At 45.0% G+C, this 226,098-nt stretch overlaps 3 protein-coding genes and 2 long non-coding RNA genes across 14 annotated transcripts; 2 read left to right on the top strand and 3 right to left on the bottom strand.

Moving 5' to 3' along the window:
• The first annotated feature begins 7,135 nt into the window (after window positions 1-7,135).
• LOC134521763 (sulfate transporter-like) lies at window positions 7,136-24,737 on the top strand. Of its 2 annotated transcripts, XR_010072867.1 has the most exons (4): window positions 7,136-7,816; window positions 8,657-12,228; window positions 18,854-19,007; window positions 24,723-24,737. XR_010072867.1 is itself a non-coding variant. In XM_063348641.1 (2 exons), the coding sequence occupies exons 1-2, from the start codon at window positions 7,139-7,141 to the stop codon at window positions 10,253-10,255; spliced, it is 2,277 nt and encodes a 758-aa protein (XP_063204711.1). In that variant the 5' UTR covers window positions 7,136-7,138; the 3' UTR covers window positions 10,256-14,084. The 2 variants fall into 2 exon arrangements, 1 of the variants encoding a protein (XP_063204711.1); XM_063348641.1 differs by lacking the exons at window positions 18,854-19,007; window positions 24,723-24,737 and having other exon boundaries at window positions 8,657-14,084.
• Window positions 24,738-29,646: 4,909 nt separating this feature from the next.
• HTR4 (5-hydroxytryptamine receptor 4) lies at window positions 29,647-168,967 on the top strand. Of its 5 annotated transcripts, XM_063348680.1 has the most exons (7): window positions 29,647-30,065; window positions 70,613-70,694; window positions 93,969-94,094; window positions 95,057-95,257; window positions 109,605-109,758; window positions 111,684-112,252; window positions 165,991-168,967. In XM_063348680.1, exons 2-7 carry the CDS (start codon window positions 70,669-70,671, stop codon window positions 166,076-166,078), a joined length of 1,164 nt encoding a protein of 387 aa, XP_063204750.1. In that variant the 5' UTR covers window positions 29,647-30,065; window positions 70,613-70,668; the 3' UTR covers window positions 166,079-168,967. The 5 variants fall into 5 exon arrangements, 4 of the variants coding, with proteins under 4 accessions (XP_063204750.1, XP_063204748.1, XP_063204747.1 ...); XM_063348678.1 differs by lacking the exons at window positions 29,647-30,065; window positions 70,613-70,694 and adding an exon at window positions 136,458-136,533 and having other exon boundaries at window positions 93,672-94,094; XR_010072868.1 differs by lacking the exons at window positions 29,647-30,065; window positions 70,613-70,694 and adding an exon at window positions 163,779-163,967 and having other exon boundaries at window positions 93,675-94,094.
• On the bottom strand, window positions 131,101-163,783 carry LOC134521774 (uncharacterized). The gene is made up of 11 exons (XR_010072869.1): window positions 163,216-163,783; window positions 162,212-162,609; window positions 159,075-161,466; window positions 157,272-157,427; window positions 152,649-152,755; window positions 152,214-152,307; window positions 148,725-148,828; window positions 145,074-145,147; window positions 137,055-137,190; window positions 132,910-133,151; window positions 131,101-132,622 (listed from the first exon to the last, which is right to left on the bottom strand). It is a non-coding gene; the product is annotated as an uncharacterized LOC134521774 (long non-coding RNA).
• On the bottom strand, window positions 167,258-179,235 carry LOC134521775 (uncharacterized). Its single transcript, XR_010072870.1, has 4 exons — window positions 179,101-179,235; window positions 178,888-178,993; window positions 176,061-176,140; window positions 167,258-167,385 (listed from the first exon to the last, which is right to left on the bottom strand). It is a non-coding gene; the product is annotated as an uncharacterized LOC134521775 (long non-coding RNA).
• A 4,135-nt stretch (window positions 179,236-183,370) lies between these two features.
• Window positions 183,371-212,789, bottom strand: FBXO38 (F-box protein 38). Of its 5 annotated transcripts, XM_063348672.1 has the most exons (25): window positions 212,662-212,706; window positions 210,654-210,759; window positions 209,874-210,059; window positions 208,867-209,000; window positions 207,561-207,724; window positions 206,975-207,140; window positions 206,514-206,651; window positions 206,069-206,206; window positions 205,598-205,691; window positions 205,039-205,169; window positions 204,549-204,719; window positions 204,151-204,293; window positions 203,054-203,276; window positions 202,224-202,343; window positions 200,929-201,108; window positions 198,486-199,205; window positions 195,333-195,433; window positions 192,963-193,065; window positions 191,740-191,906; window positions 190,421-190,566; window positions 189,459-189,562; window positions 189,086-189,199; window positions 185,502-187,795; window positions 184,079-184,208; window positions 183,371-183,490 (listed from the first exon to the last, which is right to left on the bottom strand). In XM_063348672.1, exons 3-23 carry the CDS (start codon window positions 209,999-210,001, stop codon window positions 187,617-187,619), a joined length of 3,564 nt encoding a protein of 1,187 aa, XP_063204742.1. In that variant the 5' UTR covers window positions 210,002-210,059; window positions 210,654-210,759; window positions 212,662-212,706; the 3' UTR covers window positions 183,371-183,490; window positions 184,079-184,208; window positions 185,502-187,616. The 5 variants fall into 5 exon arrangements, with proteins under 5 accessions (XP_063204742.1, XP_063204740.1, XP_063204741.1 ...); XM_063348670.1 differs by lacking the exons at window positions 183,371-183,490; window positions 210,654-210,759 and having other exon boundaries at window positions 212,662-212,789; XM_063348671.1 differs by lacking the exons at window positions 183,371-183,490; window positions 210,654-210,759 and having other exon boundaries at window positions 209,874-210,015; window positions 212,662-212,744.
• Window positions 212,790-226,098: the final 13,309 nt, after the last annotated feature.

Below are 226,098 nucleotides of genomic sequence, written 5' to 3'. Positions count from 1 at the left end.
GACATAACAGGTAATACGACTTGTTCAGGTCATGGCCAGTGAGAGTCATAGCAAAAATGAGAGCTGCTCTGGGTGCAGTTCTGGGCACTTACTGTGAGCATTATCTCTGCATACGTGTCCTTGAGTTACACAAAAGACTTTCTTGATTGAGCACGGCTCAGTTTTTACCTGAGGAGGCCTTTTACCTTAGGAGACTTCAGCGCACATGCTGTAATTTTTGTGTTGGTGCCAACAGAGTGGTAGGAGCACTCAATTACGGAAAGAGCCAGCAGGAGCTTTCTGCTCTCTTGAAAAGCATAGGACAGCCATTGCCTGCAGCGGGGTGACTCTGATTCCCGCTGACACAGAGCTGAGATAACAGGCTTCAATCAGCAGCACCCTTTACCTGTGCTGCTCAAGGCTCTACCTTACCTGTGGACAACTAATTCTCACCCTATGTGCTCCTGTATCAGATGAGACCCCCAGCCCCGTCTCCTGGGTCACAGCCAGGTGGAGGCGGCTTGGGAAGGGTATACCAGGGATCCAGCCCATGCAGAACCCTCCCAGCACTTGGTAAGCAGCAGGCTAGAAACTTCTGACCACTTAGACGTTTGTTACAGCTTTTGCAGCGCTTCTCTGTGAAGCTTCCTAATCCCTTTTCTCAAACCTGTTGACTCCCACCACACTCTGCGGCAGTCCGTCCCACTGTTTGTCTTGTGTGAAAAAGCTTCTCTTTCTGTTTAAAATTTAATAGCAGATCCAATCGTGTTATATGGCAGGTAGTTGGAGACATGCTGCGGTTTCTGGGCTTCTTACCCATCTGCTGGAGCATCTTTCTGTCCCGTGACATTGAGATGTGACCTCTGTAGGACCCCTCTCTACTGCTTGCAGCACACATTGAGCTGGTGTGGGATGGCTGCTGGGAGAGCTCGGGAGCCAGCCACGGAGCTCTCCCTGACACGGTGGGAGCAAGTGGTGGTACCTGCAAATAGGGCAACCCTGTGAGACAGCAGCTGCAGGGGGAAGCAGCATCCCACCAGCGCGGCCTCAGTGCCATGAAGGGCTCGTCGGCAGCACACACAGGTCAAGTCTGAAATGATGCCAAATAGTCTGGGCTGAATGCCAATTCAGCATGAAATAGAAATGCATCTCCCCGATTTTATTCCACTGTATTCATCTGTAGTCAATTTAATCTGTTTACAGAGCCATTATAGCATTTTCAATTATTAGCTTGATAATTTGGAAAAGGGTCATAAGCACCGGACATTTGTCATGCAGGGAAAAACATGAAAATCATGCAGGGAAAACCATGAAAACAGCAACAAAGTACTGCAAAAGTTGGCAAGGAATTATTTTCACCCTCCTTATATAAATTGGGAATGCTCCCCAAATCCTGTAGCTGATGTGGTTGGAAGTGCTTTTTTTTCCCATTTTCTAGGAGTGGGTGTCAGTGCTGGGGGAAGGACTTGGAGCAGGGCGTTAGCAGGGTGGACCCAGCGTGCGGTGTCCTCCATAGCTGGACAGTTGATGTACGGTGTATGACCTCTGCAGCCAAAGATGCTCATCCATGTCCTTCTAGATCTGCTGCCTCCACATTGAGTCTCTTTCCAAGGACATAGCTTCCACCTTACATCTTCCAAAATACATGTCGTGGTTTTGGCCGGATTGGCCAAGCAGAACAACAGATGGCCCTCCCCCCTTCCTCAGAGAGGAAAGGAAGAGATAAGGAGATTTATGAGTTTAGAAAAAAGAACTAAACTACTTTAATGAAAATAATAATAAATAAGGAAATAAGAAATAATAATAAAATAAAAAAGTATACAATATGTAGAAAACTGTATCCAGCTGCCAGGATGACGATCGCGTCACCAGCAGACACAGGGAAAGTCCCAGACAGGAGTCAGCGATGGACAGGAGCTGAATTCTGGAACTAGAGTCAGGAATGCTCGGATTGGGATCAAAGGCAGATGAACAGACAGGGTGCTCCTGAGACGTCGGCTATTGAAGAAAGAGAGCGAGCCCCTTGTCCCTTTGATCCCTCAGCTTTTATAGCGAGTGTGATGCACATGGGATGGAATACCCCGTTGGTCAGTTTTGGGTCGCCTGTCCCGTCTGCTCCTCCCTGCAGGTTGGACCCCTCTACGCTTCTCTGCTTCTGACCCTCTAACGGGACAAATAGCGAAATTAACTGACTTTGGTTGTTCTAGCAATAAGTCTAAGCAAGAGCCTCTGTGCTCTTGGTATAATTCCTTGGTATAATCAGGTCTTATCACTCTGAGAGTGAACAGTTTCTGAACAACATGCTGTTAATTTCAGACTTTGGTCAGTTAGAAGAGGCCCAGCTAAAAAGTAAAATTACAAACCAGAAAATTGGTTCTGTTTTACCTCAAACCAGGACAATACATTAAAAAACATTCCTTGCATGTCTGCCTTCATGGTTAATTGCTGGGAGTGAGCAGTAGCTTAAGTGAACGTCCTTTATTTATTTGTAGGTTCCTTGGTCCCTCTCAGACTTGAGAGTGGTGTGCCTGCATTACCATGTGCAGTCACAGGGTGAGCGACGCTTTTGGCCTCACAGTGTTTATCTCTGGAGAGAACTTTTATCTTTGCCTTGCATGCTCTGCTGTGACCCCTGCACGTTAGCATAAACTGCCCTGCAAAATAACAGGAGGCTGCAAAAACTGTTTTATTTTCGGGGATGACCTAGTGTGCTGCTTCTGCATTCTCTGGTGCTCTGTCTTGCAGAAATGTGAATAATTCTTTCCAAGAAACCATAGGAGAGGTTCTGTTCAGTCTTTTTGTCCTCAGGCACTTTTCTTGCATTCTGCCATATCTCAGCAGTGGGAACTAATTCTGGGCTTGTCTCCTTTTCCTTGTTTTTCCCTTAAAAAAAAAAAGACGGTGTTTTGCAGATGTCTACATACTGAAAATTCATTTCCAAGTGGAATGGAACCAGCAGCCATCCAAAAAGACTGTCAAGTCCCAAATCTGAAGGGAAGGAGAAGCATCTCTCTTAGATACCTGGCACCATTACCTGGCTCACTCTCCTTTTTTTTAATAAAGTTGCATGTGATCTAAGTGGGGTGCAGCCATGTACTAAGCCAGGCTGGCCCATTTATGGAGCCAAGACATGTGGGATGCTATTTGAAAGTCTTCCACAAGCCAAATAGTCATAAGTGTATTTACGAGCCTTAAAGCAAATGAAAAATCCTTGTGCTGTGCAGTTAGCTCTGTTGCAAAGAAAATTGGAGGTGCCAGCTTGTCCTGTTAAACAAAAGCGATGCATTGACATGGCAGCAGAGACTTGAATTTACTATGCTTACTTGCTGCAAAATGCCTGGGTAATAATCATGGACCCAGACAATTTTGTGGGTTTTTTTCTGCTTTAGGATAGAAAACCAAAATAGCCTACTACTGCATTTTCCTTGTATCGGGAGCCTGGGTTTCCACTGCTGTGTGTCAGACTGGCTGCAATGGCTGTTGTATAGGTGGATGTTAAATTGCTCATGTACCATGCCATAAATGAAAAATTTGGATTTCGTGCTTTATGCTTTCTGCTTGTCTTAAAAACAGAGGGTGACACGTTAGTGGCAGGCAACGTCCTGTCTACACTGGCGTTGTTTAAGCTAATACGGTCTGTCCAACCCAGCCTAGCCCAGAAAGGAGCTAAATAGCTAAGTAAGTTTATAGTGACAATAAAGAACAACCCTTGAAGATGCATTTGAAAACAAAGAGTTTCAGCAGTTAGCTGCAGTGACCTTGCGTTTGGAAGGCAGGGCAGCCTTAGCCACCTCAAGGTCACATGAAGTTCTGCGGTGGGTTTCTTTTTTTAAGCTATTTGCTATATGTTTGCTAGAGCAAACGTGAAATGTTTGCAGTTTCTGCCCTTGCCTCACCTCATACAGTAAAAGTGATTTCGGTGATGAACACAGTGTTCAGTGTAGCCAGGTATGTTCTTGGTTCTGTCGGGATGGAGAACATAAACTGGCCTCTCCTCAGTGCCCACAGCCTGAATTTCCAGCACAGAGAGCTGTGCTGATACAGAAGCTGCTCTAGCATGAAGGCTCACTGTTTCAAAGAGAAAACCGAACGCTGTTTCAGTGAGAGAACCGAATACACGGGGAAGCCAGCTGGGATAAGGAGCTTGAGAACGAAATTGCAGGGAAAGTATGGAATATTTTGGAGTATACAAAAGCAACTGGGAGTTTGCACACAAGAAAGGGAGAAAAAAGTTTGTAGGGAAGGATGGCAGGGGAGGCATGGAGACAGAAGGAATGGAAAAAAGAACTGCTCATCAAAACCTGTGCCTCAGAGAGGTGGAAGAGCATGGCTATATCAAGGCTCGCCAAGCTATATCAGGTGGTAACAGAAATCATAACAAAGAAAAGAGTTCCAGAGTATATAAGTGAAGATGGAAGTTGGAAGGAAAAGCAGCAGCCAGCAGTGAAGGCAGGGCGGAGGTTAAGGGTAGCCTAGGTACTGTCACAAATAGAAAAAGTGCTTTGTCCCATTTTCACGGTGGACAGATCAAAGATCCAGAACTGGAGATGAATGCTTCCTAAATGAGATCAAAACCCGAAGATGGATTGTGCTCAGATGTGTTTCATCCCAGGAAACAAGCCAACTTAAAGGACGAGCCTGGCCAGCTCTTCAGTGACAGACTCACTGGTTCTTCAGTGACGGAATTTCAAGATGAAGGAATCATATGGAAAATGGAAGTTTGGGTCATTTGCTAAGGAAGAAGATGGAAAAGGAAAATGAGTGAGTAGAGACACCAGACAGGCCAAGACACAAAATGAGCTATAACTAGGAAAGATATTAAAGCATATGAAGGGATCATCTTTTAAGGACAGGAGGAATGACAAGGCTGAGGAAGGATACAGTCTGTTACTGAAAGAAGGGGAAGGGAAAGGGGAGCTACCTGAAAATACATGAGCTGTGGAGGAATGGCAGAGAATAAAGAATTCATATAAATAGATAAATACACTGAGCAGCTGTTTCCTCTCCCATGTGCTCTCATTTTTTCCTGCTGCCGGAGAGCACTGATGTTTCTTATTTATTTACTTCTAATTACTGAGATACAGACTTCCACTGATGAGATAAATGTAGCTCAGGATGCTGATCTTCCCCTTCTTTTCCCTCAGGGTGTCTCCCCAGCATCTAAATCAAAGTCTTGTGAAAATGTCATCTCTGCATACCCCACACCATCTCTCCAAACGCCGTGGGCTCTCAGCCCCCTCCCCAAGCCCAGCACACAGTCGGTACCAGGAGCAGAGGCCGGGGCTGAGCTGCCTGACTGCCAGGCGTTTGTCCTGCTCCATGGGGCAATGGCGCATCCCGCAAAGCTTAGAGAGTAGGTTGATGGAAAAGAGATGGAAAAGAAAGGGGAGAACGAGGTGAACGGGAGCGTGTACTGGGAGGTCTGAGGCAGGTTGTTGGCAGGGATCACAAGGGCACAACAGTTACAGCTGTTGTTTATGAGGCTGCTGTTTCAATTCAGGATGATAAGACATTACCCTTTTTCTTGGCTGCTAATGCAATTGGTCACCTTTACCTACAAAAGAAATGCAACCCTGCACTTTTCCAAATTGTGCTTACTTCTGCAAAGCAAAATCCTTTGTTATTTGTGCTTAAAAAAATTAGTGCTTGTCTTTAAAAGGCATGTGCAAAATGTGGATCGTGCAGATTCGACATGTACTGAGTTCTTCTATCTACCTAGAAATAGCCCATATCATCACACCTTTGCTGCCAGGGCAGAACTCTGCTTTTTGCCGCCCCGGTGCAGCCCAGGTGGCACAGGGGGCTGGTGGCAGCACGCTGGTGGAAAAGCTACCAGGAAAGAAAAGTCATTCTGGAACTAGTTTTGCTTTTTGATTGGTTTTTTTTGAAAAAAAAAAGCTTGTCCAGAATAGATGAAAACCTGAGCGGAGAATCCCGGCAGACCTCAGGCAATGATGCTCTCTCAATTCAAGGAGGGGCAGAGCAACAGCACCCGCAGGAAGATTTCTTTGCATTGTTCCCCGTGTTTAGTAAACACATCTCCAGATACCAGCAATACTGTTATCTGGCAGGAACACTTCTCTCAACCTCTTCAGTCATTCTTAATGGCCAAAACAAGTTTTCATCAAAAATACGCTCCCAGAACGATGGTTGTTTTCAAAATACAGCTCTGTTTGGCTGGCTGCACCATCTTCATCGGCTGGAGGGAGATAAAAGGGCCGATCGCTTGGCTAAGTAACTCAGATCTCTTCTCAAGGCAAGTGGCACATGGTCCAGAAGGAAGGAAAAGGAAACAGGTTTGCAGAGCCTCGTGCTTTCAGAGACAGGTCTGTCTGCCAGGGAGAAGCTCCGGGTAGTGAGAAAACACCCAGGGTGTCTCCCCGCAGACAGAGGTAAGAGATTTGGGTTGGGACAAGTGATGTGAAATGAAGCCATGGGGCAGGGGAGTGGGAGTTCTCATCGTCTCAGTTTGATTTCTGACTGCAGCCACTCAAGGTCTCCTCTTGGGAGACTTTTTTCTCTGTGTGTATTGTTCAGATATGGCAGAAAGGTATGCTTTGTTGCAGCTGCATTTTGACTGAAAAACTTGGAATAGCTCTGGAAAGTGAATGAGTTATTTAACCAGACTGAGAAAGGATGCTTTCATTCTGCAGATAGGAGCCCCTGTGATGGGCCTGTTTGATGCAAGCTAGCAGTGTAATTTAAAATTTTGAAATGTTAAAGGAAAAACTATTTTGAAAATTACCTCCCTTACCCACATGTTACATTCCTAAAGCATCACTTGGAATATCTCAGCATTTTCAAAATAGTTTTTGCTTAAGTGGAAGTGTCATCAAGCAATGTAGGCTTCCCGAAGAAGTTTCAGTGAAATAATATTTTCTGATCTTAGCTTTCCTGCTGCTGTGTTTCATGAGAAGAGGTATGTTAGGAAGGATCACAGGGGTCTGTAGCTCCAGCCCTGGTGTGGGCATCTGTGCCAGTGTGAATGCAGTGTAAACCATGGTCTCAGGGTTGTGGTTGATCAGTCCCATAACTGAAAACAAACAAATCAACTGGCACTATGGGGTATTGCTTTTCTGTTTGATTTTCCTGAGGTTATTTTCCTTTATTTATTTATCCATGCCATCTCCATGAGCCCTGGAGCTAAGCAAAGCACATTATGTACATGACTGCAACAGTTCATGGCTGTCTGCTCTCCTGCCTTAGCTCTCCTGGTGCAATGGAGGACACATCGAGCCAGAAGTCAGGACAGAGCGAAGGTGCACTGGGCTCCTTAATGCCAGAAGAGACTCCTGCCAATTTTATATGTGTCAAATTGGAGGAGTATGAGCCCACAGACTTCAGCACCAAGGAACTCATCCTAAAGAAAGCCAGAGAGGTCTGCACATGCGATCATCAAACCATCATCACTTTCTTCTGTCGGCTGTTCCCAGTGCTGGACTGGCTTCCCCGGTATAACATCAAGACGCAATTGCTTGGGGATGTTGTATCTGGGCTCCTGGTGGGGATAGTTGCCATCCCTCAGTCCATCTCCTACTCCCTGTTAGCCAACCAGGATCCCATCTACGGAATCTACACCAACTTCTTCTGCAATATCATCTACGTTGCTATGGCCACTTCGCGCCATAACTTCGTGGGCTCCTTTGGTGTCCTGTGCCTGATGATTGGGCAGTCTGTGAACCGGCACCTCCAGCTAGCAGGGTACAGCAATGACAACGCTGGATCTTCACTGGCGGGCAACTCCACCTCCTCCAGCAATGGGACGGGTGCCTGTGACAGGAGCTGCTACGCCATCACTGTGGCCCTTTCCTTAAGCTTTCTGGTTGGTCTTTACCAGGTACAAATGTTCACTGTTGTGCTGTTTCCTCTCTCTTTCCCTGCTAGGAACTTCTCTGAGCTAAAGATCTCTGAGCTCCAGTCTTGGTTCAGACTTACAAGTCACGAGAAACCTTTCCTGATGTGACTAGACCCCAACACCCTTGAATCAAATGTAGTGATTTAGAAGCTCCCAAACACAGCTGAATGGGGGGTTTTGTTTCCCTCCATGTGATATCCAGATCCTTGGATGTGTCTGAAACATCCTTAGGATCAGACACAGCAAGGGAGGAGGAGGAACTATGAACCATGCTTCCCACCACATCAGTCCTGGGGCTGGGCTGGCACCTGGTGCAGGTTAGAGCAGGTTTGGGGCTGGCAAGAACAGCCTTCAAGGACCCTGCCATCAGCAGGGTTTCAGCCCCTCCTTCAAAGGGGCTCCCCACTGCCTGGGCCTAGCTGTCACTGAACAACTTCGGGCTCTTTCACTGGAACAACTAAAATTCAGTCCATCACACTGGTTTTATGCCACCGAGTGATACTCAGAGCTGCTGTAATGGGGCTGCTGCCTGGACTTTGAGTGTTAAATATGTGCCCTTATCGCTTCTAAGGAGACAGCAGCAAGGACCTTGTAGGCTTCTTTGTATGGCATCTCTAGGCACAGACGAGTGTTAGAGGTAGGTCCCTTTAGTTTTTCATACCCCAGATTAACTACTGAACACAATGTCCTCTGCCTCGCACTGAATGCTCAGCAGACAGAATAGCCAGAGCTGCTAAAGTGGAAGCAAACTGACACAAATTGCCAGCCACCTCTTCCAGCCTTTCTCATCAATGCTAAAGGTATGGCTGGCTTGCTTTTCAGATCCTGCTGGGGGTTTTACAGCTGGGCTTTGTGGCTGTCTACCTGTCAGAACCTCTCCTCAGTGGCTTTGTGACCGGCTCCAGCCTCACCATTATCACCTCCCAGATGAAGTGTCTCCTGGGACTGAAAATCCCTCGTCATGAAGGGGTGGGATCCTTCATCCTGACCTGGGTTGACCTTTTCAGATACATCCAGAACACCAACATCTGTGACCTGGTCACCAGCCTGGTTGCTTTGGCCATCATAGTGCCCGTCAAAGAGATCAATGACAGGTATAAGGAGAAGATGAAGGCCCCACTCCCCATAGAGCTGCTGGTGGTCATTGTAGCCACAGTAATATCTTACTACTTTAATTTCGAAGAGCGATACAAGTCTGCTGTTTGTGGGGATATCCCCACCGGTTTCAGGAAACCCACTCTACCAGATATAAACCTGTTTTCCAGCCTGGCAGTTGATGCTCTGCCTATTGCTGTTATTGGCTTTGCCATGACTGTCTCCCTGGCAGAAATCTTTGGCAAAAAGCATGGCTACGCTGTCCGTGCCAACCAAGAGATGATTGCCATTGGCATGTGCAACCTGATCCCTTCTTTCTTCTACTGCTTTGCTAGCTCTGCGGCTCTGACCAAGACTCTGCTGAAGGAGTCCACAGGGACCCAGACCCAGGTCTCTGGCTTGGTCACCTCCCTGGTGCTGCTGCTAGTGCTGCTGTGGATCGCCCCACTCTTCCACTCGCTGCAGACCTCCATCCTGGGGGTGGTCACCATTGCCAACCTGCGGGGGGGCCTGAGGAAGTTCCGTGACACCCCCAGCATGTGGCGGCTCAGCAAGCTAGACACAGTGGTGTGGTGGACAACCATGCTGTCCTCCACGCTGATCACCACAGAGATTGGGCTTCTCGTGGGCGTCTGTTTCGCTCTGCTCTGTGTCATCTTCCGCATGCAGAGACCCAGGGCCACACTCCTGGGCAAGGTCAGCAACACAGAAATCTACGAGGACCAGTCCACTTACAAGCAGCTCAGCACTATTGTCAACATCAAAATCTTCCGCTTCGAGTCATCCCTCTACTATGCCAACAAGGACTATTTCAAAGCTGTTCTCTACCAGAAAACCGGGGTAAATCCTATCCTGCTGGCCACTAAGCACCAAAGGGTGGAGGCCCAGGCAAATGCAGACACAGCCAACAGCAAGAGCTTTTTTGGCACCAGGTTTGACTGCCTGAAACAGGCCAAGAAAAGGGCTGAGAAGCCTCCAGTAGATGCCTGCCCTCCCTGTGTAGGTATGCACACCTTAATCCTTGACTGTGGGGCAATGCAGTTTATAGATACCGGAGGCCTCTCTGTGCTAAAGGAGATGCATCATGACTATAAGGAGATTGGCGTCGAGGTGCTCCTGGCCAACTGCAACCCTTCCATCCGCCACCTGCTCCGGCAGGGAGGCTGGGCTGGCAAGACAGACAGTGGCGGTCAGTTGGCTTTCCACAGCGTCCACAATGCAGTGCAGTTTGCTGAGCGGCGGTACCATGTGCAGCAGGAGGAGAGCAAGGAGAAAAAGGATGCTCTCCCAGACCCTGAAGACTTGAACTTCCAGGTGTCTTTGTAGCCCTGTGTGTGAGGAACGATTTCTGATGGGGATGGGCTTGGGGTGCACTTGGTACGTGCAGTCAGAGCGTGCAAAAAAGACTTTGATGAATGGCCAGCACCAGGCATGGGGCAAAAGGATTTGGGGACTAGGGATTATCCCGCATGGATAGGTGTCTCTCGTGGGCACTGGGGGGCACGAGTGAGCCGTGATGAACAGACTGAGCCGACCTTTCCAGTTCTCGGGGCTCCGCGGTCCGCCCGGGGGGGGACGCGGCTCTGGTGGAAGAGAGGGGTCAAAGAGAGGGTGTCAGACCGCTCTGCTTTCAAGCCCAAGTGCTGCATCCCAGCCCCCAGCCCCCGGGCAGGGCTGGTTGGGTCAGGGCTGGATAGAAGGGTGCCTCCGGCTGATCGTGGCACCCTTTGCTGTGGTTTAGGGAGCCCCTGCCCCGTCAAGAGACTGCTCAACTGTCAGGATGTGGAAAAGCAGGAGGTGAGCTGGAGCCACCGCCGGGATGGAACAGTGTCCCTCACTGACCCGGTGACATTCGGAAGTGGCCTGGTCCTCACACTGTCCATAAGGGCCAGCAGCATGGGACAATGCTGTCCCTCTGCGTTACAAGCACTGCCACGGTCCTTGAGGCAGTAATAGGTGTCACTCTGCGGCAGTGGCAATCACAGGAGGAGGCTTTGCAGGGGTTTGTCCCCAGAGGGCTGTGAGCAACCCAAGCTTTATGTCTGAAAATCCCATTCCCCGTGGCACCCTGGCATTAACCACCATCTGATTGCTTTTTGTGGGGAGGGAGGGTCAAGAAAGGACACTAAGGCAAAGGAGAGAGGAGCTGTAGGCAAGGTCTGCCATCTGCTCCTCTGAGGAGCCCTGGTGATGCTTCCCACCTCCCCATGGGGAGGCACAGCCCCAGCCTCCAAGGCTAGGCATGAAGGCAAGCAACTCCCCTGTGTTGTGCAGCTCAAGGTGTGCACCCCCAGACAGGAAAGGAGCCACAGCCTGCTGGGACCCACCAGGGAGGTTCACAAAGGCAACAGGAGCTTGTTACTTGGAGTTTCATTCTATGTGCACCTCGAGCACCTGTATAATGGCCCTACACAGAATAACTAGGGAAAGGATGCCAGCGTCCTCTGTTGTGGCACAGTGCCTTGAAAATTGCATTGTGGAGAAGTGCATGCCCCAAGGCATCTTTGGGTGCCAGACAGCAAGGCCACTCACCTGCCTCCTGAGACGTGCAGCAATGGGGCCTATGGCCCGATTACACCGGGGACAAGAACCACCCGTCCCACTCACTCCCTCACTCACTGATGTATATTCATCTTTTGCTGCCTTTATTTTGGACTGCCCTTCTCTTCCCCGACAGCCACTCTGAGTCAATGCAGGAAATGGATTGCAGAGGCTCATTTATTTTCCAAACACCCTATGGCATAGAGTTTAACAGCCCCTCAACGGTCACAAAACAATGGCAACAAGCCCAGCGACAGCAAAGCACTTCCTTTAAAAACAAACAAAGTCGTTTCAGAAACTGCTGGGAGTTTGTTCAGCTGATAGTTCTCCCTCAGGCCCTGTGTGTAGCTCAGGACAGTCTCCTGCAGGGGAGAAGAGGCGCTTTCCCCTGCTGTTATTTACAGACTGAGGTTCTCATGACTTCTATAGCTGAGATTATAGATTTCTTCCCCAGAAAAGGTATCCGAGATCACCAGCTGCTCTTCATAAACTCTAAATCAGGAACACCTGTGCCATAGCTTGCAATGGCCACGGTTCTCCCAGTGTTTGCCAGAATTTGTGCTGCCTTTCAAATGCAATGGCTGGATCCTGACTGCAGCTGGAGAAACGTTGCTGCCACCCATGGCCGTCAGGCAGGGCTGTCTTCTGCCTGCAGCACTGACAGAGGGGACCTGGCTCCGAAGCAGACACAAGGACTGGTCCTTTCTGCTGGGCTGGGACAGGCAGCGTCATGCTGGCTCTGCTTCTGCATCCCAGGGGTGAGTCCTTGCTCTGAGCTGTGAGGCTCCACAGCATTGCCAAGTACCAGAATAGCTTTTCTTCCTTGAACTCCATCTGTAAAAACACCTTTTGTGTTGCATATTTAATAAGTGACTATTCCCCTGGCCTCATCCAAGAAACGTGGCACCAGAGATATTGTGCTGAAGGGAACTCTAGCTTTGGCAGTGACTCCAGAGCCCAGGGACAGGACGCTGTTGTAAATAAAGTGCATGGAAAAGGAAACCTGCTGGCTCTGCTCAGGAAAATGTCTTCTTGTGGTCAAATGGATTAAAGAGATGCCCAGCTGCTTGCAGGTCCTTGGAGCAAGCTTGTAAGTGTCAGATGAAGCTGAATTGATGGAGAGGCCAGTGCGAGGCTTGCAGGGCTGGAGGGACAGGCGTGCTCGGCATGCTCCGGGTGCCAGCGGGGTGCAGCTCTCAGGTGCTGCAGCACCTCCTCTCGCCAAGGGTCCTGGCAGGCCATGGCAGCATGAGGCAACTCCCCAGGGAGGCTGCATCAGCCATGCAGCAATGAGTAATGGGGCAGTTTTGTGTCTGAACGGAAGAGAATCAGCAAGGCAGTAGAGAAGAAAAGCCTTGTTACCTGCAAGGATTATGACCTTCCCTCCCCTTTGGAATAGCATTGCCATAATTTTCTTCATAAGACTGTTTATGGTGAAAATTAAATTGTTTTAGTTAGACTTGGATGCATTTATGTTCTCAGTGGGGTCATAAAGCCACAGCAGGAAATAAAACCAGTGCTGATAATTCCTGGGCATGGCCTGGTGCAAGCTAGCACAGAGATTACTGTCAGAGCAGCGGTTCCCACAGCCCTCTGTGATGGGAAATGGCTTTTTATGTGAGTGGTTTCTGCTCAGAGCCAGGAGAGCAGTTTTATGAGATGCTTTCCCTGGGAAAGGATAACCGAGGTGGCAACCTCCTTCCCTCTCCTCTCCAGCCCAGAGCAGCTGGGATCTTGATGGCAGTCCTTGCACAGGCTGCTTGCCCAGATCTCCCAGCCCATCGGCGCCAGCATCACCTTCCAGCCCACAAGTCAAACGTCTCGGTGACCCAGCCTTTCTCTGTTCCCCACAGATTGGCAAGGTAGCTTGAGGATAACTGCTATTTTTATATCAGTTGCTATGAAGAGGCCCTGGGTTGTAAATGACACAGAGGAGAGATGAGGAAAGACAAATGACACAGTCCAAGGTCAGCTTATAGGCAGTGTTGTGGGAGGTCAGGCTGGCCTCTCACCACCTGCATCTCCTGGTGGAGGAGCAGGAAGGGACCGCGACAACTGTGGGCCAATTCCTGGTGATGAAAGGCTCCTGGTGAGGGCACAGGGTGCTCGTCTACCCCCAGCACCCAACTGCAACAGCCCAAATCCCCCTCTTTGCCAAAGGACCTCAGCACCTCAGTGGGGCGCTGACCCACCACAACTCCCACCCAAGAGGACCCACCACTGTGTCCCCGACAGGCTGCACCCCGGGGCCTCTCGTGTGCCTGTCCCCTAAAGCTTCACCAGGGGCTGAGGAAGTGCCGTGCAGCTGAAAGCAAATGTTATCCCTCCTGTTAAGCAGCTCACCTGTTATTCTGCTTCTCTCTCTCCCCCCTGCCTTGCTGTGGATCTATAAATACTCCAGGAGTGTGATAAATAGAGGATTGCTGCTAAAGCTTTGTCAGCTGCAGTTGGAGCTGACTGTGCAACTGTTAATTATGCCTCAGCAGCAGCCGGACAGGTTTAAATCCTTTTGATGCTTTGAAATGCTCCCTCTGGGGAAGTTTAAGGAATAAAGGTTGTCGTGGCTGATGGGTGTTTGCTTCCCCTTCTAGAAAGCATATGAGACACTGATTGCTGCATGGAGGGCTGTTCTCCTTGCTTCCATCGCCTGTTCCTGGAAACACACGCTCTGTATAATGGCAAGAAGTTGCTTCTGCAGACCTGTGACTGCACTAAAGCAGTTAGCGTGATGCCAGCATGTGCAGAGTTTACCCATGTAAACTTTCCCTAGCAGACAAAACTGAGCTGGAAATAGAAAGCAGCAAGCTGCAGGCATTGGCACTGGATTTCCTGAAAAAGGAAAAAAAAAGAAATGGTCCTCACTGGAGATAGCCTGGTGACAAAGGACTCAGCAGACAGTGGCTAGGGCTAACGTAGTCTATCTGCGGGTGAAAAGCTCCCGAGGGCTTCAGCACAATCCAGGGACTCTGCTGGGCCCCCTTCTTCCCTGACTCCCCGGGAGCTTGCCAGGCTGAGCCCTGTGGGTGTCCGCATCTTCATCTAAGAACTTGCTGCTCGGGATTGCTTCATGGGTTTGCTGTGCCATATTTCTACTTATATTTCTCAGAAGAAAGGCTTTGCTCTGACATATTCATGGTGTCTTCCAAGTTCTTCCACTGAGTAAGGGGCATGCACCCCTCCGCTTAGATCCTGGTCTAAAACATTCAAAGTCATGGGATGGCCACATCAGAAACCCCTTCCTAAGCCACTGGATAAAAATCCATTCCTTTTTCTGCCACTCATCCCTACCCTCTAGTACAAAGTGTCCTGGGTGCTGTGCAGGTGCCTGGTGTAGGGGTATCATCATGGATGATGGATGATGCCCTGGCAATATGAAAGAAAAATCCAAGCTGCAAACATCAGGTGGTGATTGTGGGCAAGTGTCCCCAAAGCTGTGTGCAGAGCTGGGGCAGAGCCTGGGCTGGAGCCATGGGGCTTGTGCCCAGGCACCCTGCTCGAGCTGTGGGCTCAAGGGGAAGACAGGGAGAGGTCGGAGGATGGGTCTTCTCCAGTCCCGGCTGTTGCACTAGGTGTGACGAGTTTTTATTATGTGCACCAAATTTACTACTAACCCAAGCTCCACGTGTCTGATTAAGAAGTGCTTTCCACACTTATTCTTCTCTTTGAAGATTGCTCTGGGGGACTGTAAAGTTCTTGTCATAAACGACAGCCTGCTTTCACAGATATTTCCTCCTGGACGTAGTCTCCTTCCAGCCACAATGACTGCAGGCCAAAGGCTGAGTGTGATTTCTGTTGTGCAACCAAATACATGATGTTGCTGGCAGAGGACGCTGCCTTCGCCGAGCTGGCAGTGTGCAGGTGTGGGCATCCCGGCACACCAGCCCGGGTACATACTTACATGCCCAACCTCATAGGTGTTCCCCCAGGCCCAGCACTGCTGTGCCATTTCCAAGCCCCAGCTCTCTGACTCCGGTTCCGCAGGCAGAGCTTTCAGCATGACGGGGCTGTGATAATTTGACAGCAAAGCCTGGGGTCTTTTCCTGCTACAGTCACGTGGAAAAGAGCTTCCAGCCCCCATGTCTCCAAGCTCCTCCATGATTTTTGGACCCTGCTATGAAGGCTGCACAGGTGGTGCAGCCTGAAGGTAAGAACCTGGGAGGGGGGACAGGACAACAGCACGCTGTTCCCTGCTCTGTCCTTGGCAAGTCACTCAGCATCCAAACCCTCTTTGCATTGAGTTGCATCCCTCCCTCCACCTGCTGTAAAATAGCAGCCATGAGATTCACGTCCCTGAAGGGAGCTGCCAGGGCTCAAACCACACAGCTTTGGAAGTGACATTTTTGGTAGCATTTCCAGATTTTCAGTGGCCAAGAAAAGCAAGGGAAAGAGACAAAGTAGCTTTTGAGATGCAAAATCCCCCATGTTACTTGCCTGGAAATGTGATCGGTTTGTTTTTCCACAGTGAATCTAAGAGATGGGACTTTTCTCAGTGATGTTCTTGTGAAAACGGGGCGCTTTGGTCTTTTATGATGATACCACGACTCGGTGCCCTCAGTTTAATCAACCACCCAGCATCCCTGGGAGCCCTGGAGAAGCTGGGGTGACAGCTCTCTGTCAGCAGCCGCTGGGCTTCCAGCGATCCTCTTCTTCCCTGCTTACAAACAGCCTCTCCTCCAAAGGAGAGCAGATTTACATTAACAGCATGAGCGGCACCTCTTATCTCAGCAGCACCTGGAGCGATAAGGGCAGTTGCATGAGTGATTAACATTAATGTCTAAAGAAGGAGAGCAGCTTCCTGGAGAGGCTGAGAAACGTGTCCTTGTGTCTATGGGGGGAGCTTGCGCTGGCAGCATCTTCCTGTTTGCAATTTCCCAGCAGTGTCAGGCTGGGCAGCAGCTAAGGCTGCGACAACATCTGGGGCACAGCCACATCCTCCAATTTTAGACACGTGATGGGAATTCATCCTCTCAAGCCCTGCTGATAAAGATAGAGGTGTTTCTCCAGACATGGAGATGCTTCTCTAGAGAGGAGTTCAGAGCCCTTGGAGGAAGTCTGTTTTATTCCCAGCTATCGAGCGCGTCCAGGGGGACAAGTCTGATTTCGGTTTCCCCAGTGGGTGGCTAGGGAGTACATGGTGCAGGCACAGTAACAACCTTTGCGTTACACACCCCATGCTAGATGCTTTCCTGAGCACTCAGCAACCATTTGCCTGGACAATGCATGCAGGTAATTGTAGCTACAAATTGGGAGATGGCTACTTTGGAAAGATAGGCATGGGGAGAATCCTCTCACCTCACTTGGGCTATGCAGAAGTAAATGGGAATGGTAGGATCCTGGGGCACTGATGAAGAGAGAGGGCAGGAGCTTCATCCCGCCTGAGACAAGTACCAAAAGCAGAGAGTATAACTCATGGCTGGACAGGCCCTGGAGATCCCAGCTCATTGCACAGCCCAGGTTGGCTGCGGTTAGGGAGAAGGGGTCCTGGTACATCCCTGAAAGGGAAGGCTGTGCCACCACCCCACTCCATAGGTAACAGTCACATCCTGCTACCCATAGGGACCAGTGCCACTCCAAAGGGAGAAGCTGTCAGTTCTCAGGAGGGATGGAAAAGGAAGAAGGACAGAGATTAAATGAACTGAAGAGGAAGATTACTTTGGGCAAAATTCTTGCAGTGTCCAGGATACTCACAAGTAGCAGTAGCTGCTGGTCTCTGTGTTCTCCTACGAAACAGCAAAGTCAGCCTGGTGATTGGGAAATCTTTCTGCAATTGCTATTTTGCTATTGAACTAGCTCTACTCTTTGCCCTTTTTTCATCCTTGCTTGGAGAGGAATTGGATGGAGTCAATTTGCTCCACTTTGTGTCTGATCGTTTTCTGCCTTTTAATCAGAAAGCCCATCAGGGAGGGGAGGCAGATCAAAGCACCTCCATTTGACTCATCACTGCAAGCCCAGGGCCCTGTGCTGCCCAGCCATGGCTCTTTAGTGACAAATGCTGCTGCCCTCCGTCATTGCCCAGGAAATGACAATCCGTCCCACTCGCCTGGTGATGCTCCCTCCTATTTGCAAGTGGGTGCTCTGCTTCTTGATGTGTTATTAGTCACTTAGAGGCGCACATCTCTCTAGCTCATAGGAGACCTTGCTAGGGAAAACAGCTCCATAGTTCTTCCAGCTCTGTGCAGGAATGATGACTGTGGCTAAAAATGGACTCATGGCTTCTTTTAAAGGCAGGGGTTCCCTGGGCTGCAGCCTGACCTGCGAGGGCTGCTGAGGTAAGGGCATGTGCTGCTCGCTGCCCTGGCGGGCTGAGCTGCCCACGCTGCTGCGCCACAGACCACAGCTGGGGACACTGCAACACCGTCCCAAGCCCTGGGGCTGGGCTGGCCGTGGGAGGCATCTCCGTTTGGCAACAGGCATCTCCCGAGGGCCCGGGTGGATAAGCGGGGTGCATGGGTTAGGTCTACCCAGCCCTGCCCTCTGCCAGCGCAGGGCGAGCCTCACACAGAAAACCCCTCATGGGAGCTTTTCGGAGGCCAGGGAGCAGCAGCGCTGATGCCAACTCATGAATGGCATCCACGCCGCCTCCATGCATACCCCTGCCCTGGCTTGAAGGGACAAATATTGCTGCTTCCCCAGGGATTGTTTAGCAAAGAGGAAAGTAGTTGCCAGAGAGTGTTGTGGGTTTTGTTATGATGGTCACGGGCCAGTTCCCAATTAGATACAGTGTGCTAGGGGAAGAGTAACCCACTGAGGAAAACCATCCATGTGACGGGAGGCTGGAATAATAAAGGTCAGAGAGAGAATGAGGGAAGAGCAGAGCTCTGCTGGTCTTCCCAGCCAGAGCAGCTCCTGCGGAGGGGACACGCACTGGCTGGCCACTCGAGTTCATTAGCTAATGAACTGGCTCAGCTGCTGGCAATCATGATTTGAGCAGTTCAAGCGGGGAAGCCTGTGCCAGCGGGACTGAGGAAAGTGAGGAGGGGGCAGGAGGGGAGAGGGGCGGACACGGACACGGACACGGACACGGACCGCAGCTCGGGGAATGCCAGGCTCTGCACTGCCTTCTTGGCAGCCACCATCTGGCAGGCTAATTAGTGCACGTTATCATGTCCTTTGAGAGTTTGAAGTACTTGTTAGTAATAATAATAACAACAACGATAATAGTCAAGATTAAAAATAATTAAGGAAGCAAACTGTAGAGGAGATTGGATGCTCAACTGCACGAATAACCCAGGGGACTCCCCCGGGGTCCTTCTCCAGGGACAATGCCAGTGTTAAAAAGAGGTGGTCATGGTCCACGTCAGTGGGACAAGGATTTGGAGAGATTTCAGACGCACCACCAAATGTTCTCTCTCTGATATATTGTTATTGTTTCCTCTTTTGCAGGCTGCTTGCCCAAGAATACTTCAATTTCAATTAAAAGACAGCAGAGGAGAGTTGACAAGCGGACTCCTGACCATGGGGACCTTATTACTGGGGCTGGAGAAGCCAGTGAGCATCCCCGGGCTGGTAGCTCTGCTTGCTCCAAATGTGGCAATCAGTAGGTGACAGCTTGCCAGCATCCTTGGGGATGGCAGACGTGCCACGCTGGCACAAAGTGGGCGATATCAGAAGAGGTGAATGATGGCCCAAATTATCTGCAGGTGGTATCAAATCAAGCTGCGCAGGCAAATGGTTTTCCACAGAGGGCTTAAGGCAGAGGTTGGTGTTGTCAAGCACAGCTAAATGATGGGGTTTCTGAATTTTTTTATCTAGCAGTAATACAGGTCTCAGAAACTTGGAGGGAAACTCTTTTCCTTGGCACTGTCATCACTGGAAAAAAGGGAGGAGGATAAATCATTTTTCAGTGCACCCCCAAGAGGCTGTAATCCTGCTTTCTAGCAGCCATCAGGCATGCGGCGCAGGGACAGCGAGGGCAGGGGCTCAGCTCAGGCGAGGAGGAAGAGACACAGTGTTATCATGATGGGCAAAATGGGAGCAGAGAGACCTTCATGTCCATCCTTCTGGCAGCAAGGGAAAAACCTCCAAGATTCTTGGCCTTCAGGAAGGTAAGAAAAAGCTCAAAGCGGGGCAGGAAGATGGTAAAGAGAGTGAGCTGTCAAGGAAGGGAGAGGAACTGAAATGAGCTTCATTTGCTCAGTCTAAAAAAACCTGAGACATGGAGGAGGTGAGCATTAGAGCTGGACACATTAGAGGGTGAGCGTTAAGTTGGACCCCGGACTCTCTTCCAAATCAGTATTTACTCTAAATGCAACAGTTGGCAGTGCCAAGTGTCCCCTGCCACTCTGCGAGTGAGTGCGGGCGCAGGGCAGCACGTGGGGACGGGGTCACGCAGGAACGGGGCTGGTCCGCTTGGTGTGTGTGCTGGTGGGAGAGCACTTGGGCACAGAAGGGCATTGACAGTCGGCATTTAAGACTGGAGAGTATTTATTTTGAGACGAGGTAGTATGCCAAAAATAAACTAAGAAACCCCAAATCAAGGCAGGTAAAGCTGTGCCGGTTGGGGTGCTGTGCCGAGGGGAGCGCGGGCACGCCAGCCACTGGATGGCATTGTTGTTTCACACGGATGAAAGCTGTTGAGGCTGCCCTTGCCTGTGGCCTGGAGCCACCGCAGGAGGCTGGGCACCAGTTTTTGGGAGAATCTGTGGTTCCTCTAACCACGATATGGAGGTAGTCACGGCCGGAGTGACCCTGCGCGTTGGCAGGTCTGCCACTGCAGGGCAGAGGGCGTCGGGAAGAGCCTGCTCTGTGCCGTGCTCCGCTGCCCTGTGGGTGCCACCGCCACAGCCGGGCTGGTTTCTGCCTCTCTAAGACGTATACCTGTTCATAGGCTCTTAGGGCTGTCAAGATCTCCACACTCCTCAAGATCTGCCAGCACTGCTGAAGGAAACAGGAACATTATTGCATATCAAAGCATTACCTTCAGGAGGAGCCCCTGGGAGCGCCTGTGTGTTTGTGTGAGCAGGGGAGGACTGCTCCCTGCTTCTTCCCACACACGGAGTAGGAAGCACCAGGTGAAACAGGCCTGTGGTACACTCCAGATATGCAAAAGGGTGCTTCACGCAAGGGGTAATTAATGCAGGAACCCCTTGCTGCCAGACGCCAAAAATGTATTTGTAATCTGGCAGGAGTAATTAACGGAAGAACAATTAATCGAGGCAGTGGTATCCTCTCTGGCCAAGGGACTTCTTTAACTGCAGATCACTGCTGGCTTGGAGAATTTGGAGAATGTCCCAGGGATGCAGCGTGTGTGCCTGAGCCTTCATGTCCAGCTCCCTCTTAACCTCCTCCTTAGGTAGCCACTAGTAGCCACTATAGAGATGAAGTACGGTATTAGATGGGCCACTTTTATTCCCCAAGCACTACAATAACTGGGCTAAATACTGCTGGGATGCTTTAGGCTGCTGTGGCTGGACCAGAGGCAGCCATTTCTTTCCTTTCTTCTATTTTTTCTCTTTCTTTTTTTTTTCCCCCCCCTAGAAACCGTGCCACGCGAATAATTCACTGTGTGTGGCCTCCAAAAGGAAGCACAGCAGCTGCTGCTGGTGAAAGGTGATTTTCTCTTGCTGAACGCTTCCACCCCTGTGCCCGGCCTGGCCTACTATGCCCGTTATTTAGCTGAAAATATCTGCTGTGTTTGGGAAGCAGCATAATGAATTTCCCTTCAAGGCTGTGCGAATGTTGCAGTGTATTTTGCCAAAATCAGTGTGGAAACTGCAGAAAGGAGAAGTGAGAAGGACTGAAGGTTAAATGTGGCACAACAAGCGAGTTAAACTTGGGTGCAGAATTTCTGGTATTTGTTTCTTGGAAGTGAAAATACTTAATTGTCTTTGCATTTATTAGACCCCAGGCTAGTTCTGCAAATCCCAGCCGCGACTTCCATTCCTAGCCATGGAGGAGGACTAGCCACCTGTCTGTTTTGTCCAAGCCCAAGACAAATTGGTATCGCAGCTCTGAGATGGGCAGCTCTGGTTTAACTTCTGATGTGCTGAGCTGTTGCAAATTACCGAGTGTCTCCGGGGTGGGAAACGGAGCTGGGTTCACTTTCTGCACATGGACAGTTTGACTGAAGGCACTGGGCTTACCAAACTCTTGTCATGGAGCACGTGCAGAAGACTGAGCATCAGCCAGTATTTGCCAAGCACAAAAGTGATCACCAGCATCTTTGAAAAAACCATTCTAGGAAGTGCCAGCCATCGCGGCTGCCGGGGTGCAGGAGGCTGGCTGCGGGCTCCGGCACTCACTGCCCTTGGGCGAACATTGGCCATAACTGTGTGTTAATCCAGCCTGCAGCGGCCAGAAAGGGTTTGCAAGCCACCTGCAGGCTCCAGTTTGTTCTCTCTTTGAACAGCCTGAAAAGAGAAGTCTTATTTTTTCTTTTCTTTTTGAAGATTTTTGATGATCAGAAGATTAATGATCAGAAATAATGCTGCTCCACTGAGCAAGTAAAGGACTTAGGAAATAGTTTTCCATTTCCAAGAGGGGCCTAGGCTTTCCTTCTGGGTAGTCAGGGCACCCCAGAGCAGCACAGGGGTTGCTGGCTCCCTTCGCTGCAGGGACCAGCCTCCCTCTTGCCGAATGGCCGTGACCCCGCAGGCTCCCGTCTCAGGGCTGACCGCAGCCGACCTGGCCGTGTTCCTGAGGCTGTGCAGCGCGGCGTGCGATGCTCCACACACCGCTGCCACTGTTCACGCAGCGCCAGCAGCCCTGGGGAAACACGGTGGGAAAAGCCACAGCCGCAGACTGAGGTTTCCAGCCCGGAGCAGAGGGTGAAGGCTCCCCAAAGAACAAGGAGTGGAAAGGAAAAAGTCACTCTCCGGGTTTATTTTTGTTTGTATTTTAATAGTAGGGCTGCTAACAAGTGGAATCATCTACGTGCTGCCATGGAAACAGCAGCCTTGGTCCCCAGCGCAGTTCGCAGCCATCTGCAAGGGAACAATTGCTGGCCTGTTTGTGTAAAATCATCCGGGGTGGTGCCGGACGGCGTGCGGCTGGCCAAGGGGAAGCCACACTGAGACACGACAGGACGTGCTTGTCACACTGAATAAAGGGACATACAAATGCCCGTAGACAATGTCCTGTCTGGAGAAGAGCTGACGTGCGAAACCAGTGTGAATCAAATTGGTTTGAATGAGTGTTTTATTCCCAGGGGCTGCAGCGCTTTGCGTGTGGTGCTTATGGACATTCACGCTGCCAGCTGCATGGTTGTGTGGACACTGGGATCTCCGTGCAAGCAGAGGTCTTTGTGGGCAAAGGAAAGTCCTCTGAGAGGCAACAACGTGGGAGAACCTAGCAGGCTGCTGCTCCTGCAGAGATGAATTTCGACTGCTCCGGCGTGGGAAATGGAGCCAGGTTCACTTTCTGCACAAGGACAGTTTGACTGAAAGCACCGGGCTTACCAAACTCTTGGCATGAAGCATGTGCAGAAGACTGAGCATCAGCCAGCATTTGCCAAAAACGCCGGGGAGCCAACTCCTGGCTGTGCTCAACCATGCGATGGGCTTCAAATCTTGTGAAGAGCAGGTTCTGCTCCCAGCCAGTTGCTCTACCTGAAAAGTGCTGCACATGAAAAAGAAATACACATGAGAAATGGCAGAGGATAACCTGATCCACACGAACCTCCTCCCTGCTTGGGCAGGACTGCTAAGCCCAGGATTGCTTTGCTGGATCATGACTGAAATGTGCTAGGCCATTCTCTGATGTCATGAGTGTGTCGCTGAGATCTCATGCTTTCCACGTGGAAAACCACCAGAGCCCTGCCAGAGGAAGATTTCCTTCCTCTGCTAGGAATGGGTGAGGGTGCGACCTGCCGGCTGCTGGTGGAGGCCAGCTCTGCCCTCCACCCTTCAGAGGTCCTTCAGCAGCATCAGTACCCAGCCCTGGGCGGACTCGGGCTCCTTCATCCTTGCAGTCTGCCTGGAAGGCCAGCACAGGCAGCGTAGAGGCTCAGGACTTTGCCTGAAGAGTCCACAGAGGAGCTGATTCCTCCTTGTTGTCAGAAAGAGGAGCTCTAACAGCCTCCTGACGCGTGTGCGTTGAACCTGTTGAGCTGAGCTTGTACCACCTTTCCCCCCGCCGTCCCGCAGCCGAGCGCAGCCCTGCCTGAGCCCTGCCTGAGCTGGCAGTCAGTTACTCCAGCTAGCTCCTGAAACCCCTTCCTTTCTGCTTGTCCCCCTGTCTGGTGCTCATTTTCCTCTTAGATCCCCGTGACTGCACTTCTCATGCATGACCATTCAGGGGGAAAGATTTTGAAGCTTCCAGGCTCCGGTGCCAGAAGGGAAGACACTCGCTTTCTGCGAAGAATTTGCAGTGGTTAACCTGGCTGCAACCATCTTGTTCAGCCAAGCAAAGAGGAGAAAAATTACTTGGCTTTAATCTACTTCGTCTTCAAAAATATTTAATAAAAGAGGGAAAATAAATTCAGGGGGGCTTGTGGGCATCCTGAGAGCAGAAGAAGAGGTAAAATTAATCCTATCAATAATCCATGATGAATGATTCACTCAGCTCTTTTATTCACAGTTGCATATAGTTATCCTTATTCACTCGGAGATGCAGTGCTCATGGAAATATACGCAGACTCATATGCATATAAATTATGAAGCCCAGCGCGGGCTCCTACGCAGCCGGGGTTACAGCTCAGGGTATCTCGCCCGTGGCAGACGGCTGCAGGACCTGGCTGCCGCCGGGCTGAGCATGGGGTGCGGAGCAGCCTCTGGGCTCTTCGGAGCTCCAGGAGGTTTCTGCCTGGACGCGTGCCGTGGCTTGGTTCCTCCTGCTTGCATTTTCACAGCAAGTTCATCCCTCTGCTCTGGCAGGGACAAGGAAGGGAAGGGGTCTGTGTCACCTTCCCTCGTGGCAGGGAGGATTTATAGGAAGAAGGGCTATAACGCCAGCGTGGCCCAGTGTCTGGTGTGCTCCCTGCTGCCTGGTGGGAGAGGTGATGCCGGTGTCGCCAGCCCCTAGCTGCCTCTGCGCTGCACTAAGGCTTCTCTCTCTTTTGCCAGTTGGTACCAGAATCTATGCTCTGGTTTCAGCAGTGTGGTCCTGACGCCCCAGCAGCAGCAGCCAGTGCCTCCTGCAGTGCAGAAAGACAAACACCCGATGCCCCGGGGTGCTGTGAGCCTCTCAGCACTGGGGGGATGGCAGGAGGCGGGAGATGTAATTCTGCCTCCCAGGCAGGTCTTTTTCTTCCAAAACTTCTTTGCAGGAGAAAAGAACCAATTTTCATTAGATATACAATTTTTTTTTAAACCAGTTAAAAGAAAATGATGAAATGTTCTGTCACACTTCTGTGGCCTGTGGAGAGAGGACTGAGATGGCCCAGCACTCCGAGAGCCTCTCCCAGGAGGAGTCAGAGGAAACGCCAAAGGACGCTGAAGAGCAGAGGACACAAACCCATCAGACACTACTCGGGCTTGGGGAGCACTGTGGGTGTGCATGCTCGAGAGGAAAACCCAAAATGTACACAGAGCCGGCAGCAGCGCCAGCCTGAGGGCAGATGTGGCTTTACTGGAGGCAGAAGAGGGAGCCGAGGAGGACGCAGCCCCAGCACAGGCACTGCCTCCTGTCCTTCCCTGTGGAGCTACAGCAGCACCAGCGCTTCTCCAGGTGCCCACGTCTGTGCAGGCTGAGGGTGCTTTATTATCCGCTGTCATTTTGCCTCCCTCATCCTTAAATTTCTGATGGATTGTTTAGTAGTTTCCAGCTCACAGACTGTAAATGGGGAATTTGTCTCCAAAAAAATTGTCTCCAGTAAAAAAGAAAGACAAACTTGTCCCCTGATATCAGACTTATTTCATATTCCACCTCGCATGACTGGAACCGGGAAAGGGGTAGGTGGTCTTACATATCTCTGGCCATTTCAAAGTTGGGGCTGTGCTGGAGATGGAGATGAGAGGTTTTTGCGAAAGACATCCCAAGGCACCGGCCGTGGAGGGGCTGCACTGCTGTGCGGAGGGGAGCCCCTGTCCCGCAGGCAGCTGCCTGGCCCTGCTCCAGCTGCTGCTGACACGGTTGCCCCTTGCTTTGGTTTCTTCTTTGGTCCTGAGATAATAAATACCTCAAAGGGTCGCTCCGATGCTTGCAAAATAATTTTGCGACCCTCAGATGAAACCTGAATTAACGATGTCTGTATTAAGAACAGTGATAGTTACACTGTTAAAAATGAATGCAAATGTTGTCCTCCAAAGCTTAAAGTCAGACCTGCCTTAAACTGGATTTAAGATTAAAATATCCAGGTAGTGTTGTAAATGAAGTATGGTGAATAAATCAAAGTGCTCTGCAAACAGTGAGATTTCAAACCGTAGATGTCGGAGTTGGATTATTTAAAGGGCTGTCTGTTTAAGTATCACTAGTGTTATCCCCTTCTTTTTGATCACTTTGGTTTTCAACTGCTTCCCATCTTATCTCAGGCTGAGCGTTTTTATCATGAGTCCAGGAACCCGGATGCATGGCAATGCTGTAGCATCCAGAGCGCTCCCTGGACCGAATAATGAATAATGTAAAGAAAGGAGGTGGTGACAACAGTGAGACATAATTCTAAGTAAGGACGAGCACCAGATCAGCTGATGCTGTAAATCAGATGTAGACCAGAATTTTCCTCCTGCCTCACCTCTGCGCAATGGTTTCCCTCGCAAAATGGACTGGTATCCAAACCACTGACAGATCCAAGGTGTTTGGGTGCTGCATCTGGACTTTCCAGCTTAGGTCTGGGTACAAACAGATGCCGTGGCCCAGGCAGAGTGCTTACTTCAGAGGTAACCTCCCAGCGAGAGTGGGGAAGCTTGCATTTAAAATGGAATAGAAAGAAAGAAGTTCTTCCCCAGCAGAGTGGGAGGACTGCATGATCTAATGGCAGGTATAACCCTCAGAAACTTAATTTATTCAGGCTCTCTTTTTAATAAAATCCATCCCACACAACTGGGCAAAGGAGACCATGCTGTGTTCAAAGGGAACACGCCGCGCACACCAAAAAGCCTCTCTGTTAAGTTGGTTTTATCTCCCTCTCTGTCTTATATCTGTGCCTGAAAGCGCAGCCAGTGATCTAAAGCAGCGACGGAGTTACTACTGCAGAAGCGAAGGCAGTGAATTCCACTGCATAGTGACTGTGATTCAGTCCCAGTGAATCACTCAGACACTTTTTTTCTCAACTAGATCTTTGGCTTTATTATTGTTACAGAAGGAAAAAAGGGGAGGGGGGGGCAGAGAGGAAAAAGCCACTGCCTTATCTTCCTCTTTAATCCTTTCCAATTTTTCTTTTTAAAAATTTAATTAAATTTTTGTAGTCATCCCATTCAGGCTGAATAAACTCTTTGATAATCCCGGAGGGGGATCTGCATTAAAAGGAGGAGGTGTGATGTAATATGACCAAAATCGGTGACAGCACTGGGGTTCGGCATGACCTTTTCTCAGGGTTCAGAAACACCTGGCGATGGAAGGGTCTTGCACCCTGCCTCCTCTGTGCATCAAAATCCGTTTCCCACTCCGTGGTGTGCACGTTACTTCACGGTAAAGCAAGGAGAGTGCCTGGATCCTCGGAGCAGGCGAGCAGAGGAGCAGCGGCAGGCAGCCTGGCGCGGCTCGGGCACTGCTCACATTCAGGTGTCTCTACGCAAGGGGCTCTGCTGTTTTCAAGCTTCTGCAAATGCCTCCCTTGGCTCTCGATCCACCCGGCCCACGCTGCAGACAGCAAAACACTTTGCTGCTGTAGGTTTTGCTTGGATGGAGAGATGGCTCTATGTACACCTGGTACTGGTGGTGTAGAGTATTGCTCTCCTCCAAATACTGGCGATAGGGACACACCAAAGGGTCAGGAGGGGAGGAATTGGGTGGCAGAGACAGCGCAAGCAGAACCCAGTGCTCGTGCAGTGGGTGGGTGCGGGCTGGGATTGTGCCCGGTCTTCCAGCAGGACATAGCCAAACTGCTACCAGCACAGCATGGTTTATCCCTGGCTCCAGCCGCTGGGGCTGGGCAGACGGGGGCCTAAGGTGTCAAGACCCTCCCCTGACTGCAAGTTTTGAATCTGCCTTCTAGCTTTCAGGTTTTCAAAGTGCCTTTCTGTAAGACTGCTGGAGCACAGCAAGGCTGGGACAGGAGTTTGCTGCAGTGCCAGCAGGAAGGGAACCGCTCGGTTCTCTTTTCCATCACTCTCCAACTTGACGGATGCAGGTGAGCAGCTGACCCACAGTGCTGCTGGTTTTCAATCCAGCGAAGCATTTAAACACCTGCTAGGAAAGCGCACAAACCCGTTTGACTTCAGTTTGCCTGCTCATGTGCAAACCGCAGCGTGTGCCTGGCTTAGGGCTCCACACTCTGATGTTTTCCCTTTTGTGCCATCAGGCTCGTTAGTAGCTGCTGCTGGAGATCCTGACTCAGAACAATGGCGAAGGCAAGCGAGCAGCTGCTCTGCGGACTCGGGTCTTGTCAGGAAGAGCTACAAATGCTTGTTCCGCGAGCAGACATCAAGCCACATATATATAGATTTAGTATTAAAGCTAGAGGCTATAATAATGAGTTGTGCAGAAAGCTCACGTTGGTACTATAGAGAAGAAAATGAAGGCAAAACAAAAGTGTTTCAGGAACGCTTTAGCTTCCAGTTTCAAAATGACCCTTCTCAGCTGCACCCAGCCCAGCCTCATCCACTTTGTCCTCGGTGGTGCAAGTCTGAGAATATCCAAACTATGCCAAGGTGTCCCTTCATGGATTTGATCCCAGTTTTAATTTTCTTAATGTTATTCTTTATCTGTCTTTCAGTTACTATAGCGATGAACAAATGCATGCAACAAACACGAGGTCTGGCAGCCTGGGAAGGCGTGTTTGCCTGCAACAGCTGAAAATACCACCAAATTTTTTGAGAAATCAGTTGAAAGATCTTTGCCAAAAATCCTCAGATCTTTCTTTAAAAAATGGGTCCTATCAAACAAGTTGATAATAACTTGTGTTCAATATACATTTAATTTCTGAAACCTTATGTATCTTGTCAGCAAGCAACATATATTGCACTTTGTTGGGTGCTCTGGTTTCTCCTGCATCTACACACAACCAAAGATGTCCCTTTTCCAGGTGCAAGGACCTAAATGGTGAATAATGGGCACGAAACGGATGGCTACAAACCAACTTACTTCTCTGAACTTGTGTGTACTCTGGAACACCCCTTTCCAGTGCAGTTCTGCTCTGAGAAACGACAGCCTGAAGGGCTCACAGTGACCTCCCTCGGGGTGACCCACAAAGCCCAAGAGGTGTTGTATGAGTCCAGCAGTCTGCCTGAATCCGTGCCATGGATTTCACTCAACAGTCAGCCTCCTGGAGTCAGATCTGCCAACGCTTGTAGCCAGAAGTTACATCGAGATGGAGACGCCAAGACGAAGGGCCTTGCCCTGTGGATTGGGTTTCAATTTGTGAGTTATCTGTATCAGCAGTGGCTGTTTCTTAGGGTACACATGGAGCCCACATAGTTATACCAAGGGAATGGGGGACCCTAGTCTCCTGCAGGCCTGGAGATACCAGGAATGGAGGGAATCCAGCTAAACCCTGGAGCTGCAGCTGAAGCTGAGTGCTGGTAGCTGGAGAAGTATCGCTTCATTTCCAAAAGCAGGTCTGGTCAGAAATGCTCCCTGCAGCTGTCAGTACCGAGCCTTATGTTTACATGAGATGTTTACAGGCACTTTCCAAAGGAGAAACTGTCAAAGGCACTGTAGCTTGAAACCCAAAAAATACAAAATGCAGTCCAGGTGTGGAAGGCAAGCATACCTGAGGCTGGAGCTGCTCAGATCCTGTTTTTATGCTCACTTCGATATTGCAATAGGTATTTTAAAAATTCAGATGAAGAGCTGGTTGGGGTGTCCACCTTTGTCAAGACTGAGGTTTGTTAAAGGTCACAGGGCCAGATTTTTCAGCTGCCAAAAGCTCTAATAATGTCAAAGGAACTGGGCTGACACTCAAGTGAAAAATGCACTTGCAGCGTGGCTCTGCTTCCTTTCTGCTATTTCTGCACCCAAACAAACAAACAAACACACACACAAATCCCTGACGTTGGCTTTAAGAGCCGAGAGAGAGAGAGAGAGAGAAGCATCCGAAAGTCTTCGCCAGGACCAAGGGAGACTTGCGCGACCCAAAGCACTGAGATGGAAACTCGAGGCACATGTGCCGGGGAGCGCTGAGGCTGCCGGGGGTGGGGGGGACGAGACGGGCAGAGCCACCCTCGACCCGCGGAGGGGACGGCAGCCCCGCAGCCCCCCGGGCTCCCCGCGGCCGGACGGACCCAACTTTTCTCGGGGTGGGCTGGGGAAGGGACCGCCGGGGGTTTGCGGGGCCGAGCATCCCCGCTGCCCTCCGGGGCGGAGCGGCGCAGAGGCGGGCGCTCTCCGCGGCCGCGGAACGGCGGGGCGGGGGCAGCGCGCCCTGCGCTCGGCAGGCAGCGCCGCAGCCCGGCGGGCGGAGAGCGCGGACCACCCCCCACCCCCCCCGGCACCGCACCGCACCGCACCGCACAGCACCGGAGACCGGCCCGGGCGGCCCCATCCCGCCCCGCCGCCGCCGCGATGAGGAGTCCCGGCCGGGGGGCCGGGCCGTGCGCCGCGGGGCTCTGGCACGGCGATGGTAAGGCGGGGGGAGACCCCGCAGAGGGGCGGCGTGCGGGAGGGGGAGGCGGAGCGGGGGCTCCGGCGGGGGGTCCCGCAGCCCCCGGGCGGGCTCTGCGCCCTCAGCTCCCAGGAGCTTGACCCGAGCCCACTTCGCCCGGCGGTTTTGTCACCGTCTTGGCTCGTTTTGTGCCCGGCTGCGGGGGGCAAACGCACCTGGCCGGGCCGGTGGCCAATGGCCGGGGTAGGAGCCGGGCGTCCCGGCGGAGCGGGACTTCGCCCCGCGGGCGTGCGTGGAGCGACAGGGGGTGACACGGGCATGGCTGAGCGCCACGGTTGCTCGTGTGTGGGAAGGTTGGTGTGTGTGGAATTGCACGGGCGGCCGGCTCTGGGTAGAGGGGTTTTGCGCTGGTGTTTGTTGCCGGCGTGGGTGCCCGCCGGCTGCCATGCCGCCCCTCGACTCGCGGCCTTGAGCAAAGTGCTGGAATTAGCAGCAGCGACCCGCGGGAAGGCGAGAAACGTTATTGCGGCTGGGACAGAGCAGGAGCCCGGTGCCGCTGAGAGAGTTACCAGGCAGAGAGGCTCGTCGGGCTCTGCAGGCGTAGGGAACTTCACTGAAGTGAAGATGCTGAAGGGAAGGTGTTTTTCAGGACTGGAGCTACGGGGATTCAGACAGCTCTGTGCTTGAAGGTGCGCTAGTCATGTCCCTAGTGCAAGGTTTTCCCTGTCACAACCGAGCTATCCAAGCTCTGTACCTGTTCCAGGCTCGCATCGCTGAGCCTAAGCATTTCATCGCTGCTGAACACTGACCTTGCTCAGACTTACTCCAAAGCTGAGGAAAGTTAGTGGGAATCCTGCTCGTGTTTAAGTGCTCTGATTCAGGTATTGGGAGTGGAGCCAGTTTGTGGACCTGACACCAGGAGAGACAGAGCTGTGTCAGTGAGTGAAAAACTAGGGTAATTTCCTCAACCCCCCAGGCATCTCTCCTAGCTCCAAAACAAACTTCCCCTGTGGAAACTTCATAGAAGGGCGAGTAATTAAAACTTTACACAGCTGCAAGTTTCTGCCCCTTCAGGGCAGCGAGGAAGGAGCTAGGTCCTGGTTTGCCAGCTTTAAGCTCCCAGACGGCAGTGGCAGTTGGCCTGGACAGGGCTTTGAAGTGTGTGATGTCATTATGACTTCTTTTTAAAAATAAAATACTTTTCTTTTAATGGGAAAATTGCCCTGTGTTTCTTGAAGCAGAAGCATTTTCTCTGTCCCGTCTTACAGCACTTGGCTGTTTTTGCTTGGGATAGCAAAGGCAAGGTAGAGGTTTTTTTAGGAGATTATTTGGACTTTGTTATTGTAGCAGCGGGTGATGGATGGCCCGGCTGAGGTCAGTCTCCGGGGCAGACAGCTTGGGATGTTGCAGCAGTTTGGGCAGTACCGCTCTTCGGGGGAAGACCAGTGGTGCGGGAGCTGCAGATGCACCCACCCCTGCTCCCAGGTAGGGGGAACCCGGGGTCCCAGCTCCCTGCAGTGTTCCAGCCAGGAGAGGGAACTCCTGCGATGTGCAAGGAGCAGCAGCAGCCTTCCTCTCCTCTGGAAAGGTCTTCACTGCTTCCTTTCTTCTCTCCCAGCCTGACCTCGGCACTGTCAATACCGTCCGTTGAAAAACAAACATATAAGTGAACCTGTGTGTTTGCTTAAATAATAAGTACTTACACATTAAGGTGTCTTATTTCCTTAAACAGTCCCCTACTGGGGATAAACATAAATAGTTTAATTTGCCCAGGACTTTGTAAGCACTGATTTAAAAGTAAGAGGAGCAAGTGCACTGACTGCGCGTGTTGGCTCATTAAAGCCCTCTAGGAAACCTCCAAATCGTACATGCAGCTCCTCTGCGCCAACTGTGTTCCTGTGAGTGCCATCAGTGGTTCTCCCCCACCTCCTCCCCCCCGTCCTCTGGAGCCAGCTGGCACATCTGGTTTTCCATGTTTGCTCCCCTTTTCCAAGTAGTCCTTATCTCCAGGAAATCTGAGGCAGGACAAAGAGCAAGGCACTCCTCCAGGCAAGGGTGCCTGCCAGCATGGGTCTAAGTCCTTTGGGTGAGAACTGTCTGTCTGGACCTGGTGGAAGGGTTTGCCAGATGAATGCGAGGGAGATATGGCTTGACGTGGGACAGAGGACTGCAGGCAGAGTGTGGCGAGAGTTGGAGAACACCTCTCGTGCTTTCTGTGCTCCTCTGCTCCTGGGCTGGAGACAGCAGGAGACAGTGCCTGGAGGGGATCCAGACACCGGTCCAGCAGTGGGCAGGGACGGTGGAAGGAGCTGAGTTCCTTGAGGTGAGGGCTGCGGTGTCCTCTGTGGGGACTGACCACGCTTCCTGCTGCCTCCTGCACTGTGGGAGCAGCAAGTGAAGGGTGAGGAGCGCATGCCAAGAAGGTGCGAGGAGGCAACATATTGCCTTGCACAGCAAACTGTCACACTACACAATATGGAAATCTTCCTCGTGCGTTTGTGTTTGAAACCCAAGCTGTCATTTGAGTGCAAAGCAGGGGCGTGCTGTCCTTCCAACACTTGCTGGTGTATAGGAGCAGAGAAGCCGGGTAGGATTGCCCCATGCCTGGGGCGGCTCGTAGGTGCAGATGCCCAGATTGTGTAAATGAAAGTAATCTTGGTGATTTCGTTGAGGAGCCACGCTGATTTAAGCTGCCTGGGGTTCTAGCAGAAGGACTGTGGTGCGCGTTGGTATAAATACTGAGAATTCTGCAGCTAAACATCTCGGGTGAGAGTGTGCCAAGTTGAAAGAGCCTCCTGTGTCAGGTCATAACGATCACTAAGCTCCTGAGGGTTAAAGAAAATCTTCTCTCCTGGGAAGACTACTAATTAATTATCCACTTAGGGCTTCCCTAGCCCTTTGCTGAAAAAGACAGTGATGAGTGCCAAGTTAGAGACCCCTCTCTGTTCTGATGGGACAGTTCCTGTGCTTGATTCCTCAGGTAGTGTCTCAAAAAAATTTCCGAGTCTAAGAAGACCAATACACCAAATTAAATGGCAGAGATGTTTGTTTGGAAACCCGGTTGATTGCTGTAGGAAGCGGAGTTTTTCCACACTGTAAGGATGCTGGAGAAAAGGAGGCTGAGGGGAGACCTTCTTGCTCTCTACAACTGCCCAAAAGGAGGGTGTCCAGAGGTGGGGGTCGGTCTCTTCTCCCAAGTGACAGGCAATAGGACAAGAGGAAACGGCCTCAAGTTGTGCCAGGGGAGGTTCAGACCGGATATTTGGAAGAAATTTTTACACTGAAAGGGTTATTAAGCATTGTAACAGGCTGCCCAGGGAAGTGGTTGAGGCACCATCCCTGGAGGTATTTAAAAGACCGGTCGACGTAGTGCTTAGAGATGTGGTTTAGTGATGGTTTTTCTCAAGAGTGACGTTGATGGTTGGACTTGATGATCTGAAAAGTCCCTTCCAACCCGGGTGATTCTATGGTTCTGTGATTTTGTTGGGGGCTGCCTTTCTTCTGGAAAAGCAGGTGGTTGTCAGCATGATCTAACCTTTGCCTCAGCTGGTGCAGAGGGTGGATTACCTCCCACAGGAGCCTTCGTGTGTGGGTCAGGAGATGGGAGAGGGATGAGCCATATGCTTGTTCTCTCAGCTAACATGAAACCGAAACCGGTATTTTCGAAGCAGCTGACTTTAATCTGGTCTTGTTGTGTAATTCCATTAGACTTATTTTTCTTAGACCAAATAATCCAATTCAGGCCCCTCCTCAACCCTAATGCGTTCGAGTGGCTGCAGACATATGGGTTACAGTGAGAGACGCAGCCAGCAATGCATGGTGGAAAGCAAATTACTCTGTAAGAAGACAAATTGAACTTTGACAATTTTATGTGATTAGGGGAACAATTAGAGAAAATAGTGGGAGGTGCACTCTCCCAGTGGTTCATGCACTGGTGGGGATGGGTGGTGGGGTGGCAGCTGCTCTCCAGGGCGAGAGTCATCCCTGAGCATCCCACCCAGGGCGCGGTGGTGTTGGCGTGCAGCGACAGCCCACCCCAGTTCTGTCTCCAGGGAAGATAATGGTGAAAAGCCACTTGCTGGCCTTCTGTGATGGTGATGCTGGGGTGTTTTAGCCATGTCCTGATGCAGACAGGAGGGTTTGTTTATTTGTAGATGATCTGGGATTTACAAAGCCACGAGTTGGTGTTGTCTGGTGCGGCAGGAGTTGGATCTGGACCTTTTCCACAAAGTTGAGCAGGGAGAGCATTTTCTTCTGGGTTCTCCCCTTTTCTCCCGGGATCCCTGGGTCTATATTTCACTGAGCCGAGGCAGGAGTTCAGTGCCCTGCCTTCAGTATATCTCATCCCCACCTCCTCCACCCCACCCTCGTCTCCTCCATCTGTAGAGGCGCTCACACCCACAGCATTGTTTAAAGTCAGTGAGCTCTGCGTAGGCTCAACACCTCTCCAAACCGGGCCTGTGTGGTCTCGCTCACACGTGGACCCATTCCCAGCCGCATCCCCACGCTCCCTCTGGCTCCCTCCTGAACTGGGAGCCTGTCTTCTCGTCTCTGGCTGGGACAGGGTCATGTTCAGCCGCACACTGCGAAGCTGAGGTCGTGGCCAGTGGCTACTGTTCAGCGCTTGCGTTGCGGCAGCACAGCTTACAGCCGCAAGCGCCGGAGCCGCCGTTGGCTACGGCAGAGCAGCAGGACGAGGACTTCATCCCAGCTTAGAGCAAGTGAAGCAAAGGGCTGGCGTGGGGTGATGACAGGGCACTTGCTCAGCCATCTGCTTGGGCTCCGTTTGCTCACATTGCTGTGAGGCTCGTTATTTCCTTTGACTGGCTTCCCCCCTTTGGGTTTGAGACGGCACGGACAAGTTCTGCCCTTATTATAGTTCCCATGGAGACAGATTTGATGCCATACATTAAAGGGGGTGAGGCACAGTCAGCTCTTGCCTGGGCCAGCAGTTCCCCCTGTTCATCAGGGGGATGCACGGCACCTCTCCCAGAGGGAACCCTGGCTCGGGGTCTTTGTCAGGTTCTTTGTCTTCAGAAACACCCCCTGAACCATGTCCTCCTCTCTTATTCTTTCTGTGTGGGGCACAGCAGGAGTGTCTGATTCTTGCCGCCGTTGGACTCTGGCACCCCTGGGGACACCTACGCTGTGGCTAGTCCTGCCTGAAGGTTTCTACCTTTATGCTTGAATTTCCTTGAAATTGAGTAAACTTTGACATCATTCCTTTCAGCATCTGAGCAGCCACTCTTGTAGCATCCGTGAAAAGCTCACAATACCATCTTTAAATGCAGAAGGGTTAATTTGGACTGATGTATGGCAACAAACAAATCCATCTCTCTTACGGTGTACCATGCCTGCTTGAACATTAGGAAGGTCACAGATGCCACCGTTAAAGCTTTTCTCAGACGTCTCTCTGAGAGGACTTGAAGGATGCAGCTGAACGTTTGGATCCAACAAATGAACTCTTCCGTGCATGAGTCCTTGCTCATCAGGCAAGAAGGTGTCCTGAGGTATCCTGAGGTGTCCTGACTCTAGTGGGGCACCTGAGCTGAGTGCGTACGACTGGACCCTTGTAGTGAAGTGATTGGCTCGTTCCATATGGCCCAGAAAAGTTGGAGGAGAATGTTTGTGGCAATCTGCTGACGTGATGGCCTCTCTTATGGTGTGCCGTGGCTGCTTTAATGTTAGTGAAGTCAAAGCTGACACCATTAAAGCCCTTCTCAGAGATCTGCCTGAGAGGACCTGAAGGCTGCAGCTGATTTTAGGTGAGTCAAAGCAGTGGAACGTGCTTCTTTTTTATGGGCCCTCCATGGGGATGTTACGAAAACCTGTTTTCCTTAACAGGAAAAACTACTGAGCAAAATTTTTATCATTCAGCAGAGAAAAAGAAATAAAATAAAAGCCCCAAACCAGGCAGCGTTGTACCCAGAAAAATAAGGGAAGGTAATAGCAATGAATAGAAATTAGAACATGTAGGTGTCTGATAAGGGAGGCTAAAGGAATCAGTGAAATAGTAATGAGCAGGAGGGTTAAAGATGAAGAGAAAGCATCTTCCAAGTAAGTGCATTAGGAATCAACATAACACTATGTCCAGCGTAACTCCTTTGCTGGATTCAAATGGTAGAGTCATAACAGGAAAAGAGAGCGTTAGATTAAAGACCAGCATATGGTCTTTATGGACCATTGGAATACTGATATTCTCCAAATCACCCTTCTCCCTGGCAAAAGGTACCATCTGCTGTTGCTATCACCAGACTTCCGGGTGAGAAAAAGTCCTGGCCGGGTAGTCAAGGAGCAGAAATTGTCATTATAATAATACCTTCCTCTTAACCTACTACATTTTTTTTCACTCTGTACGCTTTACTGAAGACAACAATGCTGTTAATTCATTCTTTTGGAAAGGATGCTGAGAGAAAAGCGGACTTCTCTAAATCACCGTTGGTGGTTAGCAGCAGGGCCAGGTATAAACCCCTGTTCTGCAGAGCCCCGGCCGCTTGCCTGTGGTCTGGCGGTGTCTGTGGCACAGGTGCTGATATACTCTATGTTACTGCGGCGCTGCACTGATTTATGCCAGTGAAGAGGGGCACATCCACGGAAAAACAGATTCCAAAGCTAAAAAATCTTGCCCACCTTGAAGCTGACAGTAGTATTATCACTAATTTAATCTGGGGATTTTTAAAGCCAGAACAGGACTTCTCCGATCATCTTGTCCGCTCTCCTACCTACAAAAGAAAGGCATAAACAAAAGAAAAACCGTAGCTAAGGAAGTGTCTTCATGATTAATTCCAAAATATCAGATGGGGAATAATAAAAAAGAAATAAACCAGTTGTTTTCCTTAATAATAATAGAAGAAAAAAAAAAAGAAGCCCAAACCCTGTTTAAATCCTCACTTGACTGTGAGGATTTCCAAACAGCCCATATAACAGTGTCTGGAAGGACTGAATGGAAGGAAATGATTTCAGGCAGTGGTTTGACCCTTTTTGGTCTTCTCGGAGCAAACTCCAGGCTGTTCCTGGGAGTTTTGTTCTGTGAGAAGGCACACGGTCTTCTTCTGGTTGGTGCGGTGCCAGGTGGAGCGTGTACAGGGAGAAGAGACTCGGGGCTCGCTGCTGGAGACTAGACCTGGCATGCTGCATTGTGCCTCGCTTTATGAGCACGGCTGTTGGAATTGGCAGGGCATCTCGAGAAGTGAGGTCCTATTTACTGGGCAGAAGATGAATAGGGACCCGTGTGAGGAAGAAAAGTTGATGCTGGCACTGCAGCATCCTCCTTGGGGGCGGGCAGGGTGCCGGAGGCTGAGTGTGCAGTGGGGGAGCTGCGTTTCTGGCATGGGTGAGCTCCCAGAGAGGAGCCAGCCTTCAGAGCCACCCTCTTGGATGGTGTTGCCATTCTCCTCCCTGCCAGCTGGGCAGCTCCTTTCCTTTGCTCTCTTCCCCATCCCCGGTGCACTTATGCCATCATTCATATGGAGCTGAGATGACTTTTGAACCTGATTTAGTACGAATGGGCATATGCTAAGCATTAGAAACCAAAAGGTCCTGAGGAGCCTTCCAGGACCTACTCTGAAGCCAGTGTATTCTGGGATGAAACCAAGAGACTTAGCTCAGTGCCATGGAGATGCTGTCTGCTGGAGACAGGACCTGCTTGGTGTTCTGGGAGGGTATTGCAGGTCTCTCCTGCCTAACCTTAGGCAAATTACTGATATCCTGCTACTGCCAGCAAGAAGTAGAACTTTGGTGCTTCACCTTCTAGCTTGAAGTGTGGCAGGAAGAGCACCACAGGTCCCCAAGAGCGGCGGGTGCTGCTTGTCCTGCAGGACAGCCGGCACAGGTGGAGCAGCCAGGTTCACCTCCCAGCATCGTGTTATGCAGGAAAGCCTCGCAGCACGCATGGGTGACAGAAAGTTTTCTCGACTTCCATAGGCTGCATGAATCAGAAAATACTCTGCTGTGCACAGCCTTCATGCCTGGAGGGGCAGAAGAGGGAGGAAGGCAGCGGCTGGATGGGGCAGGTAGGAGGTGACTGAATATCTGGGGCTTGCGGCGTCCTGCTTCATTCTAGGAGATTTCTAGAAAAAGAATTATTTTCTAGAAAAGGAAGACTTTTTTTTTTTTTTTTTTCTGAAAAGGGAGAATACAGTCAACGTGCTGTGGGGCACTTGTAAGGCCCGAGAGACTCTTCTGGGTTGGATTTGCTTGTGGTGTGGTGTGCAGTGCTGTGGGTCTGCGCTTCACCCCGCTGCCCTCATTCCAAGGAGGGTGGGTGAGAATTTGGTGAAAGTAAAATGGGACCGGTGGCAGAGAGACCCACTGTGCAAGCACGTACGGGACAGTTGCTTGAAGCCAGCTGCTGCTGGTGGAAGTCGAAGTTCATTTTCCTTCCGCCTTTTTGGCTTCATCCACTTTCCATTCTGGAGTTATCCATGTTCTTGGATCCAACCTTCAGGTCATGTCGCACGTGGACCTGCTCTCAGGGACACAGGCAATTCAGCATCTGCAATTTCCGAGTCTTTCAACAGAAGCCAAGCATAGGGGCATGTCAGAGAAGTGCAAAGTAAGCATCTCGTTGCTAGTGTGAGTTTAAGAGCCTTGCGGGTCGGGGGAAAATCACAGGAGTTGATTAAAAACTAATTGCAAAGATGCCTTTTATGAGTGCATGATTTTCTGTGCATTCTGCTTGGCTGCATTATCTTATTGATTGGATCCCCTCTATTATAACTGATGAAAAAAACCAACCAGCCCTATCTGCACTTCTGTTTACATTTAATAAAATAAAGCAAGCGTTACTCGCACAACGATGATTAAAAAATAACCAGGAAAGACGGAAATCAGAGGAAGAAGTGAATTGTTTTTCCTCTGCCCATTCAGTTCAGGATTTCCCCGATCCCATGGGTAACCATTACCACTGAAGGAAGTAACTGCTAAAAGAGAGGAGAGAAACGGGCTCTTCATGAGACACCATGGTGTGTGAGACCGGTGGGTGACAGTCTGTCGTGAAGTCAGAGCAAAGTCAGCGCAAATATCTGCAAAGACCATTGTCCAATCTAAATTATTAGCTCATAGAAGAAAAGCATGTCAGGCAGCCAGCACTGAGCTTTGGCTCTCTCCTTTCTTGTCTCCATCTATCTCATTTCTTGTCCCCATGACCATCACAGAGCCTTGACTAAATTCCCCTTAATACTTGCAGTAATCCTTGAAATAGGGGCATGATATTGTTCTGGGGGGGAAACCAAGTGAAGCAATTTGCCCAGGGCAGCCGAGGATACCCCGGGCAGAGCAGAGACTCCAGTTCTGGCTTTCCATAACTAAAGCCATAACCATTGACCCCTGAGACCCTCCTGTGTCCACAGCTGTGATTGCCCCCAGTATTCCTTCCTTGGGCAGCTGCTGGAACACCCTTCCTATATGCTGTGCATGCACCAGGCCAGTTTCTCTTTGCATCTTCCTTTCTACATATTAAAGTGCTCCAACAGGGAATATCTCCTTCCTCCGTGGCTCCCTTGAGCATCAGCTCTTGTCCAGCTCTCTCTTTAACTGCATTGGCCTACAGTGAATATGAGATCGTTGGTTCAGTTTTTAGGTCAGGCACTACAGGGACAGCAGAAGGAGGAACGTGGGCTCTGGTCACCAAGGATTTTGTAATTCAATGCGACACGTGTCTTGCATGTGATGTTTTTGGGGTTATGACCTTGTGCTTTCCTGAGGTGTCTATTTTTTATTTATATGGGCACATTAGAAACGCTGACATTGGGATTTGGGTTGATTTTGCCTAGAATTGTTGATAGTTTCTTCAACAGGGACTTTAAAGTTTTTATTCTGAAATTATCACAGTAGGGGGCCCACAGTGATGTTTTACGTTGCAATGCCATGACCATGGGGTGCTAATAAACTGCCATTAAATTCACCATAGTATCTCACTGTTTGGTTGGTAAATACACATTGCATGAAAAAAATCTCCTACTCAGCAAATCGTGCTTCCAATGAATTACATGTGAGATATCAATGGGAATTAGGGCTAGATTAAGGTCTAGCTTCTTCAAATTAACTGCGTAGTTCTAGGAAGTGCAGCTCCTTCTTGGCAGCACAAGTTCCCTGCTGGCTCTTCTTGCGGAGTGCACCCACGTACATGGTGACCCCCATGGCCAGGGTTGGGACCTCAGGGTTTACTTTGCTGAGCCAGGACATTGTCCTGGTTTTGCTTTAAAGCTGACAAAGTCACAGGGACAAAAAAGGCACTCGAACTGCCTTTAAGAGAGGAAAGGATCTTGGGCTAAGGAGATAAGGCGGTTCCCTGGAATCATTCGTACTTCACCAGAGTGATGGACATGATAATAACTAGGAAGGGTGATAAATGAAATAACTCTGATAGAAAATGTCGGCAGGGAACTCCCGGTGAAAGAGCAAATTCTGCACCTCGGTGCCAGGAGATGGAACTCTATTAATACCAAAAAAAGATCAGATAGAAGAAGCAAAGGTGTGGCATGTGGATTTTGACTTGGGTTATTATCCTTCAAGATAGTAAATGAAGGAAAATAACATTTGGCAAATAAATTGGATTTCGGCTCTGACACCAACCCCCAGGCAGTGCCTTGAAATCCTGCCAGAAGACCCATTTCAGGAAGTTTTTGGCCTGGTTTATAAACTGCAGAGGTGACAAACAAATCTCATGCGTCTGCAGGTCTGGTCAGGGCTGAATCCGGAATCCCAGCTTTCCAAGGCTTCATCGTTTTACCGTTCAGTTTTGCCAGGTCCAACAATCTACCTCAGGCCTTTATTGAACATCAGCTATTTACAGCCATCTCCACAGATTTTTGCCTCGCTGTGATGATGCTGTTGCAGTCCTTCATCTCCCCTGCCCCTGCCCTTCTGTTCCCACCAGCCTTGCTCTTCAGTGTCCGTGCTTAGTGCGCTCACATCAGTCATTAAGGAGGAAGCCACTAGTATTAATAATACACGGCTATGGCTGTACTAGCTGGTGTCCCAGAGGATCAGCCAGTCCCTCGCAAAGGTGGACTTATGGCAGTGCAGATGTAGGTCTGGGGTGCTCTGGGTCTCCCGTTGCTACTAGTTCTTCCTGGGCTGAAGTGCTGAAGAAGGAGGAGCCCTGGTTTGCTGGGGTTTTCGTGAACGAGTGCAGACGTTGCTGTGTAGTTCTAGGAAAAGGCAAAAATTAAAAGGTGAGGAGGAGGTTGTGCAGAGCATGGGCTGTGTATGGATGCGCAGAAAGCTCTGAAACCTCCTGGAGAAACGAGTAAGTGCTGGGATGTGGCAGAGGAGATACTCAGCATGGTCTGCGAAGGGGAAGCTGTTCCTCTTGAACACACAGCAGCTTTCTTGGCATCTCTCATACTTCCTAAATTAACTTACAGAAAATGCCCTGGTCAAAAGAGGGTTTCTGGACATGTATTTTCCTAGCAGGCTGATAGCATGGTGAGGTGGATGACGAGAGGCAGACAGGGTACAATACGAGCCAGAAGGCGCCAAGTTTAGCTTCCCTGCTCAGCCTCAGGGTTTTGGACAAGGCTGCCAGCTTTGTCTTCAAGGAAGAGCCTTCAATTTTGCTTTAAGCCCGTTTAGGGGAAGAGCTTTTAATTCCAGGTCAAGCTTTAGGGTTGCCTTCTCCATAGGACAGCTCTGGGGACCCGGCTGGCATCTCGCGCGTTTCCAGGTTCCTCCCATTTGCAGCACCGTCGGGGTGTCGGGGCGCGCGTTTGCTAATCGCTCTGAGCCAAGCCTGTGAGCCAGGGACGCCGGCATTTGCTTGGTGAGGAATGAAACGGGCCTTGAAAGCTAATTTATATTTCAGGTTACTTTGTAGTTCTTGGGTAAATTGGATAATTGCATGGTTTGCATTTGATGTAACATAGTCCCAGACCTTCCCTGTCTTCTACCTACGCTCGGCGGCCCTTTTGGGCAGATTTTGGAGCCCCTGCCTTGGTGGGTGGTTGCTGAGGGGGCACAGCCCATGTACTCCCGTCCTGTTTTGCTAATCCCCGTGCTGCCCTGCTCTGCTGCAGCCATCATCGCTCCAGGACTCACTTGTCCAGGCGGAATGACAAGGGAGAAGCTTGGGGACAGATGGAGTGTTGCCAGTAGCCGAGCTTTCCTGCTGCGTGGCACTCTGGTGGTGAGCGGGACTGCGGTCTGCGAGCACACGCCGTTATTTATTATTAGCAAGAATGATAACGGTGGCAGCAGATTGACTGCGTCTCTGGCTCATCCGTGTTTATCCGCATCCCGAGAACTCCCTGCCTTCCCCCTTGGCATCGCCGCCTGACGGATGAGCTGTGAGGTATTCGGGGATGTTTGGCTCTGGGTTTCTCAGTCAATTCCTCTCCCTTCCACAGCCACATCCCTCCTCTTTAGCAAACATCCCACCCAATTCTTCATTACTCTGTGGGTCCCTGGACATTTATTATTACAGCTTTTGTTTATTTAAAAACAAACATACAAAAAAAAATTAGCAACGAGAGCCCAGATCAAGGATCCAAAAATAGGGAACCCAAGAGAGACTGAAAGCTCTGATCTTGGCACACGAGAACATTTTTAGGTGATGAAGACTTAAAAAAGCCCGGCTAAAAGCAACAACAGCAAGAAAAGCACCCCAAAGACGTCTGCAGTGAAAAATGGCAAACACAGCGCACACTGATTATCATCCTTCACCGAAGCTCAAACCCCAGGCAAAAATAGTGTCAGGCACGGGACGCCGCGCAGCACCGCTGGTACAGCATCAGGCGGCCGGCGCAGTGCGACGGCATGGGATGGACCTTCCCGGCCTCGCATCGCTGCCTGCGCTCCCACCGCGCTCCTGCGGGGAAAGTGTCCCCTGGTGGGGCTGTGCGGTGACAGCCCTGGCCCTCGGCGCCCTGCGACGGCAGCCGGGGAGGGACGCGAGGTGCTCTGGGGTCGATGGCAGTGGCTGCAGCGTGGCTGAGTGAGGATGCGGGGAGGGACGAAGGGAAGATGTGTTTCATCTCCCTGGAGAGCCGTGGCTCAGGGAGGCACGCAGGAGGCTTTCTGCAGCTCCTCTTCCCCCTTGTCACAGCCTGTGCTTGCCGAGGTCTGCCCTGGCCGCTGGCCTGCTGGCCCCAGGAGGTTGTCTTCCTCATGGAGTTTGTGTCCAGCCTGTTTCAGGTGGACTTTTGTGCCCCCATGAAGCACCCAATGACCTCCGTGTCCCAGGGAGACCTCCCCAGCAGGGCAAAGGGAGGAGGGTGTGCACTGTGCGGTGGTGGAGATCATGGAGGAACCTGCTGTTAAAGGAGATTTTCTTCTTCCCATTAAATGGGGAGATGAGAGATGGGTGGGCAACACCAAAAAGGTTTTATAATTTAAATCCCAGAGCACTTGTAGGGCTTGCTGTGGAGCATGGAGAAAGACTAGTTCCCTCCTTTTATGGCAGTGAGATGGATTATCCACGTGGCTTGTGGACACTTCATGGGGAAAGGTCTTCATCCCTTCAGCTTTCTTCTGGCCATCCCTCTACAGGAGCATTACGTAGACAGTAAAAACCTAGCTAAAGTTTAAATTAATTTTCCCTCCTGCACTTTTTAAACAACAAATGAATTAGGATTTCTGTTCTACTTGGCTTAAGGAAGGGGCTCCTTTATCTGCTCTGTTGTTAATAGGGGAAGGCACTGCCAGACTATCTGGAGCCTCTTCTCTTGTAAACTTGTCTCCTCATCTATCTGGCCTTTGCGAGCAATGCTATGCCATAACAGAAGCCATTAGCGGTGCTCAGAGAAGTTGAGAGAAGAGTGTGGTCTGGGAAACACTGTCTTCCAAATTCTGCAGTAAGCAGCTGTATGTAAAATTATGTCTTAACGTCGTTAGGTGTGTAAAGCTGTGCTCCCACATGAGGACAAAGTCAGGCTGACGACACGCGGTGCCCTGTCAGAAACACAAAGCACCAAGTTGTTGCATGCCCTCTCTCAGTCATCTAAGTTTGTCAAAAGACTCTTAAACGGAGTGGTTTTCGTCCTGGCAGGCGATGTGTTGGATCAGGTGTTGGGTGTCCTCCAGCCAGCGCAGCCCTGGGTATGGAGTATGAGGCTGGCGTAAACATGGTGTCATGTGCTTGGCCACGTAAGGAGCATGAGATCACGGCCTCTCATCTCAACATCAAGATGCCATTTTCACTGCTGGCAGTGCACACATCTCATATGAATGAATATGAAGCCACAGTCATCCATCCAGGCTTGATTATAAATACAGACAGTTTCCCTAAACAGATTTTAAGATCACGCTGCGTCAGGGTTTCTGCTGAGCTTTCCCTAGCACGTCGCAGGCTTCCCTCTGGGGAACCAACGGTGTCTGGAGAAATCTGCCACTTCCACTGGCACGTTGGATGTGCGATGGCCTCTGCGGTGTGGTGCAGTCCACTTGAATTTGGTCACGAACCATGAAAATTTGCAGGAGTTCATTATGAGCATGTAGCTCTTGGTGACGTGTTTTTGTACCCCAAGTGGCAGAGATGCATGTGTCTCATGTCAGGAACTGGGTGCAGAGAGTCTGCTTCCTACCAGCCTGTGGTGGAGGTCAACCTTATCACACCCGAGTGCCCACATCTCCTGACTGTGAGGTTATGAAGATGGATCGAGTGCAGAACTCAGGAATCTCTCTCCGGAGACTTTCTCTAGGACTCATGCTGTACTCATCACAGAGTAACTGTTGGGAAAGGATCTCTACATGAAGGTTGATGGACCTGATGATGATGAGCTGTGCTTCAGCAGAAATCACTGACTGCACAAGAAGTGGATGGGGAATGATCGGTTAGGAAGGTATTGCATGGGAAAGGACAGGAAAGTCTTTCTTACACAGAAAACAGGGAATCAACAAAACCCACCAACTAATGCTGAGGAAGAGCAAACGCAGAAGCAGCAGCACTCATACAGAGGAATGCGATGTGTGAGGCGGGGGAAGGAGTCCTTCCTTTCGGCGCGCTTTTCAGGTTTGGAAATGGCTCTTCAGGCAAGGCAGAGGAGAGATGAGGGAGAGCTCTGAGAACCGGGCAGGAGAGAGGAGCAGAGCTGGGGCAGGCTGGGCTCTGTGTCAGTGTCAGCGCGGCCCGGGGCGGCTTCATGGTTCTGCTCTTCAGATGCAGGAGTGTCTGCGGAAAGGAGGGAAATAAACAGATCTCAGTGTCTGCAAGGGGTAGGAAAAGAAGTCACGGCAATAAAATGCAGTAAGAAAGATTTAGGATAGACCCTAGAATAATCCCTACGTGTACTCCCCCTGGGAGACTGCATAAAGAGTACGCGGAATCTCCATCCCCAAATGTCATCTGCAGCAGGTTAAAATATAGTTGTTTCTGATTAAACAGCTCCTCGGGGTCTCTCCCAGACCTCTTTCTCCATCTGATTTTTCTCCCCATGGCCTAAGAATCTGTTTTACAGCCTGTCTGAAGAGAAATGTGGAGCTGAAACAACTAAATGACAGACCTAGCAGGTTTTCTTGGTAGTGTTTTATTGGGTTTTTTTAAGTAAGAAACGGAAACTTCCTGTGGGAAAAGTCTGTTTTCAGTGTAATCTGGTTTTATGTGGAAACGCCAAGATCACAAAGAAAACTCATGGGGAAAAACTGTTTACTTACTGGATCTGCAAGACTTGATGGTGATCAGAGGTTTTATTGGTTTAAGTTGGCGCTGACGAAAGATTTTGATGCCGTTTTCCATTAGGATGTTCTTCCTTTCAATCAAAAGCGTGGTTAAATGTAATAAACCAAAGGCGGAGATAACAGGGGAGGGGATTGTCTCAGCTCAGTGTTTCCTGCTTCCCTGTACAGAGGCGCTTTGTGCGTGTTGCCACGGGTGTTTCTAAAGGGTGCATTGTAACCGCAGGTACCCCTGCCTTCTTCCTGAGCGCATCCAGGATGCATGTTCAAATTCCTCTTGGTGCTTATTCAGCAGGGGTTTCCTAGCAGCTTCCCCCTCCCTGTGAACCCAGACCTACCCGGGAGGCAGAGACACAAAGACACACCTAGTGCCTGACGAGGGTTAATCTGATTTGGGCCGCTCCTTTTCATGGTGGGCTTTGGCGAAACCATCCTTCTGTCTGTCCTCAGCTGGCTCCTGTCCCAGGCCCAGTCGGGGACACTCGCTCCCTCGGCCGGGGGGAGTCGTGGGCTGCCGGAGCAGGACCCATGGGACTGGAGCAGGGAAAAGCCGGGGAGCAGAGCCCGGGCACTATTTGTTCAGCCAAGATAAATGCCGTGATAAATAACTTTCCACTTATCTCTCTCCCTGTAAGACGGATTTTAGGTGTTGGGTTTTTTTTTTATGTTCACCATCTTTCACTAAATAGGGGGCTTTCATAAGAACACGTCTCTAATTTCTATCATTAGCGACACATGGGCAGACGCAAGGTTTTGGGTAGTCACCAATCGCACCACTTAACTGCTTATTGTTGTGTCCCAACACTTTCCCTCCTCCCTCACCATCCCAAAGCAATTAGCAGGAAATTCAGCTGCTGCCTGAATGGACACATTTTCAGCAATCTTCCTTAATTCTTTATTTACTGTAAAATAAGCAGTAAAAAAAAAAAAAGCAAAATCGGTTCCTCTTCCGAGCATGGATTAGTTCTCTCATCACATCTCAGACTCTCTCTCCCCTGCCCTTTCCCCAACTGTATCCCAATTTCTGATGAGCTGTGATGAAAAGCAGGCAGGAAAAACATCTGATTGCTGCCCGCGAGTTCCTCGAGTGAACGCGTTTCAGAGGTAACCAGCATGACAAAAGCTGAGTTATTCTCAATAAGCGCTTGGAGCTGATGGCATCCCTTCCTGCATTAGACAGCGACTTGTACTAAATTACTAATTGTAATTTCCTGCCATGCAAAGAGAAAATTAAATGCCCGGTCTATTGCTTTTAATAAGGAAGGTTTTTAGCGGTGGGAATGGGATACGGTGAAGCAGTAGAGGGGCTGGCTGAGGCAGGGGGAAGCAGCAGACTGACGGAGAGGGCGAAGCGAGCTGGTGGCTGCTGTGTCGGCTGGTATCTCCCTTTTTAAACAGAGCCTTAAACATCGCTGCTTCAGGAATAAAGTACTCTCTGCTATGGGCAAAGACATCAAAACCTGGCCTCACAGAAAAGGGATCTCGGAGGTCTCGCTGACGTTTCCTTTTGATGCTCTGCACAGTCAAACAAACAGTTCACGGGGCTGTGTAGTTGTTGGAGTTACACTTGAGGGAGCACCTTCCCCTGCTTTCGGAAAATAAAGAGGGCATGGGGAGGAAGATGTCTGTGTGGCTGAAAGGCTTTAAGCCAGCTCTGGACAACTGAAAGGCTCAGAGGGCTCTCCCCTTCCCGCGTTCAGCCTGCCCTCCTTCCCCTCCACCGCCTCCTCTCCTCAGCAGGAGCCAGGCTGGAGCAGGAGGAGAAGCAGGAGGAGGAGGAGCAGGGCTGCAGGCTGGCACCAAGGGCTTGCCAAGGCCTTCTGGGGAAAAACTGGGACCGTGCTTGTAATTCAGAAAGGCACCTCTGCTGTCTCTGCTGAAGAGAGGAGAGCATCAGCTCAAAATGTCTTCTCTCTGTTGGACTCAGAGGTATATAGAAATTTTTCAAAAAAAGCTATGAAAGCGTGATGCAGTGCCTGGGGTACAGCCCACCAGTGCTTCAGCCCGTAACTGGAGTCTTCTTCACCTCCTTCCCCCTTTCCTTGCTCATTTGAGGTTTGCCTTTAGACATGAAGGAGGCTAGGTCCTTATTCCCAAGGCAAGGAGGAAAGGAAAAGCTGTTTTTCTGAATGAAATATGCAATTTGGAGTTAAGCAGCTCTGGTTTATACTGCCAGCTCTGCCTGCTTCAGCCTCCGTCTCTGAAACACGTACACTCCCGACCGTCCTTCTCCTGGCTGTTTGGCCAGCCTGGCAGAGTGCTCCCAGCTGTCCCCTGAGGGTTAGGAGCTGCTGTTATCGCTTACAGCTGACTAAAACCCTTCCAAAAGAGTATTACCTTTGTTATAGGAATGCAAATAGGTGGCATTTTGATGAACTGTTCTTTTGTCACTGGTGGCTGTTCAACAGGGTTGTCTTGGCTGGAGCTTTGTCTTTTTTCTGACCTGTGTAACAGGTCCAGGCGGCACCTGGTGAGGAGGCTGTTATTCAACAGGCACGTTCCTAACCCTCCACCAAATCAAGAGTTTGTGTTCTCAGAATTGGAGTAGCTGGGAGAACTGTATGGAAAAAGACATAAATGGGTTAAAAAAAGGGCACCCCAGAATGCTGGAGCTCAGACCGTTGGTGCTTTTGAAAACCTATTTTACAGCTGTAAAATGGCCATATCGCTGGGTAACTTATCTGTGTATGAATGCTTTAGGGGTCTTATGTCCTATTCTTGTGGTCCCCATGTAAAGATTGCAGGAGTAATTATCTAAAGCTTGTTACCTGTATGGCTTTTGCATGCGACCAAGAGCCACACGTGCAGCCATGCATGGGCTAAGGTCCAAAGTCCCAGCGAGACACATGCACAGATTGTGATGCTCATAAATTCACAGTCCATGTGGCTCTTGGTCTCATGCAAAAGCCTGACCCGTAACAAGCTACGCTGCAAGTGATGCAGTTACCTTGATAGATACACTATAGTAAGTTTTAACAAATCCTACAAAAATGCTTTCGTGCATCAGTGGGGATGTTGGAAAAGATCTCAGGGAAGTCAGGTGTGCAGGAAGTTTTATTACAGAAGATCCAATCAGTTATAAATCCACACTTAGCTTCAACAGCAAGCTGCAAGCAGTGTGACCTTCCTTTCCCAGCCTCTGCTGTAAACCATATGCTCGTCGGGCTTTTTAATGATTATTTGTCTTTTATCACAGTTGTTTTAAATCATATTGTGTCTGTAGGAACTTCCTGAGCTCAGTGAGAGCGCGGTGAGTGTTCAATGGCAGCTCCGCTGTGCAATGGAGTGTCGAGGTGCGGTTTGTGGGCAGGAGATAGCTGGTGGGCAGGGCGGGCAGCGCTTCCTCTGGGAGGGCAAAGGGCTAAAGGCTGCCCCGAGAGGCAGCCCTAACGCAGCCGAGAACATTCCTGTCTTCTCCTTGTCCCGAAAGTCAGTGAAGAACAACTTCGCTAATGCAATAAACTGAAGCAACTGATGCGGTTCACTGTACCTTGAGGGGGCTTCCAAAAATCTGGAAGTTTCATGCATTAGTATGAACTGATTATGCATCTCCAAAAAAAAATTGGGAAAGAACAGTATTTGTGCATTCTGTCTAATTCACCTGCACACCGTGACTGTTTTACTATTTATTTATTTTCTGGAAATTAAAAAAAAAAAAAGTTTGAGGCTTAGTTACTGTTAAACTGTTTTAAGCTCCTGAGCACTTGTTGCCTGTTAGGATTCACGGATTCTTTCGTTTTACCCCTTCCACGCTGCTGAGCACAGAGAATAGACACAACCCAATGTGAGAAACTGATGGATGGGGAATTATGAATGTCGATGTCAAAGTGACTAGTGCTTTGTGTTCATAGAAACCTTTTGTGGTGAATACATAATATTAACAGCCATACCTATCATAAAAATCAATAGATTGATACCAGCACTCGAAAGAGCTGTGAGCTACAATTAATTTCTAAGGGATACACATAGAGGTTATGGCCATAGTACTGTTAGCAGGATCTCTTGTGGTGGTGGAAATCACATTTAATTCTAATGAAGGAAATAGAATTAATTGATGTAGTGGGAGAATCGACTCTATAGTTAAGATTTTGATTTTTTTCCCCTAAAGGAATAATTTCTTGAAAAGGCAAGTTAGGTCCCACTGAGAAAGTGCAGCGTTGCTGGATCCAAGAGATTTTAGGGTAAAATAAACTCCTAAGCAGAAAAGTATGTGATGATAAATATATGTGTATGGAATCATCTTAAACGACTGCTGAGAGCAAATAACTTGCACACTGCTCAGGGACGGAGATGATGGGAGAAGATTCCAAAGAAGCATAAATCAGACTTTACTTGGATGCGTCTGGAGAAAATGACAAGTTTCATCCTGAAGAGTTTTCCCAGGAATGATAAATCGGAAGGAAAAAAAGACCAAAATGACAAATTATTCGTTTCGAGTGACCATGAAAGCTTGCTTGCTTGGAAGTCATTTTTACAGATGGTTATTTTGCCTGTGTTTCCCATTGAGAGACCATAAACTTGTGTCATGAACATATGACAAGCCTTACATGACCTTCTCCTCTTTTTTTGACTTTGTGGTGTAGGGAAGAGGTGGCAGTTTTTGATCTGGTATCTAGTAGTAAGATGTGAGATGAGCGAGAGCACGGTCATTGGAGGTCTGCCATCTCCCACTGCACTTGGCAAATCCTCCGTAGAGGATATCTATTTCTTGACCCTCATTCAACTCTTCTGCGAGGTCTGGTGTTTGGTATTCTCTAGCAGGGACCAAGCCAACTTGTGGAAGCTGATGGCGGTGTTTCCACTGGTGTGGCTGTGAAGAGAGTGTGTCTGCTCTTGCTGACTTTGCAATGAACGGTACAACCCAAGGTGAAACTGTCTTTTGAACTTAGACTCTGGGAAGCAGCTAGTGAGCCCTGAGAAGGGTCTGGACACATCCTGCAAACAAGAGGTCCAAGGGTGTACCTTAGCATCAGGATTTACCAGCTTTTCAGGTGGGCTAAGCTTGCTGCTGCACCAGAACACAAAACCTGTGCAGCAGAAGAGATTCAGAAAGCTTTTTAGCTATGAAATATAAAAATAATCCATATTCGATAATCTGTGCTTGAAGGAATTGTTCATGAAGGCAGTCTCATTGAGGCTTTTTATCTGATCTCGTCTCTTGCAAATGCAGTGTGATTCCTTCCACCATGGCACAGCATTACCACTGCGAGCTCATTAGCTCGTGTTTGTAAGGGCGTACTTGGAAGTACGGTGGACTTCAAGAAAATGATGGGGTTTGTTACAGCAGGAGGGGATTAAACTTTTTTCCCCCCTTACACATGCTGTCCTGAGGAAAATCCTTTTTCCTGCATTTTCCGGTTTCTTCATCCATGAGTTTTGGCAGGTCTTTAGGGCACAGGAAGCTGAGGGCACTGCCAAGTGTTTAAGAACTTAATTTGTCATGCTGTCACTCACACACATGTCCACCGGGCTCCAGGTGTGGAGGAATGCATGTGTAGAAGCACACTCATGGTACCTCTGAACTGAGACCACCAAATCCAGTTAGCATAGAGTGCTGAGCACTCTCCTGATAGGAATGGTACTTCTACCTCCATGCTTTGCTGCCCTGTTTGGACCGATGGGGAAAGACTCGGTCTTACCTGAAGCTCAAGTGAAGTTCTAAGCTGCCATAGCTTTTAACTTCAAGTATTTTCTTGGTGGTTTTGTTTCCCATAAGGTTTCCTGAGGAACACAAGAAAAGTCAGAAAGGGTTTATACTTTTTCCCCCTCCTGGTTTTGGACAAACACAACTCCAGTGCTTAGTGTAGTGATTTACTTTTGCATAAACGGGAAGTAAGTCTTTGTTAAAAGCCTGCTATGCAGTTGTTTTAGAGCAATCCTCCTCCAAAAAATTATGTTGCTGTCCAGAAGATAGAAGTTAAATTATATTTAATAACAGAAATTCACAAAGTCTTATAAGAACTTCTTAAAGTTAGACAAGTGTTAGTAGCCATAACCATTCCTAAGCACAAGTTCATTTGCTCACAGAGTGAATAAACATTTTAATGGTAATAGCCATCAAGAGCTATGCTGGTATTTAGTTTGTTGAATTTGAAAGACTTTGCTTGGTGCAGCAGGGTAAGTTATGGCCACCGTGTGGCTGGAGGACATGAGCTGTACAGCAATCAGACAACAAACCAAAAATTATGAATTCCAGGTGTGCAGTGTGACAAAGCTCTGGTGGTTTATTCTGGCATCCCATGCTCTAACACCGGGTGGAAATTTAACACAGACATTTACTGCCGCACTTCTGCATTGCAGGAGGAAAAGGTTCTGATCTTTTGTTATTTTGGGTCAATGACAGACCCATGCACAACCTTCCGAGTTTATAATTTTGGGGGACAAAAACTACCTTCAAGCTTCAAGCGTCTGCCATTGGGTCAATGGAGGTGAAGCTCTGGGCAGGTGAGCCGCACCAGGGAACATCTTTTGTGGCATCTCTGGAAGAAGAGTGGCCAGCTCACCTGGTGGAGGAGCTGGACGTCAGAGCCTCGGGCAGCGAGAGCCATGAGAGCTACGGAGAGGGAGATTGTGTCTGCCAGAGCAGTGCTGCCCAGGTCACTCAGAGCCAACCACAGGCTGCATTAGCCTCCAGGCTGCTGCCAGCACAGGTCTACTGCCATTTATGTGGCATAGCCCTGACACGGGAACCACACCTGAACTGCCCAGGGGCCAAATGTTAAACACAGCTCATCTAGAGAGTGTTAATAAAACTGTTCTGCAACCATGGCATGCCATTTTCCATGGATGATTATCTTCATCAGAAGAGAGTAAGGCCCAGCAGGTGACTTAAAGGTGCTCCAAAATCTGGGGTCCTGTTTCATACTTGTGGACGGAGAGGACATTACCTGTTTGTAATACAGGTGTTGTGGAGGCTCAGAGTAGGGAAAAGCTGATTTCTCATCCTAGATCTACTACTAGTTTGTTTTTTTAATCCTGGTCATGGCTTTCAACCTCCCTGTGGCTGGGTTTCCCACAGTCCATGTGATGCAGTACTGTTATCTTCCTTCACTTGCTAATTGCGTGGAGAAGTTCCTGTCTGTAATCCTGAAGTTTGTTTAAAATCATCTTTATGATTGTCCATATGCTTTGTATGGTGCTGGAGATGGGACAGGGTGTAATCCCTTCTTCCCGCTTAGACTAGGAAAACTTAGTTATGAGACAGGCAGGATGAGGAGGAGAGGCTGGAGAGGAGCTGGACCTGGTTTGTCTCTACAGCTCTTTGGGAGAGCATTGCTTCTGTTTATACTTTTGAAGCTATTCTTACTTTTCTTCATTTCATTTAAACACTGCGGTTTCCTCTGAGATAATTTATCCAGACACATTAAAAAAAGATTTCAGCCGTTGGGTGGAGATGGCTGGCACAGGCTGGCTCCAGGACGGTCAGGCATGAGACGTGTGTGGTCCCAAAGCTGCCTCGCTGTACTAGCACGAACATACCTGGGAGGGAGGTCCAGAGGCCAAAATCAGAGCTCTCAATTCTGCCCCACGCAGGCGGAGTAGCATGATTAAGGAGCAGTAACTCCAAGATTAAGGTCCCTGCCTGGGCCACTTCCCTGGAGGACTTGCAGGTTGCCCTAAGAGCCCCTCTCAGGCCTGATGGATTCCCTGTCTGGCCTGTTTGGTTTCTGGTGGTTCAAGGATGCCAAGGCTGCATTAAACACTGTCCCATCCCCAGCAAGTTTTGATTCAAATGGATAAAAAAGATGGAAGGGAAAATAGGCACTGAATGCCTAAATTACTCCCAAGAACGCAGGGAACCCACAAGATAGATATATTGTGCTATACCTGTCCTTGTAATAGCAGGGGACAGAGGGAGGAGGAGAATTTCTGAAGGAATTGCCCATCTGGTGACTTGGCCACCTTATGCCAGCAGCAGTTCTTGGCTGTGCATAAGGAAGGTGCACATGCAAACCCTCCATCTTCATACCTTCCCTGAGGCCCTTCCTCTGGTGTCCCAATTTCGCATACACCCATGTCCTGTGGAAGTCCTGGCAGGGACTCGAGATTTCCCATTAGCACCATGTGAACAAAGCCCCCGCTGACTTTCCCTTCCAGCCCTGGGAAAGACATCCATGAAGCATGGATAGAAATGCCTCTCAAGTGATTATCTGTCTGTGTTTCAACAACAGTGAAAGCTTTTTCCTTGTATCCAGGCTGGGTTGTGGACCCTTAGATACTGTAGCTTTGGATGGAAGGAGTCTGTCAGAAACATCTGGAGCTTGTTTCCCAACAAGAACATTTATTTTTGGCTAATTTAGTACTTTACAACTTCTCAGGACAAGTAGGTTTTTTTATTTACTTTATGATAGACTGTGTAAGTATGAGTAAAAGTTGGTTGTTTCACCAGCAGCGAAGAAAATGTAAAAAAAAGATCCTTTGGCAAACACCCACATACAAGTTTTTAAAAGCGGTCTCAAAATACTAAACTGCATCTGTAGGCTGCAGCTACTCCTTCTCCTCCACCGTGTATCCCTGTACTCCATAAAGGGAGTACAAAATGACAGCAAATCACAATCGCAACTTTTAAAGCCACTTTTTGTGTTTTTATAAATAGCTACACAATTTGCAGAGCAGTGCTGTATTGTCCCCTGCATTGCTGTACTGCCACATACGTGCCTGGAAACAACCGGGAAGAAATGATATAGGCTGGAGCATCCCACAGGTGTGCTGGGCAAGGTGTGAATTCCCCTCTGCACCTTCTTAAGGGAAACTTGCCAACTTTTGCTTTCCTGTTCCTAGGGCACAGTTGAGATTCTCTGCAATTGTTCCGAGCTGGTCAGACTTAGACCCCAGCTGATGCATATTCGGTACAAGGGTTTGGCATAAGTACCGAGACCATGAAAGACGATGCTGAAACAATTGGGTGAAAGCAAGGGACTATTAGTGAAAAATGACAAAAATGTAGCTTGTAAATGAAGAGAACTTACAACCTCCGTGGCCAGCAGAAGCTCTTTCCCCGCAGCATCAGACTTCTGCCCCAAAAGGAAACCATGGAGTACATGTTGTGTATCACATTTTGCAGAGACCAAAGCTGAGAAATCTGGGGCCCGCCTTAAGCTGGTTTATCTGTTTGTGACCAAACCCTTTTATTGTTTAAAACTACAGAATTTCAAAATAAAGGCCTTGATTGCATTATCTTAGTGACCAAAACAGGGTTTCATTGCTAGTCCTTGCCATTGCAAATTCAGAACTTAATAATAAGAAGTACTGCACAATATTCAGTTAAAAATCTGCTGTTCCCATGAGCTTACTTTCTGGTTAATTTATTTGCTAGGATATACACAGAGATGGCTATAACTGCCAGAAAGTCAGAGTTTCTTTGTACTTAGGAATAAAAAGTGGAAATTTCAAATATTCTCATGTTGCTCATGAGAATTGCAAAATGCTTTCAACATGATTTTTAGAAGTTTCTTTCTGAAAATTTCAAAAGGAAACAGAGTGTAGCAGTCACTCCTGCTTGGGCAATGAGGGGGTGGGAGACTGGGCATGGAGAAACGGTGGCCAAGTGAAGCCAGGGTTTAAAAGCCTCCTGGCAGTGGTAGCTCCAGAGAGGCTGAATATGAGCTGGACCCTCCAGCCTCTGCAGGAGACTGTCTGGAAAGGCTGCGATCCTTCAATCTAAGCAGGTCACTCGGGAAGTGGCTGGAAAGCATGCAGGGCTGGACTCGCCAGCCGGATTTGATCAACAGTCTTCCCAAAATGCGTATGGTGGGATGAAACATCTGGTGTTCGACAGTCCTGGTGCATTGCCTCGAAAACATTGTGTTCAGAAACCCCCAGCCTGCTTGGGGACGCGCGGGACCCTCAGCGCCTCCCTTGCGGCCGTGTCGCTCCGTGCTTCCAGCTCCTGGGGACCTCAGCTGAGCTGGCCGTTCGTTGGCCAAGGCGGTGGCTGTCACATTGGCTCAGCACTCGCGTCCATCGCTCGCCGGGAGGACAAGGCAGGGCTCCCCACCCGCGGGTCTGACTGGAGCAGCTGGTGTCACTGGGGGACTCTTTACAGCTTTGAGTCGAGGCTGAGTGGGAAATCAGCTCTGCAAACACTGCCAGAGGAGAGTGGATATTATTTATTTAGTGCGATAATACAGCCCCAGTGGGTTAGTAAAACAGTAATTAGCAACAGGTCATGCTATAATTAGAGAGTCTGTTGCAGTTGGCTACCTCTTACTGAATGCCACCAGTAAGTCATCAATATCTGGGGTAAGTAGGGGATTAGTTTGGGAAGCCTGTGCTTTCAGGCACAGTTAGGACTGTTTGGATACATGCAGATCTTTTTCTTTGCCTCTCTTTATCCTTGCAATTATCGTAACATAAGGCTCTGAAGTGGCACTTGCTTCTCTCTTAGTTGCGTGAAATCTTGAACAAAAGCTCCAAACAGCTCTCTTGAGTGATTAAATCTCATCTGAAAGAGCTTGAAGTCTTCAGAGGGTACAAAGGAGTAATTCTTTCCTCTCCTTTTACAAAAGGGGGAAGAGGAAAGTTCTGCTCCTCAAGCACAGGTTTATATTTTACATATGTCTTCCCCCCCCCCCCACTTCTTCTTGCTATTTTAAGAATTAAGTTTCCACAGTTCTATTGTCTGAACATCAGAAGTTTCTCTGGCTTAGACAGGCAGTGAGATTCTGGCACCTCATCTGTGAAAGGAAAGAAAATACCTCAATCAGTTAACTGCATTCATGGGTTTTTGCTGAATCTTCCTTCCCCTCAATGATTTGCTGTGTTTAAAGAATGAAGGACTGAAATCAGTGACTAGAGATGGCAAATAACTACCAGGTAAATGCCACACACATCAGTCTGGGTATGTTACTCAATCTTCACACCCTTGGATGTGCCTGCAGTGCCTTTGCATTGCAGTTTCATCTTTTCAGTCATAGCTTTCCCCTCCATCAGCCAGACTGTCCAGAACGGCTCCCATTTCTGCTCTCCGTGCATCAGATCAGCTCACAGGTTTTGCCTTGCCATTACCTGCAGAGATTTGCCTCCGGATAGGAGTCCGTTTGGTCGTCCTGCGCTGCTTGACTGCGGCAATCGCAATCCGTACAAGTCAAATGTGTGCATCTTCTTACTTGTCTGAATTTGTCCGCTTTCCACTGTCAGCCCCTAGGACCTCTTCTGCCACTGGGATTGTCCTGTCCCCAGTGTCCTGTTTCTTGAGTACATACTTGCAGGACATACTTAAATCCTCCTTCAGCCTCTCCTGGGATAAACTGAATAGATTACTCTCCAGAAGCATCCTATATTGAAAAAAACACCTCCCAGTTCTTTCATAAGGCTCATGGCTTTTCTCCTGTGTATTTCCAGCCATCCAACATCTTTCTTGTACATCCACATCAGCACAGAGTAAGGTACTATGGCAGCCTGGTACCTGTTTTCTCATTTCGAGATCCTCCTGAGAGTTATATTAGCCACAACAAATGGCACTAAGCACTTGCATTGAGCTGGAGATGAGCAGTGACCTTGTATCCTTCTCAGACTCATCTCTTTCCGAGGCTGAATTGCCACTGTCCTGTAAATACTGCCTTTATTTTGGCTTCCAAATATGTTGCCTCACCTTGGCTATTGTATCCAGGCAATGCAGATTGCTCTGTATGCTCATGCTGCCCTGTTAAATTTATCAGCCCCCTGGATCTTGGTCACCAGCAAACTCTAAGGGGTGATTTCAAGTGATTTTTCCTTGACATGGGGGAAAAACTGAGTAGCAGAAAACCCAGTAACAGATTCCCAAAAGGACCATGCTAAAACCAGAATTGTTAGGCAATATTCCCTTGTTTGCATGTACGCTTGAGACCTCTCGCTATACTGGGTTTCACTGTGCTCAAGAGTCCTGTACTGTGTCGGTATTATCCTTACTTCTTGATAAAAACCTCATGTAATAACAAATCAAATGCTTTTCTGAAAGTAGAGAATACAGAAACTTATTACAGCAGTATTGTTGTTCATTACCACTGAAAATACCAAGGTGGCAAATTTATTTTCCTCAAATCCACACCGATTTGCCAAATTCTATTCCCCATCTTTAATTCTTGATGAATTGTTTTCTTTATGAGCCATTTTATTATTGTGCTGGAGAGCAATCTTGGATTGATAGGCTTATAATTACCTAGATAATCCACTTTATTCTTTCAAAATATTGGTACATTTTTTTGTTAATTCTGATTGTCCAAGTTTACTGGAAATCAAGATCAACCATGTGTAAAGTTCCTTACCTAGCTCTCTTAAAAGTCTTTTTAAAGAAAAAGATGCCATTATCTGGACTTGCTAATTTTGAAGTGTCTAGCATTAGTAACTGCTGTTTAATGTGTTGTTTAATATCTGTGGGGATGGAAAAGTTCATCACCACATAATACGGTTCCCAAAAATAGAACAGAAGTATTTATTGGTGGTGTCTGTGATTCCTGAATCATGGTCAACAATTCTACCATTTTCCAGCTGATCAGCCTAACTTGTAATATTTCTTTTCTTCCCAGTATGCTCAAAATCAACCTCTTCTGCAGCCTACAGATTTGTCCACAACTGTCACTGCTGTATGGCCATTCCCAAGCTTTTACTGTATATCCACGGCTACCAGCTTCCCCTTTCTTCTCATTATAGTATTTTCTGAAAATACTACGTATCTGTGACATCCGCCCCGTGCCTCCCTACAGGGTTGTTGGCGTGGAGGCTTCTCTGTGCTGCAGGTCTGTGACCTGGTGATTATCCCTCTCTTCTGTTTACATCCTTCCTTCTGTTTTAGCTCACTGCTTTCAGCTGTGTTGAAAACATTAGATATTGTCTAAACTCTTTAATGCACAGGTCTGTCTCTTCACATATTGCTGCTTTGCCTTTTTTTTTTTTCCATTTGCTTCTCAGAAACATCAAGAGCTGCCACAATCACCGTTTCTTACGTGAACATTTCCTCTTCGTGTAGCACTGTGATGTCCTGTGTAGAAGCCTTGGTGAAATGCACTCATGCTCATCCTTTCTTCTGCATGATGCAGCAGGAGGAGGGAATGACCCACAGAGCCAGCTCTCTAGAGCTGATGCCTGGTCTAAGGTAATTGTCTGCTGCTTCGGCACGTCCCATCCTCAGTGGGATGCACGTCCAAGAGTCCCTCCAGCATCACCAGAAATGAGGGGTGAAGTCTTCTGCATTCAAGTCCTGACAAATTTTCAATTCCTCCTTCCTTTGTGGATCTGCTGATTCCCTGCAGAGCTGAAGCAAGCGGGGGGATTAGGAAGCCTGCATTTCACTGGCAACACAAAGCAGGATGCTGTTACCACACTTCCCCCACGAGGGAAGCAGTGGCATGGGGTACATCATGGACAGCCTGACAGAAACCAGCCTGAGGAACTTATTCATGGAGTAGCAGCCTGCAATGAGCAGAATTTGAAAAATGCACTTGTTCAAAGTATGAGTGCTGGTAGAAATAGCTGCTCTCTGTGAAACCACTGAAAATGAGCCACATGACATCTCATAGCTGCCAGGTGTCTGGTGCCAGACACAATTAGTGCCTGGACAGCTTGTTTTACCTGGAAAGTCTGGCTGATGAGAACTCACAGCCCACCTAAGGCACATCCTGTCCTTCTTAATTTGGAAATAACCATTTGAAAGCAGCTTGCACTGTGAGCACATTTATCCTTCTCCCTCTTCCCATCAGGAGCGCCATAAGGTTCGTAGCTTTGTCCCACCAAAGAATGACCTTCAGGGTCAGCTCTCAAGGTCTCACAGCTCCAAGTTTATTTTGGTTTCTTTACTTTTTAGTGACCTGGAAAGGATGGAGTAACTTGGTAACTTATTTCAAAAGACATTGAAAACATCAGCAGCACCTTGGAAGGCACGGAGCTCAGCACAATTTGTCAGGGAAAGATACTTCCTCCACTAGCATACATCCCAAATATGGACACACCAGACCCAGCTTCTGCTCAACCCCAGCCAACACAGCTCCTGGCCCCAGGCTGCCCTTTATAGCCCAGCAGGCCTGGGCCTGACTTACAAATACTTGGGATCAGCTATTGCTTCCACCTGGGATGATGAGCTGGTAGAGCCTGCAGCTGGGACGCAGGCTCTTGTTTGAGTCCCTCTGCTCTGGGCTGCTGCCTGCAGTGTGAGGACAGTGAGCACGGCTGCTGGTTATGTACTGAGCCCTCAGCAATTGTTTTAATTGCTTTCTCTCAAGAAAAACTGCGTACCTTGGTTGTTGTCTTCTGACCAGCACCAGCGAAGGTCACTGCGTTATTGCTGCAGTATGTAAGTACCTACAGTCTTCTCAAAGTAGTTCTGTTACTGCTGTGAAATATTTGGAGCAAACTCTTCGGTAGGTAACATCAGAGCCTGTGTGCTGAGAATGTATTATAGCACATTCTCTCTTGCGTCATCTCCATCTTTTTAAAAAGTAATTAATTAATTAACCTTTTGACTTTCCCTGATGGTATCAGCTTCTTAACCAGAAAAGATGATGGCTGTGCACTTTATATATTTTGCACAGATCTGGAGAATCACATGGTCTCTTGGGAACTGTGATCGTTTAAGCTTGCTGCTCAACTAAGTAATTTTTTGAAGTAAGCCAGAGGCAGATCGGGTTTAAGATGAACGTACTCAGCCGATTTTCTCTCCAGAAGCTGTCATCTTTTAAATGGAGTGTGAAGAAATGGCAGCAGAGGCATGAGTCAGTTGGGTTGGTTACGTATATCTGCAGCTCAGAGCTCTGGGGGTTTTGTCTCTGCTTCGTTTTCTAAGATGTCCTGTGGAGTCATGGCGTTTCCACCCCAGCGCAGGGGCAGCAGAAACCTCCTGGCTCTGCTCTGCCTGGGGTAACCAAGGAAGCTGAGGAGAAAGAGAAAGCATGAACGTGATGACAATGAGTTAAACTGTGTGGGACCAGCGCCCTCACTCAGAGATGTGTCTGTTGGCAGCAGCCTCACGCTTGTTTTAGTTTATTTGTCTTAACCCCCCATACGTAGAGGGTTTGGGGGGTTTTTGTTTACTTTAAGCAAGGACAGTGCTTGTGTCAGAGGAGGTCTGTTGGTGCCCTCGGGCAGGAGGGGGTAAGGTCTGTGCTCGTAGGCTTGCGGCCATGGGTTGTAACTTCCCAGCTAAGCCTCAGTGAGAAGTCCTCTGCTGCAAAGTTATTCAGACAGGTGCACCCCAAAACTTCCCATCAACAGTCAGTTTGGTCAGACAGAAGTAACAGGGAATCTTTAATGTGGGAGATCTAAAGCTTCACCTACACCCTTTGCGCAGCTGAAATCACAGAAAATGTAAATCAGCACAACCCTACTGATTTCTTACTCATAGTTACACAGGAGTAATTACAACAAATAAAGATATCTAGGCCAGGAACTACTCATGTTTCTGCTGAAGTCCAGGGGTTGAAGAACCATAAACACAGTGACTGGCGTGTCTCAGCGCCGGGCTTCAAAGCAGGAGTTTATTTCCTGCTTGCATTTCACAGGCTACAAAACCACCTTATGGCAGCAATAAAAATAAAGCAGAGGAATTTTATTCCAACACAATAAAGCTATAGTTGTGCATGACCTCCAGATGCAGAGCAGAATATGTCTACCACACGGTGCCCCATGTAGGAGATAGGGCAGGAGTTGAAGGTAGTGCAAAAGGCGAGTTACGCTCAAGTCCCTCTCGTCATGCTATGAATGAATCACGGTGCCTGCAGTGCGGTGGCAGCCTCGGAGGGCTCCTCTCTGCAGAGCACGATGAGGAATCTCTCCTGGCTTGCTCATCCGCTTTGACTCACGGTTCCCCTCCTCGGCCCTGGTGACACAGCACTGCCCAGGAGGGTTTGCAGGCAGGACAGGAGTCCAAATGGGGAACCTGTTTTTACAGATGAAAAATGCTTGCCTGCACAGTTGGGAAAGCAAAGAACAACATCATGTATCGAAACACAGCAGCCGGGAGTGACTCCAGGCTCTCTCTGTGACATTTCGGCACTGGGTGGCAGGAGGGAGATGGTTCCTTTCGCTGCTCTTTCCCTCGGCTGTCCGAAGGTGGCAACTGCCGATGTGTGCTCATTAGCAGAGCTCGGAACAGCGCAGCAGTGTATCTCCATGATAAGATGAATGCCCATGGCAATGTGCATTTTGCACGGGTCACTTTCTGTTTGTTTTGGAGCAGGGTAGCTTTTTAAACAAGAGGCTGGAGCCTTAGGCTGCTGTGAGCCAGAGGATTGCCATTGAGTCACACAGTCACTGCCCATTGCTGCCTGCGATGTTCTTCTTGGGTTAGAAGCTAACCTCTGCCATGAGACCACCAGCGCTTCTCTCTAAAGTTCATTTTCAGTAGGAGGGCCCTTTACTGGCTAGTAATCTCATAGAATCGTAGAATGGTTAGAGTTGGAAGGGACCTTAAAGATCATTTAGTTGCAACACCCCTGCCATGGGCAGGGACACCACCAGGTTGCTCGAAGCTCCATCCAGCTTGCTGTTGAACACCTCCAGGGATGGGGAATCCACAACTTCCCTAAGCAACCTGTTCCAGTGCCTCACCACCCTCACAAGGAAAGAATTTCTTCCTAATATCTAATTTGAATCTCCCCTGTTTCAGTTTATAACCATTACCCCTCATCCTATCACTACACTCCCTCACAAAGAGTTCCTCCCCATCTCTCCTGTAGATACTGGAAGGGGCTCTAAGGTCTCCCCGGAGCCTTCTTTTCTCCAAACTGAACACCCCCAACTCTCTCAGCCTGTCCTCATAGGAGAGGTGACCCAGCCCTCTGATCATCTTTGTGGCCTCCTCTGGACCTGCTCCAATAGGTCCATGTCCTTCTGATGTTGGGGGCTCCAGAGCTGGAGGGGAGCCTGACCAGAGTGGAGCAGAGGGGCAGAATCCCCTCCCTTGCCCTGCTGGCCATGCTGCTGGGGATGCAGCCCAGGATGCAGTTGGCTTTCTGGGCTGCGAGCACACACTGCCAGGTTGTGTTGAGTTTCTCATCAACCAACACCCCCAATTTATTAGAGAATTGGTAGAAGCAATGATCTCGGGCGAAGAGTAGAGCTGCTCTCAGCTGTGGTGAGCAGCAGGTCATGGTGTGCGTGCAGCCGTCTGTAGAGGCAGAGCTGAGTTAGTGACGGTGTTGGGCGAGGGGTGCGTTGCCTTCAGTGCCATCACATCATGTCAAAGCTGTAGGATTCCCATATTTCCTAACATTTGTAGTGCACATTTCTCTGCTGTGTGTTGTCCTTCTCAATGCGAAACAAAGTGAGATTATTTGACTGCAGGCACAGAAAGCACGGCTGGTGCCCTGCTGGAGCGTTGGTTTCCACACCCTGGATCTGTGCTGGTGTAAGAACAAGAGTAGTTGGAAATCATGCTTTCCAGGGAGGGCAAATTTACAGTGAATTATTGGGAAGTTTTATGAGAAGTGAGCAGGAAGAAAATGTCGTAGTCCTGTACAAATCCCCATCACACACACACACGTATGGGTTTCTGTCCTTTGTGGTGATGAGGAGGACTAACATTGTGGCTTGTCCTCATAAACCCAAACTCAGTTGTGACAGTGTCATGGAAATCATGCCCATCTGTGTTTCCACCCACACTTCCGATGCACTTGCTGAACTCGGACACCCTTCTTGCCTTCATATGTTGATTGATATCTCTTACTGCATCTTGGCTCTTTTAAGAGACCCACAGTCTCATGCTGGATGTTTCTCTTGGCTTCCTGTGCTGAGGGTTTGATATGGCAGTAAAAGACTTGGAGCGTTTTGGTTACTAAGAGATGATAATAGCTAAAGGCGAGAGCAGGGAGTTGTGAAATTTCACAATACTACTGCCACAGTAAATAACCCCTCAGGTTTTATAGCTGCTTTCTCTCCTCAGACCTCTTACACAAACGTAGCACGGTGTACACAAGGATCTCATACAGATGTCTCTGCATTGGAACAAAGTCACCCTTGAACAGCCCATAGAAACTTTACTGCTGTAAATATTTGGTCCAGGACAACAGGTAGGCAGAATTGCTTCCACGTGCCCTTTCCAAAGGAACAGCCCTGACAGTGTCTGTTAGTCTGTTAGTACTTTTTTGGTACTCAGGCGTGGTATTTAAACTCTCATTTTTGAAAGTGCAAAATACCTTGGTGTAAGGCTGAAAAGGCACAAGGTTCCAGCTGAGAGGCCGTGAGGGCCAGCCTGACATGAAGAAAAGCCCATCTGTCCACAAACAGGCAAGCACAGGGTGCTGGCCTCCACCGTGACCCGTGTGCCGCCTGTGACTCCCGTGTCCCTTGGGAACGTGAGCCCCTTAAACTCTGTGCATGTGGTTTGGGTTGTCAAGCCAGAGGCTCTCTCCATGAATTTAAAGAGCTGTTTTGTAAAATAACCCTTCAGGGAAAAGATGCTTCTTGTGTCTTTTTCTATTTCAAGCTGGACTTTATTTTCTTTTTCGGGTGAAGTGTCATGTCTATCTTTGCTTAAACAGAGAAAAATAAAAAGTGCTGCATTTTAACCTGCTGGAGTAACGTTTGATTGAAATCAGTCCAGCAATCTGTCTCTGCTGACAACCGAGGGACTTCTTATCAGCTTTGTCCTTCACGAGGAGAAAAGAGACAGCAGTGACAGAGAAGGCAAGAAGTGCTGTGGGAGGGGGCAGAGCCTTTATCAGAAACGGGTGGTGGAAATGGAGCTATTTTATCTGGGAGTGAACAAGTTGGATCATTCTGGTATTTCCTACTCCCCAAGTGTTGTCATGGACAGAATATTCTTTTGCAACTGTTGGAGGGTTTTGGACTGCTCTGCAGTGACGAGCAAGAAATGATCTTTGGATTGAGGTGACCGTCACTCCACAGCATCAGTTTAATGTGGCCTGGGAAGATCTTATCCAGATGGTCTCTGCTAACAAGTTCTGTTTCTCTCCTAAAAATGAAGATAAAATCGCAACTCCAAATATGAAATGTGGTGGGAATTGAGCAATGGCTTTTTTATTCAATCCCAGCTTTAATTTGGAGGATGTTCACTACAGGAAGCAAGGAGCCTCCTAAAATCACGGATACAGATAGTAGTAATAGTCTTTATTTATGTTAGAGGGATTCCTCTGGTCTTAATCAGGAATCACAAATACTGGGTGGAAGTTAAATGACAAAATCACAGAGTGGCAGGGGTTGGAAGGGACCTCTGGAGATCATCTAGTCCAACCCCCCTGCCAGAGCAGGGTCACCCAGAGCAGGTTGCACAGGAACGCGTCCAGTGATGACTGCCTGTACTTTCAAGAACTTATACTCCGAGATGTGGAGGACAGCAGTTTCTAGGGGAAGGCTAAACAGGCTTTCCAAACATCTGCAGCATCTTATTTTTTTTTTTTAATCAGCCCACTGCTCTGTGTTACTCAGTAACAACGGGTGTCTGCAGGAGATCTACGATGAAGTCAGAGGCTGCATCAAGTCGTCGTCACTGCTCACTGAACTCCACTCTAAAAAGACAAAGCTGGTAAAGGATGAGGGGAAAAAGGCATTTTTTACCTTACAACTATAGAGAGAAGAGCGACGTCAGAGAACTGCAGTGATAAGTCCAATTCTTTGCAGAGAGCATGAGACGCTCAGAAACTGAATTTAGGTTTTTTTTTTATATCCCTCTCCCTCCTCCGTGGTGCATTAGAGCAGAAGGAAGAGTATGATATTCTTCTGTAGGTAAAATGAAATGGACTTTTCGGACTGTTCAGTCCACCCCAGACACAGCTTCAGTTAAGGTGTCACAAATGATGAAGCAGCACAATCCAGCACTGCAGGAAATAAGGGTGTAAGTTTTTCAGGAGAATGACTCAAGTCTTCTCTTGTCATCAGCTCAGCAGTGACAGAAAGTGGAACTAGATGGGACTTGAGTGGGATGGAAATAAATTGGATGAAGAATGTGTCAGTGTCTCAGTTAATCAGTGCCTTGCAAGGAAAAGGTCTTGCAAGACTGATGTGGCTGTTGCTGTCATCTGGTGGGACATTTTCTCTCTACTGGGCAGACCAAGGCCACCACATGAGGCAGGTGAGTTTGTGGGCACTTAAGAGACAGCTGTTGTCCACCAGCTAACTCTTTATAGTCTCTGAGAAGTGAATTCTTTGTTAGTACCCTAAAGCCACTGAAGTAAAGTTTCCCCAAGAGTCGCTACAGCGACCCATCTCCTTGCTGGGTTTTCCCTTTCTTACCCCGTGGGAGTGGAGGTGAGGAGGAGAAGGGCAGACGAAGGGGAGCATCAGTGAAGGTGACTTGGTGGTGTGTCAGGTGAAGGAGTGAGGCACAAGCACGCAGCTGATCTCATCTTGACGGATGGGTTCTGATTTCCCTGAATGCCATCAGCACAGCCTTGCCGAGGCTTATTCCCGGATTGCCTTTCCCAAGTTGGAGCCAGTCTCCTGTGCAGTGATGACTAGGACTAGTCATACACATATGGTATATCTGTCTTGCTCTTTTTTGGTGCCAGTGATTAGTGGAGAATAAAATAAGATGAGGAGTTCTTGCCTCACAAGGGAAGTCTATGGAGCTGTCATGTCAAGCCTGCTGGAGATGCCGTGCCTGTATTTTTTTCCAGTAAAAAATGTTGTGCTTTTGCTGAAGTGAAAATACTGCCAAGAGTACTGACTTCGGTTAAGTTTATCTGGGTGAACTGTTCTTTGCGAAGGCCTTCTTTTTGTTTGGTTGGTTGGTTTGATTTTTTGTTTGAGTTTTGTGTTTGATTTTTTTTTATTTATTTCTGGTTTTAATTCTATTGTAGAAAGCTTCAGTTATTGTAGAGGTCTGCATGACAGCATGATGGTACAGACAGTGTGTAACTTCACATTGAGATTACAAAATTTTGCAGAAAAATAAAGCAAAGATGATGAACCCAAACTGGAATTTTGACATACAAAATCAGTGAAAAGGTTTTCTTCCATTTTGCAGGAGTTATCAAAATTAATTTTCTGGTGACACCTGAAAGACTGAAACCGTTTCACTTCACGGTGAATTTAGCCCCTCATGGTAACCGAAGTCCTTAGGTAGATTGCTGTGGTGAGCTTTTCATTGCAGTCCCTGGTCCCAAATCTGCAGAGAACACATACCAGGAGGCTTATTTTGAGGTGTATCTGGAGTGCGGAGGTTCAGCACGAGTCTCCTGTCTGGCCAGCGGAGCAGACCCGTGTCTGAGCTGGAGTCCCACTCAGGTTCCCTGGCAGGTTGTGAGTGGGGCCACTCTCAGCATGCCTGGGATGGAAAGGCTCTGGGAGCCCAGGAGAGGAAGACCATGGCCTTGCAGGACTCTTGCCCCCGGCCATGCTGTAGAGCAGGGACTGCTCATGGGCTGTTGGAAGCTGGACGTTCATGTTCAGGAAAACGTGACCTGGCTGCAGTGATGTGTGTGGCTCCGTGTGCCTGTAATCACCGCCACGCACAACAGCTGAGCTCTTTTGTGCTGAAGAGAATACACACATGACAGGCTGGATGGTGTAAAGGTTGAGCTAGGAGGTCAATGTTATCTTTCCTGGGCAGAGAACAGCTCCCTAATTGAGTGTGAGTAATCACTTCAATAACAAAGAACAGCATCAGGCCCTCCATGTGAACCAGATATATTTAGAGAATCTAATTCTCTAAATATATATTCTAATATTTAGAATATTTATATATCTGGCTGTCCCACAGTGTAGGGGCTGGCTGCCAGAAACACACCTACCAGCACAGGGAGGTGTAGCAGGGTGTTTGTGTACAAAATTCCAAGTTTTATCAAAATCCTTAAGACCTTCATTTTTTTCCTGTTTTGTACCAAAAATGATAATCCTACTGTGTAAACAAACACAAAACAAATGAAGAAAATACTAATGGAAACACTAAATTTTCCTGTTTTAAAGTGTCGTACTCGCTGTGACTGAAGGAATGGTAATGCTGGTGCCTACATAGAAAATTACATTTTGATGAATAGATAGGACATCAATTCTGATTGTACCGAAATTGTGAGTTTTGCTTGTTTTAGAAAGTTTCCCAAGAGACCTCTTAAATCCTGATACTGAAGGGAGCCGGGGGGGACTGGGGTAGTGCAGATAGGTGATATTTTTTTCTGTCTTCTCTTATTCCTACCCTCCGCTCTTGCTGGCTCCCACACGCACGTGTTCCCCTTGTAATTCAGGACTGCAAAGCAGTTTCGTAACTTCCCACTGCAACAGTAAGAACTGAAGCCTCTCCTCTCCTGCAGAGCAAAGGAACAATTTCCCCATAATCAGCGTCGAGAAAGTTTGACCAGATTTTTCTCATGGCAAATCAACACTAAGACCAGTTTAATATCTATATCTTCTGTCTGGGGGCTGCTTCTGCTCTGTTCTAAATCCTCTTGTTGGGGTTCAGTCAACCTCTTTGTGCTTCCGTGGTCAACTGAGATGACAACTTGCTTTCGAAGGACACTGTAAGGCAGAATTGACCAGTGCTCGCAAACTGCGCTGGCAGGCAGAGCAGATGGGTCAAGATCTCATGGGTTTTGACTGCAGTTTATCAAGGTTCTGTTTGTTTCATAAATATCCTTTTTGAAATGACAGGACAGGGAAGAATGGGTTCCTGTCCCCAACTGAAACAAAGCACCATATCAGACCTATCCTGGCGTATTTACTTCATAATAAATTGAAATTAACCTATATGCCAAACGAATGATTTGAACTAAGTGGTTGCTTAAAACCTTTTTGGAGACGAAATAATTAGGTTTCTTTTTGTCCATTTGTTTGATCTTAGAGTCTATTGGTTGTATTTTAATATCCCCAAAGGCCATCTTCCAGGATACTCTTTCTGCATCTGTGACAGGCGAGGCATTTTGTTCTATGGAAGAACTCCAGAGCAGGGGCACAGGAGAGGTGGTTTGGGTCCCTGAATTAAAGTTGGAAGTCAGCTCTTAGGCAGAGGTGACTTGGTCAGAAACTCTAGACCCTTACATTTGCAAAATGTAGCAGTAGTCTTTAAGTCACCAGATCCCAGAATGCCCTTAGAAACACCAGTTGAAGGCTCAGGCTGTAAGTAGTGGCTGAATTCTGGAGGTTTCCACCCTCAGATGAAAACACGCTTTTGACTCGAGTAAGTTTTGCTTGTGAAATTATGTCTAGTCTATACCTACTGAAGCACTAATTCTGGTAAACGCTGAACCAGGCCAGGATGGTGGGTGTTCGTTTGCAGTGCAGACCTGGCATCACATCTAGGAAGTCTGAGTCAGTACTATTACGATCTTTTCTTTGAATCCAAGTAACCACAATGGCATTATTTGCGTTTGAGTTATTATTAATAGCACCGGGGTGGTGGCATTATCCCTGGCTCTCTGGAGACGCGACACAAGGGGCAATCAACAGTCTGAAGTGCTCAGAAACTTATCTGATTTTTTCCACTGGATTAACAGCAGCAAACACACAAATGTTCTATTAAGATGGTGCATTCATTTCTTTGGTCATGATGGAATTTTGATAAAATTAAAAATACCATTAATATTTATATCACTTAATGTTACTGGGAGTAAGTACATTTATTTATTGAACTGCAAATCATTTAGTTCTTTGTAATTACAGCACTGCTATTAAGTATTCATAGGGCTGTACAATATATTGTCACAGGAAGCCTATTTTAATTTAGCGGTAAGTCAATTTTTTAATTTTGTGTAAAAACAGAAACTAATTTACCAAGGATCGTTGCTTGTGTTTTCCCAGCCCGGTTTTGCAAGCCTTTTTCAGTTGATTGTATTTAAACTACTTTTTGTAGCTTTTTTGGAAATTACCGTGAAAAGTCTTAGGTCCAGTGCAGCTTACATGTGTGCACGCTGTAACATGTAATTCTGAGTTTAAGCATAGACTGGAAGAGGTCATTTGTATCACAGTGCTCAGCTCCTCATTGTCACCAGAATTGCAATATAGCATATTTTCATAAACTTAATAAGTTGATCTTGGAGAACAAGTTTCAAGAATGGTGCCTGTATTAGTAATTTATGTCGCTTGCGTTTCTTTCTAGAAATAAGACTATTATTTCAGTTGTGGGAGTCTTTGAAAACCTATGTAGATGGATTCTTCTGAAGTCATTGGGGGTTTGGCTTGCAGAAGGACAGGACAGATTGACCAAGGGTATTTTTGTGTATGCCCCTTTCCACACCAGCACCTGGAGCTCACCGGGTACAGCACAGCATGCTGTGTGCACTGGTACAGTGCTTTGGATTCATGTCTTTTGAAATGATTTCCCTACTTAACTCCTTTGTGGTAATTAGAAGGAAGGAGCTGCTGCCATTCTGAGGAGGCACTACACAGAATGGGATTTTTCAACAAGTGACACAAGATGTCTGCAGAGGACCGTAACGGATAATGTCTTAGATGTCATCTGTGTCCTGTGCGTTGTTTCTTATGACTTCTGCCTACGCTGCTTCTCCTGACCCCTATGGAAACTGAATATTTGTCCAGAAGAGCCTTTTCCCTGTGCCAGTGCAGCAGCCCTTCAGTATTCTACGTCCTTGTTGCTGTTGAAATAATTCTCTGTGAATCTAAATCCCAGAAGTTTCCAGAAGCGATGGTCATGGAGTGGATTAAAGATTGACCTTAGCTTCTAGGTGAAGAGATGGGAGCTCATAAAAGGGGGAATTTTTTGTTACTTTCAGTAGAGCCGGTGTCCCCCATGGACATTGAAGCACTCTGTTAGCCCTAGGTTATACATGAATGGGTGGTGTATGCACAGCCACAGAGGGTTGTCTCTCACTTCAGCTTGATTTTGTGCCTCCAGGCATGCACCTTAGTGTTGTGAGATACAAATATGTCCGGGTAGATAACAGAAAACTGTGTGTTGTCAGCTCTATGCAGTGGTATGACTTCATTTTGACATGTCTGCATAACTTCTGTTTTCACGAGAAGCCAGGTCAGAGGGGCGATGTGCGGCGCATGGGTGTCTTCAGTGGGGTGAGTGTGCACCCATGAGAGAGCCTTTCATTTAAAGCTGTCCTTTCTACCTCTCTCCACTGCAGGACGAGGTCTCTTCTGTGGACATTGAACTCCCAGCTACCTATGCCTGTTGCCTGTGATGGAAGAACTTGATGTTAATGTGAGGTAGGATGAACTACACGGCTCCTCCTGTACCGCGTCTGGTGAGCTGCAGGGGGGCAGCGGCCGTGCGATGGGTTTGCAGAGCTGCAGGATGGTATTTTCTGTTTGCCTGTAGATGAAGGGCTCTGCTCATGCAGCAATGCCTTCTTTTGGGGTTTCCTGGAGCTTCTGTGAGGATGTAGTGTTGCCCTGTTATTTGTGTAAATGTCAGATGTGGCATAGCCAAGACAAGGACTTCCTTGCAGTAGGATGGATAGGGCCCCATCAAAGACCGGGCACAAGCCCATCTGTGCCTGCTGAAAGTCTCATCCTGGGTTTTTTCTGTTTGGTGCAACGGTCTTAAAAACTTAAAGCCTCATCTCAGCTGCCTTATTACTGGGGCAAGCAAAAAACTGACATCTCTGAAGTAATTTCAAATCCCTGGGCACACTGCTGGGATCAGGGAGAGACAAATTTCATTACGGATCATTTTGATCATGGAAGTGTGACGCAAACAGAAATTGTTAAAAATGGCTGGAGATCCTGTTTGCAGCTGTCCCCAGGGCACAAGGCTGGCAACAGCTCTGCCATTCTCCCTCAGGTGTGATCTGCAGGGTCTTTCTGTAGGACTAGGATTTGTTCCTTTTGTTTCTTGACCTTTTCAGTGGCCAGGCTGCTGGTGACACTGAACTGTGTGGGGACCTGAACTAAGACCCACCAAACGCACTTCACAGAAGGACATCAAACTTCTGACCAAACCCATGTTGCTGGCCCAGACGCAGGAGGAAGCAATATTCCAGTTGCAATGAGAGATGTTGCATTTCCACGAAGAGTTTTCTTAAAAATCCACTCAGGAAGTATCTTTTTGATGTCTTAGGCTTTTATTTTGGGGAGTAGTTCTTTACCCTTCCCCTGCCTGGACACTCAAGTGCATGGGGAATGTCTCGGAGAAAATTGCTCTGAAAGAGACAGATCAAATGTGTGTACTCTGGTCTTCCAGGAAACTTTTTCCTAAGGCATTACTGAAGAGAGATCAGGAGGAAGCGCAGTACAGAAAAGGGGAGAACAGGGTCTTACACCTCAAAGGGGATCCTGTTGTGCTACCCTGTCCTCGCAGCTTTCTAGCGCTTGGGCTTTCAGGTTGGGACATGCTTCTGTGCAAGCCACAAGCCACTCTCTCCGGTTGCATGCCCAGAGCGAGATAATACGTTTTCAGAGACAATTTCTGTTCTTAATGAGCCTCCTCAAAGTGCTATACTATCAGAGAGAACATCTCTGGCCTTCATTCACCTACTCAAGTGTCGGGAAAGTCACCAGCAACTCCAGGTTGCAGCTTTAATGCACTCTTAGCAGGTCACATTTATAACCCGGTAATCAATGCTGAGAGGTAATATGTTTTGCTTAATGAAATTTGTCTTGCCTTTTTAATACCAGAAGTGTAGTTAAATGCGTAGGTTACTGCTGTTTCTCCGTAAAGGGAATTAAGGTGCTGACACCAGGCAATTTTCCCTCCAGTCTTTTCCTTCCTCTAAAGACACTAGGAAAAAAATCCTCCACTATACATTTCATCATTCGTAGAAAGGAACTCTTGTCAGTTCATAAACACCAAGGGTCACAGAGAAACTGGCTCGCCAATGCCTGAACCACAAGTGCCTGGGCACAGGGAGGCTGTACCGGGAGGGAAGTGTGACATTATATTTACCTTACCAAATGTTCAGTAATGTGCTATGTGCTACCAGTGGGGAAAGACACTGAGTAGCTCTGACCCAGCCTATGTTTTTAAGTGATCTATTGGAGTTTTCTAATTCACTATTTGTATGAACCCACAGATCGTTGTCTGTTTCTTCCTATTTCTGTATTTTACTGTAATTCCAATCAGCCCTAATCCTGAGCCAGAAAAAAAATCCAACACCACCAAACCCACCACCCCAGCCCAAACGCCAAACTCGGATAAAACTCATTCCTGGGAGAATTAGGCTTTCTCTTCCTACTTGTGATGCTTTCCAACATGTGATGTAGCCTGAAGTCAATGAGAAGTGCTTGGGAGGATGGGGCTTTGGGTGCTCGGGGGGTGCCGGACCGTGGGCAGAGCTGGGGGCTCTCCTTCAGTCAGCTTGCTGTGGAAAATGCCCATTACACAACCCTGGGAAAAGGTTTTTTTGGAAAGAGTTCCTCAAGAGACTGCTTTTACCTGGAGACTGGTTAGTGCGGTCGCTGGTGTGGTCTGACCCTGGCAGGGCAGTGGAAGCATCTCTGAGGAGGAAATTCTCCTCTGGTGAACTGTTTCATCTGCCTTCCTCTTTAGATGTTAAGGTGTTCCTAGGGATCTGGTGAGTGAAAATCCATGGGAATTTGAAAGCTCTCCTGAATCAATATTGATTCCTCATTCCCCAGCTGTTTTGATCAAACACTGTGGTCAGATCTCACTTCGTTATACTTCAGGAATGATTTTATTCTTTTGTTCCTGGAGACTCTTTCTGAGCGGGGCTAATGCAGTCCTTCACTTTGTGTGGCTGTTTGTATATACAGACTTCGTGGTAGGCATATGATTTTATTGTGACTCCACACTCTTTCAAACCATGAATTTTTTGGGTTTGAGAGCTTTGCTTGTCAGCTGCCAGAAAGTAGTTCATGTTTCTCCTTTATCTGACCTGATTTCAGCTTTTCTCCGGAGATGTGAGATACTGAATGTTTTCTGTTGCAGCCAGGAGCTTCCACCCATGATTTTCCAGAGCCGCACAGTGGGCACTCGGATCCCTGCGGGGTTCGGGAATGCTCCAGGGGGAAGTTTACACGAGAAGGGGAGCGAGCAAAGCTTGGGGAAACGGGAGGTGCTTTGACAACGTGGGCACAACAGCAGGATGGGTGGAGGGGGGCACAGGTTGATTTTATTTTGAGCTGAGCCCTGCGGAAACAGCATGTCGCTCTTCAGTTCAGAGCACAAAGTGCCGTAGTTGTCCTGCTCCGGCCAGCTGGGATGGCCGTGGGCACAGGGCTCCTGCCCTCGACAGGTTTTGATGAGGTGCCCCAGAGGTTGACAAGTGATGAGCATCTTTACATCTCTGTAGCTACCTGAAGCACTGCAGGTAGATTCAACTGTACAAACATTTTATTTCTGTGGGAAAAAAATTTGGTTATGAATTTTACAAAGGCTGTGGTGTGAGGTTGGAGAGGCATTCCTCGAAATTTTGTGGAGTCTGCTTTGGGACTTGTATTTATCAATCACAGCCGAGGAGGGTGGCAAACCTCATTTTCTCAAATTCTAGAGTTGAAAAATAAATGACCTTGCAAGTATTTCCAATTTATATTTTATAGAATTTTTTAATTTTGTGCGGCTTGGTGATTGTTATTGGACACATTTATTATAGGCAGTAGGTTAATGAGATACTGTCAAGTGGTTTGGAATGAAAACTCGAACCCTTCAATTGGTTAGAGTATGGGGGGGAGGGGGGGAAGTTGTTCTCTCTTTTTGTCTTCATTTCAAACAACTTCATAAAAATACTAGTTGGGCACGCTACAAACGAGGACAGCGTGGTCCTTCCCACTGCCCGGCTCTGGCACAGCGGGCACATAGTGAACCGTAGGCTGTTTGCTGCTGATGCCCTCCGGCCAAAGGGCGGGAGCTCCTGCAAATGCCGTCACTGGTACCCTCAGTGGCACAAACCTCTTCCTCCACCTGAAGGTACCACTTTGAATCTTCTGTTTGCAGCCAGAGCTGGCACTAGGGTTTGAGCAAGCAGACGGCTGCCCTGCCTGCTCATGGCATGGCATTTGCCCATGGTTCTAGTAAATTTGTACAAACCTTCAAAACATGTTTGCACTTCTCTTTTTCAGTTTTTCTGGGTTTTGATGCATTAGACAATTTCACTTTTATACAAACACAATGATTTTGACAGCCTCAGAGAACAAGGAGAAAGGCTGAATCTCTTTGGGCGCAAAAGGAGAATACGCAGAGAGATGCTTTGGTGCAGTCTGTTTGACTCTGCGCTTGCATTTCAGTGCAGGTGAATCCCCTGGTCATCCCCGCACACGGGGTATCAGTTCACATCACATAGCTCTTAGCAATGGAACTTGTGAACGACATTCCTCTTAGAAGACGCTAAACCAGCAGCTCTGCACCACGCGCTCTGCAGTCCGCAATGAGTTTTTGAGGCATGGGTTCAAACCATGCAGCTTCCACACCCAGGTGTGGTGGGGACATTCAGGCAAGGAGACTAGACTAAATCTAATCCAAAATATCCCCCATGTCCCGCGTAGAGTGGAGATGTAGGGACCTCAGTACCAGCTGCTTTGATCTCTCCTGTTGTGACAAATTACCTGCTAAAGTAGGCATAGTTTGTGTGTACAGAAGTCACCTGGGAGTCCATGGACTCTTGTTTTTCAGTGCACAAACCAGGCAGTTGGCCCTTACAGCATGTGGGTAGGCACCTAATAACTCTGCCCATGAAAACTGTGAGAGGAGCTTCCACGTACCAAGAGCAGCACCTGCAGACCTCGCTGAGCAACCTGGAGAGGCTCGAACAGGGAGGACTCTGCTTCTCTTGGGCACTTGCCAGCGTAGGTTGTGAACGTGCCGTGCACGGGGAGTGAGCAATAAAGCCTTCCTAGACCTTTGATAAGACTGTCATCTCACTACAAAGCATTCCCTGTAGCCAGGAATGAAGTAATGCTTCCCGTCAGCATGCCAGTCCCTCCTTATCTCTTAGCAGCTAAATCTGGCTCCTTTACATTACTGGGAGCACAGGTGATGCAAACTTATGCCAGTTCTGAATGGTGTGGTTGGCCATTCTCATGCATTCTCCCTTCTTTCAGCTCCAGCGCTCATCGTTCGTTCATTCATCCCGCTGCTAAGGGTGCTGCATGGCAAGCCCAGCGCTTCTAGCTCCTGGGCTGCTTCAATTTTAGCTGACCAGGTGCCATAGAGGACTCTTCGTGATGCAGCTCTGCAAGTCTCCCACCACCCCACAGCTGTAGGGTGCTCAAATGCTTCTTTCAGTGGGCTGCTCGGGGATACTCTGCTGACACAGTTTGAAAAACATTGGCTCAAGTGTTTTGGAAGAGCTTTTGGCACAGGCAGGCTCTAGCGTGGTTTACAACACTGCAACAGGTTGGGAGGTGGTAGTTACTAACAAGAGGCAATCTGAACACTTCTGAAAAGCTGCAAACTGATTTTCACGAGCTGGCTGATGTTTCCATTGGACAAGCATCCTGCTGTTGCATGGTAAATATTGACAGCACAGTTGTGTTTCAAGCAGCTTTTACGATATTTCTGTTATCATTTTAACATAAGAGGCTGTGCTCTGGGCTTTGGGAAGCAGCTTGTTTTCCAGTTCTCGCACCAAACTCTTTGTAGGACCTTGGGAAAATCTTCAGAACTGATTGATTCTCCCTTCTGTGACAACTGGAGTCCTGTACAAGCTCCAGCACTAGCAGCCCTCGTTGCTCTTCAAGCCCATAGCTGGGAGGGGAGAACTGGAAGAGCAGCTGCCAGGCGTTTGCAGTCTCTCACACCCTTGGGCAACAAGGAGAACCCTCTGCTATTTGACTGGGTACTTCTGAGCGTGGTCAGGGCTGTTCTGTGTACTTCACACCGTATAAAGGTTTCTTGCTTCATCAGGTGTTGGGCAGAGGCTGTTTTGCTTTTGAGAAATAAGCTTTTGGAAAAAAAAAAAATCAGTAGAATGTCCAGTGCAAGTAAGTGGCTTTTATGTAAGCCTTTTTATTGTATCTATGGTGAGAGCAGGCTCCCTTTGCTAAATCAGCTATGGAGAAACAATGTATTATTTGACTTTGTCACAACAGTAATTGCTTTTTATTTTTAAGCTGAGCCCCCCAAACAGCTGGATTTTAGATTGATGTTAATTGCTTCCAAACTTGGCTTTATCAGCTTTAGTTTTCTCAGTTTGTTGCTGAAGGTATTTTTGTGGCTAGAAGTACTCTGAAAAATGCAGAGCCCTCCAGCAGTACTGTGTGGGGTTCATTAATCTTGTCTTGACTTTGAGAAATGAGAAGCAAGTTGAGGGAAGAAGGAATCAAATTGGTTGAATTAGTTGTGTTTGTTTTGAAGCAAAGAAAATATTCCATTATTTAACCCAGCTGCTGTTCCCAAAGTCCTCATACAGAGGCACAGTGAACATTATTTCTGACTACAGATGTTCTTGGTGATATGCCCTCTTGAGTCAGGTTGTGTTTGAGTGAATCCCAATTCTGGAGCTTTGCTGTGTTGCCCCAAGAGGCTCCTTTCTCCATGAATCACAAGAAGTGGTGCTGTTGATGGCTGGCTCTAAGATGGGTTTGTTTCCTAAAGCTGGTACGCTGGTAGGGTGGCTGACTGCAGAAAGAGGTAGAGAAGGTCTTGGGTCTCCTCTCCCCATCCAAACGTGGTGGGAAGAGGAGCAGTAGTCAGTAGTGGGAGAGAGAGGGACCCAAAGAGCTCCATCCCTGAACCCCTGGGAGGAGCTAAGGGATGTCCTGGGAGAGGAGTCAGTGTGCCCTCGGTCCCTGTGCTCCCCTTGGTTAGGACACTGGCAGCCGGCAGCGAGGACCGAGGGGGCCAAGAACTGAGCTGTGAGGCAGGATAGGCAGAAAACCGGGCCGAACGCAGAGGTGGCTCTTTTGGGCAAGGGGGAGACTGCGCTGAGCGGCTGGAACAAAATAAGTGTCTGATTTAATGACCCAGACTGGAGAATGGAAGGGTTTTAGGAAAGAGCTTGTGTGCTCCGAGTGCCCAGCTAGTGGGGATTCGTGGAAAGCAAACAGCTTAAGACTCCTTCAGCAGGTTGCAATATAATTGTTTATTCTTATATATATATATATATATATATATATATATATATATATATATATATATATATATATATATATAAAAGCTCTCTTCAAAATCTCTTCAGCTTCTACACTTTGAGTCATTAAATGATTGTTTATCTCAACTTCTTTGATCACATTTCTGTTTAGGTGAGAAATACCAGGCTAAAACGTCATTTAACAGGCCAGAATCAGTGTAGAGCACTCTTCTTTTCCTAGTCCCCTTTCTAAGGGAAGATCAACTCTAATCCTCCTGTAAGACCTGCTGCATCCATCCAGAAAGGTATTTGTTCACGCATTTCTGTGGAGACAGACATACTGATTGAGAAGATTTTCTACAGATCCCCATCTTTCCTGCCTGTGTCCCCCAGCCAGGAGCGGTGCCGCGATCAGAGGAGCGCGCAGATGAGAGCTGAGTGTTTTTCATCCCTGGGTATACAAGTGATATAATGTCCTGTTCTGCTTGCTGAGCTGATGTGGATGAGCGCACTTTCTCCTAAGGATAATGACAGGCAGAACACACAGTGCCAGAAAAGAGCCAAGCAAAACCCTACAGATCCCTTATGGGGCAAAACTTAGCAGTATTCCTGTACGTCAGCTGTAGATATGACCATATATAAGCTTTGCTGTTGAACCAAATGAACCATTTTATAAGTAGCCCTTTGAAAGAAGGCCAGTTTGTAGGGTTTAGCCGCTGCATGCCTGGCTGCTTCCCGGGGATGCCAGAGTTCTTGGGTACAGAATTCACGGGGAATTTCTGAATTCACAGTGTTGCAGAGTATTTCCCCATCTGCAAGAGGAGGGGCTAAGCAGGAGGGCACAGGGAAGCAAGGCATGGCGTAGAGATTCACTTTCATATTTTTGTGCTACTAACCAAAAATACTGGGTAGCCAAAAGGGCCCTGCAAAAAGAGTTCTCTCTGCCAGATCCGGCGTACAGCCCGGGCACAGCTCAGCAGGAGCGATAGGTGTTATCAGCCTGGGTACTTTTCATATTGCTCAACTTTTTTCTCAGTTTCTAGGGAAACACTTTATAGCACTATATTTATCGGAACGTCTTTCCAAACACCTCCGCCAACACTTAATTAATGGCATTTTTAAGCCTGACTCCAGCTTCTGCAAATTAATAGCGTGTTCCTTTACAGCAGCTGTGGAGCAAGTGAGAAATATATCTACTCTCTGAAATACATTCGAGGGTGCAGAGGCAGAGGGGCAGCTCCACCATTTGTCTGTGTGTGCTGAGACCCCCCCCGGGAGGTAGGGCCGTCATGCACTTCTGCGATGTTTCACTTGGCTTTTATTAGTGTGCCCTGAGCAACCTGCACAGATGAGAATGCCCTTGACAAAGAGCTGGGCTGCAAAAATTAAATTTTTGGTGTCTTTCAGCACAGCCTTTCTGTAGCTTCAGTGTCTCTGCACAGCGTGGCAGCTAGCGAAGATCTGGAAGAGGCTGTGGAAGGCTGTTAAAACAGTCCAAGCCTGGGATATCCCGGGGCAGACCCGACTCTAGGGCTTGGAAGAAAATTGGCAGGTGCCTTGGAAAGCAGCAGATTTCCCAGAGCAGGAAAATGGGCTGGACCTTGCTGCCAGCTTTTGCCCACACTGGCTGCATAGAAGGGCAAGGCTGGCAGCTGCGCCGCCAGCGGCTTTCCAGGACACCCTCCTTGACTTCTCTGGGTTGACTTGCAGCATCAGGCTGTCAAAATTCAATTTGTCACCATGTTTGGGATTTCCTGAGCCAGCCGTGCTCAGAGGTTGTGAGTTAGGAAGCAGGGAGGGGGTATTAGGATGTCTTGAGAGACAGGACTGCTGCAAAACTGGAGCTGTGCGGGAGGCAGGGGACCAGATTAGGCGTGTAAGGGTTAATAGGGCACCGTGAGTCATATTGGCAGAGCTGTGTTTCCTTATAGAACAGTCATGGTGTTGTGTCTCAAAACCAAAGGGCTGTAGGTGGAAATCTGATGGCTTTTGCTCTCCTCTCAGTGAGTTAAAATTCCCTGTGTTGCTTTTGGAAAAGTGCAGAAACAGTCCTGGGGTCCTGGGCAGACATCTGTTCTGGGAACGCTGTCTTGGGAATAGGGCTGTGAAGCTGAGATGCTGAGCGCTGTGGTGAGCTGTTACCTGCTCCAGATCCTGCTGCAATAGCGTGTGCAGCTGCAGAACGAGCCATTCGCTGCTTGGGAAAGAGCATTTCTACTATCTCGGATATGAAAGATGCCGCAGCAAAGCATTTTGCGCTATTTGCTTGGCCATGTGTCTAGGACCTGCTGTCGGGGAGTATAAATGAGCGTTGATAGACTACTGCCTTGGAGCAGAGTGCATCTACAATGCAGATAAATGTGCTCCTCTCCTTACCTAGTTCAGTCTTTCCACTGTTTATTTTGCCCTTACGGTGCTGTGGCAATGAATCATCGATGATGTGACTCCCCGGTCTGGCAAACAGTCATGGGTCTGAACCTCAGTCACTGTCTGAACTTACTGTCTTGCCCCATCTGTTAACCGAGGACTTGCCATCACGCGTCCCCTGAGCAGCAGCCTCTGCCTCCCCGAGGTCAGAACATTAAAATTGGCCATTGTCTGAACACAAGCTTTGCCACCTGATGGACAGGAACCCCGTGGAGATGAAGGTTTCAGGGAGTCTTTGGCTGTTTGGGGGTTAATCCATTGTAGGGCTGGTGATCTTTTAAAAAAAAAAAAAAAAAAAGCGGGGGGGAGGGGAGATGGGACAAGAAAGCAAATGAAAAAAAACAAGTCAAAAAGCAAAACTCCAACTCGAGGCATGCTGAGAAATGTAGCAAAGCGATGGGTTCGTCCTCATCCCACGGGGAGACAAAGTGACATTAGTGCTGTGAACTGCTGGACTCACATTTGCAAAGGGACCTGTGAAGAGACAATTTCAGCTCTTGTGCTTGTATCCCTCAGGAGAAACAAGGAACTGGAGGCCACGCTACCTTTAAGCACATGCATAGGAGGTGGTCTGCCTGTTGCAGGTGACTCTTTGTAGTCGATGCAGTCTCAGCGCTCTCTTCGGTCAGTGAAAGCTTAGTATGACCTTACTCAACTCAAGTCCTTCCCAGGATTTGATGCCTGGGCTGCAGGGAGAACTTGATCTCATGCTTCTATTCCTCACATTTGAGGAATAGTAAATCTAAAACTTTAACAGAAAAAAGTAACCTTGCAGAAAAAAGCATTATAAACAGAATCTCAGCATTGGAGAGGGCTGCTGGGGACAGGAGCCAGGTTTCTGGCTCTGTGCTGGCATACCTGTGATAAATGGACCAGCAGCCCACCTTTCGACTGCCCACTGGCATCGCTGTAAGCCTAGAGGAGTGAAGGAGAAAGAAAAGGGCTCTGCTTGCTGCTAGTGAGGGGTGGGACGGGGTGAGCAGGATGCTGTTAAATATCTGGCTATCGGTCTGTTGATGGGTCAGGGTGAAGGGGAGAGAGTGAATCGAGCAGGGCCTCTCCCTTCCCCGGGCGCATGAGCTCACGCCTGCAGGAGAGCGGAGGAAACATGTTGTGACTGCTTTGGGGTCGTGTGTGTCTTCTGTCACCCCTCCCCAGGTTGGGCACTTACCTCATAGCTCAGCACAGGGTATTTCTACTGAACCGTAGACACAGACATTTTCCTTGCTTTTCCAGTGCCTCCAAAGCTTTAATGCACCCAGAATCTGCTTGTTTATTCACAAAGTGACTTTCACAGCCCAAGCGCCCTCCCTGTGGGAATATTGGGTCACTGCTCCAGCAGGATACCAGGCAGACATAAAAGCAGATCCCAGCAGTTACAGCGCTGGGCAAGAGCACGTCCTAATGACTCTGATTCTTGTTTTAAAAAAAGTCAGTTCCAGAAGTCAAATGTGTGTAAACAAATTGCTTCACTTAGTCCTCAGTTCCTTAGCCTAATCACAAGCTCCCAGTTGGCTCCTAGAACTCAGAAGATGTTTTTTTTTCCATCTCCTTATCTCCAGAGTTATGTCTGTTGGCATTTAAGTTCTGTTCAGCTTTGCCTTTGAAGGTCCTTCAGGCCAGGACCTGAAAGCACGAAGTCTAGTTGTTTCCAAAGCTGCCTTTCCACACTGCAACCATAAGGCTGTGGTGATGGGCCAGCTCATTGTCAGTGGACTAGTCTGGAGATCTGTCCAGGTCTTGCTCTTCTCAGGAACTTCCTGAGAGCTCTGAGGATTTATCTGAAAACAGGCTGTCATCTGCTCAAGAGGAAGTGTAATGGGAGAATAAATAAATCCAACAAAAGAAGGCAGGCCCTGGTTCATGTTAATTTGGCCAAGACATTCTCGGGACTGAGAGCCGAGCGGTGAGGTGGCTGCCCAAGAGCTGTGATGTGTTTCTGAGTAGACTCAACTGGGTTCTCGGGTATTTGGAGGACTAGGGCAAGTAGAGGATTTCACAGGAGTCCAGACAAATTTTGAGTTAATCTGTGGAAAGGAGACGGTGGGAGGCGTGGGCTGTTCCCTTTCCAGCCTCTGCCAGAGAAGCTTCTTTGGGGTTGGTGCATCTTCTTTGCTGGTAGAGATCCCTGGAAAATAAATAGACTGCCTTACTTCTTCAGGGATTAAACTGCTTTTGTGGTATTTTGGGCCATGTTAAAGAGGAAAAATGCACTACTTTTTTTTTTTTTTTTTTCCCTCCTCCATTCCCAAGCAGCTGGAATAGATTTGGTCCCATTACTGCCATTATTTGCAATTTCCATTTTTATGGGCCATAATGGGGATGTGATTCTCAGGCAGAGCTGGCAGCTACAATGAAACGTGGGAGTTTTATTTCTTGCAATTCAGCTACTGTTCAGTATGCTTCCCTGGGCCCAGCAGATCGGGGTCTAGTCCAATACAGGCACCTAGTGTTTTCGTATTGCTTAGACTTTTCCCTCTAAGCCACACTCAGAGCCCTTGTTGATGCTGTCTTCCTGAAGCAATGTGAGGATCTGTTTCTATAAAACCAAAGTATTCATTGGAGCTCAAAGCTGTTCGCTGATTCAGCTAACAGTGTCCCACACCTGAAATACCTATTAAAGTTAGTAACAAAGTTTAAGTGGACAGAAAATTAATCACAAAACAAACTTCCTGTACTCCTCAGTTAAAATGCACTGCACCAGCTTTCCAGAAATGTCATCAATTAAGCTTTTCAGTGTTTTGTGATTGGCAGGTCCTATTAGGTTTCCAACAGCCTTGGAGACCCCTAAGCAGAGAATTTAAGCGCAATGGGAACATACTTCCCTGGTTACCCCTGGATGAGCATCCCAGCTGCTCAGCAGTGCCAGGGATCTCCTCCGACGAGGAATAAATTAGCCACAAAGACAAATGGGTGTTGTAGGCTGTTGCCTCTTGGTTTTTGGTCTTTTTTTTTTTTTTTTAGCTTTGTGCCTCTATGCTTGGTCAGTCTCTTCTCTTACATACACTTTTCCAGGTGTATGTAAGATGCTGGGTGCAGGCACCTTACCTCTTCCTTTGTTGTTTGTCTCAAAACTTTACAAATAGGGCCACATGATACAGCCAACATGCCCAGTCTTTCTTCCTCCGTGAGCTTTTAAACCCCCAAACTGACCACGTGTTTCTGCTCTGTTTTGTCAAATACCAGTTCTCCAGGTCTTTGGTTGTTTCCATACGTGTGTGGGGAGCAGGTTTTAATTTCCAGTAGGGCTCTTCCATTTTGATATGCAGCCTCGTGGCTTGTTTTCAGATGTAAAGAACCTATCATCTGATGGTGCTGGCCCTTGAATGGGAACACCATAAGCAGTATCATCGTGGTGCTGGTGGCTTTATCTCTCTCCCCTTGAGCTTTTCTTCCTTTCTCTTTTTTTCCCTCACAGTTCTTGGATGAGTTCCCTCAGTCAGTGACAGGGAAAATGATAGACCTGCGGTATCCAGCATATCAGGGTGTAGCTTATTAGCAAGTGGTCAGTTATCAAACTGAAACAAATTTTTAAATCAGCCTGCAGTGAGATGACTGGGAGAGGCAGCGGGTAGCTCCCAGTTATGGATCAAACTTGAAGTTTGTAGGACCTGTGAGTGGAGAGTCCGTAGCTGATGCCATCAAGAAACCTCTAGGTCATGTCACTCACTCCCTTGTGGGGAAGAAGGTCTCTCCCTTTGCACTGCTCTCACCTCCAGGAATGGCTGTTTCTAGGAATCTTTGTCAAGGGCTTCTGCAGACGAGCACAGTGAGACGTTCCTCCTGGAAGCTCTTGTACTTGTTAGCCAAAGGAAATCACAAATGAACAAACACTTCCAGAGCTTCTGATGCTGGCCTCAGAGAAATGTGCTGGTAGCGACTCCTGGGTGGGATCTGGGTTGTGTCTGAGCCGAGTGTCTGCACTCACCATCTACAGAGCAGTCCCAACTGTTTGCTTTTCCTCTGTCCTGCTGCTTGCCCAGGTTGATATCCTTGCTTGTTTATTTGAAGTGAGAAATGTGATGCGGCTTTTGTGGGGAGTATTCAGAACATGCGCTTAGCTGGGGACATAGGAGGAGGTTTAAATAAAACAAGAAACTTAAGAGCTTTGTTCTTGAATCAAGGAGTTGCCGTGTCCTTGCTTAGAAAGGAGACACCTATCTGGAGCCTAAATACAAAACTCAGGTTCGCACAGAGTGAGGTGATGAACACGCGCTCTGGGGGTGAAGGTTTCTGGCTACAACCTCTGGAATTAGCTTTACCAAGCTCTGGTCTTTATGGTAAAGCTCAAATTGAGGTAGCAGAGCTGGAAACACATAATATCTCTAAGATGACTTTTATTCCGCTTGACTGGTGTGTTTTGTGTCAGGGTACAGCAAACTGGTCGGGCAGTTCATAAATCGTGGCACTGGAGAAGGGACTAAGGAGACACACCATTCCCTGGGGCAATCACAAGGCAATCACTCGGATACTTCAAGGGGTGCACACCTTGGGAGCTGAACAGATGAACTCCACCATGCTGTGCCTTAAAAAAACCTCCTTGGGATGTACAGTCCTATGCTGCTTTCAAAAAAGAAGTGAAAGTACCTCTTCCTATGGTTTCGTAATAAACAAGCTGGGAACTGGTTTTGTGTGGCTCAGAACCACACGGGGTGTCTGGGGGTGTCTCAAAGAAAATGTATTCTAGAAATCAGTGTATTATCTTGTCAGTGCCAAGTCTTCCATTAGCAGGGGTAACAACAAGAAGCTCTTTCATTCCTCTAGATTCTTGAAACTGGGAAACTATCCAGGAAATATAGAAGTCGCACAGCCAATAGCTGCATTTGTCTTTTATTGTCCGAGGTGCAAACAAGCACTGGGAAAAGTCCACAGCCTGGATATTTTAATATACAGCCTGATGCCAGGACGCTTCTCATCTTGACTGAATGAGTCTCATTTATTATTTCCCTGGCTGCAAATACTGCCTGCAAGAGCAGGGCAGGACCTTCACGCTTTTTGATTCAAAGGTCTTGCAACTTCTAGGCTTTTGGCAAAGATGGGAACAAAGGTTTTCTCTGGTTTGAAAATGAGAACTCGGTACGGGAATACCAGTAAAGACTAAGAGCTGCCATTATGGTGGTTTTGGTAATGAGTTATCTTTGGGGAAACAAATGTGTGTGGACAGGACAGGGCAGGACTTACTTTTTCACTATAATAAGACAGGGGAGCAAATACTTTTAGCCCAGGAGCGGCAGCTGGCTTTTGAAGAGTAGCAGGCTGTGCGTGATCAGTCTCAGTGCACCCCAGGTTCGCGCCTAGTTATTGTAGGAGGCATCACACAGATTTCTGTGAGAAACCTGGGTGCTCCAAGTATGTTTAGCACAAGTCTAAACCTTGATTTTTCCAGCTCGCTCCCATGCCAGAGGAGGTTATGTCACAGACCTGCATCGAGTTACTCCCTGTTTCTAAACGGATGAGAGAAATTTGAGCTAGCTGTACGTGTAATGGTGATGTCGCTTATGTCTCTGCAAAGAAAAACTCTTCTGTATAATAACTGAATTACAAACATTCTTGTTCCAAAGTACATGCTAGACTCTGTCTTCAACATTTATGGAATATAGAAGTAAAGTGAATGATAATTAATGTAAATGCTGCTGGGAAATAAGGTGCTTTGTTCAATCAGATCTCCTGAGCATAGCTCTGCTGCATCTGTCATTTGAACGTACAGCCCGCTCTGTTTAAGACTTCTGTGTGGCATGAGGTAGGCAAGAGCCACTTATCTGGAAAGTAGAGGATAATCGCATTATTAAGATGGAACATACACCAAAAGTCAGGTTTACTTTTGTGTTTCTTTCATCATCGTCTGTTCTTCATTAAACTGACGTATAGTTTGGTAGATGCAGTGGGCTTACTTCTGAGGAACAATTATAATTAGGAACTGATCAAGACGTTTCTGATTAAAGGCATGTTTGATCTTGGGTTTTATTCAGCATTTGCAAAGGAGAAATGATGGTTACAACATCTCTGCTGCACTTTGTAGTGTGCCTAAAATCCTACCTATGCCTAAGGCAGAGATCTGATTTTTTTTTTTTTTTATAGCTGTGGAATATTTGGTACCCTCATTAAAATAAGTAGACCCTGTATATCCAAAAAGTAGTGTTATGTTTATGTGAAAATAAAAGGGGAATATTTGGCATGCGAAGGGTGGGTCATTGGGAGCCACATTTAAAAACTTGGAAATACATTGTAAGGAACAAAACACAGTGCCAAGGTCCTGCAAACTCCAGGTGGATGTGTAAGATTGCCATTTGGGATTGCACGGGGCTTTGCACAAGGGCTCTCCTGCAGTCATCGTTAGTGGATCCCAAACAGAGGAACTGCAGCAGCTGCCCTTCCTCCATGTAAATACCGTGAGCTTAATTGAATGCTAATTCCATAAGTTAATTTTAGCTTATATTTTAGGTGGCAGTCTAATGGTTTTTAAGGATCGTACTTACGTGCATCAGCCTTGCAGCAATATCCTGTCATATGTAGGGGTAAACTACCTAACACTTGATCTGCTGCTTGGGAAAGAGCAGAGCCAGGGTTTCATCCTTCATTGTATGAACAGTAGAGATGGATGTGGCTGCTGCACCCATCTAACTTCCCTGCAAGGGGAGAGGTCCTAAATTTAGGCAGTGCCTGGAGGGTCACCAGGTCTGCGTTTGTTTCCTACCTCTGTCGCACGTTTCCCATATAACTGCAAACTGCTCTCTCTCTCTTGAGGTCTTAGACCTTCATCTATGAAGATCATGATAAAGCAGCGCATTGCGCAGGATCAGTTTTCAGCCTCAGATCCAGTTTCCATCTAGAAAAGGCAAGAACTTTTGCTGGTGTAAGCTAAGGATATTGTATGGACCAGCAGAGAGCTCAGGGTTTTTCTGGGTTTGTTACTTGGCACCTCTCCCGCCTTGCCTGTCTGCCCGAACCCGGGCAGTCTCAAAGCCTGAGGTCCCTGCAGAACTGGAGCCATTGCTGTGGCCGCGGTGTCTCCTGAGGTCCCCCAGCGTCTGGCAGCTCCAGCACGCTCCCGCATGGGAGAGCGCTCCTCGCACATACTGATTGACTGCACAGCCTACACACGGCAATTTTTAAAACATTTAAATAGCCTGTCTTCTTTGCTTCATCTTGACAATTGATTTTAATCAGTATTATCAGCTGCTTAAAACACTTAATTCTCTGAAGCACTCTAGCATTCAGCCTCCAGGAGATACGTGGAGCGGAGGTGCAGAATCAGTGATGTTATCGGTAGTTTTGTCCAGGAGGAGGTGGCCTGAAGTCCTCGTTTCATCATTCATGATCCTACTTGGGCTGCTGCTGTTTGCAGCAGTGTGGTGCGTTTTCAGTTCCACACCAGTTTGTAGAAAGTTTCTGAGGTTCAAACCAGCATAAAAGGAGAAAACTTGGTCCCTTTCCACCCACCTCACCGATGCAGTTTGGTTAAAAAAAAAAAAAAAGCACTCAAATAAACTAATCATATGACTAAGTTATTTTGATACGTAGAATGCTGTTTATTTCTGGCTTGTCAATACTTTAATTAATTTCAATCTGTTTCTAAAACAGAAGTGAAGTACATAATTGATTTGAATCTGTTAGAAGTTGTCCTGCCATCTGCACAGTCTAAGGCGAAGCGGCGCAGGCAGTGTAGCATTTGAAGGCATTAAAAGAAATTATATGCTTCTGGATTAATGCTGACTTCTGATTGATATTTTTAGGTGGCAGTAGAAAAGAATAGGGTAACAGCTAGAAAGCCATAGATCAAATAATATCTTCTCTATTGTTAAGTCTCTATACTGAGACACGCGTTGTTAGGTTTACTCATAAAATAACGTAACTTGGTTTTTAAGAGTTTAACACTCAGCCTCTGCTTTTATGCCTAGGAATAATCAGGGGAGTAGAAAGGAGGAGAGGCAAATGACAGCTTATTTGTAGTTAAAGACCTACATGAAATGTCATGTCAGCTAGAGTTACACAGGGAAAAGCCGTGGCATAGTTGAAAACAGAGGACCGACTCTTCCATGTATTCCCCATACACTGAAGCCACTGAAATAAAGAAAAAAAAAAAAAAAAGCTCTTTTCTAGGCTACTGCTGCTCACTGATGTCTTCTTCAGTGAGAATTATGCATGTCCCTTGTTATGAAGTGCTCGTTATGGTCTCTGGCTTCCTCCAGGAGATGCTTCAGGTTGGCTCTGTGGGCAGCGTTATTCCTCTCCCGTTTGGAAATGGGCCATCCAGCCTCCTTTGTATCAGCTGCGCTCCTCTGCCCCCAAAACCAAAGTCGTCTTTATTCAACCCTTCCTCCCCTCTCCATCTCTCTGGCTCCCGCAGGAGTGTCTGTGCAGTGCCTGCGGTGCTCTCAGCGCTGAGCTGATTATTAGTGGTTTTTTCCCAGTGCAGTGGCAGGGAGGTCAGGGTGTCGCATGTGTAACGAAAACCAGAGGAGCAGTGTGCGTGGTCTTACCAACAGGACTGATCTATGCAGTTTAATTGCTGCATAAAATATGCAAAAGCGCTTGAGGTCATTTAGAAAAGTTGCGGTGTTTACAGGAAAGTAGAAATTGAGCTTGAAAAAATAATTACACTTTTTTTTCCTTCGCATTAATGACTATACAGAAGAGCCTTTTAAATATGTCCATATATGGGTTTTAAGAATTCATTCCACATCAGTATTTCACCTTTTTCGTTAAATGATTTCTATATTCCTACTAACCAACAATCATTTTGTCTGAATCTCATTTCCTCATAATAGCAAACCCATCAATCTCTGCTTTATTAAACGGGGAAGCATGCTTGGAAGCCAGAGCACTCAGCTTTGATCAAAGATGTTATGCAAACCATTGATTTTAATTTAAAGCAATATCCACTTCTTCCATTATTAACATCTTTGAATTACTGAGACTGAATAATTAACAAATATTCCTACTTGATGATAGATTATTCAAAAGGCAGATGTACCCCAGGTGAACATCCTTCCTGTGCCCCCAGGGATGCATATGCCTATTTAATGTTTCCCAGGGGAGCAATGCAACATGGCACGAGAGAAAAACTCTTTGGAGAGATCGCCTAAATGCTTCCGAAACTATTATCACAGCAAATGCTCCATAGCTAAGTGTGCCGGTGTTTCTGTTCAGAGCCCTGGGCTGTGGCCAGCCAAGTCAAATGATGCAGACCAGGATGCCACTGCTTTTAGGGCAGGGTTGCCTTTGTACACCAGATGGGAAATGTGGGCTTAATACATTGCCCTGCTTCCTGGCTGAAGCTGAAGCCCTCAGTCTTCAAGCAGGGCAACATCTGGTGAAATGTGGCTCAGTGCTGGCCTCCTTTGGCATTTCCAGAGATTGTTTTGATGAGCAAAACTCAAAATCTCTGTGCACCAACAAGACCTAAGGTGGGTAGTTCTCTTTGGCATCTGTTCTCTCGCACAGCTCTTTGCAGCTGATGAGGCTGGAAGGGATGGAGGTCTCTGTACTGGGCAATAAGCTTGTTCACTGAAGAAGGCATCTGACAGCATAGGGCAGATCTAAGTCTTCAGCTGCTGTTATGGTCCCTGTACTTCTTCACGAGCCCAAATGAGAGGATTGCCTTGAGGATCAGAGTAGTTATTCAAGGAACAGGACAAATCGCAAAGTTTCACTCCTCTGCACCTCCCTCCTAGGGATGAGGCCTCAGGGCACCCTGACACCAGCTGCCTTTCCCTGGGCAGCACAGCCTGAGAGCCAGCATCCCTGGAGGGGGTGGGGATCTCTCAGCAGACAGCCTCAAAATCCCGGAGATTCCCCTAAAAAAGAGCCAGCAGACTCGGTCGCCAGCCCCCCTCCCAATGCAGTGCGTGGTGGAGGGAGAAGCCCCGTCGGCGGCCGATGGCCAGCAGACCCCCCCGGCAGGGCTCGGGGTCGAGGGAGGTGTCTCTCCCCTCTGTACTTGCCGCAGAGTGCGGATGCAAGGTGCTCAATTAACGCAGTGATGAGAATTGTTTAGGAACAGCAGAAGGATGGGCAAAGCTCGATAAGACAAAGTATAAATCTAACTTGGCCTGGCTCTGTGTAAATGAAACCATCATCATCCTCTTTAGCACCGTGCCAGCGTGCGTGCGCTGCCATGCTTGCACTGGAGGAGAAGGAACATCTTTTGTACGGCGCTATGCAGTGCGGTTTGACATTTTGTCTCACAGATGCAGCCACGGAGCAATGTTAGCCTATTGTGAGGGATTATTTAGACAGGTAAAATTACAGCTCAGCAGTGAAGGTGCCTTTGATCCCGGCATCCCCATTGTTTCTGAGGCTTTTCGTCCCTCCCAGTACCCAGCTAGCAGGCCTGTGCCTGAGACCTGCCTTTGAAGATGTTTCTTTGCCATTTCCTTTTAATTTCTGTCTTCTGCTGATGGATATTATTAATGAAGGCTCTGGCATTCAGTTGTACTCAAAATGCTGATGTTTGGGAAGTGTCTGACCTTCCCCAGCCATGCAGGAGCCATCTGCAGGCAAGTGGTGGGCCTTGAGGAGGGCAAGTGGTGGGCCCAGAGTGGTGTGTGTGGCTGCAGCAGAGGAGAATCGCCTTGTGCATCCCACTGTGCATGGTGCCCACGGGGAAGGACCAGCTCCTGTGTGCTCATCCTTCTCCACAGGACTTTGCTGCAGTGCGGGTTCATGTGTCAGCAGCTCCCAGCTTCCTGCCTCCCAAAATCTCCAAGGCTGGGCTTGGCTTCTGGGGAAAATGAGGTCTTTCAGGTCGGATGTATGTGGAGATGGATGGGAGAGAGGGAAGGAGTGATAGGACGAGGGGAAACGGGTTCAAGTTACGTCAGGGGAGGTTTAGATTAGATATTAGGAGACATTTTTTCACTGAAAGGGTTATTAAACATTGGAATAGGCTGCCCAGGGAGGTGGTGGATTCACCATCTCTGGAGGTGTTTAAAAAAAGGGTAGATGGGGCACTGAGGGACATGGTTTAGAAGTGGCTCTTGTCAGGGTAGGCTAAAGGTTGGACTCGATGATCTTAAAGGTCCCTTCCAACCTCAACAATTCTATGATTCTATGAGTGACATCCTACTCTAGGAGCAGCCATGTCGCCAGTGACCAGTTCTGTAGGGTGGCTTGGGATTTTGGTGTTACAGTAAGGAATTAGATGACAATTACCTTTAGTTTTGAGGGAAGAATCTCTGTCTGCAGTTTGGGGTGGTCACTGGAGATTGAGACGCGCAAAAACTGATGTCATTTGCTTGATTTTGCATTTAGCTTGTTATTATGAGACCAAGGAGGAAAGCTGCCCGAGACAGTGTTCACTGTGCCCTGAGAGTTTGAGGACGAGTCCAGAGAGAGGAACGCAAAGAAATCCACCAAAAGCTGTTAAACACAAGCACGCTGTGACACTGACCTTTGCAGCAAGGGAGGCGCTGCTATATGCATGTAGGCGTTTCATCTCCTACGGGCCACTGTCAGACAGAACGATGGATGAGGCAGATCCTTTTGATCGATAGGGATTTTTTTCTGTCAGATGGGAGGAAGTATGACTGGACCAGTGTAGGCAAATTGCAGGCAGCAATTGCAGTGTAATTGCAAGAACTGCAGACACAAAATCCACTCGTTGCAAGAGTTGTCCAATTACTAATGACCCAAGGTGTCAGGAAGCGGTGCTCTCCCATAAAAACTGGGAAAGCCACATTTAGTTCAGACAGAGCCTTGTCAACATTTCTGAATGCACGGAAGGATTTGTCCAGCGCTACCAGCTTCTTGGAGCCTTAATTGCCGTCATTGAAGTTGTGCTAAATTCAGTAGACGACTCTTTTTAATTAAGCACAAACTCTTTCAGGTGCTAAATAAAAACACATCTTGATTAGCCTTTCTCCTATCTTAGCATCTATAATTGGCTTGCAGAAAAATAAGTGTCTGGGTGGATGAAGACCCGTGGCTATATCTGACCCCTTCAGTGTAACCCCAGAGACCTTCCTACGTTAAGCAGGAGTGGATTTACTGACACTGCCACAAAAACGGCAGGGCAAAAGAAGCAGTGGTGCCTTTGCCTCTGGGCTGGGATCATTCATTCCAGCACAGGACAAAGCCCGCTTCCTTAGCGGGTACCCTTCGTCCTGAGCCACCCGTACCCCCTCTCCTGGCCCACTGGTACCCCAACAACCCACCTCCAGAGGGACGCATGTCTGTCAGCGTCTGGATACACCCAACTGCCCACTCTGTGTGACATTTATTAATCTCTTAGTTTTAACACGGGAGGTTATCTGGAATTAAAAGCTACCTGTGCTCTCACAGGTGAGAAAGCCCTACTTGGCATATGGACATACATTTATGAAGCTAGAATATGCAGTTTGCTTGGACCTCTTTCTTATTGTAGCCAGATAATTGCACTTGGTTTTGAGCCTTCATATGTCTGCCTAGTGTTGAGTTTTTCTATGAAACTAGTTCGTGTCCAGGGCATCTCCTTTCCTTTTCTTTATTTGCTCATAAACATCCTCTCCCATCAGGGTGAACCTATACCAGGTGATGTATTTCCTTGTAGAACATTGAAAATCAAGGAATTCCTAAGATATTGTTCCTAACCAATATGAAAATTCCAAGTTGAGCAGGCTGCGACCTGACCCACTGCTGTGTCTGGTAGTGGGCAAAAAAGTCATACTCGAAGTGGTATCGTTTTTAGGGCCAAAAATGGAGATCGTGATTAAGTGGATGTTCCGCAGTGCAGGCTCTGGGTGAAGTCAGTTGCTAGAAGCTTATTAACACGGCACAGGTAGCGGAGGCAGGACTTCAGCAGCCTCTAATCATTTTTAGCTTTGCCAAAATCAGGAGAATTCAGTGAGATAAAGTGTAAAAGTCTGCAATGTGTTTAGTAAGTAAAAGTGACCCCAGCGGAAGTCAAAGTAAAAGAGAATAACAGTTCAATTTTCCAATTACCTGAACAATCTCACAACGTTAATCCTGGGTGCCGAATGCCAGCTCCGTACGCTGTGAAGAAATTTCCCTGATGAATTAGTGTCAACTGCTGCTCTTAATGCCAGTTTATTTCTAGCCACACTTGATAACACGAACCAACACCCGTTCTCATCCACATAACGTAATAGGGAAAGCAGGCAAAGGTTTAGGGTGTATTTTGTTCTGGATAAATAATTAGAAATAGCTTTAAAGGAAAAGTGGCTCAAAATTTTGTAATACGACCAGTTTTATGAGGAACTGAACACTATTTACTGCATCTGTATATTACCTTCCTGCTTTGCAGGCTCCGAAAAAAAAACCCACTCTTTTTTTTAAGCATTTAACAAGATATTTGTAGAAATGCAGACTTAGAATATGTCCAACACTGTGTTTTAATGTTATTCTTCCTTTTCTTTTTCATTCTCTTCATTAACTAAAAGAAATTATTGCTGTCAGGGTAGGGAGGAATTGGGTGCTTCCTTTTAAAAAAAATTTATTTTCTCTTCCCAAATTCTAGGCAAGTTATCAAGTGAAAAAGAAAAAAAAAAAAGCCAGACTGCCTCTTGTTTTGTGGCATAAAGTGAAGGGAAGAGAGAACAAGGGAAAAGATTATGCACAAGGTTTCAAAATTCAAGATGTAAAATGCTCATCTTGAGGAAACCCTTGGGAAAAAATAGAAAAACAAAAGGAAAGAAAACCAAAATACTTCTGCATAGAAGATGATATTATTTTTGGGGGTGAAAAGAGAATGCAAATGTGTTCAGCCAGAGGCTCTGGATTGGAAGGGACTTTCAGAAATCACGCACAGTTCACTCCAGATCTCAGTAACGGGCTCCTCCACCGTACGCGTTGGCTTCTCCACCCCTGGCAGACCTGGGTGGCCACGGGGGCTGCAGGTAACCTCCGCCTGCGGCCTTTCCGCTGCCTCACAGCTTTCCCCATAAATATGAAATGCAATTTGTTAATGCTCCGGGTGGGAAGGCAGCCTCGCGGCACCGGTGGTGGGGATGCTGCTCTCGCGTTTGCCAAAACAAGCGCTTCTGCCTGGCACCTCGGCATTGCCCGGGCGATCCCCTCCCAGCCAGTGCAGCTGCACCTTCTTTTCTTTCCTTTTCTCTCTTTTTTTTTTTTTTTTCTGTGTGCTCCCCAGTTCGAGTGAGGGCTTCGGCGTAGCGGAGAAGATCGTGCTGCTCACCTTCATCTCCGCCGTTATACTGATGGCCATCCTGGGGAACCTGCTGGTGATGGTGGCCGTGTGCCGGGACAGGCAGCTCAGGTGAGCCCACCCAGCCACCCGCTGCCCTTCTGCGGAGAGGCACAGGGGAAAATCCCCACCTAAAAAGCCCCGTGCCCCCAGTTGAGGGCATAAACTGCCGCGATGAAGGGTTTTTCTGGCCGGGTGTTGCACCACCACAATGTCAGACCTTCACACTGGCCTCAGTGCATCCCCACTCGGATCACTTTAGTATCCATCCTCTACGTTTTTAGCACTCTCAGTGTGAAAAAGCAGATAAATCAGTGAAAAATAGATCTAAGCAGCAATTCCTTGGAAAAACAGGTTGGCCTCTACCCCTTTTCCATCTCAAATTTCCTAACAAGCCCATCAAAAAACCACACATATCAAGGTCCTGTTGCAGTTGTGCTGCTCTGCCACAGCTTGGCAAATGCTGCCAGTGATTTGGGGCGGTCACAGGCAAAACTCCCGCCTCGAGGCTTGCTGCTACCCCTGGGAGTTGTCAGACCAGCCTCAGGAGCAGAGTGAGATATTCAACAGCCTCTATTCATATTCTGCGTGGGATTTTTAATGGATTTAATTCTATTTTATTGTTATGATTTAAAAAGTGCTCTTCAAGTTGAAATTACAGCTTCAGTCTAGATTCTTCTCAGTGCTTTCTGGAAGGATTTTCTCAATTTACAAGTTAAAATAAAATCCCCCTCCTCCACTCTAAACTCTCTGATGCAAGCTGTGAGGCTGAGCCCCATGCAGAGGCCTGTGAGCATCCATTTGCCTCTTCTGCGTGAGCAGTAAGATGCATTTATGCAGGCAACATGGTGGATATTTAGCTGTGAAAAACAGGAACAAGCTCGGGGTAACAATATAAAGTGAGGAGTACATTAGAGAGGACCTTTCAGTGTGATGGGGCAAATCAGACCCAAACACAAGCTGAAATCTCGGTCCACATGTAGAGGATGCTGGACCGAAACTATCACACCCTAATTTTGTGATCTGTCTTGCAGGAAAATCAAGACCAATTATTTCATTGTTTCCCTTGCCTTTGCGGACCTGCTGGTGTCAGTGCTGGTGATGCCGTTTGGAGCCATTGAGTTGGTTCAGGACAACTGGATCTATGGAGAGATGTTCTGCCTGGTCCGAACATCCCTCGATGTGCTGCTCACCACAGCGTCAATCCTGCACCTCTGCTGTATCTCGCTGGACAGGTATGAACAGAGGAGCATAGAGAATGATTGTAGGTGCTTTAAGTTTCTTCGGTGTTGTTGCTTGTCAGCAGTAGCCAAGGGGCGAAAATGAACCTGGTGGGAACAATAGAGCAATAAATCTCTCTTGGTAGCTGATTTTGGAGAGAGGTCTCTGAATCCTTATCGGTGTAGGAAAACTTTGAAAGGAATGATGTTTATATCGATAGAGCAAGCCAGGTTCTCAGATGCTTTGCAGCACAGCTCTGTTTGCTTTACTGATCAGATGCGGCACAGTTTTTTCACCAAAGAGAAGAAAAGACGCCTTTTCTTTCGAAAGAAAAAAAACCAGGAGGAGGTGCATCGCGCACAGGACGTTGTTTTAGCAGGGACGTTGCTGTCAGGGTCTGCTGGCTGCCAGGGGCGGCAGGGAAGCCTTGGCTGGTGCGAGGCTTGATGTGCTGTGCTGAGCCCTGTCTTCCCAGGAACCGAAACGCTGGATTATCTGGCTTTCTCTCTTCTGTCAAAAAAATATTTGACGTATCTTTTCAAGTGCTATCAGAACTGTTCCTCCTGCCGCTAGCAGCCATGCAGGCAGATGAAAACGGTATTCCTAAATGACACGTTGTGACATATATTAATACATTATAGGGAGAAAAATAGAAAGGGCAACTGCTTCCCCCACCGCAATTTTATGGGCTGTTTTTCTAAGGCATTCATTTGCACGTCTCCGCTAATGAAGGCTAACCAGGAGGTAGATAAAGCTGGTGAAAAGGGTGCATAGGCTTTGTGGGAGATCCTGAAAACTTTATTTTCTTTTAAACTTTTCTTGCAAAATTAAAATGAAGCCAAAATCCTAAATAGTTTGTGGCAAACAATTCTCATTTACTGTTGTCTGCAGTTTTTTGGGGTAGACCGCAGTGCTTTCCATACAGAATAGCAAGAATTTTTCACAGGATAAATACTTAGAAGAAAACGTCTTGACCGGCTATTCTAATGAGCAATACTTAGAGCTTTCATTTGAGTTCTGTGCAGAGATTTCAATACCTTTTAAAATACTATTACTTAGCATTACTAATATGGCCAAAATAACCACAACCGTTCTCATCATCACGACAATTGGCATTTAAATGGCATCTTTCATCCAGAGTCTGCACCCAGCCAGACTTCAAAAGATACTTCGTTAACTTCTCCCTTGATGGGCAGCACTCCTTTATTGTGGGAGAGAGGGGCACCGGCACACGCAGTATTGCGCCCAGAGAGGAGCTGACGCGTAATAGCTACAGCTCTTGTCCTTATCTGGAAGTTTAGATGGCTGGAACACAAATAGGGAGCTCATTATCTTAAAACCATTGACAAACTGCTACTTTGAGCCAATTACCAGTAAAGCAGATGTTAGGCACTGTGCTCTGGATGTGGCCTTGTTATATAAAATGTTGGAGTTTTGTTCTCCAGGCTTTTAATTAAACATAGAGGGTTGTGCAGAGAAAGGGACATGCAGGGAAAATACTGTTTTCCCCCCTCCCCTTCACCCCCTCATTTCTGACACCCGCAGGGGATGAGGAACCTGCTGCATGGGGTGCACAGAAGGGAAACTCCCCCCTTTCTCCTGCCTGTGCCACCCTCTTGCAGACCCCCACCATGTTGTCGCGTCTTGCTCCCGCCGCCTGTCCCCCTCGGTCCCCGCGCTCCTGGGACAGCCTTGTCTGGGGTGGCGAAGGGGCTGGGGGCAGCCTTGGCTCTGTGACTGTCGAAATGCGTGGCTCAGAGTTAACGTTCTGGGGATGCAGAACAGAGATCAGCTTTATACAGGAAGATTTTCTTTCTATAAACAGACCGGAGGCAGTTTGCAAACACTCAGCTCAGTAGAAGGAACTGGAAATGGAAGAAAAAACCCAACCAAAAAAAAAAAAAAAAACATCCCTAAAATGAGATGGATTAGATTATTCTGTAGTAAATGAAATAGAGCAGAGTGCGAACACCTGGGGAGGACTAACAGCTCTGCTCTACCTTCTCTCCTCTTTTATTCTCTGCCCAGGGAGTCTTGAATTCTCTGTGCCATATGCGGGGCTGCCGTAGCAGTGGGTGAGGGTCGCTGCCTACAGACACGCAGAGATGATTCCCCTTCTTTTGGAGAGAGGGAAATGGGGAGCTGACTCTGGGGACCCCCACTCCATCCCCCCATCCCAAGCCAATATTTTAATCATGAGAATATGACACAGGAGAATGGCTGTCTTGAAAGAAAGCAGGAGCTGTAACCGCGTTTTGGAGGAAACTAATTCTCCAAGCTTGTCCCACATTTGTTCTGAAGAGGTCTGGGGAAGGTGCAGCACCCCCTGCACTGGGGTCTGAGGGTGACGGGCACTGCGCTTGAAGGAGCCCTGTATCAGCATCGCTCCATTTAAGTGGCTCAGCCTTCTGCGATAAAATTGCGAAAAAGAAGCTTTTAAAGATTTCAGCTTACTGGGTGTGTATTTGAACCTGTTGCTGGTACAGAAACATTCTTCCTATATCTTCAGGATTAAAAAGATTCTTTGAAGTAGAATGAAAAATGCACACACAAACACACACTGGCTAAAAAAAACCCCACGTCCACCAATCTGATCAAAAGAAAGTGTTCAGAGCTCTGAATTTGAAGGTCCCAAGAGCTGGAGATGATCTTAAGTGTCACAGCAAAAAAAAAAAAAAAAAAAAAATCTTTCAGAAAATGCCTGTAAACTTTTTCCTCATGAATGCACTGACAGAGAGAAATGCCCCAATATTTGCCATCCCCCCAGTATTGGCCACGTTAGACTAAACAGCAGCCAAATTGCTTGAAAAGAAGCTGAGGATGAATTCGTTAATGGGTGTGCTGAAAACCTCTGCAGGTTCAGGGGTGAGGGAGCAGAGCTGCACTGTCTGGGATGCACAAACACAGTGGCAATTTTTGACCTGAAATTGCCAGTTGTCAGGGAATTATTTCAGGAGACACAAATGCTCTTTTGCGTGTGCCGTTCTTCGCTCTCAGGCAGGGAGAGAGAAAAGGTTCTCCAAGCTGGTGGATGGATGCGGCCTGACAGGGGTAATTATCGCAGCCTTTATCGTTTGCTTGGTGCTTTCAGGCTGAAGAATGACGCCTCTGCAGACTAGCTGCAGAACTGATCTAAATTTTAGGTAATTCTCTGGTTCTGTGATTTTCTTGATTCTCTTCTCGAAATGGCTTTACTGAGTGCTTGTTAGAGCAGTGACCACCACACCCCGCACCATTAGCGGAGCACTAACAGCAACATCCCCGAGGCAGGCTGCTGCTCTCCAAAGGCACTCGAATTTGCCATAGAAACTTTTCTCTATCATCTGATCTCTGCAGAGCATATATAGCTCTCCTAGCCATTCAGTCTTGCTGTAGAAGTTCCTCTTGGATGCTATTTTGACTCCGTGGGTAATCATTTGGAGCTTTGCCACTGACATGAAAAAAGCCAGGATTTCATCTTAGACGTTTCAAAAGCTATATTTCTTCTCCCTGTGCAAGAAGGCACAGTTATGTCTGTGTTTGCTGGTAGTGAGTGTCAGCTGAAAGAGAAAGCCCGAGATCTCTCTGTCTCATGTGAAGGGGAGAATCCCAAGTCAACTGCGTGGCTTTCATCACTTGCTGTTTGATCAGACACCTCAGTAGGAATCTGATCGAGTCCCAAGACTACAGGCTTCTGGGTTCTCCCAGGACCAAATGTCAAGTTCAGACTACCCACCACGGTGCTCGAGGCAGACCAAGGTGCCTCCTGTAGCACTGGACCGTCATTTACTGCTGTCAATGAAAATGTTATGGAGGTGGGTCAGCCCCTAGTCATCTTCCTCTCTTAATGTTGTATTTCTTCCTCCGATTGATTGACTGACTTATTAACATGATTTTCAAAATACAACTTAGTAGGACACCAGTAGGGTACTGTAACCATCGCTGAAGTTGTTTAACCTCCACCTGGACATCGTCCTCGAGCACAGCAACAGTCCTAACCTGACTGGGAATTTCTGTGCTAAGTCATGAGTTCTTTCGTGTCCCAAACAGTCTATTAAAAGACTTCCTTTCTTCCTGAACGGCCACTGTATATGTTATTTTACATTTCTGCAGTGCTTGCTCACTGGCATGGTCTGGCAGCCTGATTAGGTAAATCAGGAAACATCATGTATAAACGCAATTACTCTCCACCATGCAAGCAGCAGACCTTGATGCTTGCAGATCCAAAACCTGATGCCACTTACCTAGCAACACTGTCGGACCTAGGCATTCAGAAAGACCAAGGACATGAATTTTTTTTCCTGCTGGGCCTGTTTAATAAGCCATTTTCCAATTGAAATGAAACATGAGGACCTTCTCTCCGTCTCTCAGGGGAGGTGTTTGGGTGGAAGAAGACAGGGAGAATGTTTTGATTTTGGCCCTTACCTCATCCCTACAGATGTGCCATGGTCCCTTCCTTGCCGCATTGAGGGGGATATCACACTTGTGCCGTACCCTGCTGCAGGTCACCTGGAGCCACTGACGGTCCCCCTTCACTCCCGTGTCCTTTTCGCAGAGATTAACTCACTTTTGCTGCCATGAATTTGGCTGCTGTTCCAAACCTCCTCGGCAAGCAGGACAACAGGGATTTTCAACAGAGCTTGGGTAGAGTGGTGGATACAGAATAAAAGATGCATTTTTCACAACAAAAGAAGGCTGAACCCCACCTTTTAAATCTGCCTTTTTCTCCTTTGCGATGTGCCAGCCCCTTGCTGTGGCTGACCTGGGAGCATCACTTCCAGGTGTGTTCTGGTCTGTCATCATCCTGAGAAGGGCAAAGAGAAAATTTCGACCTCACTTCACTTCTGTCCTAGAGATGAAAAGTGAAAATATCCAGATTTTAGTCACGTTTTAATAGATACGAGTACAAAAATTGTCTAAGTTCCACCTATTTCTTGAGCACTGCCACTTTTTAAAATCCTTTTCCTTTTGCAGACTGAAGTCAAAAAGTTGTGCTGTTCCTGGTGCATTCTTGGTTAAAATGCGGGTACCTGACAGCGCAGTCTAATAGAGATTAATGACTTGACAGAATAACCATCCGCTAACCCAAATGACAGCGTACCCAACACATGCTGTTCACAGCAGGGATTTAACGGGCTAGCAGTCTCCTAATTTCCAACTGCTGCCCCAAATTTTCCTTTTGGGACTTGGACTACAGGCTTTCAAAGTGTATCTCTCCCTTGTCCTGTGCAAACATTAGCTCAGATTTGAAAAGACTTCCAGACAGTTTATTTTTTGCGGGATTCTGCAGTCATCTCCAAGCAACTTTCAGGTCAGCTCAAAATACTCACTCTGATACGAGTAAGAGCAACATGTCTTTCTTTCCCCCTCTTGTCTGCCAAGCGTCAGACCTAGGCTTTAAAGGTTGCTGGCAGAAACTTGAACTTCTGTGAGAAGTTTTGGTCGTTTGGGGGTTGTGTTTTTTTCCTCAGGGAGAACTGACTCCCAAACAGTGTTAAGCGGACAGAAGAGATGAGGAGATAGTGGTGGAAGGCGCTGAGAAGATCAGAGCAGGCCGTTGAATGCCTGGGTTTCTGTGCAGGGAAGGATGAGTCAGCCCAGCGTCGAGCTGTTCTCCATCACCGCTGCTTCACCCGTCCTGGCAGCTGGCTTGGAGGAGCACCGACAGCACTGCTTCCTGTTTTATTTAATTTTTGCTAGCTGTTGCCCTTCTGTTCATTCAGACTTTATGGAAGGATGCTTTTTCTAGCTGGTGTTTTTTCTGTGATTCATGTATTTCCTGCCTTCTGTTTTATTTCGGGGCATACAACTGTGGGTTTTTTTAAAAGAAATTGGGTGGTTAATCTAATCGTCAGGACTCAGTTTGGAAAGTCATTCTGTTCAACATTCTCAGGAAGTGTTGCTTGAAAAGACTTCTATCTGATAATATCTTGTATCTATTTCCATTACTGCCTCTGAGGGGAAAAAAAAAAAAGCATTCAGGCTTTAATTCTCAAAGGCATTTGAGAAAATCTGGAGAAATCACCACAGGGTAAACTGATCTTACCCGTCAGAGCAAAGCACTGCAGAGACTTAGGGACAGTCTTATCTGAAAATGTTTTTTTCCCAGGTATTAGAGGTACCTCAGGGATCAGTGAATCCAAATTTTGCTGTCACTACGTTATGCTTTTTCATCATCTCTTTGGTATTCCAATATAAAAGAAAGATTTAGCCTTGAATTATTTCTTTATTGCATGTTTTATGCATATCTATCCATTCTTTGTGCACATGCAATAAAAATAATTGCACTGCATATAAACAGGCCAAGTGGCTATGATAGAGTCTCCAAATACAGTTAACCTGTCAGGAAAGGCAATTTTCTTCTCCAATGTTTGCAGTATAATTTGCAATACAATTACTTCCCAAAGTCTTGGGGGGAAAAAAAAACCACCAGGGAAACAAACAGGTCTTAAATGTCTGTATTCTTGGGCTTCCTCCAGCTTCCTCTCTCTGCTTCCTCCAGCTCCCCTGGCTGGGTCCCAGCCCGGGAAGCTTTTCTCCAAGTCTCCATCCCTGCTGGGCACTGGGTGCGCTATTTGCCTGGCCTGTCCGAAACATCTCCAGATTTGCTATGTAACACGCCACAAAACAGACCTAACTGCGTGTTTGCGTACTCAACGCTAATCTTACTGGAAATCAAACATACCACATAATCACAGCTAAATAAGGGCTAAAGCAAAGCAGATGTATCCAAAGAGTGTTGGAGCACCAGAGTGACAGATGCTCGTTGCGCCATTTACAAACATTAATCAACATTAATGTACTGCTCAGACATCAAATTAGCACAATCCCTTGAGAGAGAGGATTTTTTAGAGACTCCCAACCTCTGCTGCTCTTCAGTGGCAGCCCCTCTGGAGAAGCAGCCCTCTCCTGGGGTGGGAGGGAGCCCGTGCAGGGGGCACAGGAGTGGCCAGGTCTGGGTGGTCGCTGGCTCTGCCCACCCCACCTGCTGCCTCCTGCGCCCGGTGCTGCACCACATCCCTCTCCACCCTCACCTCTTTCGCTGGGGGAAGCAACTGGCTCGCCAAAGGGTGTCTGGGCCACAGTGGAGCTCGAGGTCGGGAGCACGGTGTCTTTCTCAAGGACGGGGAGAAAGTAGCTGTGCCCAGCGGTGCTCTGAGAAACATCTGCCAGCTGGCCAGGACTGGGGGGAGGTTATTAGTGGGGAGACTTGTTAGGTTTTAAATAGCTATCAGTAAGTAATGATTAGGCAGTCAGAAATCTGATTATATGACACAAATTCCAGCTATAGTTTTGAACCAGGGCATAAATCCCCCGTGCCCTTTTCAGCTGGAAAGACATCGGATCTCCTACAGCTGCCAGTCACTTCAGTGGAGGAGTGGAGAGGTGGCACGGGAAGGGGCTGAGCAAGGGCAAAGGCAGACCATCCCCGAGGGCTGCGAGACACAACACGTAACCGCGGAGTTATCCCTGTCGGCACTCAGCTCCGCAAGAAAACTAACATGGGATTTGCAGAATTCAGGTCTGAGAGCATTAAGAAAAATAGCGGAGCAGATGGCCGTGGCACAGCCTGAGGGATGCACTGTCCTTTATTAATCTTTACAAACCCTCTAGAAATATGGGAATTCATTTTGCCACTGTTGCTGCCAATAACCCTCCACACACACCGACCCACACGGGGACCATGAAGGAGTCTTCTATCTCTGTTTGGCAACATACGTTTGTTTGTATTACTAGCTAAATTTATCCAGTTCCAATTAACTGTTCTCTTTAGCATTTTTCTCCGTGTAATTATCTCAACACCAGCAGGCCGTTGTTTTTTTAATAGGAATTTAATTTTGTTAGATATAATCAATTTAGGACATTTTTTTTTCTGGACCAGCAATGCATAACTTTGTTTTATTTGGCTCAGTCAGATACCATAGCTTATTTGCTCAGTGGGAAAAAGGAAAAGAGAAAGAGCTGTTCTCTCAAAAAAAATGTAAAAATCTGTTTATGTGGAGGCCAGAATCTGGTTTCGCTGAAATATCAGCAAAGCTGGTAGCGCTGGTTTCATTTCACACAGGCACAAATAAGTTGAGATCCTGGCTCCTTAGACTTCACCGTTTGGTCAGGGTTCAGCTGAAGGCTCTGGCCCAGCCTGGGGTCGCTGAGGAAGAGGAGGAATGTGCAAAACCACGCTCGGTTTGGGGTTTTGTGGAGCACACCGGCATAGAGCTCCAAAAGGACACAGAAGGGTGTTTTTCGAAGTAGGCAAATCCTTAGATGTAATTTGTGTCCTGCGAGGAGAAGAAGCTTCTGAAATAAATGTCCTTGTCACCCGCAAGACTTTTCCATCAGTGCAGTTCAGTGTCTTCAGCGTCTGAGCTGGCTGCCTGGGGGGCAGCCCCTGGGAGCCCCTCTGCCGGGCTCAGGGTAGGAGCAGAGTCCCCTGTGGTGGCAGATGTGGAGTCTGACCATCCCCTCTTGCGTTTCTTTGGCCTCTCTTTCCTTAGGAACTCACAAAAAAAAACGTTCCCACTTCGGCGTTCGAGGTTCAGCAGACAGGTACAGGCGCAGGGTCCAGATGGACATGGCTCTTGCACCCTGACTTTGTTAGAGAGCTAATAGCACCCACAGTTTTCCCACCCTCTTGTCTGCTTTTTTTTCTAGATTATTTAAGGGGGGTAAAAAATTATTCAGGATGAGTATTCAGTAAATTTTCCTTGGCTCGTTTTGGCCCCAGTGATGATCAAACATATGGTATGTATATAATTTTATACATGCACATGACACCAAATGGTTTTAAATGCGGGCCACCCACAGACCCAGTCTGTTTGGTAAAGGTGGGTGTGTATTTGTCTGTCTGTGATTTCTAAGGAGCTTCTTGCAGGGTATTGTCTACATACCTGTAGCTCAAACAAAATTGCATTGCAAACCAGGGAGATGCTTTAATTTTTCTCCAAGGGCAAGGAATTACCTAATGCAGCTAAGTAATTCTATTTCTGTAACGCCCAGAAGGCAAGGAAAGAGCAGCGGTGTGGTTAGAGCATCACTGATCCTGGCGCAGGACTGCAGGATCCTGCAGACTCCAGGACTTCTCTCTGGAGATGTGTCCCGGGCAGCATTTCCACTGCCACGGGCTTGAGGAGACGCTTGGATGTCCAGGCTGAGGGGTGGCCAGATGCGCCAGCTGCTGTGTCACTGCTTGCATCTCTTTAGCCGCAGAAACTGGTGTATGTTAACGTTATTGGCCCAGCTGGTTATCTAGAGTCTTGGACCTTTGATTTCAGTCTTGGCCACAGGTCCCTGTCGCAAATGGGGTCTCATTGTGTTGCAGGCAGGCAGGTGCGGCCACAAACAGCCGTCCTTGCCACGGACCACAGCTAAGTTATGCTGCTGTCGGATGTAGGTCACCAGCGTGTTGAAATGCAATGTGCAATGCTGTTTCTCAGTCTCAGTCTTTCCTTTCTTATCTATAAGAGCCTAGAAACAATAAACTTGCAATAACTAGAGGTGTTATCACTTAAAAGTTGATGTACTTTTCAGGAATTCTTTTTTCTATTTTTTTTCCTGGGTATGATACAAGGAGCGTGTGTACGTGTGTGTGCATGCATGCGTAGGATTTCTCATACAGGCAAAATGGCAACAACAAACACCCATGATTTACAACACTTACATTTCCACAAAAGCAGATTCAGCATTCAGTTGTACAAGGCAGGAATGTAACTGAGGTTCATTTTCTGCCTATTTTCTCTTTCGCTTCACAGCTTCCCTCTTATCTGCCATCTCCTGTCTTCACATATATGCAAGTTTAACATTAGGCAAGCTGTCCATGATCCTGCTGCTGAGGAGTGCGATATTATGTCTTCTCTACCCAAAGTGCTGAAGGCTGTTAGGTACAAATGTGTTGCTGATGTACAGGTGTTTATATCTGCTTTCTGGTTTTACGTGCAGCACTGACTGCAAAGAGGAGCTCGCTGGCGGGCACAGCGCCAGTCCTGTTGGGAAAGGATAAAACGTTTTGCTCTTACAGCTCGTGGACACTGTGTATGGGCTCCTCCATGTGACCCCCGCAGCTCCTGCTGGTGTTGCTCGTAGGAAAATGGAGAAAATGGCCCCACAGATCTGGCCACTGAGTCACTGAGCCTTGAGTGCTTTTTGTAGCTTTCATGGGCGTGATTGAGGTGCACCTGCATCCCCTTGAAGATGCCGGGAGAGTGTTCGTGACACGTGAGGTTCACTTTTGGGAATCGATATGCTTGGCACTAATTGGTCCCCCCAACATCCATATCACTGGAACTTCCACTGGAAGACCAGGGAGCATCACATTCTTGTTCCTTGACACAGTCTGGCCACTGCAGTTTCCCAGAGCCACCAAGCCTCACTGGGCAGGTCACAAATCCTCAGTAGCCAGATATACTTGCAGTGGCCATAAGAGCCATCAGTAAGGCCACAAGAGCTATGGATTTCTTCTTTTGAGCCATCTGTAGAATGTTAGCACTTGATTCATTCATGTGACAAATGTCTGATGTGGGAAAGGAAAAGTATTATAATAACCTTGGCTTTATGGAGCTACTTGGATGCTCTGCAGCTCCGGGAAGGGATTTGTGTATTTCCCCTCAGCAAAGAATGTCATAACAGAGGCGGAGGATGTGTTTCGCATCACCTGCTCTGCTGTAGGTAACAGGGAAGTTAACATTTTCAAGGAACCGCAGAAACACAGGTCTTGACTGATAATACTAAGAATTAATATTTAATTAAGCTTGGACATCGTATTAATCATGTGTATGTATTACATTTTATATCCATCCGTCACACTGTCATACCAGTACGTAACAGAAATTCTTTATGAGCAGAGGAAAACAGCTCTAGCTTGAAAGGAAGCAGAACTGTAGAATATGAAAATGTCTTTATTTCAGGTTTTGACTAAAACTATTGATAATCTTAAAGATATAATTACTTTTTCCTCAGTGAATAAATAGCTGCTTAAATGCCCAAACCATCACATACATCAAATCACCAGCTACTGCAAAAATTGGTGTGACTTCAGACTTCTGTTAGCACACACAGATTTCTGTTATCTGACTCTCTGGACCGTTGAATGGAAATCCTGCTGAGCTATGGAAAGGCAGACGGTGTGCTTCTCTGCCTCCCTCGCCATCAGCAAAACTGTCACCCACACTCCGGTTGCAGAACCTTGTTACCGATAACAGTGTAGGGCAGGAGGAGCCCAGCTCGACTTTCTGAACACAAGGGAACTCACGGTAGCAGCAGCTAGCAAAAAAAAAAAAAATTAAAAAAAAAAAAATATAATCTTTTGACATGTAAGTGGAGGAAAATTGCTGCTGAATCACTGGGAGGGAAGAAATATGAGAGCTTAAGATGTCATTTTTACAGGCATAATTTTTACTCTAATGGCCTTTAATAGCATGTACAAGTCAGTGTAATGCTGTCAGCTGCAGCAGAGATAGAAGTACAGAACTGTAAAAACTCAAACTGCTTGGAAGAATTGTTTTCCTCCTGTAGTTAATTAGCAGTGTGTCGTGGTTTTCCTTTTCTGTTTGTTTGTTCAACTTGTGAAATGGTAGCTGGTGTCCTGGCTGCTCTTTCCCATTTATTTATTGAATTTCTTCTTTCGCCCTTTCTGCAACTAAATTTACTCTCTTGTGACTTGCAGTAACTTGCCATCAGGCATGTCACAAGAATCCTTTGATGTCCAGCACTGGGTAGCACTTTCCAGTAGGTGTCTCTCAGATAGCAAACAATTAAATACGCCAGATAGATCTCCCTTGTGTTTAGACTCAGAAGAGCAGTTGCATGTAATGCCAAGGGAAGCGCCATCTGTCCTAGTAAGCAGTCAAAAACATTACCGAAAATACCTGTTTGAATCCGGTTTATTTCCTGGGGGAAGGAAATCTGGAGAGCAGGGGGAAATTCAAGCGCAATAAGCTCTTGCAACACCGGGCAAGGTTACACAAACACATTGTGGCTGTCGTGAGGAGGGTAGTTATCTTGGGAACAAAGAAATATTTTTTCTAGCATCTGAGATGATTAAGATACTGAAATCTGACCATGATGGACCTCATTGTCTGATAGACTCAGAAAAATGTAGGTTGGAAAGGACCTCTGGAGGTCTCTGATCCAGCCTTCCCCTCAAAACAGGGCCAAACTCAAACTTAAATCTATCTTCATTTAATTGGATCGCTCAGGGTCCTACCCAGTTGAGTTTTGCAGATCCTCGAGGCTGGGTACCCTCGCTTGTTCAACTCGTGATCCGATGAAGGCAAGCTCCAAAACCAAGTAAATCCCATTTCTGTAAATTATTCAGCTTCTGCTTCTCCCTCGTGGGAGGGATGGGAGAGCTGTGCTCCTGGGGACAGGAGTCAGACCCACCGACTGCCGTGGCAGGGGGAAATGAGCTCCGCAAGAGGAACATTTTACCCAGTGCTCTAAAAGAGCAGTTACTGTCACATATACCATTTCTTTGAAAGTGAAACTTTTCAGAGGAACAGGCTGATTTTCATGCGCACAGGAAACCAGAAGAGAATGTAGAAATGATCAAATTGAAATAGTTGAATGCTTGTTTCAACATTTTTTTTCCCCTGTGACATTTTGAATCTTGTTTCAGAGAGACTTAAAAAATGTTTTCTTTTGACACTTTGATATTATTTCAACCCTTTGTGTGGAATATATAATCTGATTTTATCAAAATAAAGCAATTCAGTTGACTCCACATGACTTTTAACAAAAAAGTCTTAAGAAAATTTGGAGATTCTTAGATTTTTACGCCTATTTAGCATAAAACTTTTGGTTCCCACTGAAATCTTGATGAAATAAATTTTGCACATCAAGGACATCTCTCTAATACATGCACATAAACTGTGTGTATGTGTGCATTCACATATGTCTGACTTTAATGTGCTGCAGGCATCTCGGGTTAGTGGTCCAGCTTTAGCGTGTGATTGTTAATTTAATGTCTCTAATTCACGGTTCTACTGACCTCATAAAATCGACTTTTATAGGCACTCAGCAGTGAGGCTCTCTCCACGCACACATTATGCCTTGATGTGAAGCTTGGCTCAAAAATATCTCTGACAGAGTTCATTCATTCCCTTTATAAATAGTTTTTGAAACTGTGTCCACTTCTTCAGTGCAGTGCTCATACCCTACGGGGCGCCATATTGCATAATTGCTGTGCTCACCAAATCTGGAAACTACATCTACCAGATGAGCATTATTAATTCTTTAAGAAAATATATTCATCAGGCACAAAGCTGAGTTATATATTTCGTTATTTAGAAGAGCTGAGAATTTGTGGGCACTGCTCGCGTCTCTGGACACCAGCTCCCTGTCGCAGCAGTGGGGACATCAGTACTCTACAACGTGTGCTGAACTCCAAAACTCTGAAGATTGAAAACATTTCATCGGGAACGTGCGGCAGTCTGTTGGGTCAGGACCACTGAAAATCTGGACCCAGATGACACGGTTGCTGATCTGCTACGCTAATGGGCACATATTAATTTCAGAGCAAAGAGATTTCAGGTTTTAGGTTTGATACAGCTTCCTGATGTAGAAATCTGGTAGCAGGTGGGTACCGTAGGGACCAGACAGACAGAAGAGTTGATTTCATATCTCTTTGAGAAGACATTTTCAGTCCACAGCCAGTTGTTATTTGCAGGGATATGTTGTACTATGAATATGTTGGATGGGTCGGGAGGAGAAAGAAGAGCACAGGGCACGTCCCCTTGACGGTGAAAAGATGAGAAGCCCCATGCAGACATTTCCTCTGTCCTTGTGGCAGAGGTTAAAGCCCAGCCAGGAAAGAAGCTGATTCCTGGGAGGTAGAAAGGGAGCTTGGTTACGGAAAAACACACTTCATTTTACTGACATTTTCACAGCTTTGAAACACTTTGTTAATTTGCAATAACAGCTTTTGCAGTCTTGTCAAAATAAATGTCCATTGCAGTTAGGAAAACCCCAACATTTACTCAGTCACAGCTAAATGGAAGGAAGGTGGACTCATTTATCGTGGTAAGGAGGGTGCAGACAGCTTTGTGACTAAGTGCCGAGGGAGAGGAGGGCTCAACGTGAAGTCATTCCCTTGCTCCACACCTCAGACAAACCACAGCATTAATTTGTGCCTCATTTTCCCTAGCTGGAAAACAGAAAATACTGGCTTTCCCCTGCCAGGCACTACGAAACCTTATTTACTCATGCTGTGAAAATATCCTGAGCTCCTTGTGTGAGAGGCAGTCAATGGAAATAAGCTATAGACTCATTTTTTTTCTCTATTTTGAAAGGCAGGAGAAATAAGCTGGATAAAATGCTTTACAGTTTTATTTTTGGAAGACCTGGAAGTCTCCTTTGATGATGGTTGTTCTCTCGCTTTTCTCCTTGCAGGTACTATGCTATCTGCTGCCAGCCTCTGGTTTACAGGAACAAGATGACTCCGTTGCGCATTGCTGTAATGCTCGGAGGGTGCTGGGTAATCCCGACATTCATTTCTTTCCTCCCGATCATGCAAGGCTGGAATAGCATTGGCATCATTGATCTGGTGAGTAGCTAAGGTGGTACACCAACCCGGTATCAGATATATTCGGTGATGTATATTCTTCTTTAAAAAGCAATATTCAAAGAAAAAAAGGTAAGAGAGGCTGAAGGAGAAACTATTCATTATCAATGCAGAGGGGCTGCTGAATTTCTGGAGGATGTTTTTAAGGGGGTTTGAAATGACTTTGTCCTGGAAGGACTGTCACAAAGACAGTGGTGGCTCTGGGAGAGGATTTTACCTGTCTCTACTGATCAGTTCAGTGAATAGTCCTTTGAAAACATGCCAAGCCCCAGTTGGTTCCCAACGGGCACCTCGGGAGTCCTTGGTTCCCCTTGGCCTCTGCAGCTCTCGGGGAGTGCTGGCCGCTGCCGACTGAGCCCAAGGGTCCTTCCTTGCCGTGCTAGTGATGTCTGGGGAGCCGGGATACCCAGAATTCCCCAGAAGGGATGATGTTTTGGGCCAGTCTCATCAATACCCCATGTCTTGGTGTGAGCTTTAAAGGGGAGGAGAAGGTGAAATTCCCCCCTACAAGTCATTTCAACAGGAGTCAGTTTTCGGCACTGCAGTCTGGCTTCACTTGCAGGATCCCGTCTACAGGCAAGGAGATAAGAGCTGCAGATCTGTTCTCCTTTCAATGTGGAGATGCAGGAATTAAAAAATGGCAAACTGTGAAAACACCTTATTTAGAAGAGCTTATTTAAAGAGATGTGGCGTCTCCTATGCCAAGTCTCAGTCAATGAGATATGAATACTTTTTGGCTCATGGAGAATAACAGGTGCAGGCTGCCAAGCCTCTAGACAAGGCGATAAAGCCAAAATTATTTCCAGACAAGCACCTTTAGGACATGCAGCTGGTAGAAAAGGGAGGTCCATTTTGTTCATTTAACAAACCACGTCAGGCATCTGATTTCTTCCATTGATTTATTGCCCCTACCTTTTCAGAAAAGACTTGACACCCAGCTGTCTGTACTGGCTTTCCTGAACACCAGTCCAAGCCCTGCCCTTCCTTGTAACTTGCTGACGTTCGCTGGGCAGATTTCAGTAGCTGCATGTTGAGAGGTAGCGCAGGGTTCAAACACCACCTAGTGAAAATGCTTTATAGTTTACTTTTGAGGCAAACTTCCTTACATCCCCAATTAAATAATTTTTGATGTTATAGCTTTAAATAGGAGACCAGGTTATTCTCTGGTTGGAATAAACACCAGAAATCATGGGCCTGGTGGACCTGCAAGTGACATTGTTCTGTAGCAAGAATAGCCTCAGAGAAGTCCTGTCTGTCCCAGTTGTGCCTCCTGCTCCCCAAACTCACATGCAAGACCCCTTTCTTTGTCTTTGTTTCCATCACAAGTCATTGACCACATCTCAGCCTATGGACTCAACCCGCAGACTTCTCCTGCCTGGGCTGCTGCCCACAGCCCCCGTGCCTGGGAATCTCAGTGTCACCCCCAGCCTGGAGCTGCCTCTCAGCTGCTGAGGCCACTGCAGCCCCGTTCTTTACCTGTCCTTCCCCTTGTGGGACTCGGCTGGGTGAAACTTTTGCATCCTTGGTGTAAAACCATGCCCTGATGAACGGAGCAGTGAGCACTGCAAAACAGCACAAAGTGAAGTGATTTCCCCTCTCTGTATCTGACCTGGGGTGTTAGGCTGATTTTCACTGGCCCGTTGAGATGTGCTATAAGACGCTGGAGCTGCAAGGTGGGCTGGTCCAGCAGACCTGGGGAGCAGCAGGGCTGGAGAGCCCACGGTGTGAGCACAGGCAGGAGAGGCAGCAGCGGATGAGGCAGGTAGCGTGGATGGGAGAGGGGAGGGAGGAGGGAGAATCAGAGAGCGGTGGTGGCACGTTCTGGCAAACAGCCTGCTGGTATCAGAGGGGCAGTGGTGAACTTCTTTCCTTCTTCTTTGTCCTTGTCCTTCCTCTCCCGGCACCAGATTCAGCAAAGGCAGTTCAACAAGGCTTCCAACTCCACCTACTGCATATTCATGGTCAACAAGCCATACGCCATTACCTGCTCCGTGGTGGCCTTCTACATTCCCTTCCTCCTGATGGTGCTGGCCTACTACCGCATCTATGTGACGGCCAGGGAGCACGCCCGCCAGATCCAGGTGCTGCAGCGCGCGGGGGCCCCCACCGACGGCCGGCAGCACCACCCGGACCAGCACAGCACGCACCGCATGAAGACTGAGACCAAAGCTGCCAAGACCCTGTGCATCATCATGGGGTGCTTCTGCCTGTGCTGGGCCCCCTTCTTTGTCACAAACATAGTGGACCCTTTCATAAACTACACGGTGCCGGGGAAGCTGTGGACAGCTTTCCTGTGGCTGGGCTACATCAATTCAGGGTTGAACCCTTTCCTCTACGCCTTCCTGAACAAGTCTTTCAGACGTGCCTTCCTCATCATCCTGTGCTGTGGTGATGAGCGATACCGAAGGCCTTCCATCTTGGGACAGACGGTTCCCTGTTCCACCACCACAATAAATGGATCGACTCATGTACTAAGGTGAGTGTTTCTCAGATGCTGCAAAATGCCTGGAGTCACTAGAAAGAGTGCTTCTCTAAAGTTTTCATAAAGTATTGGTTTCGCTTTGCGTTTGAAATATCTGATCAATTAACTGTTTAAAAAGGTAGAGGGGCAAGAGAAGCACCCAGAAATCCTTAGGGTGCTCAGACAACCTTGTTTGTAGATAACAGATATGTGTTGGCATGTGCAGTTTCTCCAGGGATGTGTTCAGGAAAGAGTTGGGAGAATGCAGAAGTTGTCTGTGCATTTTGGCAAGCCCCGCTCTTTTGTCTGAGGGGAATAACTTGACCCCACAGGGAGCACCTTGGGGGAGGCTGCCTGCTCCGTCTTCTCTAGTAAAGGGGTCATGGACCCCATTGCCCCTTCTCAGGTTCTGCCTTTGTAGCCCCACTAGACACTGCTGCATCTTCTGAACGATAAAAGGCAAAGGATGAGCTTCCCCAAATGCTCTGACCCTGATGGGGCACTTCAGAGGCTCTCTGGGAGGAGGGGTGCTTGCCATTTTGGTTTAGCAGCTCAGAAAATGGTGGGATGTCTGCCTTTTACTGTAGGCCAGTCAAAGCCTGCCCCTGTGCAAGGCAGCAGCACCCATCTCTGCAGGAGCCTCACACGGATATAGGACATAGTTCTGGTGGTTGGCAGTTCGGGGACCCCTCACCTCGCACACCCTTCGCTGAGTACCACAAGAGGAGAGTGCAAGAGGAGAGCGTGCGGGCTGTGCGCTGCCGGGGTACAGAGGGGTTTGGAGGGCTCTGTGGTATGACACAACCTCTGCTGTCTTCTCCTCACTGAGCGGAGAGGTGGGAGGCAGAGCATGGGAGGAGGCGAGGGAAGAACAATTGTCTCTTGTAATACCAGAACAAACTGCAATCTCTGAAAAAAACCCATAGGTGTTTCTATGCAACTGTCTAGAGGAGACTTGGCTCTTTCGGTATATGGATTTGTGGCCCATCACGTGCAGATGGGGACTTGGTAAAGAAATTTGTGTTCAGAGCTGAACCCGTCTGGAGACTAAATCAGACACTGAGCACTTCCCGGCCGAGTCTGATCTGCTGGTTTGCCCCAAGCTCCCTTCTGCAATGATCTCTGAAGTTTTGGAAAGAGTCCTGAGCTGTATAATGGATGGGAGATGGGGCAGGGCATGTCACAGCCTTGAGACAGACCTCTCAAGCTTTCTAGGTCATGAAGGACTTTACAACATATTTATCTTCTGCTGATTAAAAACTGTTCAGGGGCCACGGTCCCAGAGCCCTCTGTCTGTGATGGATGCGTGGCACCGTGCCATGCCCGGCCTGTATTTCTGTCAGAGCCACGCTCCCGGGGACAAACCAGATGCTCTTCTGCTGCGGTTTGGAGGACTGAGAGAGCAGCCCTTGCTGGATGCAGCACACCATCCCGCAGTGAGCGACCCGGTACCACTGGCTGGGGAGCTGCAGAGCTGAACGCTGGAAATGTCCCTGCATGGGGAGGGCGGGCTCACTCCCGTCCCTGGTTAACCAGGGTGGCTCCGTGCTCTCACGACTGCACCTGGTGGGTGCAGGGGTCAGCCTGGTGGCCTAAACACAAAGAAGGAGAGAGTCCCGTCTATTTTGGCTAGTAAGCATAGCGACAAGATGCGTTTTGTTAAGTATACAGGGCGGAGAGATGACAGGGAGTCTCTCTTTGGGGTGGGTTGGAGATGTAGAGGGCAGGGAGCACGTCAGCCCAGAAGGTGAATTGCTTCAGTCTGTGCTGACGTTTGACCTCCAAGAGTTGCAGATGGCAATGCCGGTGCCCCCTCATGTCTCCACGTTGTTTCGCTGCTTTTTCACTAAGTTATCTGTCTGTGAGACCTCATGGTCCTGCCTGTGCCCTGTGGGACTGTCAGGCTCAGGCCAGCACTGCCCTGGGGACGCTGGGCGGTGGAGACGGGCTCCCGAGTTCCAGGAGGGCTGAGCCTCTGGTGGTTTCCTTCATTCTCTGCTGAGTGTCCCTGAGCTGACAACCTCCTTATTTTGAGACTCTTTTTAAACATATCGATGTCCCTGTGGCAGCCAAAGCAAATGAAGAGTCACCTCTCCTCCAAAGCTAGGGGTGGCCATGGTCTCAGCCACCCCGGCCAGCTGGGGAGGCTCTGGTGGGCTGCAGTAAATGGTGGATCCCACCATGGAGCTGAGATAGGCTTTCTTTATTTCCAGCTTCTCCCTCCCACTTATACCACATAGAAGCTATCCGTGGAAATGTATAACAATCCTGTCAATCTAGGTGTGACATCCGTCGCAAAAGGCCCTGTAAGAACCAAACCTGCACAGGTCATCTTGTCCACTTCTGGCTTTTATGAGTGCTTTTATGGTTAAGAGTGTGTGGCCTCTCCCCATCGCCCCACATGTGTAAATCAGGTTGTCTCCTGCCTTTCCGTATCACTCCAGCTCTGCAGAAGACACTCGCTTCCCACTGCCGCACCCCCTCCTCCCTCCGCGGGCAGGGGGGATGCGGCTCTGCACATCAGCTCTTCAGGCAGCGATTATTTTCTGTTTTCCGCAGCTTTGTAACTGATGAGAAAAGCGTGGCTTCCTTCCCTGGTGCAGATTATGCACTGATGATGATAGAGGTGTGGTGGTTAAAGCAAAATGAACTAATTGTTGTCTTTGGATAGTTAATCTCACTTGAGGAATTTTTATTTCTTCAGTGCTTCTCTCGTAAAGGCAAAAAAGGTTGGGCTTGGCAAGGATGGAAGAAAAATTTAGTGAGGCAGGTTCTCTCAAGTTACAGTGCACATTTGCTTTACTAGCTTGGAAACGCAAGGGGTTTATGCCCAGCAGCTGAAATATTGAAACCTTCCTGTATGGGCTGGCTTCACACCAACCCAGCCGAGAAGCTGCGTAGGGGCTGGGCCTGGTTCACACACTTCTTTTCCAACCTCAAAGTTGCTTCTTCCTGACCGAGAGCTTCTGCAAATGGGGAAGTTGTGCAAGTGGGATTTTACAGCTGCGTTTTGTACCCTGGCAGGGAGAGCAGTGAAGAGAAGGACAGACCTTGTGCTAAATCTAGGGCAGAGTTCCTCCCCCAAAAACCGCAGAGATTTGCGATTTTGTGTTAAGCTGACGTGAGTCCTTTAGCCTCAAAGGGAGTCAGGAGTGGTTGACAGTAGGACCGCAATTTCTAACTCCTCTCTACTTCCAATCTTGAGACGATCTGAACTTTCCTTCAGCTCTACCTGTCCAAACCGCTCTGTCCTTGCTCGCAATCATCTCACCGGTGCGTTTGGCAGTGCAGAGAACGTGTTGGTCACAGTTAAAATCCAGGCTCTTGCTCTTGGATGCGTCTGACCTGTGAGAGTGCCTTGCAGGGAGGGAAGGCATTTCTTCTTTTTTTCTGCTGATAACTTCAGTGTCAAAATGTTCTGACATTCCCATTTGGTGATTTTTCACATTTATATTAGGAATGGGGAAAAAAGAAGGAAGAGCAGAGCGCGATAAAACATGGCAGTGCGAAGAGGCAGACGCCCTCACCAGACACAGACTGAGAGGCTGGTGGGGAGACAGTTCTCATTCTTTCGTGTTTTTTTTTTAATTTATTTTTCAAGTGATTTGTGAAGACTGTGGTGCTCTGGGTGACCCAGGCAGGGAGAGACGTTTTACAGCACCCCTGGGGCCAGGCGCAGCCAGGGGGCGATGGGGCGAGGGAGCAGGCTGCGCAGCAGCTCGGCTGCTCACCGGTGATGCAAGGCTGACCAGAGCTTGCTTAATGCCCTGGCAACCACCCCACTTTATCCCTAAATTGTGAACCAGAAGATGGGGAAAGGTTTTCCTGACACCCGTTCCTTGGGTGTGGTACCCCTTTGTACCACCTTGGGTAAGATGTGGTACAAAACGTGTTTTGAAGATGTCAATAACAGCCAGGAGATAGGATTTGGTTAGAGCTGGATCTATGTGTATGGCGGGAAAGAGTACTACAATTAAATATTCAGCTTTAAAAGAAAATTGTTATTTGCCTGCTTTCCGAGTTTGCTTTCTGCAAGTGTTGGAATTGCCAGAACACTTGTTTTTTACCCCTGGATATTCACCTATTTCAATCCTGATGTGTACCATCAATGGCAAAATTCAGGCAGGACACATGCAAATGGTGAATTGAAACCTGCAGGTGTGGCTACAATCCGAAATCCATGCCCTATTCATTTTTCAATGGCTGAAATTGCAACTCACACGTCATATATAAAGGTTTGTTTCTCTGGTTGCGGCACAAATTGTGTAATTCATTATAAATATTTGCAATTCAGAGTTCTGATAACCTATGGTTTGGAATATCATTCATTGAAAGGACTTGGGAATCATTCTGAATAACGAGTGGATAGGAGAATTTACAATGAGCACTCAACGATCGTATGGCAAGAATTAGTACAATAATTAACTGTGATAGATACGGGTTTCTGGATGGCTGTAGCATGTGTTCAGGAGTTCTATGCACCACAAGACTGAAAGCAAAATGCCTTAATCATCTGAAAAATGTTGTCTTCCCCTTTAAACATAGTGCTTGCATATCTTTTGTCATGCATAGATATTTATTCAACACAAAACAACAAACTCATGCTTTCATGAATCATTAAAGTCTTGTAGTGCACAAGTGGGTGGGAACCCAGATCAGCATTGCCTGAATTCTTGTATAAAATGGGTTCTGAAATTTTGCCACAGCAAAGAAGATGACTTTGGGTAAAATATAACTGAGCAACGATCAGAGTAGACAAACTCTGGAACGTTTGGGTCAAGGAGGTCGCTTTGGTATGGTCCCCATTTCCTCTCTGAAGTGCACCGTTCTGCACAGTGCAGTGTATTAGTCTCTTCAGGGAAAGCTATAGTGAGCGGTTTATTTACTCATTTTCCATCACAGAGTGGTCTTCTCAGAAAGGCCTGATGCCAATTTTATTTCTTCAGAGTAAAACACATTCTGATTTTCCTTTTAGAAGAGCCAGGAGAAACAAAGTGGAAAAAAAAAGAAGCATGCAGCTTGGGGGGGCTGGAAGTTCATCGTCCTCATAAATACAAAATCAAATACATAACCCAATCAGCCCACACTCATGTCAGCACTCCCAAGGTGCACAAATTGCTGGGAGAAGTGTGCAGTCAGTCATTGCGTGCGGCCGGCACTCAGCGCCAGAGCACTGCTGCGGGGTCTTATCGGGCCCTATAGGGAACACCAGTAACCGCGGCAGTAAAGCTCCCGAACTGCAGCGAGCCCCGGTGCTCCCGTGCCGCTGTTGGAACAGGCAACGCAGCAACCCGGGACTGCAGTTTTTACAAGTTTAGTAACTCCATGGCTTACAGATCTGCTGGGATAGAAATAAATCCGCCCTGGTTGTAGGGAAGAGAGGGTCAGAGCTGCCGTGGAGCAAAGGAAGAAGTGCCGTGTGCCCGTGATGCTTCCCCAGCGGGAGCGCGTGGGGCTGGTCCTGCCCCACGGCTCAGCCCCCTGCGCATCCCCCCCACGGAGCCGCCCCAGCTCTGAACTGGAAGCCCCACCTGGCACATCCATGCTGTGACACGTCTGCTGGAATTTGAGGGGAGACCCGTCGTGGCTCCGGCGGTGTCTGCGCAGTGAGGGGAGCTCCGCGGTGCCCTGTGCACCCCCTGCCCCCTGCTCCGCACAGCCAGACCTGCCTGTTGCAGGGGTTTGACAGGCGGGATTGGCAGGAGGGTTGGGGCTTGGGGGGAAATTTGCATCTGGGTTTAGCTTTGTGTTGCCACTTCCAGTCTGTAAAAGCAAAGGTAGGAGCTCTTCCTTTCTCCTTGCCTTTTCCTGGCCAGGAGCAGAGGAGACGTTGGGCTAGAGGCCACTCCGTACAGGCGGGAGGGATGGGCTGATGGCGTTGCATTACTTTATGCAGCTTTAAAACAGTGAATACGTTTGAAACTTTCCCCCCTCTGTTTAGGAGGCAGCTTTTCACAAAGATGAGCAGCCATCCCGAAACCCTCCTGGCTTTGCTGCCAGCTCAGAGCCCCATCTCCCCTTGCTCCTGGGGGTCTCCCTGACGCGGAGGACCCCCTGCCTGAGCGGCAGCCGGGGTGCTGCCCGCAGCAAATACACATCAGGATGCCTTGATGCCCACTGCTGGGGAAGCAAAGCAATTTGAGTCTTTTCAAAGATGATTTTGAATGATCATGCCTTTTCGACAACTTTAATTTCACAAGGTCATTAACTTCATCAGTGCTCAGTCACCTCCTCACAGGTCAAATCCTGGCTGGACAGGTGTCACCACACACTGTCCCCTTCTGTGGAGTCACCCTCAGCACAATGGGCACATTCGGTGGCTATTTCCGACCTCCCAGGCTCAGAAATGGCTTCACAAGATGGGTTAAAGGTGCTCTGGTTTCCCTGTGCACCCAGGCATGGGTATGGGCTGAATCACGCAGCACGTTCAGTGCCCGGCGTGGGTCATTTTGGTTGTGTTCATAGGGCATGGATGGATTGGTGATCCCATCCCGCCAAATGGTGGGATTTCATGGGCTGCAGTTGTGGCTTGACTCAGAAAACACAGAGGTTAGTTACTCAGAGCTGCTTTCTGATGGAACTGGCAGGTCTCTCTCGAGGATCTGGGTTTACAAGTAAACTGTCTCCTCCTGTTCTGCCTCCTCCTGTTCCTCTTATCTCTTATCCTTCCTTAGGCACTAAGACAGCCGCAGAGACCGCAGAGCTTCCCGAGGCAGAGTAACACACTTGCTGCCGGGGGTCGGAAAGCCCCGGTGCTCCCGCTGCTCCTCCTCAGTAGTGGGGCTTTCCCACCCCACCCCAGCCCGGCCGAGCCTCCAGCCGACAGCCTGGCCAGCGCAGCCTCCCTGGCCTCTGCTCCCGCGCCTCCTCTCCAGCTCTCCCGGGGCAGGGCTGTCCCGTGGCGATCGGCGAGCCGAAAGCTCTCCCAGCACGGGCGCTTCGTCGACAAAGGTGCATTTAGCCTAAGATAGGGAGGACGCGTGCCTTCATTATCGCATTTTTCCTGCGGGACATAGCGGTGGCCGCTGGCACTGGCGGAGGCGTTTTGGAGAAAGGAGGGACCGCAGCAGCGAGTCGCGGGGGGGAACAGGTCGGGCACGGCCAGGACAATATCTCAGGCCTCCCTGCTGAAGTCCCTAAAATACATTTCAGTATCAGCAGAGAGGAATCTCGAGCCCAGGTCTGCTGCTGTGACTGCTACATGATGCTAAATATTTGTCTCCCCTCTGTTTTCTCTCTTTCTCTCTCACACGTGTGCACGCATTCGCGGAAACGGCTGATTATGTAAACCAGAGGGAGGTTATTTCTGGAAAGGAGATGTTTACAGGCCGCGTTATCAGGGAGGTGTTACAGCCCTGCTCTGTTTGTGATGTTGGAAAGGGGACGGTGCAGCAAGAACCTGGAATTCAGCTCCAGGCTGCGACAGCAGCTGGCCAGGCTGGGCAAGGAAGGGCTTCAGTGCTGCTTTAAACAAAACCAAACAACAAATGAAAGAAAATCAGGTATTTCAGTACGTGCACAACTTTGCTTGGACAAACTTGCAAATGGCTCTGATCTTCAGCTGGCCCAGAGGTGAAAGATGAAGGTTTGGGTTCAAACTCAGGGTCTCCCGACTACCCTCAGCTCCACCAAATTAGTTGAAAGGGTAAAATCCGGTATTTATTCGTTCTTCCAGAGTTTCTGAAAGGTTTTTTTTGCTTTTGCTCTTAAGGAGAAATAGGCAAGCAGCAGGTGGGCGCTTGGGTGCACAAAACTCACAAACAGACCTGGCAAGGGAACAAAAACCATCAATAACAAACGTGCTATTTTATCTTGGTTTGACCAAATCTGGAATTGATGTGGAAGTGAATCTTCACTGTGACTCAGTTTTTAAACAGAAAGGAGGCAGATCTTTGATTTAAAATTGACTTTTTTTTTTTAATATATTTTAGCGCTAACTACAACATGAATACCCTTCTAAAAGGGGTTTTTTCCCTTTCCACAAACTGAATAAATGTTCTGTGATTTTTTTCTTATCACTAAAGTATCATTTAGAAAGGAATTTCAGTGGCAGAATGCTACTGCCCAAAGCTATACAGTTATTTAGAGCCAAATCAGGCCATTAGGGTTCAAATTTCTGACTGTCAGGAACTGCCTGGGAATTTTAATGATCCTGCAAGATGGATCAGAGCTTTGACATATGTTATCATCTTCTTCTTCACTACAAGGTCATTAGCCCCAAGATGGATCATTCGGACTCGGTCTGCTCTTTGCTGCATTGCCTCATTGCTCGCTGCTTCACGCTGGCTTTCCTTAGGTCGTTTTGGAGGCACAATGTGAGCAGCGTATATTTTGCTGTGCTTGTGAGACTTGCAGCAATTGCAGGCTGCTAAGCTTTCGGACGCATGTCGTAATTTCTCCAGCAGGCACCTTGTTAATGGGGCCGATAGGCAAGATCTTCACCCCTTTGTGAATGTGCTGATATAGCACATTCCCACCAAGCTCTTTTTTAGGAAGTTTCTGAGCAAAGAGTTGAGAAACACAACAAATGATGACATCCCCACGACATCTCCATTCCCTGCAAATTTTGCTTTTTTATGTAATTCTTCTTTTTGACGGGAATTTAGCGGAAACTCCCTGTTGAGAGACACAAAAAATTTTTGTTTTCAGAGAAGCTGATGAAATACTGCTAGGGTGCAGCTAATACCTTTGTGTATGTTTAGGCTGGGATTTTGATTTTTGTCCTTGATGGTAGGAATTTTTTTTGCTTCATCTTAGCAAATAGATGTAAACGTTATGTTGGCATGCAAACCATCATGCTCCTGTGATCAGATTACTGTGATTAGCAGGCCTGTGGGCAGCCACCCTCAGCTGCCTGTACCCTGCAGCTGCATTATCACATTGCTCTGTGGTGGCTGGAGGACCTGTAGGAACCTCCTCTTCTGCGCCTGGGAGGGCTCTGTCCTTAGGGACCCTCCAGTGCTTAGCAAGAGGCACAAGAGAAGCTAATGAAATTTTTCACTTAATAGACATAAATCCGTTGGTGGACTTGACTTTAAAGGGCAGTAGTATCATTTTCATCAGTTGCAGTTGCCTGGATAAGCCCTGCTGACATCCTTGGGTGCTCTCTGGCAGCCCTTTTCACCAGTCTTAGAGGTTTTCCTCTAAGGAAATTACAGCTCTGCAAGCCCAGCATTAGGCATGGCCAAAAGCGCACCCCATCCAGCGTGAGCACTGCTGGAAGGGTGTCGAGCGAGTGGTCCCGTGGGTCACTCTGGAGGCTGCTCTTTCCACCTGGTACAGCGCCATGCCGATAAGGGAAACCTCATGAGAGCTCTCCATCCCAAGGCGTGAAATATTATATCAACCAAAAAAATTTAAAAATGATGACTTCAGAGTATTTCTTTCATTTTGGCACAGCCCATGGGTTGAGCCCTCTGGGCAGTGCAACCAGAGATTACTCAAGATGCGATTTCCACTCCCATAGTTTCAGTTCAAGCATCAGTTCCCCGTGACAGCAGGAATGGCACCGTGCGGCTCCGTACCACAGCCTGAGCATGGCTGGCTCGTTTTGTCCAGCAAAATGGTAGCTGAGAGGGGATCTGATTGCTTTCTGTAAATGCATCCCGGGGGTAAAGACTGGGAAGGCAAAAGAGTTATTTAAACTAAGGAATAATGCTGTCACAAGAACCGATGGATATAAAGTGGCCAGGAATAAATTTAAGCATGGAATTAGATGAAAGTTTCCAGCCATCATGGCAGTGATGGTTTGAAACAACCTCTTACTAAGACTGTTTAAGTCTAATTTTTATCAAGCTGAAGTTTGATGAGCTTACAAAAGTCATCTCATCATATGATAGGACTGTGGTAGCAGGAAACTGCCTCAGGATCCCACAAAGCCCCACTTTTGCCTTAATTCTGACCCTTGTGGAAACCAGATGCCGGGCTAAACTGCTTCAGATCTTGTTGATACCTGACCACACTGCCTACGTGTAGTGCAGCTTTCCCTCCAATCCTGCTAATTTTGCATCTATCAGGAAACAGAGAGAGAAACTGAAATTTTCCCGATTTCCCAGAAGACCTCACAGGTCAGGTTCCCATGCTTCCTACCTCACTGTTCCCCTCTGGGCAGCGGCTGTAGTGCAGCGTCGCTCATTGGCTGGCAAGTGGGGGTTTCAAGATCGTAACCCTGTGGATCAGCAGCTCGGTATCCTCAGGTTGCTTCTATCTCGTTGTCAGGATCCGGGTCTGGCACAGAATTGCATCCACAGATAAATAGGAAGGAAGGACATGGTCCTTAAGTGATAGTGTTCAGACTATTCAATCTAGAACATGATATAAAAAATATGAGAAGACAAAATAGTGTCTGTACCACTGGTAAACATGAGATTATGAAAAGTAGCTCTCAATTCTCCAATCTAATTTTATTTTATGAGGTTGCAGTTTACAAGAAGTGTGACGTGTTTGAGTTGGTACCTACATCAGTGTGGCATGTATTAACTAGCTCAGCCCCATAGTTTGTAATTCGTAATAAAATTACCATCTTCTAGCAGGTGTATTTCTACTCAGGATGCTTAAGGAACAGGTCTTGGCCATAAGCTGTTTACTTTTAATCTCCTCTCTGGAGAAAAACAAATAATTGGTGATAACATATGCAGATAGCACAAGATTAGAGGCCTAACAGTAATAAGAGCGAGCAGCACAGGGCTGCTCTGCGCTCTGAATTACTTGGTTAACTGAGCACGAGGAAAATGTTTCCACAGAGTTACAGAAAGGTGGTCTTTATGGCCGTACCTCTTGGCATGCTGAACACAGACTGCAGGCTAATCTGATAAACAGCCAGTGTGAAACAGGCTTCGGTGCTGAGCATCACCTCCCACCTGATGCTGTGCCTGGAGGGGGAAGGTGGCCATTCCCACGGACACGGAGCCAGGGCTGCCCACGTACCCAGCCCAGCAGGGCAGGCAGTGGGGTGCCACGCTCCCCAGGGAGGCTGGAAAAAATGAAGTGGGATTAAAGGCTTCAAAAAGAGGCCGTAACAAAATAGTCCTGGCACATGAACTACGTATCTTGTGCTAGAGAAGGCAGAGAGATCAGTGTTTAGGTACAGAACTCTAATGCACAGGCGCGTAGCAAGGGAAAGACCTGGAAGTTTCAAGTGCACAAACTTGCTGTAGAAACACAGTGCTCATATTTAACGGTGAAAGTCGTAAGTCCTGACGCTGATTATCATATGCAGTTTTCTACCACTAGAAATTCAAGATTGAAGGTTGGCTTTCTTTGTAATAACCTCTCTAGTTCAAGAACAGGTATTGAACACAAAGCAAGAGAGTTCAGGGAAGACCTGCAGGCTGTTTGGTTCAGGACATACTGGGTCATGACAAGGGTCTCTGCTGGTTGAGTGGCCTGGTCTCCAGGATGGGGATGTCCTCATCCCCTTCGCTTTCAATCCATTGCTTTGTACTAGCACTGGGGGCACCCAGCCAGGAGCAAGTTCTCCATTTTGCTGGGTGCCACACAATTTCAGAGGGGAAGGGCAGCTCGAACCCCTGGCAGCCATGGGGACAGGCGAGGGGACAGGTGGTGGCAGCTGGGGAGCAGAGGGATGCGGTGCGGCACTGAGCCTGGACCATAGCCTCAGCCATCAGCTCCCAGCAGCATGTGGCTTTGTAAGGAGCCGGAGTATTTTACTGCAGCCCGGTGGGGGTGGTGAGTGCAAGAAAGGAGAAAACAACTTCTGTCCCTGAGGTGTTGCGGAGGCAGCACAAGTGTATTGGTTTGCCTTCGGTTCAGCACAAGGGCTCTCAGTGACCTTGAAATAACCTCTGTTACTTCTTTAAATGCATTTCTTTTGTGCCTTTGCTCTTACATCCCAGTGTCTTCTTCAGAGTGGGTATGTGATGGCATGTACAGTACATACAGACGCCTCAGCTCATTCTGCCATTTAAAGCTAGACTGGACAAAGTAGTTAAAAATAGTACAGGGGGACAGTCTTGTGCCAGGGAAAAGGCTCAGACTGGGGAATTAGAGTATAGCACTTATTAATTCTTCCCCTTTGCTAATGTTGTTCATCTTAGTCAATAGATAATTTGGTTTTCACTGAAATTTCATTAGCTGCAAACCTGAAAAGGTATTCTGTAAAAATATGGGAGAGCACTAGACTCAATAACAACTAAAAAAAGAGTTTTGTAATTTCTTGGAGGAGCTTTCTTGTAATTTTTTATGAAGCTTTGCCAATATTTACAATCAAACTTATGTTCCAACTTCCCTGGCATCATTTTATAACTTGGCATCAGTCTCCTCCACAGTAACAGCCTTCTAGTGTTAGCTGTAACCCCTTCTAACATTCCCAAATACTGTGATGGGGAGTTGTGAAGGATCACGAGCAGGACACAGGGAGCTATACATATCAGGAGGTACATGATAGCTCAAACAGGAGATACAGGCTGAGTCAGGAAGTGCAGGGTGCGATCATCCACTCCACTATGCAGAATGCAAGAGCAGAGAAGCCCTCGGGTCTGGGAATTGAGGTGTTCCCCAACAGCAGAAGTGATCACCATAAAAGCAGAGAGTTGCACACATGGCAAAGGGCTTGGCCATGCGTTGTTCTGTGCAGCATCAACCAACCTGCAAACTCAAAGCTGGGACACCATCATCTGCAGAACAGTCTCGTCCCTCCTTTCCCCTCTCCCTCATCTGAAGAAAGACGTGTGTGTGTCTGTATCTCCTGACTTCTCCAAGTAGGCGAATGCCCAGGGCACCCTGTGGCACACAAAGCACCTCCAGGCAGCTGATGTGCTGCCCACAGAGGCTGAATCCACCCCAGGCAAGAGCATGTGCAGTGGCTGGGACATACATCCAGCATGGCAGCGCACATGGGGATGTGCAGAGGGCAAAGTAGCCGCAGGCCCTGGTGGGAAGCTGCAGTAAGGGCTCCTTCCCTTCCCATCACTGCCCGGACGCCTCCCCATGCCGGTCGCCTGTGCCCACCTTCCACTGATGCTCCCATCACCAAGCCCTGGGCCACTCGGCCTTCTCAGCTCTCCTCCAGCAGCTTTCTTCTCACTGTCGAAGTGCAAGTGTTAAAAAAGAAAACTGGGGAGAAAGGGTAGAGAGCCAAGGGCAGCGCTACAGCCCAGCTGCCTGCTTCAGCCAGGGAAAAATGTGCACACACTTGTAGCTGTGTGTAAACGGGAGCCTGTGCCAGCGGAGGTTTTGGCCCCTTTTACTTAACAGTGACACAGGCACATCTCCAGGCCTTTTCTGTCGTTCTGCAATGTCACCCCGAGTGGAAGGGAGTGGGAGCCACCAAGAGCTGCCGGGCTGTTTGGCACGGCGTTGCCTTTGGTCTGCCACTGCACAAACACCCCTGGGCCAGCACCACTGACATCGCGGGTACCAGCCGCTCCCCACATCGTTTACAGTCCAAACATCAGGAAAAAGAATCCCAAAGGCCAAGAGCTGCAAAAGAGGAAGGGAGACTCCAGCACAGTCTGGAAAATAAAGAGCAGGATTCACACCATTAATTGAAGCCAGAAAAGCTGGGGGGGGGGGGGGGCGGGGGGGAGTTTATGGCAGGACGTGGTAGTCGGGAGCCTCTCTGAAGCTGTGCTCGGCCTCAGATACAGCCCCCGCTCTGCCCCTGTCGGGTTTGGGGAAGGCAAAGCATGTCTCTGCTTACTGAAGCAACCACCAGCGTTACCGTGTGCACCATACCTCCAGCTTGCGTGGGGGCGGACTTATTTTTTATTGTGGGTGTTTTCTAAAGTTATTGCCGAAGCCTTTCTTTGTATTTGTAAATGCAATAGGCTTTTTATTGAGGTTGGGTTATCCCCAGGGTAGGAAGTCGCGACACTAATTTCTTTTCTCTCAGCCGTCATCTGTGAAGTCTGGGGTAAGGTTCCTCCTCCCACCCCTTCCCTGCTTTTTCTTTCCCAGGGATCTGTGCTGAATTTAAAAGCTGACCAGTTTTTAAGGTTTATTTTTTCCCTTTTGACCCTTCAAAATTCTTCTGCAAAAAGGTTAAACTCTAGGGAAAGGGCACGGGGAGGGGGGTCGGAGGTGACCTTGCCTCCCCTCTCCTGCTCGGCATCGCACTGGCTCGCTCCCAGGGACGGTGAAGCGCTGCCGGCATCACGCATCGCCCTTTCCCTGCTCCTCGCTGGCTGCACACCAGTCCCACCGGCCAGCCAAGCCCCGCCAAGGCAAACTGGCAAAGCAAACTGCCTGTCCCAGTACAAACCAGCTCCCACGGGGACTCCTGCCCTCGGCTCAGCTGCTGCTGGCGCCTGCACCGCACCCTGTGTCGCAGGAGGCTGGTACCATCCTTCACCCAAAAACTGCTTGTCTTGCCAATAATCGAGACACCGCTGAAGCCTGGTACACAGCTCAGAAAATGCCTCACCAGAGGAAACCGAGAACTTTTGATAATAGAAAAGCTTCTTGTAATTCTACCGAGTGAAATCAAGATATTTATCTTATTTCCTATGGAGGAAAGAGGGGATTATGGTTTTAAAATACTACAGTTTTCTTCAATTTTAGTAAGGTAATCTCTTTCAATATGTCTGTATATTGGAAAAAGAGATTAGAGCCAAGATAAACCCCTTTTTGTTATTTGGCCTAATATAAGATTAAAGATCAGAACTTCTCTTCTGCATTGGTTTGTTTCTGGTAGGGAAGCCAAGGCACTGAAGGGCACCTTGAGCTTGGAAGAGACTGAAAACTCATTTTTGTCTGTTTTTAATTGCATGACTTGTGCTTTGGGTAATGAAGGCAATTGATATATTCTGGTGGGGCAGGATCCCAGTTAAGGCTTTCTTTCTGGTCTGAGATTTACTTTTACTGTTCCTTGCCCTGGTTTATATCTCCCTAGGGAATGCCTAACCCCTGGTTCAGCAGCTCCCCGTTTGCGGTTTGACCCATATAGTTCGGAGGTTTCTGAGAGAGCCCTTTCTGCAGGAAACAGTGGGGATTTTGTAGTCCCTGGGCCACCCAGGGGAGCTGGGCTCAGTCCAGTAACTCCAGGAGCTGCCTGCCCACGCCATCCTGCGTCCTGCCCAGTCTTTCTACGTATCACCAGCGAAGCCTACATCCCCAAACCCCTGGCTCAGCCCTGTTACTCTGTGCAAAGCTTCTCTTAATCTGTTCATTGCTTACGAAAATGGAAAGTAACTTGGTCTACAGAAGTTTGCGGGGATCCAGCTGATGGTAGCCCCTCCAGTGCTGTTGGAGAACGGCACTGGAAGGAAGGGTGCCATTAAGGAAAAGCAGAAGAGGGGCAGAAGCCACAGGGACGGGTAGTCCTGCTGCAGGTCAACGTTTCTTCTCTGTGCAATTATTGTTGGGTTTCATTTCACTGTCTCTCTGATTCAAATGGAAACTTTAAGTAACTTAGATTAATTGTTTTCTTTTCCAATTAAACCTCTCTGGTCTTTAACGTGCATGACTGTTTCTTATTTCTCTCTGCTTTGCGCAGCCAGTTTGCATAATGAACAGCGTGTCCCCAGTATTCTGCAATCGCTGGCCTGGAACAGGAACACGATTTCCAAACGGCGCCCTGGAAAGCTCTGACAGCTCTCCCAAGGGCTTCAGAAAAGGCTCCCTCGCCGCGAAGCCTCAGCACCTACTGCTGTTCTCCCATCTGCTTCCCTCCTGTCCAGCATCTGCAGCTTTCCTTGCAGTTCCCTTTCCTTTCTCCTGCAAAAGATAGTGCAAGGAAACAGCGAGGGCGTGCATGACAAAAATAGGAAAGTCATCTGTCTGGTGGGACTCACTCAGTAAAGATGAGCTAGATTTCCACACGTTTACTTTTTCATCCTTCTAGGTCTCCTGACAGTAAAAGCAAGCAGCTCCTGTTCTGCACAAAGTGATTTGAATGGTAATTTTAATTGGTTTGGAGGCCTTGATGAAAAAGCAGGACATTATCTGTTGGGAAAAGCTCTAATCTGCTTTCACTTGAGTTCTTACCAATATGGAACACCATTATTGGACTGCCTAATTTAATCCCAGCTCTGCTTCCTGAATCAATGATGCTAGATATTTATTCAGGTTTATACACCTAAAGCAGAGAGCTTTTGCTGAAAAAATGAATTCTCTCTCATGTAATGATATTTAGCTGAGCTTCTCAACAGCAACGTGTCCTGTGTTGGGAATACAGGACAGGCTGAAGAGCTGGTGCTGGGAATGGCGTGATGAGGCAGACCAAGATGTGTGCAGATTTTCTGTCTCCCAGCTGTAATTGGGAGTCCATTGCCCATTGCACCAGAGCTGGGACCTGTTGCCCAGAGAGGAGCACCGCTGGGCACAGCACTGTGCTCCCTGCAGCTGGACTGCTTGGCATCTCCTCCTGTTACGTGGCAAGGCCCAGACCTATTGAAAACACATCACTTAAATAACCGAATATGACTTAAACAATTACATTTAGGTAAATACATGCATCCCTCATAATACGTACCAACATAGTGAATCTGATTTCAAGTCCTTTGGGACTCCCTCCATTCATTCCAGAGGGACAGAACAGAATTTAAAACTAATTTTGGTCCCTGAATAAATTCTATTATGGATAGCAATTTACTATCCACCTACTTCCCTTCTGTTCCAACCGAGACCTTTGCACAGCTGTGCTGAATGTGTTGGGCTGTTTCCTTCCTCTCCAGAGATTAATATGTTTTATCAGTCAAAGTGTTTTTAGACAATACATATCAGCATTTGCAGAGCTCCACATGCCTTAGGGCAAAAATGCTATATAAATCTAAGTAATTATTGTTATATTCTATTATTCATTGGCAGCAGACATCTCTCAAACTGGGGACTAATTGTTTAAGTGCATTTTAATTTTGGGTTAACTTCTTTTTTCTCTATCATTTTTAAATAACTCTTCCTTTCTGATTGCTTATTTAAGCATTATATGCACCACCTCTTTGTCTGTAAACTCACGCTGTGGAAAAGCTTCCCCGTTGCTGTAATTAAAACTGCTTCTAAAGCCTTAGGTGTATCTGTGGGAGAGAAGAACCCTGTTATTTTCAAGACATTTTGGCCACCTTTCTGGTATCTCCAGGAAGATGTCAAGGACTTTCACGACATCTGCTGGGATCTGATTGCTTTTTACCATTTTGCCACTTTTTGGATCCTTAACCGTTACCTGTATTTCCGATTGCTGGGTGGCTGCTCGTGCCAGCCTGCCTGCTTCACGTGCTTCATCACATCCAGGTACCTGCTCAGCCTGCTGTGAGCCTGTCTGCAGTGCTCATCCACCTGGGATTTCAGTTCTTAGTCAGCTGCCCATCTCGGTGCGTCTTAAACTGCACGTTTCAAAACAGTAAATTGGCCGTTTTGAGGTTTTTGGTTTTATTTATTTGGCATAGCAAAGATGATAGTTGTTGCTAACATCTGCTGCTCAGTATGCATTTGCATCTTGAATAGATGACCTGACCTGAGAATTGATACAGACGTGGTTTTGTTTTCGTTTTGTCACCAGTAAAGATGCAGTATTTCTTTACGCACGCCTTTGGGAGTACATAATGACTTGCAAATACTACATCAACCACGACATACAGCTGAGTAAGGCTATTCCTGCATTAGTTGATGAATTCCAGCCCTTACTTCTACATTACTCTTTCTGTTCCTTGGCTCTCACAGGCTACTTCAGCATTACTATCATCCATCACCGAAGACAGCATTTTTAAAATTCAGGTCCCTACATTTAGGAGGCAGTTTTTGAACCCCCTTTGTTGTTGTTGCTATGTTTTGCTTTATGGTTGCATCTTCATCAATGACATTTATACCTGGCCTATAATTCCTTCATTGTTCACAACCCTATCAAGTGGGAATTTTTCTAAATTCTCTTTTTGACCCTGTGTCTTCCTTTAATCCTGATTAAGTTAAATTATGCGTTTTCTCTTGCTTAAAGAGCTCGTTGAGCCACATGTTGCCTTTCTTTTACTGGTGACACAGTGTAGTCCTCTCCTTTGATTCGTACAAGCTCCTCAGTATCTTTTCTTACTTTGCAGGGATAAACCTGGATGTATTTTCTTGCTGCTGATGTCAAACCATGTGAAATCCTATAATCTGAAGCCTCTTTTCACTATGAGGCTTTGTATTTTGCAGGCATTGTAATCAGAAGAGTAATCTTATCTTAACATGCAAAATTAGTGACTCCTGGCTGGGGGAACCTGTGACTGGCACATGTCAGAGTCCCAAGTCTATTTTCAAATTTTCAGAGACAAAGCAGAACACTTTAATGACTTCTAGTTAGGTGGTTTTTAAGTTCTGCGGCTTTTTTTAAAATATGTCTGTCTTTAATTTCTCCTGTTACACGCAGTGAATTTATGTAGTATGAATTCCTCTCTCAAAGATCGTATCCTTGGCACCTTCTACCCAAAGTCTACATAAGTAGTTAGTACAAAGTTAACCACCCTCTATTTTACAAATTCATATTTGAATTTAACCTATAAACACTACTTCAAATTCATAACCTATGAACAAGAGGAAGCACTGGAATGTTACTAGCATTTGACTGCTGTGAGGGAAAGCAGCATTTTTCCCTTTCTCTGATGCTGCTTTCCCCCACAGAAGTCAAAATAACCATCTTACTTTGCTAAACCTTTCTTGGTAGTGACTGAGCCAGTAGTTTCAAAGTCAATCATCTCCCTCAAGGAAGCGTGTTGATTCTGTCTGACACTTGTTAAGTGTCACTGTCACTAGCAGTCTTTGAAGAGATGTTCTTGCAGACTTAACAGAAGGGATGTTAATTAGGCTGTTGATTTGTTATCCCCTAGGCCCATCAAACGCAGTGCAGCACTTCAGTAACTAAAGAGGCACACGGTACTAAAGAGCATTTAACTTTATAGATAAACTGCTATTTATTACCTGGAAAGAATGTCGAGTATAAACCAGTATTTGTTAGTTATCGTGGCAGCAGCATCCTTAAATAATGACATAGAATGCACCTGCGCGGTGGGAACGCACCCTGAGACTCCTGCAGGCAGTCGGGACCACCTGCAACTGCTGCTGCCTCTGCTGTGAGTCCAAGTGCAGCTGGGTGCCTTTGCTTCTGAGATCGTCGACTTTGTTCCAGTTCAGAAAGATGCTCTTCCAGGTCAGTTGTTGATCCTCTTGGAGCTAGTAAGAGTTTTTGTCAGGGAGTTCATTCAGTCCCAGGAGGATTCGGTGTTACTAAGGATCTCTGAATCGTTGGTCACTGACCTGGGCATTATCCTACACCTGGAAACGGGCAGGTACTTCCATGGCCCACAGCATTAGCCAAGCATTCAGCATTTCCAAGGGCATCAGCCTGCATTTTACACTCTCCTGGAAGAGGGCAGCAGGCCAAAATAGCTTGGGAAACACTGCTGTAAAGAACAACCCTTTCCAGACCACTTTCCAAATAATCTAGCACAAATATGTGGATATTAGACTGAATTTAGCTTATCTTCACGTCCATCCACTTGTATGACAGGAAAAACAAAGAGGTAGTTCACATCCTCGTACATCCCCATCATATTTTTTTTTCTCCATTTTTGTGCTTTGCCTAGGCATGATGTCACACACCATATAATGCGACACCCTCATAGGAGCATTATATTGCTCTGAAATCCTTACCTCTCTCAACATGAAGTAAAGAAATTCCTTTAGCCTCAAAGTCTCTAAAGGTCTGAGTCCTGGCAGCACTTTTTCCGCCACCAGAGTGAAGCCACCTCTGCAGAGACACGTAACAGCCGCTTAGGTGCAAACCACAGTAATACACTAATTTTTTTAAAAAAAGTGAAGGAAATAAGATATGGATTTGTCGCTTTGGAAGGAATGGAAGGATGCAGCATTGCTACATGAAGTGGAGCACAGCCAAACAGGCAAACTCAAGTATTTGTACCAAAGAAAAGAAAAAAATCAAGAAACTGATAGTATCTTACGTTAATGTTATGTATGAATAATTTTATCATTGATTGATCTGTAAGCTGCCTGGTAGTGCTCAGAAACAGTAACAGTTTACATTAATGTATTAAAGGCACATATAATTTATTCAGTGAGATTCATGCCCTATGGAGCTTTTTGACAAGTTTTTATAGCACCATAGTTAGTGTTTATTAGCAATGAAAGCACTTTATAACACTTTGATACAATGTTTGAGACGAGAACTGCACAAAGCAACTACTTCGTAGGCAAGGAAGCAATTACGAGTGACACTTGGTGAAGTGTTACCAAGAGATCTTCAAAGAGCTCGCTTTCATACCGTCGACAGCGCGGCACCCGGCAATGGCGCAGCGCGGCCGGCCCAGGCGATGGGAACATTTGCTGAGCTGCACCCCGGCAGCAGCGTCACAGCCACCTCCCCGGCAAGGCCACGCACCTTCCCAGCGCCTCAGAGTCCCTGCAGCTCCCTCGTTAGGCACGAACAGCCCCGTTCAGCTTCTGCCGTCACACGGGGGTGAAGAAAACAGGATGCAAGAGAGGGGGTCATAAAAAAAGAAAAAACAAACTCAGCTCAAAGAACTTAGGGAAATGAAGCGCTTCGGTTACACACCATTTATTTTTCTGTTTTTGAAAGAATATTTGTTCTTAATTTTAAAAGAAGCCCATAAAAATCCTTTTAAATAAGCTGTAGGCTAAATTAATTTCCTTAAAAATCTCTTTCCCCTATGCACAGGTTCACGTGGATTTGCCCTGGAAGATTTGGCAGTAAAATTGTGTATGCTTACCTTGGGCTTCTTATTGTCAGCGTAATTAATGGTTGAGCGGTTTGGGCTGTCGTGCTCCTCTGGAGCTGGCCTGCCTCGCCGGCGCTTCTTGTTTGAAGTCAGGAGGCACACACGGAGTTTTACAAGCAAGGATTTCAGAACGCCCGAGTCTAAACAAAAAGGCTTTGATTTTCAGCAGTGCTTCTCCCTTTGGCTTCCAGTACAGGCTTGAGTATTTTGGAGGCAATTAGATCCTCAGTGATCTGCAAAATCCATACATGCCTTTAAGTAAAAAATACTTATATTGGGACGCAGCAGAGAGGCAGTTGGGCAGAAACTGGTCTTTGGAGTATCAGTCAGAAACGTCAGGCTTATGTTAAGGGACAACTCTAAATTACACTCTCATGACATAAGGAAAGTTGTCTAGTTCAGATGAATTTTTAGATGCCTGAAATATGGTTTCTTCACCAATCCAAATTCCCAGCTGTTGTTGCCACAGTTTTTGTCAAACTATGACACAGATAACACAAGCTGAGAGAGACATCCCTCGTGGTTAAATTAGCCTTACAAAGCTTTCATGCCCCAGCAGGATAATTTTCAGCAGTTAATTACGTTGTCACTGCCACTGGTGCTACTTACACCACTATTGCAGCCTCTTAAGCCAATTCAGTGGCTTTTAGGGGAGGAAAAACAGGCAGCTCAAAGCAATATCCAGGTGTTTGGGTGCCAAAAACGTGTCTCATCTGTAGAGGCAGGCAGAGGTCTGAGGTAGCCGTGAGCCTGCAGTTGCCTGGGGCAGGCAGTCCCACCACCCCAGTGAGGCACCTGTGCTGGGACATCCCTCTTGCCCCAGAGAAATCAGTGAAGACAAGCTCCTCCAGAAGGCACTTCAGGGTAGCAAAGTGCCTGAAGCTGGGCTCTGTGCGTACTCCGCCTCTGCAATCAAGTGTATCACACAGGTGTATTGCAAAGCCTTCCCTCCAACCCCCATTTTAAGTCCGCAGAAGAATAAAACCCTGATCTAAACGTCATGCTCTCAATATACTTGATAGACAGATGCAGAAGGACAAGGGTATTGTTGGGATGAAAGGAGAAGGCTCTTATTAAACTAGCAATGTCAATGAAAAGCAAGGAAATGCAGAAAATAAGCCAGGGGTGTTAACTGTTTGTGTAAATCTTCTCCTTCCTCTCACAGCTGGCCCTAATGCGCAGTTCTTTCCTTCATCATTCAGTGGAGCTGCTGAGTCACTTGTCTTTCGCACTAACCTCCATGTCCTCCACAGCTTGTGACACCTTCTTCGAACCTGCAAAGTTCCTCGTGTTTCCTGACTTGTTCTGTCCTTTTCCATTTGGTAAAGGGTTTCTACTGCACGCTTCTCTTTCCATGTATGCTGTTTTATTTATCATTGTATTTTTATTTTTGATAATTGTTGCAGAATAAGGTCTAAATCTGCTACACCGCAAAGAAATAAGGGCTACAGCTGATGCATACAGTTTTTAGTAAGAATGGGATAAAAATCCCTCCTTCTCATCTCATGACTTTCTGGTCAGGTTCTTGGAAGCGTAACTATGATGGCCTGGATATATGGGTGGAGTTAATACCCTCGAGGCTGGAAAGGCAAACATAGGTATTCTTCATTTCACTACAGCTACTTGCTTCTCTTAGTTCCCCAAAACTCACTTTTTGTGCAGGCACTGGAGGATCAGAGTCCCCTTTTCTGATCCCCATGAGTTGTTTGTGAGCAGGGTCCATAGGAGACGGAACAGGTCTGCAGGGGATGAGGCTTGTGTGTAACCCAGGATGGGCAGCTGAATGCAAATCTGGCAGCTCAGCGCACCCATAGGTCAGGAGGACAAAAGGTTCTCTCAAAGAAATGAAAGGAATATCAAGTAGAAATAAAGTTGTGACCTCTTTATTTGACATGGTCTGGTCACAGGCTACAGCCTGTTATGATGTGCGCAGATCAGGAATGTGAAAAAAAAAAATAAATCAGAAAATTCAGGGAGAATGAAGCACAAAGAAAATGAAATATTTGAAAGCCTGCCTTACAGTGAGAAATTCACAGATGATCCTAAAGGGGTACCTAAAGGAGAAGCTGGTCTTTAATCAAAGCTTCCAGAAGGCAATCAAAGACAATCTTTAGTATAAAAGGCAGTGAAGAGAGGATCCTGTGACTGAAAGCTGAAACTAGAGCATTTGTACTGGAAACAAGGCACAAACTTCTAACCGTGAGGGTAGTTATTCAATAGAGAAAATTATCAACTGCAGCATGGCTTTTCTTTTACTTATATCTTAAGAAATTAAAGACTCCCCCTACAAGGGGACAATGGTTGAAACATTTAGCAAGGTCCTGTGCTATACACAGGCAACAGGGTGTTTTTTATCCCTGGGCAGCCCAGATGAAGAGAACAGTGACATCAAAATCTACAACAGGGACCAAGGTCTGCCTATAAATCTCCAGGCACCCTGCCAACGGGAAAAAAACCCACCAACAAATCCATCAAATCCAAGGAAATCCCCATTTATGAAAAGGTCTAAGAAGCTCTCAACTTCTCTGCGTCAGAACTGCTGTTTATGTTTATATAGGAAGTTTTTCTACACTGTTTGCACTTTACCAGGCTCTTGTCGGCCGATCAGGAGAAAAATGCAGAACTAGGAAGGGGAGCTAGAACAGCTAAGTGCATTAAGAGGCACTGGTAATTCTCTGTTACACTTCAGAGGATTGGTGAGACCAGTAGTACCTTGTTCACAGCCAACAGCAGTATATTTTTAAAGTTAGTGCTGGGGGCTGGCTAGCAGCCAGCTATAGTTATAACTTTACTACAAATTAAATAGTAACTGCCGTATTCCTGCACTGCAGTCTGACGGAGTCAAGGAGCTCAACTATTACTCCCCCATCTGTACTTAAAAAAGCCGAACGACATTTCCAGCACGCTAGAGCTGTCAAAAGGCTTGAGGATCACCAGCCAGGTATCTATGGCAGGTCCGTGTTGCTTCCATAAATCAAATTCTTAGCAGTGAACATGTCCATTATCATGGGCGGAAATTAAGTGACCTAGTTACTACTCCCTGGCCTTTTAAAAGATACAGGTGGCTTCCTCAAAAGAGGATCCTCAATCAGACCAAATGGGCTGGTGGTACTCATTAAATTAGCAGGAGGAAGACAATATGTAACTGCCACAACCCCTCCTAGAGAAACACTGAAGAGCTTTTGGAAAATGGGCTCAGCAGAGCATTCCTGCCTAAAATCATATCAATGGGACAGGAAAAGAATATTCTTGAAAAGCCAAAGGATTCCCAAAATGGTTTATGAAAAAAAAAAAAAAAGACCCTACCTGATGGCTCATACAGTTCTATCTCAGTTACCACCACTACTGTAAAAATCAGGTTTCTCCTTTATTGGGAGTTTTGGGGATGTAGCTCTAACTTTGACATTACTGGAATATAACTTCTTGGTGTTTAATGTCAGGCTAGCTGGAAAGCATTTTCCTATTAACTATCTCTGTTTTTTTCCTTTCTCCCCTTACTACCTCACTGTGTCTGTCTTTTCTCCTTTCTGCACTAAAAGTGGCTGTTCCTCTGTCTCCAAGCTCCTCCTGCGCTTCTGCAGTAGACCAGCTCCTGTCTAACCATGAACATGCTCTGTAAGTCCTTTCTTTTATTACTGCAGCTCTGTGCGTGCGTCTGTTCGGTATTCATTGTAACACAATTTAAAGCCTCATTTGATGTATAGCTTAAGATTTGTGGGGTAGAGGCAGAAACCCCAGCTGAATGGGGGCGTTTCACCTCGGGACATGGAGGGCGGTCTCCTGGCTGCAGGATGCTGCAGACCGCACGCAGCAGGAACGCTGCCTTTTGGTGATGGTTGTTCTCACTCAAGGGACTGTGTTACGATAGCACGGGGTCTCACCGGTCGGTACCACACAGAAGAGTAGAACAAGATACAGAGAACAGTAACAAGCTAGGATTTATTTCACATCAGAGCTGCCCACCACCATGTATCACAGACTGTGCTCAGGACAGAAGAGCTCTGTGGCCCCTGGCTGGACCAAGCCTGACCCATGCATAAGGCATACAGGACTTCGAATAATTCCTAGAGTTTAGACACAGCCATGAGAGGGGCTCATGTGGAGAGCTAAAGGATGTGGAAAACTAACTCCAGTACCTGTCTTAAGTCAGTTCTTCTGACAGCTCTGAGGCTTCCTCTTCCCTCACATGGCGTGTAGCCTTCCAGCTGGGTTCAAGCATCATGGGAATGTTCCAGGGACCAGGCACTTCCAGACACACAGCTCCAATTAGCTCTACATTAAAAAGAAAAAGGGAGTAAGTGTGAAATGGGCTTCCTGCTCAACATGTTTCTGGAAAGAGGGTAGGGAAAAGGAGCAGAGCTTATTTTGAGACCATGAAAATCCTGATCATCACGATGACAATCTCTCTACCTTGAAACTGGGATGACAAGTCAGAAGAACTCATACTTGATCAGACTTTTGCATCTTCTATCAGGAGACAGAGAACGCACCTGGCCCTTCAATGCTACACACCCACAACTGCTCCAGCATCTCAATGCTACTGATCCCTCCACCTGCTCTCCTGATCACGCCCTCCGCATCCAGCCCATGAAGCCACAGATCCTGAGGAGATTGCACATCCCAATACCAAAAAACCCCTCCAATTATTCCAACAGATTTGTGGCAGGCAGGGGGTTTCTCTCCTTTTGCCCTTCAATGCTTCTGTTTATTCCTCATTAGGACACTGAGATATTGAAGAGAGGCAGCAGATTTCAACAGTTGCTTTAAGACAGCAGGGTTCAAAGTGGAGAACGCAGTCTCTGTTTCTGCCATCTGTAATGTTCCGTAGCCAGGTTCCCTGGATAGGACGCAGCATACACGGAGTCAGAGCTGTGATCAGGCAGCAGTCTGCTCCCTGGGTCAGCGCTCAACCTGCTTTTGAAGTTTTGCACTGCAGAACTCCCCACCGCTGATGGGGAACTGGCACAATCCCTTTAAAGGCTGTAAGAAATAAAGGACATTCCTCAGCAACAAGGGGTTGCCAAAAAGCCTTTTTGAAAGCAGCCAGTGGAAGCTGCATAAGCTGCTAATTTGAAGTAGACTAATACCAAGTACGGACCTCAGGCACAGAGAGCATCCAGGCTAAGCAGGAAGGGAACCATAAGCGCTTCTCAGAGAGCACATTACTAGAAGAGAAGAAAAACCTCAGTAACTTCCAGCATCCCCCAGTTCCTGGACATCACTGAAACCTGAAGGACTAGGAGGAGGCTCTGGGGTGTTTAAGAGCCAGTTGGACTATCCCTTGGACATGCTTGCAGGTACAAAAGCACCCATGAAGCAGTGCTCCTTAAAGAGGAGATCCTCTCTCCCTTTGTGATGTCTAGGGTGGTGAGAGCAGCCTCCCAGCATCACCCCAACGCGTTTCATCCCCGATGGACTCGGGTCCTGACCCTTAGAGGTCACGACCAGCAGCTCTGGTTTTCAGTAATATTCAGGTCCTTCCCCAGCCCCACAGGCAGGGAGGAGAGGGAGCATCGTGTCTCGCTTGAGAGAGAGGAAAGACAAAGGGAAGCAATTGGAAGAGCCCAGGTACAAACCCCATAACTCCCAACCCACAAAGATTTCCTCAGCTGAAATAACTGCCAGCGAGAACAGGATTAGCACAGCTATCCCTCCCCCTCATAGCTATCTTTTGTAATATCTTTCCCTCACCTTTTCAAGGCTCTCCAGGATAACCCAGCACTAACAGAGCTCCTTTAATCACCACACCCACTCCAGCACCAAGAAGTGCTGCTCTCCCCCTCTTGCTCTTTTATTTCCTCCTCTCCAACCATGCACTTGGTGCTAAGGAGGCTCGTTCGGCTTCCGTTCGGCTTCCTTTGGCCCTGGCCGTCTTCCTGCTCGGCAGGGACAGCTGTCTCTGCTAACCCTCTCCTGGCCAAACTCTGCACACAAGCACCCTGCCGCCACATTTCAGCTATGAAGAAGACACTACTCTGAAGCATTGAAGGACACCGTAAACAGGCAGTAGCTGAGTTCAGGGAGAGCTCATTGCCTACGAGCTCTCTCACTGATGATTATAATTTTGCAATTTACTCCTTTACCTGCCCACTGCCCAGGACCAGCTGGCTGTCTTCTTCAACTCATTTTTGCATGTCTGTTAATAAGCATGCACAGAGTTCAAATGCAGTCTCAGACCATCAGACCCTTTCACCATGTCCTGTCACCTTCTGAAAGGCTCCTAGGCTCCTTCATGGGTGGGACATGAGCTGTGCTGGCCCACAGGGCAATGAGAGCAAGGTGGGGTGAAACAAGCACCTTGCTCTGCCGGTCGGGCTCCTTCTCTATATTTTTTTTGGAATGAGGTGCAGAGGGCAGGTCATTCTGGTCCTTCTCCGTTGCTGACATGCTACTTGGTATTGCCGTATTTAAGCAGTCATTGACTTAGGAGATGGCACTCACCTCATCTTCCTTTTCCTAACCAGGAACATTAGCCACAGAAATTAAAAAGTCATTCTGTACTGTGTGCGCATTTAAACATTTGTGCAGAATGGAAAAACTCCAACAGAAAACATGAACAGGAACCTGTACCTGAAAGCAATTACGCATCTGGAGGTGGTGGGTCACTGTAGGATGGCAGAGAAACAAGTTCAACTCTCCAGGAAAAAAGAGACCTGAAGGCTGATCTCCAAATCCCTTTCTGCTCACTACGCTGCTGTTACCAGTGCCAGCCTACCCGAGCTGACAGCGTGGGGCTGGAAAGCTGAGACTTGCTCAGATCTAGGTTAGGAGGTTCCTGCAGTCTTTGCCTGAGGCAGGTTCCTTTGCTCTTCAGGGTTCTTCACGTTTAGGTATCTAAGGGACTTTATTGGGCGCTTATAATTAGATGAGGGTTGAGCACAGAGGCCAAAGGTCTAAATTTCAGACATAAGATGTCTAAAGTGTCTGTTACTCCTTCAGTTCTTTGTGTTGGGTGTTGGTGAAACGTCCTCATATGAGTTTTTGTGTCTGCTTTCCTCCCTCTGGCAATTTCTCCACCATCATTTCCCATCATAGGACCACATGCCATTATCCCTACGCAAACATTGCTCAGCATGTCCGCCACTGAATTGTAATTTGGCTTGGTTGCAGTTATGCCAAAAAGTTCAACTGAAAAGAACAAGGAAAAGGTGATCTACGGTCTCCAGCTCTGTGTGCTGCTACCTCTGCTTTAGTGAAGTTAATTAACTAATCTCACTGAGTGAAGTTAATTAACTCCACCTGGAGCAATCCAAGCTAACTGAGGTTGCTAAATCCTGGGACCCACTAACACTTGAACATAACACCTCTCCATTTGCTCTGCTAGTTACAGAGAGGAAAATCTTGATTTTCCATCATATAGCCAGTTGTAGCTATGCTAAGTAGTTACAAAACCTTAACACTCTGGTCTGGTAGGATTTTACACTTTCTGGTCAAAGTGAAAAATACCTCCCTGGAGGCTGGGACAATAGCAAAACTAGCTCAGTTTCAGAAAGGAACAAGGAGCAAGAACAAAAAAAGCAAAATGCCACTGGCACAAGCCAATTCATGCTGATGTAAATCAGCACAGTCCACTGCCTCTTACTCTGCTCTACCTAACTAGCAGCAGTCGGGGATCTGAGCCCATGGCTTGGCAGGCTCCTTGACAGGACGGACTCCTGCTATCCTGGTTGTGAGATGTGCAGAGCTGTATTTCACAATTTGACGCTGACAAAACCAGTCCTTCTTTATCACAGTCTTCAAAGTCACCACTACTTTGATTCAGGTCTGCAGAGAAACCCCATGCATGCTGCCAGGGTGGTCTCTGAACCGCATGATTCATTCGGAAGTGAATTTAGCTGTTCCAAAACATGGAATTGTGATGGAATGAGAAGCCTCGGCAGGCTGCAATGATGGAGTTAGTTAAGAACATACTTTGGTTTGGGGCTGCCTCCCTGTTTAATGTGGATGGCTCCATTTCTTTTATTAAGGAGGTGGGTGACTCTGCCTTGGTGTCACTGGTGAAAGATAATGAGAGGTTCACTTTGTGAATCAGAGCAGAGAGCTGGAGCATCAGGGCAGAATGAACTGCCACTACAATATTGTGCTAAAAAAACTTGCTAGCTCCTTTGGCCAGGAAGCCACACTTTATGGGGTCCCCAAATGGAACTCCATAGGGATGGTCAAAGGAAAAAGTTTGCCAACAGGTTCATTAAGCCATTGCTGAGCTTTGACAATTACTTAGAGAGCCAGAGCAACACAAACACACTTCTACACTCCTGGTCCCTTAATTCTTTACAAAGTTTTGACAGCATACATTTAATGAAATATTAAAGAAAGCAGATCCATAGCCAAAAAAAATTTATAGTCAAAAAGGAGGATTGACTATGCTTCTGAACAATGATTTCATAAAATAATACAGCACCTTACTTAAATATATTCCCTTCATACACCAAGTAAATTCAAAGCATTGACAAGTCTTTAAAATCAAATCGCCACTTAGAAAAACCATGCTCAAACCTATGCAGATGTTTTCTCTGAGGTGGTGTTGTCCTTTAGAGCCCTTTACATTACACTGTGAATAGAAAATTAAGTTGTTTATATTTCTATAAGATAAATGGAGTCCCTAAATGCTATTTTAGCCCTTGTATTAACCTTGCTCTAAAAAGCTGAGTTACTTGTGATGCCATGCTGAATTGTTAAATGGAAGGTAAAAAATGCCCGTGGTAGGGGTGCTGTGTGTAGCGAGGATGCAGAGCTTAGGGAGGACAAGCAGCTACTGCTCCTGAAATGCACGAGAGGCAGTGGGGTCCTCCAGTCAGGCCCCACGGCTGACACAGGACGTGCCTCAGGGCTGTGCTGGGGCTGTTGTGTCCATCCCAGCGGGCCTGAAAGCCAGAGCCAATCCCCAGTGGCTGTCCCAGACAGCGAGCGCCTTTGTTTTCCTTCTCATGGCCATGGCACAGGCAGCTCTGCCAGAGCATGAGAACGGTCTTCTGGCCAGCCCCATGAGCCACTGTCACCCCTACGCATTATATCAGCTGTGGGCCAGTTTCACATGGGCTAGAGACAGAACTGGGATGATAAAACTGCTTCTTGTTCTTCTGCTTCTCTTTTTGTCCTTGTTTATGTCCCCTAGTTGATTTTGTCACGGTTGTTATTGATGAGATGCTCAGTGAGACTGCAGAAAAGTTATTTGAGATCCTGCTGAGGGTTTTTTTTGTGGCTTAAAATCACTGAGAGGAAAGCTGTCAGTGCCTGTCATAGGAACACAGCTGATTCAAACACTTCAGACATCAGAAAAAGTATTTTCAACTTGTAACACAAACCTTTTCCCACAATCATCCTTGGAGACTGCAGGTAGGATGCCACTGCCAAGGAGAGGGAAAAGCTCCTTTTTGTCTTTCTTCCTACTTTAACAATGCATTAGTGTGATAAGGATAATCTCTGGTGGGAGTTAAGGCTGTAGTCATACAGCAGTTGTCTTGGAAAGATGTTTCAGCAACACAAACGAGGGGCTGCACAATTTCTCAAAGCATAAATCTTTCCGTTCTGACGACCGCTCTCAAAGAGCAACTGGAAATACCCAGCCTAGAACTGGCTTCCAGCTGGAAAGGGCAATAATAATGATGAATGCTTCATTGCAAGCAGCATGCTGGGATTAATTGGGAAGTGGATATCTTGCAATTTGCTCAAGTAGGTGCAGTGTGTGCATCGTGCCCTGCGAATGCCACGTGCTTGTTCTCCAGGAGAAATTAATGTCCAATGTTGTGCAGCATTTACTAACTAGTCTGGGAGGGGAGTGCAGTACGCTTCCACTGCAACATCTTGACTTTATTCAGAAGTGAAGAAAATGTGTCAGATTAATGAGGAATGAGAGGGAGGCTTTCCCTTTTTTTCCTGTTAAACCACAGGGCAGAGGAGGAAACTGGTGTGTTGAGAGGCGGGGGGGGCTGTCACTATATTCCACTTGCACCATTACAACAGCCTCCTTAGCTTGTGCAGGGAACAGCGTGCAGGGGCCAGTGCTCTCCCCGGCTGCCAACTGTAACAGGAGCAGCAGAAGACCATGCGGTTGGCATCTCCTTGGCCTTCCCTCCAGACAACCACAACAACAACCTAAAGGGTGCTTTTCTTTAAGATGGCAGGGATTTCTCAACCCAAGTCGTGCCTCCATTCTCATTTATTGCAACTAACGAGCCGGGAGTTGTGCTGTGCTTTATCAGGATGCTGGGGCATGTAGAAGAGCAGGGCACGGGACGGGTCCTGCCACAGAGCCGCGTCCTGGGGATGAGAGCCGCTGCACCATGGTGCAGATGGCAGCGCCATTTTCAGAGCTATAAACAGTATCATTGTCATAGCTCTTTGAATGGTACTGCCATATGTACCGGAAAACCAGCATTTAAGCTTGTAAGGGCTTTGGGCCAGCTGGATTTTCTCCCCATTTGGATGAAGCCGATTCCTGAAGTATGAATGAAAGTTTCGTGCTGCTTGGGAGTAATTCCCCCTCAGTACTTATTTTTGAATCTCCAAGGATCGCCACGTTCTCATCAGTCTCCTAACCAGCAAAACCCAAGTGTCCTGCACGTGGAGAGATGGCTGATGCATCTGAACCTCTTTGCTCGGTTCAAGAAGAAGCAGAAAGTTCATGGAAATTTTGATAGCAAACCAGTCAGGCTCTGCATGTTTTTCTTTAGCACGTACTGTACTTTTACGGTAAAGTGTACTTGACCGAGTGTATATGTCTGTGTGGGTGGGTGGAGAGAAAGTGCTCGTCTTAAACAATCAGTCCTCAGGGGTTGTGTACCTCCCCTGGTCACCAGCACAGATCACGTTATGCTCGCCTCCATTTGCATTGCTGAAGGGGTGACGGCCATGCGCAGCAAAGCCAGAAAAGCCCTGACAGCACAGGGTGCCCCAAGCCAGGGTGACGAGCGGAGCAGAGCCCAGCCTGGAGCAGTGTGAGGGCCACGCTGCCCCCGAGCTCAGGGGCTGCCCTGGGGAGTCCCCTGCCTTGGACCATCTTTGTTCCTCCTGCAAGAGTTTTGCTGTAATGTTCAATTTTTTGCTGACCCAGATTCTATTTGGCAAAGAAAAGGAGGAGGCCAGCAGCTCTGGGCTTTGTTTAGAAAATAAATTAGTATGGCCCTGTACCGATACGCAGGCAGGTGGTGGGGAAGGAAATGTCCTGTTTGCCTTGAAGCCACCAGAAACACCGAGATGCTTTTGCGGGAGCAATGGCCCTGCCGTGCGCTGGTTCTGCTCTGAGAGGCATTCACGCTGGCGCACCAGGTCTCCCTGGGCAGCCGGTCCCCTTTGAGAGAGGGCTGGGGCCACAGCACGATACAGCCGGGGATGCAGAGAGGGGCCAGTTCACAGGCAGTAAATGTTTATGGAACAAGGGCGAAACTGTCAACTCTCCTGGGCTGTGGCCAAGCCTTTCAGATGACAAATGCCAGATACCTCTGTTTAATATTAGTCCAATTCCTGCTGCAGAAGAGCGTACAGAGATCTGAGAGCCATGTAACCGGGTAATGTGTTTCTGATTCTGTGTATGTAATATCAGCAATAGATTACGATGACTAGCAAGTCCAGGAATTTGTGACAAACATGCAGTTTACTTGGCCACCCGTTTAGAGACATATTCTAAGAACTAATTAATTCTTTCAGTTTTTGGATTAACTGTTGTGCAAAACATCCCATCAAACAGAGAACATCATTATACAGTATGTTACTGTAATTAAATAAAGAGATAACTGAGCTCAAGAGATGCCCGCAACACTTAATTAAGATTAATTAAGCAACATGATTTACAGCTGGAGAAGATGAAACTGAGCAATTCAAAGCTGGCTAGACAAAGCGGCTGTGGCACGCTGAATTCATGAAGGCACATACCGGGAACATGTTGTTCAGTAACACTGCTATAGCAGCCTCACCAACCAATTTTATTTAATGAGGTTGTGTTTAGCCCCTGGAACACACCCATTTTTTTTGGCCAAACAAACACAGGCGTGCCTGTTACCCAGCTAGGAGTTAAGACCTTGGCAGCTGCAGGCTTGGTAGCACAGATAAAGCACTGCTAAAATATACACAAGATTTCCTTTACAAGCCCTCCTTGAGGCAGCAGCTAGATTGGCGTGTTCTTAATTTCTCTGAACTTTGATAGGAACACAGCTTACCTGTGTAACAGAATTATCACACTCCAGGCACACCAGCTGTCTGACATGGTTGAAAGAAATCCGCATTTCTGAGCCTAGTCGGAACGAAAGGATAATTCCAGTAATCGGTGTCATCAGTTTTTACTTCAGGAGAGAAACCCTAAGTTGTCTCTCCCATAAAAAGGAAGTAAGAAGCTTAGTTGTTCTGGGTCAAACTGAAAAAACAAACCGAAACAAAGTATAAAAGCAAGCTACAGATTTTTTCTTTTACAAGAACTAGGAAATCCCTGCCCAAAAACCCCCATTTGACCTATTACGGTATCACACCTCTTGTGCCTCAGCTGTGATTTCTCTTGGTATACATGCGCTCAGGGCATGGCCATGTCCCAGGCAGAAATCTGCAGCTGTTCTTGGGTCTTCTGATACTTTTTTTTCCCCAGCTTCTGGTTTTGCAAACCTAATGCCTATTTAATAGACAATCTCAATAGATAGCATCTCTCCATATTTTATTTCTCAGCTATGACAGCCTCATTTTTTTAAAACAGTTGTTTCCTTAAGCCATGCCTCCTCCTAAATAGCCTGGGGTCTCGGTACCACACTGTCCTGGTTTTGTGTCCTCGTGGCATGTTCACAGCCAGTTTGGGAATTCCCACTGAAGTTAAGTAGCAGTATATTACCGAGTTTTGTAGCTGAAACCATGTTTTTCAGACTGTTGTTGATCACTGTGAGATCTTGCTTAGTGTTTTTCTATCACCCAAAAGCTGTAAAGCTCATCAAGAAAAACGCTCTTTGCACCAGTATAGTCAGCTGAAATTACTTCCATGTTGGTAACTGAATTGCTTTTTGGATGGTATATGAGGTGACGAGCCTATCTGGAGCCACCAGATCTTGTGGTCCTGCTTGAAGGTAATTTCCTGACTGCATTAGGAACCGGGGGACAGTATAATTGCCATCTTCGCTTGCTAAATAAGGCTCATTTTTCAAGTAACCCATCCTAGACCCCTCTTCTATGCTGTTAGGGAAAACACTGAGAGATGTGGCTGCAAGCAGCCAGGCAGCTCAGTGTGGACATCGTGGCGGGTAAACCCATTCAACGGGTCTGCAAGAGCAAGACTGGGTCTGGGGATGAAGTAAGGAGGTGAGTTGGTTGTTAAATGAGAAACCTTCGTGATCCAAAAAGTTGCTTGTCATTTTAGGATCCTAAAAATCTTGTGTTTCCCTGACATAATTGGTGTGATTGTGCACTGAAAACTGTGAGGTTTGTGATCGTTTGGTTCCTTCTAATCCTTCCCATGACCATGCAGGTAATTACTGAGGCATTCTGGGGGCTGGTTGCTCCATGGCTTCCAGAGAAAGCGAGAAAGCCGAGGATGGCTGCTCTGTCATGGTAGCAAGGGAAGCTGCCACCTTGGGTCATCGTCTTCAGCTTCGCAAGTCCTTCATATTCTCCTGTCTTTCCACATTGGTGAATTCTAAGGGAGAGACAGTAGTGAGCTCCTGAGGCTCTTTTACTTGTTTTCTTACCCTGACTTTACAGTGGTGTACTCAGCGAGGGCAGGGTAAGGTAAGATAGGATTGAATGGGGTGGGATAGGCTAGGAGAGAGTATTTGCAGTTGGAAGGGAAAATATTCTATTCTATTCTATTCTATTCCATTCCATTCCATTTCTATTCTATTTCTATTTGCGCGAGAAACAGGAGCAGAAACTCAGAGCTCTCAGGGTCAAGTCCAGCTTCAAAACAGGACCATTTAACCAGAAGCTCAGTGTTGATATTATCAATATCACAGTGGATGTTTGGAAACTTTTAATGTCATTGCTATGTATGGGTGAAATCACACTTGTCAAATGTGCATTGTCACACAAAGGGTGTGACAATGTCCTCCCCAGATAATGCTGTTCTCAGGTATTAGTTTTAAGATAGCACAGTTCTGGATGGAAAAAAGTGCCACAATTTGGACACCCACAGGTGAATATTTGAGTTTTCTCACTTACAAATAACAAGTGATTACAAGCACAAGCAAAGGGCTTAGAGATGCTATGTGTGAAAATCACGTGCTTTGGCCAAAACAGAGATCTCTGATCAGAGACTCTGCTCTAGAATAAACCATTTCACTTTTAAAAATAATTAGTACCTTCAGACTATTCTAAGAAGCAACAGAAGTGCAAGCAAAGGACTGAGGATAAGTATTGATAGAATAATAAAGAACAAATGTTGGCAAATTCCAGCACACCTCTTATTATTTCTGTTATAAGGGCTAATACACCTTCACATTTTTATAGAAATAGAAGTGAGTTTACATAAAAAGGGGGTAAAACCTTGTTTTATTTTATACATGTAGCAAGTACCATGCTAATCATGCAGGGTGTGAGCTTTTGCTAGGTTAATAGGCAAAGCGCATCTTAGATGGCTGCAACGTAACACAAAGAATTGTAGGTACAAAATTTGGTTTATTGTTGGGTGATTGTTGTAGTTGAGGCAAAACATAAGTTGCATTTGAAACCTGTTGGCTAAAATGCCGTTTCCTGTTCCATTTCCTACATGTATCATTGCTCTGCTTTTCCTCAAGAACGGGAACAAACACAAATCCAAGCAACATTTATTTACCAAAGCAGAGGCTAAGGCAAAGATTTATAGACTACGTCATCTCCTCTGAAGCAGAAAATACAGAGGTCTAGAAACAACCAAGGAAGGGGATAGCACAACCTTCAGAAGTTTGAACTTGTTTGTTTCTGCACTTTCAATTTGAAGGCAATACATAAAGCTATGGACAGGTAGGGGCTGATGGTTTTGTGAGCCCTGAAGGAACGCTCACATCTGCAGCAGGACTAAGAGAAATGAAGTAGCCTCGTGTTACCAGCGGGTATATGCAAATTAAGTATTTACACACACTGGCACAAGCATGAAGAGACACAGACAGAGGGTGATATTCCACCGGTTATGCCAAGGCTCAGAAAAGCTGCAGTATGGCGGGTTCAACAGTACGTCTGAATTGCTGTACAGCAGAGGACTGTGGTGCTCTGGACATCAGGTCCACAGGCTGAAGGGTTGGGGCCACCAGCGAGAGATTCGTTATGTGAGAGGAGAAAGAAATCGGCTCTGTGGTTAGGCTGGTTTAGGAAAAACAGCTCTGCCTGAAGGAATCAACCTCCAAGGCAGCACGTGCAGATGTCCTCACTGTAGTGGCAAACAGCACAAAAAGGCACAATCTGATCTTTCCAAAAAAGTTTTCCAAGTCTTATCTGAATGTTCCCAGCATGTTTTCATAGCAGTGTTTAACTGCCAGAGCAGTGTTTTCTCTTTAAACCTCCTCTTTTGGTCTGGGAGTCCCATGGGCAGCAACAGCCTCTGAGATCCCATTAGTTAGAAAGTCGGGACAGAGCTCAGCCAGGTAAGCAGATGTCTTCAGGGAAAATTGCTCCAAGGACATGGTCAAGGTCCCACCCTGTAAAGCAAACGTGACCAATACAACCTCGTTGGCTCAGGCTGAAGGACCTAAACCAGCATAAACCAAGGAAAAACACAGATGGGGTTTTGCTTACTTAATGTCTGGTTTTAGTTTTGTTTTAAACATTCTTTGTTTAAATAAGAAACTGATATTTCTTGTGCTGGATTGACTACAAAGAGATTCGTTAAGTAAGCTAATAGCAATTCTCATGTAGACAAAAGTTACCTTTGTGGATCGAAGGGCGATTCTGCACCTGAGGCTTGCTGGGACATCCACTCTTCTTCCCATGCGCCTGTGCTTGGGTTCTTGTGCTTTCTGAACTCCTTCTGCTGTGGAGAACAGTTGTTACTGTGCTGAGAATTGAGGAGACTTTGAAAAAGCTGATGTTGCAGAGCAGAATTTGCCAGTTACAAGGTTTGGTGACTTCGGGGTTATTGGTCCCACCTGAAGCAAATCAGTCTCTTGATTCTGAATCCATATGATACTTAAAACATACAACGACTATTGCCATAGCACAAATGACAAGTATATTTATGATCCGTCTTGACAGTTAGCATTCAGATTTAGATACCACATACTCCGTGGTTGTTCTCTGCCATTTGCAGGTGTAACTATGATATTGACTTGAATGTCAATGAAAATATATATTCCACAGACCCATTCCAGCAAACTCCAGAGCTTCACATACACTTAAAGGACTCAAACTTGTCTGAGCCAATCCAAAGAATCAATATTCATAAAATATTTTTGGATTGTTTTCTGCCAGCATTTCACTTTACGTCAAGTAGAATGAATGACTAGTTTCACCTGAAGCTTAATTTGCCCACCTGCAAGAAAACTGAAAATTTAATTGTGTCAGCAGGGGAAGGGATATGACTTTATCAGTGATTATTGCATGCGTTTCTCTCTGATTGCCAGATATTTTGATTGCACTATTTACTTCCTCCTACGGTCAAAATCAATACATTGATCAATACAGTTCTTAAGTGTCATGCTCCAATCTACAAGGCATTTGTGTAACAGAGGATCTCAAAAGGTCTTTTTACTTTATGAAACCCACCAGAGAATAAACATCTCTTTTTGATTATGCTCCCTAGTTTCTTGGATTCCCCCCACCCTCCCACAAATTAGAAATTGTTTGCAGCCATGCTCTTTTCTCTTCAGATTTTTGCCTCTCTTGACACTTGGAGAAGCATCCTTGCACATGGGGCATTCAAATGTTCAGACTGAGTTTGACATTTTTCTTTTGGACATCTTAGAAGACATGAGGTTCTGCTTGCTACGATGCTCAAACAAGAAAACTGTTTTCCTCATGTCCTTCTTGCACACAGAAGTCCAGAGGGTCCCTGAGCCTGGAGGGGAGCAGTAGCTGGCATCACTTGTATGTGATCCTCACCAGCAGATGTCCAGGAACTGCTCCTGTTGAGACTGGAAAGGCTGAAGTCAGATCACAGGATGTTTGGGGATCTAGCTAACAGAAAATGGGGATGTAGCAACCTCTGAGTCATATTGAAATGAAGAAGCCATCAAAGGCGCCTCCTATCCTCCCCAGCACACTCCTGAAGATGATCTAACCTAGCTGTGAAATAGCTCTTGGCAGGGAAGGTGGATGAGCAAACGAAGCATCATCCTTCCTGAAGAACAACGGGGGAATGAAAACACAGCCACCGAGCAATATGTACTTACTGGCTTTTTCTGGTATCAGTTTTAACCAAGCTAAAAATGAGGAGCAACTGTCTATGAAAGTGACGCAGGGAATTACTGTTTGCAAGTGGGGCGTATATAGGAGGACAGAGTAGGATGGGGAGCACAGAGGGTCGGCTGCTGCCCTGAGTGCACTGAGGGAAAACACGGTGTGCATTTATCAAACCAAAGCTGTATGGAGGAGAATAGGGAGATTTTACTCAGATTAAGTACCCATTTCCAATGTCACCATCTGTGGTATGACATTTAATCCTAATAAAATGCTTACAAAATAAGAGTAGTCATGAGCACAGCTCAAAAGTTTGCCATGTTAATATTTTTCATAATATGATGTACAAAGTTTTATGAATTCATACCCAGTCGACTGTACAACAGAAGTGGTCTAAAGGCAGGAATGTGCTAGTTAATGCATAGCATAGAAATATTACTTGAAAAAGGAGGAGGAAAGAGAGAGGAACAGCAGCTCCCATTCAACACAACATGGTGGAACGTGGTGTTTGCTATCTGACCTGCTGAGAAAAGGCAGCAGCTACTGTAGCCAAAGAAACTTTACCTTAAGTGAGAGAGGCTTACTACAACTTAACCTAAAGCAAAGTAGATACTAGTTGAGATGTCAAAGGCACCAACAAGGATCCGTCTTATATTTTTTGATCTTAATACTGGTTTTTGTTATTTAATTTTTGTGTCATTGTTCCATTACCAGAAAATATAATTTTCAGATCTTATCATCAGGTGCCTTAGGATATGGCCAGCTTACTAACACCACTTTCAGGATATCCAGAAGTTACAAGGATACAAAACCACAGACATTGCATGGGCACGTGCGTGAGGAGGCCCTACCAAGAGCAGGAACCCTGGTGACCAGAACACCAACTGGGCTGGCTACAGAGTAGGAGGGAACATGCGTGAGCCCCAGGTGCTGTGAGGGAGTTTGTGATAGTTCGCTATTCAGAAAGGAACTTAAAGTAGGGACTGACATTATCAATGTGCATATGCTAGACTTTTGTTATAAAACACATAATTCTCTACAGAAAGTCTTGTTTTGACACAAAAATGTTCTGCTATTGCACACACAAAGTAAACTCATGAAATGGTGAAGAATTTTTTGCCAGAAGATTTCAGAAAACTGCAGTTGTCATTTTTCACTGGATATTTCACTGCAGAAAAGCCACCCAATTCCCAGATACTGCAATTCTAACACTGGGGCATGTGAAGCCTGACAAACAAAAGTCGGTCTTATGGCTCATGGCTGTTGGTCTGCAATACCTTTGGAAATTGTGGTGTCTCCATTGCACAAGGAAACAGCTCCAAGTGTTTTTGTCACTACCTCATTCCACAGCTTTGACAAATGGCTTGTGTTTTTTTCCTAGCAGATGAAAGATCTAATTATGCCAGTTGTGAGATCTCCATTTATTAAAAAAACATTCATTATCTTCCATTTGAATATCCTTAATTGATCCTGCTTGTACTTCAGTAATTGAAACACCTTACTTAAAAAACAGAAGCCTATTATGAGCTATCCCATCTGCGGGTAGTTATAAACCACTCTTAATGTGATGCTGTGTATTCCTAACGTAAGTGAGCACTTCCAAGTACTTTCCTAATTATCAGATTTAGGCCTCTTATGAATGTTGCATTTATTATGGTGTAAAAATGAACTGTAGGCCAAAGTCTGCAGGTAATTAGAGCATATAATGTAGTGCCAAACATAACATTAATGAGAGAGAAATGGAAATACAGAGTTAATGTGAGAAAAAGGGAAAAGCGCCCATCTTCTGCAGCGTGGCATTGAATGGCCTCACTCATTTGCTTACTTGTTTACCCTGGTGTTTATAATTAGAAAATGGACTTAGATCACTTAACACAAATAGCTCCTGTGTTGATTTTAAAGTTAGCTTAGTCTCTGTCCTCCAGTGCCCAGGTTTCTGTTTCTCTTGTGGAACCATCAACTATTATAACATTAACAAGTTGCAAATCTGTGATGGAAGAAGTCAACATCTCTGGACTTACTTATTCATCTTCGTTGCTGTGTGGATCCCATGTTTTTCGTCACCAGTCGTTGTCACATTTATGTTCATAATACCCAAAATCAGAGCAGAACATCCTGCAATGGAAAATAAGGAAACTGGTAAACATCATTCAGGTCAAGCATCTGAAAGACGTAAGCATAAGGAGGCTGGGAAAAGAGAAAACTCCAAGTCAGGAGATAGGACAAGCATAATAATTAAGATGACTATCAGCAAAGCAAGTCAATTATGACGTCTGTTAGCACACTGAGTAGTCTCTTGAGGGAACCATTGCAGAAACACCCTTTGGATGACCAAAATTAAGCTGGATAAAGCTGGCAAGTGGTACAGCCCTGTATCAGCAGAGGGGTGGCAGGGGTAGCTGATAATCTCTGTTATCTCTCTAATGCTTCCACCTGTTACAATAAGGGAAAAGTACCTTTCAGACTAGGTGCCTGAGGACCTTCCTGGTGATGCCTTCTTCATCCCCTGGTTCACTCTGACATGAGATCCAAGGCTGCTTCTCTAGACATTGTCTCAGCAGCTCTAAACAAAAAGCAAAGAAGGCTTATTTTTAAATTATTGCACCATACGCTGGTATTTTGCAACAGTCAGGCTCAGCAATCAAGGTGAGGGGGGGTCTTCAACCCCTCCAGCAGGGTCAGGAGGAGCATTTGCTAGAAACATCTTTCTGTTTAAGATCCACAGCACTGCTCAGCACCCAGAGCAGTGGGGGAGAGAGCTGGGGGTCCCAGAGACACAGCAGGTCTCCATGAATGGGGCGGAGGGGAGCAGAGAGGCGGCGCTCCCCCCTTGCACATCCTGAGTCAAGTGTTTTTCCGCGTAGGGGTCCCTGTGATTCTCTTCCTTACGCCCAGGGAGAGGTGAGATACAAACTGTTAATCTTCCCAGTGAGGGGAGCGTGAGATGCATTTGGGATGCGCTGGAGAAACGTGGCAGCTATTGTTATGACAGGATCAAAACTGCTAACGGTATAATGAGGCTGATTATTTTTAAAGTGAGTTTTGCTGTTTGAAAGCTGCCACATTTGACAGCTCTGGAAGGCACAGGCATCTGCCTGAGTGTGAAAGGGAAAATGCAATCAGACCATGGGAGCACAGGGGCAACAGCAACGAGAGTTTATCAGCTCCCCAGGAAACAGAAACTTCGTTCTCAGTTGAGCGTTGTTTCTTGGGGCAGGCTGACAGCAGAGGCCAACAACTTTGACAACAGTGATGGTGTGTTCTGGGTATGTGGTTATTTGGCTTATTTAAGGTCCAGCTGAGCCCTGGTGGCTCATGTCCAAAAAGCCACCCAGCCATCAGCAGCTCAGTGATCCTGACTCACGGAGGAGATCTGGTAACCATCTCCCAAAGTATTAACTCTCTCAATGGTGACACTGCTTTACGCTGAAAAGTTTACCCTGTTCAGCTACTCGTTCCTGAAGGTTTGGTTTCATAAGACAAGAGCTAATGGGCAGGCAGGAAGATACAAAAGCTAGACGAACAGAGTCACAAACGTTAATTGCTCGAGGGATCACGTCCTGTATTTCTGGCCTCTTCCCGGCCCCACTCAGAGATCGCTCGCTGTTCTTACTTTAAAAGTTATTAATAATCTCAGGCATAGCTTAGCAACATCCGTGTTACAATTAGTAATGGGCCAACAGTGACAAACATCAGATGGAGGTTCAGAGCGATCTCCACTGTAGGCAATGGAAAATAAACCTGTTCAATGTGGGTCAGGGCCAACAGGGACAGTGCCTGGCCAGTCTCAGCTCTTCCCCTTGTCTGAAATTATGTCAGGCAAACCCAAGCTGCTGCAGTTTAAACCAGGACGGCAGTATTCCATGGTCAGCAGAAGAGAGGACAGCTGCTGGTAGCTGCTGCTCTGTGCAAAGGGAGCGTCCCATCCCGACACCAGCTTGTGATGCTCCACAAGCGCCTGACCATTGCAGCACAGGGAGGCTTCAGCGTTTTTGTAAGCATCGGAAGAAATGTGGAATCTAAAGGAAAGGTGGAATCTAATTACTGAGGCTGTGCAATGAGGAACAGGAGGTCCAAACCGAACTCAGCCATCTCCCTGTTTCTATTTCTCCAGCCTGAGAGCATCATTACGGTCAGTGACCCAGCGGTAGGATACTCCCAACTTCTGAGGGTGCCAAGGATTTAGTGAAGGAAAGAAGTTCTTTAGTAAATAAAACACCTTTCCTACAGCTGTAGGTTGGTCTGTCCTGGAAAGTATTTCTTACATTTTAAAATTGAAACAATCTATTTTTGTATATGTGATTAATTGCTGCTGCTGAAGCACCACAGCCCTGAACCAAGCTATGATTTAGTTGTACGAGACGCTATTCGTATCTGAAATGACACAATGCTTATTCCAAAGAAGCTGAAATCTAAAAACAGGCATATAAAGGAAGTATTATTGCCTCTATTTTATCCATAATGAAAGAAGGCTCAGAGAAATGGCATGGCTCACCCACAATCAAGCAGGAATCGTTGGAAAAGCCACATCTGCAGTCTTGAGGTGTCCTAAGTCCCTGGTAATCTTCTGTCAACAATTTCTTAAAATAGCTCACTGAAGAACGTAGCTGATCTTATTAGCAGGTTTAGAATTTATCAATTTACTTGGCATTAAAGTATCTGTAGTCATGTTCCTGTTTTTAACTTTTGATGTCTATCAAAGATGTAATTATCATCTTAAGAGGTTATTCTTCAATACAACAATGAGACTTTATAACATCATGCAAGAGGTTTTAGCCAGTTCCCACAGATAATGGCATACAAAAATGTGTTCCTTCAGCCCTAATTTTTATTGAATTCGACTCTTTGCTTCTTTGCTAATCTATGTGAAATGCCTTGGCTGACTCAGGCCAGGCTCCTAATTAGTTATCTTCATTAATCAATCTCTGTCCTATCTATTCCCTCTGCCAAGTGAAGGGTTGTGTTCAGCACTCCACCAGAGAGACTGATATGATTTTCCTCCATTCATGGAACAAGAGTCTTTGGAGCAAAAGAGCAGTGTGCTGGGATTAGCTGTTGAAGTTAAAGTAGTTTAAATGGGTTCCTATAATCTTTCTTAGACCAAAATCACTAATAGAGCCTGGCAAAAAAAAAATAAATAAAAAAATAAAAAAAGGAAGATGTAATAAACAGTTGCAGTTCCAGGGAAACCAATTGATTGGGTCAAATTCAGCAAATGTTTTCAGCAGGAGAAAACAAAAAGGAAACAAGATGCTGAAGTGTTTTGACATTCTATTTCAAAATCATATTTCAGTTTATTATTTGCCTGCACTTTTAAAAGGAGTTAAACATCCTCCTTAAAAAAGATATGCTTCTATTGTAAACACAAAAATAAATTAACTGGAGGGGATTTTGGTCTTGTTTTGCCAGAAAAAAAATAATGAAACATTTCTATTCTACGTCAACCCAAAGCAGTAGTGCTTGTGAGTCAGTGCAGTCGCACATCCACTAGGCGCTATTTGCGCACCTCCACTTTTGGAGATGAGGACATCCCTCATGTAGCTTCAGTGACTTCCCTGGCACGGTATGGGAATGCTTTGACCCATGTCTGACGGAGATGTCCTGGGGACATGCCCTGGAGCTGCAGGTCATTAGAGCTGGCCTCTAGGAGTGAGAGAACAGGCGAGCTTCAGCTAAAGAAAACATCCTTCAGGAATGATGGAACAAAGGAAAAAGAAAGGAGAGAACCAAATGTACCGATAGATGCTTTCTTTGTTTTCTGTGACTTGTCAGACACAAAGAAAGTCACTTTTTTCCAGCGGTATGTTTCTCTCACTCGAGGGCTTTGCTTACTTGGAGAACTGCCTGCTAATTTTAAATCTGAGGAGGCACGTAGAAGTCTTACAAAATGTACTGAAGGCTGGATTATGTGGGCTGGAGACAGCTGTTTTTAAAACCTCTAACTGAAATTTAGTAAAGAATGATGAGTGCTTAATTCCAGCTCACAAGGTCTGAGCAGCATTATTTGATTTAAAGATTATTAAGATATTCAGCATAACTGCTCAAGAGTGGAAAAAAATAAACACTTGTCATAAGATAGAGGCAAATTTGTATTTACATTTGACTACAAAAGACTTTAAAATCAACATTGCTGTCATAGCCATATAAATAATTTAGCAGTCCAAATGTTTTCCTGAGATCCGGATTTTCACCATTCAGCTGCAATGGGAAAATTGAACTTTTGATGGCTTTTCTGTGGATTTTACCCATGTTTTCCCAAAGGACTGCATCACCTCTGAGGAGGAATGGTCCACTGATAGTTACTCCCCTTTATTTAAAAAGAAGTAATTAAATAGTGAGTCTAGCACAGACTTCAAATTTGTCTAGGGCATTTTAAGAATTTAGGAATATTTTCTCTTTGGGGCTAGACTGATGTTGCTTGAGACATCAAATCCACTGACTAGGTGGGTTTTACATACAGAAAGAAGACGATCCTTCCCCAAGAGTGGAATAAAACACACTGAAGGCAAAGGAAACTCCCTATTGTAAGGCTCACTGGGGAGGATGGACTTCTTGGCCACATGACTGTGCTTTCCTGGCCCTGGCTGCAAAGGGACGGACAGACAGACACCCACTGTGTCTGGTTGGCTGTATCTCCGCCAGAGCTCCAACAAGCGATGTAGCAAATCATCTGCCAATCCACTTTACTCAGATAATCGTAGCATATCTTTACGGGCTCTGCAGGCTGTCAGCTTGCAATAAAGAGAAATAGTCATAGGAGGAGAGGATGGAGACACCCATCTGACATCCAGACCAACTCAGCTCCCAGGCCCCCTGGGTGGGAGCCCTGCGCTTGAAGGCACACGAGACACGAACATTACGCCTATCTCTATAGAGTTAAAGGAATGTATCTGATATTTGAGGGAGTTCTCTTATAGCAGTTCTCAATGTGTTTTCTCAGTTCGTGCACTCTTCTTATATTCATTGGTTTCCCATACATTAGGAAGAGAAATTCTCTCTGAATTGGGTTCTGTTTGACAAAGCAGATCACAGGTAGTCATGCGCAGATGCAGTGAAAGACCCACCTTTAGTAAACTCACCTTCGATAATGTGCTGGTCTCCTCTGGGTTGCAGGTCGATCAGATGCAGCAGAAGGATGATATGCAATAACCTTAAACCTTATTGCTGGGAAATCTTGCTCATCTCAAACGGGAAGAACTGAGAAACCCACAGAGAAACAGCAGGAGCTCTTCATCCTAGAATTATTAAATATTTTGCTAGTTTTTCAGCATTGAATACGAAATTGATTTTTGTGTGTTCTGCAGTGTCGATGCATACCAACAAAAAGACATAACGAGCTTGTAATTTATGGCTCCCTTTTGCCCTGGGAATTGTATTGAGCAGGTGGGGGAGTATTCTTCTTATCCTGCTATAAAGTTTTCTACTGATGGCCAAATGTAGAAGTTCACTTTAGTGGCTGGAAACATGAGTCACCCAGACCAGAGATTACAGAGTTACTAGAAAGCTTTAATTTTATGGAGTCTATGAACCTGGTAATTGTGAGAGAGGGACAATTCTGCACTGACCTCTTGCAAATTAAATATGCAGCTGTATTTAAATCAAACACTTCATGAAAATACATTTAGTTTGGAGTATATTAATATTTTTCAACAGAAAATGGGAATGAAACAACATATTTTGTTCACATTTCATTTAGGCATTTTGTGTGTTTCAGACTTAAAAAAAAATAAAATTGCCTCTTTCAAAGTGAAAAATGTCACAAATTAAAATAGAAAATTCCAGAGATTCTTAGATTTTTTGTTCATACCCTTCTCAACTTTCTGTTTTCCAAGATTTCCCAGTTTTCCAAAACGTCAAAAGCATCTTTTCATGAAGGAAATAGCTCTGTCATCTTTACCCTTAGCTCCTGTAACCCTGGAGGGCACCTGAACACCACAGGCTCCAAGTTTATTCCTGGCCCACTGGGATTCAGGATAGTCTGTATGATCTTTCTTGGGTGTTTCCATTGTAGACATGGCTAAATAATGATGCCAACCAGAAACCATACTGCACTTAACGGCCTCTCGCTCATGGACAGGCAATCATTTACTGTCAGTTAGTGACTGCCATAAAATACAGAATTAAAAGACTGGTTCCTACCTGCTCCTGAAACAACAATAAAGTAAGCAGATGCATCACTGCCTGGAACAACTAACAAACAGTCATCTTAAACTGTTCTCTCTTTTCCTCTCTTTTATAGTACATTTATGAATTATGTTGTTTGCATTTATAATTATGGGACTGAACAGATGGTGGAAGGCTTATTTCAGAATGATGTGTTCATTAAAATAACCTACTCTGATCTGCCAAGTGATTGTTAACTGTGATCCCAATTTGATATTGAAGAGAGATATTTATTCTTTCTCTTTAAGTCCACCTGAAAGAAATGGAGCTTTGAGAAATGGACACTATATTGAGTGTGAAGCTACAATAACGGTGCTGCATATATTCCAGATGGGAAAGCACTGAAGAGTTGTGCAGCTGTGACAGAAAGAAATATGCAGGGAAGGATAAATTGTGGATCAACACAATTTTCAAATCTAAGAAAAGTTTCAATTCTTTATTCAATTTGGAAGCTCAATTCCACTTAAAACGTGGCTCCAGCCAGCTTCTACCTACGTGCAAGCTCTTCCTATAGCCTATTGCCTCAGGTTGTTGGGTTCAATAATGGCAGTTTCCATTATTAAAAACTGGAATCTCTGCTCAGGCAAAACGTAAATCTTAACAGTTTAGCACATGTCACACAGTAACATTTTGTCTTCCTCTTGTCCCAAAAAGTGTTTACTTCTGCTGTTGCTTCTGCAAATAAGAGGTTTCGTGATGGAACTGGGAGCGATCATCACCTGTTTGCCTTCCTTCTTGGAAACCTTTTACCAGCTTCACTTTACCAGCTTCCTCTTGCAAGGCCTGTGATGGATCTGGAGACAATTCTTTGCACTTCAACTCCTTTGCAGTATTTTATTTCTGAGATCTCCTGCCCCACTATTTTCACATTGAGACTTCAGGATCTGGTCTGAACACGGATTAAAGCAGAGACATAATGTCAAGGTTTCTTTGTTGTGATTGAAGGAGTCTCTATTTCTGGCCATTATCCAGGTTCTAATTCCTGGCCCTCACATCTCCTTGTGCGTATGTCCTACACAGGCTACCTCAAAGATGCAATTTGTGGCAGACGATCTTTACTCAGTGGACAACCTAAGGGCTGTGCTGCTGTTGAGCTGCTCAGAAACATAGTTCACAGCTCTCCTAAGGCTGGAAGCTTTGCTCTTCTGCACTAAAGCAATTGGCATCGCTCGTACCCCACAGCTGTGGCACAGCCACGGGGTCATCAGAATTTTGCAGACAGAAGTCAAAGGAAGTAGTGGAGAATGAGATGCAAAGGTGCAGAACTTTCTGCCTGTCTGAGCCCACTGGGAGCAGACCCAAAGGTGGGAGGGATAGGAGACCGCTAGAAAAGTTGATTGTGTTCACTAATAACCAGAAATATTTGTGTTTTCTGGGTTGCCTCTGCAAACATTATCACAACCTTCAAGGATGCAAACTCGCTGTACAAAAGCTGTTAACTGAGAAGTTTTCTGGGAGCTTCTACTTGCATATGAAGGAAGAAATATAGTTTGAAATGTTTCATTTGGAGTGCTGGCAATCAACAAGTGGAAAAAGGAGAAAATGAAAGAGGCAGCTGAGTGCTCACTTACACAAAATTGCCAATAACCCAGCGGTTAGATCAGGCACCTTGATAAAAGGCAGAAAAAGGCCTTGAACGTGAATTGGAGTCGGCTCTTTTTTTCTTTTTCTTTTCTGTCTCATGAGCAGTTGCAGACTTGCTCCAGATCAGAAATGGGAAAAATATCTGAAACTGTGAAAACGTTTGGAGAATGGGAAAAGCATTTTCTATACCACTCCGAGTTTAGCTTGAAACTCATTATTTTTGACCAAGCAAGTAAGTCTATAATTGCATGTTTCTCAGATACTCTGACCTCCCTTAAATATCCACTCCAACCTGTTAAATCTCCTAGTTGTAAACTAAATTAGCCTGTACGTTTTCTTAGGGCATGCATTGTCTTCAAAAGGAGCTAGCTAGAGCTCAGCACAACACATTTCTGCATTAATTTGGACTACAGTGTGCTACTGTCAGGAAAACATGAATAGATTTAGACTTTTCAGAGTTTTGGTTTTACTGAAATTTAATGCTTGGTTTAATTTGAAATCTTTCATTTGGAATGCAAGCAGTTGACAAAAAAAGTTAATGTAAAAATATTAATAATGGACACTTCTCAAAAACAACAAATTGCAATGCCTTTAAATGAGGTTTCACTTGTCAGTTTTACAGAACTATTGCTTTTTAATTGTTTTTTTTAAAAAGACAAATTCAGAGAAACTGGCACAAGCTCAGGAAAGCTTTCAGTGCCACAAAACCTGCAGGTCTTTTTCTTTTCTTATTATTTCAAATTTTTAAGAATGTCACAGTTAAAACTATGCTCCTTGCCTGACTCTGCCATGCCCGAGTTCCTCCATCCTCCATCAGTCCAGGAGGGAGTCGCTAATGAAGAGCCAGCAACAAACCCCAAATCCCAGTACAGGGATGTCCAAGGATCCCAGTTTCATTTCAGTTAGGGGTAATTTTCCCCTGAGTTGTGTGACTGCGAGTGTGCAGTCAGTAGGATCAGAGTATATTACAGGCTTCAAAAAAAGTAATATGAACAGCTAAGAACAACGCTTCTTTCAAAGAATTTGATAAAAGGTTTTTCCCTTGCATTCTTGCACTACCAGGGGGCATTTAAAAACTCAGGCAGTAACTATTCTGCATTTAAAATATAAAGGCTATCAAAAGGATTTGCAAATACAATGAAACTTGGTGCCTGTCAGCTTTTTGTATAGGTCATGTCTAAACTTCCCCAGACTTTGCGGCCACTTGTGCCTCTGCTGAGACCTGAGCTACCCCGGTAACAGCTTAGACATATGTACCCTACGTGCACCCATCCACCTACTTCTGCGGCAACATTAACCTCTCGGTGTCTGAACGTGTGTGCAGAATCTCTTCTCTACCTGGTGACAATGTGTCCTTCATTTTCTGCGCCGGGGGGAGTGGATTTAGGTGCCAAGGCCCCAGGGAACAGAGAGTTAGCAGCTGCCAGTACCCCAGCACAAAAGCGAACCCTTCCCAGCCCAGCCCAGGGACAGCTGCAAAACCTCACCTCAGTCTCCAGTGAACGCCAGGACAACAGGAACCACCTTCTGCCAGTTCAAAAATGGAAGCAATTAATAATGTAAACAGGTGTATTGGGAAAGGATTACTAAACAGAGAGCAAAGGCAGCTGCGCACCTGCGGTGGTTTATGATCCTGTGGTCTCCTCCATTAACATGCCTCCAGCCCAGCTGAAAGCTTAGCCGTGCTTGGACAGTTGCAGGCAATTATTATTATTTTTTTTCTTTCATTTATTTCCTCTGCTATTATTATGACCCTCCAGGTAAAATTATTTCTCCTGCCAAGGTTACAGGGACAAAGGCTGCTGAGACAACACGAAGAGGCTTTGGAAAGCGCAGGAGACGCTGCCAAACGAGTCGTTTAGCCCATTAGTGAGTCAGCTGTAGCTGGGAAAGGCTGGCTGTGCTCTCTCTTTGTCGGTTTGTTATTAGTGAGCCATACCTACTAACGTGATCTAAACCCTCGCAGAGTTTCTGTACCTGTGAGGGACCCTTTGCCCTTCGCAGCAGCCACCAGGATTAACTGCCTGCGGGCTGATGAACTCGAGTTTGCGGGGAGCTTAGGGAAGAAGGATGGATACGAGTGTTCAGAGCAAGGACTATGGGTAAAAGACAGGGGAGTAAGTCGGGGTAAAACAGCTGCAGAACTGCAAGCTGAGCTTCTCCGGCTGGCGCAGAGGAGCCATGGGTATGTGTGACCACTGTAGGCTGCTTTACATGGATACTGCAAGCATGAAGGGTAGGTAGGAGCGTTTTTGGGAAAGAGAGCAGATACCTTCCAATTCCCGGCTGTTCCCTGCTGTCCAAAGGTCCCCAGGCACCGTGTCCAGACAGAGGCTCCCTTCGGGAAAGTGACCCGGTGGCTGCAAGCTCCGATAGAGAGGTCGCACACACAGCATCGGGGTATTGCTTCCACTCCTCCTGGGCCACGCTCTTCAGAGCCAAGAGCCCTGCCCCAAAATTGCACTGCTTTCTGCTTAGCATCGAGACAGGTGTGATCCCAGGGAACAGAGCTGGACACCACAGGTCTGGTCATCAGGAGAGGACTAAGCAGGGACCTCAGGCTCCATGGAAACAGTGACTCTTTTTCATTGTGGTTGGGGAAGCCAAAGACCAGCGATTTTTTGGCTTTGCTTCCTTAATGAAGCATACCAGTTGGTGTGGGGGGTAGCTCTGCAGGGAAAGAAAGTGGGAAGATTACAAACACCACCACATCCCTTTGGTGTTTTCTTCCTGGCTCTTGCTGAGTTCCCGGAATAACGCTGGAGATTCTTGTTCCACACAGCTCCCCTCTGCGGTGCTGAGAGCTAATCCAACCAGTTAATTAAAGAGTCCATTGGACTGTCAGAAACAGCAGGAGATGCAGAAGCAATTATCTCCAAATTGGTCATCATCACAATTAAAGTACCATTTGGCAAGTATGTGAATAGCCTACAGCAGGGTCCCTTTATAGGTGGTAATGCCTTTTCATTATTGGGCTTTATTGCCGGGTGGTGGTGTTTATGATCTGAGTAAAGCTGTCAGGTGAACTGACAGTAACACTTGCCCCCAGTTCTGGGAGGAGCTGGATGCAGAGGCAGCGTGGGATGCTATTTGTAATTGAGCTTGGTAGCTTAACGTGCTAGCGTATACAAATCCCACCGAAGGAACTCATTATAGGCAGGAAAGTTGAGCAACTAATTTGCTGCAGATAACTAATTTAATGCATTTAAGCCTTTTAAATTTTTTTCCTGCTCATATATTATGGCTTCCTCAGATACATTCATTACTAAGACCTACTTGACAAATTTCTCTTGAAACGTTCAGCCCACACATGCAGGTTCCGAGTGGTGGTGTCTGCGTGTGGTCCGTAGGAGAAATCCCACAGTGCTTGGCTTCTTCACTGGGCAAGGGCTGAGGCATATTAGGTGTGTGTTCGTGTAGGTGAGGTAAAAATGAGTTTCAGCTGCAGCTGTGCTTTCTCTCTGAAACTTGCTTCCCATAGATACTGATGCCTGGAAAACTAATTGTATTTTCAGAGAGCAGATCAGTTAAGACACAGTGGTGTGAAAAAAGCAGGGCTGTTATACTCCTGCCCATTATCCAACACTAAATCGGTGCCACGTAACTGGCAGGTAGCTTTGAACTTTCATTTGAAGGGAGAAACTACAGTATGTGAAACAACCCTGGTAACACAAAGGCCTGCCAGCAGAGGACTCCTTTAGCAGTTTCCTGGAGATGTTGGTAAGGATTTAGGAATGATGTGCCACTACCAGAGAAAACCATCACCCCTGCAGCGCAGCTTTCACACCCTGCATACGAATGCTCTTTCCTCCTCTCCTACCCGTCCTCTTTCCCCACAGGGTAAACAGCTGGAAGTGCTGAGCTCACTGCCAGAGGCTTCAGACAGACACTTTGTGCCACAGGAGATCCTGGGACATCTTAATGACTTCTCTTTAGCTTAATGCATCTTTGTAAGAAACGGCACGACCTGCTAAATTGCTGATCTTGCACAACTGTTTTCTGACTACTGCAGAAGAAGAGGAAGAAAGGTTTGGCTCTTTGGGCATCCTGTATGCAGTCAGCGTTCAGTGCCTGTCTGTTGTGCTCCTGAGCAAGTCCTGAGTTGCTCTGAACTATGTCCGCTTTGTTCAGCGAGCGGGGAGTCTCCTGGCTCTCGTCCTCTGTATCACCATCTCTAGGAGAGGCTTTGCCATACTAGAAGTCTCTTTGGTGGATTGCCTCACACAGTGTGCATTGTCCGACTGGGTATATAAAATTAAAATTGCATTATGACTTGTATGCTTCATGGTTGTCTAATCGGAGTGTCTGTTCAGTGTTAGATGCAAAGTGTCTTTTCTTGTTTCTTACATCGAGTCTGTATCTTGTTGGTAAAACTAGCACATTTTTTGAAATTTATGATCATTAGTTAAAGTGATGGAGTACTAAGGGAGTACGTTCAATGGATATATCTGCATATACGGTGACCTGTATTAAAGCAACCAAGCCTAACCATGTCGTAAAACAGCATTTAATACATTAGAAGGTAAATTCCTCCAGGAATATTCACCAGGACGAAATCAGACAGGCTAATGCAGTTTATACACTGGCTTTCATTTTGAGTCCATGGCTGATCTACTGGAACTAATGGATACATCATTTGTAAGATATTCATCTACTTCAGATGCCATTTCAGAGGCATTGTAAGCACCTTAATTAGGAGCCTAAGTCCCAAGTAGAGTCAATGGAGAAAGAGATGCATCCAGATGCATGCCAAGTAAATTGATGTCATAACATCAGTTTTTGAATATGCAGACAATGGGGAGTTCCTGACCTCTTTTCTAATGATTTTTCAAACAAATCCCAAGACTGATGCTACTTCTTTCCCCTCTGCCAAAATCAGAACTGATATATTCTTCTACTTTCTTAGGCATTTTTCTTTTTTTACTCTTTATTAAGAGTAAATGTGGATGTTTTAGGTATGACTTGGATGTTTGTTACTAAGAGAAATAATATATCTACATCTCTAAACACTCAGGAGAGGAAAGTCTTAACAGGGACCTGATTTTCCCAATATGCATTTGGCCTAGGGAAAAGCATGTTTTTACAGTTATTTTTGCAGCTTCCTACTTCTGGACCTACTTGAAAGATGGTTTGGTTCAGCTTTAGTTTAAATGAAATGGATTGCCAATAGAAGATACCTGTCTTGCTCAGGGGTTTGCAAGCAAGAATGATTAGATGTGAAATTCTAGAAAGATGTGCTATATCAGTTTTGCTCCAGTTAGCCAACATTTTTGCTACCACCTCAGATCTGCTTATTCCTGCTACACATTGCACACCACCCAGGGAAAAGAGCTGCATGTCATTAGCAAACTAAATCAACAGTTCTGTTCAGAGAGCCGTATTGAGATGAGCAGCAGGAAAGGGGCTGGTAGATGAGGCACAGGGTAAGAGACAGTGTGGAATTCCTTACAACTGAGTTCTGCTTTTCCATACCTGGCCCAAAGCCTGTAAAAGTATCAGAAAGGTACACACATGACATGATACCTCCAAAGGACATGAATGTGAACAGCACCGGTTTGATAAAACATACTAGAATTGGTGCTAAACCCAACTTTGCAATAGGCAGAGGCTACTTTCTTTTGTAAGTGGAAATGCCCTGTAATGTTGGTCTTGGTTTCATCTTAAACAGCATTCCCTTCCCAAGCTAGTCTCAAATGATTCTTTAGATGCTTGCATTGAAGACATTAACTGAAGTGCCTTCAGTTTAGTCCACCCACAGATGACCAGTGTTTCCTAGTTCTTTGGTCTGGCTTCCTCTCATTACCAGCTGCACCTTCGATACATCAAAACCAACAGGTTCTTGGTTTCCAGGGGTTGCCTTGACTGCATCAAACTGAAGATTTGGTTTCCTGCTATGGAGCAAAGTAGGGATTCACATTTGCTTGATATGGGATCTGGATATTTAGAAGATGTACTGTCTTAAGATGTACTTTGAGGTTTTCATGAACTCATTTTACGTAACCTTGTACTTTTAACTAGCATTAACAAGTCTTTATGTTTTTCCACTCCCAGGTACACCGTTTTACGTAATGGACATCATCAGGAACATGAGAAGCTTCCCATCCATAATGACCCTGAATCCCAGGAGTCCTGTTTCTAGTCATGGTCCTAGAAGAGGAATGGCCCAGCTAAAGGAACAGGTTCCTTTTAGGATACCCGAAGGATTCATGGACAGCAGGACTTTATGAGGACTCATTCATCTGCATTGTCATGGTGCCTCTTGCACTGACCTCATATGAATGTCCAGCGGCATGTGTGTAGATCAATGGAGGCACAGGACGGTACATGAGCAGAACGGTTCAGGAGACTTTCCTGTATCTGCAAGGACTTCTGCACTATATGACTATGTCAGAGCCTTACTTCAGGAGCCGATTTTAGTCAATTTAAGGAAACAACACAGATACAAACCACCCAATGCAGGGACTTCTCTTATTCCTTTCCAGCTGCCATCTGTGTACAAGCCACCTCTCTGTCCTGTGGTATCATGATCTTGAAGATTACAAGTTCTGGCTAAAGCCCTAACATGATGTGAGACTAAATGCCTGCTTTATCTGCGCAAGATCCTGCCTGCCAGTGAACGGATGCTGTCAGGAGAGAAACAGCACTTCGTTTTCTTTAGCAAAATAAGAGGAAATATTTGCCTTTTGATTACAGTTACTGGTGAAAGGTCAGCATGAGCTGCTGATTCACCCTACCCTCTAGAGCTTTCTTTGTAAATGCTTTTATTGTGTTTCCTGGCCACCTTCATTGGTAGAAGACTCATGGCGTGTATATAGTGCCTGACAAGCTGGAGTGGGGCCTACAGAGACATTTTACAGCCAACAGACATCCCTGCAAGCACTGCTTCAATCCAGCCCAATTGCTAAAAGACACTGGCATCCTCTGCTTTTCAGAGGCCAGTGGATGGGATGTGGCCCTCAAACCCCAGGCAAGCTGCTAGTGCTGTCCTCATCTGAGCAAACTTTGGGCATTCTTACCAAGAAGAAAGGCTGGCCAAGAGACAGAGTTAGTCTGTAATAGATCACTAAGTGCCATCTTGAAAAATATACCATCTAAAAAACTTTTCTAGCTACACTAGAAAGACAGAGCTCTACTTACATTTTCCATCTTTATTTTTCTATTAGTTTCTGTTCTCTTCCAGTTGAGGCAAGAAGTTTCAAGACTTTCAAGTATCACCATATGCACATCTCTGTTTGCAAAGATCTCAGTCTTTAGCTGCTTCCCGCATGTAGATGTTGCTATGTTCCTTGTGAGCTGCTTCCACCTTTGCATGGAAAGGGTAGGCAAGGCTGCAGACATCGCAACTTTGGGAAAATTACTTTCATGCAGTGGGAAATATGCAGGATCAAGACTACAGGCCTCTACCCTTTTTAGATGAAGATCTAACCCAGAGATGCCACCCTGAGCCTAGAAAATAAAATTGTACTTTGTTATATTGTGTAATCATGTACAGATATTTTTAATGTAAAAAGAAAAGGTGACATTATTTATTATTTTTTATCAGGAACATGTGGGTTTTTTCATTAAAAGCTTCTAGACCTAGGAGCTTAACATTATATGTATTATTATTTAGTAATATTTCTGTTGCTATGTGACAGGTATTTACTGTAAACAAACAAACATATCCTGCTTTGAACAAACAAAAATGTTGCTCAGTAGGAAAAAAAACTTGTGCATGATAAGAACAACTAGCTTCCTTGCTATGGTGTCTGACTTCTTTAAATACTTCTTCCACATAAAAGTCACTGATAAAGCTTCACATAATTTTTCTTTAAGATTCAAAAGGACACTGAGCAGAAACAGCCCTAATTAGAAGCAACCAGACACTTAGCAATGTAGAAAATTGCTAGCAGTTAGAAAGAGACAAACTATAGCTGTTTGTGGTGATAGGTGCTGATGGGAAGAACATGAACTATCTGAAAAGAGAGGGTGAGACAATTTGAGCCAATTCCTGGTTTATCATTAGGAACAGTTTGGCAATGACCTGTTTTTACAGGGTAGTGTTGCCAAAAGAACTCATTATCCGTTCAACTCTATTGTTAACACCAAAACAGGTGAAAAAAATAGGCCATTATTGAAGGTTTTGGAAAAAAATCTACCCAGGGCCACTTCAGTCCTATGATCTACACACCTCTGTGGAACTGCTCATAGGGGGTTTTGTCTGGATTTGGATATGCAAGACTGCAGAACAGGTTGTCTTGGTTTCACCTCAAGTATCAAATTTCTTAAAGAAATTCTAGAAAAGCTTTCCTCTGTCCCCACTAAAAGGCATCAAAATATTGGTGTGAAATTTCTCAGAGTGATATGGAACCAGCAGCATCGGGATGCTATAGTGATGGTGTTCTTTGTTTCCGTTGTCCTTGAAGTGTTGTTTTCTCCTATATTTCTATGTGCTTTAGTAATATATCTCTTCTTAATTTAAAATGAACTTCTCAACACTGAATTTTACTCATGGGCAACGTTCAGAAGGCTCTATCAATGGGATCAGTAGCTCACTAGCCAAAACGGTCAACAGCTCCAACTGGAAAACAGACTCCAATTCCAAACACCATATTTGAATCAAATACCAAACACGAAATGTGTTCTGTGTCATCTCTGGCTAATTGCTCGTTGGACTCAGTAAATCTGTCATGAAACACCTGGGAGTTCCTGCTTAATAAGTCAATTATCTCAGCAATGCTTCTGTGAACCCAGCAAATGACATTGTCCATCATCAATAATATTAGAATTTCTATGGAAAAGGAGCTGTCTCACAGAAAGGACCAGTACTTGATTTCCTTTGCTAAAGGTAGCTGCTCTTGTAGCCTCTGAGTTCATCATCCCATTGACCATTTTGGCTAGTGGTGTCAGAGTCTTTTCCTGTGCTGAATAATGTGTAACACATTGGCTGTTTCTAAAAATAAAAAATCCTCTATGTACATTGCAGTAAACTCCAGCTCATGCTCATTTCTTGTATTGTTTTCACTCAAAACGTAAGACACTACCAAGTAATACTTTCCACCTGCCTCGCAATATACTCAAATATCTGTAACAGCCAGGGAGAATCTGGCCCCATTGCTCTGACAATACTGATGAGCTCTTGGGTTATAGCACAAGCCTAATGTTTATCTACCAGAGCAATCCTGCCTCCCGCCCCAAGTTCTCGTGAACGCTTTTGCTTCGATTGCTACTGAGCCCTCTCTCTCCCTTGCCTGTGCTGTGTCCACCTCATCTCTCACTATCTGCTCTGAGAGATGCCACTGCTATGGGCATCACGATCAAGATAGGCATTTGCAAATAGGGAGTCAGATATAATTTTGTGCAGCTCTGTTTCTCTGAGTTGCCAGTGAATTTGACTGAAAAAGGATGTTCCCTTCTTCCTTCCTTTCCATCTCTTTCCCATCATCTCTCACAAATTCACTCTAATAACCATATATTTATTCCTTCACATAAATACACTAGAAATCATCAGCAAATTACCACACCACTACATTTATGATCTGGGAACATTTTACAGTTTTTTGAATGCAGTAAGCCTCAGAAGTGTTACGCATGATGCCTGCTGTAGCTGTTCTCTTGGATTACAACTGATTACACTTTCCCTCGCCAGAGAGAATGTGCTAGCAGGACAGCTCGCTAATAAGAAATTGGCTGGCTGGGCCTTTGCTAAACTATCTTCAGGAGGCTGATCTGTCATCACAGTTGTATTTCCATATTTCTGTATTTTCTAGGCTCCAGAAGCATTTCTGAGATCTTGGATGACATTTGTTAGCAGGGCATATGCCCAGACAAGCAAATCCAAAAATGCATTGAGGTTATTTGTGCTGAAAGATGGAAGCAGAGCAACAACAGGCTGACTACTTTCAGAGGCAGATTGAAAACCTAGCCTAACACTAAAACTGTGGGCCATCTGACAGTGTCAGGGTGCACAACACCACCAGGTGAGACATCCTTTCTACTGAGCAGCTTTCCATGTCTCTGGTACTCAGTTTACTCAAATAGAAACGAAGTCACAGTCAAGCTGCAAAGTAAAATTCAGAGACATAATAAACATGCCACCAATGGGAAGCTCCGCAAAACAGGAGCTGCAAGGAAGAGTGCAGAAAAGGCCATAAGCTTTAATTAGCTGATGATCTAGCAAAATTTGGACATGGTGCCTTCAGTCTGATACAGGAACATCTAAAAATTTTGACAGCCTAAGCTCAAGGATGCTGTAAAGAGATGCTGTACATAACACACTTCTACATGTGTATCTCCAACACCATCTGTCATAATTGCCAAGGGCAGCCAGAAGGGAAAGCAGAAATTATAAACGCCTATTTCTTCTCCCTCCAGACAGTAGAGGGAACAAGTCCTCCCCCAAAGAGAATGAGTGCCTGACTGGCTAAGAAAAGGAAGATGGAAAGATCCCGTTTACTCCTAGAACACACTCTTCTGCCACACAAACTTGTACAGCTCCTAAAAGGGAGGATGCCCTGGTCAGAGCAGAATTTTGTAGAAAGAAACCTTGAAAAGAAAGAATTTGGCACAGGGGCACCATGCTAAAGCAGGTGGTACAAACAGACACCTGGATGCTCAATTCATAACCTCATTTGTCCCTCCCAAAATACTCTGACATTTTAGAAAGTCTCCGAGTACCGAAATAATCACAATCAATACGCAGTGTGTACTTAGGAAAAGTAAATGGAAAAGAAATCTTCAATAGCCAAAAGGTGACCAGAAAACCTAATTTTTAAAGGTTAAAACATAGTTTCCATAGGGTCAAAGAACCTATTCTTTAAAATGTTTAAAATTATATAAACAGTTTGTAAAAAGTTTCTGTTCTTATCAAAATTGTCTTAGTCAAAACTAACCCATAGTATTTGTCACAACACAGTGAACCCCTATAAAGCTCATACTACATGTTTCTTTGCAACCTGATAAAATATTAAGACTACAGTGATCCCGTGACACTAGTGGCAAAAAAATTCCCTGCAATTAACAGTTTATACAAGTCTTGTATTATTACTCAGTTACATAAATACCCAAATGCCACTGTTAAAGCAGGGGGAAAAGTACTTTGCATTCCCATCCCTTACTTACCAAAAACTTACAGAAATCAAACATTTAAAACTGACACATACAGGCCATGAATATAAAAACCATACAAAATGTTTGGATTTCAAGCATTCGTAGCACACTCCTGAACACTGTAAAGATTAAAAGGGGATGAAGTTGCCTTTGCTAAATAAGTAGACTTCTTTTTCTTTAGTCTGCCTTGAAGTATTGCTTTTAAAATCAGGATATAGCATGGACTACATGACAGATTTTTTAGCACCTTAACACCATCCAATAATGCATCCTAAGGAATAAGAGAAAATCCTTTATAGATATAGATATATTATTATATAGATATATAGATTATATAGATATCTATTATATAGATAAAGATATTGCTTAGAAGCAATAACAATTTATTATTTTAAAGACAGAAAGAGGAAGGACAGACTACGATTTAAAATCCATTAGTCCGGGCATACAGCATTTCCCACCTTCCCTAGTCTCAACAACTAGTTCCCTTCTACGGACCACTTTTTTTTGAAATTAATACTCCCAGAAAATTGTTTTATTGCCTCTCTGACTGGTAATAAAAAAAAAAGGTTATGTGTGGTTTTTTCAGTCAGGTGAGGCTTTTTAAAAGTTATCTCTAAAAGCACATTCACTTCTATTTCACTAATCTTTCTCCTCCTCAACTGCATGATCACATATGCATACCAAAACAAAGTGCAAAGTAATCATCTTCTCTTTATATTGTATACAAGTCAAAAGTCTGTATTTCACGAGGAGGAAAAATATTGTTCGACCTTTTCCTTCCCTTCCCGATCTCTTTGTCGGTATGTTTACCAATTCTGTTTACCAAGTCACTGTTGCTGTAGAGACTACCAAAAAATGACAGAACTCAACCTGCCCTTTCACAATTCAGGAGAAAGTCTTTTACTATGCTACCAAGATACATAATAGTCACACACATGCAGATGCCTTCAAAGAACTTGACTCTCTGCCACAAAAGCAACAGCAGAGCTTTACAAAGTTCTTATTTCAGGCAGTACTGCCTACAGACTCCAAACCGACATATCTGACAGAGCACACATATTCTGATAAGCTGGTTTGTTGTTGTTGCTTACCTTCTCAGACCAAGCTGTGATTATAAATTTCTTAGAAGTATCACTCTCGAGTGTTAATGCCTTCCGCCGAAGACTGCATGTTCTTAACCTCACCCACAAAACACATAATCCTTTGACCAAGTACAGACAAGTTCAACTACTGCATTCCTAATGGCAAGAACACTATAAACAATTCTAAGGGGCTGTAACCCCACGGCATTTAACATCTTTAAGTGCTCAGCAGATAACTAAAATCCAGAGCCTCATCAACTGGCTTTTTCTTAAATGAGTGCAATTTCCATTACCCTCCCCTGTGGGCTCAGCCCACTGTATCCAACTGGGTCCCCCTCAGCTGAGACCCAGAAGAGAAAAGTTGTGACTTAATAGCTGAATTTTTTAAGTAATGATTTTTATTTTTTTTTAATAGTAACATTTAAGAGTTTGTACAATTTTTGAACTTTATTGATTTTTGCCTGTTATTTTGGGGCTAATAAAACTAACATTGCATATGTGTAATAACATGACAGATGGTTAGTTGAACCACCTCTATTTTTTTGAAGTTTAGGATTAGTTAGCCTGCATGTTTGCTTTCTATACAGAATATTTTAACTTTGCAATAAATTGAACAAAGTCCTCATTTGACATATAAACGTAATTTTATTTTATGTATTTGTCTCCCTCAGGGGGAAAGAATAAAGTTACTATTTATTCCGCAAGCAGTATTAATTATAACATTTTGTTCAGTCTTTTTAGGCGCTCCTTTGACTTTTTAGACCTGTTGTTACGAAGAGTGGCGAACACATTTGTTGGAAAGGTATGGGCCAGTATACTTGTTCCCCAAGAATAAACTGCTAATGAATTTTATGACAGAAATCTTTTCATTGAATCCTTTAATTGGATTATGTTGTTCTGTGTTGGCGAGCTTTCCTAGCACAGCAAGTCACGTGGCTCATTCAAGTGCCAGGAAGAAGGAGAGCTGTATGCTCCAGCCTTGGCTTCGTGTCACCTCCTCTCCTTACCCTCTGCCTCTTCTCCTACGCTGTATGTGAGCAATGTGTACCGTGCTTTCTCAGAGTTTCGCTTATATCATGGATATAAGCGAATCACGGGTAAGCACCCGTGTTTTCTCCTGAAAGGAGGAAACTTGTGTGGTTACCATAAAAAAGGGCGAGTGGGATTAGGCTGGAGGACTTTTTCGGGTAATGATTGAGCACGCTCTAGCTTCTCCAGGTAGATAGGAAAATAGTACATGCATCAGCTCTGCAGAATGTGTACTGTAAGCACAGAGTAAGAGCAAGGGGACTATAGGGTCTCCAGAGAAAGCTCTGAAGAGCTCATGCAGCTCCATAGTCACCTTTCAGCCCCTCAAGGTGCTCCTGAGAAAGGGAACAGGAACAACGAGGAGCTGACTTGATTTATGCCAGAGTGTGTATGTGTGCATTTAAAAAACAAAACAGAACAAAAAAACCACAACATACAACACTCCGCCCCTCCAAATGAAAACCAAACATGTCTTGCATTAAAATCTGCTTATCATACAATTTTTGGTTGTTATGATGTGCTCTCTGCTGTTCTTTGAGCATGTGTTGAGGTTTAGAACTCGTACACCTAAGAATTTCAGAGGTGAATTTCCAGGAAAGCAAAATTACTAATCTTAACTTTTTCCTTTGTCTTACTATTAATATAGTACAGGAAATAGTTTTTCCATTTCAGGAAAGCAGGTGTCTTTACAAACATATTTTTAAATAACTTTTTAAATGTGATAGGTAGATGTATGTCTGAAAAGTAGATTATAATTCTTTTAGATTGAAGAAGGAAGTGAGCCCTTTATAGGAAGTGGAATTATGTCATCAGTGTGCTTAAGCATTTTTTTAGCACAGAGATCAATCACAGCATATCTCAAAATCACCTGTCTTCTTCAAAAACTGCTGTTATTGTTTAGAGGGCAACACAGACACGCATCATTAACGGTAAATGCAGCATCAAAGACAGAAAAATTAAAAGCTCAAACACAAGGAAGAGTAATAACTATATAAAGTATTTCCAACATGGGGATTACAAACTAGATGTGAGTAAACAATATGATATCCCTAAAAAATTAATGCTGAGCACAGCCATTGGAACAGGTTACTGGAAAGGCAGATGCACTATTGGAGGCTTTTAAGAATTTGTTAAACCAACATACACCGTAAGTAACCTCAATTTACTTGATTAATCCAGATGCACTTAATCTTGATTCAAAATTTGATCTGTTCTTCTGTAATATAGTTCCCTTCCTTACTTCCACTGAAGCCATTACTAAAACCCACAAATGTAATGAAAGCAGAAAGACACAGGAATGGACCCAATGATGCACAAATGACTCCCTCTCCCCATTCTAACAAGTTTCCTTTGCTTTTAGAATAACCTGGCAAATTACAGGTCATAAACATTCTTTCTTCCCAGGGTCTAGTACAGAAACTTCTCTCTTCCTTAGTAATTAACATGGCCTCAGAATGTGGGATCTGCCTTTTTTCAGAAAGATCAGAGATTGTCCCCAACCAGAAGCATGAAGTTGGACAGCAGGAAGTCATTATTCCTAAGGATACCAAAAAAACCCTCTTTTTTTTGGCCTGGTCAGGAGGCAAAAAAATTCTCATTACATTCTCATCCATGAAACAAATAGGTTATTTTGAGGTCAGCAGTTCTCCACTGCATCCTCACCTCAACTTGGGTGAGATTAGTAAAGACAAGTGGGTCTTTCTCCTCCACCTCTTGCAGTTAAGGAATGACCTGCCTTCCTAGGTCATCCAGCAGTCAGAAAATCACAGGTGCTCAGCAGCAACATACAGTTATCCCACTTTTGTTTCTGCAATGTTATTAACCATCTTGAGTGATGAGAAAACTCTGCTTTGGACTGCAAATATTAAGGCATCTAAGGACGGGCAGCACATGTTCTGTGTTGTGGAATATGGCTCTATTCAACATAATGGGGATAAATAATATTAAGAGCTCCGTGTTTTTGCCCTCTAAAGAATTCTTAACACAGTTTGGAGAGGCAGAGAAACATAAAGCTCTCACAGTGTAAGACAAAGATTTCCTCAATGTGACAGAAACCATGGAGATAAAGTGTTCCTTCATAAAAGCAGACAGTATTTCTGCCTACAGAAGGAGATCTAACAAATAACTACACTATCATCTTGGGAAATAAAATCAGAACAAAAGTATGTATCAAGAAAAGGGAGTCATACGAAATCCTTCTGGTGTTTGGGAACTATGGCTGACTGAGTTTTTGGTTGCCATCCACACCTCAGCTGCTCAAGAAAAACTTATTCAAAATAGGCCTAGGAAGATAGAAGCATGTTAAATGTCTCAACTGTCTGAAAGTACCAAGTGTGTGCAATTTCCACACTTAAAGAATAGCAATTAAAATCTGATCTTTCAACTACGAACTCAGAATCCAACAGGTTCATTAGTATTCAAATAAGGTACTAGATTTTTTTTAAGTATTGCTAGAGATGGGACATGTATGCCAGACACGCATCATTACAATTCAGACACATTTGAAAATACAATTCTTGTTTTTTAAAAATATTTGCCTGTATTATTAGTACTTGATTATCCCATGAAATTGCAGTCCTAAATTTCCCAAATGTTATGGAAATCTTTTCTTATTAAAATTAAAACATAAAATTATTTTTAGTAGCTCCCTGGAAAAGATTAAGAAAAGCAATAACGGATTTTAGCTGAAACACAATGTGATAATAATTAGTAAGACAGTAAAGAAAAGGTGGGGGTTTTTGGTAACTAACTGGAAAAAGTAAAGAGCTTTCCATGGAGACTGTAAATACAGAAAGAAGGAAAAGTAATGACACTTGCTTAGAAGACCGTAAAATTATAGCACTTTTAAAAGTAGGCTAACATACAATATTGCAAATCGCATATTTCTGAAAACAAACATGAGTATACACAGTATCTTACCTGTACAGTAGGAACATCTGTAAATGCCTTAATAAAATCACCATCATCCACAGCTCCAGCTCCTGCTTCTTTAGAGGAATCTACATAAATGTAAAATACTGTTAAACAGTACATAATGTACATGAAGGTTTTCAAACTGACATAAGCATCTTTCACAATACCTGTTTCCAAACATTTAATATAACTTACAAAAATCCTGAACATTTCTCATGCATAAAATTGCAAGACCTTGAACTCTGATTTCACCATGAATAACAAAAGTTAAACTTCTATTTTCTCCACAAATTAACAACTCTGAACAGTTTCCAATTTGACAAAGTTAATTGTTTCATTTTATTATTGTTATTTTTGTGTTTAATTGGAAAAATGTTTAGTACAACAATCCTCTAGTAGCTGTAGTAGCCAGTACAGAATTCTGAGACCTGCATCCTGATAATACAAATGTTCCCAAATAAAGCATACAATTTCAAATTATTTACCAAAGCAAGAGTAATTTGTCATTAAATGGAATTCCTCTGGATGAATTTTCACCTTAACACGTGCTGCAAGCAATCATTCCCACAATGCATAGTAGGCCTACACAATCCCTTTACCTTGTGCTTCCCAATATTTTCCCGAGGAGCTAAGATGTATGAGGTGCATTTCTCAGTCTCAAAACTCCAAGAACTCCAACAAAGAAAGCAAGGACATGGTGAAGGGAATGTTGTGTTGGAGCAAAATCTGAACTCCACTTCTTCTCAGAGCACTCATCCCCATGTGGGTATTCCACAGTGGGACTCCAGGATTGCTATTGCCTGGAGGAAGGTCTCAAGAACCTTCCAGACACATTGCTAAAAAACTATCAAACCAAAACTATTTTCTCTCCAAAAGCTTCCATGACAGCTATGCAACTAGTAGGGCAGTTATTTCTGTGCAAGGTAAATGATGGACCTGTTCTCACATAACAGGCAATGATTGCCCCAGATCCCAAGCAAAAGGATCAGGGAAGAAGACCAACAGGTAACCTGCTGGTTTCACACTGGCATACGCTTGCCAAATTTCATGAAAACTTAGGCAACTCTAAAAAATAAAATAATTTGGAAACAGTGTCTGGATTTCACTTTCTTGCAAATACTAGGATTACCAAGAAAGCCTTGTTTTTAAAGGAATGAACTCCTTTAAAAACTCCTTGCTTGCAAATCAAAGAATGAGGTCATGAGACCCAAGCTGTGCTACAAGCCTAAAACTCCAAGTACAAGGTGAAGCTTGGCAGAATCCTTAAGTATCTTCAGTAATTGAATCAGGCAGATAATATGTCAAGACAGGTTAACTGCGTGGAGATAATCAGTCCAGTAGAACATTTCCTTCTTGAGAGGAAATAAAAAATTCGTTACAGCAAATGAGCACTCAGGAAGAAGGGTCTTGTCTCAACTCTGAAAGAGTGAGGCCAACAGGATAAATGGCAGAATGTCCTCCCTAACTTGCAGAGCACAGCAGGCATCTATTTTACTAACTACAGAACAAATAAAAAACAAAATGAAAAAGCAGTTAAGGCTGAGTGGTCAGCTAAAACAAAAAGCTAGGACTTCTTGACAAATGAAACCCTTGGTGGCTGCGCTCTTCAAAAATGTTGCACAGTTTACAGTCCCTGATCTCCTGTTTATAGCGCAGGGAATTATGTCTGCTGTGTTTGCATACTTGTGCAGATCGGAAACATGAGGGTCCACTACCACTACAAATTTGATGGCAAACTTATTAGATCTCAACACCCCTATGCAGAACAAAATCTCTCACAGGCCTTCGTGGCTGCTTAGTGTAAAAGTGTGAAGCAATAACTGGATGATACAGGCTCTGCAAATGTCAGTGCTTGAGGCAGTCAGCAGCTGCGTTTCTTAGTGAGATGTATGGAGATACGGCTGCAGCCCAAGTGTACTACCAGGTCATGCTCATAAACACCATGCAGAGAGATGAATCCTTATGGGGAAATGTCCATTCCACATTTATCCTTCACAGTTCCTTCAGCACTGAATATATTTCAGTTTTTAGTCTTGGAGAGGGCAATTAAAAAAAAAAGGGAGAAACAGTATCTCAGCAGAACAATTAGAAAAATGCTGCCAATAAATTTTCAGAACCCTTTTCATGTAGTTCAGAAACGTAATACATGACCTGCTCCTATTGCAGGATCTGATGTCTACCTAAGCACAATAAGAAATGAAGGTATTTACCGCAGTGGCTTAAAAATGAGGGCAATAGCTTGCATTTGCATTACATCGCAGAACATTGCCCTTATGCACACACTCCAGTTGCAGTGCGTTAGCAGAGCTGAGAAGGGGCTGACAGTGCAAACAGTGGGACTGACAGTGTTGGAGCAGAGGGGTATTTGTAGAGATGCGTGGGAAGCCCTTACTCGCTTCTCACCCACGCGGTGCGAATGTGGGATCATGGTGCCTGGCTCCAGTCTACATTTTCCACATTCAGCTTGTTTGAAGGCTAAAATATCGCCCCCGATCTCAATACAGAAGCTTCAAAGAGAGGCCATGCACAGAGTATGCACGTGCAGAGGACTTGAACAGAAAAAACCAAACGCATCACACTGAAAACCTCTTTCTCAATGCTCTGTTCTCTGCACATTTCTAGACACAAGCAGATAGCAGGGCACATACAAATGCCATTTTCTTACAGAGATATTATTGTATTAATGAGCTTAATTCATTACTGGTTATGATTTACTTGCAATTGTAGGAACCCCCACCTTGGCTTAGCATGTCTACCTGAAGGATTCTCAGGTTTGAGGGGCACTGTGATGCTGGTCTAGCTTGCAGAGTGAGTGCAATCAAAACGGACTCACATGAGCAATGACAACCATTGTTAGGGCCATCTTGATTTTGAGCAGTATGAATTCCTGGCTCCAGAGAGTCTCTTTCTTTTTGCAAACTCTGGTCCTCCATGAGTCTCTGTTATAACAAAGGACACATCAGTGAGAATGTACATTGGAAATGTGTTAGGTAACCACTGAAAACTTGAATTTGAGTCAGAGCTGAGAGGGCTAAATGATACTCACCTTGCCTTTGACTTCAGCACACTTCAAAATGGCTTTTCTTTTACCCTGCCTTCTCTTACTGTCACCTAAATGGGATCAAGAGCTCTGTGAATAATCAGTAATAGTGTATTAGTTGTAGTTAAAAGTTTTTGTGCATCTCAAAATACCTCTTAATTTAGGTATTACTAGCAAATATCTTCAACCTAAAGATCATATGACCAAAGGATTGGGGCTTTTAAAATTGAATACACTCAAAAATGTCTCTGCTCAGCAAAGATGAGGAAGAATCAAAAGGTATTTAAGGTATTTATTGCTGTCAGCCTGACTTAATAGTGTGCAACAGAACTAACCAATTGGGCCCAAATCGTGTCCATTTAATTCCTAGCACAGATGAAAAATACATAACAACGCCAGTAAAATGATGGTTTCTTGGAGCAGGCCGCGCACATACGGCAGACTCTGAGTCATTCTGAAGAGTTTTCCTCACCCATCTTCATAAACACGAAAGCCAAAGAGAGCATTTTCATTCTTTAACTGTCAACTGTAAATCCTTCAGTGGTTTAGGATCCAATCTTTTTCTCTCCATTAGATTTCCTGAGCCATCTCTGAGTACTGTCATGCCAAAAGGCAATAAATCTGTTGGGTTTTTTCTACTAATATGAACTCAATAAAAATATACAAAAGCTTTTAGTTCTTTCAATTTTTGTATAGCTTAAATATTCCTGAATCAAAAATAATCACATATTCACTCAGCATCTTATAAAGACTTACCTTACCACAGGAACTTTCTCACATAATTAAAAAACCAGATATAATTTAAGTAGAATTTACCCAGTATCTGAGTTCCTCTACTTCCTGTTAAACTGAACTGAAATTGCCTATGCTATTAGGAAATTTAGTAGATTTCCTGTCAAATATATGCTTATTACTTAAAGGATTTCAAAGGGTTGGCAGAAGAGCCTAACATTATTTTAGCATACGTTATTTGACAATTTACAGAATTCTGTCATTTTTTAATGATTTTCATTGATCTTCTGAAGTTCTTGAAATCAATCATTAAAAAAAAACAAACGAGAGAAACCCTAAGTATCTTTCCTGGACCCCAAGAGAATGGGAATGCAATGCTAGCTGATCCTTACACAAGAGCTGTAGTGCCACAGTCTGTACTCTCTAAGAAACTGTCGTGGTTTGGGCTTCCCAATCCTCTGGGACAAGAGGAAAATTTATTTCCTTTCTAAGTAGCACACTTGACTTCCTTGAAGCTGTCTTCCAGGTCAAGATTAGAGAGGCTCCTCATGAGGACCTCCAGCTGCTATGGGGTATGTTTCCGTCAGGCAATGATCCAGACAGAGTATCAGAATTAAATTCCTCCCAGCAGCCTGAGTAATGAATCTGTTTTCATATTCCTGACAGCTGAATCCCAACCGTCAACGAGGGCTCTTGACATAATGAATATCTGAAAGGGCTGCCAAACTGTATCAACGGGCATCTTCATATCACTAATCTGTAAATCCAACCCTATTCAAGGGGCATCCCTCTATCTATATAAACCAGAAAACACAAAGGAGAGTGTAGAGCCTTACTGCAATAACCACTGCCAGTGACTGAGCAACAGCTATTAATTCAGGGGTTACTTTAAGGACTGTATAGATTAACACAGATACGTTTGCTCCAGACCAGTTTCCATAACTGTGCAACACTATTACACTCGATCATTACTCTCTTTGAAAGAGTGACTTCACTTGCTACCACCTTTACAGCCCTCAATGGCAGTCCCAAGATCATTACTGGTAATCATCTTCACTCAGAAATTCAAGCTGTGAACATCTGTGCTCCTCTTGCATAAGCTATGAGCAGCCAAGAGAGGAGTTACCTACCCCTGAGAGCCTACATCGAGTTCTGCGTCACCAGCGCTGGCTCCCTGTGGACAAATCGCTTCCCATTTCAAACTGCCAAATTTTTTGCCCTTTGCTAGACCAGGCATGTTTAAACCAATAACCTCCACTTGTTTGCCCCCTTCCTTGCCCAACTAGCGAGTTGGAAAGAGGAGTGCAGCAAATCCGGCGTCCAACTTTAACATAAAATCTGTGATTTTTGTCTCTGCTCCTGGAGGAGGAAGAGACTGATAGATAGTCAGATAGATAGATAGGAGATTACATCAGGAAACATCCTTAAGCAGAAATCCACCTCAGTTACAGAGCTGGCCAGCACAGACCACCAAGAAACATCATCTTATGTTTAGAAAACTGAGTGAAAATGTTGCTGCTCGTTTTTATGGCAGAAGTGTGGCTCTGATCTAATAAGCCCTGAAAGATGACCCCTGTCCCCTCTCCTCAAACGGCAGCAGCCAAAGCAGGACTGTCATTATGGTCTCTGACTATCACCCTCAGACCCTTGTCTGCATACCTCCAGTTCAGCCACAGGTTTGGCAGCTTGTCCTCAGAGCATAATTATATGTAGCAGATAATCCCTGCCACCTCCCTCTTCTATACCAGAGCTCCAATGTACAGCTTTTCCTGTCTCCTTTACAGCTCTATTTGTAAAGGCTCACATCCAAACTGCCGACCACCATGGGAAATACTTGCTGAAGGAGAAAGCTGACCTGTCCCCTGCTTCTGCTTTTGATCCATCTGTCCTGTGGAAGCAAGGACATTTTTTAACAGCCCATCCTGCCAATGCTGAATATTTTCTTGAAAATGACTGTTCTGCAAGCACCTTCCTTACCAGAAATACTTCCATTTCTCCGGTACCTCTTCTTCAGAATGGCCTGTCCCTGAAAGTTGGGAGCTGCTGTGGGTCTTCATAAATGAAGCACTTCAAAACAATGAGTCATTGTACTGAAAGCTCACAGCCAAAGGTTTTCTTCTGGGATGAAGACAGGTTTTGGGGTGGTACTTCCAGAGAAGTTAAGTGCTTCTTGTGCTGCTTTGCTAACATGTTTCATCCTCCTCCCTCACCTTTCTTTGGAAGCGTGTGATACAGTGGGACTGGCTAAATGAAGGTCACCACCCACAGTTCAGACTGGGCAGTTCCCAACACTGGAACGTCTCCTTACCCCTCGTCACAAACAAAGTGCACCTATGCATTCATACATGTCCTCACGCTCTCATATTAAATGGTGTGTTTCCAGTTTAGGTAACTCCCTTGGAGACATCATATCATAGGAAGCAAAAGTTCTTCCCTGCAAACTCAAAGCAGGTGGTTTAGGTCTGTAACAAGTCTGCAGTGGAGAAAGCTTATCTCATCTCAACACTTAATGACCGTTAATGAGCTAATGAAAACTCTCTAGTTGATGAGGCACTAGTTTTGGCTGTCCTGTTGTCACATGTAGTGCACACATGTACATACAAATGCCCTGTCTTCGCCCTGACGAAGGATTAAGCTTGAATTGCTTGAACTAGTAACGTGGAGCAGAAATCCTGGGCGAGGGCAGGAGTCTGCAGCTGCTTCTAACACACTGAAGAGCTTTGACACTACAGTGAGGGTAGAGGCCAAATTCCTATCTCCATCAACTCCTTATAGCTTTTCCTCAAATAAAAAACATACCTTCAATCCTTTTCTTTTCAAAACCCAAACACTAATTTTGTCTTTCTCCTAAATCGGAGAAAAAAGCAAGAACCGGCACACTGCCCATCTCTGAGACACGATGCTTTGTGCTCCCCTCTCCGTAGCGCCCACATCCCAAGCATGCTTTCTGCTTTATCTGTTTAACCTTATGTACTCTCCAGATGACGTGTCTCAGCCACTTGAGCAACTCACAGCCATGACCACCACATCGTCTTTCAGGAAGAGCTGTTACCCTTACTTGGTGTGGGGAAAAAGAGGCTCAAAGCAAGCGCTTGCCTGCAGCAGCACAAGTTGCCTCAGACTCGCTTTCCAGTTAGCGGAGAGCTAGTCAAGACCTGCCTTTGGCCAGCAGAATTAGGCCCTGGAAGCGCTTATTCCTTTTCACTGACTGTAAGAGGAGACCCCTCTGACTAGTGCGTCTGCACTATAGGCATATAAATCTAACAAAGGTACAACCCACCCAGGAAATCTATTGTTAAGTCAGAGCTAAGCTAGGGAAGAGAATCCTTCCTGTTTCTTTCCCTGAAGCCACATGCATACAAAGCATATGAAGGAAGCAGGGGACAGAAATTACACATTCGTATCAGAGCTTCCTTTGTCATTTTCCTTACCTATCAGATTAAATGTTTGCAAAGCTGCCTTTGAACTCTTGCTTTGATATCCAGATGCAAATATAACTGTTTGTTAAGTGGGCTGTAAATGGATTTCATAGTTCATTCCAAAGCTGCCACATACGAGCACAGTAAAGCTGAAAGCCCCAGTTGAGAGTTTTCTTTGTTGTAGAAAGATGAACAGAGCAGGACCACTCAGCCATCTTATTTGCAGTGATAGCAGCCTGCTCCTCCTGCCAGAGACCAAAAGAGAGGTGTCAGACTGGACTTCAGTGTGAAGAGGGAAGCCTGTCACATACAGACAGAAGGCATCTGGGCTGCTTCCTGAGCAAAGTTTAACAACTTGGCAGACCAATGGAAACCCCTTCTTGCCCTCCAGGACTTGACATGGCAACTGAATAACTGACTGCCCCAAAAGGAAATAAAATGGAGAGACAGGGGGAAGCTCAGGCACAAAAGATCACCTCTCTTTACAACCTGGAAGCTGCAAACCAGAATTTCTCAAGCCCGGTATCTCTACATCTGTGTCTATAAATGTGGTGACAGTTTTCCAAATGGTGTACAGGATCTTCTGGAGACATAGGTAGGACTTAAGAAAATGAAAGAGACATGAAGTATCACCTTTTCTAGATACTACATTAAACTCTCTTAAAAGAGATCGTTAAAACACTCTGTGGCATGCAGGAGATTTGGCATGGTGCAATACATAATACTTTTAAATGTTTAAATATAGTCTATTGTACCTTTTGTGACCTCCTGGAATCAAGTTGCTTAAGCACCAAAAAAAAGGAAAGGAAGTGATTGATTTTTACTTAGTTTACCTAGAGCTCTGAGGGAAGGGTATTTATTTATTTATATCAGCTGTTCTTTGCTGATCTTAGCGCAAGAAGGAGTTATGCAGCCATGTCATGAAAAGGACTTGCATCTCACACAAGGAAGTGAAAATTGTTTCTGAAAGAGAAAAAAGTCAAGTTCCATTTAAAGTAAAACAAGAGAACAATTCGTGATCGTAAATTACTTCATTCTAAGCCTCAGTTTCCCCTACGTGGTAAAAAACCTTATGCCAGAATTTCACAAAAATACATAAAAATCCGCAAGTTTGTAAGAGATATTGCTTTATATAGAAAGTGCTCCTGAAACCAGCCCTTGCACATGAACCTGCCTCCCAAGAAACTGCATTTAAGCTGGGGCTCAGTTATGCAAAGACAGTTCGCTATGACAACGCCAGCTTTTACATCCCGTTAGCGCTACCCTTGCCCGCCCGAGTAACGCGGGGCGCGGAAGGGAGACGCTCCGCCCGCCCGCCAGCTCCCCCCGCCGCCCGGTGCGCAGCGGGGACGCGCCTGCCCGGGGGAGGCGGCGGAGGAGGAGGCGGAGCAGCGGGGCGGCCAGCGAGCCGTGAGCCCCGCGCCGGCAGCGCCGCCCGCCGGGGGCCGCGCAGAGCCACGGCCCCGTCCGCCATCGGCGACCGGCAGCGGCCAAAGCGAGCCAAGCCGCGCCGGGCCGCACACCCTGGCCGCGCACGGAGCAGCGTGAGAGCCACCTGACCGTTCCAACTGGATTAGACGCACAAACGATCTTAAACACTGAAATTAGAGAGCTCAAATACACAGTGGTTAGCTTCCGTGTCCTGCAAAGGAGAAGTAACCCTCATGGGAAAAGACTGTCATGTAAAAAGCTGAGACGTGAATGAAGGGTATCTGAACCAAGTTCATGCGTGTTACCAGGTTTCAGTTCCCTTGCTCTTGCAGATAGTTCTTTGATCCAGTTAACCCTCTTCAGCTGACAAAATCAAAAACAACTTGCAAAACAAAACACTCACGGCTACTGCACACCCCATCAGCTAATTTGGGCTGATGTCTGAGCAATCTTTACTGTAAACACACATCCCCTGGTGCAGCGACTCAAGGATCCACACAAGAAATCAGAAACCCAAATGACAACTGCAACTTTTTGTTCTTCATGGTGGAAAACAAACCAAGACATCTTCAGACCTTAGAACTGGGACAGCTTCTCAGCTGGAGATGACGTGGTGCTGCGTGTGTGTATGCCTGCCACTAGCAGAGCACAACTGAAGCCAGAGAGCTGCAAGCGAACTACTGTTTGTCCAGCAGCTCCTGCTGACACAAACTACATCCGTTCACGTATTAGTAACAATTACTTATTTATTTAACTAATGAATGTTAAGCAGGAAAATAATTCTTTTCATCTGCTTTGCTCCTTTCCTCAATTTCAGATACTGACCTTAGTGAAAACAGCAGGTCCCCTGTCCAGATCCCAGATACAATCTCAATACAGTCTCAATCACCCAGAGCTCTCATGAGATGGACACAATGAATTTGGTCACTATATTACCACTATCTGTAAAATGGGTGTAATGTTTAGAAGGTTAAAACTGCTGGAAGGTTCAGCTGCTTACAGAAAGAAATACTGGATATAAGTAAGTACATTATTTGTATAAATACTTCTTCAAAAGGCTAAAGTCAGAGGTACCAGTTGGAGATCTGTGCAATACTCCAGAAACGCAGTAACATTTTCCTGTACATGCGGTATTCAAATGGTAAACATGACTGAATCGATCACTCAGATTACTTGAAACACTTCTAGGAAGGGTCACAATTATGTTTTGTCTGAATATCACTGAATATATTATCTATAGTTAAATATATTTGTTACACCTGAACCGTTAACTTTGATCCTGCATTAAAGCAAATTTAACAGCATTCACATCATTATTTGGTATTCAGCACTCCACCTCCAGTTAGAGAGGGCACATGTGAGAAAATGCTACTGTACCAAATCTCTTGCTGCTTCCATTGGGCACCGTTCTCTTCCTCTTATCTAGTGTATTTCTAGTTCCACGTTACCTCAAGAATCTCCACAGAGGGACAGACGCAGAGAAAACCAACACTGGCTTTGCTGTGTTGAACAGTTTTGCCTCTTCAATTCTACAGGGCTAACGTCATAGAAAACCCCATTAGTCACATTCATACCAAAGTTCAAAGAATTAAAATCATTAACAATATTGTGTAAAATTGTATAATGGTATAAACTAATTTGCTCTACGGCTTTTACCACTGCCATTTGTTAGGCTGGTAACTCCGCAACTTTTAAAAAGCGTGAACGATGGATCCGGCCACAGTTGATGATATGGCACATCCAAAGGTGCGTTTGTGCAGTCCCAGCCGTGTACGCATGCAGACGCTGTTTCACAGCACAGCAAATTAGCCTTTAAGGGGTCTCCCACCCCCACAGGGCACATCACCAGCAGCACACAAGCCAGCTAGTTTAATACTAACTTGTGCATTTTTATACCTGTATAGTGACCTGCAGCAAATTCTGGACATATACACAAAACATCTATGGGTACTGTGGGAACCAGAGGCATTTTCTATATACAATAAAAACAAGTACTCAGGGGCAAAGAGTAGCTGTATTTACTGACTGTACGGAAAATCTGCATTCATGAGTGAGCATGAATCAGCCTGAAAGCTCACTGTTGGAGTCAGATGGATCCTGTACTGACACAGCTATAACTAAGCAATTACACATCCCTTTTCTTGCCTGTCTTAAGGGAAAATTCAGATTTCAGCCAGTTAGTATGTGCAGATTCATGTTAAAGAGAGTGAAACCAACAATTAACAACTTACTTTTCACAGTACAGAGTCAAATACACTATTAAATGAAATCTAATGGTACAAAATACTTAAGAACACATCTTCTGTTTCCAAGGTGCTAAATGTGGGGGGGTTTCTTTCCCAAAAAAATGTTTTTAATGAACTCTACAAACAACCCCAGATCACCAACTTTGCCACATTTTTTTCTGCTTTTGGCCTTCTTTGCAGCAGCTGTAGAATAATTCTCTGTGAAAAATACACGCAAGACACAAAGATTGTGCTCAACAGGTTTACTCAGACTGGACTCTTAAATGCTCAAGAAAAAGGCACAGATTAAAAGAGACTCTGATGACTCTTTTGAACACCGCAAATGGGATTTTGTTTATAAGAAAAAAAAATACTGCTATGAATTGTATGGGCTGAAAAATTCAAATATTCTTCCCTGTTCCTAATTATTGGCCTTCATTAAAATGGAATTTAAATTAAATTGTATAAACATATGAAATAAAGTCTCAGTATTAGGAAGTTTTTCTTTTCTTTCCTCTATGTACAAATCTTAGTATACAATTTTTACTTTTCATTATACATTTACTACATACTCTTTTCCAAACTGTGTGAGAGCAACTGCGAAGTATGTGTTTCAAGAAAATGCTTTGCATTTGGAAAGAATCCACCTGCTTTCGTGGCCAGCAAGTGCCAATCAGAATTTAGGAAGAGATGAGAGGTCAGGGAGGCTATGCACTCAAATGTAATCATCCTCTACTGGTTCACCGTTGACATCACAGTAATGGATGAAGATAGCCACCACACGTTGAAATACACCTTTTTTCATCTGGCGCAGCTCAGAGATCTCTTCTCCTATTGTTTCCATACAGATATCTGCAGACAACTGTCCTTTCCTTCGGGGTGCATAAATAGTAGCTGTGGAAGGCACATAAGAATAAAGACTAAAATCTTTCCTATAAAGAAATTCACAAGTGAATGTGTTTTGCATTAAATTAGATAGTCTTGGAAAGCAAAGCAAACAAAAATCCTCCATCGAGCAACAACGTTTAAGGAATATTATTCAAGCAGAAAAGGTACTCTGCCTTCCCCATATTTAAACCTTTCGATAGCTCCAATACTCATTTAATGTACGCAAAGTCCGTATGTCTGTGAGCGAAGGGAATCCCAGCACATAACAAAGCCTTCCTCTTGAGACTTACCTGATGTGCTTTCAGGTTATCCATTTCAGTGATCACTTAGATGTTTTATAAACAAGAGCAATTAAGGATAAAGCAGCAGTCTTCTTATTTTTTATGACTTTAACATAATTTTTTATCTACTTACTCTTTTAAATCAAATACATATCAATTTTTAATAATTCAGACTACATACTGAACTACAGGCATTAAGTCTATTATTCAATTTCAAATAAAAGTAACATAAAAATCAGAGAAAGGCAGAGCCAAAAAAGATGGAGCTAGGCAAGAATATCCAAACCATCATCAATTAAAAATACCTCTAATGAAGGAGATTCCAAGATTTTCCTAATTAGTAGTGGAAGAACATATTTTTCCCTGCTACCAAGCAAGGTTCTTGATTGAGCCCTAGGAACTGCCCCTATAATATTTTATAATACAAGGTCTTAAATAGAAAGAGGCATATCTGTCCTAAACTCTAACCCACATCATCTCCGTTACAGAGTTTTCAAGTCCAGTTCTTTCCTCTTTTCTCCCAATTTTCTATGAGTCTCACATCTCTCTGCTGGACTCTCTTCAGCCTACCTTCACAACCTTTCATAAAGCAAAGCCAGAGGCAGTAGTCCAGCTGAGCTTTCAGCAGTAATGCCAGTAAACTCCACAGAACACGAATTGCTGGGATTACACATCACAACATTAGTTTTGTGTGTGTTTTAAATGTACTCATTCTTCTGGCTGTGACAAACCCATCACATTTTTAGGATAAGCACCAAATTGGTGCTGATTTTTTCAGTATTAGTGGTCTCCAGCTGTCGATATTGACCAGCTGGTCAAGAAACCGTTGTAGTACTATGGCCCTCTCCTCTGTTGGACCCCCTCCCTCCTCCAGCTCCCAACACTGCTACAAGTAGTTATTTCTAGGATACCCAAAATAGCATAATTAGAAAACTGAAAAATAAAGGAACACATTGTCAGCTTGGAACAAGCAACAAGTTCAAGTTCTTTGAACACATCAAAAAAGATTACTCACTTCTCTCATCATCCTCAAAGTCATATCTTGCATAACTGTTTGGCTCCGCTGTTCTCAGAGATCTCAACCATGGGAAGTCAGTAATCATGGAGTAAGGGGCACCATCCACAATGCCTAGAAGACAGAACAGGATGAGGATATAACAATGTCACTCCTGCAGCATCTGCACTCTTCATCAAGTAAACTTCACTGCTCTGACATAGATTGGTCACTCTACTGCAGGAAAAGCACCTCCTCACTAAAATTCCCCCACTCTGTGGCAAAGGTCCTCCACTTCCCTCACAAAAGTTATTATTCATATCTCTTGTAACTTGATGGAAAGTTACTTAACAAGAGACTGATCATCAGCTTTCAGCTCTCTATAAACACTCACCTTCTAGAGTGTAAATATCTCGTCCCCAAGGGTACTTAGTGTATTTCTTCAGGTCTTCATCAGTTCGCGTAGCTTCAGGGAAGAACTCATATTTAATAAGCTCTCTAGAAAGGAGGAGGAAGAGATTACAGCCAGTAGTGAGGAGGAGGAAGAGATTACAGCCAGTAGTGATAGGAAACGTGAAGACAGGAGGGAGAAAAACCAAATGGGAAATCCTTTTACACAACCTTTCCTTTAACGAGCCTGAATCCACAGGAACACTTCTCTAAGACCCTCACACAAACTCAGTATGCAGTCCCTTCGCTTTTTTGTGTAACCACAGAGAATGAACTGTTTAGATGAGAATCCAATTAAGCTGCCTTTTAAGCACAGCCTTCTATCTGTAAGGAACGATCCAACATAGCTGCAACTGAACAAAACTTCAAAAGTAAATTTATTCTCTTAGTCATTTTAGTGAACAACTAGGACAAAAACACTGGTTGAAAACAATTGGATGAGAGCAACTGTAGACAATTCCCTGCTTCTGGGAATTTCTGCTCCTCAGTAAGGAGCTGATACTGATTGCACATCATCGTCCTCAGAAACTAACACTATTTCTTGGAGTAAATCAGTCTTTCTCTTTTCTAATAAAATAAACTTGTTTTCAGATTCGAAGGTATTCCTCAGCCATTCTGACTACTTCAATGTTCAATTGCATTACTCCTGGGTGGAATAGAACCGGAAAATTCTACAGTATTTTTCATATGGTTAGGTTTATTTAATCTACGTTTTGTGTAAGATACATCTTGACATTGAAATTCTACATCACACAATCCAGAATTCAACCTTTGCTAGTCAACAATTTTTTTTTTTTTAGTTTGGCTAACAGAATATGCAGCAAGTCTACAGCTTGACTGAAGCTGTAGCTACTGAATAAGGATTGAATGCCTTTTCTGTAAAGCTACTGAAAGGTAAGTACTCACTGGTTGATATTTGCTATTGTGTCCATCCAGCTCCGAACGCGCACCTTATTGCGGACATTAGGTGGGTTACTGAATTCATGAATGATGCAAATGTGGTATGGATAAGGGCCACTAAATATCTTTTGCTCGAGAGTCAACGTGTCAACCTGTGAAAGGCAGCAAACAAAGACTTGTAAACAAGAGAAATAAAGAGATGTGATTTCAGAGTCAAGAGCAGACACCCACTAAATCCCCCAAATTCTGAGGGAACACGTCCAGTGAAAAGAAATTGTAACAGCATATGTAAGTAAATATATCACTAAAGTAAAACTTTCCTAGTGCAGCTTTGCCAATGAATCTTCTTGAGTAGTGGAATTTGATGGGAAATGTCTATTTTCTGATGTGTTTCACAACTGCCATATGTATGTAAACTTTCATAAAATTATATACTGGTCTAAACTACATTCACTTTCTCAGAATTTGTCTCTGGTTTGGGGGGAGGGGTTGTTTTTTGTAGAAATTTTTTTTTTATTCTTTATAGTCTTACCAGTGTCCTCTAAGAGCTATAGCGAAAGATCTACTTTCAAAGAAAAGCTGGCTTTTATATCAAATCAGCATTTCTTTGTTGGACAGGCAAACTGAGCCAGAAAAAGCATTCCTTTGCATGAGAGAAGCAGCATCACAGTGTAACACAGAATGCTCCAGTTAGAGTGAGAAAGTCAAAAAACCATTCTGGATCTTAAATTAAGCTCTCTTATTTACTTGTCAAATGACCGCAACATGTCACTAGATGTCAGTGCTTCCATCTCCTACTCGCAATCTGGGGGAGGAAAGGGTGGCTCCCAGTACCACAACTATCTTACAACACTGTTTAGCATCAAAAGAGGATGCAGCTTTCAGCAAAGTAATATTCAAAACACTAACTGCTGTTACTAAATCTAACAGACATGGGTTAAAGATTTCAGATACCTATGCCTATGTCATGCTTCTGCTTACACAAAAGTACAAGCTGGCTTAGTAGCATCTAGGTTCTTACAGTTACTTTTAGTTACTCAGTCTGGAATGAATTCAGTGCATCATGATTTTTTATAATACCTTCTGATGCAATGAATATTGGAGATGGTAACATTAAGTCCTAAAATTCAGTATCATCCAAGTTCCAGAATCTGCAATAAAAGCTTTGATGGGATAAAGTTTTAATAAACAGGTTTCTCAGAGTTGTGTTATTGTAACATTTACATTTCTTGCATTAATTGAACAACACAGGAAGCCAAGAGTGGTGAAAGAATACAGGTAGAACTTCAGATCTGTTCATGATTAAATGAAAGTTCGTTGTGTACCTGCTGCATTGGACGAAGATAAATGATCCGGTTTCTTTCCGGTGGCATCCTGAGAATCTGATCCAAAATCTGATCCATGTTTAACTTCTTGCACTGGGCATAGTCAAACCGATTGACAACTGGTGCATTTTCTACTTTTAAGTGTTTCAATACACGGCACCTTGTAGCTATAAATCAGCAAACAAAATTATTAAAAGAAAAGAAATATAATACTGAAAAGAGCTGAGGAGCATCCTGTCAGAGATTTTCAAAGCTGACTGTTTCAAAAGAAGGCGAGTAAGTAATGTAAGTAACAGACAATTACTGAAGTGGTTTGGATAGCTGGCGACTTAAGCGTATTGAAGAAATAGACTAGTTCATTTCTTCCACATTATGATTAAACTTTTAATTTGTGAACTTGTAAGAAGAGTCCTTTTAAAAGGCCATGTCAAATTTAATCCAACAATAACCTTTTTCTCCCTTTGTTTCCTTTCACAAAGGCCCCTGAAATGGCCTGCGGGCTCCCACAATGGAAAACCACTGACTTTAAAATCAGATCAAATATAGAGTATTGTGAAGCCACACAATGTAAAATAAAGCTATTTCCTTCCTAGTAAACCTGCTCATGTAATCAAAATTTAGTTAAAAATTAATTTATATTCTGAGAAGTATTCTGGAATAAAGAAAGAAAGAATTTCTTCATTCTGTGATGCAAAGAGATACCTCATTTCAGAAGAAAAAGTGTTATTTAGTGTAGAAGTTGCACAAAACAACAAATGACCCAATGCTTCAATACAGGACTAGTCACACACCTTGAATCCAATGCAGGTTAAGTGCCATAATTTAAAACAGATTTTTATCATGTCAAGGAGGACAGTATCATGATGTCAGATAAATAATCTATGTAAGCAGGAAGAAATGAGAGAAAAAACAAGGTACTCTGAAACTCATTTCATCAACTTCCAATTATTTTATTATCCCTCTTCAATAAACATCTCATCTTCCTAATTGTCATATAATTTCATCTGTTGATTTTCAGATATTAATCTTTATTAAACCTGTTACAACTTATAAGGAAAGAGGCATTCAAACTGAGAAGTAGTAATATTTGGTGTACTAAGCATCAGTCTGACTTGTAGCAAAGCAGCTGATGAATACAAAATAAGTAGTAGACTGACTTTAATTCTTCCAGAAATTTCTAATCATGCCAGATGGAGGAGGTACACATGACTTTAACTACATACCATGTATGAACATCATTTTGGGGCAGTCTTTCAGTACCAAATCTGTTATCCCACAATTGGTCAAGGTGATTCCAACAAGGTTTTTGGATTTCAAAGTCAGTACCTGGTGAAAATTTAAAAACAAAGAAATAATGACAGTAAAAAAAAAAAACACAAACAAAAAACAAAACTTAATTTTAAAAGACACTGCCAGATACAGAAGGATATTAATTGGATAATGATCAATATAATACAGCTTCTGTTCGCAGCAGGTATTTGAGATGACTAGGCTACTGACTGCAATAAGAAAAAAAAAAAAGACTATCTGCAGATCAGCAACATCACAAAACGCAAAAGAACAACTTCACACAACTAAAAGAGGAGTCATATCAGAAAGCACAATTTCTATCAGATAACCTAAGTATCATCTGTCAGAAACTTCAAATCCTCTACTATTCAATTTCTGTTTTTCAACCACAATGACAAAAATGGCAATTCTGGACAGTAACACTTGTTTAAACACAGAAAAAAGGTGCTGCAGAGAATCATGAACTTCCCATACCAATGTAATTTCCCAGCGCATGGATGGTTAAAATTATATAGATAACTTATTTAAACTTCTATGTCCACTATCAGTGTTAGAAAAATAAAGCATGCACCAAGCTCAAGCAGAATCATTTCCAAAAGCATGAGCACAGGGAGAATGTAATAAGAAAGGATCTTTTGGGGGTTTTATCTGAATTATTCAAAGTTTTATATTAAAAACTGCAGCAAAATCTAGCAGCCCAAGGATGAAGCTGACCATTCTTATACAAAGACGACTAAACAGAGTTCTATTAAAACAAAGTAAACACGTGTAAAGAGAAAAAAGAAGCATTATGCAATGGATTCTTTCAGTTCCAGCAATTTAAGCTGTTTCTTGTAACCACAGATAGTTAAAAAAAATTAAAAACTCATAATATTGTTCTTCAAAATAGCATATTTAAAGAAGAAAAATCACATACCCGAAAATATCTTTTATGCTAATTACAAAAGCTGTAATGCATCCTAGTAACCAGAAAAATATTATGGGACACATTCACAAAAGCTATCTTAAATCAGTGAGGCTAAGCTCTTCACTCGACAGACAGGGGAAAATAAACACAGGGGGTTCTTCTATGGCAGAACTCAGAAGAGAAGCTAAAGTGAGATGTTCAGAGGCAGCCCCTAAAGCAATCTCATGTTCGGCTACAATATCAGCCTTGAATAAACAGCCTCAATACTGTGAGCCAGACCTTGGAATTTCTCCTCCCTTGACTGATCTTCACTGCAGCAGAATTAACTTGTGTTACTAATATACTACGAGAACCTCCAGCCTGCAAACTAACAGCACTTGCTATGTCCACAGGTAATTACATATTCCATGTTTCTTTTAACAGCAGTAGCCCACACTGTCATTTCAAAAATAAATGCCAGATAATAATTTTTTTCCCTGCATGTTGTGAAGGTTTGAGAAAACCCATAACAATTTATTGTCGTTTAGACAATTATTCTATCAATCGATAACCCCTCCCCACCCGGGAAAACAAGGAAACACGAAGACTGAAATATAAATAGATTTAAAGGTAAGACTAAATAATTAACAATAATATTAAAGAATCAGTACTGATCCCGATACTAATATAAAATATACGAGGATTATACTCAGCCAATTGTAAGAGTAGGAAGCTGTGCACTCCCAGCAGGGGACAGCAAATGTCGGACGCTGCGAGCACAATGCCTTCAGGAGGAAGGGAAGCGCTCAGGGGTCCGGCACTGGGCAAGAAGTTCTCTGGACCGACGCCATCAAGGGAGAGAGAAACTATGCAGCAAACTTTCTAATTTATATTGAATGTGATGTTCACGGTATGAAATAATCCTGTTGGCCAGCCTGGGTCAAGTGCCCAGGTCTTGCTCCTCCTCATCCCTGCACCTGGCAAGGCTCGAAAACACCAAGACCTTGAATCCCACATAGCCTAGCTGGCTATGAAGTAAATATTTTCACTAATTCATACACTAGAGTCTTCTAAAAGTGCAGTTTTCCCAAGCATTAGAAGTTAGTTCTGTGTTGTGCAACTCAGGACACACATCAAGAAGGACACTGTGGGAAGGCAGGACTTCATGCAGCACTATAGCCATGAGCATCTGACAAATTTCAAGTTTAGCTTTAGCTTATCATTTGCTCTTCTCGGGCCAGTCAAGAGTACCACTGCACATAAGAGAGATATTTCCTGTATATGGTTAAGACCAAACAGAGCAGCAACATCAGTTATAACTCATCTGGCTCTACACACAAGACAAGCTTGTGTAATTACATTATTCATGAGCATTGCCAACTGATAAACCTGTAGGAAGTGAAGAAAAAGACCTTACTTGAACATGATCATCTTCAATAACTGGGTCACTTGTACTTGTGGACTTGTCAGCTGTCCTTTTCCGCTTTGTGGTTTGCCGAGGCTTTGGCTTGGCTACCTCTGGAAACAGAAAACCAGAAAAATCTTTCCTCTGTTCACATTTCATGATAACAATAGAGGCATTGCCTAGCTGAAAACATCCAGTAAGAACATACATTTCTTACATAAGATCAAAATACCTGTCTGGCTTGAAAACAACAATATCTCTTTTCCTTGCACAAAAACTACTTTCAGGTTTGTTGCTCAGAATCATTCATACTAAATAACTAGGGGCAGCAGGGTGGGCTGTTTATCGATGAAGACACAGGAATGCTGAACCTACAAGTTCAACGACACAGAAAGATGTGGAGCAAGGAGAAGAACAGAAGATGAACTGTTAGGTTACACTTAGTTCTCTGCAGCAAAGAGAATGTTCTTGATAAATCTAAGAACCAAAATAGCTTTAATGTTTTAAATAGTAGAAATAATCTCAAGCTACTTGAAAGTCTGCTCTTTATAACTTTCACTAAGTTTTTCCTAATATTGCAAGGGATGCCTGGGTATAAAATACTTTGATATTCCGAAGCTGCTGCTTACTCCATTTCATGCACCAGTGACATCAAATTCCCGCTTGACTTAAAAGATGAGGCTTTGAGAGAAATAATGATAGATGACCACCCTTACCTCCTACAGTAAGAGGAAAAAAAATGCCCTAGAATTAATTTTCTGTGACTCCCAGATCAAAACAAGAAATTATTTTACTAAAATTAAGCTTCCTTTGACTTTTTTGTTAAAACATTTAGCATGTTCACAAAGATTCGCAATCAAGATAGAAGTGCAAAATATTAGAGACTATGTATGAACTACTCCACGCTATATTACCATTAACATTAAAAAAATATCTCTTTTCCTACTTAACATCATCAAATTCCACCAATACATGTAAACTATTAACTAATGTGACATTCAGTGGGCCTGTGAGCTCCAGAATTCAGCCTACTGCTTTACGCGTCCACATGTTGAAAGATATAATATTAAGTACTCAACTTGTGCACCCATGAATCATCATCCCCAGAGAATTTTTTTGACAGTTCCTAAAGTATCTACAGATATTGAAATACTTCCTAGATATATTAGAGGAAGAAATTTCCAATTTTGTGTTGCAGCCGAGGGCCCAGAAACCTTTACAGAAGGTTTAACATAACATGCATTTTAAAACGTGAAAAGCTTGCTTCACTACAAATGCAAACCAAAATAAGTTTTAAAACACCCATTTATTACAAGAAAAAGTGTGGCTTACATTTTTACTAAAGTAAAAATCAAAACTACACACTTGAGTGGTCCTTTAGCCAGCTAGTCTGTGATGATAATTCTTTTAAAATTTCACTGTCTTTTAATATTTGACTTGTTCCACTGTTTGATATGAGTAAATAATTTAAGAGAAAAAAAATACTTTACTATCAAACATAGGTTTGTTACAGAAGCCAAAAACCACAATGTCATTTATGCTAGAATAATAGAAAGCAGCCATATTCAAGGCACATTTTTAGACTATTTATAGAAAAACATTTCCAACTCTGTAACAAAGCATTCTCAGGTTATACTCTACTGAGTTGTATATCCTATCCTAGTGAAGAAAAGCAATGTAACAGCCAGGCAGAAGAAGTCTCACTGTCCTATGTATTAAACAGATTTAAAACATAAAAATGACACATCAAGTCTCATACTCTGCCTCAAGCATCAACTAGTATCTGCTGCTTCAAAGAGGAAAATACGTGTATGTCTTTATGCACTTAACTCTATGGAGCTGGGAAAACAGTTCTGTCTTGTGTAGGCTAAATACAGGAAATACCGAGACATTTTTCTCCATAAGCAGAATAGATCTTTTTCCTGACTAACAACTGAAACATGAAAACAGAGATACTTTCAGAAAGATACCCTAATTTAATGCTTAGATCTGACTGACTTCACTTCATGTTTTGGTAATGGATGAGGATAGAGAGGAAGTATTTTCTTTTGATTTTTGTAGACTAATTACTAGTCATAATGGAGCAAGGTAGAAAACAGACATTTTAAATTTAATAGCAAGAGCACTTCTTTAATCTGAGATGCATCTAGCTACAGAACAATATCTTAGGTGATTTAGGTTTCATTAACACTTGGGAACATTAAGATAAACTGGAAAGACAGACACTAGGACATACTGTGTTTGAATCATCCCACATCAACAGAGATACGAATTTGCTATCAATCTTTTCTACCTCCAACGCATACAGTTCTGTAACCAGCACGTTTCATTTTTCAGTTTCATTTTACTTGCCAGATATTCTCATCAAAGAATCCTGGATATATGAGGTAATTATAAAGTGTGCTATGCCAAACTAAGATGATTATTTTGGAAAGCAAGTATATTTGGAAGAAACAGCAAGTTCCCCTCTCACATCTATTCTTTTCTCCCAACATTTCTGCCTTCATTCCAGCCCTTCAGGATTTTCTTTTTATTTTCTTGGTTTTTTTTGTTTTACATGATGTGAAACATGAACCTATTTAACAAAAAGACAATTTTCAACAAGATTGATCACCACGCCTTATACACTTGGAAGTAGAATCCAATATGTAGGTGCACAAGCTTGGCTCAATTATAATTACGGCTTTCGTTATTGGTTGATAAAGTATCAGTTATTAACTTTTGCCTTCTTGCTAAGATCTGAGCGTACCTGCTGTCTTCTTCCTTTTAAAGGGAGAATTTTAATGGGGGAGACAGTCTTATGTTTCAATGAATAACAGCCTTCACAGGAAGAGAGAAGCTGTCAAAAGAAGTTGCATTTGGTTTTCAAATGAGTAAATCAAACACTGTTTAGTATGTACGGATAACACATACAGAAATACTTGGAGAAAAAGTCACTGGCACTCTTTCAGAGAGATCTCTTATTTTACCTAGCTATGGCAGTGAAGTCAGCGATTTCTGTTCCATCAATATTCTGACCTTTGATAAACCACTTAGTTTTAAATTATTAACCAATAAACTTCATGTTTAGCTTCAGTATTATCTGTGGGTGTTGCAGTTGTTCAATACTGTCTCATGCCAGCACAGTAGTTTACTCACAAATTAATATATGCATATAGGTCATACCTGACTCCGATACCAGAGGGACATGGGACAGCTTGCTTCTAGCTCTTGTTAGCGGTCGGCGCGGATACTCTTCTTTATACACCATCTCACAGCTCTTTCGCTGTGAGCCTGTGCTCTCCTCCTCACTGGCAGGCCCACGGGCACTCCCACTAGTCCTCTCATCACTTGTGTCTCCTGGAGGCCCACAGTTTGGCAGAGTTCTAAGTGCAAAATCTGACCCAGCACTGTTTGGTCCATTCCTGCAGGCTCCACTCGTGGATGGGCATTCCCCATCACAACACCCACTAGTCCTCTGTTGTGCGTCCTGTGGCTTGTAGCAGGAACACCTGGAACAAACAGAGCTCTCCTCAGTCTCTCTCTCACTGGAACCTTCACTTTTACAAGGCGAGCAGACACATTGCCTGGATTCATCTCCAAGTGCTGGACTGGTGCCAGCAGAGTGGCTATTAGCTGTCTGTGCACAGTCAGGGCTAGGAGAAACAGCACTGCAGGAGCTGGATGTTCCCGTTGATCCTGTAGCATTACTGCAACCTGTGTAAGAATCTTTGCTCTTGTTCCTTTCAGGCATGTCACTTGCTGCTTTCATGTCTGCTTTAATCTGCTCACTTGTTACTTGACAACCTTTCTCACAGCTGCTTTCCTCAGTATGGAACTGCTTTGTCTGGCCCGCTTGGCTGGCACTACATCTCTTCCGCAGTGGTGTCTTGCCTTTACCGCTCACTGTAAGAGTTAAGTAAGAGAGAACAATGAGACAACCTAACACATAGTTTAAATAAATGCTGAGTGCTACTCTGTTTGAGACTACTTAAAACAGAAGGCAACCTAGAGGCCAATGACAAAACTTGTCAGGACCATTTTATGGGAATTAATGACATTTCTAGCGGTTGCTGAATCTCTGTGATGTCTTGCAGCTATTTTTGTAGTGATGTGCTGGAGTGTTTGTCAGTAAATGAGATATATATTTGCCAGAGAGGCTAATATTTTCACAAAGCAGCCAACTGGTTAAAAAGGCCAAAGCACAAAAATATGAAAACCACAGTGATAGTAGGCTTGTGTTTTCTTAAATATGAGGAATAAATCCGAGGAATTAAAATAGTAACATAGATAGGACTAAACTTTATGCTTTCAATAGCGATCCTTAGCTCCCCCTCATGGGCATGGAAAATGGTTTCAATAGGTAACAGGAGCCTCAGTTTACAGATGAATAGAAAACCATAGCGAATAGTGTACAAATCACAACTGGAACTTAATGTCTACTGTCTTAATCCTCTCAGCTAATTACAGTAAACCGAGCCCCAAAAAACATAACTAGCACTATAAAAGTTTATGCAAATTGTCTCCAAACACAGGTTATTTCAACCCTCAAACCAGAACTGACACCTGCACTATAAGCACAGCGCTCTACAGATTTCTGAGCTGGAACTACTAGTCTTGTTGAAGTGTACTAAAACGACGTGTAGGGAATACCCTAGTTACAATAGGAAGATACTTGATCCATTACAGCTTTGATATGTCCTAGGGTTTGCAGAAATTAGATCAGTACTAGACCTTCACAATGCAGGATTTTTACGTTAACTGCTTAGCTAAATATTCATGAAGGCTTAATACCGTATGTACTTCATCTGTCAGTTACTTATAGATTACAACTCAACTTCAACATCCTCCTGTCTTATGTACATATGAAACTATTTCACTTAGAGCACAAACTACAAGAAATAGCATGTCATCTCTGTTGATGGAAAGGCCGTATGTCACATGTCATCGGACCCAGGGCTCGGACTTGGTGCCACAGATGTGCAGCATCTTTTGAGCAAACTCAAAAGACAAGAAATGTTCCTTTCTGTGTCTCTCTATAATTGCCATACTTCCAGGAAATTCTAGACTTCTGACTCCAAATGAGTCATAATAATATATATACTACTACTACATATATATACATATGCACATGCTATAATAGGAAGTGTTGTTCAGAAGTGAACAGTATGGAACATCGCCCTAAGAATTCTGACTAACCTCCAAAGCTCCCATCAAAGTAAAGTTGATCTTAGAAGTGTCCCCTTCAGGACACTCACACAGGGCCTCCATGAATCAAAAGATGGCTACAACTCTCACGCATTAGCCCCAACAGTCACATTTTGTTTCAGCAGCAATGTTTTGACAGATGAATCATATAGAACAAAATAGTTGCAGAAGACCTTCAGGTTTCTGCATGCAATGCAGTGCAGCAGCGCTATTTCTGTGTTTCTGTACAGCAACTATGTGATAGGGGCTGAGAGATGTGTCCTTACACCTCCGTTTTACATTTAACAGGAAGAAAAGATTAGGGGACAAACAAACAAGCATGCCTGTTACAAAGCTAGAAATAAAACTGAACAAGATGGAAAGATTAAAGCTTAAGAATAAATTTTGCTTAACAGTGCCCAGGAACCCATTTGTTACACACCTGAAGGTTCTCTAATTTCCACTGGATCTCTGCTTTTCTCTTCTCCGTCTGAGTAATTCTGTGCAATGCTGTTAGAGATGGAGGCTCTTGAAGTCCCCATGTTTTCTTCCTCATCCTCACTGTCTGAATCATGGACGGTAATAGGTGCTGCTTTCACAACAGGCTGAATGCCACTTGGTCCTGAAAACAGTAGAAGAATGCCAACAATTCATGTAAGAATAAGCCAAACATGGATTAAAGGGATGAAGAACTTCTAGAACTGATTGAAAAAATGACAAGAGACGAATTTGGTTCAATTTAGTCACCCATTCTGCAGCTCCCTCATTAAAAACCAAATAGGAGAAGAGCAAAACACTGCATTTCAGCATTAAAGCATTCTAGTTTGGAAGGGGAAGAGTGTCACAGTGGTAAAACAAAACACAGGTTTTTCTGTAATGTTTCTCTGCCTCAGAATGGCTTAAATGTTCTTCCACAATAGTATGAGTAACTGTGCAACTATTTATTATAATTAGTCCCTGAAATCTTCACCACAAAGATAGAAATGTTGGTCACAACATCTGCAATTATCCTTCTAAATCCCACCAGCAGAAGTGGGAAGGAGAAGCATGAATTATCAAGCTTCAGTATAAACGTGTTTTGTTAGTTACCTCTCTTGGCTACTAACTGAAGGCATTAGCCAATCACAATGACTTATCTTCTTGTCGATAACCCAAGAAACAAACATGAAGTTAAATAACGTTTTCAGGAGTTATCTTGAAAAAGTGAACAGATCCATGTAACATGTATGTTACTTCACGCTGTTGGCATGTTTAGTAGAAAATTACGTTGTCCAGCAAACAGTGGCTATAAAAAAAAAATCAAGACTACATTATGTTACTAACGTGTGTCACTAATGATGTCACTAAATTAACACTGACACAAGTTGTTCTGGCTTGGGAAAAAAAAAAGCAAAAAAGAATCCACATGCTGCAGTGAAAGAAGTAAGGCCATTACCATCAACATCGGAACATGACAAGCTAATTCAGGCCTTCTAAGTCTTTTATTACACTGGGCACAAAAATAAGGCTTTAAGATCAAGATATTTCACTCCATATGCAAAGAAAACTGGGGACTGTAAACCAGACTTTAAAACAGCATAAGTTTCTTCACAGCAGTAAGCTGTGCTAGCATCATTATTCCAAATACACCAGACAACCCAGCTGAAGAAAACCATCCAAAAACAGATTTACACTGAAAAATTTAACCCCTGAGGAATGGGATACCAAAAGGTAATTCCATTCCAAACCCAGAGTTACCTGCTTGCTCTTCATCGACCTCCATAGGAACAACAGCCTGGCTGTGAGCCGGGAGCTCATTCTGGCCCTGCCCAGCAGCCATTCCTTCTTCCTGTGCCACCTCCTCCATCTCGTTCAGTGCTGAAAAGATTAAGAGGTGGTCAAGAAGAGGAAACAGAACAAACAGAGCCCATAGGCATAGAAGGAATTCAACTGGCACCCACAGAGACTCAGAGAATCCTCAAGAAGTAAGTAATAGTTGCCTTGAATCCTTCAGTTGCAAAAGTCTAGGTTGCACAACCTCACAGTTGCACAAAGTCTCTCACAGATTTGTTCTACATCTCTTTTAGCCGAGGCCCCAGCCTAATTTTTGGGGTTTACTTCTCCCAAATTTTCCACTCCTCCTCAAAGGTCTTGTTCCACTGCAGTGAGCAGCATAACCAGGATTTACTATTTGTTCCCTCCAATGATTTCTGCCTTTGGTAGTGAAGTTTAAAAATATGTTATCTGACACCATGATGTACTCCCAGCTCTGACCAGAGAAGCCTAGAAACACTTCATACTTCCACAGATGAGCATCTCACTGAAACTCTACATTGCTAACATCTGTACTGACATGTATCATTGAATTGTAATGTGCCTGTGACAGCTATTAGACATAATATAAAGATAGCTTTTATCACACAGGTACTAGAGGTGCAGACAGCCCTCAGAAAAGATTAAAGTTTCACACAAGGAACTGAAAGAGCAATGAACTTTTAATGTATATTCATATCTTCTCTAGGACCCTAGGTAAGTGGCAATGCAAATAAAATCACTCCCTACAAAAGTTCTCAAAGATCAGAGATTACCCTCAGCTGCAATCTGCTGCTCTTCAGCTTGACCATCTTGCCGCAGCTCATTCTCCTCATTCTGGTCATTTGGGTGTTGGTGATTGTTGTGGTGAATGTTTGGATTATTGTTATTCTGGTGGTTATTGTTGTTGTCGTTGTCATTGTTAGAGTTCTGATTGCTGACTAGGGCAGATGAGACACCAATTCCTGTGCCTGCACTTAGGCCCACACGAGCACAACCCTGAAAACAAAGTGCAACTATTAAAATTTCAAAACATAGACACGTTATCTCGACAACATATCCTAATGCCAACAGAAAAAGCATTCAGTAGTATCCAGGATAACAAAACAATACACATGTGAAGAAAAGGGAAACTGTCCCTAATATTTCCTTATGCCGCAGAGGTCTATCTTAAGTTTGGCAACCCAGAAAATTTACACTCCTGCTAAACTCCTAATGAAAGGGAACTCCACAAAGCATATAATCTTACTTTATTAAATAGTATCTCATTTGCTATGAGAGCGTATTACATCAGTACAAATAGCAGATCATATAGTCTTCCCAGAACACGGTAGCCTCAAGACAGAATTAATGATCAAAGAAAGCAGTTTTTTATGTAGGCAGTTTCCATTACATAACAACAGCTGTTACAAAGATTTGTGTTACAGTGTAGGAGAGGGGACAACATGAAAAAATAAAAATCCTAAGTTTTGAAAGCACTCTGACAGGGAAGCAGGACCCCCATTTTATCCACTACAAAATCATTAAAAGCCCTTAGCATTGTAAACAGATCCCTAAGAGTGAAAAAAATCATATAAAAAGCAGCAACAAAATGAAGTTGCAGAAAAGACCTCAAGAGAAACACAGAATCAATGACTCTTATTTCCTGGTCATATATTTATACAAAATCATACCTTGTAACTGGTCCCATCTGCAGAAGCAGCATCATTCTCCCTAACACATCATGACAATAGCAACTGCAAACCAAAGTAATTTATTTACCAAGCTATTTAATTAATTACAACTTTTAAAAGAATGCTTAACAGCTGGAGCTCACCATATTTCCAATGAGCCGGCAACAATAAAAAGCAAAACCGTTCCCTGAAAGACTCACCTTAGGAGGTTCACGGAACATCTGGTCCAGAGAAATAAATTCTAAGCTTGGCAATAACTCAATGAACTGACTAAAAGAATCCAGCTTTATTGCATGGCATCGCACCAGGGTGAGGTCAACCAGTCGGGTCCACCTTGAATGATCTGCGGAAGAGAAGAGATGCACTTCCTGAACGATTCCTGTCTCGCTTATTTTTCATTATACCCTTTCCAGATTTGAGAGTAGGCATCTTCTGTATCTCCATTCTGACAGTTACCAGTATCATTATGGTTCTAAACCAAGCATCATCTACTGTACTTACTAAGAAATAGAACAAGCAGTCCTACGAGCAGAAAGATTCTGTTTTAATATCACAGCTATTCTTGCAATATCTCTAAAATTTCAAAGGTGTGCAATACCTGTGATCCAGTTATTTGGGTTATGTAGATGTGGGCAGTTGTAAATGACGAGATACTTGATGCAAGAAAAAACTTCATTTACAGCTTTCATACCAATATCTGTAATAATTCCCGGATTTTCAACCACATCAGCCAAGCCGTACTTTACCAAGTCTCCATTTGTCATTTTACCTAAGAAAAAGATAGTAGCAAACACAGCAGTAAATTTCAGAAACTTGCCTTTATAGCATGGTTTTCTAACTCCCTACTTCAGTCCAATTTGGCAAAATCGATGAAATTATTACTTCAGTTCAATAAAGGTGAGACTTCCCCAATTTCAGTAAGAGTTTCAGGAAGTGAAGAAAAACATATTTGGCTGTATGAGATCAGCAGCCTCAATATGGGTACATTAATATTCTTTTTAATCACTCTTAGAAAACGAATGAAAACACATCAAGTTATTTAATCCTTATATGTATCAAATAATTTATGTATATAAAAAATGTCATACACTGTAGTAAAAACTCATCAACATATCCTAGATGAAGAGTTTCAAACTGTGGAAATTCCAGTTCAGCCATCTTCAAAGCAGAAAAAACACCATCTTTGGTCAAGGAAGGCTGGATCCGCACTTCATGCAACCTGAATGCAATTAAGAATTGTTCCTATTAAAAGGCATGCCAAAACACAATTGCCATAGAAACCACGCAAGAAGATGCCCTCTGGTAATAAAATGAAAATATTCTTTGAACAATGGCAGGATTAAGAGGATATTTGTTGCATCTTTATGGCAGTATTTGGCAGTTACATAGCAGTATAGGATTTGTGAGACTAACCGCACCACGCTTTTCAGATATAGGTCTAAGAAGGTGGCTTATGACACACAGTGATTCAGAGGCAGACATAACTCCAGTTATTTTAACCACAGAATACTCCTGCTATATAAAGTTTAAACGTTTATTCCTTAAATTTTTGAAGGTTGTTCTGCTTTTTCATGTTCCTGGACTTCACTACTAAGATACTTATTTTGAAAAAGGAGAAGAGGGAAAGAAAGATCTAAAGGTCTGTACCTTCGTGCAGCAGTTATGATGAGGTAGCCAAGATCCACTTCAAGTGCATTCTTGCAAGCTCCCAGAACTATAGTGTGCAAATTCCTAAAACCACCTGACAAATAAAAAACCATTATTTCGCTTCAGTCACAGATCACAACCTTAAGCCTTATACACTTCCACCAGAGTTGTCTTGACGAGTGAATTAACAAAACACATCTTTTTCAGCAAATCAATAAAACACATATTTACACACAGCTCCCCTCCAGTCCTGCTAGTTCCACTCACCAAAAAATGCAACTGGAAGGTTAGCTTATCAGTCAACAGTTAATTGCAGTTAAAAGATCAAAACAATATTCAATACGGAGCTATATTTAGCACCATAACCATAGTTCCAAACTTGATACCTTTAAAATAATAATCAAGAAAGGATACGCTACAGACAAAAAAGCTAAGCTTCACATGCCTCCAGTATCTGCTAATATTTAATACCTGATCTCCAGCTATCTTCTACCACATGCTGGATAAGTCCTCCAAGAAATGGAACACGAACCAGTTCTAAATGCTCCAAATTTCGAGCAGAAGCCAGGCCTGTCACCAGGGGAACATACTTCAAAGAATTTGTGGGTCCTACATAGAACAAACCAATACAGACAAAGAACTGTTGTTCACTTAACAACACTGAATGTATCACATTAAAGAATTTAAAAACGTCCACATATATCCATTTATATCAGTAAGTCAAAAGAATTACATAGCACCAAATAATGTACAGGAGAAGGATACATTTCTATCCAACACCAGGAATAAAACAGTAACTGTTGTCAGAATCTTGTATTCTAAGATTCCATTTACAGTTGGTGCCTATACAGCTTTAACAGAATCAGTAGATTTCCTACATGCTAAAACATCCCCTCCATATACAAATCCCTCTTACCAGCACAGTTCCTCATGACAAAAGTGCGTAAGCTGATACAAAGGAAATCTTTAAAAGGCTGCGGTTTGGTGAGTCTCACCCACTTCAAATAAAGGTGCCTCAGCATTGGGATACAAGGAATCTCAGGGACATTCACCCCTAATAATACATAAACAAAAACATTTTAAACAAGCTTTAAGCAATAAACTCTAGGATAACTGTCTTTGGATTAACATTCTGGCTTTAAAAAAGGAAGTCTTTGCTTTGTGGCATGTGAGAAAAGCTGTAAACATTTTAAACACAAGTTCTTCCCCTCAGTTTGTCAAGACAGTTTTTTAGAATTTGCCCTTTGACTTGCTATCATATATATAGCAACTAGTATTTAAAAAATGCCACGTGCCAAGCTCCCTCTCAAGAAGAATTACAATCTTGCAGAGTTTCAAAGCATTTAAAAGCCAACTACTTCATCATTAAACACTTACCTACTAAGTGCAAAGTCTGAATTTTAGCTCCTATAGGAATTTTCAGCTTGTTCTCAGGAGGAATTGGAAAAGCACCATTACGATTACGAAACTTCCCTAAAATATGAACTTGTGGCATGTACGTCCAAATAGCTTCTACCAGCTCTAAATGAGAAGTCTCAACACCCTGGATAAAAGGAAGCAAAACAAATGCTCTAACACCAGTTCAAACAACAATATTCTCTTAACCGTGTAAACTTCTCAATAACATGCTATACATAATGCAATGTGTTATTTCACTTTAAATGTGTAGCAAGACTTTTCTTCTTAAAAGCAGAGCAATCAGAGTTTTAATTCGTTTCTGGACTTAAGAGCACTTGTGATTCCCATTGGTGCAACTAAAAATAGTACCCATTTGCAAATCAATCGCACGTTTGCAGATATGGTCACAATTAACTGCTACTCTGTACAGCCAGATCTGAATGCAAAGCCCAGGTCAGAACACAAAGCCCTGTAAGCAATGAGTCCCTGCCAGATTTCTTCTGCTCTGCTAACACGCTTCATCCTAGCTGTTGAAGGAGGTTAGCTCTCAAGTCTAATCACTCACCAGCAGATTTGGACAGGCCTGCAAAGCCTCTAAAACTCCAGGAATGCTGAAAGCTTCATGGCCACGGACTCTGCGTCTTTCAAGATACCTGGGATGAAGACCATAAAGTTGTTCAATGTCTGGCATCTTCCTCAGCAGCGTTAGGAAACTGGAATCAGTGAAACCTAAGATGACAACAACAGATTTGCTATTTGTGTGATAGTAGACACCTAGAGATGTAAAGGGAAAGCCAAATGCATTGTTCTCTTTATATGGTAGTATAAATTCTACAACGTTGAAGGATTTACTCGGTGAATCAATAACTTGTCTTCTACTTCCAGATTCTCGAAATCATGACCTACATACTCTTCTGCCTTGAATTCTGCAGGCTTGCTACAGGTTTCCTTCAGTGGAATTGCATGGCTACAGGGTTAACTATATTTTCTCCTTTCTCAGATTAAATACCTCTGCAAACTGACAAGCTTTGTGTCTATATCTTTCCTGGAATTCCATTTATCAACTACACGGCTCAAAAATGTCAAGTTGGAACAGTTATTTGCAGTTCATCACTGTTCACCACAGCTCACAATTCTCAAAGAAATACGACAGTTTCTTAAAGCAAATGATTATTTTATTGTAACATAAGACAACACATAAAAAGGATTTTAAACTAGTAAGTTACCTGTATTTACATCTGTCTTAGGTTAGGTCTAACCATCTACCTGGTATCAGCACTAATAAATCTAACTTTGCAGATCCTCTAACTTTTAGAATTCACTCATTTTAGCTCTTTCCCCCAACAAATCCCATCAGTGTCATTTAAATCCAACAGAAATCCTAATACTCACAGGGTTGACCTAGGTTGCCCAATTTATCTATGGATCTGAAGATGGCTTGAGGTGTGACATCAATACTTATTTATTCTTACATTGTTAAGTGTTGGCAGATGAGTTGCTCTCTCATTCCATTGTATTTTTTCCTGCCTGCATGCAAACAGCCTCTTCTTGGATTAACCCTTGGATTAACTCCCTTACAATAATCAGACAAACACAGATTGTATTTACAGATTGCTACCGAGAATCCCCATTTCTGCTACAGTAATATCCGATATATATACCACACACAGATACACAGACACAGTTAAATTTTCCAAGCCATGTACTGAAGGAAGCCACCCAATTTTCAAAGAAGTCAAAAGGAATTAAACATCTAACTCCTTTTACTGCTTTTGAAAATTCACCCTGTACGTGTCATTACAAATACCAGGATAGCATAGTTTTGATTACTACCACTTTAACGCCATATGTTAAGTGAGTGCATTACTCACCAGTGGGCATGTATTCCCACCAACGGCCTGCACATAGATCCACAACCTTCACTACTCGCAGATAAAGAGTGACTGCTTCCTTCAGCTTCCGGGACAGGCATTCCATGCACATAATATCCTGCAAGGGAAGGTACCTTTGGGAGAGGAAAAAACACCCCTCTGATTTATCAAAGGTGGATCCTTTTTTACTTTTTCCAAACTAAAGATCCCAAGCATGACTACACAAATTCATATATTTCTAACACCTAATATCAGTAATTCAAATAGAATTTTCGGGCTGTACTCTAATAAAGTGTGGAATTTTGCTAAGCAGAAAAACCCACCAATTTTTGACACTGAATATAGGATATTTAAGGTACAAATATAATATTAAAATGGAGACATGCTTTAGTTCTCCAATAAATACTGCTGACCAAACCATTTGCCACAATAGTTTCTTACGTGGTTTAATTAAAGGCACTTTCATTTTCTAGTACATACTAGCATGCTCAATTTGCAAATGTTTTAGAAAGCTACTGTTTTTAAAGAACTTGTCAATAAGACATATGTTTTGAATATAATAGGCATGAGTGAACATCTTGGAGAAGGACTGTGCTGTAGGGAAGATTATACGCTCATCCAAATTCCCTTCTGCACACTGTGATGCAGATGCAACAATTTCAAAACATGCACCTCAACTATGTAATACCCGAGATACATTTCTGCACTGCAATCAATATTTAAACACTTGTTACCACACACAATAATTAAATCCCTTATTTATTTCTTCTTCCTTTTACCCTTCAAGACATTCACATAAATTAATTTTCAAAGCATCCAAATGAACTCTGTAACTGAAAAAACATTTCTCACCCCTTTTTATCCAATTTTTATCCACCAGTTCACTCGTGGTACGTCGACACTTTCTGAATACTATGTGACACAAACATCAATGCAGGAAGATTGGGAAAAGAAATAGAAAACAATATAATAATAAACAATAAATTGACTTCTGACAAGCTGCTCACCTAAAGATGTGGCAAAGCACTTCATGAGAGAGCTGGTTCATGTAATCCTTTGGCTCATCCGCTTTGGTAGACTCAGAGCCTTCCCTGTTCACTGAGCATGGTTTCACATTTTTCCGCCGGGGACCCATATTTGCAATGATTTCTGATTAAAGGAAACGTTCACAGTGTTACGCAAATTCAGTGCAACTGAAAGAGAAGAGGGACAGAGAGTAGAGGAGGACGCACCAGTTAAGCTTTGTTTACCACAAACCTCAACAAAATCTGCCAATACAGACAAGTTCCAGTACAGCTGAATTGAGTTAATTAAGAAATAGAAAAATTCTTCCAACAAGTTATAGTTGGTCTCGTACATGAGGTCTCAGACATAACCTGATGATTATTAGATAAACTAGAAAGTCCCTTGAGCTAAGGGAAAACGACAAAGAAGAAAATCACCACAGGTTTAATAAGAGATCAATTATTTTGCATTAATAAAATGTCTTCAGAGATACCATCCACACACTAGTTGATCAAGACAAACCACAGGAAAGCTGTGCGGATACTACAGAGGTTACTAAGCAAATACCAACCAGACGTGTTCCACTGAAACAGAAAGCCAAAAGCTTCTGTCTAGCAGAAAAATAAATATATTTCCTTTTAGAAAAAACAGGCTCCTACTGATCATTCCCCAAAAATGCCCTATTAAAGGTCCCCAAACCAGCTCTTCTTAGAGGTTAGAATACCAAACAAAATAGTCAGGTTGCTAAGTTAAAGATCAAAGCCCCAGAAAAACTGAGAGACCTTGCCTCAGCAGCAATGTGCAGGATATCCTCTCCTTTTTCCCTTTACTGAATTAATGTGCTCGTGTCTACATTTTTCCTGCAGCACACATACAGACACAGAAGGACTGAAATAACAATAACATATATTTCATTTAAAAACATATAAATTGATTACAAGAAATAACAAATATGAACTTAATATTAACATCAGAATAACTGAGTTAATGCCTCACACAGATGAACGGCATGAGAAATGTCTTCACTACTGCTATTTAGCTGAGGAATGCTTTCTGGTAAGTAGGGTAAAGCATCATTAACTCTGTAAACCTGTTTAACAGGTTGAATAACAAAATTCAGTGGATGAGGAGAAACAACTTTAAAAAAAGACAGATTTTGGAAAACTCATCAAAGATGCGCCTGTTACAGCATTCACTGTGATGTAAATATACCACAGTGTTTGTTTCACATTATGTGCAAGCGGCAACTGAGAAGAAAAACAAAGCATCTCATGGAAATGAAAAAGAAAAATTTTGCTTTCCCCAACACAAATGATTTATATGCTGGCACAAAATTTGAAATATTGATAGCTTCACAGTGATCGAATTATTGAAAAACATGTGCTTTCACACATTTTTGCATGCATTGTAAATTAAAAAGTGTATGTTATAATAATTAATTTTATTTAAAATGGTGATATCAAAATAACTAAATTAGCACCTTCTGCCAGTCAATACCATAAAACATACCTCTGCTCCTTTGAACTGGCTGGGACTTCTCCAGCCAAACCTAAAGACACTGAGTTTGTCTGTACACATACTACCCTTCTTTTTTAGTGCACACCAGAAAGGTTTAGTACATTTGTAATACCACAGTGCAATGTTGTTCAATAACATGAAGGCCAAAATTGACTTCAGACTATTTATGAGATTGGACTCCAATGAAAACAAGTATTATATGGATTCCCAGTGAATGTCACCTGATCACTCTATTTGAACAGAGGGCAGGATACAACCGAAAAAATTCTAGGTTGATGAAGACACACGATGGAGTACAATACAGCAGTATTTAAAGGACAGCATTAAAAAGACTGCCATATAAGGTCAGAGAAAAGACAGACATTAACAAACAGACCAGCTTATAGGGAAAAACTCTGAAAGAATCCTGTAAGATGTAAATGCAACGAGCACAACCTGCCCTCTTTAGTTTGGGCTGTGGCTTGGTTTGGCTCCTCTTATGAGCCAGCAGTTTCTGCAAAATACACGTTCCTCTTGATACTATTTTTAAGCTAATGCGTGCAGCTTTAACATCTCATTCTACATTAGGAAGCTGACCCCATTTTCAAAAAAAACCCTTCAGATATTTAATAAGGCTGATAAAACCGTTTTGCTCTCCCCAGCTCAATAAAAGCACGAGAGTCTTTGCACTAAACAACAGCTCGATGCGTGTCACCTTCTCAACTGAACTTAAAATGCTTAAAAAGCCAGGGAGAGGCCTGTGCCATCCCCCAGAAACGACCATTTTAGAAAAAAACGCGGAGAACAGCTAGAGACAGACTGGCAAACACTAATTTGAGGTGTGTTTCCTTGTGGGGAAAAAAAAAAAAACCGAACACGTTTATTTTTGCTTGGATAAGCGATATAAAAGCAGGTTTCCCCACAGCCCTCTTCCCTGCAGACAGCCCAAACGCCGCCGTTCCCTCAGCGAGAGAACGGGGAGGTGGGGGGGGGGGGGGGGGGGGGGGGGAGCGGCGGCGACAGCCGCCCTCAGGGCGGCCCCTCAGGGCTCCCCCCTCTCCCCCACAGCAGCAGCAAGGACAGGAGTCTTCCTCAGGCCCTGTCACACCGGGGAACGGCCCTCACCGGCCCCAGGCCGGGCCACCCGAGGCCCCAGTGCCGGACAACGACAGCCCCGGCCGGCAAAGGGGGACAGCGGCACCGCTCCGCCGCAGCAGGCCCACCCGCCGCGAGAGGACGGGGGTGGGCGGCAGCCTCCATCTCCCCGAGCCCCGCCGGCCCGTGGCTCCTTACCTGCCCCTCAGCGCCGCCCTGTTATTGTGGCCGCGGGGGGAGGGTTAACCCTGGCAGCCGCTTCCTGCGCGTCCCCTTCCGCCAGCGCCGCCGTGCTTCCGGCCCCGCTTCCGGCGCCGCGTCGCCCCACCCCGCCGCCATCTTGGGGACAGCTGGGGGCGGGGGCTTTTTTTGCGGCCGCCATCTTGAGTGCGGCGTCGCGTCCGCCATCTTCGGCGCGTCGCTCAGGTGACCGCCATATCGGTGGCGGCGGGTCATACCCAGGCCTGAGGCAGCTGTAAGGATGCGTGTCTACAGGCCCGCTATCAGGACAGGGATACCCACGTCAGACCCCTGAGAGCATTAAATGCCAGCTGAGGTACAGGGACATAAATTCAGTGTTTTGAAAGAGAAGGAACGAGGGAAATGCTGAAAGATTGGTTAGGAGTTCCAGCACTACAACAGCAACCACACCCGTGTGGCAGTGGACCTCTGAGGTGGCATGGATTAAAATAGCTCACAGGCCACAGTGAGACTCTGAGGTCCCTTTAATTATACCCCAACCCACAGTTCTGTATGAACTGACATGATATCATCTGCAGAGGCTTTCGCCTGTCCCCCACAGTCCACCTAGTCACCTTTGCCAAAGTGTATTTGCAGCATTTTGTGGGTCTATATGTAGGCCATCTTTTAATCAGTGCATTTGGATTGATCCCAGTAGAAATCACAATTTACTGTACATCTTGCAGGCATGTTTCATGCAAACCCCAAGGAGTTGAGTAACAAAACTAATTTATTACTGAGCAGATTATTTGTGGTTTATTTTTTGTGAAGGCCAACACGCAGAGTCACTTACTGGTTTAATGATCATCCCAGAATAATCCAAAACACTGTGTGGTGAAATATGAAGTAGCAAATTTTTAGCTTGCCTTTGCAGAATGATCAGTGAGTCACAGAGAAGCTATTAGAAAAACTCACATGTACAAGGAAGCACTGAGACCATCTCTTTTGAATGATCATACAGCAAACGCATGCAGTAGCATTCACATTTAGTCTGATGTTACTCTTATTTACCCCAACTTTGAAATGGCTTCAGGAAGCGTTCCTGTTTAGCTTTTACTCTTGCATGTTAGAAGCAACTCTCACGACTACAAGATCAAATAACTGCTCTGTCCCAGTCTTGTTCCCTCTTGATCCCTCAGCTAACTTCTCACATCATCACTGCTACCTACAGCAAAGAGCAGTAACACCTATCAACTAATACCTCAAACAATCTACCTGGCACATTACATTCCTGTAAGATTCTTTCAGTACAGAAAAAAAAAAAAGGCAGGAGAAGGCAGCATACATCAGGAAAAGAATGTGACAGGAATGCATACAGGATAGACTGAATTTAAGCTGGGTTGCTGAAAGGGAGGAAGTGGTACCACTGATGCTGCTGCCGAACATAGTTAGCAACAGCTGTGCAAAACAGGGACAGACCCTCTTCTTGGGAATCGGTGTGGATTTTAGACGCGTCAACAGCAGCATCCAAAAAATTTAGACCCCAAAATATGGGGAAGTAGGCAAGTGAGGCCTCCTCTGAAAAGAAAACAAGAAAAGGGAAACAGTTCATTCAGTGGCAGAATTCAAGTGTAGTAATGCTTGTTCCTGCACCTCCTCACCCAAAGGCAGGGGGCATGCCTTTCGTGGCAATAAGAGAAGATTGCAAAAAGGACACAAGAGAGACTAAATTTAAGTAAGGAATTTGGGCAGGGCAGTTTGGTTTAACTGTCATTTAAATTTATGTGTAAACAGTCATAGTATATGAATGATTAGGCGGTTACAAGATAGACAGCAGAAACCAAGAACACCCTCTTTTTTTCTTAACAGAAACCCAGTAACTTATCACATAGATCAGTTATATGCAGACCTTTGAAAGTAGTTTGATGGTTCTCTTTCTTTTTCTCTCCATTGCTACATATGAGAAAGTTTAAAGTTTGAGGCACTTGAGAATACCTGAACTAAAACCCAAACCAATTAGAAACACGAGATACTGAACAGCCATCAATAGAAATACTGCTCTAGTCTTGATCAAATTTGAAATGAAATAGCACACTGCATTACATATTGCACACTACTGAGAAGTTCACAAAGTTAAGAAGCTATTGTTTCTTCAACTAATATTACAGCATTGGCTTTGTTTCCTTTCATCCAGGGTGTTGACACCTCTCATTTAGAGCTGGTAGAAGCTATTTAGTCATACATACTACAAGTTTATAATTTAGGGAGGTTTCATAATCTTATTTCTGTAACATAAGTATTATTGAATCAAAAGTAAGAGACCTGAGGGAATTAATACATTCCTTTATGTTTTAAAGAAAAGTCTACAACCTATAGACTCTAATACTTACCAGTCTCCTAGAGAGATGTTTCTAAGCTTTAATCTTCTGAGACAATAAATGCTCTCCATTCCAACTGATGACAAAATTCATCGCTAACTACATACAAAGTGGCTAGTAAAAGCTCATCAACATTTCAAAATTTAAAGCTTCTAAGGGAACAACTTATTAAATACCCATCTAGCTCCAAACAGAAGCTTCAAGCTGAGAAAATCTTCTAACCCCTAACACTTCTACTATAACACCTCATTAACAATTTATGTATCACTTTTCTTGGATATGCCCCTACACCATCAATATAATTCTCAGAAAATATCTTAGCATACCCTAAACTCCAGCATACCACTGTTTTCTTCTAAGAAATCTTTCTCTCCATATTTATAAGATATCGTACCTAATGTGTCTCACCTGCATCCCTGAGTCAGCAGTTAGTATTTTGCTCCTCTCTCCACAGCTGACACCTGATAAAAGTGAACCAAGGGGGTTCTGACATAGAATTCCTTTTAGACATCAGTAGTACTTTCACCAAGGTTTAAATATCTAGCCTCGCATTTTTGTGTCTTCTTCACATTGAAATATTCTCTTTTAACAAGGTTAAACTTTGAAAGAATGAGTTCTATTTTCTGATACACGTGTGCCCTTCTTGACCCTGAAAAAGCTCAACAATGTTTTATAAAACCTTTGGGGTTAGCATAGCACTGATATTGTAAAAATATTTACTTCTTATTGCTAATATTGCTGTTGTCTGCCTGTTCCATTGAAATGCCACCGTACTGTCTGTAACCATACCTGGATACTCATATCTGCACTGGCTATGTGTTTGGCCATAATTTAAATATCGAGAATTCTGGGACTGTATGTCCTTTCCCTTTAGGGAAGGTGATCTCAGCTTGGACAGTTACGTACCTGTTTGCAATAGTATGAAGTTACCAGATCCATAGTGCTCTTGGCAGTCATGGAGGTTTACAAAGTCATGAAATGACTTCTCACTAATTCTTTAATTATGGAAGGATTTATGGAAAAAATGATGCATGCATTTGTAAAACAAATTCGGCGCTGTGAACAAATTCATTCACTGGAGAAAGTACCTCTGTAGTGGCAGTTGGACCCTTCTGAATTATATTTACAGTTTCATTAATGGGAAGTCCATCTGCTGCCAAGGTGTTTTGGTACCCCGAGTGGAACTGTCTTATCTTCCCTGACTATAAGCCACACGGAGCTGTCTTCTGTTGACCTGGCTGATGGAAGCTGTTGTGATTTCCTCCAGCGAGAGAGAGACAGTTCAGCTTCCCAGTGAGCACGTTCAGAATAGCTATGTAACATGCTTTGGTTGCTTGAAAACATGGAGGCGTTGCTTAGAAATTCATATAAACTGCTAACTGTTTAATTTCACACAAGTGACAAGGGTTGTCAGGTTTTGTCAGGTTGTGGGAGGATTACAGGGAGCCCTTTGTGGCAGAACATGCCGGTGGCATTGGGAGGTGCGGTCTGCTAACAGTCACTAAATGCACCTCTCCTCTCCTTTAAAAGGGTGCGGAGTCTATTAAAACAACAAGCCTAAGAGGCTGTGCTGCAAGACAGAATTCAAAAATAAAAACAGCTTCCAGAAATACAATAAATTCTTAGTAAGGTATATAACAAAAAATCAAATAGTATAGCATCTCAATGTCTATACTTTTCCCTCAGGCAAACATGGGGTGAAAGGCAATAGGTACAGGGGTGATACTCTGTGATTTCACAGAATTACAAAGGGAGAAAGGAAACTGTGTCCTCCCTTGAGCTTCTGATTTTTTTTGCTGCTCAGACAGGAAAGCTACAGTAAGCATTGGACTCGGAAGGGAGCTATAGTTAAATGTATATTTGGAGTTGGGTGGTGGAAAGAAATTTGCAGCCCCCTGCTTCAGGTTAGGTACGGTTAGGATTGGGGTAGGGAACTGAAGGCCTTCAGAGCTGGAATTAGCTCTTTGTGGGAAATGGGTGAGGACTGGGGCTGTGACGAGCTATAATGCAACACTTACTAGGAATGGGGAGGAAACTCCCTTGTTTTGTCATTCCCCTGTTCAGAAGGGTGTGGGTCCTTCCCTATCAAAATCCTCAAGCCTTCCTGCAAAGTCACACTGAAGTGTAGTCTGTGGAAGTAAATGCTGCTTCAGTCCTTGCAATGACGGGCTTGTTTACTGTAAGAGTGGAAACCAGCCACAAGAGCGGATACAGCAGGAGGAAAAAACCTGTCCTCCTTCTGTCCTTCTTCCAGCTGTGCTCAGAAAGGGTAGAACTGAGCTGGTGGGAGGCCAGCAGCTGCAGATGTGCTGTTCTTCTCCCAGGAGGTGGCACCTCAGTGGCGTGGATGGGAAAACAGCCTTCCCCATGCCCACATTCTTCTGCCTTCAGGTGCTGCTTCTGGGAGGACTGAAGGAACACGGTCACAGTTTGGCCAAATTAATATAAGGCTTATGTGACATACTTCTCTCTCAAGGGGGGCTGCTGTTCTTTGAGGAATCATTAACCTTTGCGAATGAGATACTAGAGTTATCATGCTTGTAGCTGATGCATTGTGCTTTACTGCTGTATCTCAGAATATCTAGGCCTAACAGGAGGAAAGGGTCATAATTAGTGATCCCTGTGACCATCTTGTGCTGGAATTTTAAAGTCCAATTAAGAAGGGAAAGAAATTTTTTTAGATCTTTTCAGTTTTTCAGATTTTAAGTGCATATTTCTATGTGTTTGCTTGTGTCTCAATAGTTTAACACACCTCGTCGCACAAAACTGAAAAAATATCCCTTTATGGACAGCTGATAAGTTAATTCATTTAACTCGTAGTGCATATAACTTGCACACAAAGCTTTGCATTACTAGAAATTTTCCAAACTGTCAAAGCATTTATATTCTCTATTATAGAAGTTGAAAGCCTTGTTACGTGCTTATGAGTTGCCAAGAACAGATAGATGCACAGTTTGGATTACTATTTGAATTTGATTACGCCTCCTTTTGAGTGATTCCCAAGGAAAATTGTTACTGCTTCAGTTTCGCAGTTCCTCAAGGAACTGAATCTCAGAACCCAACTGTTACCAGACTTCAGTTGTTTTGATTACGGCCTATTTATCTTCTGCAAAGCAGAAGTGAAATTTTGCTTCTTTAATGATTTTTGCAAGGAAATCTGTAATATTTGAAACTGAGGAAAGGGAAAAAAAGCAGCCAAAAATCTCTATATGGAATTTGTTCAGGCATTATTCCAAAAAGACAAAAGCCATCGGGTACATTAGCACAAGTAAGGATGGCAAGTTTGAATAATGTTCTCTGAAGAGTATCGGAGTTCATTTCATTTCAATTCATTTTAGTACTGGTCTGTTTTGGTTTATATTGGTGGTTGCCTTAGTTGAATTAGAGTTTAAAAAGTGAGACAATGATTAGAGTTGTCAGAAGAGAAGAAAACTAGAGATAATGAATGAGCTCCATGCCACAGAGAATGGTTGGAATAGCCTTTTTGGGAAAGATTCCTAGGCAAGTCTGTCTGTCTCACATTTCTTGATGATCATCGTGACTTTTTGTTTTGTTTTGTTTTGTTTTTCATGACAGATATGTATTTTTCTCCATGTGGCTTGTTAAACTCAGAAGAGGACCCTCTCTCTTGTAAGTGCATATGTAGAATCCTATAACCATTTTTTCTTTAAAAACATCTGTATTTCCTTAGTCACCAGTTTCTTTTCCTGCTCCTTGGTTAAACACTATATGTGTGTTGATTGCTGCTCATTACTGAAATACATAGCTTTGGTGCTGATGTATTGTGATTTCTAAAGCTTTGGGGAAAGAGGGCAAATTTTCTGTTTAAACAGAGCACATGGGAGTCTGCATGTTTTCTGCAAAAGTAATGGGATAGCATTCCAATCTCCTTTACGGTTAAAGGTGTCAAATCTGTTAGGAAAAATTATTTTTTCTATCTTTTCCTAAGCTTACATACTAATGTGATCAGAGTTAATTTGGCCCGATATCCTGGTTGTTTACCCATTCCGTTAGCTCAAGACTTGCTTTTAATCCTCTCCCATCTATTTTTTTTTATATTGGAGCTAGCCAAAGAATGTTCTAAAGCAAGAGATTGCCATGAAAATGTAAATTCAATAAAATCTTAAACTTTTAAGATGTCTCCTTCTTGGCACATGGCTGAAATAAAGAGTGCTAAGTGTTGAGAACTTCACTGGGATTTTGGTGGTGACATTTTTTTTCACCAGTTCTCTTTGCAGCCACAAGTTGCAGTGTCTTATGGAATAAGATCTTATGATCTTAAGATCAAATAGTTGAAAATGTCTTCTGCTTACATTCTCTAAGTTGTGACACTAAGGGCCTGGTTTTTTCCAAATACTTATTATTATTATTAAAAGATTCAGAAACACCAAATAACTGCAGTAACTAGAAACAGTCAACACGCATGAGATAACCTTTGAGCTATTTAGTGTAAACAGCCTGAGTATCACACTGGTTTTAGAGCAGGTTTAGAATGTAGCTCTCCAGGCTGACCAGACACTGATACACCATAATGAAGCCAGTTGAATGTGAATTATATTCCATTATACTTCACCAGTCAGTCACCTGGTATTATCTTCAATCCAGAGACACGGGATTCTGGTCTGATCTAAAGAATGATTTATGCAATAGCAACTGGAGAGCACAGCTGGCAATTTTTCATCTTGCCTTTGATGTTTTTAAGAAGGTAATTGCTAGTGTAGGAGTCAGGAGACCTGGATGTTGATTCTGGCTCACCCATACATCTCTGATATATAAGAGGCTTTGACCAAGGTGGCTACATTCCCCCTCAGCAGTTTCTCTGCGATCTTAGGGGCATCTTAAGATCTCTGAGATCTCTTATATTGATCATGTGCAACATCAGCGCTTTTCATCTGCTGTACTTACATGCTAGAACAAAGACTGTAACAACAGCATCAGCAATCGACAGTAACAACAATATCAGAAAATACAGTATGGGCTTTACGGACAGGTGAAGTAGCTTTATTGCACTGGCATTTTCTTTTTTGGGAATCCAACCCATCTGATTTTCAGGCCTGTATTTCATTACCTCTTGTCATAGAAGCGCAAAAAATGTTGTAAGACCTTACTGTCTTCCTTTTCCTCCACACATAAACAGATACATCAATGACACATCCGTAACTTTTCAGTTTTGAAAACTCTAATCCTTAATGAGTGCAAGGAGATCTGTTCTATTTTTCCATTCAAAGCCAATATCTGGCTACCTCTGTTTTATTTTCTGATCTAGCAAACAGGATCTGAACATGTTTCATCAGCTCACTCAAGCTACATACATTTTTCCTTCCCCATATTTGTATGTCGTTGCTCCATCACACAAACTTGACTGTCCAGATTGTCCAGCCGCTTCAACATTTTCTTCAGATGTCACTTACAGCAATTTGTAAATCATGTTCTTTGCTCTGGTGTGTGGCAAAAGCTGGTATGCTTCTCAACGTTATCTGCAGCTATGGGCCAGCACATAATGCTAGGAGGAGATGATAAAAAGCCCTCTATGTTGGAAAGTATTGGTCTCCAGCTGCTCTCATCTCCTGTTTCATGTCAGAAATTATCAGAAACAAATTAGAGTCCCAGGGGTCTGTGGTAAATGCGGGGGTCTGTGGTGGGCTATTTTAGACCTCTAACTTACAGGGCTCTGCATCACCTTTGTGGATGTGCATTGGCTGCACAGGAAACTTGGTGTCTTGGGTCCACAAACACAGTCAATTAAATATCTCGATGTACTAAAGCAAATGGTGTGAATATCCACTTAGGCTATAACAAGCCTAAGGAGATAGAAGGCAGAAAATATCCTGAAACTGTCTGCTGGATTTTCTGACATCATGATGAAACATCAGAGTTTGCTTTGTTTTCTCAATTTGATCTTTTTCAGTCAAGAAACATTCAGGCAAGGTGACCTGTTGTGAGAATCTTTTTAGGTTGACTGTTCAGAGCCACAAGCCTTTGAGCTGTGAGAAACTTTTACAATATTACCTCGCTCATTTATGTTCCTACTGCCTAATTGCTGGGACCTTGTTTCCAGATAAACAGAATTCATGATAGTGGTGCCTTTAGTCTGTGTCCTAGGATAGACAGAAGAATTTTCTGCCAACGTCCTCCATTAATTCCTCTTATTCAGTACTAAAAGAATTAGGTTCCTTACCTTTCTTAGCTTATCTCTTTTAACAGGAAACAAGTCTATCTGATGAACAGTAACATTTCATACTGGCACATTTTTTGCTGCCACTGATTTGTCTTTAGTTTCAGTACCAGCCTACATCCTTATGCTTTACATATGTCCTAATCCAAATGATGATAGTCAGAGCCATCTGACTAGCCTCTTTCACTGGTCCATGCACACAGCCCTTAAGCCTTGCTGTTCTTGTGCCATGAGCACTTGTGGCTGTAAACAACAGTTTCTTATTACCTTAGCACAGATTTACAATTTATCTCTTTACCAGCAACATATCTTATTAATGCTGAAGGTACTAAAGTGAGAGAAAGAAAAAATGCATTGAAAGTACCTGAATAGCCTGGTGACCCAATGGAGGATTTCTATTGCATTGCTTTTCTAGACAGAATTCTTACTTGCAACTTCAAGACATGGCAACTTCACTGGATTCTCAAAGGTTTTTAGAAAATATTTAAATGGTATGTAATGTCTCTATCTTTGCCCAGAGAAAAATGGAAAAAACCCTCTAATGTCAGTTTACATCAGTATCTTCGTAATATATGCCACCATTCTGGTGTTCTCCATCATTTATTCACAGAAGTTCACTCTGGGTTGAAAGAGAATGGGAAGACAACCCTATAAACCACTAAAATAGTCTCTGTGACTTTGTATTAGAAGTACAAGGATTTCCAGCCTCTTTATTTCATAGAGAAGACAAAAAGATGCCATCTGCACCTAACACTTTAGTAGTGTTTCAGTCAGCCTGTAGGATTCTTGAGTACATGGCTTAGCTGAGTCTTGCTTTGTCTTCTCCACTAAGCCATCATGGGAAAAGAAAGAAGGCAGTATGGTCTATGTGTGTTTCACTAGAGATTTTTTCAGCTAACAGATGTGTCCTTAGGAATCGGCAAAGATTATATTGCTCTGGTTTGTGCAGTAAAGTAAGCCCGAGGAGATAACAAGGAGAAGGAATGGACAAGTGCTTTCCAGCTTCCTAGTTTAAAGTCTTTCCTGGGCTTTTTTCTCCTGAAGGTTTCCTCTCATTTTTCCTAAGATTTGTTACATTTCATCTTTAGCTTCCCTTGTTGTGATAATGTATTTTACCTTCCATAAAAAGTAATCCTCTTTGACTTGAATTCCATTACTTCTCGGCATTTGATATATTAATCTCCAATATAGTCTATCTACATCCTGTCTTCCCTTTCTCTGTTCGGTGTCAGGGTGGGGCCTAATGGAGCAGAAGAAATGAACAAAATTCAAGACATTGTATGAGATGTTAAACTCTAGTCTATACATGTTGATCTCTGTTTGGTAGATTCCTGTATCAAATTAAAACATTGTCCATTAGTTCTGCTTGATATTCACCCATCTGCCCATGGCGTTGTCACTGCCACCATTTGAGAATGCTTGAACATGCCAAGTTTCATCATCTGAGATTTGTTGCATCCATTCTTAACTAATGCAGAAGGAAGGCCTGCTTTCCAAAGCAACCGCGAGTGTAAATTACATTTGAAAATGTGTCATTCTGGTAACTTGCTTCAGTGGTTTGGACAGTCTCATGAAAAAATTATTTGCCCAGAGAAGTTGTGGATGCCCCATCCCTGGAAGTGTTCAGGACCAGGCTGGATGGGGCTTTGAGCAACCTGGTCTAGTGGGAGGTGTCCCTGCCCATGGCAGAGGGGTTGGAGCTAGATGGTCTTTAAGGTCCCTTCTAACCAAAACCAGCCTATGATTCTGTTTTAAATATATCCAAGAGAACATAGTTCATAGCAACGTAAACTTCCCACAATGAGAAACTACTGATGATGGAGGGACTAAATAAAGAAATATATGTGATAGAAATTTGCTATCTGTTGAGGCTCTCTTTTTTATGTATGTAATGAACATTTGGTTTCATGGAAATGGCCTTTATTAACTAAACCTTTGTTAACAAAGTGCAAAGATGAAGAATGTAAATGTGAGTTGTTCTGGCAGCTTTTCTGGAATAACATCGATAAGTTGGCATTGTAGGTAACTATACATTGCTTTTAATGAACTGTGCTTTTTCTGTTTCATGAACAGCATGGCTCCTGAAGATGAGCCCCTCCACCACTTCTCCCCACCCACACCACACATAAAGTCTGATTTTATTAAGAGAAGTACACCAGCAGAAACACATTCTGGGAGGTACCATGACAAGAGTGACCACACTCCTCGGTCTAGGAACTTTATGTTCCTCACATACTTGTATGATCCACCATTCAGAGCACTAGTCCATCCTTTGACACATGAAGATGCTAATTAATCCTGACTTGAGTTACAAAGAGAAGGGGACTGTGGTCTATGCAGAAACTCTTAATCCATCTTCATTAGTCTCAATGTTTAAGTTTCCAATTTTATCCTGGCACTTGGCTAAGATTGTTGTTCTCAACTGATAACCTCAATAGAACATCAAAATTAATATCTTCTGCTTATGCATCATCTAGAAAATAACATGCCCATTTGCCCCTTTCTAAAAGATGAGAGTTAAAGCAAAGACCACAGGTAGCCTCCAATCAGTTTCAGTGACCTTTGAATGATCCAGAGTGTTGAGTAGGTTTTTAATGCACTAAGAGCACCACTGTCACTTATAAAGGAGTTTGAAGCCTCCCGCAGTGGGGAATAAACCCCATTCCATCTCAAAAACAGTCCCTAGGCTCCTGTTCTGCTACCTGTGGTTTCATGAGACACACCAGTGACTGGGAACAGCATATAATAACGTTAAGAAATCCATCTGGCCAAGATTTCTGTAACATTCGGTAGCTACTGCTATTTTGCCCAGAAAGGCGATGCATTAGAGGACCCTGTACAGTCAGGAGAAAGAAGTCCCTTGTTAAATCCACTCATTATTTTGTATTATTTGACATAGAAATGCAGAGTATTTACTTTATATGTTGTTTGGTTGGTTGGAAAATAGCACTTAATTTACATACTTAATCTAGCATTTCATTAATCCTCAGTTTTTTCTTTAATTTTTTTGTTGTCTTCAGCTTTATCATTGTTCCAGAGGTACTGGGTGTAATAAGCAATTAGCATTAAAATAGCTCAGCCAGTTTATGTTATAAATCAGACTAGAGACTAGCCTTACATCAGTGTGTACTAGCAAATTAAACAGAGCCTCTCTCATCCAGAGGCCAGCTAGTTGAGTCTAGTCACATCTCTGCTATGAAATCATTTTAGCTGCTAAAACAGGATGCCTTCACCCAGTTTCCTGTCGGGAAATGGTCTCTAGCCTCCCACGATCTGCCTGAGAACTGTTGTGAAGAATTTTGATCCAAGACAGAATCATGCCAGGGCCATGCTAACAATTTCAAAGGAAAAATGATGAAATTCCAGTGCTCACAGCTGTGTCCTGGCACTGTTTAATTCTTTGGTAAAGAAGTAGCCTGTGAAAGACTCTGTCTTTGGTTGTTAATCAGCATCACAAAGTCCAACAGCCTCTTCTCTACAGGGAACGAGGGTGATGTTCTCAGCTCTGCTAGGAGAAAGAGCACATACTAACACCATGGACCAACAAATCCTTCTGGTCCGTCCATTACAGGATGCAGTCTGCCTGATGCTACAGTGACATTCCAGCACTGGAACAGTTAGGCTTGCTTTCAAAGGCAAGGGCATGAGCTTCTTTCCTCATTTTCCGTTCTTTTGAAGTATGACTCTTAACTCCAGCTCAACCAGAGTACCAGACAGAAATGATACCCAGATTCTAGTTCCAAAATTTTCTTCATGTGTAAGCCCAGTAAATTCAGCCCTTGACAGACTGTGCAAGTGTAAAAGAGATAAACTAGCTTAATAATGAAGAAAATAAGGATGTAAGAGCAGAACAGAAATTTATTTAGGTCTGAAAGCAGCCAATTTATCAGAAGTTAACAGAATAATTGACGATCACATTTAAACGACAGAATTTAAAGCTTATGCAGTCTTACAGTTTACCATATTTTTTTAATTTGAAGGAAAAAAAGAGCAATATTGTCGGGTAAATTCCAGTAATATGAGGCCATCTAGTGCATGTTATCGGTGTTACAACTTTTGTTCCAGACTGTTTTTTTTTTACCTCCGGCCCTAGTTCCCACTCTATGATTATTTGCTGTAACTTGGGAAATATCTCATTTGTGAATAATGGATGCAATTAACTTATCCTCTAGAATGGTCAAGATGGACAAAAAAAAGAAAGAGTCAACATTTATTTTAATAACCATGCAATCTAAGTAGCTAAACAACATATATAGATCATAATTGTACAAAGTTAGAAGAAAACTGAGAATTTAAAGTTCAGCTACAAAACTGGAAGAGTCGAAGCACTGCCTAGGAAAGCTGAAGCCTTTGAAAAAGAAGTATCTGCAAAAGTTTTGGAAAAATGAAAGAAAACGCTTCACCAACAAGGAAAGCAGAGGCAACGTCTGCACTGATTTGTGTCCACTAAAATCAGGTGGTGGTGTCAGAAGATTTGAACTTTAACTGTGGAGAAAAATATGTAATGAAGGGGTCATGAAAACCAACTTGCTACAGAAACAAGAATACTCCTGAGAATCCCAAGGAAGTGCTTTGCAGAGAGGACAGAAGTGTCAATCCCAACACTCTGGAGCAGAGAGAGGCAGCAAAGGACAGAGCACAGCTGAAAAGCCTATTTTGTGCTTTGTTTGCCATCATCAGAACAGGCAGGATGAATGAAATTAAATTAAGATATTGTGATAAGGCAGTGTAAAGCTGTTCTCAGCACTCTTCTATGTCACGCAGAATTCATTCAGCATACCCCTGCTTGCTTCATATGTAAGGCACCTCTACTTCTTCTGCAAAGGAAAGGAAGGACATAGACATTGCAGATATTAAGCATAACCTTATGAACTAAAATCTCTCTGAAGTCTTCAGCCAAAA

Source organism: Chroicocephalus ridibundus, chromosome 11, assembly GCF_963924245.1.
Source record: "Chroicocephalus ridibundus chromosome 11, bChrRid1.1, whole genome shotgun sequence".
Taxonomy (NCBI): domain Eukaryota; kingdom Metazoa; phylum Chordata; class Aves; order Charadriiformes; family Laridae; genus Chroicocephalus; species Chroicocephalus ridibundus.
Note: the sequence above shows the minus strand (reverse complement) of the source record. Positions and strands in the feature narration are given on the sequence as shown.

Excerpts from the sequence above, each read along its gene's own strand:
- FBXO38 (XM_063348670.1), bottom strand. The coding sequence starts at position 210,001 with ATGGGTCCCCGGCGGAAAAATGTGAAACCATGCTCAGTGAACAGGGAA. Across the intron at positions 201,109-202,223 it reads GGTCGATGAAGAGCAAGCAG|GACCAAGTGGCATTCAGCCT; the intron begins GTAACTCTGGGT and ends TACTGTTTTCAG. Across the intron at positions 189,200-189,458 it reads AGATATTTACACTCTAGAAG|GCATTGTGGATGGTGCCCCT; the intron begins GTGAGTGTTTAT and ends TCTGTCTTCTAG.
- LOC134521763 (XM_063348641.1), top strand. The coding sequence starts at position 7,139 with ATGTACATGACTGCAACAGTTCATGGCTGTCTGCTCTCCTGCCTTAGC. Across the intron at positions 7,817-8,656 it reads TTCTGGTTGGTCTTTACCAG|ATCCTGCTGGGGGTTTTACA; the intron begins GTACAAATGTTC and ends CTTGCTTTTCAG.
- HTR4 (XM_063348677.1), top strand. The coding sequence starts at position 93,826 with ATGCTGCTCTCGCGTTTGCCAAAACAAGCGCTTCTGCCTGGCACCTCG. Across the intron at positions 94,095-95,056 it reads TGCCGGGACAGGCAGCTCAG|GAAAATCAAGACCAATTATT; the intron begins GTGAGCCCACCC and ends TCTGTCTTGCAG. Across the intron at positions 95,258-109,604 it reads TGCTGTATCTCGCTGGACAG|GTACTATGCTATCTGCTGCC; the intron begins GTATGAACAGAG and ends TTCTCCTTGCAG.